This window comes from Felis catus, chromosome D1 (genome assembly GCF_018350175.1).
Source record: "Felis catus isolate Fca126 chromosome D1, F.catus_Fca126_mat1.0, whole genome shotgun sequence".
In the NCBI taxonomy this organism is placed as follows: Eukaryota; Metazoa; Chordata; class Mammalia; order Carnivora; family Felidae; genus Felis; species Felis catus.
In genome coordinates this window covers 39,224,117-39,496,037 of record NC_058377.1, presented here as the reverse complement: position 1 = coordinate 39,496,037, position 271,921 = coordinate 39,224,117, and the positions used below count along the sequence as shown (strand labels likewise).

The following is a 271,921-nucleotide window of genomic DNA, read 5'->3' as shown; positions in this document are numbered from 1 at the left end:
TGTGGCTCACAGGATTCAGAGAAATATTTACTTACCAGATTACCAGTTTATTATAAAGGGATATAATTTAGGAACAACCGGATGGAAGAAATGCACAGGCAAGGTATGGAGAGAGGGTGAGTTTCCTACCCACTCTCCCTGAATCTCTACGTGTTCACCAACCTAGAAATTCGCCAAATCCTGCCCTTTTTTTTTTTCAATACGCGTGATTAATTAAATAATTGGCCATTGGTGACTTAATTCAATCTCCAGCCCCTTTCCCCTCCCTGGAAGTAAGGTGGTGAGATTCAAAGTTCCAACCAGCTAATCACCTGGGTGACTCAACTGGCAACCAGCCTGTATTCTTAGATGACTTATGGGCTTTCTAAAAGTCAACCTAATTAACATACCAAAAACACCTTTATCACTCTCATCACTTAGGGTATTCCAAGGGTTTTAGGAGCTCTATACCAGAAATGAGGGTGAAACCAACTATATATTTCTTTCTTTTTAATTCAACAATTAATAAACATAAAAATAAATAACATTAATAAGATATCAATTGAAGTAACCTGATCATCTTATTAAATAACACTTGGAAAGTTCTTAATTCTGATTTTTATGTCATATTATATATTCAAACATAGAAAAACAACTCAAAAATCACTTTAATAACTTAAAACAATATTAACACAAAAAATCATTTTAAACCTTTGAGTTATTTTCAATAGCTTTCTTCTTCTTTCATAAAATGTGTATATGTTTTCATTATGATAGACCTAAAAAAAGAACTAAGAATTCAAGCAATACCTCATCTTAGAGCTAGCTGAATAATTTCAAAAAGGTTTAATAATTCCTACTCATTCTATCAAGGCATACGGGAATAACGAGCAGTGATAGACATCTAAATTCCTTCGACTTTGCTCCATCCAAATATTCTCAGTTTATTTACTTTCCTTTTCCCTAATGGTTATAGATTTCCTTGCTTTCTCAACTAAAAAGCTTACCCAGCGCTAACTTTTCTAGCTTGTGTTTTTAATCATATTCTTTTTTAGCTGTTCTATTAGGCTTCAAAAAGTTCAAACCTCCCATAATTTAAAACCACCACCAAATACTACCATTAATAATAAATCTGCACCCCCCATTTTTCCTTTGTCCTCTAAAGGCAGTGCTCTCAAAGCCAGACCTTTATTTAGGATATCGTTCTACCTGGAATGTCTTCCATACTGCCACTCATCAAGGCTCATCCTAAATATAACCTTCTCTCTTATTTGGTCATATATTCTTTCATAAAGGATGTTCACACTAATCATAGCAACCTAAAAATTCATGTTTAGCTCATTTTTTGGTACTTTTCCCTTTTTTAAATTTAAATTTTAGGGGCACCTGGGTGGCTCAGTCCGTTAAGCATCTGACTTTGGCTGAGGTCATGATCTCATGGCTCATGAGTTTAAACCCCACTTCAGGCTCTGTGCTGACAGCTCAGAGCCTGGAGCCTGCTTCGGATTCTGTGTCTCCCTCTTACTCTCTGCCCCTCCCCCACTCACGCTGTTTTTCTCTCTCAAAAAAAAATAAAGATTAAAATTTTTTTTAAATAAAATAAAATTTTAATTTTAGTTAGCTAACATGCAGTGCAATATTGGCTTCAGGAATAGAATTCAGTGATTCATCACTTACATACAACACCCAGTGCTCATCACAAGTGCCCTCCATAGTACCCATCACCTGTCTAGCCCATGTCTCACCACCTCCCTCCATCAACCCATAATTTGTTCTCTATCATTAAGAGTCTCTTGTGGTTTGTTTCCCTCTCTTCTCTTTTTTCACCATTCCCATATGGTCACCTGTTTTGTTTCTTAAATTCCACATATGAGCAAAATCATATGGTATTTCTCTTTCTCTGATTGACTTATATTGCTTAGCATGATACATCCTAGCTCCATCTACATCATTGCAAATGGCAAGATTTCATTCTGTTTGATAGCTGAAGAATATTCTATTGTGTATGTATGCCACATCTTCTTTATCCATTCATCAGTCAATGGACATTTGGGCTCTCTCCATAGTTTGGGTATTGTTGATCATGCTGCAATAAACGTTCGGGTGCATGTAACCCCTTCAAAACGTACTTTTGTATCCTTTGAGTAAATACCTAATAGTGCAATTGCTGGATTATAGGGTAGTTCTATTTTTAAATTTTGAGGAACCTCCATGCTGTTCTCCAGAGCGGCTGCATCAGTTTGCATTCCCACCAACAGTGCAAGAGGGTTCCCCTTTCTCCACATCCTTGCCAACACCTGTTGTTTCTTGTGTTGTTGATTTTAGCCATCTGACAGGTGTGAGATGGTATCTCATTGTGGTTTTGATTTGTATTTCCCTTATGATTAGTGATATTGAGCATCTTTCCATGTGTCTGTTGGTCATCTTGATGTCTTCTTTGGACAAGACCAACTATAAATTTCTTATTTAAAAATCACAATATCACAGACTTTAAGGTAATCTGTGATAAGTTAAATATATATAATACAAACACTAAAACAACCACCAAAATAACACAAAAAAACAGTTCTAGCTATTTACAAAGTAAATAAATGGGATCATAAAAAATAATCCCAAATATGGCACACAAAAGGAAAAAAGAAACAAAGTACAGATGGCACAAATAGAAAACAGTAAGATGGTAGACTTAAATCTCATCAAAGAACTAATCATATTAAATATAAATGATCAAACATTCTAGTTGAAAGGCAGAGATTGTTTGGTTTTGATTAAAAAAAAGAAAGAAGACCCAACCATATACAAGAAATATACTTTAAATGTAAACACACAAATAAATAAAAAGTAAAATAAAGGTATATCATGTTAATGCTATGCAAAAGAAATCTGTATTGATATATTAATATCAGACAAAGTAGATTTCACAACAGAGTATTACCAGGGACAAAGGAGTTCATTTTATAATGGTAAAGGTTTAATTCATCATGAGGACATAACAATACACACAAATGCTTGTATACAGAATAACAGAGCTATAAAACACATTAAGCAAAAACTGATAGAACTGCAAGAAGTAGACAAATTCATAACCTTAGTCAAAGATGTCAATCACCTATCTCAATAATTATTGCAACATGTAGATAGAAAACGAATAAAGATATAGAAGACTTGAAGATATTGAGAAGTCTCAATATATTTAAAAGTATTATTAATACCATATTTTTTCTAAGATCACAATAGAATTAAACTGGAAATCAATTATGATCTCTGGAAAAATTCCAAATATTAGGAAACTAACCGGTGCATTTTTAAATAATGGATCAAAGAAGAAATCAAAATGGAAATTAGACATTACTTTAAACTGAATGAAAATAAACACAACACACTAAAAATTCATAAGATGCTGGTAAAGCAATACCTAGGGTGATAGTCATAACACCAAATATTTATATTAAAAAACACTAAAAGTCTCAAATCAATGACTTCAGCTTCCACATTAAGAAACTATTTTTTAAGAGATCAAATTAAACTCAAAGTAAGCAGATGAAAGGAAATAATAAAGAGCAAATGCAGAGATCAATGAAATAGAAAACAAAAGAATAACAGAGAAAAATCAATGAAATAAAAAGCTGGTTCTTTCAGATGATCAATAAAATTGAAACTCTCTAGCCAGATTTATAAGGAAAAAAAAAAGAAATACACAAATTGCCAATATCAGGAATGAGAGAAGTAACATCACTCTAGAATCTATAGATATTAAAAGCATAATAAAGGACAAGCATAATAAGTAAACAACATTATGCTAGTAAAGTCAACAACTTAGATAAAATAAAATTCCTTGAAAGACACAAACTATCAAGAAGATACAAAACATGAGAAGAAATAATCTAAGTAGTCCTATATCTATCAGAAAAATAAACTTATAGTTAAAAAACATTCCCATAAAGAAAACTCTAGGTCCAAATGGCTTGGCTGATGAATCATACCAAACATTTAAAGAAGTCATACCACCTCTACACACACTCTTTCAGAAATTTAAAGAAAAAAAATTTCAAACATATCCATTTTGTTATTATTTTATTTTAAAGAGAGAGAGTGAGCAAGCGGGGGAGAGGAGCAAAGTGAGAGAGAGAGAGAGAGAGAGAGAGAGAGAGAGAGAGAGAGAGAATCCTAAGCAGTGTGGATCCCACAACCCTGGGATCATGACCTGAGCTGAAATCAAGAGTCAGATGTTCAACTGAGCCATCCATATACCCCAAAACATCCATTTGCCTTAATAATATATTATGTATAATTATAATCAATACCCTTTCATTAACACATAACATGTACATGGGGGTAATAGAGCTCTGAGGAGACAACAAAGAAAAGTGGAGTTTGATGAAGAAGAAACGGGAGAAGATCCCAGGCAAAGAGCTCTGCTACACAGGATAGAAGAGGATGCTCGTAAGGGAGAGTTCCTCTCTCCAGATGCTCTCAACAACCCAGGAGCAAGAAACATTGCCTATGTTTCACTGAGGTTATACTAATATTTCCAGAGCACTACTGAGTAACAATTGTAGCCAATAGCAATGTTTCACTCTATATCAGCATCTACTACCGTTTATTGAGGATCATCCATATGCTGGGTTCTATGCTGGAAATCTCTGTGAGTGATATTTCTTCCTATCCTTACAACCATCCTCTGTTTTAGGAACACCATCAAGTACAGCACACTCCTGCCAGGGTTCTGAGTTTTTTCACCAGTCAGGAGAAGCACAAGATGAAATAATGGAAGGCAAAGAAATCATGAGAAGAATCAGGTTAGATTTATCCATTCATGTAACCCATATGGCAAGCTCCTCCTTTCTTTCTTCCACAAATGATGTCTCTAATAACCTTTCTGGAAGGGAGAAATAGGCAGCAGTGAGAGGCGGGGAACAGGGATAGAGTCCATCTTACTATGTCTCCAACTGGGCCATCATCCTCAGGGCATGTCCTCATCACTTTGTGGTCTATAATGAAGTTGTTTCCTCAGCCTAGTAGATGAGCTCTGGTAATAACTCTTTTTCTATATTCCCACCTTCTTTTCATTGAACTCTGATGAAAAGTTATGCCAATCTTTATTGCTAAATCCACATGGGGTTGGAAAGGAGTGATGAAAAAAATCGATTGTCTTTTTTTCCTGATCCAGGTTTCAGTTCTTTGAATAAAAGAATAAAGCTTTATTGTCCAGAGCTTCTAAATATATGCCAATTTCCAATTTTTCCTTCTCTTTTCTTCTCATAGACCTTTCTCTTTTAAGCCACAAATACCTCTGTCTGACTCTCCCTTCAGAATAACCAATCCCTAGTACCCTTGTTGGGCATTAGAAATCCATAACTGCAGGCATTTGATAAGTGAAAATGGCTTTATCTGATTTAGCAGAACTGTTGGCTGAACTCTGGTCTTACCACCTTCTGGCTCTGCTAGGAAGTAAGAAAGTGGGAGAGGGAGCTTTGGGGCAGTGGAATGTTGGAAAGATAGAAAAACAGGGGGGAATTTTTCCACTCTGAGTTGCAGCTATTTTTTCCCTCAAAGGCATCTGAAATGAAACATATTTTACCACCATGAGGACTCATTTCCTTCTTCAGACTTTCCTATCTCCCATTAGAGAAGTTCAAATTCCTTCTTTTGGCCTATGTCTTAGAAAACAGTAACACAGCTATGAATAGAGACTGCCCCTTTCCACCCTGGTTAAAGCTGTTCCGCAGCGTTCTCACACTGTCTGAGAATTAGGGCTCCATAACTTCATTTTGAACCCATGTTTCTCTTTTGAGTACTGGAGTGAGAAAGAAAGTACAGTTTTGATTCTCAATCAATACCACCTCTCAATTTGGATAAATTAAAGGCTCCAGCCAACAAGCAATTAATCACAAGATAACCTACAGTGAATGCTAACATATAGAGTGGAGAAGAAGGGAGAAGATAACTGGTTATTAGCCACCTGTGTTACTGCTCCTACTGTTTCTGCAGGAACATTTAGAACATCTTGGTCCTATAGGTAGGAGGGAATGGAACACATATGAATGGAGGAAAAGGTTGCGTGGAAATAAATGAAGATTACCTAAATGAGAACAAAGAGAAGCTATTTATTCAGAGCTTGCTATAACAGAGGAGTCAGCCATCATTTGCCATTTGGTAGAGATTCAAAGGCAAGCAGGAAGCTTTACAGTAAAAAAAAAAAAGGCATGAGGATAGCCTCATAAGCTCTGATTGGAGTTTGTTAGCATAAGGAGCTGGATGCCAGCTAATTAGAAGTGGAATGTGTTATATAATTGATTTGGAAAGCATATTTGGCTTTTAAGCTTGGTCCTGAGTTGAAAATAGGGGCAAAAAATCAGGAAACTGGCAAGGTCAGTTGGGAAATGGTGGAGTGGAAAAACCCTAAGCTCACCTCATCCCATGGATACAACTAAACAACATTCGCATAAGCATAAACAACCCAGAAAATGACCTGAAGACTGGCAGAAGAAATTCCACAACTAAAGGTAGAGAAGAAGCCACACTGAAGAAGGTGGAAAGAGTGAAGATGTGGTCTGGGAGTGAAAGGGACCATGGCCAACCATAGGGGGATGGAGCTGGTGGTGCAGAGAAGGGTGAAAAACAGACTTTCACACCAGGGAGTCCACAGATGAATAGGGAGGATGAACCCCCATAATATTTGCCTTTGAAAGTGAGAGGGGCCAAATCTCATGAGTTCTTACAATCAGCAGGACGTAAAGCCTGGAATTTTAAAAATCAGTGGCTCTGCTCTGGGAGAACCTAGAAGGTGTTAGGAAGCAGAATCCCCCTGCCCTTAAAGAACCAGCATGACAAACAGCTCTTGCAGATATAGTGTATAACCAGTACTTTGAAGAATGCCAGGGGCAGACAGGAGGGAAAAAGACTTGCCCATCTCAGAGCATGGCCTGGAGAGGCAAGGATCACGGGAGAGCCCTCCAGGAACAACGGAGCTAACAGGCGCAATTTCCCTCCCCACGCCCCATCTGTGGAACCAACACTGCCCCAACACTTGTTACCTAACTTGCTTACACCAAGTCCCAACCCCTGCAAGTTGAGAATAGTCTTAGGGAACTCAGTGAATCCATCAAGGTTAATACATTCCCATTATAGAGGTCTCAGAAGAAGAAGAGAGAAAAAGGAACAGAAAATTTATGTGAAGAAATAGTAGCTGAAAACTTCCCTAATCTGGAGAAGGAAATAGATAGCCAGATCCAGGATGCACAGAGATCCCCACAAAAACTCAATACACCAAGACACATAGTAATCAAAATGGCAAAAAAGTAGTGATAAAAAAAATTTTTTAGGAGCGCCTGGCTGGCTCAGTTGGAAGAGCTTGTGACTCTCAATATTGGGGTTGTGAGTTCAAGCCCCACACTGGGTGTAGATACTACTTAAACAAAACAAAAGGGCACCTGGGTGGCTCAGTCAGTTGGGCATCTGACTTTGGCTCAGGTCATGATCTCGCAGTTCATGAGTTTAAGCCCCACATGGGGTTCTGTGCTGACAGCTCAGAGCCTGGAGCTTGTTTTGGATTCTGTGTCTCACTCTCTGCCTCTGCACCACTCGCACTCTATCTGTCTCTCCCTCTCTCAAAAAATGAATAAACATTTTAAAAAAAAGAAAAAAATTAAAAGTAGCCACAGAAAAGACAGTTGCATACAAGGGAAACCCCATAAGTCTGTCATCAGATTTTTCAACAGAAACTTTGCAGGCCAGGAGGGATTGGCAGGATACATTCAAAGTGCTGAAACAAAAGTCCAGGGCCAGATGGCTTCACAGGTGAATTCTACTAAACATTTAAAGAAGAGATAATTCCCATTCTCAAGCTTTTCCAAAGAATACAAGAGAATGGAGAACTTCCGAATTTATTCTATGAAGCCAGTATCACCCTGATACCAAAACCAGATAAAGACACCACAAAAAAAGAAAACTACAGGCTAATATCTCTCATGAACATAGAAGCAAAATCCTCAACAAAATATTAGGAAACCAAATCCAACAATATATTACAAAAAATATACCAGCGTCAAGTGGGATTTATTCCCAGGATGCAAGTGTGGTTCAATATTCACAAAACAGTCAACACGATACATCACATCAATACTAGAGAGGATAAAAACCATATGATCATTTCAATGGATGCAGAAAAAGCATTTGACAAAGTACAACATTCATTCATGATAAAAACCCTCAAAAAAGGAGGTCTAGAGGGAAAATACCTCAACATAATAAAGGTTATATATGAAAAACCCACAGCCAACATTATACTCAATGGTGAAAAACTGAGAGCTTTTTCCCTAAGGTTGGGAACAAGACAAGGATGTCCAATCTCACCACTTTTATTCAACATAGTACTGGAAGTCCTAGCCACAGTCATCAGACACCATAATGAAATAAAGGGCATCCAAATTGGTAAGGAAGATGTAAAACTGCCATTATTTGCAGATGACATAATACTATATATAGAAAACCCAAAAGACTCCATCAAAAAACTACTAGAACTGATAAATGAATTCAGTAAAGTTGCAGGATATAAAATAAATGCACAGAAATCTGTTGCATTCCTATACACTAATAATGAAGCAGCAGAAAGAGAAGTTAAAAAACAATCCCATTTACAATTGCACCAAAACCAATAAATTATCTAGGAATAAACTTAACCAAAGAAGTCTAAGACCTGTACTCTGAAAACTATAAAACACTGATGAAAAAAATTCAAGACAATGCAAAGAACTAGAAAAATATTTCATGCTCATGAGTTGGAAGAACAAATATTATTAAAATGTCTATACCGTCCAAAGAAATCTACAGATTTAATGCAATCTCTATCAAAATACCATCAGCATTTGTCACAGAACTAGAATGATCCTAAAATTTGTATGAAACCAATAAGGCCCCAAACAGCCAAAGCAATCTTGAAAAAGAAAAAACTGGGGGTATCACAGGACCAGATTTTAAGTTATATTACAAGGTAGTAGTAATTAAAACAGTATGGTATTGACATAAAAATAGACATAGAGAGCAATGACATAGAACATAAAACCCATAAATAAACCCACAAGTATGTGGTCACTCAATCTTCAACAAAAGAAGAACGAATATACAGTGGGGAAAAGACAGTCTCTTCAACAAGTGGTGTTGGGACAACTGGACAGCTGTATGCAAAGGAATGAAACTGGACCACTATCTTTCACCATACTCCAAGATAAATTCAAAATAGATTAAAGACCTACATGTGAGATCTGAACCAAAAAAACTCCTTGAAGAGAGCACTATTGGCCATAATAACATTTTTCTAGATATGTCTCCTGAGGCAAGGGAAATAAGAGCAAAGATAAACTACTGGGGCTACATAAAAATAAAATGTTTCTGCACAGTGAAGGAAACAATAAAACTGAAAGGCAACCTACTGAATGGAAGAAGGTATTTGCAAATGACCATATCTGATAAAGGGTTAGTATAGAAAACATATAAAGAACTGATACAACTCAATACCCCAAAACAAATAATTCAAAAAAAAAATAAGCAGAAGACATAAAAGACATTTGTCCAAGGAAGACATCCAGATGGCCAAGGAACACATGAAAAGATGCTTAAAGTCACTCATCATCAGGGAAACGCAAGTAAAAACTATAACAAGAAATCACCTCACACCTGTCAGAATGGTTAAAATCAACAACACAAGAAACAACAGATGTTGGCGAGGATGTGGAGAAAAAGAAGCCCTCCTGCACTGTTGGTAGGAATGCAAAGTGATGCAGCCACTGTGGAAAAGAGTGTGGAGGTTCCTCAAAAAGTTAAAAATAGAACTACCCTATGATCCAGCCATCAACTACTGGGTATTTACCCAAAGAATGTGAAAACATGAATTCAAAGGGATACACGCATCCCTATGTTTATAGCAGCATTATTCACAATAGCCAAACTATGGAAGCAGCCCAAGTATACATCAATTTGATGAATGAATAAAGAAGATGTAATATATTACTCAGAAGAATATTACTAAGCCATAAAAAAGAATGAAATCTTGCCATTTGCAATGATATGGATGGAGTTACAGAGTATAATGCTAAGTGAAGTAAGTCAGCCAAAGAAAGACCAATACCATATGATTTCACTCATATGTGAAATTTACGAAACAAAACAACTGAGCGAAGAAAAAAGAGGGAAATAGACCAAGAGACAAACCCAACCATAGAGAACAAACCGATGGTTACCAGAGAGGCAGTGAGTTGGGGGATGGGTGCAATAGGGATGGGGATTAAGTACACTTACCATGATGAAGTGAAGTGAAGTGAAGTGAAGTGAAGTGAAGTGAAATGAAATGAAATGAAGTGAAATGAAATGAAATGAAAAAACAATCAGGAAGCTGACAATTATTGACCAGGTACTGACCATTCTGGGACAATTGCTGCAGACGTTGTGGTTTAGCTTCTAAGCTGGTTATTACAGACTTCTCTTGTAATATATGGTCTGGTCATTGTCCATGTATGTATTTAGTCTCTCCATGCTTAACCACCATTTTTGGTCTGATCTTCCTATAGCTACTCTGGAGACAGCCTTTATGTCCCCAGGTCCTGGACCTCTGTGGAGGATTCCCTATCATCAACTTTGTGTAGTTATTTACTGCTGTGTAATAAATTACCCCCCAAATATAGTGGCTTAAAACAATATTCATTATCACAGTTTCTTTGGGTCGAGAATCCAGGTGTGGCTTAGCTGGTCCTCTGGTTTAGGGTCTCTTACAAGTATGCAATTAAGGTATCACCTGTGTCTTAGTCTATTAGGGTTGCTATATCAGGATACCACGGACTGTATGGCTTATAAACAACAGGAATTTATTTTTCACAGTTCCAGAGGCTGAGAAGTCCAAGATCAAGGTACAAACCCAAGATCATTTGATGTCTGGTAAGAATGTGCTCTCTGAGACAAATATCATATGACTTCACTCATAGGAGGAATTTAAGACACAAAACAGATGAACATAAGGGAAGGGAAGCAAAACTAATATAAAAACAAGGAGGGGGGGGCGCCTGGGTGGCGCAGTCGGTTAAGCGTCCGACTTCAGCCAGGTCACGATCTCGCGGTCCGTGAGTTCGAGCCCCGCGTCAGGCTCTGGGCTGATGGCTCAGAGCCTGGAGCCTGTTTCTGATTCTGTGTCTCCCTCTGTCTCTGCCCCTCCCCCGTTCATGCTCTGTCTCTCTCTGTCCCAGAAATAAATAAACGTTGAAAAAAAAAATTAAAAAAAAAAAAAAAAACAAGGAGGGGGAAAACAAAGAGACTCTTAAATAGAACAAACTGAGGAGTGCTGGAGGGATTGTGGTGGTGGGGATGGGCCAAATGGGTAAGGGGCATTAAGGAAGACATTTGCTGAGATGAGCACTGTGTGTTATACATAGGGGATGAATCACTGGAATCTACTCCTGAAATCATTATGGCACTATATGCTAACTAACTTGGATGTAAATTAAAAATACATTAAAAAAAAAAGAAAGAAAAAATGTGCTTTCTGGTTCATAGACTTAAGTTTTTTTGCTGTAACTTCACGTGGCAGAAGGGGTGAAGGATCTTTCTGGAGTCTCTTTTATAAGGGTACTAATCCCATTCATGAGTGCTCCATGATCTAATTACCTCCAGAATCCCCACCTACTAATACCATCGCATTGGAGGTTTAGATTTCAATATATTTGGAGGGGAGAGGATACAAATATTCAATCCCTAGCATCCCAGTTCTGTAGTCATCTTAAGCATCAACTAGGTAAAGATCCACTTCCAAGTCCACTCTCAACAATCCTGCTCACACGGTTGTTGGCAGGATCCAGTTTTTTGAGGCCTTATTGGACTGAGGGCTTCAGTTCCTCACCAGCTGTGGGCCAGAGGCGACTTTCAGTTCCTTGCCCCTTGTTTCTCTCTATGGGTCTCTGTAGCCCACAACATGGCAGTTTCTTTCATCAGAGCCAGGAAACCAAGAAAAGCCAGAGATAGAGAATGTAAGCAAGACAGAAGTCAGAGTCTTTTGCAACCTAATCTTAGAAGTGACATCCAACTGCTTTTGCCATATATTCTATTCATTAGAAGTGTCAGCTTTAAATTGTCGGGAAGCAACAGTTAAGCAAAAGCATTTATTTGGGATCAAAGAATTGCAGTTCAAGATTTGGGTAGCAACCCAAACAGCAAAAGTCAGGGACTTTTAAAGACAAAAAAAGGGAATGCTTGTATAAGTTGTTTACAAAGAATTTTGATTGGTGTTGGCAGCAGACAACTAATCTTGGCCAAACATAATTGGTTGCTAAGGCTATCACTAAGCAAAAGTCCGCTACTGTAGCCAGTGGCAAGCCTTCTTGCTTGCAGAGTTCTTGGAGTATTTGCACTTTGGCCCTGTTCAAAAGTTCATGGTTCCACCGGTGAGGATATGCATAAGGCCACCTCCTTAATGGCCTCCCAGCTCCACTTTAAACTCTCTTGACATAGGGGTGCCTGGGTGGCTCGGTTGGTTTTGTCCAACTCTTGATTTCTGCTTAGGTCATGATCCTGTAGTTGGTGAGTTGAGCCCCTAGTCGGGCTCTGTGCTGATGGTGCAGAGCCTGAGTGGGATTCTCTGTCTCCCTCTCTCTCTGCCCCTCCCTCACGCACTCTCTTTCTCTCTCAAAAATAAACATTTAAAAAAATTAAAAAAAAAAAAAAATCCCTTGACATAAATGACTCCCATTTTATTTGACCTTTCTCAGAAGCAAAGTAGAGGTCCAGCTTACACTCAAGGGTGGGGATGATGCAAGAGAGTATCAGGAGTGGGGATCATTGAGGGCCATCTTGCAAGCTATCACAAAACTCTGTCAAATCAAAATCAGATCCAGACTAGTAAGAGACTTCATTAATAGGGATCATTGCAAGAGTGGGGAAGGATTATTGCAGTAAGGAGAACATTGATGGAAAGATCAGCAAGCATCTCAAGTTTGGGAAAAGTTTTCTTCTATAAAGTAGAGAATACAAGGCTATGGGATGAAAGGAACCAATATATGCATGGTTGTGTGGCAGTTCAGAGAATGTCTTACCCTGAGGCTGGCCTCTTTTCCAAGAGGACCCTTAAGCAAAGGCTATATGCTGGCCAAAGCTGAGGGTGGGCCAAGGTTCAATCCCCTGAGAGAACCAGAGAACTGTAGCCTGGGTTCAGTTAACAGCATTTTGTTCCTATTCATCAGTGGGGACAAAAACAGTTCATCCAGGGGCGCCTGGGTGGCTCAGTCGGTTAAGCCTCCGACTTCAGCTCAGGTCACGATCTCACGGTCCGTGAGTTCGAGCCCCGCGTCGGGCTCTGGCCTGATGGCTCAGAGCCTGGAGCCTGCTTCCAGTTCTGTGTCTCCCTCTCTCTCTGCCCCTCCCCCGCTCATGCTCTGTCCCTCTCTGTCTCAAAAATAAAAAAATAAAAACGTTAAAAAAAAAATTAAAAAAAAAAACAAAAAACAGTTCATCCAATCATTGATGAGGCCAAGAATGGGAATTTGGATAATGAAAAGGCTACCCAGGAGCCTTATCTAACCCATATGGGAAGGGTACTTCTTTGCAGTAAGCCATTTCCTGGAACACAAAGGGCAAGGAGACTCCTTAAGCTTCCCTGTTTTCCCTGCTCAGGTCAAATTCAACAACATCATTTTCATTCCCATCCCTCTTGCTTCCAGCATGGGGGCGCTTCCACAGAAGCTGACCATCCTCGGTTTGGCTCTGCACCCCAGTTTTTCACCCAGTGGGCTGCCTTGGGCAGGATGAGGAAGAAGAGGGGCAAGAAGAGGAAAGGAAAGAATAGAAAACATTTACTAAGCAGTTGCAGGTGTCAGCAGTGTCCTAAATGCTTTCTCCACATTATCTCACAAACCTTCCATTTAGCCACTTCTGGTTCCTTCCCATTCCTTCCCTCAGGCCCCACCCTTGACACCCCCTCCCCCCCGCCCACCCTCCAGTCATGAACTCAAATTGCCCCGCACTACTCAAGATGCACTTGCCATTCACATGTTTCACTGCATTACTATTATTTATAAATAATTCCTAGACTGCAGGCTGAGTGACCCCTTCACTTTTGTGAGTTCCCTGGCCTTCCATTTTTTATCTGTAAAAACTGGGACTGGAGAAGTGAACACTGTGTTGGGTTTACAGAATCTTAGATTATCTGTTTCTCAGGTGACCACAAACCACTGGAAAACAGCCAAGCAAAGTCTCAAATCCACCTCAGAGAAGGAAACTTTCCCAACAATAGTACTTACCAGGATCTTCTCTTTGTAACAGAATGTTCTGCAACATTCCGCCAAGGCCACACCTCCTCCGATCCCACCACAAATAGAGCTCCCTCCATCCCATAACAAACCCTTCTAATACCTGGCTGCTTAAGGAACGTCTTATCTTCTTTCCGCAGAATTCTAGAACTCCTTGACATTCAAATAACTTCCTAGCTTCTCCAGCCATTCCCAATTTCCTGGCATCTACCACAGTATTTCGAATTTAACGTATCCAACAATGGAAGCCATTTCCTATAAGGAGGCCCAGAAAACACCGCGGATTAGAGGAAATACTGATTTGCCACAAAGGAAGGTAATTATATAAACAAAGCTAAGAGCTGCTTGGCCTTGAGGAGAATGACTCACACAACCTACAAAATCACTTGTTAAAATACAGAAGTGGAAAGTAAGCGTACACTAAACCCTTCTGTTTTTTAGAGCAGTAAAAATCTATTGTGTTAGGAAATAGGCTTCTATAAAGATTAGCCCTTAATGAGCACTGGGTGTTGTATGGAAACTAATTTGTCAATAAATTTCATATTAAAAAAAAAAAATAAATAAATAAATAAATTCACTGTGCTCTAACAAAAAAAAAAAAAAAAAAAAAAAAAAAAAAAAAAAAAAAAAAAAAAGATTAGCCCTTAGCTTCTACTCTACAACATCAGTATAGGCAAACCTTTTTTCATTGTGCTTTGCAAATAAACTGCGTTTTTTTTTAATTTTTTTTTTAACGTCTATTTATTTTTGAGACAGAGAGAGACACAGCATGAACGGGGGAGGGTCAGAGAGAGGGAGACACAGAATCTGAAACAGGCTCCAGGCTCTGAGCTGTCAGCACAGAGCCCCACGCGGGGCTCGAACCCACAGACCGCGAGATCATGACCTGAGCAGAAGTCGGCCGCTTAACCGACTGAGCCACCCAGGCGCCCCAATAAACTGCGTTTTTTACAAACCGAAGGTTTGTAGCAACCCTGTGTCAAGTCAGGTCTATTGGCACCATTTTTCTAACGGCATTTCCTTACTTTGTGCCTCTGTGTCACATTTTGGTAATTCTCATAATTTTCCAAATTTTTTCATTATTATATTTGTAATGGTGATCTGTGATCAGTGATCTTGGGTGTATTGGAATTATTTGGGGGCACCACAAACCTTGCCCATATAAGACGATGAATTTAACTGATAAATGTCGTGAGTGTTCTGAAAGCCCCACCAACCAGTCCTTCCCTGCTTATACCTCACTTCTCTCCCCTCTCCTTGGGCTTCCCTATTCCCTGAGACACAACAGTATTGATTTAGGCCAGTTAATAACCTCACAATGGCCTCTCAGTATTCAAGTGAAAGGAAGAGTTGATCGATAACGGCAGATTTCATTGTTGTCTTATTTTAAGAAATTGCCACCGCCACCCCAGCCTTCAAAAACCACCACCTGATCAGTCAGCAGCCATCAACAATGAGGCAAGATCTTCCACCAGCAAAAATATTATAACTCACTGAAAGCTCAGATGATTGTTAGCATTTTATAGCAATAAGGGTATTTTTATTTTACTTTATTTTATCTTATCTTATCTTATCTTATCTTATCTTATCTTATCTTATTGACAGCAAATGAAAATGTATGAGTGGGCGAGAGGGAGAGAGAGAGAGAATCCCAAGCAGGTTCCACACTCAGCGTGGAGCCCAATGTGAGGTTTGATCCCACGACTCTGGAATCATGATCTGAGCCAAAATCAAGAGCTGGACGCTCAACAGAATGAGCTACCCAGGAGCCTCACAATAAAGGTGTTTTTAAAAATTTTTTAAATTTTTTTAAAGTTTATTATTTTTAAGAGAGAGAGACAGACAGAGAGCAAGCAGGGAAGGGGCAGAGAGAGAGGGAAACACAGAATCGGAAGCAGGCTCCAGGCTCTGAGCTCTCAGCACAGAGCCCAAAGTGGGGGTCGAACTCACAGACCGCAAGATCATGACCTGAGCTGCAGTCGGCCACCCAACCGACTGAGCCACTCAGACGCCCCAAGGTGTTTTTAAATTAAGGTATGTACATTGTTTTTTTTTTTTTTTTTAGACATAATGCTATTGCACACTAAATAGACTATAGTATAGTGTCAACATTAACTTTTATATACACCAGGAAACCAAAAACTGCATTCGACTCACTTTATTGTAATAATTGCTTTTTTGTGGTGGTCTGGAACCAAACCTGCAATATCTCAAAGGTATGCCTGTACACAGAAACAAATGTATTATTGTCTCCATTTTTGTGAATGAGATTACCAAGTCTGGGAGCATGCTGAAGTTTACAGAGCATGCAGAGCGGCAGAGTGGTTTACAAATAAGCCCCATTCCAAAAAGTATGCAATGAGCTCACATGCCCTGAGTTCTTCTACTTACCCTCCCCTGCCCCCCGAGTCCTGGAAGGCATGACTATATTTAACAATTATTTGTGCAACTTACACAGTGCTTTGTACATTATCACTCTTCAGTAAGTATTTAGAATTCTGAACCTATGAAAACCTAGTTGAAAATGGCTTCAAATGCACATAACAGAAAATCCTAGTAACAGGAGCTCGGGTAAATAGGGCCTTGTTTTACTCACATAACAATGTCTTACATAGAGGTAGCTGGCTTGCTTAGGTCAGCAGTTTAGGTCAGCATCTCTAGTATTCTCTTAAACTTCCAGAATGGGTGTTGGGATAGCCAACATGCAGTGTTGGACACAGGCCTTTAGAGGGCATCTGGTCCCAAACCTACATGTTATAGGGAGGGACTGCAGCCCAGAGAAGTTGCCCGAGATCTCACAGCTAAGTGGCCAAGCTCAGGTTTAAACCCAGAACTCCCTAAGCCATGGCCTTTTCTCTTTCTAAGAATTGATCCTTCTGGGATCCTGATATCTATTAGAAATAACCTGATAATGTATTATGAATTAGTCTTTGATCACCCATATGTTCACCAGATTAAGAGATGTATTTATAACATAACCTGAGATTTCAGTGACTTATTCCCAAGCAGTGGTCATAATGGTGGAAATTACAGTTTCCATGTCACTCAGAGTGAGGAGAGATGATTTCGAGGCCGGGGTTGGCAGTGCCTCCTCAGTCATATAGAAAACTAGTGACTCGCTTAGGTTGTTTGTCTGCTATTACCAACTTGTATTCAACCTTCTAAACCCAAGCATGCTATAGTAATATGCCTCGTCTATGTCTGGGATTCCTGGCATGGAGCTCCCAAAGCCCTTGGAATTCCCTGAATGATAGTAATGTTTTTTTATGCTCCTGAAGTGATTCATGGTGTACCCCTAGATAGCTTCATCCTGCGGCTGATCACCAGGAAGTCCTACTACATGATTAGAGGGTTGGAACTTTGGGCCAGCTTAACCTCTGGGGAAGGAAGGGAGCTAGAGATTGAATTCAATCATGTGCCAATGATGTAATCAACCATGCCTATTTAGTAAAACCTCAATAAAAACTCTGGGTACCAAAGTTCAGCGGAGCTTCCTTGTTGTTGAATACATTGATATGACACTGATATACACTCTAACTCCATGGGGAGAGGGCACAGAAGCCCTGCATCCCTCCCATAACTCACCCTATGCATGTCCTTTATATTAAAACTGTAATTGTAAGTAGAGTACCTTTCTGGGTTCTGTGAGTCTTTCTAGTGAATTATCCCACCTGAGGGAGCTGTGGGAAACCCTGAATCTGTAGGCAGATAGTCAGAAGTGTGGTTGACATCTGGAGCGAGGGCAGTCTTATAGAGGAGTTCACCCTGAACTTGCAAAATCTGCACTAGCTCTGGGTAGTTAGCATCAGAACTGAATGGTAGCATACCCAATTGGTGTTAGACAAGTTGGGGTGGAAATGAAACACCAACTCAGATTCACCCCTCCTGGATGCCTTTCCCTCTCCAGATAGAATAAACCCTCCCTCTTCTGTGCTACCTTAAAAATACACTGTATTTATCACACTGTATAATGTTATATTTATATACTTTTTGATGTCCTCCAACTAGATCATTAGCTCTTAGAAGAAAAAGATTCTACCATATCAATTCTACACGCGTTTCCATAGTGCTTGGCAAATGTGCTCAGGGCATTTTTAATGAGCTAATGGATAAATGAGTGATTGTGTGACAATCTCTCTATTCAGCACCTCCATCTCTCTGAGCTTGCTTTCTTCCTCATGCTGTCCTCCTGCTTCACTCTTTCTTGCACAGAGCAGGGTAATTATTTCTACACAAGCACCACTCTACCATAGCTACTCTTTATTTTCTGATTTAGAACAGACACTGCTTGCTGCACAGGAGTTTAATTTGTTTGTGTCTCTGAGCCCAGTACCCAAATGAAGAGTGACTGGTAGGACATGGCTAGAGGAAGAGCTGATGGGTTCACATGTTCTGAGCATCCCTCAGGTACTGTTCCCTGCTCAATCCCACCCCCAACCCCTGAAAATGCAATGGCATTATTTGTAATATCAGGCACTGTAAGAAGTACATACCACCAATAAAACTTCTGTTGTGCAATAAGAAATAATTAAATAATCATATCCTAATCTCACAGAGACCCCCTCACTCCCGCTTGGCTGCTCTTCTGTCCCCTTGCCATGTTTGACTTGGCACATGCCTCTCTATGAAGCTCCTAGGCTCCTCAACCCACATCTGAGAAAGCAGGATGCCAGGCTAGATATTTCTCAGTCCCTTGATGTTTCTAGCATCAGATGCTTCAAGGCTTGGGGAGAGAAGCATGGGTTGGGAGAAATCTTGCTCCTCTCTCTCCCCTTCTCCCTTCCATCTTCCCAGTACCACAGAGACTTCCTTCTTCCTCTTTCTATGTGACAGGAGCTCGCTTTTGTGTCATTTTTTTCCTTCTTCCTTGCTCTGTGTGTTTCTTTCTTCTAGGTGATGTTTACAACCCCTTCTCTGAAACACTGAGTCTTATGGCCAAGTCTTACACTCTTAAGGGCTATTGGGGATGGAAAGGAAAATCTCTAAGAGGAGAAATACTGAAGACTTTGTAAAGTATTGTCTGTGTTACATAGACATCTAGCCAACATTTATTCCTAGTTATTCTGTGCCAGTCAAAAGTCTAACTGAAAGGTAAGGCATAACTTCTTCCCTCAGGCAGCAACCAAGTTAACGGGAGAGACAGACAAGCAAAGAAGCAATTACAAACCAAAGAGCTCAAGGAAGGTCAGAGTTCTGAGCTTTCATAGAAGAGGGGCTCCTTAACCCGGATGTGGGCATCTTGATGAGAGGGACATTATCCTGAGCTGATACCTGAAAGACACATAGGAGTTAAAGAAGAAACCTTGGGTAAATAATGGATAACAGCAGGAGGATCTGTCTGTGCAAAGGTCCAGAACATCAGCAACTTCGAGTCAGTAGTTCAGCTTAGTGGAAGCTGAAGCAGGAAGAGTGGGAAGAGGTGAGGCTCTGTGGCCAGGTAGGCTTTTGTAGGCAATGAGGGCCCAGTGAAGTGTTCTAGTCAGGAGATGACAGGCTTGACTTTGACTTACTTTAACCCATGGCATGAAGAATTAATTGGATGGGGCAAGACTGGCACTTGGAGGCCAGTTTGGAGACCACTGCTTTACCCAGGATGAGGCAAACAAGGTACTGAGGGTGCAAAACTTAAGAAGGCATTCACTCTCAGAGCTGTGCAACTGCTTTGTTATACCTGTGACTTCAGCCCCTCCCTTGCCTCGCCCTCTTCCAAGCTCTAGCTGAGAATATGAACTCATGCACTGATAACTGATCATTTACATGTTCACTGAGGTATTTGCTTTTGTCAAAAGAACCCTTGAGCTAGAGGAATAATTCCTAAAAATGAGATCCTATGAAATTCTAATGTACCCAACACACAACAGCATGCATAAACATGTCCATGAATGTGACAAAAAGAGCCCCTGTGAGTTTGACTTCTCAGGATGAGGCTCTTGAGAAACGGTCATAACAAGGAGAGGAATTTTTTTTTCCTCTAATGTGGGGGCAACTTTATCACAAAAGAGGTGGGGGCTGCTCAATGTCAGGGTAGCTTAGTTTCAAGAGCCAAGGTAATGTTGAAGAGGATGGTGTCCATCCATGTCCAAGGCAGCCTCACTACAGAGTCTAAATCCCTTGGTACCCACGATGGGCTCCAAGGCAATGGCCTTCAAACATATTTAGGCAGATGCCCCCTAAACAAATCAATCACAAACCAAAACAAAAGCCTCAAGAATGGGAACAAATAGGGATGAAGAATGCAAAGAATAAAGTCTCACAAACTAGTTGTAAAATCAGGTGAGAGAGTGAATAGAAAGTCCTGGTAGCATAGTATCCTCCCGAGACTTTGTTCCATCAGTGTTAATTCACTTCACCTTCCCTTCTGAGTTATGTACAGAAGCTTATAGATGATAACTAGAGTTGCCGTTGATCAAACAATTACAAAAGAATAAGCACTTTCCATGCATTATTTCATCCTTACAACAGCCCCATTTTACAGATAATGAATTTGAGGCTCAGAGAAGTTAATTTAGTTGCCCGAGAGCACACAAGGGTGAGACGGATTTAAGCCCCAGTTTGTCTAGCCCTAGCAGAGCTGAGGCATGAACTATACCCTCCTGCCCCTCCTGGCGTCAGAGTCACAGGATGGGGCAAATACCCAGCAAATGATGATTCACTGAGCCCTCCTTCCCAGACGAGCACCTCCCAGGAAAGAGATTCCTCAGCCTTCCTGGGGAAGCAATTCCATGTCCTAAAGCATCACACTCAGACTGCTCAGAGAACTCTCCTCTGTCAAAACCTCATTTGCCTTTTGCTGTAATTTCAACTCATCACTTCTTTAGTTTCGTAGGTAAGACTTAGAATAAAATGAAATTGAAGTTTTATTTCAAAACACTTATGTCTCCATCCTTCATAAAAAAGACTGCTCCACATTTTTTTTTGGACTTATGGCAACAGTGATTTATTTCTTACTTTCAAGACCCAGCTCTAGCTAGTAAAAATAAAATGAGGGGTGGGGGGTAGCAAAAATAAAAATTATTCTTTGCCAAGGGACTGAAGCTCAAAACTTATTTTTCTTTGAAGAGAATTTGAAAAAAAAAAAGTCTAACATGCTGTCCAAGCTATTGGCTTCCTCTTCTTTGTACTTTTTTTTCTCAAGCTGAGGTTTGACGGCAACCTTATATCCTACAAATCCTCAGTTTAGCCTATTTTTAGCTCCATACAGTTCTTTTTTTAATTTTTTTTAATTTTTAATTTTATTTTTTATTTTTTTTTCAACGTTTATTTATTTTTGGGACAGAGAGAGACAGAGCATGAACAGGGGAGGGGCAGAGAGAGAGGGAGACACAGAATCGGAAACAGGCTCCAGGCTCTGAGCCATCAGCCCAGAGCCCGACGCGGGGCTCGAACTCACGGACCGCGAGATCGTGACCTGGCTGAAGTCGGACGCTTAACCGACTGCGCCACCCAGGCGCCCCCAGTTCTTTTTTTTTAAATGTTTATTTTTGAGACAATGTGAGAGACAGAGTGCAAGCAGTGGAGGGGCAGATAGAGGGAGACACAGAATCTGAAGCAGGCTCCAGGCTCTGAGCTGTCAGCCCAGAGCTGGACGTGGGGCTCGAACTCACGAACCACGAGATCATGACCTGAGCTGAAGTCAGATGCTCAACCGACTGAGCCACTCAGGCTCCCCTGGCTCCATACAGTTCTAATGACAAATATTCACCAAACAATATATACTGAATTTTCATTATTTTACCTGAAAAAGAAGAAAGAAGCTGCCAGGGTCTCTTTGACACAGGACAGCAGATCCTCGACATTTTCAAGGGGTTTTCCCAAGACTTTGGCAAACTCCTAAAAATAACTTTTGTAAAAATGTTTAGACCGGCACTTAATCGCCCTTCAAATTACATTTTAGTCCAAAGTCACATGTTTCCTCTACACAACCTCACAATCTAAGTTAATTTTTATTTTTCATTCCAGTTTTATCTTACACTTAATAAACAAATTAGGGCTGACTGGACAGTCAGCGAAAGTGCCCCAAAATCCCCTTTGCCTTTTTTGTATGGATTGATCCTGTTCACATTAAAGACTTGAGTCTTCCTAAAGCACCCCTCTTTCAAGTAGCCTAAACTCCTAATCTCTGGACAATCAGAACTACTTTCTCTTGGAAGTAAGTGTAAGAAACCACTTTGGTCATATTTCATGATGAGTAATCAAAATAAGTGGTATAGGTGTAAGAGAACAAAAGAGAGATGTTTAGGCAAATCATTCATAATGATACTAGTTATGGACTGAATTGTGTCTCCCCAATCCCTATGTTGAAGCCATAATCCCCACTGTGATTGTAGTTGGAAACAGGGCCCTGGGGGAGGTAATTCAGGTTAAATGAGTCATAAGGGTGGGGTGCTAATCCAATAGGACTGGTATGTTTGTTAGAAGAAGAGGAGGGGTGCCTGAGTGGCTCAGTGGTTGACTGTCTGACTTTGGCTCAGGTCATGGTCTCATGGTTCATGGGTTCAAGCCCCACATTGGGCTCCGTGCTGATGGTGTGGAGCCAGTTTGGGATTTTCTCTCTCTCCCTCTCTCTCTGCCCCTCCTGCACTCACGCTTTCTCTCTCTTATAAACAAACAAACTTTTTTAAAAATTAAAAAAGACAAGAGACACCAGAGAGTGTTCTCATCCCTCACCCCTAGCTTGAGCATACAAAATAAAGGTCTTGTGAGGATGCAGTGGGAAGGGGGCTATCTGCAAGCCAGGAGGAGAGGCCTTACTAGTACTTTGGTGGCACCTTGACCTTGGACATGTGACCTCCAGAAAATTTCCTGTCAGGAAATAAACTTCTGCCTTTTAGTCCACCCAGTCTGTGGTATTTTATTATGAAAGTCCTAGCAGACTTAGACAATACCACTAGATGGAATTAAAAGGATTATTTAACCAACAAAAGTAGGAAGCAGTGAGGGTCTGGGAAAGAGTCCAGGAGAAGTGAGGAAGTAGGGAAGTTTAAGTGAGCTGATCACTCAGGTTCTATGACAGGGAACCAATAGATATTAGAGAGAATTGATAAGTCAAGAAAGGGGAATTTTGAATACATTATTTAAAGTTACAGAGGTGAACCCTTTAAGAATGCTTCCACTCCAATTACTAGAACATCTGACTACAGTGGACTGAAGAAATAGTTATTTTTTCTCCTCATCCCTCATAACAAGCAGTGCAGGAGGAAGCAGCTGCTGGCATTAATTCAGAAACACCCCCAACATCACTGTAATTCTCTTGGCCTTCTCTTCATGATCACAAGTTGGACCTTGCATCTCCAGCCATTGAGACCTCATTCCAGACAGGAATAAGAAGTAAGGGAGAAGGGATAGCACCAGCAGACTAGAAGGAAAAGAAATCATGCCTCAGGTTTGTAAATTACTACATGTCGTGGACACCTTGGGGTGTGACTGTTGAGGCCACAATTTTAAATCAGTGACTGCTAAGAATCTACCTGATGTGATGTTTCCCGGGGTAGCCCCTGGAGGTTCCGAATTCATTTAGCATCTCTAAGAGTCTCATAGCTAGGTATTTAAGCCATCCTCCTTGAGCTATCTACTCTAGATCTCAATGATGGCTACTAGATGATTTGGCAAGACATACAACTGCACAGAGTAATGGTCAAAAGCATGGCCAATGGAGGGGCACCTGGGTGGTTCACTTGGTTAAGCGTCTGATTCTTGATCTCAGCTCAGGTATTGATCTCAGGATTGTGAGTTCAAGCCCTGCATTGCACTCAGCATTGGGTGTGAAACCTATTAAAAAAAAATCATTACCAGTGGAGTTGGAAAGACTTGGGTCTGACATTCACTACATACTTCTTACCAATTGTGTCAAATTGGACAGATTACTTTAGATCACTTTCCTGAATCTCAGTTTCCTTGCTTATAAAATAGAGATAGCGGGGCACCTAAGTGGCTCAGTTGGTCGAGTGACCAACTCTTGATTTCAGCTTGTCATGATCTTTCAGTTCATGGGCCCCAGCTCCATGTTAGTGTCCATGCTGAGCTTGGAGCCTGCTTAAGATTCTCTCTTGCTCTCCCTCTGGTTTGCATTCTCTCTCTCTCTTTCTCCCTCAGAAGAAAGAAAAGAAAAGAAAAGAAAAGAAAAGAAAAGAAAAGAAAAGAAAAGAAAAGAAAAGAAGGATGGAAGGAAGGAAGGAAGGAAGGAAGGAAGGAAGGAAGGAAGGAAGAAAAGAGAAAGAAGAGAGAGAAAGAAAGAAAGAAAGAAAGAAAGAAAGAAAGAAAGAAAGAAAGAAAAGAGAAAGAAGAGAAAGAAAGAAAGAAAGAAAGAAAGAAAGAAAGAAGAAAGAAAGAAAGAAAGAAAGGAAGAAAGAAAAGAAAGAAAATGAAATAAGATAGTAACACTTCACAGTCCAGTGTTTGCAGTGAGAATTCACTACTCTATTGCCAGCTCTTAGAATGCCTGACTCACTGAATGTTTGTTGAATAGTTTGTGAACATTTCCATTTCCATTTCCCTAAGAACTGTCATCATGTCTGAAGTTGGCACCTCATTTTTTTACGGTGACTCTTAAGTCAGCTTTCAACTTTACATTCAACCAAATTGCATATAAATTGCATCTCTCAAGTAGTTAATGCATAATAGAAGCTGGAATTTAAAAACAACTTCACGAAAGAAATTCTCATGCAAAGTGAATTATGGGACTTTTGTTCAAAATGTGTCCCTGGGCTGAAGCAGCATGTTCCACGCCTACTGCAAACACTGAGCAATGTTGTTCAAAGTGAAGGAATGGGAAAACCCAGATTCCACAAACAAGGAGTAAACTAAAAGCTGAAGTGCTGAGTAGGAGTTGATAGTGGAGCCGCCCCTGAGAATATCAGGACTATTTCAGAGGGTCAGGTTGTGACTATGAGGCCACATTCACCACGGGGAGGGGTCAGGGCTGGAATTTCCTGCCTGGTGCCGGAAGCCTATCCATGGCTTGGATGTGGGGCCAAATTTACCCTACTCATGGGGTTTGGAAAGCTTAAGCTTGAGAAACAACCTTAACTTATTCAGAGTTATAATAGCAGAAAAACTAGGTCAGGTTAATCTTTTTGTATTAACAACGAAAGATCAGGAAAAACATTTTTTTTTAATGTTTTGAGAGAGAGAGAGAGACAGAGTGCTGGCGAGAGAGACAGGGAGATGCAGAATCTGAAGCAGGTTCCAGGCTCTGAGCTGTCAGCACAGAGCCCGAATGGGGGCTCACACTCATGGACCACGAGATCATGACCTGAGCTGGAGTCGGATGCTTAACTGACTGAGCCACCCAGGCGCCCCAGTCTGGAATAATATTTTAAGGCAACTATCTGAAGGCACTGGAGAGGAACAAGATCATGTAGAAACTAGGTAAGAGCCCACCCTTGAAATACAATTACAATTGGTGTGATTTGGGGGTTTCAGGCTTTTTGTCTACATGCTGCCCACCACAGGGGAAATCAAGGTTACTGCCTGCTAGACCCAAATAAGAAAAATGAAATTCTTCAGAGAAACATAAAATCCAGAATCTGGTCACCATACCATCGTAATATCTATAATGCAGTCAATCCAAAAAAATCACCAAACATGCAAAGAAACAGAAATATGTGACCCATTCTCTAAAGAAAAACCAGGCAAAAGAAACGAATTCAGAGATGACTTAGATGTTGCGATTAGCAGACAAGAAATTTTAAGGCAGCCACTGGCATAGCAGTTCAAATATTTTACGGGAAAATATGTTTATTGTGAAAAGATGGAGTGATAATCTCAGCAGAGAAATAAAAGTTATAAAAAATAATCAAATAGGGGAAGGATGGGATTTCTGTAATGGTAGATTTAAACATTCAGGGAATCGTTGGGGCACCGGGGTGGCTCAGTTGGTTAAGCGTCCGACTTTGCTCAGGTCATGATCTCACAGATCGTGAGTTCGAGCCCCGTATCGGGCTCTGTGCTGACAGCTTGGAGCCTGGAGCCTGCTTCAGATTCTGTGTCTCCCTCTCTCTCTGCCCCTTACCCGCTCACTCTCTGTCTCTCAAACATAAATAAACATTAAAAAAAAAAAGTTCAGGGAATTGCTTTTGAAGATAAAAATCATAAAATGTGACAAAATTATTTGAAACAATTTCTGTCCTGTGAAGGATAATGTCAAGAGAATAAGAAGACGCTCCACAGACTGGGAGAAAATATTTGAAAAAGACACATGTGGTAGAGAACTGTTACAAAGAACTCTCAAAATGTGACCATAAAAGAACAAACAACCTGATGGAAAAATGGGCCAAAGACTTTAACAGACACCTCACCAAAGAGAGTATACAGGTGGAGAGGCACCTGGCTGGCTCAGTCTGTTAAGTGTCCAGCTCTTGATTTCAGCTCAGGTCATGATCTCACAGTTTCATGAGTTCAAGCCCTGCATCAGGCTCTGTGCTGACAGCATGGAGCCTGCTTGGGATTCTCCCTCTGTCTCTGCCCTTTCCCTGGTCGTGCTCTTTCTGTCTCTCTCAAAATAAATAAACTTAAAAAAATAAATCCTTAAAAAAAAAAGAGGATATACAGGTGTCAAATAAGCATATGAAAAGATGCTACATCATTTGTCATCAGGGAAACACAAATTCAAACAATGAGCTACCATTACATACTTATTAGAAAAGCCAAATCTGGAACCAATTAAAAAATTTTAAAACTGAAAAATATATCTAAAACCCATGCCCACCACTTCTATTCGCTATTGTAGAGGAAAATCTAGTTAGTACAAGAAGATAAGAAAATGATATAACAGTTATATATGTTACAAAGAAGTAAAGCTGTCTTTATTTGCAAATAACATGATCATGCACATAGATAATCTAAAGAATCTACACACACACACACACACAAAGTCTGCTAGAATGAATTACTGATTTAGCATGGTTGCAGGATAAGAGTTTGACATAAAGGAGCGCCTAGGTGGCTCAGTTGGTTAAATGTTCCACTCTTGATTTCCACTCAGATCATGATCTCACATTTCATGAGTTCGAGCCCTGCATCAGGTTCCGCACTGACAGTACAGAGCCTGCTTGGTATTTCTATCTCCTTCTCTCTCTGCCCCTCCAGAGCTCGCTTGCTCGCTCTCTCTCTCTCAAAAAATAAATATATAACCATAATTTAAAAAAAGAGTTTGACATAAAAAGAAATGTTTTCTGTATGTTGGATCTACAAAAAGGGATGAGAAGCCCAGATGTGATGGCCTAACAAATGCCCTTAGGGCCTGACGGGGGTAGGGAAACTTAACACAACATAAAATTAGGTAAGAAAAAGTGCTTCAGCAAAACTTTGTATAATAAGGGAGGAAGAGATTCCAGCTTCCCCCGGGAAGAAAATCAGGCCTCTGGATGATAAAATTGCTTTGAGTGGATAAGATCTAAAAAGGCATCCAGCATTTCTGAGGCGCAGAGCTAGGTAACTCTTCTTTGAAGGAACTATGTCTGGTTTGACTACCTGTACTCTTTCAATGGCTCTACAGAGACTTCCCAAGTGCCCTGTCATGCTTGAAATTCCATGCCTGGGATGCTTTAAAATTTTTCATATTCCACAACTTACAATGAGCAATCTTTTTTTTTTTTTTTAACTTTTTTTTCAACGTTTTTATTTATTTTTGGGACAGAGAGAGACAGAGCATGAATGGGGGAGGGGCAGAGAGGGAGGGAGACACAGAATCGGAAACAGGCTCCAGGCTCGAGCCATCAGCCCAGAGCCTGACGCGGGGCTCGAACTCACGGACCACGAGATCGTCGAACTCACGGACCGCGAGATCGTGACCTGGCTGAAGTCGGATGCTTAACCGACTGCGCCACCCAGGCGCCCCTACAATGAGCAATCTTTATGTGACCCAGGTTCTGGCAGACACACTCACAGATACCTGGAAGGCAGAAGTGAGCTATGTGACGTAGAAGCTGGGTGAAGGTCAAAGTGCTCTTCTATTGGACACTGAGTTTGAGGTATTTGGTTGATTTGTGGCAGCTGTGGCAGAGATTCTCCAATGCTAGGTGGTGAATGATGGTCAATGACAGCAGTGGGTTTTCTTCTAGCATTGTCCCATGGAGTAACTGGGCATTTCTCTTGGTGGATGCGCTTCTGCTGGTAAGACCTCCCAAGTAGGTTCTCTAGTTCCTAAAAATCTAATATTCTGCAAAAATTGCATTTAGACTTAAACTAGCTAGAGTGGGTTCTGTTTTCTGTAACAAAGGACATCGGTTAGTAAGGAATTTGCTCCAGAAATTGTGGCAGGCTACAGAGTTTCAAAGAAATGGGAATCTGGAATTAGTTGTCTTATGTCAGAGAATTTGAAAGCCATGGGGATTGGGTTAGCAGTACAAGAAGAGGCACAGGTGTTGCATAGCATATTTGGGTTTGAGCAGTCACTTAAATGAACAACCATGGTCACTTGGAATGAAATGCATATTGAAGGCAAAGCTTTGGTGACCACAGCAATGGACCATTATCACAGATGTAAGAAATACATGGATTGTAATGTGGGATGGCTGCTTCTAACTAAGCTGTAATAGTTTTAAAAAGAAAAAGGCTGAGAATTTGTAAAATTCTCTGATGCAGTCAGAGAGTGAGGGATATTCTGTGACTGTCCTGATAGACTTCCCTGTATCTCAAAACTGCAGAATTAATGTAGCTAGCATAGTGGTTAATCAGATATAGTGGGCTGTCAAATTACAACATATGTTTAATTCATAGCCTCCTTTGGTCTCTAGTGTGAAAGTTAAGTCATTTATAAGGGAGTGTGGCACCCTGAAAATTAGATTGGGAATATTTGTGGGTATTCAGATGACTCCAATAACCCCAACACTTCACTGAGCCTCACTGAGCCTTTCTTGCTGAAGAAGTTCCTCCTCTCTATCTGATGAGGCCGGCCCATCCTGATTACAGACCCAGAATAACCTCATCAGAGAACACCTTGATATGAATTGTCAAGCCTCTTCAAGTTCCACTGCTAACTCTAGAACCCAGGGTGCTGTTATGGGGCCATTTACAACATCAAACCCAGAGGAGATATTGCATACCAAACCAATTGTATGATTTAAATAATTGGAATATGTAAACATGTAGGTAACATATGTGAGAATGGATGATCAGAGTGCTAGAACAGGGAGGAAAGAATAAAAATGTTAATTAGGCTGAATTTTATCAAATTTGGAAAACACACCAGAGATTCTGGAGTCAGTGGATTAAGTCTGGGCTGCTGAGAAGGGTTTTTGTTTTTTTTTTCTGATGTTCAATTTACATTCTTTTTTTTAAAAATTGTGGTTAAAACACACATAATATTTATCGTCTTTTTTCCAGTAAAATAAGACCAAGAAAAAGAGCATGTGGTTTCTTTGTTTTTAGTTGAAGTATAGTTGACATATGATGTTATATTAGTTTCAGGTGTACCACACAGTGATTCCTCAATACTTTGCTCACCACAATAAGTAATATTTGCCATCTTAATCATTTTTAAGTGTACCATTCATTAGTGTTAAACACATTTGTCATACATACATTGTCATACAACTAATCTCCAGAACTCTTTTCATTTTGCAGAACCCCAAACTCGATACCTATTAAGCAATTCCATATTTTCTTCTCCCCCCAGCCCCTGGGAACCACCATTTTACTTTCTGTTTCTATGAACTTGACTACTCTAGTTCCCTCATAGAAGTAAAATCATACAATATTTTTCCTTTTGTTACTGGCTAATTTCACAGAGCATATTGTATGTACCATGTTTTATCATCCATCAGAATTTCCTTACTTTTTAAGGCTGAATAATATTCCATTGTGTGTATAGACCACATTTTCTTTATCCATTCATAGACTGAGAGACAGTTGAGTTGATTCCACCTTCTGACTTGTGAATAATGCTGCTATGAAGATGGGTGTACAAATACCTCTTGACAAGACTCTACTTTCAAATCCTTTGGGTTTACAACCAAAAGTGGAATCTCTGAATCATATGGCAATTCTATTTTTAATTTTTTGAGGAATTCCCACACTATTTTCCATAGGAGTTTTCCATTTTACATTCCTACCAACCATGTACAAGAGTTCCAATTTCCCTACATTCTCTCCAAACTAGTTATGTTTTTTTTTATACCAGCCATCCTAATGGGTAGAAAGTGGTATCTCATTGTGATTTGGATTTGCATCTCCCTAATGATTTATGATGTTGAGCATCTTTTCAAATGTTTGTTGGCTATTTGTTTATCTTCTCTGGAGTAATGTCTATGCTGATCCTTTGCTCATTTTTTAACTGGGTTGTTTTTTGTTGTTGTTGAGTGGTAGAAGTTCTTTATATATTCTAGCTACTAACTCCTTATCAGATATTTAACTTGCAATTATTTTCTTCTATTCCATAGGTTGCCTTTTTACTGTCAATTGTTCCCTTTGATACACAGAAGTTTTAAATTTTGATGTAGTCTGATTTATCTATTTTTTACTTTTGTTGCCTGTGCTTTTGGTGTTCAAGAAGTTATTGCCAAATCAAATGTCATGAAGATTTGTTTCCCTTATGTTTTCTTCTAAGAGTTTTATAGTTTAAGCTCTTACAGGTCTTAGGTCTTTGATTCATTTTGCATTGATTTTTGTATACAATATGAGGTAAGGGTCCAACTTCATTCTTTTGCATGTGGATATCCAGTTTACCTAACATCACTTGTTAGAAAGATTCATTTCCTCCATTGGTTTTAGCACCCTGGTTGAAAATCATTTGACCATATATGTGAGGGTTTATATCTGGGCTTTCTATTCCATTGGTCTATGTGGCTTTTTGCCAGTATCACACAATTTTGATTACTGTAGCTCTATAATAAGTTTTGAAATCAGGAAGTGTGAAACCTCCAACTTTGCCGTCTTTTTCAAGATTACTTTAGCCATTTGGGGTCTTGAGAATGGTTCTAATTGATTTAATTAAAAATCAATAATAACTTAATTATTAATTTATTTTATGATCTGCTAGGTTTCTATTATCTCTGGGTTCAATACTGGTCTATGACAAATGAGCTTGAGATGTCATGAATACCTTTGTAAGTTAGGAGAAGTAATACAAAGACTTTGAGAACTAGGAATAGCACAGTGGATTTATTAGGTGTGACCCATGCGTTCAACCTTAAATATGTCACCCAGAACTTTCTATGGCATAGAGAAACACACAAGTGAGAGAAATGCAGGCATATGCAAAAGTGCTAGAGTGGATCTTTTCCATGCATCAAAAATAAATGTGAGGATGCTGTCTTTGAAAAGTGCTTCCTAATGTGAATGAAGTTAATGGGATTAGATTCTAGGGTGGCAAAAGCCAAGCATTAGTACTCAGCTCTAGTGGCACAGAAGGTATGATTAGTATAGCAGTTAGTAGGGTAAGTTCAGTAATCAATGATTTGGCCCACAGGATCTTCATGGTGCCTAAATCATCACAGGGACCTTGAATAAATAGAAGAACATCCTACTATGGTACTACTTGATTTGTATAACAAAACAAAACAAAAAACAGCTATAGGTCTGGCAAATGCAGCCCTAACTTTAGCCACCACATTTGAAATTCAGAGCCCCTTACTTAATTTCCATTCCCAAATTAGTTTACAGACCATGGATCCCTTGAATAAAGAGGAGACTATGACAATATCACTGTAAGTATTATAGTTCTCCCAATCAGCTTCTCTAAACGGGCTTATGGAATGGCCATATTCCCAATTTGGAGATAACTGGATTGGCTTTTGGTCCACATAATTAAAAAAAATTTTTTTTAATGTTTATTTATTTTTGAGAGAGAAAGACAGAACACGAACGGGGGGTGGGGGACAGAAAGAAGGGGAGACACAGAATCTGAAGCAGGCTCCAGGCTCTGAGCTGTCAGCACAGAGCCCGATATAGGGCTCAAACCCACAAGCTGTGACATCATGACCTGAGCTGAAGTTGGATGCTTAACTGACTGAGCCACCCAGGCATGCCTACATCAAATTTTTTTAATGTCTATTTATTTTGAGAGAGAGAGACAATGAGGTGGGGGCTGAGACGGAGAGAGAGAATCCCAAGCAGGCTCCATACTGTCAGCGCAGAGCCTGATGTGGGGCTTGATCTCACAAACTGCAAGATCATGACCTGAACTGAAATCAACAATTGGATGCTTAACTGACTGAGCCACACACGTGCACCTACACCAATTCTTAGAGAGGAAAAAAGCCACTGTGGCCCATAGGTGAGAGTGAAGACTTATAGAGGTCAAGTGATAAATGGAATCCTGCCTGTGTCCAACTCATATGGGGCCCCTGAGTCTATTCTGTGGCTAATTCCTGAGTTACTAAGTGTAGAGTTAGAATACTTGGCAACTTGCAAAATCCACACATGAGGTCACTTACAGTAGTGTCAAATGGAAGCCCCTGAAGCTCCTCCTCCCAGTGAAAATATAAACCAAAAGGAATGTCACATATATGAAGGAATCACAGCAGTTGGTGTGAAATTAAATACTTCATAGGTGCAGAAGTAATGATTCTTATTTTAGTCACTCAACTCACCTACTTGGCCTCTACTTAAAATAGATCATCTTAGGTCACACACATAGGACTAGAAATCTCAATACTACCCAAAGCAATCTACACATTCAATGCAACCCCAATCAAAATTGCACCCGCATTCTTCTCAAAGCTAGAACAAATAATCCTAAAATTTGTATGGAACCACAAAAGACCCCGAATAGCCAAAGTAATATTGAAGAAGAAAACCAAAGCGGGAGGCGTCACAATCCCAGACGTTAGCCTCTACTACAAAGCTGTAATCATCAAGACAGTATGGTACTGGCACAAAAACAGACACATAGACCAATGGAATAGAACAGAGAACCCAGAGTTGGACCCACAATTATATGGTCAACTAATCTTTGACAAAGCAGGAAAGAACATCCAGTGGAAAAAAGACAGTCTCTTTAGCATATAGTGCTGGGAGAACTGGACAGCAACATGCAGAAGGATGAAACTAGACCACTTTCTTACACCATTCACAAAAGTAAACTCAAAATGGATGAAAGACCTAAATGTGAGATAGGAAACCATCCAAACCCTAGAGGAGAAAGTAGGCAACAACCTCTTTGACCTCAGCCGCAGCAATTTCTTGCTGGACACATCTCCAAAGGCAAGGGAATTAAAAGCAAAAATGAACTATTGGGACCTCATCAAGATAAAAAGCTTCTGCACTGCAAAAAAAAAACAATCAACAAAACTAAAAGGCAACTGATGGATTGGCAAAGTTATTTGCAAATGACATATTGTATAAAGGGTTAGTATACAAAATCTATATAAAGAACTCACCAAACTCCACACCTGAAAAACAAATAATCCAGTAAAGAAATGGGCAGAAGACATGAATAGACACTTTTCCAAAGAAGACATCCAGATGGCCAACAGGCACATGAAAAGATGCTCAACATCACTCATCATCAGGGAAATACAAATCAAAACCACCCTGAGATACCACCTCACATGTGTCAGAGTGGCTAAAATGAACAAATCAGGAAACTAAAGATGCTGGTGAGGATGTGGAGAAATGGGAGCCCTCTTGCACTGTTGGTGGGAATGCGAACTGGTGCAGCCACTCTGCAAAACAGTGTGGAGGTTCCTCAAAAAATTAAAATAGATCTACCCTATGACCCAGCAATAGCACTGCTAAGAATTTACCCAAGGGATACAGGAGTGCTGATGCATAGGGGCACTTGTACCCCAATGTTTACAGCAGCACTTTCAACAGTAGCCAAATTATGGAAAGAGCCTAAATGTCCATCAACTGGTGAATGGATAAAGAAGATGTGGTTTATATATACAACGGAATACTTCTCGGCAATGAGAAAGAATGAAATCCTTCCATTTGCAGCAATGTGGATGGAACTGGAAGGTATTATGCTGAGTGAAATAAGTCAGTCAGAGAAGGACAGATATGATATGTTTTCACTCATATGTGAATCTTGAGAAACTTAACAGAAGACCATGGGGGAAGGGAAGGGGAAAAAATACAAAGAGGGAGGAGGCAAACCACAAGAGACTATTAAATACAGGGAACAAACTGAAGGTGGATGGGGGGGGATGGAGGAGAGGGAAAATGGGTGATGGGCATTGAGGAGGGCATTGGGTGTTGTATGTAAGCCAATATTAAAAAAAGAAAAGATCAATAAGATTACTAAAACTAACAGACTGACTAGGGGAAAAAAGGAAATCAAAAAAGCATCCAATTTCTCAGCAGCAGTGCTGGAAAGTAGATGAGCGATGCTGGCAGGCATAATAAATTTGTGTTGTTTAAGCCACTAAGGCTGTGGTTATTTGTTATGGCAGCAATAGAAAACCAACAGAAATTCCTTCAAAATTCAGTTTGTTCCTATATACCTTTTCTTGGCCAACTGCTAGAGGATGTGGTCTTCTAAAATAAAGGAGTAAATTAAAAAAGAGGAAGACAGGGGTTTAGGAAACTGGAAGACCTAGCCCCTGGGTAGAGGACAAGGGAGGGTCCTGGGAAGAGCAGGTATTCTGCAGACAGAGAGATCTACCAGCCCAGGGAAGAGCAGCTGACAACCCAGGAGGTGTGGGGGAGGGGTGCTGGCAGATACTTGATGTGTGTAGACAAGTCACAAAGGGACTCTCAATTATTTTGAAAAATTGTGAAAGAATTAGTGATGGTGACATAAAAAACTAAGCCAGAAACAAAAAGGAAGTTTTAACTCCAGAAAAGCAAGATTGTTTTTAAAAAGGAAATATGATTGTCATATCCTACTTGTCTTAGAAGTCAACTCTATTTGCATGTTTTAATAATACAGATGTAGATGTAACTTGATTGGAAGGATACAGGGAAGAAAATTAGGTTAAGGACTGTTTTTTCCCTTGCTGCTTTCCTTTCCTGAATATTCTTTCCATGCCTGAGTATTTTGTGAATTTGACTATGATATGCCTTGTTGATGGTCAGTTTTTGTTGAATCTTATGGGAGTCCTCTGTGCTTCCTGGATTTTGATGTCTGTGTCCTTCCCCAGATTAGGAAAGTTTTCAGCTATACTTTGCTCACACAAAACTTCTGCACCTTTTTTCTCTCTCTTCATCTTCTGGGACTTCTACGATTCAAATGTTACTCCTTTTTAATAAGTCACTGAGTTCTCTAAGTCTTGTATAGTAATCTTTTGCCTTTGTTTCCCTCTTTTTTTCTGCTTCATTATTTTCCATAATTTTATCCTCTATCTCACTGATTTGCTGCTCTCCTGTGTCTATCCTAGCTGTCACGGTATCCATTCGAGATTGCATTTTGTTTATAGCATTTTTAATATCAGCCTGACTAGATTTTAGTTCTTTTGTCTCTGTAGAAAGAGATTCTCTGGTGTTATCTATGCTTTTTTCAACTCCAGCTATTATTCTTATAATCATGGTTTTAAATTCTAGTTCAGACATCTTACTTATATCTGTGTTGATTAAGTCCCTGACCATCATTTCCTCCTGTTCTTTCTTTTGGGGTGAATTGTTCCATCTTGTCATTTGGGGGAAGAAAAACATTAATAAAATAAAAAATTAAAATTAAAAAAGAAACAAAACAAAATCAAATCAAATAAAGGAAGCTAGATCCCAGCTGTGGTTCAGTCTGTTTGTTGAAAGAAGCTTGATAGAATAGAGGAAAAAGAAAAAGGAAAGAAAAAAAAAAGTTAAAAGTTAAAAAAAATTACAAATTAAAAAAAATTAAATAGTAAAATAGAATAAAAGAAAATAAAATAGAATAAAAAATTAAAAAGAATTTGTTCTTTTTGTATCCAAGAAAGAGGGAAAAGAAAGGAAAAAAAGAAAAGAAAGCAAAAGCAAATAAAATGAACAAATAAGTGAACCAGCAAACACAATGAAACCCAAGTGAACTTACATCCAGTTTCCCCTAGAACTGAAACTTTGAATCACACTACATACACTAAGCAGGTGGAGGGATTTGTGCTGGCCTTTTGGGGGATATGGCTGGAGGGCACAGTTGGGTGGGGCTTGGTGTAATGGCTCCATTTTCCACTTGGTGGCACTGCTCAGTCTACTGGGGTGGATCTGTGAGTGTGTGTGTGTGTGTGTGTGTGCGCGCACGTGTGCATGTAGGGGTGAAAATGGCCTCACCCAGCTCCCCAGTCTCTGGCACAGGAACTTTGCACTCTCACCGGCCCGCGATCAAGCACCCCTCCTTTGTCTCAGGCCTCCGTCCACTCCCCACCTTTACTCTGTGTCCAAGCTGTCTGCCTGCCAGGTGGCCCCTCCCTCCAGAGTTTTATCTCAGATGGGGTTGCGTTTCAAAACCCCATGCTTCAGGGCCCCCTGACACTTGGACCTGTGCTATTCTCTAGGGGAGGGTCTCACTGAGCAATGGACAGGTGCTGGCTTGCCCCAGAAAACATTCGTGCAATCTCACAGCAACAGAGGGTCAGAAGTTATGGCAAATCACAACACATGGCTGGTGCCAGATTTCCCTGCACTCTGGCATCTTTGTCCCAATACCAACAAACGTAGATGCTCTCTGGGGTCCCCTGGATCCTTTGCCTGCGAGAAGGCCATAGGGCCTCTACCAAATGCACTCCAAGCAGGGGAACTGCTTCTTCCTGTGTGGCACATGGACTCCTTGGACCCTACCGCCTGCTACTGAGGATTTGCCCCACTTCTTCACCAGAACATCTCCAGGCACTGAGTTCCGCTGTTTAGAGGATCCTGGTGGTATTGAAACTCTCTCCTTTCTCCCTGTCAGTAGTTTTGGGGAACAGATTTCTTGTCCAGTCTCTTGTGAGTGTTTTCACTCTTTCTCTCTTTCTCTCCAGCTGCTTTCAGGGGGAGTGCTTTTCTTGCACAATCCCAATGCACTGAACTCTCCCCCTTTCTCTTTCTCTCTCTGTCCTCTCTCCACAAAAACAGCTCTCTACCCTCTGCAGCACCATGGCTTTCCTCTCCCCCAATTCACCTCTCCACACTGCATACCTGCCAAGTTCTGGGGCTCAAGTTATGCAGATCGTTGCTTTAATCTTCAGGTCAATTTCCGAGGTGTTCAAAATGGTTTGACGCTGATCTCGCTGGGTTTCAGGGATGAGACAAGCTCAGGTCCACTATACTGCCTCTCCATCTTAACTCCTCTTATTTGTTCCTTCTTGCACTACTCCTTGAAATGAGAGAGAATGGTGGGGCAAGGGCGGGTACACAGAGATGTCGAAACAAGATGCTAATGACCTGATCTCACAGCACTATGAGCATCTTCTGCCACCTGCCTGTAGGCAACACTCAAAGGCAAGCTTGTTTCCCCAGTCAATGCTCCCTTGCCATCTTCCAGATTTGCCCCTGGCCCCAGACACTCTCGCATGCCTCCCATTACCCTAAAGCCTAGAGCTTGGTCAGCAGCATAGAAGCCCTGGAGGCACATCATACCAGTTTGGAGCAGTAAGGGTTTAGCTGAGCTCTCCCTGTGCAGTCTGAAGACCCTGAGGCCTGGGCTGGCTATGAGACAGCTATTTGCCTTGACAACCTATTATGGTTGGTCAAGCAGGGCACCAGCAATCTGGAAGTCACTTACAGTTCGTTTGTAAGATGTGTCTAACCAGAATTGAGTCCTCAAGGCAGCATAAGATCCTGCCTGTACCAGAACCATGGACTCATTGGCCATGAAGCTGCAAGGGCCTTGGGGTCCACCTAGTAGTCAAGCATTTCCCAAAGCAAAACTCAAGCGCTGATTTTTAGGATGGCTAACAGGTTTTACCCCCAAAAAGTGTCTCACAATCAAGGAAATTTGTAGAACCTTGAATTAAAAACAAATTAAGATTCTTTTTTACATGCCTTCTCAGAATTTAATTTCCAAGAAGGTAGAATTTCCCAAATTTTGCTGTGTGACCCTTCGCTGGAAGCCAAGTTTCCTTAACCGTAATACAGAAATGATAATGCCCACCTTGGAGAATTGCTGTGAGGTTGAATGAGATCATGAGCTGAGAAGCATTTAGCATAGTATCTCAGATATTAGGGGTCAGCAAATTTTACTTCCCTTCTCTTTCTCCTACGCCTTTCATTGTTCTTTCAAATCTTCCCCTAGGCTCGGTAAATTACCCCTATATACAACCTTCTGTGAAATTATGTGAAACCGATTTCCTGGCCTCTTGATGGCATCAGAGTATTTATGTATGCCACAAAGCTTCCTACCCAGCTTACCTGGAGGACAGGGGAACCCCGGAACCAATGGGGCAGAAATCCTGGTAAACACAAAAATGCGGCACCCACGGCACAGTGCGAGTGGGGGGACCGATCCCCAGTCTCCAGTGGCAGCTTTGCCTCCTCTCGAATCACCAAGGACTCACAGGTGGAGTCCTAAGTTCTCAGCACAGATTCACAATCACAAAAGAGGTGACGTGGCTGCCAGCTCACTGGAAGAAGCTCTAGACCAAGATGAGAGGTTTTCAGCTGGCTATTTACCCTAGCCAAAGCATGGTGGCACTTCCTCAGTTGTGAAATGCAGGGATGTGGGCAGATGATCTTCACGCTCTCTTCGTAATTTTGCACAGATCCCCATTTTAAAGGTTACCAGCTGTAGTTTAATCAGAAGTCCAAGAAACATAGTCCATGCACCCCAAATATATTTTATTGAGAGTGGAGCAATTACAATAAAGTACTCATTACGGCACATTGGAAAGGCTCAAGTCCTACAAATTTCACATTCACAAATACAAATCGCTGTTTGCTCTGAGGCACACAGGGAACAAGGGGAATGGGGAAGACAAGGTACTGACAGGAGACCCGGACCTATGGGCCATCTGTGAGTCTTCCTCCAGGGAAGGGCCTTCTCTGACTTGGCAGTATTTCTAAAAATATTTTTTACATTTATTTATTTTTGAGAGACAGAGTGTGAGGGGGGGGGCAGAGAGAGAGAGGGAGACACAGAATCCGAAGCAGGCTCCAGGCTCTGAGCTGGCAGCACAGAGCCCAACGCGGGGCTCGAACCCACAAACTGTGAGATCATGACCTGAGCCGAAGTCAGACGCTTAACTGACTGAGCCACCCAGGTGCCCCGGCAGTATTTCTAGATTCCCTCAGAGAGGAGCAAAGCAAAGCTCTCCCCATGATCCCAGAGCAGGACCAACTATCTGTAGTCTTGCTACCTATTCTCTTTCTAGTTCAAAGAATTTCTATGGCAGCATTAGGATGAAACGATTAGCTACTTCTTGACATCACAGAGACAGGAGGCACAGGCATGGGAGCCATTTGGCCTGAAAAATCCATCTTGGGATCCATACGGGCTTAGAAGCCTCTCTGTCCCATGGAAGTCAAACACTTCAAACATTCTCATAAATAGACTAGTATAATGAACCCCCATGTCTCATTATAGGAAAGCAGATGATAAGACCGAGTTCAATTTCAATTAACAGCCAAGAGATCTAAGCAAACCTTGGATAAAGCCCTTCTCCCCAAACCTCAGTTTTCTACTCAGCTGCATATCCATGTTTGCTTTCAAGTCTGTTTGGTGTTAGAAAGGAACCTAAAACCAGTGTGAGAATGGCAATTGCTTAGGGTGGGTGAATTAAGCACTATTCTGCCTTTGTCTTCCGGGTGACCTAGTGAGTCACTCAAGACCAGATGAACGATGATGAAAACAGTCTCTGGAATGATATTTCTCTGGCATGTTGAGTCCTTAAAGACCATCACAATGTCGTAGGTTTCTGTAAGTGACACGTGAGCCACTAGGGTGATGTTGACAAGTGAGTTGTCTTCAGGGAACTGGCGTGAAGAAGCCTTATTATTTAGACAACACAGAGAAGTGGCCTGTCTAGACAGCTTGCAAGGATGAAGTGTCTAAGTACAATTATTTCTGGCATGTTGGGAAGACTGCTCCATCATCTCCTGTAAAAGCAGGGCAGTGTTTTTACCACCTTTTGTTCTATGTGAGTGCAAAGGAGAAGGAATTAAGCCTCCTTGGATGAGTTTTGTTCCCTGGCTCATCACAATGGCCGCCATCTGAGAAGAGGTACTTCATCTGAGTCTTTCCCTCCGCTGGGTACAGGATGACGGCAGTCTGTTGGCTTTGACAGCCTTCTCCTTGTGTTCCTCTCCCACCTCTTCTTCCAACTCTTCCCGTGGACACTGTTCCTGGGAGAGGGGCTCAGGAGTTCTCTGCTATGCCCTGTTTCTTGCTTATCTCTACATGGAAAAGTGTAATTCAGAACAGAATGAAAAGCGCATGCACACACATGCACACACGCATGTGCACAGACACACAAAGGAAAAAAGTTGCAAGTGAACCCACAGCACGTTAACAAAACTCATCACAGTTGGTGGGAGAACGGGGTGATTTTTGTTTTCTTCTTTGTGCTTTTCTAAACTTTCCGAAGTTTTATAATAATAATTCTTTAAGAGAACTCAGTAATTTCTCTTTGCTTTCAAAGAGAGGACTGAATTGGCCCTGTCTTGTCATGTATCCAAGCCAGCCACCACACGGCTGTGATTCATCCTGGCCCAGGACTTTGGGAAGTGAGGCGAAAAAAACGTGGCATCTCTGGCTCACTCACCTTTTGCTGGCATGAACCTTTTTCAAGCAGAGTTCTGTGCATCTGGGTCAGCCACACCCCAAGTATGACTCAGGTGTCCTTTGCGGATGTTCCATGGTAGGGAGTATTGTCAGGCAGCTGACTCAGCCCTCATGTGGGCTGCAGCTTCCCTGGGTTCTCTGGCTCAGGGAACCCAGGTGATATGCTTTGCAGCATATCTTGGACAGGAATTCACAAACACATGTCTAATTGGGTGTTGCCTTTTAGTTTTCACACCAAATGGGGTAGAAGGCTAGACAGAGCTTCCTGGGAAATGAAGACTCCCATGGCTTCCGTAGGACCTTGTTTTTAGCACTGTGAGGGCCATGAGTGAGAGGACAGGCTTATTTTCCAGTCTCTGTCCTCAGGCCCTTTCCCAGCCTCAGTTGGAGAGAGAGCTCGCCCCCTGCCTCTTCTCACTCTCCCCTAACTCACTGCCACGATGGGCTCCACAGAAGACAGGTCTGTCTTCCCAGACTGCAGTTGGGAGGAGGGCAGGAGGTTGTTGGCTAGCGGAGCCCTCCGGCCACTGCTCTTCTCTGTCCAAGCCACCCTGAAGGAAGGGACTGGGGAGGGTGGCCTTTCCTCCTGGGGCTTGGGCAGCCTTTGGCACATGCTCAGTAATGCCTTCAGCTCGACCCTGAAGTTCTCGTTGAGCCAGCAGTAGATGAAGGGGTTGTAGCAAGTGCTGCTCATGGCAAACCAGTGGAAGGCGAAGTAGAGGGCGTTGTTGGTGTGGATGACCTTGCTGGACAGGAGGAGGACATAGCAGTTGAGGGGGAACCAGCAGAGGGCAAAGAGGACCACCACCAACATCAGCATCTTCATGGTCTTCTTCTTCTTGCGCCGCAGGGCCAGGTACTGCTCCGTGGTCACATCGCCGATCGTGTTGCACATCCACAGCTTCTTGGCCACGCGGGCATAGGCCACGGAGATGATGAGGAGGGGTAGGATATAAAGCAGGATGAAGGTGGCCAAGTCCAGATACTTCCAGAAGAGGTCAGCTGGCTCAGGGAAGTCTGGCAGGCACAGGGAGCGGACAACGTCCTCGCTGATGACAGGGGAGAGAGGGAGACAGAGAAACAGAGATAGAGACAGAGGGAGGCAGAGAGAGAGAAAGAGAGAGGAAGGGTGTGCCATTAGTGTGGAAAGGCCTCGTCCCAAGATTCTGGCTCTCCCACTAGATTGGGGGTTTTATAGAGACAAGGAAAACACCTGCTCTCTCTGTGTTGTCTTAAACTTATATAATTCCTAGCCTGTAACAGAGACCCAGTAAATATCTGTTCAATGAATGAATACAACACTGGCATTCCTAGTCTTAGAACTAACTCATCCTGAGAGCACAATGTGCTCAGGAAACGTTGGAATTCCTCCATTCCAGAGGGGAACTAAGGGATGGGGCAAAGAAATGATGGATCTTGGGACTGTGAGCGGCAAAGCCCGAACGAACACACCTTCAGCCGTTTGTGTAACAAGTATCTATTTTCCATGGAACGTACCCAGTCCTCCTTGAAGAAACCCTAGAGCTGATGTGTTGAGACTAGGCAGACTATGACCCCCTGAAAGAGGGGCACAAATCACCCACACAGGCCTGGCCAGTACCACCCTTGGTGTCCAAGCTCCCACTTTGGGGAAGTGAAAACCTTAGGGCCATTTTGATTGAAGGCGCAGTTTGAATACACTCACACAAAGGAAGTAAAGTCACCAGATATATTACTTACAAATCCCAGCATGGAGACACCAGGAGCTGAGGGGAAGGGCAGTCCTCTGTCCCAGGTCATGAGCAAGCAGGAGATAGAGAGCAGGGTTATAAGCACCCATTACTTATAAGCAGGCTCCACATTCAGTGCAGAGCCCGATGCAGAACTGGGATCATGACCCGAGCCAAAATCAAGAGTTGGATGCTCAACTGACTGAGCCACCCAGGTGCCCCTCTGAGTGGTCATTTTAAAACGTGACCCGGGGGCACCTGGGTGGCTCAGTCAGTTAGGTGTCCGACTTCGGCTCAGGTCATGATCTCTGGGAGTTCAAACCCCAAGTCGGGCTCTGTGCTGACAGCTTGGAGCCTGGAGCCCGCTTCCGATTCTGTGTCTCCCTCTCTCTCTCTGCCCCTCCCCCGCTCGTGCTCTCTCAAAAATACATGTTAAAAAAAAAATGGTGACCTGGAAAAGCAAGGCAGGAACTTGTGATGGAATCCTAACCTTGAGTCCCAATCTAAATGCCCAGACTGTGCGTGTGAACAGGGTTGTCATACTGTTAAAATGTCTAGGCAGCAACTCAAAATGGCTGTTTCTTCAGCGCATTATGTCGCTTGTGCACTTGTTATATATGCTGATGGCCATCACTACTGAAAGAAAGAGAATTCTCTTTGCTTTCGTTAGCAGAAAAAAAAAATAGCTCCCCATATGTGAAGGCAGATGGGGGTCTGAGTGCTAGGAGATTTGGGTATGCGATTCGTTCCGATACCGTAGAATTTGGGGAGGGAGAAGCCTTTGTAAATTACAGTCGACTCTTGGAGGGACCCATGGAGGTTAGGGGCACCGACCCCTGCGCCGTTGAAAACCCATGCATGACTTTTGACTACCCCCAAATCTAACTACTAATAGCCTACTATTGACTGGAAGTCATATCGATAACATGAACAGTTGATTAATGCACATTCTGTTGGTGTATGATACACTGTGTTCTTACAAGAAAGCAAGCTAAGGAAAAGAAAATGCTATTAAAATCATAAGGAAGAGAAAATACACTTACGGTACTGTACCATATTAATCGAAAAATCCACACAGAAGTGGACCCACACAGTCCAAACTAGCGTTGCTCGGGGTCAAATGTAGTTGTAATCAGCCTTCAGAGCTTGTTCTCCTGACCCTGCTTATGTCATAGGCATGTGTGTTTTGAAGTGTATGTTTCAGGCGGAGCAGCACAGAGTTATTGCAGGACACACGTGGCTACTGGTCTGGAGCGCCAGGATGCTAGCTCCTGGCCAACCCACAAGAAGCAGCTGGCACCTGTGATATTGTAGGGACCTAGCACTACCGTAGGACCACTAAAGTCATTGCCTACAGATCCACTAAGACCCAGAGGTGGCTGGGAGTTTTCCATTTCTGCAGGGAGCCCGGAATATGACAGCCCAGCGTCCTGGCCTCGAGGCTGAACAAACTCTGTGTTATCTTTGCTCTTAGAGCCCCCTGTGCTGCTGCCTGTAGCTCCTCCTGACATCCCTCCAATGCCAACATTGCACCCTCCCTTGGTCTCTTGCTATCCTGCCTGCTCACTCCCTTATCCATCACTCCCGGGAGCACTTCCTTAAAAAATCCTAAGCACGATCTGTATCTCATTTCTAAGGAACCTCCTCTAAAACAAGTACGAACTGATGAAAATCACTCTAAGCTTGCTCATTCGTTCATCCATTCAGTAATTATGTATTGAGGGGCTGTTATATGGAGACAGTAGGTCAGGTGCTAGGGACACCAGGAAATTCTTGTTCTGCGACAGCACAGGACAAAGAAACCTGAATGGGAGGTAGGAGATAGAGCATCCTGCCTCAGACACACAGACACATGCGTGCTTTATTTATACGTTGTGCGAGAGAATGGAAACGTTGCCATTTTAAACAAGGCCTGGGTGACTTTGATTCTCAGTCTGTGTGAGTACCTGTCCCCAGCGAAAGAAGCTGTTGGCTCCTGCCCTGACCTCGCAGACAAGCTGGGTGGAGAATAAGGAGGGAGCTAAAGTTGCTGAGAAGAAAAGGTGAGGAAAAACAGAACAAATGCCACAGATAGGCCCCAGACTTGGAAGCAAGAGAATGGGAGACAGAAGTGCTGGGTGCAGCAGATACCGGTCACTCAGACTCAGAGGGGGCTCAGACTTCCCTCTGTCAGGGCCCTCTGAGTCCCCAAGCTGCTCCCGACTAGCCAACTCACCTGTACTTGAAGGTAAATAATTTCTGGCAGATGGCGTGTGGGAGTGAAAAGAACGTAGCCATGGTCCAGATGACCGTGACGTAGATGACACCTTTTGTGATCGAGATCCGGGGTTTTAACGGATGCATAATGACCTGGAAAACAAGCAAACTGTGCATCACTGGCTGAAGAAGTCTGGAAGCAGATCAAATCTCACTGACGGAGCTCACGTGCCACACTAAGGCAGGTAGGTCCTATTTATAAACAAGCACCTCTTCATTCAGTGTTAAGCCCCTGGGCTGCACCACCCCACGGTCCACCCCCAGAAGCAAAAAGAAGGTATTGTCTGGACTCAGAGACTCCAGGTGGCTCAGATGCCTCTCACAGGTCATATGCAGCAGAACCAGAGTGCAGTGAGGGGACGGGGAAGGGGTGAAGCAGGAGGTCTGCTCCCATGACACCCACAAGGCCAGCAGAGGAACAAGCCACAGTCAGCCTCCACCTTGGGATCCGATCTCATTCCGCCATGATTCTAGACCCCTTGGGTTATGGAGGGCTCTGAGAGGATCTGGGGTGACAAGCCTGGAGAGGAGTCTCTATTTGTCATGGGAAGTTGCACTGACATTTATGTGGGGGTTCGCAACACTGTTTACAAAAGCTATTTCTAAATTGTGGGGTCCAGCTTTCCACCGCTTATAGTAAAGCCTGTGTTACAGGCTTTGAGCTGAAAAGCATTTTGGAATTACTACAGTTGGACAATCCATTCTGCTGAAAGGTTTAAATAAAGATTTGGGAACTCAACGGCATCCTCATGTTAAGATTAGGATCATTATTTCTTGAAAAAGGCATTCTGAGACAGGTGAATCCAGGGTCAGGGAGAGAGGTCCTCAAGAGCTGCCATCACCTAAGGATGTCATCCCAGGACACAGTGGACATTCTGGCTGTGTCCTCCCAAATTTTGTCTCCAGGTCCTTTCAAGATTTGATGAAAGGAAGTGACTAGGTTTTAGAAGCTGCTCAGCACAGCCCCCTTCTGGATTTTGCCATATTTGCCCCTCAGACTCCCTCGTTGTTCGGGTTGCTGAAGACAGTGAAAGCCTGGGTCAGAGGCCCCAGACATCGCTCAAAGATTTCACTGCTTTGGGAAAAGGCCCCATGTTGGGGTTTATGTCACAGCAACGTGATCAGTGTTGGCAAGACTTAACCCCCTTGTTCCTCAGACCCACCTTTGGCCCAAGGGGCAACTGTCGGTGAGGCTGAGTTAAGTGGGGGGTAAGCATCGGCCAGGTGGAAGTAATCCAGAGTCCCTCTTGTTGAATTAGGGGAGAAGGTTAAGAAAAGGCAGAAAACATTAGCATGCAGCCTTTTCAGACTTTGCCCAGAGTATCTGCAATATAAATGCCAAAATGATGGAATTTCGGGGCTAAAGAGATCTCAAAGTTTGCCAAAGCCAATTCCCTACCAGAAAACGAACGTCCTCTAAAACATCCCTATCAAGTGTCATCCAGACCTTGCTTAAAAATGGCTGGGGAAATGAAACTCACTACCCGCCCTCCCCCCCCCCCCCCCCCCCCCCCCCCCCCCCCGCCCCGGCAGCTTCGTTCTGCTAGAAAATTCTTTCTCCTACTGAGCTGCACCTTTGAGTCTGCATCTTTGAGGCCGCCTCTCCTTTGCACCTCTTGCAGCTACTCAGAATAAATTCTTCCTCTCTCTGTCCTGCTGGCCCTTATGATATTGGCCACCTTGAGCCTTCTCAGAGTAGGGCGGCCTCATGATCAGGGCAGAGGTATGAAGCCAGACAGACCTCAGTGCTAATCCTGGCCTCATCACTCACCAGGCATGTGATCTCAGGAGGGCTACCCATGCCCTCTTCTGAGCTTCCATTCCTTGATTCGGCATAGACCTAGTATACACCATGGATTTACTGAGTTAGCACATGCAAGGTGTTTGGCAGGGAGCCATCCTCTTCCAGGACAGCGTCCTCTTTGATTTCCTTTACCATACCCACCATGTGCCTCGGGTGGGGCAGCGCAGTGGCTGCCTGCTCCTGCCACATGGCACCCTCGCTTGTTTTCCTCCTCAACAACTTGGGCCCCGGGGGCTCCATCCCCCTCGTCTCTGACCTGCAACGATGTGCCGATCTCTTTTCAACTGTGATTTTCGGGTTGGCTTTTCTCCCCCACCCCCAAACAAGCTCGTTAATTTCTGAGACACAAAATATAAGCGATGAGCCTTTGTTAGAACAACAAACTGGGAATAACTTTTTGTGGCACTTAGCACAAACGTTTTAAAGCGCCTCATCTAAGTGCTCATATTAGTCAATAAGAAGACAGATACACTTATTGAAAACTGTGCTAAAATACTGTCTCGAGGGCCCCTGCAGCTCCCCGGAAAGCAAAGCCGGAGGGGGAAGGACCGGGTGTTGGGGGTAGGTGCCCTCACCTGGTGGCGGTCCACAGCAATGGCCGTCAACGTCAGTGCTGAGACGTGCAGAGAGCAGTACTGGGCAAAGCGGCTGACGTGGCACATGCCTTTCCCGAACACCCATGTGCTGTTCACAAAGCGGACCTGGAAACCAGCCCACAGAGGTCAGAAGACAAACAGGGCCTTGACCCTGATGACACCCCTACCCCCATCCGTGGCCTCTGAGGAGCATCCCTTGGGAGGCATCTTCCGGCTCCTCTCTTCTTCCATTCTACACTACTAAATTGTGCATCACACGTGACTTTCTCCAGCATGACTCATTTCCAATCATTCGATTCAACAAAACCTGATCATACCGCCGGGGCCAAGCCTTGTTAGGTGGCAGGAGGGCGTGGGAATACGTGGGCCTTGCAGTTGGACTTCCCACCTCTAACAGTTTGAAGCTATATGACCTTAGGCAAGGTGTGTATAATCTCTCTGAACCTCAGTTTCCTCATTTGTAAAAAAAAAAAAAAAAAGGGGGGGTGCTTAAAAACTTCTACCTTGTAGGCTTATTACATGGATTAAGGTTTTAAAAATCTATAAAGGGTGGAACACAACGTCTGGCAGATTGGTAGAGAGATATTCTTAGAAATAAATAGTAGCTATTTTTACGGTAATAATAAAATCCATTCTCAGTCCACATGAGTTCAGACTAATGGGGGAGACCCACGTGAAAAATCACAACATAGCGTGTAGGCTGTGCTCTCTAATGTTGACTAAGCAGGCCTTACAACGTCATCTGGGAAGGGGCCTGAGGGGCCTGGAGGGGTGGGGGTGGGGCAGAGCGGGAGAATGGCAAGCTGCAGGACAGCGTGGGGCCCTCGGAGCAGGCCCACATCATCCATGGCTACTTGCCCACTCAATCAGTGCCTGGGCAGCTCCTGTGAGTGATGCCCACGCCCAAGAAACATCAAGCACCGATTCTGAACAAGGAGCTTCCGGTCTGGGTAGAGGACCCAGGCACCTCCGGATGCAAGAAAGACAGTATTCAGTGCCCACAGAAGGCCCAGACAGAGGGCTTCGGGGCCGCAGGGTGGGAACGAAGCGGGCTGAGGTAGAGGGGAAAAATGATAGAGAAAGATCTAGAGCAAGTCAGTCTGACAGAAAGAAGATCATGTAGTGGCGGCCAGCAGAGTCACCCGGGGCAAGGCCCTTGGGCTCCACAAGCACCACTGCCCCCATCTGTAAAATGCGGCTAATGGTCTTCACATGGTTGTTAGGAAAATCAGAGGAGAGATGACGCGTGTAAAGTAGGTGCGGCAGGGCCTCGAACACTAGTAAATACGCCCTCCACTACCTTCGTTATGACACATGAGGCATCGGAGACGAGCTTTCAGAATACGTGGCATTTGTACTTGTGGCAGTAAGAACAAAGGGCTTGGCGCTGAGTCAGAAATCCCAGGACCTATTTGAGGAAAGAGGAGTGGGATGGTTGGGCTGGAGGGTGAGAGTCGGGAGACACGGATCATGTCCCTAGGACAGCAGCTTCATTCTCTGTGAGGCTGGCAGGTGGCAGCCACACGGGGCTTCTGAGCAGTCCGGGAACATTACAGAGCTAGAAGTCCTTAGCTCCTCCCACACCCAGTACGTTGCAAAGTCAACCGGTGCCCCTCTCATCCCAAAGTCGTGGCCCTCGTCTCTCACCTGGACCTTTACAGCCTCCCAGCTGCTACCCTTGCCCTCCGGTCTTGTCCACTTGTCATTCAGCCTTCACTCTGCTGATGGGATTTTTCTTAACCAAAAATCAGATGACTGTCACCTTCCTGCTTAGAATCATCCTGGCCCTCAGGACAGAGCCAGATGCCTTAGGAGTCTCCAGGCCCATTCACAAGCTGGCCCCAGCCTTCCTCTCTGGCCCACCTGCACTTGTCCCCACCTCCCACCCCCTGTTCCTCTCCATTCCTCCCACCGTGCTTCCTGCCTCGTTGCTGCAGCTACATCAAGCCTCTCAACATTCCCTCAACACACCATGAACTCTGAAGCCCTTTGTTCTCCAGGTCCCTCTGTCTGCGTTGAACATTCATCTTGACCTGGGAAATTCCTGCTCTTCCAGGCCCTTTGAAATGTCACGTTCTTTGCACAGTCTCCTTTGACCCTCTCATGAGACCCTGGCAGGACAGAATAAATGATTCTCTCCTCCGGGCTCCACAGCACTCCAGGCGTGTCTCTGCCATGGGAATTGTAAGTACCTGTTTGCTCTTCTCTCAATGACCAGGGCTGGGCTTCATGCTCGCTGTCGTGTGTAAAGTGAACAGAAAAGGAAACCAGGTTGCAAGAATACTGTCACCAACTAGCTGGAAGGCAGGATGCCTTACCTAGTCAATTAGCAATTGATACATCAGCTGTGGCACAGAGCAGCGTCCTAGGGTGGGGGTGGGGGGGCATTGAATGGACTGGATTTCGTGGGTGGGGGGTGACCTAATGATCTCTGCCAACATTTCCAGAAGCTTCGATTTACTGCTTGACTATCAAATAGGCCCACGTGCACTACCATTAAGTAGGAGTGTGAGGGCTTAGGAGATCCTCCCCCTCAACCCTTTCATTCTCCCTGTTTGCCAGCACCTTGTAAGCTCTGACAGGAATTCAGATTGGGGCAGTTACACGGGTCAGGTTCAAGGCCAGGCCACTTTGGATTATCTTAGAGGAGTGCTGGGTTCTCAGGACCCTGATCCTCCTCTCTTGCAGGAGATCATCCAAGGCTGGATTTGTCAGGCCCCAGCCACAGCCTAGCGTGGGGTTCATGGTTTCTCTCTCCCATCCCCCAGCCTCTTCTGTGCATACTGCTCTGAGCAGTAGCACAGGGGCCATGCCCCGGGGCCAGTTCTCATCCTGGGTGTCCCAGCCCAACCCTAGCATTGCAGATGGTCAGGATAGACACCAAGGGGGCAGGGGCAACCAAGGAGAGCCAGAGATACACAATCTCATGCTTCAAGGTAAGAGGCAGTTACCTTGGCAGGGTGGGGCCTGGTATTTGAAAGCCCTTTTGTCCTTGGCTAGAGAATATAAACTGGCAGGAGAGCAGGAAAAATCCATGTTTCAGAATAGTGGAAGCTTAGCATGGTCCAAGAAGCCCTCCTCACCCACCACCCCCAGTGCTAGGTGGCTTAGTGGACAGACCTCTGACTTGAGTCAGGAAAGTAATTCTCATCGTGGCTCGGCCAATTACTAGCTAAGTGACCCTGGACAAGGGATTGAACCTCTGTGTGCCTTAGTTTCCTCATCTGCAAAACGTAATATTCTTGTGAGGACAAAGGGAGAGCGTAGTTTTAAAATGTGAGGTTTAGAAGGACGTGCATGCAGGTGGATGGATTTGTGGGAGTTCACCCTCTTCTGGCTTGTCTATTATTTCTGGTTGCGTGTGTGTGTATGTGTGAGAGAGAGACAGAGACAGAGAGCAAGGTACGAACAGACACTGTTTTGGTAGTAACTCCAATAACGGTAAGGTTATTCCATAAGGTGAAAAAATGTAACACTCATGCTGCAGCAACATAAGGGGTAACTGTCAGCAGATTGCTCAGTCATCGCCCTCACAGTCCCAAACCACCCATGAGCACCAGGCTCCCAAGTCACAGAGGGGCAGAAATGACACCACTAACGCTGAGCAGCCAAGGCTTGGGGAGGGGAGCCACATCTGCCACGATGGGCACGTGCCCCCGGCCTATTCCTGGGCCCCAAGCCCACCTCATTCCCATCTCTTCCCCAACACACACTGCCTACACAGCCTCACTGTCAAACCACAAAAGAGAAACACAATTTAAATAAGTGGTCTAGGAAAACGCACTGAAGTTTCCATGAACAATTAGCAACTGACATATCGGCTGTGGCACAAAGCAGTCTCCTAGGGTGGGGGTGTGAGAGAGCATTTAATGCACTGGATTTCGGGGGTGGGGGGGTGACCTAACAATCTCTGCCAACGTTTCCAGAAGCTTCGATTTACTGCTTGACGATCAAATAGGCCCACGTTCACTGCCATTAAGTAGGAAATGGCCATTTGCTCCCGGCTGAGCGCAGACACTCCAGTCATTGACCCATGGCCCCCAGCTGCAGAAGGTGATGAGACAGAGACCGAGAGCGGAAGAGAACGAGAAAAGGAAGAAGGACGGAAGCAAGGGAGGGAAAAGGGAGGGTAGAGACCCAGATGGAGGAACAGACAGAACGTCAGTCACAGAGAGGGAAAAAGGTGAAGACACAAAGAAAACGGAGAGGGACAGAAAGTCTACGAAGTGGAGAGAGTTGAGAGGGCAGAGGGGGAAGGAGCTGGAAAGGCGCAGCCAGCCAGCGGGACCCAGGAAGCGCGGAGGAAGAGAGGGGCTGGGGCAGCGGGGCGGGAGGGGAGCGGAGGGCTTGGGGGAAGGAGAGCCGAGCCCGCCACGGCGGGCGGGAGCCGGGGCCTCACCAAGGTGAAGGGCGTGTTGAGCAGCGTGATCATGATGTCGGCGACCGCCAGGTTGACGATGAAGAGGCTGGTGGCCGAGTGCATCCGCTGGTTCTTGAAGATGACATGACAGACCAGCACGTTGCCGAAGAGCGAGAAGACGATGATGAAGGAGTAAGCCACGATGAGCAGGGCTTTCACCGTGGGGTTCTGGGACTCGGCCCCGTAGCGCCTCCGGCCCACAAAGTTCTGCCAGTCGGAGAAGGTGTAGTTGCTCCAGAAGAAGTGCGAGGCGTTGGGCACGGCCAGGGCCGCCTCCAGGCCCGGCTCGTCGGCCCGGCCCTCGGGGCGCTCGGCGGCTCGCACCAGGGGGAGCAGGCAGAGCAGCACCCCGCGCGGGCCCATCCCGCAGCAGCCCCAGCGCCGCGCCCGCGCCCACGCCCGCCCGGAGGGGAGCGCGCGGGGCCGCCGGCCGCACTTCGCCGGCGCTGCGCCCACCCGGCCGCGAGCGCGCGGGCGCCTCCGCCTCTCGGGCGGCTCGGGCTCGGGCTCGGGCTTCCGCTCCGGCTCCGGCTCCGGCTGCGGTGACGCGCGCCCGCTCCGCCCGGCCGGCCGCCTCTGCGGGAACGCAACTCCGCGGGGCTTCCACGGCGCTCTCCCCGGCGCGCGTTCGCCCGCTGGCTTGCCGGCGCCCCGCCACCCCGCCCGCTCCCACGCCGGGAATGCAACTCCGCCCGGCTTCCGAGCCTCTTTCCCCGCCGCGCGCACTCCGCCCGCTCCCACGCCGGGAGCGAAACTCCCTCCGCCCGGTTCGCAGGGCTTTTCCTAAGTCACACTCGCCCCTCCATCCCGCCTCAGCCTAGCTACGGCCAAGGGAGCAGGCGGGCGGGCGGAAGACGCCCGCGGCGGGGGGTGGGGGTCGGGGGGGGGGGCGCGGCAGGGGGTCAAGCTGGGTCTGCCGGCCCCAGGCTGCTCCCTGTGCAGAGACTCGGGTGCCTTCCACCTGTTTCCGTCAGAGCGTCAGCCCTGCGGTGGATCCCAGTCCGGCAGTGCTGGGAACACAGGCGAGCGATGCCATAGATGTCATTAGGGTTTCTCCAAGCCCCCTCACTGACCCCACTTCGGACTTGCTGGACGTTTTGTTTCCTTACGGTTCTTAAAACAGTGTAGGGCGGGGGGGGGGGGGGGGGCTTGGTTTTCCAAAGAAAACCTTCAAAGCAGGACGCTCTTCTGCCAGGATCAGAGAATCAAAGGAATAGTAAGTAGGTTTTGAAGCTGTCGTAAGGGAGATTATCCACGCGTTTTGTTCTCTGCCTACTTTACAGGAAATCTTGATCTCTCGTCACCCGTTTTCATTCCTGCTGTGCAATCTCTCCTAGTCACCCCAGACGGGTCACCCATTAACCCCCATCCCGTGGAATCGGGATCATAGCACAGCTGTGTCACTTCCTAGCTATGGAATCCCGGGCGAGTTACGTAACTTTTTCTGGCCTCGGTGAAAGGGTTTCCTTTTCCCGCGCGTGGGGTTTTCGGAGACCCCTGTATGGATGTCCCACCACCTTGCTCTCGGCGCTAGATATGCAGTAATTGGTTGACTACTTGTAACTGACCTCCCCCCCCCCCCCATTCAAATGGTAAACGGTAGACTCTATTCTGTCATTTCCCCCAGCTGAGTGAGCAGTGCCTTTGGGCTGGGACTCCCATCAAAGGACTCCATCAAAGGGGACTCCCATCAAATAACCTTCTGAGAAGTCCACTTGGCCCAGGGGAAAGCCTGCTCCTCTGTCCCACCCAAACCCTGGGGAATGGGCCCCTCCCACCAGCCACCTCTCACTCTGGAATTTTCCAAGAAACTTAGATGTCAGCTTCTTTACCCCTTCAAACTCCAGGGACACAGCTCAAGCTCTCCCACTAATAAGCAGCTAGAAGATGGCTTAAGTGTCACCATAGTAAAGCACAGGTGCTCTTCCTGAGGTGGGAGGGAGTCTGGGAAGACTTCGGGAAGAGTGATACCTGGCAGGTCCCACGGAGGTAGGTGGTTGGAATAGGGGATTATGTGACTGGTCCTAGGAGAAGGGACAGGGGTGCCGGGCAGATGAGTAATAGGTGGTTAGCTCTAGAAAAGAAACCAAGGGGCTGTCTGTAAGCATTAACTCAAGAGCTTGGGTGGACTTGATGTTCTACTAAGATGATGTGGCACCATCTCAGGGAGGCAAGGCTGGAACGTGACGGCAATTTAGAGAACAGAACAAGGCTAGGCAGCATCAAACACAGAGGAAGAAATCAAAGGTAGGCAGTGCCCTTCGAAGCACGGTCTTTCAAGTCCCCTGCTTGGTGCTCTGTGACAGGCACGCCAATCTGGAGCACCTGACTAATGCCTTCACTTTGATTCCTTGTTCCCGATGCCTGCCTTGGAGACGTAAGGGCATTTGTGCCAGGTGCCTGAAACCTGTCCCTGAAAGACAAGGTGACCTATGTTAGTTCTTAGCTTTGCGCAGAAGCACATCCTGAGACACAGATTCCAGTGCAAGGGTTTATTTGGAAAGTGAAGGCAAACACCACGAGTGGGGTGGAAAAGTGAGACGAGCATGGGAAGGTGGCCAACAGAGTATTGTCAGGCCAGCTACCGGCGAGGGATGGGAACGTAATCCTGCCAGGAAAGCCAGCGTCAGGAAGACACGTCAGCTATCCAAACCAACAGACGAGAGCTGGATATCTACCCACCAACCCCTGTCAATCACTGGTTGAAGCTGTTCCCAGGGGTGTGATGATTCTCGTGCACTTCCAGCCTGTCAAGGAGGCAAATAAATAACGGTGCTGGGAGTTGGCAGTTGGACTGGTGTGCCTTGAAGGGGTGGAGAGGACTCACAATATCCAAGGTGAGGCACAAAGTCTAGGATCACTTCATTTCCCTCTTCCCCAGGCATTCAGCTCTCCTGTCCCCAGTTTATCCTCAACTACAGGAACAGGCCAGCGCTTAATGAAATAAGTACCTCCCTCCATCCACCCCCACAGCAAGACCAAAACTAAGGTTTTAAAAAAGTTCTTTCCTCAGGGGTGCCTGGGTGGCCCAGTCAGTCAAGCGTCCAACTTCGGCTCAGGTCATGATCTTGCGGTCTGTGAGTTCTAGCCCCACGTCGGGCTCTGTTCTGACAGGTCAGAGCCTGGAGTCAGCTTTGGATTCTGTGTCTCCCTGTCTCTCTGCACCTCCCCCACTCATGCTCTGTCTCGCTCTGTCTCTCAAAAATAAATAGATGTTTAGAAAAAAATTTTTTAAAGTTCTTTCCTCAGAGGGCTTAAAGGTCCTGTAACATTACCATTGCTATTACGAAGAAGATTTGGGAGGACACAAAGCTGCTCCTCCAGAACAAGGCAGTTCCTTCCTTGTGTGCGTTCTGAATAAAACCAAGGATACCATGCATAGTCAGGATGTGCCAAATAGTAATTATATTTTGGTCTCTAATTATAGTCACATGCATTAAACATACTGAGGAACAGAGGAGAGTTTAACTCTTTCGAGTGGACTTGAAACAAAAGGAAAATAGGCAGTCACCTCACAAGTATTCACAAGACCAAGAATTATAGAATAGTAATATAATTATAGAATAATAATAGAGAATTGAGAGCCTCACTCCATCTGCAAGCAATTGCTCCTTTGACACCAATATTAGTTCCTGAAAAGGTCCTACTTGAGTTCAAAACTCACCACACCCACAAATCTTCTCTGGTGCCAATCATCGTGGCAGAGGGGAAGAAAGAACAATTAGCATCCTGCCAGGCAACGACAGTCACTCATAGTTGATCTATTTTAATGGCAAAGGTTGGATGTCATCCTACTTTAGTTACAAATGAATCAAATAAGGGCTCCTGGGTGGCTCAGTTGGTTGAGCGTCCAACTCTTGATTTCAGCTCAGGTCGTGATCCCAGGGTCGTGGGATGGAGCCCCGAGCTGGTCTCCACACTAAGTGTGGAGCTTGCTTAAGATTCCCTCTCTCTCTCTCTGCCCTTCTATCCTGCTCTCTTTCTCTCTCTAAAATATAAAAGAAATGAATCAAGTAGACTTGACATATAAAATATGGCTTAAGATATTCTCAATGCAATAGAAACGCAGTGTGTGGGCATGTTACACTTGGAATCAGTTTCCAAGTTCCAGTACCTTGGAGCCACAGGCTAAAATGATACATTTAGGATAAGTGAAGGGAAGTCTAACTTACAGTTTGTGGCTCCAAATACTTCTGTAAGTTGTTTGAACTTACTCTGCACTTTTACATGGGAAGTTTTATAAATGGTGGAGCGGGTATTGGGCCAACTTGTAATAGCCCATTTAATCCATAAAGCAGATAAGTGGTTGCATTAGTTGTATCACCACAGAACTGCTAGCTTCTGTTGGTGCTCCAGAATGCCATCTTCCATTATCTGCTCCTCTTGAATTACATGTCCCCTAGGCGACCTCAACCATCTCCACTGGTTGCACCATCACTCACAAGTGACTCCAAGATCTGTATTTCTACTTACCAACACTCTTGAAAGCTCCAGATTGAAATTATACATTCGACTGCTGCCTGGACATTTCTACTTGGAATACCCACACACACTTAAAATTCAACAAGCTCCAAACTAAACTCATTATATCCTGTCCTTCCCTCACTCTCTTACACTTGCTCCTTTTCTTGTTCACTTGTTCACCACAGTCAGAATCTTGGGGTCATCTCACGGCCCATCCCGTTTAGGATGCTGTGCATTCGAAGATGCTATTTCTGTCTACAGTCATCCTCTCTCTGAATCCCAGAGCCAGAGAAACTCCTCTTCATTCTTGAAGACCTACTTGAAGTGCTCTCTCTCCTGTGAAGACTCACTGACCCCCCCCGACTGCCACAACCTCAGAACAAGCAGCGTTGCCCTATCGACTCATTTAAAGGTGCTCCTGTAACATGTAACCCATGCCAATGACGTGTGCTTCCCTTGTTGTACCCCACTATGTGTGACTTATCTGTCTTTCCCACTATACTGTCAGCTCTTCAAGGCCAGGATGATGTTATTCCTAATGTTACCTCTAGAACCTTGCACAGTGCCCAGACAGGGGAAATCGTAGTAGATATATCTATATCTATATCTATATCTATATCTATATCTATATCTATATCTATATCTGTATCTATATCGCACATATATATATAGCACACACACACTATATATATATGTGTATATATATATACACACACACATATATATATGTGTATATATATATATATATATATACACACACACACACATATATATATATATATACAGTGGTAGACATTGGACTTGGATTCAGACAACCCAGGAAGCAAGTCTTAATTTTTCGGAGTACTCCTTTTCCTGAGTTCCTCTTTTTCAGGGGAGGAGCAGAGGGAGAGAGAGAGAATCGCAAGCAGACTCCATGCTCAGCACGGAGGCCATCGTGGGGCTTGATCGCATGCCCCTGGGATCATGACCTGAGCTGAAATCGAGTCAGATGCTCAACCGACTGAGCCACCCAGGCACCCCTGAACCTCTACCTTCCAAACTCGATGTAAAACCTACCTTCTGTGAAAATATTTCCTGGCTCTGTTGCTAATGAACCACTTGATTTCAGTGAAGAAATGGATATTTCTTCATCAGATCTCTGAAGGGGCAAAGAGAGGATAGGATTCCTCTAGTAGATGGAGCCATGGAATTAATGTTTGAAGATTTTCTGTAATCCTACAGGTTGAGTCATATTTCCTAGCACCAGCTCTAATTCAATGGTCTTAATTGCTACTGAGCTATTTTTTCTACTTCTCTTTTATTTCTGCTGTGTGCTTTGTTTCAAATCAGATCCTCAGAAAGTGGAAGAAGATAATGAAGCATGGTACTTAAGCCATTTGGTTAATATTGCATCTTATAGGCGGAGGAATGATGTTTCCTGTTTTTATAAACAATACCAAGTAAAAATTATATTTCTAGAAGGCATCACCGGATCTGCAACTCATTTTCACGAGATATAAGCAATAGCTATCATTGATCTTACACTCTTGAAAAGTGCTCTAATACTTTTTTTTTTTTTAATTGCCCCTTGAGGCCATTAGTTTTGAGCTCCAGAAAAAAAAGTTGTCTTTTTCTCATATTAATTTTCTGCTGATTTCTATTTTAGAAAGTTAGTACTACGATAAAGACAAATTCTAGCAATTACAGTTGAAAGTTCAGCTTGCAGGCAATGGAACCGAGGAAGTCTGTGGTATTTGAAATATGATGATCACATTTCTCTGAGGAAAAGCTGTACACAGTGAAGTAAACAAGTAGGATCTGAATGTAAAAGTCACATCTTGACCAACCAGTAAAACTATTAAAAAAATCATGGGGCGCCTGGGTGGCTCAGTTTGTTGATCATCTGACTTGATTTCGGCTCAGGTCATGATCTTGGTATTAGGGGTCTATTAGAGCCTCCCATCCGGCTCTGTGCTGACAGGAAAGAGCCTGCTTGGGATTCTCTCTCTCTCTCTCTCTCTCTCTCTCTCTCTCCCTCTGTCTTTGCCCCTCCCCCACTCATGTGTGAGCATGCACACATTCTCTCTCAAATTAACTTAAAAAAAAATCTCATTAAGGATACCATAAAAGCCTGGAATTAAGGGCAGAATAATAAAATCTACTTTAAATTGTGTGGGGAAGATGACCACACCATTTATACTATACCTAGAAAGTGAACTGCTAAGTAAAGGACCTTAGCAGCAGGTGACTTCCAGAAAGACTGTGGGCCCCCAGCTTGAGCTTGATGGTCCATCCTGAGCTTACCTCTACCCACAGTCTTCGTACACAACATAACAACTATCTATGTTGGCCTCTCTCACTAAACTGAGCTTCTTTGAGTGCAGGCATTCTGTTCTTTTCATCTTTTAAAGCAAGCCTAGCATGGTACCTGGCACAGAGCAGGTCTTACTAAATGCATGAATATGTGAGAACAAAAATAGAATGTTTTTTAAAGACAAAAAATTCCAAAACACCCGAAGAGTTAAGGCAGAGCTGTTAATTTGATAAAAAATTGTGTGTGTGTCTTCCAGATTAAGTGATAAAATCATGCCATGTCTGGAATTTGCCCCAAAATAAACTAGACTAGAAGAGGAAAAATGGATTGAAGCTGGATGATGGATGGATACATGTTTTCACATACTTCCATCACTGGATAATGGAAGTGTCTCACAAAAACACAACTGGTTGTGCCTTGCAGAAGTATAGGGTATAAATGACCAAGCTAACAGTTTGATTTCCTCTCTGCCAGTGATGTCCTAATATATGACTCCAAACTGTTACTGGCTCACATTGGTTCCGTTGGCTGATCAGACCAGTGACCCACCTCTGACAGTGACAATAATAAGGGACCTGTCATAGATGGGGGGGTTGTTGTCTTCCATAAATTTTTTTTCTGAGTATAAATGGTATCTGCAAAAAAAAAAACAAAAAAAAAAACAACAACAAAAAAAAAACGATAAAGAACATAAACAAGAAAATAAAAACCACCACAATCCTGCTATGAACATTTTGGCGTGTCCCCTTTAACTCTTTCAACATAATAGTAATTAAGTGTTACTAGTTTTATATCCTGCTTACATTACTCTGAGAACAGTTTCCGTGTTCTAAATTTTTCTCAAAAACATCCTTTTAATGGCGGCATATTTTAGCTCATGGAATACCAGATTTTTCACTATAATAAATACTGCTTGATGGAATCATCTTTTTACATATTTTAAGGCCTTTTTCAATGGAAGTACGGTGAATAAACTTACATGTATCCAACATCCAGCTTCAATCGATTTTTCCTCTCCTAGTTTATGATGCGGCAAATTCCAGACATTCCACGATTTTGCCACTTAATCTGCAACACACACACACACACACACACAATTTTTTATCAAATATTCCACCAATTGTACATAAATCTTTAATCACATTTCTGATTCTCTCCTTAGGGTAGAGTTAAAACAACAGAATTCCAGGTAAAGGGGATGAAAATACTTTAAGACTTCTAATATTTTACCAGATTGCTTTGCAGAAAGGATGTATCCGTTTATACTCTAGCAACACGAGGGAACCTCTTTCACTACACCCTAACCATACAGACTCATTTATTTAATTTTTTGAAATATATTGAAAAAAGTTTCCTCCATTGATTTTAGGCTTTCCAATATTCCTTCACCCAGAAGCTAATGGTGAGATCTTTGGAGTTAGTCAGGGTTGGACTTCCACCCACAGCCTGTATAGCCATGTGACTCATACAAGTCAGTCTCTGAACATCTGCTTCCTCATTCAGTAGGTAAAAATACCCACCTCATAGAGTTTTGAGAATAGATGCAATAGTGTTTGTAAGTGCTTTGTGTACTCCCGGCACACAAAAAGGGTTCAATAAATGGTGTATTTCCTTCAGACTAAAAGTTCCATGAGGCCATATCTATTGTGTTTTTTCTTTCATTGTTTGGGGGGCGGGGGGGTGAGGGGCAATTGCTTGGTGTCTGATACATGGCCAGCACTTGAATGAATGCACAAAGTTCTATTTGACAGCTAAAAATGACCTGCCGTTTAAAATTTAATAAAGTCCTATTTGCATTTCTAGTCTGTCATTTTTTTAAATTCATGTCCTTCGGCCATTAAAAAATACAATTTGTCAGTTTTTTCCAAATCTTTAAATATGACCACACTCTATGTCCAGTTAACATTAAGAATTTATTTAAAGAAAAAGACAGCTATATTAACACATATATACATATTTGGGTTTTTTTTCTTTGGGTTTTTTTTCTTTATGCTGTTTAATACTTTTGGGGTTTATTTTTATAATCAGAAAAAAGAAAGAACTGATAAATACGATTTGGGGGAAAAACCAAAAAATAGAAACACTTGCTATGGGAAATCACTATTAAACAGGTTTTAGCTGATAGATACATGAAACTTACTAAAACAATCCTGATAAACGTAAAAAAAAAATTAAGAAATTAGGGGCGCCTGGGTGGGTCAGTCGGTTAAGCGTCCGACTTCGGCTCAGGTCATGATCTCGCGGTCCGTGAGTTCGAGCCCCTCGCCGGGCTCTGTGCTAACAGCTCAGAGCCTGGAGCCTGCTTCAGATTCTGTGTCTGCCTCTCTCTCTGACCCTCCCCCGTTCATGCTCTGTCTCTCCCTGTCTCAAAAATAAATAAACGTTAAAAAAAAAAAATTAAAACAATCCTGAGAATCCCAGGGGAAGCCGCTTCTGAGTCTGTCATCTATTACAGCCTAAACCAACTGGGAGCTATTGATACTTTCAATATTCACAAGAACTTGGTCAACAGGTCATTCGTATTTACTATTCATTGTTTAATATGAATCCCTATAGCCATCTGGAATGTTTCTTTCCAAGGGAAAGATCTCTTCCTGCTATTCACCCTGCCTGGGACAGTCACCAACTTTAGACCCAACTCAGTTTCTCCTTTGGACTTTGCCCTTCTTTTTTTTGTATAGTCCACGCCCAAAGATGCATCAGGGTTTGAGGCTAATGATTTTAGTTTTAAGTCAGGACATGCCTCATAAGTTATGGGAGGCAGTGTGGTCATGTAGAAAGAATGAGATTTGGATTCAGATAGAATTAGCTTTAAATCTCAGCTCTACCATTTATTAGAAGTGTGACCTTATGCTTAAGCCTTTATTCTTACCTATAATGAAAGGGTAATAATGCCTGCTTTATAGCATTGTTATGAGAAATTAATAATATGCACGAAACCTGGGCCTGGCTTGGAAAGGAACTCAATACACAGTTCTCACTTTCGTGTTCCTCCTTTCCTCTGTCTCTTCATAGCATCTGCTGCATTTGATGAGAAGGGACCCCTGCAGATACAAGGAGATGGCCGTGATAGGGAGCTAAAAGTGCAGTTGGAAGGAACTAGTGGGTAAAGACACGGAGGGGATTGGACAGTGAGGACCAGAGCTGGAGGAAAGCCTGGATTGCCTGCTTTATAAACATAGGCAGGGGCTCAAGACAGGAGGGAAAGACAGTACATGCTTTACACAGGTTGGAGGAAGGGAAGGTGGGTGTGAAATAGGGGTCTAACAGACACTATTACCCTCTATTGATTCAGTAATGTCACAGACGGCAAAGGAACATTAAGCCAGGTAAATGAAGTTGATAACATTTCAGATAAAACAAACAAACAGAAAGATCCTAGCAAGGACAGGATATCTTCCTGATCTCAAATAGCAAGCTTTAGCTCTAGCAACCAGAATCACTATCTTTGACTGCCAAAGGAAATGTCCAGTGAAGCCTGAGAATGCAATCAATATTTAAATGAAATCAAATGCAACGGACAACAGCTGAAAATTATAACCAACCTGAAACTAGGCAGTTATTTTTGTTAAAACCTTGTATTAGGGGGGCACCTGGGTGGCTTAGTCGGCTAAACATCCGACTTCAGCCAGGTCACGATCTCGCGGTCCGGGAGTTCGAGCCCCGCGTCGGGCTCTGGGCTGATGGCTCAGAGCCTGGAGCCTGTTTCCGATTCTGTGTCTCCCTCTCTCTCTGCCCCTCCCCCGTTCATGCTCTGTCTCTCTCTGTCCCAAAAAATAAATAAACGTTGAAAAAAAAATTAAAAAAAAAATTTACCTGAAAAGTTGCAGGGCCAAGAATTGCCAAGACAGTAGTCTCAATAAATGACTAAATAGTTCTGCAGGGCAGGAGAAAGAACAGCCATTTCAACAAATGGTACTGGGGCAAGTGCATCCCCATATGGAACAGAATGAAACACGATTCCTATCTCACACCACACATAAAGAATCAATTCCCAGCTGGACTGGAGAGTTAAATGTGAAAGTCAATCAGATAATTTTCTGGAAGGTAACACAGAAGAATCTCATTATGATCTCAGTATAGGGTATGTTTTTCTTAAATGGGACACGCATACAGTAATCATTAATCATTGATGAGCTAGACTTTGTTAAGAACTTTTGCTCAATAAGACACCATTCAAGAACAAACAGGCAAGCCACAGACTGGAGATTTTGTAATATGCATATCCAGCAAAGCAACTGTATAAAATATATATATTGCGAGGATACAGAGCAGCTAGGATCCTCTTACATGGCTGGTAAGAGTATAAACTGCTATAATCAATGAAAAAGTACAAAGTGTAGGAACATGCTGGAACATGGATGTATCTCAGACACAATGTTCTGTGAAAGAAGTCGTACACAAACAGGGTATATATTGTATGATTCCATTTAAATGTAGTTACTACTGGTTAATTTATAAAGCCTACCTACAGATGCAGAATTTTCAGAGCAACTTTCAGTAACAATTTTTTAACTGCTGTAACATTATCCCAAATTATGTAGAAAAAAAAAATTATGTTCCTTGTCTCCACTTTGGCAGTTTTTTGTTTTAATTAACATGGTAGTGGAGGCCAATGCGCTTAGATGCGAGAAAAAGTTAAAGGGATAAAAATGGAAAAGAGGAAGGAAAAATATCTCTATTGGTGGATCACATGAAATTATACCTGGAAAATCCTACAGTATCAAAGATAAAAAAAATTAAATGATACAATTTAGCAAGTTAGCAACATATAAAATTAATGTGCAAAAATAAATAGCTTTCATATATAAACATAATAACCGGGAAAAATACACGATGGAAGAAAAAAACTGTAATCACAATAGCAACACAAAAGGCAAACACTTGAGACTAAATTTTAAAAGTGTTAAAAACCTATTTCTGAAACACACAAAATAAACTTGAACAAATGTGAAGACATCAGTTGGATAGGACATCCTCACAGGATGTCAGTTCTTCCTAATTTACAAATTAGGCAATACCAATTAAAATACCAAAACCCTTTTTTTTGGTTGCTGCAGCCAGGAAATTGATACTTAAGTTTATTTGGGAAAACAAACATAAAAGAATAGGAAAACACTGAAAACAAAAAAAGCTAGGAGGAGTGATGAACCTTATCAGACATTAAAACACTCCACACAGCCTCCATAGTTAAACGTGCAAATGGACATTAACAATGGAACAGAAATCCAGAAAGAGACCCCACCACATACGAAAACTTAGCACATAACCAATCACTGGAGCAAAGAGGCACCTGTAGTAAATGATGTACATTCAACTGAAGAGCCATTTGTAAAAGACAAAAGTAGGTCTATTCCTCACAATTTTACACGACAGTAAACTCTAAGTAATCAGAGATCTAAATGTAAATGACTTGAAACTGTAAGTTTACAAAAAGGGAGTATGAGTAAATTCCTCTATAACCTGGGTGTAGAGGAAGATTTTCTAAGTCCAGATGGAAAAGAAAAAAAAAAAAAAAAGAGAAAAGGAGGAAAAATAGGACATTAAAAATAAACTAGTGCATTGGGGTGCCTTGGTGGCTCAGTCAGTTGAGCATCCAACTTTGGCTGAGGTCATGATCTTGCAGTTTGTGGGTTCAAGCCCCGTTTCTGGCTCTGTGCTGATGGCTGAGAGCCTGGAGCCTGTTTTGGATTGTGTCCCTTTCTCTCTCCACCCCTCCCCCACTCGCGCTCTGTCTTTGTCTCTGTCAAAGACAAACATTAAAATGTATAAAAATAAATAAAAATAAACTAGTGCATTGCAAAAAAATATCATGAGCAAAATCAAAATACAAATAACATTGTAAACTACATTAGCAACATGTTATTAGGCAAAGGGCTAATATCCTTAATATCCTATATCCTTAACATAAAATTTAATCGAAAAAGGAACCAAAACCTTACAAAAGTGGACATAATATATGAATAGGCAATTCACCAAAAGTGGATACAAAAATGGCCCTTAATCATGTTTTTACAACTTCTTCATTCATAATAACAAAAATGCAAACTAAAACTACAGTGAGATACTTTTCCACCAGATGGGCAAAAAATTAAAAGCTTGACAATTAAATTCTGATAGTGAGGCCATGGAGAGTAACACATTGCTGGCAGAAACACGAAACGGTGCAATATCTATGGAAGGGAATTTGGCAATATTTAATAAAACTACATATACATTTGCTCTTTTACCTAGTAACTTCAACTTCTAGGAATTTACTACTCGAATATATACTTCCAAAAATAAGAAAATGCTAACACGAGGTTAAGTATTGCTGCATTACTTGTAGAGTTGTAAATGTGAGAACTACTTAAATACCCAAATATGGGAGAATGATAGCATAAACAATGGAATTTAAACTCAATGGAATACTATATAGCTATGAAAAAGATGATCTTTGAAAAGTCATATGGAGTGATTTCCAGCACAGATTATTCGGGGGGCAGGGGAAGAGCATGCACACACACAATTCATTGTGTAAGAAAGAAGGGAAAATTAGGAAAAAAAAATATTTGCTTATTTTAGCAAAAAGAAATGCGGAAAGGATGAACGAGAATGGGATTGTCTACCTACAGTCGGAGCAGAAAGGAGTGAAAGGGATGGGGAAGGGTGTAAGATTTGAGTATATATGCTGAATGGTTAGACTTCTGAACATACGTTAATGTTGTACACATCAAAAAATACAATTAAATCCTGGACTAGAGGGAAAAAACATGCTTTGTAAGGGAATTATTGGGACAACTGAGAAAATTGGAATATAAAGTATTAAATGCATGTTAAAATTTCTGGAAGTGGTGACTGTACTGGTGTCATGTAAGACAATATCCTTATTCCTGGGAAATATACATTGAAGTATTAAGGGGTAAAGGAGCATTACTGCTTAAGCCCTGCTCTCAAAAGCCTGAAAAAAAAATTACATATGTGTGCATATTCACATTTGCATATGAAGAAAGTATGTAACATACACACATAAATTTTTTAAATGCCAAAATGTTAAAAATTAGTGAATCTGGGTAAAAGGTAAAAATTCTCTATTCTTCTTGCAAATTTTAAATCATTACTAAAAGACTCTACTATCAAGATTGGGATGATAAGCCATTGGGGGCTTTTGTCTGTGACGGATGGGTAGACTAATTGACTGATTTCAGGATTTATAGAAAGACATTTTAATAAATGTAAAATGGATGCTTCCATTTCATGCGCTCTATTTCCAGATTGTCAAAGGACCAACAGAAATGCAGCCGTGCCTCTCACCTTATTAAACAATTTGCCTCTTGGCAATTTGCTCGAAGTCCAGATATACCTACCCCTCCACCTAATCAGTTCAAATGCACGAACAGGTAGATTGGAGTTACATTTACACGCTCCTAGTCAAGCAAATTTTGTACTTTTAAAGCCCACTAGTGTTGGTATCTCCACATGAATCATGAGAACTGAAACAGTGGCTCTAAGAAGCCGAAGAGTGTGGTCTGGGTTAACCCGCTGCGCTTCTTTTGGCTAGTCAACTGGCCGAGAGCCCTTTGGAAATCACTTTACCACTCTGGATGGCAGGTGACACAGATTAAACGTTCTTTTATTTGACCCAAACTGAGCGGTGACATTTAAATGATGCATTGGAAAGCAGTGCCGTTATCCCTCAAAACAGACAATGGTGGTTTAATTAAAAGAGGTTGACAAAGCAGATGTGGAAAAATCAGGATGTCAATCAAGTACCATGGTAAACGTACACCTTGATACGGGGACTAAAATATTTGACTATATAATTTGGGGTTCTAATTCAACAATTTTTGTCAGTAATCATGCCAAAGTAATGGAGAAACAAGTACCTAATGGCTGGGAGGTTAAGTCTGGGGAGAGGATTACAGGGACATATACACATTTTAATATGTATTTCAATGTTTGAATTAAAACATATTTTAAAATCTTTATTTATTTTTGAGAGACAGAGTACAACCGGGGGAGGAACAGAGAGAGAAAGGGAGACACAGAATCTGAAGCAGGCTCTAGGCTCTGAGCTGTCAGCACAGAACCCGAGGTGGGGCTCGAACCCACGAACAGTGAGATCACGACCTGAGCCAAAGTTGGACACTTAACCAACTGAGCCACCCAGGCACCCCTCACTGTTTGAATTTTAAAGAAGACACCCTGACTTTACAATTTAAAAACAGCTAAAATCAGTTCTAGTGATCAGTCATGGGAAAGATACAAACATGAATGGAGACAGCAATCTGTGTGAGCTGGCTTTACAAAGACCAAACTAAAATGCTAATATTTTCAGACCTAGCTAATAAACATTAAGGTAAAAAGTAGCAAAAGGGATAAACAAAGGACAAAATACAGACATTTTTTTTATTCAAGAATATGGAAGCTCTTTGGACTCAAAACCACAAACCTTTATTCTATAAAAGTTTTATAATAATCCTTAGTAGTTAGCTTTAAAAAGCCACAGAATACTAAGAATTAAATGTATGACACACAAAAAATCAGGCAACATTGGGGGAAAGTTATTTTTAAATATAGTACATTTCAACAGACAAATTTTACAATGGGAGACCTTTTAATTCAATTTTTCTAATAAAGGGTTTTTCTCGGTTTATTAAAAACATAAAATAGTTCTTGAACTTTTATAAAATTTATCAAACTGGCAATTTCCTTAGTAACAGGCTGAGCCAGGTGATATACGGAAAACAATTTCCAAGATTAGAAGGCTAATTTTGGTACTACTGCATAGGTTTAGTATCATTGCATAGGCTGCAAATTTATTGCAAAACTATACTAACTTCTTCGGTTCAGATTTGCTGTTGCATCATCCATTTTGCCATCGAATGGTGGAGGCACCACCTTGTGGTAAAAAAAAAAAAGCTTCTCAAAAAATTAAAACTAGACCTACCCTATGGCCCAGCAATAGCACTGCTAGGAATTTACCCAAAGGATACGGGAGTGCTGATGCAGAGGGGCACTTGTACCCCAATGTTTATAGCAGCACTTTCAACAATAGCCAAATTGTGGGAAGAGCCTAAATGTCCATCAACTGACAAATGGATAAAGAAATTGTGGTTTATATACACAATGGAATACTATGTGGCAATGAGAAAGAATGAAATATGGCCTTTTGTAACAACGTGGATGGAACTGGAGAGCGTTAAGTGAAATAAGTCATACAGAGAAAGACAGACACCATGTTTTCACTCTTATGTGGATCCTGAGAAACTTAACAGAAGACCATGGGGGAGGGGAAGGGAAAAAAAAGAGGGTGGGAGGCAAAACCATAAGAGACTCTTAAAAACTGAGAATAAACTGAGGGTTGATGGGGGTGGGAGAGAGGGGAAAGTAGGTGATGGACATTGAGGAGGGCACCTGTTGGGATGAGCACTGGGTGTTTTATGGAAACCAATTTGACCATAAATTTCATAATAATAATAAAAAAGCTTCTCAATGACAGAAGTCAAAAGACTGGTTAGTCAGAGGGCAGGGGAGAGCCACTGGGTGGGGCTTCCAAGGCGTGAGTGGTATTCTATTTCTTGACCTGCATAGAGATGTCATGAGTGTTGACTTTACAATTATTTATTAAACCACATGACTTTCCTGTTCTTGTACCTTGTAATTTTAAAGGCTTATTTTGGGGAAAAGAAAGGTTTCTATGTACCTGAATTAAGTCTTATGCCTAAATGCTTAAAATTCCTAAGCACCTGGCCAGTCATATATTTACAGAATTTCCTGGAATTACAATACATTCTTAGCCTTATAAATGCACTGCTGTATTTTTATGATAGGAACAAAACACCGAAAAGAGGTATATTCTTTGGTAAATGATGGAAGGCTCTTTTCCTCAGAATGTTTTCATCGCTGCTTTCTTGGCCTCCAAGAGGAAGTGGAGGTACTCTGCAATCATCTGGAATCACCTCTATACACCTACACTAACATGTCTGGAAACTTCCCACCAAACCCCTAGACTTTACTGCATCAACAGTAAGTATCAAGGGCATACTTAAACTATGCGACAATATCCAATCAGAAAGGATTTTCTTTCCTGTTTCCAGGACGTGACACGCACCGTTAACAAAATGATTCGGATTAAGTGAACAGGGTTTCACCTCTCACTGCCCTGGGATCCCTTTTCCTAGGAGCTAACTGCGTTACACTTAGTACCTTTTTTTTTTTTTTATACCATGGAGCAATTTTCAGAAAAAGAGAAAGTCTTATTCTTTTTTCGTAGGACTTGGTCAGGATGCTTTTGTGACTGTCTCCTTCACTATGCCCCTCGCCCAAGCACATCTTGGCAGCAGGTGAGAAGGGCCATTAGCAGACGCCCGCTGTGCAGGGGCGGCACTACGCTGCCCACACACCACCGCCCAAACCCGCTTCCATTCTGCAGGGAAAGCAACTCTCACTCCTGGTTTCATTTCTGCTGGGAATATTAGAGATGTGGGTCCATGGACCTGAGAATATTTCGCAGGACAATGCCTTCACTGATTAATACTACCTGCTAAACTAATCCTTACGCTCAAGCTAGGTACAGAAAATATATATTTTTTAATATTTAAAACGGATTCACACTTTATCCCAATAGAAAGTTATATCCCAGGCCTAGGCCATTTCAAAGGGCTATAATATGGAGACAGCCACCAGGCAAATGTTCTTTTATAATTTGACACAGTCCAGGTGTGACCGTGCCAATAATCATGACTACTGCTCAGTCAAGTGTATAACTCTACAAATGAAGAAATGTGTGCTTGTTGTACTGCCCAGATCTACAAATTCCCTAAGGAGTCTTTAAATATAGGTACCTCATAGACGATAGGAAGGAATACTCTAAGGGTGTTTTAACAGTCTTAAGACAGAGAACGGAATTACTGAACTTAAATCTGAAGAGGTCCAATTCTTATACCCCCACTGAACACAGTAAGGAAATACAAACTTGTCCACGGCCATACCGCCCTGAATGTGCCTGATCCTGGAAGCTAAGCAGCGTCGGGCCTGGTTAGTACTTGGATGGGAGAAAATATGAACTTAACACGGGCTGCTTCACTAAGATTTCTGGAACTATGTCTGATGTTAAGATAAAATATTACTAATATGAAATTTTGGCACTGATATTCCACAGAGGTTGTATTTTAATATTTTAATCTAATATAATCATAATGACCAACTGACCACTCTATCTAAAAAACGTTCTTCAATTATCTTCTAAGAAAGATATAGTTAAGTAGAAATCTTTCTTAACGCTTTTCCTCCTAGAAATAGAGGAGACAGATATAGCACAGGAGAAAGAGAGAACCACGAATAATGGAGAATAGAGAAAATGACTATTGCTGAATGGGAACACAATTTGTTAAAATCTTTGCTACAACTGAAATCAAAAACTTAGTAATTCAGAGATTGCTCTATTTTTTAATACAAATATATCTAATTATTCAAAGTATAAGATACATCTAACATTCAAAGTCTCAGTGGCTGACACGATCACAAACAATAGAAAAACAACAACACTTAGTAACAAACAATGAGCTTAGGCACGCTTTTACAGATTGTTTTACCTTCAGGAAATCCAGAATCTTTAGAAATTATTAAAATTATAAGGAGGTTAAGTTTTATAAGCTCTTTTCCTCAACTTTGGTTACATGTAACTACATTAAAATACTGACAGTCTTTGATAATGAAGCAGAAACATAGAGTGACAGATTTCTGTTAATCCTTACTCAAGAATGGTATTTAAGCAAAGTCCTCATTCAGTTAGATGTACGCTAATATAGGTAAAGAAAACATTCTGATCTTGTAGAGCATCCCCAGGTAATGTTAAGAACTAGATTAAAAAGTATGGAGAACCAGTGCCATTCTGGATGTCCTCAAATTGGGATGTTTCTCAATTAAAGGAGTCATGTTCACGAAATGATACATCAAAACACAAATTCTTATACGTTAAGTTTCTCTGTTAAGTAAGTCTCTTTCAAATTCTTTAATTAACAGCAATACTTAAAAAAAATCTTCAACTGTAAACTGTTTGCTTGCAGTGTTTTGATTTTTCCTGAACCTTGAATGCTTCAAACTGCCATTAAATATATTATCTTCTGTTTCCTCTTAAAGAGCTAGTGTTCATAAAAGGATCATCGTCGTCATCCTGCAATGACACAAATGTTACATGAGTGGTTGTTCCATGCTTCACTGAGGCAAGACAGAAGTGCTTCTGGGTAAACACCACCGCCAGTAAGGGCCATTTCCTCCTTTCACATGAGGAAGGCACTCAGTTTTATATTTCCCTTATAAATATGAACTTTTCCCTTCCCTAGTAGTTTGCTAAGAAGCACTCAAAATAATTGATCCTGATGTGTGTGTGTGTGTGTGTGTGTGTGTGTGTATACACCTATAATACATACCATACACATTTCTATTAACCGAAAAGGCAAAAAAGATGTGGGGAAGCCAAGAAAATTAATACTCTTCAAATTATTTCTATTTGGTTTTTGAATAGGTTTTTTTCCAATTACATATTATTACTGGTGTTACCTAATGTTCTGGAAACTCATCCCCCACCCCCAAATAATGAAGCCACATGGCCTAACTGAGAAATAGCTGTAATTCTTGTCTCCCATTACCTATTTTATGCTAGAGATAGCTAGCTATTCTCAGACTGCTGCAAAAAAACATCTAGCAAATCAATCTTTCAAATGTCTTTTTGGGAAAAGAAGGAGTATGAAAGAGGTCCCTTGCTGGAACTAAGCTGCAGATTATAGGCATACTAAGAGCTGACAGGAATATCAGAAGAATTTAGTTAAAGAGTAGGAAAACTAAAACCTTCGAGAAGCCCAAAATATAAAATTTGATGAGGATGATTTGTTGAATTGCTTTAAGGCAATAACTTTTATTTATTTTTATTTAAAAAGTTATTTAAAAACTTTTAAATATTCAGAAGAGAAAGCAAAATTGCATGTAAAATTTTAATTTATGTTTAAGACACTGATAAAAAGGGGTAATTATTTGGTGTTAGGCTTTGTTGGTGGTATTAACACATTCAAATGTTAGCTAAGTTGGTTATCTGGTAAGAAATGGATGCCTTGAAAAATACAAACTCATTCACATTCTTTGATTTATTTTCTGCTATTATCAAAGGCAGAACTTATTAATAAACCAGAGGTAAATCCAAATTGGAGCATAATAATTAGTCAACAGTTTTTCTTTGCAGTTAACATGAACTATATACAAATCTTCAACTGTAACATATAACCACATGTCTATCTAGATGCTTGGGAATTAACAAATTAACGTTAACTGCTCACCCCCCCTTGGAAAAAACGTATTTTTCCATAGGTAGATTGAGCTCACGGTGCCATTTTTCTCTGCAGCCTGAACTGTTGGTGAGTCTTCTCCTCAAGCTGGTTCAGAACCTCAGCTGGGATACAGGGACATGATAGCAACAGGTGAAGCTCAAAATGAAAGGTGTGAGTCACACGCTACAGCAGGGGTGGACCTGGAAGACACTGTGCTAAGTAGGATGAGCCAGTCACAAAAAGACAAAGACTTATGACTCCATTCAGAGCAGGTATCTAAACCAGTCCAATTCACAGAAACAAAAAGAACAGTGGTTACCAGGGGCCGGGAGGAAGGGGAAATGCAGAGTTGTTCCACGGGTGAAGATTTTTAACTCTGAAAGAGGAAAAGACTCTGGAGATCCACTGCGTAACAAGTGAACATACTGAACACGAGGGCACTGCACACCAAACAATGGTTAAGATGGCAAGTTTTACGCCACGTGTTTTTGTCACAATTGAGAAACTTTTTAAGTAAAAATAAACAAAAGAGGTTATAGACTTAAGAAAAACGCCTTAAAACAATTCAACAAAAAACTAGCAAAGTCCTTTCAAATGGCCTCCATGGAGGAACGGGAAAGGCCAGACTTTATTTAATTCAAGGTAGCTGAACCAACAAACGAATAGAGCCAAGAGGCAAGTCCTGAGTCTGCCTTGTCCTATTCCTTCTTTGCTCCTTTTCTGGTCCAGACTCGACTTGTCTTGACTTGGTTTCTTTCACATATCCTGCCATTTAATATTTCAGTGCATATCTGAACACCTTTGTGAATGAAAATTACCACCACATACCATTTTATATAGGAAATGTGTAAAACATACGGTGGGTACTTAACAAATATTTTATTAAAGTAACATTAAAAACTTCAAGAATATTGTCATCACTTCTCCAAATATAAATGACAGATGCTGAAAACAACTATTCTGATCCATTAACAGGGCAAATTATCTTATTTCAAAAATTGGCAGGCCTTTTACGTCCGAGTATTTACACTTACAGGTACTCAACAGATGCTACTTACGGACTCTTAACATCTTAAGTGCAGTTCAAAGGAAGGTTATCAATGAAACTATTTTAAAAAATAATTTCCAGCAACTAGCTTAGCAGTCCCTATTTACATTTTTAAAAAATGTTTATTTATTTTTGAGAGACAGAGAGAGACACAGAGAGAGAGAGAGAGAGAGAGAGAGAAGAGAGTGTCAGAGCAAGCGCGAGCAGGGAGGGGCGGGGGAGGGGGCGGGCAGAGGATCTGAAGCGGGCTCCGTGTTGAAAGCACAGAGCCTGAAGCGGGGCTCAAACTCACAAACTGTGAGATCACGACCTGAGCCACAGTCAGACACTCAATCGACTGCCACCCAGGTGCCCCAGTCCTTATTTAAATTTTATGAATTGCTAAAAATTAATGAAGATTGAATAATATTACTTGATTACCTCATCTGATTCAAAATCGACCCCTTTAGCTATTTGGCTTTGGGACATGCGCTTGCTTGATGATGATGATGTGCTCGGACACCTGAGGCAGAAACATGGAAAAAAGGAAAATGAATCAGAATTCATCAGAAGTGCCTTCTTAGCTAAATGTTTCATTCTAGTAGCAGCCACGAATAAAATTAGCTAATACCTTCCCTTTAATGTACATTAGCAGCATAAAAACTTAATGGTGAGAAAAAGGACTCTGGGGCCAGGGTTTGAATTCCAGTTTTGTTGTTTACTAGCTATGTGGCTTTAGGCAAGTTACTTAGCCTCTCTGCCTCAATTTCCTCATCCATAAAATGAGGATAATAATTTTTAGAGATTAATTGTGTTACTACACTTACTCAGATCACTGCCTGACATACATTAAACACTACACTGATACTTGCTTGTTAGTATAGGGCTCAGCATGTTACTAACATGCGTCTACTACCAGCCCCCACTCCTAAAAATTGTGGCAACACTGAAATACTTTTTATTCAAATATCAGTTATGTCTCTTCAACAGGCTAAAACGATTTTAGGAAAGGCTCACTGCTTTCTAGGGTTGCGTCATTATATGATTTGTGTTCAATCCAAAGCAAATAGCAAATATAAACTGAGTGTTTGCTCTTTTCCAGGTACTCTCTGATAGGTCTTGGGAAATATCAGCGTACAAGAAGATCAAGATTCCCATCCTTATGAAGCTTAACTCGTGCTAATTAATGAAACTTATATTCGTATGTCTTTTTATCCATAAGAATTCTGTCTTCTTAGATCACTAGCGCATGCAGCCTATCCAGTCTGCCTGGTTTTTTACTGCCTGTGGGCTAAGAATGGTTTCACATTTTGAAATGGGGTACATTTAGATGGTTATATAAATACCTACAGAATATCCTCAGTTTTGCCTCTTGGTCTGAAAAGCCTAAAATATTTATTATCGGGCTCTTTAAGAAAGTTTGCTGACTTCTCTCTTAAATGAAAGCAGCATTTGTCAATTCTTAGTTAATAATGTATTATTATGCTTTGGGGTGTTATTACAGCAAAGGAAGTATGTCTGAAGGTCTTGTCTGGAAAACAGGTTGAGAATCAAGCGGTCTTGTGTCAGAAGGAAAGTGAAAAATCCACAGGTTCTTATGCATAAAAGTAAAGGACACGAGGATTTGTCAAGCAAACTTGAAGAACAACATGGTTTTAGAAGTACAGATCGAGGACATTTATCACATGATCCATTTGGGGAGTGCCCATCTCTATCTATACTTGACCCAAGCAGGAACTACCTGATCAGTTGTTGACTTGCTTCTATCTGTGACAGGAAGCAGATCAAGAGCATAAAGTCATAGTGCCCAGATGGCAAAGTTAGGTTAGTAAGTTCTTGTTGGGGGTCTGGAGAAAGGGGTGGGGTTTATGGAAACACCCACTGAGATGTGACTCTGCCTCTGATGTCTCCCCAATAACCAATGGAACCCAGAGACAAGCCAGTCATCTATGATGGATGGTGGCTCATCTTATCATAACAAGAATCCTAGTTCAGAGATCCCACAGACCTACAGATCTCATCTGTGAAGGATCCCCTATCCTTAGAAATCAGCAGAGGGGAGGGAAAGAAATAAAGGGAGAAGGGTGTATCAAATCGAATGCCAGGAGTTGTATAAGTTTTCTCCATTTTTGTTCAGCTAGCATTTGGGGCCATAAATTAGAGTTCCTCGTCTAGAGATGTTCAGCCAGTAAGTCAGTTGTAGCAGTGTTGTAAACACAGGGCAACATGTTAAATTGGCCTTATATTGTGCCTGGTACATAAAAGTTGCCACAAAAACCTTAGTTCCCTGCCACTGCAACGTTTAATAGAATCCTCTCAACCTCTGCTCCTCCCCCTGGCCCAGTGGGGCTGGGTCTTCTTGTACTTGCTGCTTTAAAGGGAGGGTCGTTATTATCCGCCAGCTCTATCAAACCTGAAGGGCCCTCTTATTCTCAGTACAAGGACAGAGTTTGGAACGACTTTTTCCAGGGAAAAGCGGGCTTTCCATTGCCTATTTGGCAGAAAGGAATCTTACAACTGGAAGCTATTTCTGTTTTCAAGTTAACTGCAAGCATATTAGCGCTTTCACTGCTTACCCTTCCTCCTGTTTATGCTTGTTTTCCCTAGCGTGTTACTTAATTTATTTAATAAGCACTTACAGGGCTGTTATTGTGTGCCAGGCACTGTACTTAGTCCTTGATAAACATGAACTCACTTAAGCTTCATAACCCTATGAAGTAAATATTAGTATATTCATTTTATAAATGAAGACACTCAGGCACAGAAAAGTAAAAAAAACAAAACAAAACAAAAAAACTTGCACAAGGTCCATACCTAGGAAGCAGCAGAGCTTAACTGCTGTAAATTATAATCAGGGTAACCATACAAACCCTGCCATTAGTAATATAATTCTTCAAAACCAGCCTAAATCATGTCATTCAGTTGCTGTCATCAGAAATACCAATCTGCCATGGCTGATTTCAGATCTGCTGCCAAAATGTTAATTTCTAAATTGCCTCTCATCATTTAAATGATTCTTGCTGCCTGCACAACGGTTTGAGAGGTTAATCTATTAAGTTCAGAAGTGACAACAGAGACAGTTCTGGAGCAGAATGTCTTGGCTGTGTGACTAGCTGGGTCATTTTAGGTAAGCCACTTAACCTATTGTGCCTCGCCTTCTTCAAAGGTACAATGGAGATAACAGAGTTTTGTTTTTTTTTTTTTTTTTTAATATTTACTTATTTTTTGAGTAAGAGCGAGCCCATGTGCAGGGGCGAGCAGGTGAGGGGCAGAGAGAGGGAGAGACAGAATCCCAAGTAGGTTCTGTGCTGTCAGCACAGAGCCCGATGTGGGGATAGAACTCATGAGCCTTGAGATCATGAACTGGGCCGAAATCAAGAGATGGGTGCTTAACCGACTGGGCCACCCAGGCACCCCGGGATAATGTAGCTCTAACCATGAATACCTGGCATGGCTGTGAGCACCAAACAGGCTAATTCACATGTAAAGACTTGGAAGAGTGCCTGACTGAGCAATTCAGTTACTATTACTACCTCATAGGTAGATAAGAAGTCAACATTTATTCTTCTGAAAGTAGACCACCCAAAATGGCAACCACATCATGAGTTTTAATACCCTGAAAATATATGTCAAACATACTGAAGTTGCATTTTCACCATCCAATAATGAAAAATAAAGACTTCATGCAAGCTAAACTTCTTTTTCCTCTCAACTACTGAGGCGCCACTGAAAAAACCTCCAAAGGCTACACCTGTTTTTGCGTGTTTTAATTCACAAAGACAAGAATGACCGAACAAGTATGGATATTCCTTCAATAAATCTCCTTCTCCTTAAGCAAATTTGAGTTACGTTTCTATCGACTGGAACCAAAGGAGTCCTGATTGATACTGGACTCAAGTTGAAGACAATAACTCAAGACTGAGAAATTCAAGTAAATCTTTCTATGAGCTAACTACCTCAATGACCCTCAACTACGGACTGCAAATATACAATCTAACCTGCGTCTGAGCCCATCACAGTATTGTGTACTCCTTCTACAAAGGCTGGCATTGGCCTTGGCAACTCTATACTCTCCTGGGTCTTTCTCAGGTCCTTCTTGTTGCCTTTTCTACTTTTCCTAAATTCGAACGGTTGAAACCCAGGTACTGGAACACAAGCCCTCTTTTGTCTCTACCTTCTCTTTCGAGGTGATCAATCCATTCCAATGGCTTCATTAAGTATCAGTGTATCAGTTATATGTTGCTTAGAAGTAAATTTTGTGATCATCCTAACCTCTGATCTCAGCTCTGGACTCAGATCTCCAATTGCCTATAACCAACCCCCTTCAAGTCAATTTCGCAGGCATCTCAAACTTTCCATGTCTCAAGCTGAATTTTTGATTATCTGCCAATCATCCTTTACGAGAATCTGTTTCTCTTCTTTTATGCCTTTCTCAGTGTATGGCAGTAAGTGTTCAAATAGGAAACCTGGAAATCAACCCTGGTACGCCATTCTTCCTCACTCCAAATGTTCAATCCATCCCCAACTGCTGTCATGTCTACCTCACAACATAACCTGAAACCATCTATTCTCTCCCTTTCCCCTGCTACCACTCTGGCGCAAGTCTCCATCATCTCTCTTCCAGGGAGTCCAGGGACTCCCCACAGCAGCACCGGCCTTTCAGGTCAGCCAGCTGGTGCCCTGCCTCCTGCACCACAGGGAGCCTTTAGAAATGTAAATCCCACGGAGCCACTACTCTCCCCAAATCCTTCCGTGTTCCCCCTGCATTTATAATAAAGTCCGAATTCCTTACCTTGCTCAACTGTTCCTGCTTCATGATATACTCCTGCCTCTCCTATTCTTATACCAACTCCCTTCTTTCCCATGTTTTAGTCTACAGTAAGCTTGTTTCTTCTTCAAGAGACTTCTACATGTGCCTTTCCCTGTGCTTTAGGCAAGGCCACGTCTCTTTCAGTAAGATTTCAGCCTAAACGTATCCTCCTCAGAGGCCTTTCCGGATCACCCTTTCAGAGCAGATGTCTGTGGCCTATGACATTACTGTTTACTGCTGCATCCTGATAACTTTGTAGGGGCCAAGAGCAGGCCACACCAAGATGGGCCACTCTGGCATGAAGATTATTTTGAGTTAAGAAGCCATCAAACCCCAGCAGATTCAGGAAAAGCTCTTTACCTCTCCCTCAAATGCTTACAAAGAGTTTAGTAGAGGACCTGTTCCAGAAAGAAAGCTATCACCATAGATAATTACATTATGACATATATTAAGGTATGACAGGAGAAACCTAGCAAGGCCTGTTTGATCAAAGTCCTCTTTGTCCTACTGATTCTGAATGTCCCGGCAAACATTTATTTACTAAGCATTTACACTTTTATAATCTTCTTGTGAACTGCTTTCCTTCCCTTTGCCATCCCACACCCCCATCCCCTTCTCCTTAGTTCAGAATGACATATATATTTGGAATTGCCATGTTTGTGTGGATTACCCCCTATGTACAAAATTAAATTTGATTTTCTCCTGTTAATCTGTCTCACGTCAATTTGGTTCTCAGCCCAGCTAGAAAGACCTTCAACGGCAGAAGAAATTCTTTACAATTTCCTTTAAGCATTTCTACACATCTGTTGATCATTGGCCCAGATGTGACCTACCTTCTTTGTGAAGCCTTCAATGACCTATTCTAGGAAGACACTGTCACTTCCCTCAGATTTCAATGCACTGGAATAAAACATTCATCTTGTTGGATTATTAGTGCCTTATAATTAGTGTACTGCTAACGTGGAAATTCCTTGAAGGAAGGAAACATTTCTTTTGTATTTCTAGCCCCAGCTCCTAGCATACTGTTTAACCCTAGAAATAGGTGGATAGGGAACTATACCTACCAATTTTTCCAACACAGACCCGTAATTCACATAAAGCATATATTCTCGGTGGGGTCAACATCACACCCAAGGAATGAAAACTGGTCCCGGGAGATGGGGTGGGTGAAAAATACTGAGATACTACAATAGTTTTGACTCTTCCCAAACTCAATCCTACCCAGCAAAATTTCATTCTTTAGTATTTAATTTCTCTTGTTAGGGAGAAATTAAATTTAGGCTATTTTAATTAATTTAAGTCGAATTTAATTTTTATCCTTAGGTAACGAAAAAAAGGCTGAGATCATGAAAAACAGTGTGAGAAACACGGAGGCAGAGTTTTTTCTCATTCTCCCCCTTAGTGCCACAGCTCCTGCTCAGGCCATCACTCTCAGCTGTCCTTTTCCACCTCTTTGCTCCAGGTGATTCCTATCTTCAAAATCTCAGGTAGATTTTACTCATTCTACAAAGCCTTTTCTTGTTTCATAGCCCACAATTCTTGCTCCGTTTTCTAAGGGCCTATAAGCACTCACACCTAGTCTGTATCATAAAATTTCGCACACGATTATGTACTGACTCATCATCATTTAATGGACTGAAATGTGTTCGTCTCTCTTTTCCACTATAATTTATGCTGCCTAAAGGCAATAACCATGCTAAAACATTTATTATGTCCCCCATCAGACCTAATTTAATGTTCACACAGAAAATTTGTGTTAAGAGAAGCTCTTGATTATTTTCTTAAGTAGAAATTTTCATTAACTGAGCTTAAGTTAAGCAGTGTTCACCTGAAACATGAACACAGAGAACATGGCAATAGTGAATTAAGTCAACCCTTACAGTAACAGCAAAAATGGCAAAAACCAAAAGGACAGGGAAAAGCACACAAGTGCTTCAAGGGCAGAAAAAGCCAACATGATCCTCTTTTCAGTGTTTATTTAGCACAGCACCCTGTGTAACTCAGTATATAAAAATGTGATAACAAAGAAGAGAGGCTGAAATCAACTATAAAGAAATATACAAAATTATTTTCTGTTAATTAGACAGAATACAGAACTCCATCGGGAAAATCTTTGGGTAATACAGACAAAAGGAAACAGATTACAGGGTAAGTTCCGTTGAAAAACACTTGTAATGATGCTGCACCAACTCTGTGAACCAGCCTACCATCTATTTTTCACTTCTCTATTTACTTGACCAGTTGGAAAATAAATCTGTTAAAACTTCTATGGCACAGAAAAATGTGTAAGTAGAGCTCTGAATAATTTTAAATTTCTTCAGATGTTTCTTTCTGCACAAAGTCACCGTACCTACCTCTGCTCTGTTTTTGAAGTGGTAGGAAACATGTCTTCTTCTTCATCCGTCTCATCCACCTCAATCATCTAAGGGAAAAACAAAACAGGGAGTAGTTTTTATGGGAATGGAACACCTGAATAAGAATAAATCACTGAGGGGCGCCTGGGTGGCTCAGTCAGATGAGCGTCTGACTTTGGCTCAGGTCATGATCTCACAGTTCGTGGGTTCGAGCTCTGCATCAGGCTCTGTGCTGACAGCTCAGAGCCTGGAACCTGCTTCGGATTCTATGTCTTCCTCTCTCTCTGCCCCTCCCTGGCTTGGGCTTTGTCTCTCTCTTTAAAAAAATACATGTTTAAAAAAAAATTAAAAAAAAAAAAAAAAAGAATAATTGAATCTCAAGAAAAATCTTTTTTTTTTTTAAATTTCATTTTTTATTTTTCTAAATTTACATCCAAATTAGTTAGTATATAGTGTAACAATGATTTCAGGAGTAGATTCCTTAATGCCCCTTACCCATTTAGGCCATCCCCCCCTCCCACAACCCCTCCAGCAACCCTCAGTTTGTTCTCCATATTTATGAGTCTCTTCTGTTTTGTCCCCCTCCCTGTTTTTATACTATTTTTGTTTCCCTTCTCTTATGTTCATCTGTTTTGTCTCTTAAAGTCCTCATATGAATGAAGTCATATGATTTTTATCTTTCTCTGACTAATTTCACTTAGCATAATACCCTCCAATTCCATCCACGTAGTTGCAAATGGCAAGATTTCATTCTTTTTGATTGCCAAATAATACTCCATTATATGTATGTATGTATGTGTGTGTATATATATATATACATATATATATATATATACATATATACACATCTTCTTTATCCATCAATGGACATTTGGGCTCTTTCCATAATTTGGCTATTGTTGATAGTGCTGCTATAAACGTGGGGGTGCATGTGTCCCTTCCAAACAGCACACCTGTATCCCTTGGATAAATGCCTAGTAGTACAATTGCTGGGTCATAGGGTAGTTCTGTTTTTAGTTTTTTGAGGAACCTCCATACTGTTTTCCAGAGTGGGTGCACCAGCTTGCATTCCCACCAACAATGCAAAAGGGATCCTCTTTTTCTGCATCCTCGCCAACATCTGTTGTTGCCTGAGTTGTTAATGTTAGCCATTCTGACAGGTGTAAGGTGGTCAAAAATAAATGTTTAAAAAAAAATTAAAAAAAAAAAGAATAATTGAATCACAAGAAAAATCTTTTTTAAATATACCAAAAAAGTCACAAAAAAAAGGGGGCAGAAACCCCATGAAGAGCAATTGTTAAAACTGAAGCTTAGCCTGACCTCCCTCCAATGTCTTCAATCATAAATGGTATTCTTTCTATACAACGTGTTTGAGCTCGCCTTTCTCCTGGACACCACAGCAGCCAGGGCACCTAAGGTGAATGACTCACATAGGGTCACGTGCAGACAGTGCCTATGATTTTCTTGGGTTCTAGTGAGGAGACCATTTCCAGTTTAAAATTTGGTGTAAGACCATGTGGAAAGTACTGTATATCTAGCTTTCTATGACATTCATCCCTGTTAAACACCATTTGGTAGTTTTAGGCCCCAGTAAAGATATTTGTGATTCTTGATACTAACATCCAAAATACTACTTCTTCCTCTACATTTAGTGTTATCTTGACATTTAATACACTTAGTTGCTATGTCGTCAACTAACTAATGAAGCCGAGGACAAAACAGTGAAAAGACAGCACCTGAGATCTCCCCCTCCAGGCTGACACTGAACTATTAATAAAAATCATTAAATGCAGTTGTCTAAGAAGCTATGAATCCAGCCAATATTTCTGCATTGTCATAAAACTATCAGAAGATTGTCTTCTGTGCCTTGAAGGAATCAAATGTATTCAATATTCCTCTAATCTACCAATGTGTAACCACAGTTAAAAAGTGAAAAAAAAGTTAGTTTAGCACCACCTGTTCCTTTTGAACTCATGTTCCTGCCTTATATTAGAAAACTCTAGGAAAGAAGCTACTGTGTGGATGTGATGATAATTTTTTTAGATATGATGATCTTGAAGTGACAGCAGACAACAGTTGAATGTAAATAATAAAATGGAGCTCAGGACAAAAGCTAGCACTGGTACACTCATGTATCAGTGACAACAGGAAGGGGGGGGGGGAAGATGAAGAGAGACAAAAGAACAAAATGAAAATCAGGACAGAAGTTTCCTGGAGAAGTGGGGTGATCAATTGTGTCACATACTCAAAAGATTAAAAGAAATTTGAGAAAATGCTGCTGGGGCAGGTATTATACAGACCACAGATTCTCAACTGGAGGGGATTTTTAACCCCCACTCCTATTCTGGAAACTTACGTCTGGAGACATTTTTGATTGACACAATTAGGGGGGCTTGCTACTGGCATCTAGAGGGTATAGGCCAAGATGTTGCTAAAAACCCTACAATGCACAGAACAGTCCCTCACAGTAAAACTCACCTGGTCCAAATCTTATCTGGTCAGTAGTGCTGCTACTGAGAAACCCTGACACAGAAGGAAGAACACTGGCTTAGGAGTGAGTGGGTTTTGAAAGTAAGGAAATAGGGGAGTCAAGCCCATACAAATTCTTGGAATCCAAAGGAGGTGCAGAGGGCCTATGTTTAAATCTGAACACAGAGGTCCTCAGATTCTGACCGCTTGGTTTGTCTTGAGTCTAGCTCCAAGCCATCAAGGCACAAGCCATAGTATTACGAGAGTATAAATAACAAAAGATAGCCAGATTTACTAAGACCTCTATATGCACTGAACTCCTATGTGCGATATTAATATTCCACACACAGACCTTTCTGGCTCAACACTGTTATCCTTAAAAATATTCCTGGATACATACATTTATGGCTTTCTAATCATGAGATCCATTATTAAAAAAAAAAAAAAATCCCAGAAGCCCTGTCTTGATAATTCATAAAGTTCTCCCTAGCTTTAACACTCCACACTTATCCTTCTCTTGTTTACTTTGTTGATCAAAGAATTGACAATTCAGAATGCAGGAGCATAAATTATTAAAAACCAATTATAAAAACTTTTTTCTTACCTCTGTATAATTCTTAGTAGCGACATTTCGGGAAGGCTGCTGTCTTGTAGATTTAAAGGCTATGATACAAAAGAAGAAACATCCATTATGTTACTCTTGAAATAACTTAGGAAAATTTGTCACATCTTTAGCTGAAGATTTTGTAAGCTCTATCTACAAATATCCATGATGACCAATTATAAAACCATTTCCTCTTGTGTAAAATCTAAAGGGACATCAAATTATATGTTCAAATAAATCAATGCCTGGCTGCCAGTATCACGATTTCCTGGCTTAATTCAAATATAGTAACAAGCAGTGTTCATAAACATACCTACACTAAAAACATTTTATAGAAAAATACATGAAAGCTAAAATCTGATCACCTAACGGATTTAACTCCACGTACATTGAAGGTGACCCTTCTTTCTCTTATAAAAGGCAGAAGGTGCCTTCTTTCTCTTATAATTGGCAATACCTTTCCCTGGGGCTATATTAGGAGCCATGTGGTTCCAGTAAGAGCTTTCTTATTCTCCTCTACTTTGTTAGCCATATTCTGTACCTAAGGAACAGTCCAGAGGAAAATTCTAGAAAACAGTGTATCTTCTATGCTATTATAAAACTTCCCTTTAAATCCTTACATTTTAGCTTTATAAAATTAGAATCATGAAGTTTAGCTAACCCTTCATTTTTCCAAAGACCAAAACCATGATTTTCAGATTTTATAATAAGAAATACAGGGGCACCTGGGTGGCTCAGTCGGTTAAGCATCTGACTTCGGCTCAGGTCATGATCTCACGGTTTGTGAGTTCGAGCCCCGCGTCCGGGCTCTGTGCTGACAGCTCAGAGCCTGGAGCCTGCTTAGGATTCTGTGTCCAAGAAATACATATTTGGTCTTTGTCCCCATTTGTGGCAGAGCTCCTAAAACCCTAGGAATTTCCTAAGTAATGAGCGCTGTAAAGTTGTCTTTTGCTATGTTAATGAAGTGACTTTAGGACTACACCTACAGCTGAGGGCTGCTTACCTAGGGAACCAACTGGAAATCAAAGGTTGGAACTCAATCCCACCCCATGATTTCCAAGAAAGGAGCCTGGAGCCAGAGGTGCAATCAATTACCAATGGTCCATGATTTAATCAATCAGTGGTAAGGAGGCTGCTTTAAAAACCCAAAGGAGGGATCTGGCGAGCTTAAAGGTAGTGAATCAGAAAGCTTCCACATGCCAGGGTGCCAGCCCCTGAACTCCCTGAGGATACAAGGACTTTCCCTTTCATTTCTCTTTATCTGGCTGCTGATCTGTATCCTTTAATATCCTTTGTAATAAACCAGTAATTTAGTGAATAAATTAGTTTCCTGAGTTCTGTGAACCACCCTGGCAAATTAACTAAACCCAAAGAGGGAATTATGGGAAAAACTGATTGAGAGCCAGTCAGAAGCACAAGTTTAACCACGCAGACCTATGATTAGCATGTGAAATGGAAGCAGCCCTTAACCCATGCAATGCGATGCTACCTCTGGGTAGGCAGTGTCAGAATGGAATTGAATTGTAGGAAACCCAGCTGATGTCCAAGAATTGCTTGGTGGTGTGGGGAACTAACCCCTCTCCTCCAAAAAGCCCAGAATTGGGTGCATAATATTTAAAACCCAGAAGAAACTTCAAAATGCCAATTAGAGGTTTATTTTCTCCCAAGCTTTACCAGTTTCCTAATACAAAATAATGTTTCCCCCCAAGACAACTCCCAAACTAAACAACAAGGGAAGAGGAGGAAAAAAAATATACAAGGCCTTGAAAAAGTCAAACACTCAAAGAATCCCACAAAGCTAAAAATTACCATTGTCTGAAAACTCAGGAATCTTTCTACCTAGCCTAAATTTATGACCTGCTCATTTTTCCTATTCCAAGCTCTATTCCCAATCTTGTGATGTCTATTTGAGAACAGAGATCAAGAGCAGAAGCAAAGTTCTTATCTACTCTACTCTCAATTACTGGAGCCTCACATTCTAACTCTATTCAAAAGACCTTTAAGTAAGGGCAACTGAATAAAAAAAGCCAGCCATCATGACTCTTAAAGCATATTTCTGCTCAATAATTATTCACTAATTGACTCCTCAAACTCTCAGATCCTTGAAAACAGGAGCCCTATCTTTTTATCCCCAACAAGTATCAGTGAGGTAAATTAAATCATCAGAAAAATGTGCACTGAGTTCTGTTAGGATGCAATACAGTATGGTGGTTGTAGAGTTAAACTCATTTGACTTACTAGCTGGGTAACTATAGCCAAGTCCCCCTGGCTTCCTTAAGTCTCAGTTTCCCCACCTATACAATAGTGTTAATAATTCGTGCAGAAAACGGTTGAGAAGATAAAGAGAGGCAGTTCATGTAAATCGTTTGGGCAAGTGCCTAGATGTAGCAGGCATTCAAATAATGTGGCTAGCAGCAGTGGTAGTAGATGGAGTAGTGGTAGCCAGGATGGTAAATTAAATCCGAACACAGAGTCTTTAGAGGTACCACTCACTCAGTCACCATCCTCTACAGAAAACCTTCAATGGAAAACTCTGGGCTGTCAACTCTTACTTATAACTGTTGCTGGCTGTAAGTGTAATATCTACCTTTCCCAATACAATTCCGGTACAATAATAAATCTCTACACTCCATGGGGCTTGTTATAATAGAATTTTACCTTTATGTACCTCTTCATACCTCCATTTACAGTAGGGAACTGGAAGCTATAGTTTTAAAGATGCTTTTGTCCTGAAGTTATAGTAGATACAGTTAGTACCCCATGGTTATTTTGTCAGAGACTTACAACCAAAGCTAACCTAATGAAAATGTTTTACACATGTGTGTTAAAAAGTCTATTTCACTTTTCAAAAAAAGGCTCAATGTTGGAGACAGTTCAATTGTAAATCCATTAGACCAAATGAATTTACATAAAAGACAAATTTAGACTAACATTTATAAAACATCCATTTTCTTAAGTTTATTGTAAACATTGCCACTAATACTAATAGCAGCAATCATTCCCTTGGATTCTTACTAAATCCTGTGCGAAGTAATGTACATGTGTAAGTTTTTTTGATACTTCGAACTTCTCTGTGGAGTCAATTTTATACTGTCAATTTTATAGCTAAGGGATCCGAAGCTTATAGAATAGAAACGTCTACTGTTACTGGGGGCTTAATATGTATATATACTACACCAAATAGTCCACATGTATTTTCTCATTAATCTGCAAAATAACCCAATGAGATCAATGCAATCATCACCCCATCTTACAGATGAGGACACTGAAGATGGAAAGCCTAATTAATGTGCTGAAAGACACATAGCTAGTAAATCAAGGAGTCAGAATTCAAACCAATAGCTCTGACTTTAGAACCATGCTTTTAATCTTTATGCTATACAATCTCTAAGGGGTTTTTATTCAGTCGTTCTCCAGTATTTAATGGGCATCTGCTCTATGCCAGGCACTATGGATACGGTGACGAAAAAGAATGACTCAGTCCCTTTTCTGCCAGTGCTGGCCGGGGCAAGGGCATGGAGGCAGCCAGTGAAGAGCTGGCCGACCATACCATGTCAGACTCCAAACCCCAGGTTCTTAACCTCACCATCTGCTGCAAAAGACACCACATTTAGATTTTCTCCTAAACATAATTCAGGAAATCTTAAGTTTCACATTAATTTGTCTTTTATCTACAGCTGCTTTTTACAAATGACTATTATCACTTTAAAAAAAATGAACATCGGTGAACATTTTAAGGCACTATAACTGGTCTCTTGTCTTCTCTATGCAAACAGAAGCTTTACTCCACATTATCAATGGGTAACAGCTGGACTCAGGAAAGAAGGTCTTTGGAAAGCCTCACAAGCGCAGTAGTTCTGAAAGGAGCTGATGGCAGAATGTGAAAAAATGCTCACAAAAAACCATATGAGATAGAAAGTTTTAGATGCAAAGGAGGCAGTCACATGTAAGTTTTAAAGAAAGAAAACACGAATAAAACCTCTGCTACTTGTTTACTGGGGGCTAGGTTGTTGAGACAAACACTGCTGCTCAAAGCAACCCAAAATGCTTCATCAAACATTAAAAAAAAAAAAAAATTCTGAATGGTATTTAATTGCTGATCACATAAAGAAGTAACAGGCATGGGGCGCCTGGGTGGCGCAGTCGGTTAAGCGTCCGACTTCAGCCAGGTCACGATCTCGCGGTCCGTGAGTTCGAGCCCCGCGTCAGGCTCTGGGCTGATGGCTCGGAGCCTGGAGCCTGTTTCCGATGCTGTGTGTCCCTCTCTCTGCCTCTCCCCCGTTCATGCTCTGTTTCTCTCTGTCCCAAAAATAAATAAAAAACGTTGAAAAAAAAATTAAAAAAAAAAAAAAAGAAGTAACAGGCAAAAATGGAAAAAAAGCTCGAACTCAGAGAATCAAGCAGAATCCTTTTTCCTGGGGACCTGTTGATCTGGACAAATGTTCACACTGGTCTTGACAGCTCTGTATAGAGAAAGGAAGAGCTATCTACAATAGGTCAAGGCCTGCTCAAGACAAGGTGGGGGTGGCTAATGCATTTCCTCCCTACCTTAAGCTGGGACCCCAACAGTTAAGAGGGAAGCAGATGTAAACAGGATTTTGCAAGTACGTATCAGCTGGCTGAACCTCAAGTCATAAATTTAAACATAGTTTAATGTGGTCTAAGACTTGTGGTGCCCCCAGAGGCCTGGAGAAACAAATAGGAATCATGTCTGGAGGACCTTACCTTCATCCTTGACCTCAAATTATTCCTGCTGAGATTTTTTTAGGGACAACAGATAACAAAACATGCAAGGAAACGTCACCATACATGAGAAACAAGAGACACAGAAATCAGAAATAGACAATAAAAAGAGGCCAAAGACATTCAGACACTAGGTTCTTAGACACAGAATACAAAACAAGTATCCTTACTATGCACACACACAAAATTACAGACAGGCTTAAAAATACCTGCAAGGAATTTTTAAAATCACACAGCATATTTCAAAAGAACTATGTGAATTTCTACCTCCACACACAAAAAAAAAACCAATGAAAATTAAACATTTAAAGGACACTTTTAAGAATAGGTGGGTGAGGGGAGCCTGCCTGACTCTGTGGGCAGAACATGTGTCTCTTACCTTGGGGCTGTAAGTTCGAACCCCACAGTGGGGTTAGAGTTTACTTTAAAAAAAAAAAAAAAAGATGGGTCAATCGGAAGATCACACGGCACAGGAAGATAAAACAATGGAAGATACAAGAGAGATAAATAGTCACTTGGGGACAGAGTGATTCTTGTATGGATGTAAGTGAAGACCCAGAAGGGAGGAGAAAAAGAAGAGCACAGGGGTAGTATCTGAAGGGAGAGAACTCGTAGGAGTGATGAAAGACACCAATTCAGTTTCATAGAGCCCAATAAATGCTAAGCAGGATAAAAGAGAATCCCCTATCTAGATTCAATGTAGAGAAACTGCAGAACACCAAATACAGCTGGCGGGAGGAAAAACAGACTACTTGGGGCGGGGGGGGGGGGGCGGGGAAAAGCAAGCAACAAGCTTAACTGATATAGCTCATTTCCTAACAACAAAAGACTCATTTTTAAGTGATTAATTCTGCCCATTGGTGCCAAGGAAAGCTTCGCATAAAACAATTAAGCCAGGACAAAAAAAAAAAAAAAAAAAAGGCAGTTTGGGCTGAGGGACAAGTGGGTAATTTATAACATCTATGCCTCTGTGTCACAGGCTAACCAATTTGTGGTGGCTTAACATGAAAGTGTTCAGATTTTATTCACTTTGTTTTCCTATCTCTCTCTGCTTTTGTTTTTATAATGAACATTTTGTAAAATAACCCCACTATGTAGAGACCACTACGTAAACAAACATAGAAGTGTGACTGACTTGCTGAACTCAGCCTACATCCTTTCTCTGCTGCTCATTTTGATTTTTCTCCTTCTCGGCTTTATCTCAGTCCTGCCAAGAATGCAAGAGCACCTTTTTGGATGCCATTTCCTAAATGGCAACAAAGACAGCATGCTTTTGGAGTAAAGGCAAGGATCTCAGCTGGCTCTCCTCAAGTACTGAATAATCACCGAGGAAAAACATAGCAAAAGAACTTTCGATAAGAAGGTTAAGAGTCATTTACTTGATCTAATGTTTCTATCCTTCCTCCAATGTCAGTTGCCATCCAATAATGTGGAAAACTTCCTCTGATAGCGTCATAATTCACTTCCTTCTGGGGCAGTCGACTTATCTTCACATTAATTAGACAGGTTACTCTGTATAATGCAAAGACTGTTCTACTGAGAACTAGTAGGTAGGTATCTAATCTTACCTTGTTCTGGAAACCAGTAGTACAACTGACTTTTGAACAACTCAGGGGTTAGGGGCACTGACTCCTGAACAATCCAAAATCCCCATGTAACTTCTGACTCCCCCAAAACTTAACTACTAATGGCCTACTATTTATTGGAAGCCTTACTGACAACATAAACAGTTGATTAACACTTATTTTTCTCATTGTATTATATACTGTATTCTTACAACAAAGTAAACTAGAAAAAAGGTAATGTTATTAAGAATATCACGTGGAAGGGAAAATACATTTATAGTACTGTATTTATCGAAGAAAAAAAAAAGACACACACACACACACACACATATAAGTGGACCTACACAGCTTAAACTAGTGTGGTTCAAAGGTCAAGTAGTGACTAACTCCTGGTTCTGGAGTCTAGAGTCCAGGGAATGTGGGATTAATCCAAGTTTTAAAATTTCCCAGTTGTGAGACTGTGGGTAAGTTGCCTATCTTTTCAAAGCCTCAGTTCCCTTTTCTCTAAAAGAGAGATAATGTAAGTATCTAACCAGAGAGGTGTTGAGAAGCATGCAGTAACTCTCTCATAAATATCAGCTATTATGAGGACTATTGTTAGTGGCTTTATCAACCTAGTACAAATTGCTTAGCTGAGCTCCCCCACCTATAAGATGAGGGAGTAGGTGAAGTATATTCTTAAGTCTTCTGGATCCATTTTATCAGTTAATAAACTTAAATCTGTAAGCTTCTAGTCTTTCCAATCTATCCTTATTGGAGCTCATGGATGAACTTCATGGAAGTCCCAGAATCCTTTGGAAATGAGTGCACCTGCACTTGAGCACCTACTTAAGGAGAAGAGACACAGTTCTCATCAGATTCTTAAGAATCCAGAACTCAAAAATATTTAACACCACTGCCTTTGGGACTATACAAATCAAACGCATTCTATCTTTCACAGGACAGAGTTGAATTTATATAAAGACCTAAATTCTTCCCAGGTTAGATATCTCAAGTTCCTTCTACCATTTTTCCTATTATATGGTTTTTCTTCTGAATGATCATATGTAGTTGATATCCTTCTTGAAACACAGTTCCAAAAGTAAGTACAGAGGGAAAACATCCTTGCTACAAAGAGGCACTACTTCTATTAATATTGTTAAGATACCGGTAAACATGGATAGTTAGGAGGACCTGCACATTCTTACTGACCTTAGTCTTTTTTATTTAAGTATGTGGTTAAACTCACATACCTCTCACAACTCTTTATACAGCCGTCCTTTTGAACATACATGCAGTTTACATTTACACTTGATAAAATTTCATTGTGTAAGATTTAGTCCAACTCTCCAATCTGTCTAAAATTAATCCTAGCTATGAATGAGACAATAATTAACCTCAATAATAGATAACATAAATAAAATGCATATGGCTATGTATGCATTTTATGAATGCTAGGTAAACAAAAACATATAACCACATGTTTTAACAATGTTACTTTTAGGAGCCCCTGGGTGACTCAGTCTGTTAATTTTGGCTCAGGTCATGATCTCATGGTTCATGGGTTTGAGCCCCATGTCAGGCTCTGAACTGCCAGCATGCAGTCTCCTAGGGATTCTCTCTCTCTCCTTCTCTCTGCCCCTCTCCTACTTGCTGGTTCTCTCTCTCTCTCTCTCTAAATGAATAAATAAATAAACAAACAAACAAACATTAAGAAAAAAACCCCAAACAATGTTACTTTTATAAAACTAACAACTTAGAGTGATCTCAAAATTTAAAAACAGCTTATTATATTTTTATGCTATTATTAAAGATAGGTCCCCTTAGGTTGAGGTCAAATTTTAGACCATAACACACACACACAAAATTAGTTTAAAGAATCCTAACCATAATTTCTCTTAAATACAGATTACATGACTTCCCTGTGCTAACAGTAGAGTCAGACCAAAGCAGCATAAGAAAGTAAACAACATATTAAGCAGCAGCTCTTTCTCTTTTGATCACTGCTGATACACTGACCAACTGACTCACTTTTCTAGGTCTTCATGATCCCTCTATAAACAGGAAATAAATTTGTCAAAAATAAGGGATTACAAAAAATAATTTTTAAGGCTCACCCTTTTCAAGAGCTCTGATGAACGGCAAAGACCTTTAAAAAAATAATTTATCCTGTAATCCTAATAATCCTTTTGACTCCCCCCAGTGATGGCAACACAGACCGATGAGGTTTACTAATGGCGAATTCCTAGGTCTTCCTATGTTGACATTGATAAATAACTGCTAGATGATCATTTCAAGTCCATACTCACCATCTATAATAGACATATTTCTAGATGTTGACACAGCAGCCTTTGAACTTCTGCTTCGAGTAGAAGTATCCAGACTACTGCTTCCTGTTAGAATAGTGAGCAGTCAGTATATAATACCATCAATACCCAAGGTTTTTTTAAAACAATGCCAAAATGAAATGTAAATAATTATGTCAAAACATAGTTTATGTATAAAAAGTCAGGGGCGCCTGGGTGGCACAGTCGGTTAAGCGTCCGACTTCAGCCAGGTCACGATCTTGCGGTCCGTGAGCTCGAGCCCCGCGTCGGGCTCTGGGCTGATGGCTCGGAGCCTGGAGCCTGTTTCTGATCCTGTGTCTCCCTCTCTCTCTGCCCCTCCCCCGTTCATGTTCTGTCTCTCTCTGTCCCAAAAATAAATAAACGTTGAAAAAAAAAAAATTAAAAAAAAAAAAAAAGAAAAAAGTCAAAGACATATACAGCAAGAAACACCTAGGCTAATCAATTTTCAAAGACTATATACTTCTATCACATTTGGTTTATACTGTTCCAATCAAAATTTAAGGAAATACTTTGTAAATTTAAGGATAATGAAAATAAATTATCATTAGAGGATGAGGATTTCTCTCCCTGGAAATTTTTTTTTTTTTCAACGTTTATTTATTTTTGGGACAGAGAGAGACAGAGCATGAACGGGGGAGGGGCAGAGAGAGAGGGAGACACAGAATCGGAAGCAGGCTCCAGGCTCTGAGCCATCAGCCCAGAGCCTGATGCGGGGCTCAAACTCACGGACCGCGAGATCGTGACCTGGCTGAAGTCGGATGCTCAACCGACTGCGCCACCCAGGCGCCCCTCCCTGGAAATTTTTAACTAAAATACTATTTTACCAGATAAATATTTAATAAAAACAATTCAAAAATATTCCTAGAAATGATTTATATAATGCACCAGGAAGCCACTGGATGGCCAATTTTCCATTATTTGGATTATTTAAGGGAAACAGTGACACATTACTACACTGATGGCAATTAATGTCAATGACTGCTTTAAGAGATCAAGTTGTTTTGGGCGCCTGGGTGGCTCAGTTGTTTAAGCGTCTGACTTTGGCTCAGGTCATGATCTCACAGTTTGTGAGTTCAAGCGCCACGTTGGGCTCTGTGCTGACAGACTGGAACCTGCTCCAGATTCTGTGTCTCCTTCTCTCTCTTCCCGTCCCCAGTTTACGCTCTGTCTCTCTCTCTCAAAAATAAACATTAAAAAAAAATTTTTTTTAATTAAAAAAAAACCCTCAAATTGTTTTAGGGTAGTTTTCTTTCTGCACACATTTTATGTGTGTACTTTATAAAAGTTTAGCTACTTTATAAAAATGCGGGCATTTGTATCTTACGATAGTAACAGAAATAATAATTTTTATGACCTGGAGTTTGTTTCTGCTGCCAATGGTCATTAGGTAGCCATTTTCCTTAGCAGCTCGTATTTGCCCATTACCTGATACATGCGAGAGTAAATAGGACATTAAATGTATCCAAAAGGTACTGTGTGAGAAACATAGTGAAGTTCTTAAAAAAAAAAAAGTGAAGAGAAATTAAAACCTTATGTGCACATGGCCATTAATATTTATGTAAAACACACATATCAGAACTACATAAAAGATGGACTTTATGCATTACAAAAGCAAAGTTTTAAAGGACTGCATCACTTAAATTCTGATGATAGGAATACAATCTTGTGTTTCCCATCTAACTGCCAAGTCTGAATGTGTGTGAAAGACAGTACTCAGGGCTAACCTCTTCCTCTCTGAGACCCTCCTCTCGAGGCTGAACTCTGCCCTCTTCCCCGTCGGCCTCTTCCTCGGCCTCTTCCTCTGTTGGCTGCTGCTGTGATGTCATCATCAGAGTCATCAGCCATCTGTTCGGCCAGATCTATACTCATAAGGTCCTCAGCACTAAAGGCGGAAGCAGAGTCCTCGGACTGCGATCTGAGGGCTCTGGCCCTAGTCATAGCCTGAGAGGGAGAGAAGGGAAAGTACACATGAACAGACAATGCAGCATCCTAAGTCATGAGTTTGGTCATTGAGATAACATTTAATATTGTCAAACTGCCTACACCATTCTGTTTCACTAATCACGCTATAAAAATGTCAAGCAGGAGAAGAATAAAAAGCTTAAGACCAAGAAGATGCAAATTTTAGCTTGGGAAGAAACTGTCTAAAAAGACAGGTGTGAGGTTTAGTGAAATATTTTAACTCTGAAATGAACAGATTTTCTGATTAAAAATAGGGTAAAATAAAAGCAATGCTGTTCTGAGCTCTTCCCTTAAACCAATCGAAAGGTAACAAGGAGAACAGAAACAAGACACAATACACTTTCAATGAAATAAGAAATAGCTCCAACGTCAAAACACAAACTCTCTGAAGAAGAGTTAACAGATATAACAAAGATCTGACCTGTTTGAGGAACAAGGCTGAGAAGAGCGTCAGGGAACATAGAGCTCTCTAAAATGGATCTATACGTCTCAAGGGACCATGACTGTAGTCTCTCTTGCTTGGAATAGAAAATTCTCAGTCTAAGAACAGGTGGCTAGAACATTTCTAAGTGCTCTATGATACCATAAAGTAAGCGGAGAGGGGGCTAAATGAGGAGATGAGAACAAAGCAGGTAGGGCAGAAGCAGGAGTAAAGTGGGCTGTGGGAGATCATCCACCTTCAGGATGATGGTGGATGATCTTAGCTTAAGGGAGATAACAGCTAATTCACCACACGAAGGACTCGACACTGAATACTATGTAAAAACAAAACAAAACAAAACAAAACCTTCAGGGAACACAACAAAAAAATAAAGAAAAAATAACAGAAAAAGATTCCAACTCATTTTTCTTGTCATAGACGAAGTATGGCAAATCCTCCTTATTCCCGGATTCTGTATTTGCAACCCCCAGAACGATCCTCCTGACACTTCTGCAGTCATCTGTGGACCTGCGCAGAGTGGCAAAAATGCTGAGTCTCCTGACGCACACGTTCCCCAACGAAGATGAACAACGGGACACCCTGCCTGCTTGTTTCTGCTCTCACACTTTAAACGGGTGTCCTTGTGGTGGCATATTTAGTGCCATGTTTTCCCACACTTTTGTGCTTTTGGTTGGTGATTCGGTGTACTGCTCAAGTGCTGTCTAGTGCTCCCAAGTGCAAGCAGGCTGCGGCGTGCCTTACAGAGGACATACATGTCGTTAGATAAGCTGCATTCAGGTATGAGTTACGGGGCCGCTGGTTCTAAGTTCAATGTTAGTGAATTACAATATATACATTAATTAAGATGTCTTTAAACAGAAACACAGATAAAAAGGTTAAGTACTGATCAGCTGACAAAAGCGGAACCGGTAGTTGGCAGGAACCTAATCCTGTATTTTCTCCTAGCAGCAATATGGTTCAGTATTTGCTAATTTAGTATTTGTGGTGACATAGAACATAGAACTTGTACTTAAAAGAAGTAGACTTAAAAGAAAAAAGATCTAAATTACATAATTAATAAGACAGATCTAATTGATACATGTTGAACTCTATACTCTGAAAATAAGTAATATACTTCTTTGCAAGACCTCCTGAAATGTTTAGCTAATATATCATAGGGTGTTAAGAAAAATATCAGTAAGTTCTAAATAATTAACAGTATTATTATATTGCCTAATCACCATGAATACAATTAGGAACTACTTGCAAAAAAAACAAAAACACTTGCCTCAAAACCTCAAAACTAAAATTGTAGAAATCTAGAAAATAATAAAAATACTACGTACAAAACATATGAAACAAATAAAGCTGTGTTTGCAAAGAAAGCCTACAACCTATTAAAAAAGAATAAATGCAAATAAGGAGACCTGGCATTCAAAAAGTTTAGACAAATAAAACCCATCCACAGGAAACTATTAGAAATCAATAATGAGGGGCGGCCTGGATGGCTCAGTTGGTTGAGTGCCCCATTTCAGCTCAGATCATGATCTCAGGGCTAGTGACTTCAAGCCCCATGACGGGCTCTGTCCTGACAGCTCAGAGCCTGCTTTGGATTCTGTGTCTCCCTCTCTCTCTACCCTACCCCTCCACTTGTGCTCTGTCTCTTTCTGTCCCTCTCTCTCAAAATAAATGATCGTTAAAAAAATTTGCAGGGGGAAGGCGCCTGCGTGGCTCAGCCAGTTGGGTGTCTGTCTGACTTCGGCTCAGGTCAGGTTCTCACAGTTTTTGGTTTGAGCCCTAAGTTTGTGGTTTGTGGTTTGAGCTGTCTGTGCTGACAGCTCAGAGCCTGGAGCCTGCTTCTTATTCTGTGTCTCCCTCTCTCTAGCCCTCCCCTGCTCACGCTCTGTCTCACTCTCTCAAAAATAAATAAATATTAAAAAATTAAAAAAAATATATTTTAATTTGTTTGTATAAAAAAATCGATGGTACAATCATAAACACATTTTAAGCAAAAATCATTCAAATTAGCAAATTTAAAAACTGGTCCTCTGGGGCAAAACCATATTGATAAAAATCACTAATTTAACAAAAAGAAAAGACAAATATACATCATTAGAAATGAAAGTGGAGGGAAAAAAGATCGACAGAAAATTCAAGAATCCTGACAAATACTCTTCAATCCTAAGTAATTGGAAAAATAAATGACCTAAATGGATCCAAGAACAGGTACACAGTCTCAACAGACTAACATCAAAGAAAAATCTGAGAAAACTATTAAAGGAACAACACCTCTGAAAAGGACCACAGCCAGAAAGTTTCACAGGTAAAGTCTATCAAATCTTCAAAGAACAGACCGTTCCACTGCTATTCCCATAGTACCAGAGCATAAAGAAAGCTTCCAATTTATTTTTGTAAAGCAGCATAACATTGGTACTGAAGAAGTGACAAAGGACTGCATGCACAAAAGAAAATTACAGGATCTGACTTATGAATATTAAAGTGAACAAAGAGAATCCAGGAACATATGGAAAAACCGTATCAGGTATACCCATTATCAGGGGGCTCATAAAGTGATAACAAGGATGGGGCAATAATAGGATATGTTTTAATATAATTCATCAAATCAATAAATAGAACAAAGGAGGAAAAGTCGCACATGTTTATCTATACATGGGTCAAAAAGGCACTTAATTCATCACCCATTCTGGATTTGAACAAACCCCAAAACCCTTCTTTTGCATGACAAATACCCTAAATATGCTATCCCCTCACCACACAAAGAGTGTGTGCACACTTTCATGTGAGAGAGACCAACGCCCTTGGCACAAAAACAAAACAAAAATTTTGGGGCCAAGAACATGACCAGGTGTCTCATATAAATAATTTATAAACACAAAACCACTCAGAGTCACTGGTAACAAAGGCAGTACGGATTAAAAACAACAGCAAGAGACAATTTCTCACCCTTCAGATTTGTAAAGATCAAAAGGTGTAGTGGGGCACCTGGGTGCTCAGTAGGTTAAATGACGGACTTCGGCCCAGGTCATGATCCCACGGTTCATGAGTTTGAGCCCCATGTGGGGCCCTGTGCTGACAGCTCAGAGTCTGGAACCTGCTTCAGATTCTGTGTCTCCCTCTCTCTCTCTGCCCCTCCCCTGCTCACACACTCTCTCTCTCTCAAAAATATTTTTAAAAAATTGAAAAAAAAAAAAAACCCAAAAGATGTAGTAACACATCATGACAAAGATGTGGGGAAATAAACACTCCCAAATACTGGTCAGAATGTAAACTGGGGTGACATCTCTGGAGTGATGGAGAGGTATCCAGCAAAAATCTAAAATGCATATGCTCTTTTATGATTACTCCTTGGAACAAATTACCCACCATCCATTTCCAAATTTTGTACTTTGCCTTTGTCTAAATACTAGACCTTCATTTTATCATCTCAAACATTACATTAAAATAGTTTAACTCTACTTTTCTGTGCAACAGACTTTGGAATTTACAAATATATTTGAAGTACATTACTTCTAAGAATTAGTTGGGGAATTCTAATTTACCTCATGAGTGTAGGCCCAGAACCATTGTTAAGTGCAGATCCACTGGTAGGACAATGTTTTCAGGTGCTTTTTTGATGAGATTCGAAAACATCCTATCCTGGTATTACACCTTTTAAAAAAAAAATTGTGGCAAAATATACAAAAGTAACACCCCATTCCCTACCCCATCCCCTAGTTATCACTATTCTACTTTTTGTCTGTATGAATTTGACTACTCTAGGTATCTCACATAAGTGGAATTATACAAGCAATCATCCTTTTACGTCTTACTTCACTCAAGATATTTTTGAGTTTCGTCCATGTTGTAGTATCAGAACTTCACTCCTTTTTTAAAAAATTTTATTTTTATTTACTCTGAGAGCGAGAGAGAGAGACAGAGAGACAGAGAGAATTCCAAGTAGGCCCTGCACTGTCTGTGCAGAGACACGGGACTTGAACTCATGAACAATGAGACCATGACCTGAGCTGAAATTAAGAGTTGGACGCTTAACCAACTGACCCATCCAGGTGCCCCACAATTTCACTCCTTTTAAGGTTAAATGAATAGTCTGCTGTACATACATACCACATTTTATCTGTCCATCAACTGTTACTACCTTTTGATTATTGTGAATAATGCTATGAGCATCGGTGTACAAATACCTGAGTCCTTGCTTTCAGTTCTTGGGAGTAAATACCTAGAAATGCAACTGCTAGATCACGTTATTCTATTTTAAATTTTTTGAGGAATTATCATACTATTCTCCACAGAAGCTTTTATATTCCCACCAGCAATGCACAGGGTTGCAATTTTTCCATATTCTTTGCAACACTATTTTCTAGTTCTGTTCTTTTTTTTAACGGTCATCTTAATAGATGTGAAGTGAGATCTCTTTGTGGTTTTGACTTACATTTCCCTAATGATTAGTGATGTTGAGCAACGTTTCTTGTGCTTATTGGTCACCCATTTATCTTCTTTGGAGAAATGTCTAAGTCCTTCATCCACTTTTTAAGTTGCGTTTTGTTGTTGTGATCAAATTTTAGGAGTTCTTTACATGTTATGGATATTAATCATTTACCAAACACATTATGTGCAGATAACTTCTCTCATCGTATGGGGCGCCTCTTCACTTTGTTGACAGTGCTTGGCACTATAGTTTAGAAGGGGATCAACTCTGCCTCCGATTCAGGTAAAGCACAGGAAACTAGAGGCTGGGAAAACTATGGACTACATGTTAGACTAAGAATAGATTTTACATTTTTAAAGGATTGTTAAAAAAAAAAAACAGCCACCACCTACACAGAGAAGAATATGTGGCAAAGAGCATAGATGGCCTGCAAAGCCTCAAATATCCACTGTTTGGCCTTTTATTTAACTGTGAACTTATATTTAAAGAAAATACTTGAGAGCTTTCCAATGTGCACAAGAGCCTTTAAAGCCTCTTGGAAGGACTAATACTTTTGTCTGTTTGTTTAAATAATTTAAGCTAACCCCCATGGCTGGAGGTTATAGCTTGGGAAAGTCTCAAACTCCATTACAAAATCTAAGCAGTATCCTGAATGAAGACCATTTATAACATCCTATGGCAATGCTAACAAATTACTTAGGAAACCCCGATTACCTGCTAATGTCTTAAAATATAGCTGAAAAATCAAAACTTAAAAGCGCTTTCTTCTGAAAAATTCCCAAATGCCATCTGTCATGTCCACTATTACCTTCCTTGTATAAAATATTCACTCTTATTCTTTAAAAGGTTAATGAAAAACTGAATTTAGTGGCTCCAAACACAAAGGACGTGCCCAGAAATACTTCCGTAATCTGTTAAATTGAACCAGTTAGTTAAGTTTACACGATCCAAGAATCAGGAGTCATTTCTTTCCTGTAGCATTCACTCTTGCTACTTAGCAAACTCTTTTCTACTTGAACGGAACTCTGTAGATGAATACAAGCATAAATGTGGTAAGGGATCCCTAATCTATAGCTTCCTCTTCTTAGCTCCCCAAAACCATCTTGTAAACGGTAAAGCAGTTATACCTGTACTTTTTAGGAACAGTGATTTTCATGTGCTGCACATCAAAAACTTTCAGAAATTTTATATTTTTAGCCATTCACTTGCCATGAGTTGTATTAATGTCATGATGATACAGAGTTGTGATAGGACGTGGTATGGTGGAAAAGTCTAGACTTGAAGGTAAAATTTCACCCCACCAGGTAACCTTTACTGTGGTCTCAGTCTCATTTGTGAAATGGAAACTGAAATAGTGTGATACACCTAGAGAAAACTCAATAAATAAAAATTTCACAAATACCATTTGCCCTTTCTCCTTGAAAGCAGCAATGAATAAAAAAAGTAGGCCATGTGTTCTGTTTTTTCCTACATTCATGTAGAAGTGACTCTGACATCGGGAATGTTGAATGTGAAATTTAGTGGATGGTGGTAGCTTTTAGTTCTCTGATCAATTACTGTAGGCTATTAATGAAAGGCAGGAGGTAGGAAAAACCTGTAGTCAGTATTGGCCCTACTGCTAGTAATGTTAGTTTATGTTGTAAAATCTCCTGTATTACACGATGGAGATAGTGCTAACTTTTACAACGCGAAGAAGCCAGTGAAACTCGATTATCTTTGCATATCTAAAGAAAGTTTACTAAGTGAGTTATTACACTTCACATTACTACATATTCTAATGAACTGGGATATAATTTGGGGGGGGGCAACTCCCCCCACCATAAGCTCAGGTCATCAAACTTTTATAGGAAGACAGAAAGAAAAAAACCACAATAACACCAAAAATGTTACTTTCCTACTCCTTAATATTCCACGTAAGATGCATTACTGGATCAGCTTAAAATGTAAAGTAGCCAGTATGGTATGACAGATATTGAAGTAAATCAGATGTAGACTTAGAAACTGTATTTAAAAAAGAAAAAATTCTATCTAACGGCCTTTAGAGATGGTACTGAAGAATTATCTGATAACTAATCTTTCCTATGTCAGGATCTAAAATTGCTTCACATTAAAGGCTGTGTCGTATTACCTAGTAGTCATCACTAGATCAACCACTAAATGGACTCCTTTTCAGAGGACAAAAAAAGGAAATTCAGAGTCCCCATCTCCTTAGGCAGGGTTCTTTTCCTTTTTAGTATCCCAGGTATTGACTTTTACCTAAGGAGTGTGCTTAAAACAAGGCAAAAAATATTTAAAGGGTGGTGGTGATGGGGGCGGGGAGGTGGGGTTTCCATTAATTCCTTTTTGCTTGTACCTGAGAAAACAGTGGAGTTAGTAAAAGTTAATATGAGGGATGTGTCAAGTGCTTCCGCACCTTCCAACTCACCACCTGTCAGGGGCAGTTCTGATTAGGAAAATGACAATGGACTAGCAGGATAGTTGTATTAATTCAGTGAGGATGACACTTCCGGTCATGATAATGTTTAACAATTTTCTTTCTACATACATCTGCCTCACCTACTAAAGTGAGTCTCTGGTGGACACGAACCACATGCTTTCCACATCTGTATTGCTAATGCCAGTAGGACGGCGAGGTTGTAACAGATACGGATGAAAGCAATCAAGACAAAGTCCCAATAGTAAATCAGTTATAAGATAACCTTTAAATACTACATAGCAACCATAAAACACGAGGGACAAATGGGAAAATAGAAAAACATGTTTCAATAGTGAATTCACCAAGTACCACATAGAGGCCCAAAGTTTAAGTAAATGGTCGTTAACCAGAAGTTCTAAACTGCAGATTGAGAAAGACAGCATTGATGGTGATCAAGCCCATTTCAACATTTTAGAAAGCCCAGAGGACACTGTGTATTTACCTACGGTAATACTGCTAGCAAGACCCTATGTTTCTTCCTTTTTACCCAAAATAATACCAGCTCGGTAGGGTTAGATTTCATCTTACACTGGTTAAGATGTTCTGATCACAATTATGTATTATTTTGATTAATAAGGGCTCTTGTTGCATATGTCCCCTGCTCCCACACAATTAAATCAGTTTTAGAGGAGAGCAAAAGGGAAAAAAGGGAATGGCAGCAAGCAGAATACTGGTAGGGTGAGCTGGTGTAAATCAAAGGCAGCTATTCTCGGCCAATCCCTGCTCAGTCCTATCAACCAAACCTCGGTCCTGTGGACTGACTCCTCTATAAACAAACCTACTAGTCATTCTAACTTAAATTGACATATAAGCACAAGAATTTACAGCAGAAATTACCTCTCGAACTTCATCATCTTCTTCATTAGTGTTTTTTTGCCTGCTTTCTCTGAAACGGCGTACCTGTATTAAAACACAGTAAATCACAAACATGTTGCTTATTCCTATCATGTAAATATAAATGTGCTACAATTAAGAAATGCTTTCTAGGGGTGCCTGGGTGGCTCAGTTAAGTGGCTGACTTCAGCTGAAAGTCATGATCTTGCAGTCTGTGAGTTCGAGCCCCATATCGGGCTCTGTGCTGACAGCTCAGAGTCTGGAGCCTGCTTCAGATTCTTTGTCTCCCTCTCTCTGCCCCTCCCCTGATTGCTCTCTCTCTGTCAAAAATAATAAACGTTTAAAAAAAAAATGCTTTCTATTACAACAAAAAACTTGGAAATATAAGTACAGTTTTGTCTCACAAAACACTGACTAAAAAACATTTTTCTAGTGATTTACATTAAAATTTCAGAATTGTACTATATAGGCCCTAAGCAAAACTGTATTACCTCCTGCTGAAATGTTCCAGATCACTGAAAAAGTCTATCAAACTGCAGAAGAAAAAGTCCTTTAACACCTATGGGTGCTATACTTCAGTAAAATAGTTAAAAACAAAAATCTCTTCTTTCAGAGGCTTGAAATATTTATTATATGTCTCAAATCATTCTTAGGCACTTGGGTGTAAGAGATTCAGGAGGCTCTCTGAAATGGTAATGCGAAGTGGGTGGGCCTCTAAAGATCACTTTACTACTGAATGTTTACCACTGGCTGATAATGGTCCTGGAACCAAGAGGGATACTAGAGATTTTTTTTATTGTTGCTCAACACGGCTCTTATAGTACAGTTACATAATTAGAGAAAAGCTCTATTTGTTTAATAATTTATTTGGCATCTAGTTACTGAGCACCCATTATGTGTCCAGCACTATAGGAACTGAGAATACACCAGTGAACAAAATAGCTACAAACTCTGTCCCCCAGGAGTACAATTGTGTGTGTGCGCGAGTGTGTGTGTGTGTGTGTGTGCGTGTGTGTAGCCAATAAATGAAAACAAAATAAGAAGTTCTATTGCATTTTAGAAGGTGGATTGGGTTGAGTTAATTTACAACTAGACAGAAAACGCTAGGCTCTTCTCTGGGGAGCCTTTAGCTGGGGCCATTTATTTACTGATGGTTTTCAACCTGCACAACCAGGTTTGAAGCGTGGCTTGACTATGTGACCAGAGGGGTATAAAAGATCTCCTGGGACCTTTTGCACAGATGTTGGTGTTCAATCCAGGGACCACTGTGTGGATATGACGACATGGGGAGCTTATATATGCCTGGGGTGTCCCAGGTCCCTAATGTCTGCCCATACTTTTTCTTGATGCACTAGATCCTTTGCCTTTAAAGAAAAACCTTAGGGGTGCCTGGGTGGCTCAGTGGGGTAAGCGTTTGACTCTTGATCTCAGCTCAGGTCATGATCTCACAGTTCGTGGGTTTGAGCCCCTTGTGGGGCTCTGCGCTGACAGCAATGACCCTGCTTGGGATTCTGTCCCTCTCTCTCTGCCCTTCCCCCACTCTCTCTCTCTCTCAAAATAAACTTAAAAAAAAAAACAACCAAACCTTAGATGAAGAATGCTCAGTGAAGTCTGGAGTTCTTCCAATATCTGAATCTGTGAAATCCTGGCAAAAGACAGTAAGTATGCAGAGAAAAATAAAGCAGGAAGAGGATGAGCAATGCTGAGAGGTCACATCTGAATAGGATGACCATGGAAGGCCTGAGAAGGTAATTTATGAACAAAGATTGTAGAAGGAAATGAATCTTGCAAATGATTAGGGAAGAACACTCTAATCAAAGCAAACAATGTGTTTTGTAAGGGCACTGGGGGCAGAAGTACGCATGGTGTGTGTAATAAATAGCAAGGAGGTTGCTGTGGCTCAAGCAGACTGGATGGGAAAAACATAAGGGAACGCCAGACTGAACAGGGCCTCGTGAAAAACTACAGGGGTTTTTTCTTCAGGCGGGAGTGACTGGATCTGAAATATGTTAGGATCACTGACAGGTGAATTGAGAATGGGGGGTGGAGGAAGAGCACAGGTAGAAAAAGAGAGAGGAGTTTGGAGGGTACTGGAAGAATCTAATCAAGAAACGGCAATGCAGGTTGGACCACCGGTAGTGACGAAGGCGTGAGAAGCAGATTCTTTATGTATTCTGCAGTAATGCCACAGGACATTTACAGAGTCAGGACACAAGTGACGTAACGGGAAGAGTCAAGGATCACTTCAAGGTTTTTGGCCTGAGCAACGGAAAGAATGGTGTTTCCACTAGGACACGACACAGAGTAAAGGCTGAGAACAGAGCAATTCAGACTGGGGAGTGTTAGCGGTTGGAGAGGTCTACTAAGCATCCAAGTAGAAATGTCTAGCAGGCTGCTGGCCACAGAAATCTTAAGCTGAGAGGAGAGGTCTGGGCTAGACTTTTGAAAGTCACCACCAAACGGATGGAATTTAAATCCAGGCAGCTAGATGAGATTATAAAGGGAGTATGCAGATGAAGGAGAGCTCCAAGGACTGAGTTCTAGGGACTCCAACAAAAGAGATGGAGAGATGACAAAAACAACAGAAGCAGAGAAGAGGACCAGAAGACTGTGGGGTCCAAAAGCCAAAGAAAAAAATGGCTTCAAGAAGACTTCAACTGAGATTTAAGATGAACTGACAAGTGGATTTAGCAAGAGAAGTCACTGGTGACTCTCAATGAGCAGCTTCACTGGAATGATGGGGTCAACCCACCCGGACGATGGGCGTTAAGGGAAAAGGGAGGGAGAAAAATCGGGGCAGCAAATACAGAAAACCCTGAAGCAATTCTGCTGTAAGAGGGAACCAATGAAGTAGAGTAGTTGCTAAAGGGAAATGGGACTGGAGAGGTTTATTTGCTGTTTAAGCTGAAAGAAATGACAGTGTCTGTCATGATTCAGGAGAGGGGATAAAATTGTTTTTGAAAATGGCACAGTATGTAATCGTGCTCTAGGCGGCATGTGCCTTACCAAAAGTACTAAGTCACTCATGCAAGAGAAATGAGTCAGTAAAAATACTGCGTAGGCACTGTGTGCCCACAGTGCTCCAGGACTTGACACATATTGTTTTCATCCTCACAACAACCTTGACGGAGGTTCTGTCATTATCCTCATTTTACGTATGAGAAAACTGAGGTGGAGAGTGGTTAAAAAGCTTACTGATGGTTACACAGGTACTAAGGGTTTTGATTTTGAACACAGGTCACTTGGTCCAGAGTCCACACTCTTAGCTAATACATAGCCCATCCCTCATGCACCCTCTCAGGAGTCATGACATCTCTCCAGGTTGGGGATGGTTTTTTGCTTTTCTGTTTTAAGAGTAGTTTTAGGTTCACAGAAACATTGAGAGGAAGGTACAGAGATTTCCCACATACCCTCCTGACTCACACATGCAGACTCCCCTATTATCAATGTTCCCCCTACCAGGAATTGGGACATTTGTTCTAACAGATGAGCCTACACTGACACATCATAATCACCCAAGTCCATCGGTAGTTTTTTGTTTTTTTTTTCCAAGATTTTCTTTTTAAGTAACCTCTACATCCAACGTGGGGCTTGAACTTACAACCCCAGAGAGATCAAGAGCCTGGCAGGCTCAGTCAGGCGGCCCCCGGAAATCCATAGTTTCCAGTTCACTCTTGGTGACATATATTCTATGAGTCTGGAAAAGTGTGTAATGACATGTATCTACCAGTATAGTATCATATAGAACAGTTTCATTGCCCTAAAAATCCTCTGTGCATTTATTCATCCCTCTTCTTGCCCCTCACTCAGCCCCTGCAACCTCTGATCTTCTTGCCGTCTCTATGGTTTTACTTTCTTCAGAATGTTGTATGGTTGAAATCGTACAGTTTATAGCCTTTTCAGACTGGTTTTTTTCATTTAGTAATACGCATTTAAATTTCCTCCATGTCCTTTCACAGATTGACAGCTCGTTTCTTCCTAGTCCTAAACAACAGTCCCTTGTCTGAATGTTTCACAATTTACTCACCCATTCACCTACTGAGGAACATCTTGGTTGCTCTCAAGTTGCAGCAATTATGAATAAAGCTGCTATCTACATCTCTGGGCAGCTTTTTATGTGAACGTACCACTTTCAACATCTCTGGGTAGATAGCAAAGGAGCATGACCGCTGGATCATATGGTAAGAGAATATTAAGTTGTTTAAGAAACTGCCGAACTGTCTTCCAAAGTGACTGTACCACTTTGTATTTCCACTGGCAACGAGTGAGCATTCCTTTTGTCCACATCCTCACCAGCATTTGGTGTTGTCAGGGTTCTGGATTTTGGCCATTTTAATAGGTGCGCAGTGGTATACTTCACTGTTAATTTGCATTTCCCTGATGACATAGGATACATAACATGTTTTCTTTAAAAAAAACTTTTTTAATGTTTATTCATTTTTTTTTAAATTTTTTTTTTCAACGTTTTTATTTTGGGGACAGAGAGAGACAGAGCATGAACGGGGGAGGGGCAGAGAGAGAGGGAGACACAGAATCGGAAACAGGCTCCAGGCTCTGAGCCATCAGCCCAGAGCCTGATGCGGGGCTCGAACTCACGGACCGTGAGATCGTGACCTGGCTGAAGTCGGACGCTTAACCGACTGCACCACCCAGGCGCCCCTGTTTATTCATTTTTGAGAGACAGAGTGCGAGTAGGGGAGAGTAGAGAAAGAGGGAGACACAGAATCTGAAGCAGGCTCCAGGCTCTGAGCTGTCAGCACAGAGCCTGACACGGGGATCAAACTCATGAACCGTGAGATCATGACCTGAGACGAAGTTGGACGCTCAAACGACTGAGCCACCCAGGAGTCCCTATTTTTTTTCTTTAATTTACTTATTTATTCTTGGGAGAGAGAGAGCACATGTGCCCGTGACCGGGGGAGAGGCAGAGAGAATCCTAAGCAGGCTCTACATGGTTAGAACCGCGAGATCGTGAGAACTGTGACACCATGACCTGAGCCTATCAAGAGTCGGAGACTTAACCGACTGAGCCACCCAGGCGCCCCTAGAACATGTTTTCATCATAAACTTACTTGATGTTTGTACATATTTGGTGAGATGTCTGTTAGGTCTTTGGTCCATCTTTATATCAGGTTACCTATTTTCTTATTGTTGACTTGTAACAGTTATTTATATTTTTTGAATAATAGTCCTTTACCAGATGTTATCTTTTATAAATATTTTCTCCTCAAATCTGTTGCTTGTTTTCTCATTCCTTTGACACTGTCTTTCACTGAGCAGGTTCTCATTTTTATAAAGTCCAGCTTATTAATCCTTTCTTTCATGGATCACACCTTTGGTGTTGTATTTAAAAAGTCATTGCCACACCCAAGATCATCTGGGTTTTCTCATACATTATCTCCTAGGAGTTTCACAGTGTTACAATTACATTTGGGCCGGATGTCATGTTTAATTTTTGGCAATTAATTGAGAAATGCATTCCTGCCAAAAATTTATGAACCCCATACACCCAGTGTCACAGTGTGAGTGATTTTAGAATGTGGAATACTTATGCTGACTGTTGAAGTGCTTGGCATGGAACATTACAAGTTGCATACTGACATCATAAGAACCATGCTGACTGACTAAAAGCACCAAAATCAAAGTGAAAGGGAATGAGTTTTAAAAATAATGTTTTGTTCTTCTGCTTAGAGGGAATCTGGAAGATACAGAAAATGATCCCCTATAGTCCCATTACCTGAATATAACAACCGATAACGTTTGCAATATTTTCTTTCATTCTTTCCATGCACACACACACACTCATATATAAAATAAAAACTCACTGGCACCATTCTGTATGTAGTTTTGAATCTTCGGAATTCTTTCCCCACGTAACACTGAAAATATTTTTGCATCCTCTTCAAAAGTGTAATTTTTAATGCCTGCATAGTATCTAGTATGTATGTGCCAACATTTACTTCAAAACATTTTCCAAATTTTCCCACTGCAGACAACACTTAAATTACTCCATAGGCAAATCTCTATCTCACTGTCGTCTTGGGAAAATTTCCCAGGGCTGAGTTAAAGGTCAAATCTTAAGCCTCTTGATGCACGCTGACAAAATGCCTTTCGGTGCAGTAGCTCAATCTTGATACCCCTACCAGCAGCATAGGAAACACTTCCCTCAAATTGCTGTCACTTGGACAAATAAAAACTACATTTGAGTTTCATTTTTCTTTCCTTTCTTTTTTTTTTTTTTTAAAGTAGGCTTCACACCTGGTGCAGAGCCCAACGTGGAGCCTGAACTCATGACCCTGAGATCAAAACCCAAGGTGAGATCAAGAGTTGGATGGACACTTAACTGAACCACCCAGGCGCCCCCAAAATACATGAGTTTCTTTGATTATCCTCGGCTAAACACCACTTTCATACGCTTATTACCCATTTGTATTTCTTTTGTGAACCACTTATTCGTGTCTTTGTTCATTATTCTATGAAATGTTTACTACTTTTCTTAAGACTATTATAAAGGTACTACAATAACATTGAGTATCAACCTTTTTCTGCCCACGTACAAATATTTTCTCCACGTCAGTACATTTTGATTTTTTGATACTTTGAGACATGCAAAAATTAACAATTTCTATGCAAACTTAGAGCTTTTCCTTTGATTCTTCCACTGTTTTTCTGCTTACAGAGAAAGCATTTTCTAGATGAAATTCAAAATCTCAAAGCTTACTAAAAAACTGAAAATCAGAACAGAAATTTTCACCCTATACGGTTTGTCTTAAAGCATTTTCATGATCTTTGAGAGAAGATGCCATCCGTGGGGAACAAAGCTAACATTTAATGGGTAGCAATCATGTTTCAGATTCTGTTCTAGACCTTCTCTCTTTTAATTCTCATTTTGTGATCTCAATTTTACAGATGAGGAAACTAAACACATCAGAGAGGTTAAACACTGGTCTATCAGAAAGGAAGTCAGAGGTACTTTTAAAGAGAGAGTATCCAATTAGACTTATCCACCCCAAATGAGTTACCTCTTCGTCGATTTTATCTTCTAAGGCATCAATATGACGTTCTTTAAGAAATCGCTGTGTTTTTTCCAATTGGTATTTCACTAATTCCTCTATGGCATCTTTTTCTTCCTTGTCCACAAATTCTTGTACTGCTTCGCCCATTCCCCTTTCGGTTAGAAGTGAGAGCTGCACATTCTATAAAAGAGGTACAAACCACTGTCACTGGATGCAGAAATCAGGATCTATTCCTTACCAAATAATTCTATACGAGCAAAAAAAATTATAGTCTAATGTTACCAGGGGAAAAAGACAAAAAAGTTATCTAGTTATTGAAGGGAAAACAAAACAAAACAATGGGCAGTAATTAAGCCTACTAACAAATATTCAGGGCTAGAAAAAGCCAAGTAAAAACCAGATACAGGAGTAGTGTAAAAGACAGAAAGAAATGCAGAGGCCCTAGTGGTTGGGATAAATGGTCCTGAAATGGTAGCCAATGACTAAGAGACTAGGTTAACCAGTGCAGCAGGCAGAATGATGGCCCCTAAATATGTCCACATCCTAATCTCCGGGACCTGTGAGTATATTATAAGGAAAAGGATAATTGAGCTTACAGATTACTAATCAGCTGGCCGTACAATTGGGAGGTTACAGGGACTATGCAAGTGGGCCCAGTGCAATCACGACAGGGGGTGAGAGGGAGATCGAACTGGCAGGAAACGGCCAGAGAAATAGAACATTGCTGGATTTGGAGGTGGAAGAAGCAGGCTGTGAACCAACAAATGTGGACACCTTTAGAAGCTGGAGAAGATAAGGAAATGGAGTCTCCCCTAGAGTCTTCAAAAAGGAACACACAACCCCGCTAATACCTCGGTTTTAGGCCAGTGAGACTGGTGTCAGATTTTTGACCTACAGAACTCTAAGACAATAAATCTGTGTTAATTTAAATTATTAAGTTTGTGGAGACTTGTTTCAACAGCAATAGGAAACGAATACAGCCAGATCTTAAAGTGACATACACTCATGCCAACAAAAAGTAGCTGCACCGTCCCGTGGCTATATTCCTCGAGTTCTGAAACTACATCCAGATGCGAGAAAAGTAAATCCTGGATTCAGAAACATTCGGTAGAGAAAAGAAGGAAGAACAGAACAACATCAACAACAATAGCCACAATAATAATACCATCAAGCACTGATTTTTCTTAATGTAGAGTAACTATAAATGAGTATAATTCATTCTTACCCTACTTACTTCATAGAGACCTTGTGAGGATCCTCTACGTTTACTTACTTATTTATTTTTGAGTGTTTATTGTTTAGGGAGAGTGAGAGACAGCGTGTGCAAGGGAGGGGCAGACAGAGAGGGAGACAGAGTATCAAGCAGGCTCTTCTGGCAGCACAGAGCCCAATGCAGGGCTCGAACTCAAACCACCGTGAGATCATGACCTTAGCCAAAATCAGTAGTTGGGTGCTTAACCGAATGAGCCAACCAGGCGCCCCTCGTTTCAAGTATCAACTATACATGACCCAAATTCAAGTCTGCTATCATAAGACAGCCATTATTCAAAATGTAGACTGTAATTAAGAAATTACCTTTTCCGCAGTTTGAAAATACTGTTTTACAAGGTCTTCTACTCTTAGAGTTGTGCCTTCTGAAGGTTTTGTGATTAACTTCCTAAAGTTGATTTCTTCTCCTAGAAAAAAGAAGTCCGTGGAAAAACAGTAGCTTCCATTACAGTGTTAAAGTACCCAAACTTATGGCAAGTCTGGCTCAGTGGAGGCGGAATGGCCAAACCGTATCAACAATCAGCTTGAGGCATTTTGAGGCAAAAACATGGCATTTCTACTGACAGCTGCAGTCTCCTCCTCAAAGCTTGTATTTTTCCACATCTCCAAGTACTACGTCTCCTACAGCACAGGGTGGTCTTCAGACCTCTGGGGATCTCCAAAACGACTTCAAGGGATGTTCAGGGACAAAACTACTTTCGTAACACCGAGATGTTCTTTACCTTTCCCACTATATTGACAATTACAAAAGCAATTTTGGGTAAAATCGCCAGTTCCTCATTACAAACCAAGGCAGAGGCTTGGAACTCTGTAACAGTCACCACCACATACGCACAGCTCAAAACAAAACAAAAAGACAGCCAGTTTCACTCATGAATGTCTTAGATGAAACTATAAAAAATACTGATTTAATTAAATCTCAGCCCTGAGGTATATGTGCCTTTTTAATAGTCTGTGAGACAAATGGGATGTATGCTTACAGCACTTTTGCTGCTTTCTGAAGCAGGATAGTTGTCGCAAAAACAGCAGGGGAAGAATAAAAAGAGTATTGGGTAGGAAGCCAAGAAGCATAGGGTCCAGTATCTACTCTGCTGGTAACTCTTGTCAGGGAAACAAATATTAGCTGTCTGACATACTGGACCTGGCCATGAAAACCCAATGATGAGACAGGATCCCTGCCTGTGAGAACAAATGATTACAATTAAGGTGGGAAGTGCCACATGAGGGAAGAACAGAGAATATGACACACAGGAAAGAAATGAATTAATCTTCTCAGAGAAGGTTGAAAATAACGTGCAAATATCAAATGCAGCTATATCATTTGAATCAAGACCTCCAGAATGAGTAAGATTCACAAGGCAAAACAGGAAAAAGAAAAAAATTTGATGCAGAAAAAAATTTGATGCCCAGAGGGTAAAGAGGCCAAAGTTCAGTGTGCCTCTTGCAAAGTACTAGAGACAAGTAAACAGAAATCGTTTCTAAATTTCAAGACAGAATTAACATCATGACTTCCTAAGTATGAAGTCCTGCCAGACACTGTGTTAAGACCGTTTACACGCAGTGTGTCTTCTAATCCTTAACCACAGTTCTGTGAGGCAGGCTCACGTACTACCCTGATTTCACAAACAAGAAAATCAACCATCAGATAGGTTATGTACTTTTGTACAATGTCACACACGTAGTTAAGAAGCAGAGCTGACCAAAATAACAAGAAATGCTTTCAATAAAACACACAAAAACGTTGTTTTTTTTAAGTTTATTATTTATTTTGGGGGGGGGGGGGAGAGAGAGAAGAATGCCAAGCAGGTTCTACACTGTCAGCATAGACCACCATGCAGGGCTCGAACTCACGAATCGACAGAACACGACCTGAGCCGAAATCGAGAGCTGGATGCTTAACTGACTGAAGCACCAAAGTGCCCCTTCTGTTTTGCAATTTATGTTTAAACCAAAAAGGAATCATTAGAATAAAACTGACTATGGATGAAACTCAAGTAACAACATACTATTTCTGTATTCTGTATTATTATGATCTCAAGGGACTGATAAGGATGGACAATTACAGAAAACCATGATCAATAAGCAACTAGTTAAAATTCACAGCATAAGAAAGTAATTATCTGACACAGATTTTTTCCTAAAACAGTGTTTATGAGTTCCACTTAAATACCTGAATGAGGGGTACCTGGTTGGCTTATTCGGTTAAACATCTAACTCTCGATTTCGGCTCAGGTCATGATCTCATGGTTCATGAGTTTGAGCCCAAGGTCTGGCTACATTGTGGGGCTACGTGCTAACAGCACAGAGTCTGCTTGGGATTCTCTCTCTTTGCCCCTTCCTCCACTTGTGTGTGTGGACTCTCTCTCTCCTCCTCTCTCTCAAAATAAATAAATATCTGAACCAATGTTTCAGGTTGAATTAATAGCATGGAAAATTCGATCACAATTTGACATTGAAAACAGAAGCTCCATTAAAGCTCGGTTAATAAAAACGTAAACAGCTTACCTATAAAAACAAAAATCATATTTTTCTATAAAAATTCTCTGACTCAATAGCTTTAAGAAGAACCTCTATATTTAACATGATCAGTATTTCTAATGAAGAAGCACTATTTCAGTTGGATGGCCTTTTTTATAAATACATTTAAAATAAGAACAATTAGGGGCATCTGGGTAGCTTTGTTAGTTAAGCATCCAACTCTTGGTTTTGACTCAGGTCATGATCCCACACGGTTCGTGAGATCAAGCCTCAAGACAGGCAGCATGGAGCCTGCTTGGGATTCTCTCCCCAACCCCCCCCCCTCCCATGTTCGCACATGTGCTCGCTCTCTCTCAAAATAAATAAAACGTTTAAAAAAATGCAATTAGTTATTATGAAATTTAATTGGAACTTAATTATGTGGTCATCAGAGACATCAAACACCTCTTATTCCAAGACTCGAATTGTCCTAAATCCTGTATACTCAAAAGTTGAAATACTTGCGTAAGATTTGAGTATATTCTCTAAACATTAACAATGTATAGTCAATAATGTATACTTTGAGCAATAAATCTCTAAAGTCTGTGTGTACTGTTAGCAGCACTATTTTCACAAACTATGTCTGCAGAGAAAATGTCCCTTTCTTTATTAATATCCACAGGTTTAAAAATGATGGCTATCTAATGTTTAGAAGACAAGAGATTTAATTATTCCAGTATCAGCTTGCCCAAGATATGAGAAATAATCACAAAAACATTTCCATTAGTTTATATTTCTTTTACTAAAACCTGATTTTTATACATCCTATAAAAAGCATTTTTTTAATCTGTAAAGGTAACTGGCTTACCTGTGTTTTCCTTTTGTTCTCTGTGCCTGAAAAAATGGATAACATCTTTTGGGTTAGCTACCCGATCCACAAATTTCTGGCTAAAGCGAAGAACGCTGAAAGGTTCAAAACCTCCACTATAGTCCACCTGGAAATACAAAGCAAGCTATGAAGGCCTGGAAACAGTTTACCAATTCCATTATTTATGTTGCTGCTTTTAAGGTAGTAAGTTAATGTTCTATAATTCATGTTAAAAGATCATGATGGTGTTACACCTTCTATTCTACTGAGGAAATAAAGCTTCAAAGGGTTTCTAAGCTTACACAAGACACTTTGCTTGACAGAATCAAGATACAGCAAGAATTCCCACAAGATCTGAAGGAGTTACTCTCCCCAGGATAACACTGAGAGCCTGGGCACCAGGAGTACCATCTGGAAAGGAGGGGAAGTTTCTAAACAGGAATATTAAAAAAATTTTTTTTAACGTTTATTTATTTTTGAGACAGAGAGAGACAGAGCATGAACGGGGAAGGGTCAGAGAGACGGAGACACAGAATCTGAAACAGGCTCCAGGCTTTGAGCTGTCAGCACAGAGCCTGACGCAGAGCTCGAACTCACGGACCGCGAGATCATGAACTGAGCTGAAGTCGGCTGCTTAACCGACTGACCACCCAGGCACCCCTAAACAGGAGTATTTAAACTTTCAAAACAGAAAGAAAATTCTCCACTGAAATAAAAGGCTGGCCCTAGATGCATTAGTGAATTGCTATCATCTCAGGGATATACTCTCACACTGAGGAATAAATGCCGGGAAGATCCATGCAGAAACAGAATCAAATGTGTTAGCTTTGAGAAATGATTACCTTTAAAACACAGTATCTGTTTACAACAGTCACTCTCCAGGCAGGCTCTAAGTTAACAAGTTTATTGTCATACTTTCACAAAGAGAAATACATACATCTTTTTCCAAGAGAAATAATCATTTCCCTAAACTAGCTGTTCTAAAAACAGGCTCTGGGAACCAACATTGTGCTGCAAGGCTGGCCTATCCAAACTATTCCCTAACCTCCACCCAATTTATACTCTTCATCACTCTTAGCACTAGCTGGCATTCTGTTCATTTATTTGCTACCTATTTTTTATGTCTCTCCTCATACCTCCATCTCCCATAAGCCCCATAAATTAAAAACCTCTTCTATTTTACCATCACTGTGTCCCTCAGCATGCAGAACAGAACGTACTTCAAGTGTCTGTTCACTTACTCATAAAATTAACATGGGCCCCCTAGTTGATATAACATACTTTGGAATATTACATACATAAAAATATTTGTTATTTTGTTTCATGAATTTACTGTGTTTAGGAAAAGGAATGCCAACTTTCTATTTAAGTTTGGTTAGTTCTAATGGTATCAGCAAACATAGATGAGAAACATGAGATCTTCTAACCTGACGAAGAGAACGATGTGGTTCTCCCAAAGCAACTATGTATTATGTCACTACCACGTCCATGTTATATAGCAGAAAATGCTAAATGCTCATGCTACAGGGTCGCCCCAAAATTCTTCACACACTTTCTCAATTATACTCCAGCTTAACCTGATTTGTAATCTTCTGCTGTGAAGAGCCACAAAACTTGTCCACTAAGCAAACTTTATCGAGGGGTCCACAGTGTGCTAGGTACTCTGCTAAGGGCCTATTTTTATATCACCATAAAAAAGCATAATCTTGGTTGTCAAGAAATTCACAAGCTGACTGGCAAGACACACATGTAGATAACTGCCAGCAGAATGGGAATGGTACTAGAACAAGTACGTACAAAGCAGACCGAAGACACAAAGGAAGAAGCACTGCTTCTGAAGGGAGGTCAAGAAAGGCTCCTAGACGAGGGGAAACTTTAAGTAGATGTTGAAAGAAATGCTATGGAAGGAGAGCAGCACACTCCACACAGCAGGATCAGCAGGGACAAACGTATGAAAGAGGAAAATAAACTCTACTGGACCCAGGGAACGGCAACTTTTAACCTAATATGGCTGGAGCTTAGAAGGTTCTGGCAGCAAAGGGAGGAAGAAGCCAAAGAGTTCGGTTTTGACCAGGTCATATAAACCCTTCAATGCCATGCAAGAGTGTAGACTTCTTCCTGTTAGCACTAGGGGACCATTAAGTCCCTTTCAGCAGGAAAGACATGCAAGACTGTGTTTTACAAGGATGATTTTGGCATTAGTGTGAATAGACTAGAGGTGGCGAGAGGGGGAAAACTAATGGCAGAGTCAGGTAGGAGGCTGCAGTTACAGGCCAGATAAGAGAGGATGAAGGCTCGATCTCAGCAATGACAATGGAATAGAAGGCACCAGATTACTTCCTGTGCAAAGGTCAATATGTAATTCATTTAAATTTTGTGAATCTATGAGGTACAAACCTAGGTCATACACTGGTTTGAACCCATACATGCCTGAACCCAGGCATTCTGGCTTCGACTGTTCTCTCTTTGCCTTCACACTCTACATCCCAGAGTTTCTCAAATTTTAACGTGCATACAAATCTCTTGGTGATCTTATTAAAACGCAATTCAGGGGCACCTGGCTGGATCAGTTGGCAAAACATGCGACCCTTGATCTTGGGGTCATGAGTTCGAGCCCCACACTGGGGGTAGAGATTCACATGAAAAAATAAAATCTTTAAAAAATGCAATTCAGTGGGTCTGATGTAGGGCTTGAGATTCTGCATTTTTAAGAATTTCCCAGGTGATGTCAGTGCTGCTGTTGTGATTATTCCTTGAGTACCTGGGTTTAGGGGGGGCTCACGGACCTCAACAAGGAGGTTTAAGCTAGAGGTAAAGATTTGGGACTCATCACTCCATAGGTGGTCATTAAAGCCACATGCCTAGGCTGAAATGGAAGCTCAGAGAGAGGATGGGTCAAACATAACTCGAGAGAGAATGCCACAGTGATTCAGTCAGATGAAAACAATCTACTGGCTTTGACAACTGAAGGTCATCTTTCCCACCTGAGATGGTGGGGTGAGAGCCTTGCTTATAGTGGACTGGGGAACAGAATGTTAGATGCACAGTAAGAGCTATGTATTTGGAGGGGTTTGGAAGAAAATAAAGACAGGCAGAGCTAGCTGAAGGGAAAGGCACAGGAACAACAACAAAAAAAAGAGTTGTTACTTTGTTTATATGATGATAGAAAACGGCAGTAGCTTTACAGGCATAGGAAGCATTTCAATTTCTTAGAATTGTTTAATCCTCTCAAATACTTATTCTTTCATCGTATTTATCAAGCACTTGCTGTATGCCAGAACTGTTTGGAGACCTTTGGACACATGAGGTAACAAAATCCACAAAGTTGCACGCTTTCATGGAGCTTACAGCTTTGTAGCTGAGGGCTTGAGGACACGTTAATAATCACAATAATTACATTGTATACAGTAGGTTAGGAGGATGTATTGTGGTAAACAAAGGACAAGGAGACCAGAGTAAGGGAAATCAGGAGTGCTGGTGAGAATGTATGGGGGTGCCATCTCATTTGGGGGGGCCTCACTGAGCAGACGTAGAGAAGGGTAGTATGTTAGAGTAGGGGACAGCAGGGAGGCCACGGTGTCTGGGATGGAGGATAAAGAGGGAGACAGTAGAAGATAAAGGCAGAGATCTCAGCCAACCTATTAAATAGAACAGATTATTTAGAAAAGGAAACAAGTATCAAACCTATCAGAATCAAACTATGATTAAATCAAATCCTGGTACCTTTATTATTTCTGGTGCAAGCTGGTGATTGCTATTATTATACATATCCTTCTTACTAATTAAAATAATAAAGTTTCATTTATCTAAGCAGGACTTACTCGAAGTCGTATGAGAGGCTTCTCTGGCTGTCGAGAGTTTCCCAGACGTTCTCGCTCAGCATTTTCAAGCATTTCTTTAATCTCAAAATAAAAATACTGTCATGACTTGGGGCAAAGGGACTACTGGCACCTAGCAGGTGGAGGTCAGAGATATTGCTGAAATCCCTACAGTGCAACCTCCCACAACAGAGAATTACTCAGTCTAAGATGTCTCGGCTAACAGACCCGATGTAGGCCTGACCAATCAATCTGTCTTCCACCTCCCAGGGACACATCCACAACCCGAGTCCAACAGAACCACTGGGAAAACCAGGCTCTTTCGGTTGTAGGGACATTGTGAGTCTGTGGGCCACCACGTGGACACGCCCACCTCTTCAGAGTGAAGCGTAAGACAGCTACCTACAGACGGGGTGTCATGGGACCAAACACGGAAGCAGACAGAAACTGCAGTCCTGATGGGAGTTTTTAGACTGAATCCTCCCGAATCCAGCATACTCTGCAGTTTTTCAGCTATGGGAGTTACATGCTGCCAGGAATGCTGTGCCACTGGGCGAGTAACCCACCTAAAGTTCGGTTCCTCTTTCTATAAAATGCGGATGGCACAATCTACCCACCTACAGCATTGTTGAGTGGATTAAACGGAAAATGCTGTCACCAGTGCCCAGAATATATAAGCAGCCAATGACTACCAGTGATAATTGTAAGAACTTAGTACCCACAATTAATGTCATTAAGCTGTCAGTTTACAGATTATTAAATGCATTCACACCACTTCTGCAGTGGCTCTAGAATGTCTCAGAGGTCCAGGGGTGGCAATCTGCTTGGTAGGTGAGGTATGGTACTTCTGCTGAAGCTACAAGGCACAGAGCAAACACACTTCAAGATTTCATTTGGGGTAGCTTTCAGGGTAGAATGAGACGAGATGAGATGCTAAGGCTCTCTTCATCCTCCATGGTCCCCGCCCCCCCCCCAATTCCCCAATCAAAGCCACTGCCTCCTGTCATAAATGAAATGCACAAGTTATCCAGTCAGAATTAAAGAAAAAATTAAGTGTTTGTTTTTGAGAAGGAGGAATGGAACTGGGAGGGGGGTTAATTAAACAGAGTTTGTCCTACATGTAACAGTCTTCCATCTCAGAGACTAGAAAAAAAAAGTCCTTGATACAACTAAACTCATTCATGGAACAACAGTCGTCCCTTGCAGGCTTCCTGAGAATGTTACAAATATGGCGACTTCCCCATCTCCACTGAGGCATTTAATTAATTGTCAATAACCTTCAACCAAAGCACATCTCATTGACCTTTATCCAGAGAAATTACCTTCTCCAAACAGAAGCTTTGTATGGCCTGGGTTACTTTAGGATTATCTGGGTTAAAAATGTCTGGATGATCGGCCAGAACAATATCCTCCATAAAAAACTGCCGCACTGTGTGGAGAGGAATTTTCTGCATATTCATCTTCCTTCCCTTAACGCGCAGCAAACCAACATGCCTGAAGTGAGGAGGGAATCGAAAGCCTTGTCACGCTGTAAATTTTCTCAGGAAAATGTGCACATTAAAACTATCACATTTCTAAGTTTCTACAAAATATTTCTTTATAAAATCATACTCTTAAAAAAATTTTTTTTAGCAACTTAATCTTAATGCTGTTATCACAGGACAAATGCTAAACATCCTTCTTCCCCAGAATTAAAATCCAGTCATCCCTCCTGTCTGAACAAATATAGTTTAGTGAGGGAAGACAGACAGACAGTAGATCAAACAAAATGCTACCAGGACTATGATAGTGGTATATATATGTATTACATCTGTGTATATAAGTACACATACATACATAAAATGAACTAGCAGAAGTATGAAGAAAAAAACCCATATATCCTACTACCATATTCTTTAAACCTACTATTACCATCTTAACAATCAAAATCTGAGTGGATTCAAGTGGTGAAATCCATCATAAAAATTGGGCTTAATCAGTGTTAACTACTTTAGCATATAACTAAAGAATTAAAAGAAATGAGATGTGCTATAATATTCCACTTATAACCAAAAAAATCTTAATTAAATGGTGTTAGGTAAATTTGTTTATAAATGGACTTTGGGAAATTAGTAATCATCGTCATAGCACTTTAACTTGAAATTTAATTAGTAAAACTATTAGCCCTGAATATGCCTAATAAGCTGCAAAATCATTAACACCATTGGGAGGCTCTCCTGTTGAACACAGCTTAAGAGCTGGGAAAACAGTAAGACTACTCTGAATGGTGAATCTTTGTGAAGAAATCTATCATATAGATAACCATCACTATCTTGAACCTATTAAATGATGATAGTATTATAGCAGGTATTTTTTTTATTTGAATTGATTTGGAAAATATCACCATTACTTACTTCTTTACAGCCTCTCCTGGGGAAAGAGAAGTAACCACTGAACTTCCAGGTTGTGATACATAAAAGAGCTGTTGTTCATTTTTGGTTGGAGCTATTTTACACTCATGTTCATGGCCCCAGATAACAAGATCAATGAAGTCATCCAAAAATTGTTCTGGAATGAAGTTAGTATTTCCGTGTTTACTCCTATACCAAGATTTTTAAAAATAAATAAATGTCCAGAGATACAGAGACACTTCACATTAAGTAAATCTACACAGATCTTTCTTTCTCCATTCATCAAAGCCTTGTTATGTCTCTTCTATGTGCCAAAAACTATTCAAGAGATTAGGGATGCAAACATAATACCTAATTCCTGCCCTCAAAAGGTTTACAAACTTGCAGGGCACAGACAAGTAGGCGCCACAAAAGAGAAAGGGTCAGTTCCACACTGAGAGGCAGATCACGAAAGGCTTTACAGAGGGAAAGTCAGAAAAGCAGGAGCTCTCTCAATAATGAAAACGGTAAGTTGGTTTGATTATGTACATATGTAATCAGAAAATAAAGTGAATTAAATCTAAACTTTGTAAAATAAAAAACAAATCTCTAAAAATGTCCAGTCCTTTTTTAGCATGTTTTGTTCACTCATAATAATGGGTGTAAGAAAGTTTGTCTTACTTAAGAGATGAATTTATAAATAAATTTCATAATAAATATTATTAAATGATATTGTATGAAGATTTTTGCAGACTCTGGTTTTATACCTAGATTAGTTGCCTTTGTTAAGAGATATGTAAACACCCAAAGAGAGGAAAGAACAGAACAAAGTTTTCCCAAATACTGACTTCATCATCGGGAATTTAAGTAAAAGTGTTCAAATACTTCAACCCAGCATTCGCTTAAGGCAAATCGAAAACTCACTCATTCAACAAGTATTTACTGTGTGCCTACTACGTGCCTAGTGTTCCAGACCTCTTCTAGATACCGAAGACAACAGCAGTGAACAAAGTCCTTGCGCTAGTGAAACAAGCAATAACATAGTATGTATGTGTACGTGCTTACGTACGCACGTATAATTTGTCAGGTAGTGCTAAGTGCTGTAAAGAAAAAGGGAAAAGTGACACACAACAGGAATGCTACTATGTGCAAGGTGGTCAGGACAGGCCACTTAGCCAGGTGACACAAGGGCAGAGAACTGTGATGAGGGATCAAGTGTAAGAGGAACGAAAACAAAACAAAACAAAACTGTAAGCGAGGGAAGAAAGCCCTCGGGAGAGGGCCGAGTCCTGGGCAGAGAGTCACAGAGCACATGACAGAGGTATCGAGGTGGGAATGTGTTCAGTGAGTTTAAGGACTGCAGGGAGGGGGGAGTGGCTGAGCAGAATGAAAAGCAGGAAGGGAAATCAGAGCAGCAGCAGGCTTGTATATCTAAGAATGTTTTTGTGTAAAAAACACACATCTAGGGAACATTATCACAGTTACTGAAGAAACAAAGCATAACTCAAATATTGTATGACACAATCGTGCCTTCACAGAGCACCAACTCTTGCGTGCAGAGGGAAGATTATGCCTGTGGGCTGACCCTGTGACTTCCATCTGACTTTTGACTTAGAAGTCGATCAAAACAGCCTTGTGGAAATATATTACATGACAAAGCGCTCTTCTGCTTTCCTTCTTTCGCAGCCAGAAAAACAAACAGGCCCAAGTATAGAAACAAATGGGAAATAAGGTCATGATCTCACAGTTGTGAGATTAAGCCCTGCGTCTGGCCTCATGCTGGGCTTGGAGCCTGCTTAAGATACTCTCTCAATTCCTCCCTGGCTTGCACGTGGACTAGTGCTCTCTAGAAAACAATGAAGTACTTAAGAATGCGGAGGGTGACAAATGCATCTAACAGTACTACAAAAGAATTGCACAGTTATGTTAAAGTGGGAGGGAGAAAAAGGAGCTGGCCTAAGTAACCTTGGAGGTGGTGTTTTCTTTGTGTCCCTAAAGTTTATTTTGAAAGAGAGACAGAGAGAAAGAACACTAGCAAGGGAGGGACAGAGGATCCGAAGAGGGCTGTGTGCTGTCAGCAGAGAGCCTGATGTGGAGCTTAAACTTACAAACCAGGAGATCGTGACCTGAGCCAAAGTCAGACACTTAACTGACTGAGCCTCCCAGTTGCCCCTAGAGGTGGTGTTTTGACTAGATATAGTGAGGCTAAAAACAAAAATCACTTACATAAACACTGTATACTAGTTGGTAAATTTGTTTCTCACAGGGGTACAGGTCAGCAATTTTAAAAAATTACCTTATATGTCAACCAAGATTGAAAAAATAAGTAAATATACTAGAGATAAAATGATCCAGGTTTCTGTTAGAGAAAGAACTCCCAAATAAGAAAAGGGAGAAGACACTCCCTCTTGCCCCTCTGCCCTGCTCCCACTCTCTCTCTAAAATAAAAAAGAAAAGAAAAGAAAAATTTAAAAAATGGGGCACCTGGGTGGCTCAGTCAATTGATCATCATCTGACTCTTGATTTCAGCTCAGGTCTTGATCCCAGGGTTGTGGAACTGAGCCCCATTTCGGTGTCTGTGCTGGGCATGGAGTCTGCTTAAGATTCTCTCTCTCCCTCTACCCCTCTCCCCTGTTCAAACTCTCTCTCTCTCTAAAAGAAAAAAAAAAAAGAAAAGGGAGAAGACAAAAATGAACCCTGTAGGGCTGGATTAGAGTAAGTATGAATTCATGCTTGTGTTTGTGTGTGTGTGTGTGTGTGTGTGTAACACATATGTCAATACACAAATATAGATGTGTATGCATGGGTTAGGACATATGCACATATTTCCTTAACTCTGATTACTGAGGGCTAAGACAGCCCCAGTAGCAGTAAGCACACCTAGTGGCCATATCTGGGTTTCTAAATACTCTTCTCCAATAAAAGCAATCAGGGCTCCTTGGAGAAGTGGTTGATTCCAGGGCTAGGGCACAAAAACACAAGATGAGGCAGAAGCATCTTGTGGTAGTAAAAAATAAGTAAATGTACTTATTAGTTAAGGAAGTTTAAAGTTAAGGAAGTTAAGGAAGATTAAATAATACATAAATGCATAAAGAAAGAAGAAGGCATGCTGAAAGGACACAGAAGCTAATATAAAAAAACTCCCAATGGTCAAAGCTGGAAGAATTTGAGCAACAACAAAAAAACTGGATAGTGCTGGATTATAACTCAAAGGATAAAATAAATACCCTTGAGTCCATAACAACATAAATAAAAAAAATGAATAAACGAGAGAGAAGCAACAAATTTTCCTTACAGAAGGCTTTCAATGAATAAATGCAGACAGAATGAGGGGAATTAAAAAATAACACAACATCATAGTATGCATTGCTAGAAACAAGACTCACCAATAGATGCTAGAATTAGCGGGCAAAATTTTAAGGCAAAACAGGATATTCACACAGCCTCAAAGTATTTTTACCAAACTATTAATTACAGAATGGAAAATGGGACCTTGACAATGGTGAAACCTGGAGCAGACCACCTTCATCAAATGATCACTGTGAACATCACCAGCAACTGGCCATTACCAACCCCAACGCTGCCGTTCCATCTCACATTCTGATTGCAGCTCTTGGAATCAATCACTTATGATTTCTCCTTCCGATTTTTCCCTACTTTGGGAAAGTAGAAAGTGTAGCAGAACTGGGAAACCCTAAGCAAGAGAAGGAGCACACTCCCAAGTGGCGCAAAGTTCTACGGAGACCACACTACAGCTCTGGCCTGCTCCTCCTTCAAAGCTGTTTCTTTCAGAATGTACATAAGGCAACGCAAGGCTGCCTCCTAAAGCCCTCCTTTCACTGAGAACTTAGTGGGTTCAAGTGCCAGGGATCCTGCACTCAATAAATACCTGTTCAGTAAGTAATAAATTACACAATCAGGCCCAAATCCCTTTGGATTCTTCCTTGATAACTTCTCAGGTCTGTCCCTTCCACATCATCTTCACGCCCATCACTACCATCATTTCACACTATTTTATCTGTGGTCACATAATAAGCCTTGCATCAAGTCTTCCTTCCTTTCCATCAATCCTGTACCCTACCAACAGATTAAACTTCTTCAAAATACTAGCAAAAGAAAACTGATCTAGCTATATTTAATATATTCCAGAAAAACACCTGCATACATGCACCAGGAGATGCATGTAAGAGTAGTCATAACAAAAAGGTTTAAGAAAGCAAGACTCTGGAAGTAACACAGAATATTCACTAACACGTGAAAAAGTAGAACAGTACATACCAGTGAAAATTAATTATACTTTTAAGCATCAAAATGGATGAATCTTAGTAACGTAATGTGTAACACACTAAGCCAGCTGCAAAATACACAGCAGGGCTCCAGTTACACCAAACCAAATAAAATACTCATTGTGGACAGATATACACAATTAAACAATAAGGAAAAGCAATGGATTTGATTAAATACAAATTAAAAATAGTGCTTCCTTTTGGAGTATGTGGAAAGATACGGGGTCAGAGAAGGGCATGGGATAATGCACTGGTAGTGTTCTACTTGAATTTAAGATTATTTGATTTTATGGTTATTCTTGCACATGTCATATTCTTTACAGATAATATATATTGGAACCGATTTCACAATGCAGTCATACGAAGCACAGTTAAGTTCTGCATGATCCTTTAATGACAACTTTCAAAGAATAAGGAACATTTTATGGAAACTGGGAAGCTTGGAAACAGAGATTTAAGGAACCTCCATACTTGACTCAAAATTTTAAAAAGTTTTTTTCAAAAAATTCGTTTACCTGTTCTGATGAATCACAAATAAGTTAAACCAAGAGTTCTCATCTTCTTTTGGTCTCAACATTGTTACCTTTTTATTGACAAACATTCGATAGAGCCTTTCATCTGGAATGGACCCTGAAATAGACGTTATTTTAATAACTGGTTTCTTACTTAGTTTTCAAAAAAGAATGTTTCACTTCTAAATTTTGTGCTTCTCTAAGTATTTCATGTTCTTATTAGAGATACATTTGAAATGTATCATTATTTACAAATGAGTATGTTCCAGGTTCTCACATGACAGCTGCTAAGAAGATACATGTATTAAAAACATGTTTCCCAGGGCGCTTGGGTGGCTCAGTCAGTGGGGCATCCGACTCTTGGTTTCAGCTCAGGTCATGGTTCATGAGTTCGAGCCCCACATCGGGCTCTCTGCTGTCAGCACAGAGCCCGCTTTCTCCCATGCTCTCTCTCTCAAAAATAAACAAACATTTTGGAGAAAAAAAAAAAAAATTTTGCATGTCAGGCATATATACCTTCAAAATCTGGAAAATACAGAATAAAAATTTGAGTTTTCTATGCTTAAATTCTTATTAAAATTTCTAATAATATTGTTTTCCACTATCCCTTTATTATACATACTTTTGACCTAACATACACATTATAAAATACAGACATTAAAAAGGATGAAATAAAAAAATAAATGTTTAAAAATAATCTTATATATTGGGTTTTTTTAAACCTTTAAAAAAAAATGTTTAGTTTTGAGACAGAGAGATACAGAGTGAGCAGGGGAGGGGCAGAGAAAAACAGGGACAGAATCCACACTGTCAGTGCAGAGCCTGATGCGGGGCTCAAACTCATGAACTGTGAGATCATGACCTGAACCAAAATCAAGAATTAGACATTTAACAGACTGAGCCACCGATGCCTAGTCCTTACCCAGCCCCCTTATATATTGTTTTTAAATAAAGATATTATGCTTTTTAATAATATAATGACTTTTAAATAATTCTTCTTGTACCCTAAAGGATCACCTTAGTCTAATGGAAGCAGCCAAAAAAAACCAGGTAAACACACAAATTACACTTTTAAATACTGTAAAAGGGACAAAAGATGCTAAGTGGCGAGTATCAGTGAGGGGACAAGTTGCTGCTTTATGCAGTCATTAGGGAAGGCCTTGGAAGAAAAGCCAACAATGCAGAAATGTAAGAACTAGAAGTCTAGCTTCTTAAAGAGAATTTCTAGAGTGTGACCAATGGAACAGATGGTGCAATGTAGAACATATAAACTGTAAACAAAAAAGTCAAGGCATACAAAGCCCAAGGCATCAGAAGGTTGACTGATCTACTTAGGTGTTGAAGCTCTGAGAACACAGACACAATTTGAAGGTAAGTAGGTGAAAAATTTGAGGGAAAGGACAGGGCAGTCTAGCCAGCTGGCGATTAGCTTCAAGGGGGCAGGGTGTCTGCAGATAGGAAAGAAATGGCAAGCAGGGAGAAGGGAGAACAGTGATCCCTCACACTCCACCCTAAGACCTGTAAGAAGCCTGTGAGAAGTGAGTGGGAAGCAGAGCCTTAGGGACTAGTTTCCTATAAGTCAGAGTAGAGGTAATATGCAGAGAAGAAACTGATGATAGGAGGGAATTTGCTAACTATAGAGTTCTAGTGTGTAGAGAGAAGGATTGGGGTGTGTGTGTGTGTGTGTGTGTGTGTGTGTGTGTGTGTGTGTAGTCCAGTTAAGAAGAGAACAGGATGGAATGAGACTCTGGGAGAAAATGGAGACTGAGGGGTATTCCAGGGGGTGCCTGAGGCATAACAGGATCTTAGTCTGAAAGTAGGAGGATCAATGGTTTTCTGCAGATACGACCCCTAACACTGCAGTGATTAAAATACCTGTTAGTAGCTTTTTAAAAAGTGTATTTCACTTCCTGCTCTATCACCTGGGAAATCAGACATAACACTTTGATCTCATTTTCCATCTCTCTACAGATAACCATGATGCTTTTCTACTTTTTAGAAATTATGAAAACTGGACAAAGACTGTAAGCGCCCTAGAGAAAGTATTTAAATAAACCATGCATCATAATTATACTTTTAAAAACATATTCGAAGAGAATTAAGTAAATAAGGTCTTCCAAGACTTCCATTATACTAAAATCACTCATAAAATAATAAAAACTATGCAAAGGTTACAGTGTGACATTTCTCATTTCTCTCAGGGTACTACTTTAAGGTTGATTTAACATAGAATATAATTTTTATAACTCTATACACAATAAAACTACTAAAGCTATTGCATTCATAAAACAAAATATCAACCTGAACTTAATCCAAGGAAGACTCAACAAATAGACTTTGAATGCAGTCTAAAAATATGCTTTGATCTTTTGTTCATATGGCTACAAGCCTAGCAAAAAGGCTTTTTTTTTTTTTTTTTTTTTTTTTACCTCCTGGACACTAAATAAATTGAGGACAGTCAAGTTGATAAAGCAAATTTTCTGAGCATTATAGATGACAGATCTGAACTAGCACTGTCTAACAAAAACATGTGAGCCACTAAAGCAGGCCAAATACAGAATTTAAAATTTTCTAGTAACCACATTAAAACAAGTAAAAAGAGACAGGTAAAATTAATTTTAATGTATTTTATTTAACCTAGTATATTAATAAGGTACTTTACTTTTTTTTCTAAGTCTTTGAAATCTGATGTGATTTTTGTATTTATAGTATACCTCAACGCAGACCAGCCCCATTTCAAGTGCTCCATATCTACCTGAGGCTGGTACTTACTGTACTAGACAGCGAAGCTTCAGACATTTCAAAGACTTCCAAGATACCAAAATGCAGTTTTTCTTTTTCTTAATGTTTATTTATTTTTGAGAGACAGAGAATGAGCATGAGGGGAGAGAGGCAGAGAGAAGGAGACCGAGGATCAAAGCAGGCTCTGCACTCACAGCTTTGGTGGGGCTCGAATTCATGAACTGTGAGATCATGACCTGAGCCAAAATCAAGATTCGGCCACTTAAACAAATGAGCTACCCAGGCACCCCTAAAATGCAGTTTTTCTAATTACTCTACAATTCTAACATTCAGGATTCTATATCTGAGTCTAAAAGAAAGGAAAAATAAACAATAGACAGTAAAAGAAAACATTTTTTTAATCAAAACCTCCAATGAAAGAAGTATCAAGGGCTAATGGTCTTACTAAATACTAAAAAATTCTACTAAAACCTTCTGTCATTTTTTATGGTCACGCATAAGGAATAATTAGATTTGCCTCACTCTTTCCCAAACAGCAAGAAAGTTCATTCCAGAATGTGACTTCCCAGTTGCTTAAACAATTATGTATTGTCATAAACAGTAAAATAAAACTATCTTACCTAAGCCATATAAAGCAATTTTGGAGCTTCCTTTTTGGAGCAAAACTGGACTAATGTCTATCTTCTCCACAGACACTGAACGTCCAAAGTGATTTACAAATCCAGCACAGCTTAGTATGTCCAGGGCACACAGGGCATCTGCCTACGTAGAATGTTTTCAAAGAATATTAATGTATACATCTAAAAATAAGTAATCTCCATCATACTACCTATTAAAAGTATATTCCATATACCACTTACTAAAACATAGATCAGGACAGTGTCTTCTCAAAATAAAATTACAATAGTGAAAGTATTTGCTATGTTTCTTCAATTACAAATGACCTACTGCACCTGGAACCACATGCTAAATGCCACGTTAACATTTCATCAAAACTTAGGATGTCCCGGCCACCAAAAAATAAAAACCAGCCATGAAATGAGTGCTTTGTAATATTAAGCTGACTTCTTAAGCCATGGGGGGAAGAAAACTAGGTAAGTAGTGATTTATGGTGTTCATGATTGGATAAAACAAAAAGATATTTCAAGTGTAGGACCTTTATAAGGTCCTTCCATATCAAACAGGTAATAAGACGATCTAATTTAGATTTAGAACTGTCCATGAAAAATCGTTTTCTACAGGTGAAATTTTTGAGAGACACAAAAGCACCAGGTAAACTGTAAAGCTTCATACAAATGTTAGGTATTTATCCTTACTTCGAGTTACTAATTGTCAACCTCAGCACTAATGAAATAAAAGCACACCTCACACACCAACTACTATTACAGATTTTTAAAAATTATCTAAAAAGCAATATAAAAGACTGTGTGAATGATACAAAGTCAACTTGACTTTCTGAGTCAACTGACGAAAAATTTCTGGAAAGGACAAGAATGCCTTCCACAAACTAAAGTGACAACAAACTGTAAGAACCCAGTAAGTACCCCTGTGGGATCATCATGATTGCCATGAATACTGAACACTGGAATCGAAATGTTGAGATTGTCATCTTGGTAGTTCACCCACGGAAACCTTAAAAAAACAACAACAACAAAAACACAAAGTTAATGTTTCCATAAAAGACAAAAGCTATTTTCCACAATACCCTCCTTTAAAAAATTAATACAATTTATGGGCAAACTGGATAAGTTGGCAGAAGACCACTAGTTCGGAAAGAAATACAATGACAGGCAACAATTCATTCCAAGTTTGAAGTGCTTCAAAGTACTACACTTTAAAGAAAACACTGTAGTATATGGTGCTTGTGAATTGTACGAAAGAGAAGGATATCTGACTAATGGCAAGTAAAGAGGCTTTCAAATTTTTAAAGGCCTTTGTATAAGAAGAGAGAGGGGAGGAAACACATCCATTTTGGAATCCAAGCTTCAAAATTCCAGCTCTATCACTTACTACTTGTGCAATTTAAGTCTCCCACCCACGGGGCTCCTGGATGGCTCGGCTGGTTGAGCGTCTGACTCTTGGTTTTGGCTCAGGTCATGATCTCTCAGTTTGTGATTTTGAGCCCGCATCAGGCTCTGCTCTGACAGTGTGGAGCCCATTTGTGATTGATTCATTCTCTCTCTCTCTCTCTCTCTCTCTCTCTCTCTCTCTCTCTCCCCCTCTCTCTCTGACCCTCCCTGCTCTCAAAAAACAAAAAATAAAAAGTCTCCCACCCACTCCTGCCCCTGGAGTCAGCTAGCTCCTCCTCTCAGAGGCAGATGCCATTAGAAACTTCATAGTGTTATCTCTGCAAAAATATCTTATACCTTCATAGCAAATAAATGGCATCTTCTCCCTTCTTATACAAATAGTAGTGTAATACAGATTTCTGCACCCTGCTTTTTCATTTAATATGTTTTAGAAATCATTCTACATCAGTACATAAAGAGCTTCCTTGTGCATTCTTTGGTGGGACAGTACACCATCGAATGGGCTATCAGAATGTGTTTAAGTAGTTACCTACCAATGGACATTTACACCATTTCCAGTGTTTTTGCTTTACAAATAATGCTACAGTGAGTACTCTTGTACCAGGTTGCCCTTGTGCAAATACAAGAAAATATCCAGAAGGGTATTTAGTCAAAAGACAAGAATGAATTTGTAAATTTTTTTTTTTTTTTAAAGTTTATTTATTTTTTTGGGACAGAGAGAGACAGAGCATGAACGGGGGAGGGGCAGAGAGAGAGGGAGACACAGAACCAGAAACAGGCTCCAGGCTCTGAGCCATCAGCCCAGAGCCCGACGCGGGGCTCGAACTCCCGGACGACCGCGAGATCGTGACCTGGCTGAAGTCGGACGCTTAACCGACTGCACCACCCAGGCACCCCTGAATTTGTAAATTTTGAAATACTTCCAATTTCTGTCTATAGAAGTTGGACAAATTTACACACAATACAACAGCAATGCATGAGAGACAACTTTTCCCTTTATTCCATCAACATAAGCTATCAAGCTTTTAAATCTATGCCAGCAGTCGGGGTGCCTGGGTGGCTCAGTCGGTTGTGTCCGACTTTGGCTCAGATCATGATTTTGCGGCTCATAGGTATGAGCCTGCATCGGGCTCTGTGAGGACACTGAGAGACTGGAGCCTGGCTTCGGATTTTGTGTCTCCCTCTCTCTCTCTGCAACCCCCCCCCCCCCCCCCCCCCGCTGCTCACTCTCTCTCTCTCAAAAATTAAAATAAACTTGAAAAGAAAATAAACCTATGCCAAGGGTTCTAAACCCTAGCGGTATGTTAGAATTATCTAGGAATCTTTTAAGATCTATCAATGCCCATGACACAGAGAGTAACTGGCCTACAGATTGTCATCATTTTTTTTTTTTTTAACATTTCTAGGTAACTACAATGTGCCCCTGGAATTGAGAATCACTGATCTATGCCAATCTGACAAGAGAAAAATATCTCAGTAGAGCTTAACTTAGTATCTTTCTTATGAATGGACTCCATTTTGTATTTTTCATATTCTTTTAATATGTCCAAGTGTCACTTTATTTTTTCTGTGAACTATGTCTGTATTTTTCGCATATGTTTTTATTAACTCTTTTATTAACTTTTTAATGCGCTCAAAAGAACTATTTATCTATTGGGGAAATTAGACCTTAATTTGCAATTCATTGCAAATATTCTCCCTACCTTAACTCTCACTGACTTTTGACTCTAGGTGGTATTTGCCCTGCAGAAATTTACTTTTACAAAGACTAACATCAATTTTACTTTTATGGCTTCTCAGCTTGTATCATACACAGAAAAGCCTTTCCCATATCTACATTTTAAAAAAATGTCTAATAGTTTCTTCTAGTACACTTATTGAATAATCCATACTTTCCCTAGAGATATGACACCCCTTCTCCAAATATTAAATTCCTACATGTACTGAGTCTATTTCTGGATCTCTTTACTCTTTCACTTACCTGCTTACCAATTCATGAGTCATATTACATTTTTAGTTATTGAGGCATTATATTTTTTCTAACTTTATTACGAAATAACTGACATAGAGCATTGTAGAACTTTAAGCTATACAATGTATTATTTGAAACACGTATACTGCAAAATAACCGCTACAGCTTGGCTAACACTTGCATCACACCCATTTTGTGTGTGTGTGTGACAAGATTATTTGAAATGTACTCACAGAAACTTTCAAGTATAAAATAAAGTATTACCAACTATAAGCACTATGCTGTACATCAGATCCTTAGAACTTACTCATCTTGTAACTACAACTTAATACTCTGATCAACATCTATCCTTCCCTCAAGTCCTGGCTCTGGATAACCACCATTTTAGACTGTTCCCGAGTTCAGCTTTGTTAGATTCTACATGCTAAGTGATGTTACACAGTATTTTTCTTTGTCTGACTTATTTAATAGCGTAATGCCCTCAAATTCCATCCATGCTGCAAATGGCAAGATGTTCTTTCTCATGGTTGAATAGTATTTCATATTCATATTACACACCACATCATCTTAATCCATCTTTATCCATTCATCCACGGAGAGGCGCTTAGGTTGTTTCTGTATCTTAGCTGTTGTGAATAACGCTACAACGAACTCAGGAATGCAGATAACCTCTCTGAGAGCCTGTTCTTCATTTCGTTTCGATGCATATCCAGAAGGATTGCTTAATCATATGGTAGTTCTACTTTTTTAGCTTTTTGAGGGTCCTCTATACTGCTTTCTATAGTGGCTAAGTCAATTTACATTCCCACCAGCAGTGTATACAAGGGTTCCCTTTTCTCCACATCCTCCTCAACATTTGTTCTTATTTTTTTGATGATAGCCATGTGTGAGGTGATATCTCATTGTGGTTTTAATTTGCATTTCCCTGATGACTAGTGACTTCGAGCACCTTTTCATATACCTGTTGGGTCATTTGTATGTCTTCAGAAAAATGTCTTTGGTTTCTTTGCTTATTTTTAATTGGATTGGATTTTTGGTCTTGTTTTTGTTTTTGCTATTGAGTTATACAAGTTCTTTACATATTTTAGATGTTAACATCTCATCAGATGTATGACTTAGAAATATTTTCTCCCATCCCGCAGGTTCCCTTTTCATTCTGTTGATGGTTGCCTTCACTATGCAGAAGCTTTTTAATTTGACATAGTTTCACTTGTTTATTCTTCCTTTTTTTTCAAATCCAAAAAAAAAAAAAAAAATCACCGCCAAGAATGATGTCAAGGAGCTTACTCCCCATGCTTTCTTCTAGGAGTTAGACAATTTCGGGTCTCACATTCAAGTCTTTAATCCATTTTGAGTTGATTTTTGTGTATGGTATAAAGGGGACAGCTTCATTCTTCTGTATGTGGCTGTCCAGTTTTCCCAATACCATTTATTGAAGAGACTCTTCTTTCCCCCATTGTATATTCTTGGCTCCTTTGTCATAAATTAATTGACCAAACATGCATGGGTTTATTTCTGTACTCTCTATTCTGTTCTACTAACCTAGATGTCTTATTTTTATGCCCAAACCACATTGTTTTGATTACTATAGTTTTGTAATATAGTTTGAAATCAGCAAGGGTGATGCCTCCACCTTTGTCTTTCTTTCTTAAGACTGCTTTGGATATTTTGGGTCTTTTGTGGTTCCATACAAATTTTAGGATTGTTTTTTCTATTTCTATGGAAAAAAACCATTAGAATTTTGATAGGGGTTACACTGAATCTACAGATCACTTTGGGTAATAGGGACAGCTTAACAATATTCATTCTTCTTATCCATCAGCACAGAGTATCTCTCCATTTTTTGTGTCTTCAGTTTCCTTCACCAATGTCTTATAGTTCAGTGTATAGCTCTTCTGCCTCCTTAATTAAATTTATTCCCAAGTATTTTATTCTTTTTCTTTTCCTATTCTTCTTTTCTTAGTTTCTCTTTCTGATAGCTTATTGTTAGTATATAGAAATGCAATTATTTTCTGTCTACCGATTTTGTATCCTGGGCCTTTATTGAATTCATTTATTAGTTCTAATAGTTTTTTGGGGGAGTCTTTCACATTTTCTACATATAACATTATCATCTGCAATTAGAGACAACTTCACTTCCTTCTTTCTGATTTGGATATCTTTTATTTCTTTTTTCTTGCCTAGCTGCTCAAGCTAAGACTTCTAATATGATGTTGAATAGGAATGGTGAGAGTGGGAATCTTGCCTTATTCCGAATCTTACAAGAAAAGTTTTCAGCTTTTCACTACTGGGTATGATGTTAGCTGTGGGTTGGGTCATATATGGCTTTTATTACATTGAGGTATCTTCCCTATATGCCCACTTTGTTGGGGGAGTTTTTAATCATAAAAGGATGCTAAATTTTGTCAAATGCTTTTTCTGCATCTATTAAGATGATCATATAATTTTCATCACATTTGTGATGTGAATTTTCATTCACATTTGTTAATGTGGCTTAATATACTTTAATATGTAATAGGGCTAGTCATTATTTAGTGGTTTTCTCTTTCAGACTTTCCCTACCTTTTTTTTTGCCTATTTTTCTATGTGAACTAGTAAACTACAAGGGGAAATTACTCAGAATGCAGCACAAAGAGATAAAGTAATGGGCAATATAACAAAAACGGTAAGAGATATAAATAATATTCAGAAAGAATAGGCAACAATGTTTGAAAACGTAATGGTTAAGAACTTCCTAAAATTACTGAAAAAAATAATTCTTAGATTGAAATGCATGAGGATACCCAAGCAGAACAATTAGAACTAAATCCACAACTAAATATGTCCTAGTAAGACTGTGAAATGCTAAGGACAATGAGAAAATTTAATAGTTACCTGAGAATTTTCTTTCTGCCAGTTGCTATTCTAAGCAATTTTCTTATTAACTCCACTACTCCTCACAACAACTCTGTAACATCATCACTATATAAAAGTAAGGTAAAGTAGAGCCAAGACATGAATTCACATGTACCAGAATCCATGCTTTTAATCACTATATTACACTGTTTTTCCAACAACTACAGTGATAGCAGACTTCTCAACAGCAACCAAAAAATAAGAGTTTACCACTCACTGACACTCAATGAAAAAACTACTGAAAACAGTACTTTAGAAAGAAGAAAATGGAATCCATAGGGAAAAAATGAAATGCAAGAAGCAACAATAGTGAGCAAAGAAACAGGTAAACACGTCTGCAAAGGTGAGGGGAGCAGTTTAAAAATAAGATGAGAGAAAGAAGAAAACACTAATGTTCTGGATCTGAATAGGAGACAGGTAAAGATACTGATCAGATTTCTAACAACGACATATGTTAAAAATCATAGGTACTTTTAAAATCCAATTCTACACTCTGCCAAACTATCAGCCAGAGCAAAGTTAAATACAGCCATTTTCTCACGTACAAAAATCTCTAAAAATTTACCTCCCAACATGAACTCATTAAAAAAAAATATAGATAGTTAGGGGTGCCTGAGTGGCTCAGTCGGTTGAGGGTCCAACTTCGGCTCAGGTCATGATTTCAGACTCGTAAGTTCAAGCCCCGTGTCGGGCTCCGCGCTGATAACTCAGAGCCTGGAGCCTTCGGATTCTGTCTCCCTCTCTCTCTGCCCCTCCCCCACTTGCTTGCACACACACTCTCTCTCAAAATAAACAAACATAATAAAAAGAGAAAGAAAAAATACAGATAGTTAAATAGATAAAAAACAAATCCAGATAGGTCCATGCATATGCATCTGTTTCTTAGCTCTGGGCACTGAGAGACCCTAGAAGCAGTGACAAGGTGACAGCAATGTGCAAGCCTAGCATCTAGGTTTGGGCTTTCAAATACCTTTTCCAAAGGAACCAGGACTCCTTGAAGAAATGGATGAGTCTAAAGCTAGGGAAGGGAAAATAATTCATCTGGAGCATCTTCTAATGCCAAAAAATAGGAAATGGAGGGGGAAATGAGGGTAAGTCAAAAGGAGAGAGGAGCCAATCTGAAAAAGTACCCAATGGCTAACCTTTGTACATATCATCTGAGCAACAAAACAGATTACAATTGCATTAAATTACAACACAAAGGGAAAAAATGAGTTCATATTGATATAGACAATTGAAGAAGTTCCTTCTGATAGCTGAGTCAATAAATTAACAAGTGGGGGACAAGGGACAAATCTTCCTTACAGAAGAATTTTAATTAATAAATGCAGAAAAACGTGGGAAAAGGAAAATCAGCATTAGAACACCACGGTTAAAATTGCTATAGGCAAGAGCCACTGACGAATGTTAAAATTAGTGGACAAACTTTAAGGCGACACAGAATAGGTACACAGCCTCAAATATCTCCCCCAAAATACTTACTAATGACTACAGTAGTTTTAATATGCCCATCTCCTTTGATACTCTTTCCTCTCTACACGAAGTGACACTTAAATCCCTCTGAGTGCGGGCTAGACTTAGCAACTCACTTCTAATGAAGAGTGGATGAAAAGGGAAAAATCCTAACTTGACAGCAGAGAAACCTGGCAGGCACCACCTTAACCAAGAGATTAAGGTTATCCTCACCAGTAATTAGCCAACTTGATAGCATGTACACCAGATATGCTATGAGAGAGCACTTCACCTCTGTGGAATACTTTCCTGAAAACACTTAATCCTGGTCTAATCACAAGAAAAACCCACATTGAAGGACAATCTACAAAATGACTGACCAGGATACTTCAGAAGTACCATGGAAATGAAAGGTAAGAAAAGACGGAGAAGCTGGCACAGTGTGAGGAAACTGAGAGAACATTTCGACCACATGTAGTATGGTATCCTGTGCAATGCTCAAGAAAAACCACGAGACTATCTTTACAACATGGGGTTCTAGGTGACTATCATCAGTCAGTCCCCAAAGTATGAATATTAAGGAAAAAGAATGATACATCAAAATTAAGTACTGTATTTGTCAACAAAAGTCTCCATAAAAAAAGTCAAAAGACAATTCACGGATTGGATAGAAAAAAATTCATGCTTAACAAAGGCTTAGCCTCTAGAATATATGAATAACTTCTGCAAATTGAATAGGAAAAGACAAAAATCCCAATTTTTAAAATGGGCAAAGGGTATGCACAGAGCAGGATACCAAAATGTACAACAGAAATTTAAGAAAATTCTCAGTCCCACTATTAATTAGGGAAATACAAATTAACACAATGACATACAGAAAATTCAAAGAATTACACTGACTCTGAAAATAGCTCATAGTGAAGGTCAAATAGCTAATTGTTAATGTGTTTGTCTTTCACAGAAAATATTACACAAAAGAAAACATTCACTTAAGCATTTAAATATACTTACTTACTAAAACCAAAGTTGACTGACTGATCACTGAGAATTTCAAACTGTACAGGACGATCACCCATGCAATATTTTCTCAGTAACTCGAGGCAGGTATGTAATGTTTTTCTTGAGGGCTTATTTTCATGAAAAAGATCACCACCTAACAAAATAAAATCCACCTAATCAACAGAAAATAGTGTGAAAATTAGTATGTTTTATAGGGGAAAATGTTAAAACTATAGATTAAAGAAGTAGAAAAAAATCTCATAAAAGATACTGATGTGTATGGAGATTCAAAATTTTATATTTTATTTATTTAAAGAGCTTGCAGTCTGTTGATTACTTTGACTCCAACTTAGGTTCCTAGGCCACCTTCAAAAAAAACCATCTTTGGGGTGCCTGGGTAGCTCAGTTGGTCATCCAACTCTTGATCTTGGCTCAGGTCATGATCTCAGTTTCTGAGACTGAACTCCACGTGGAGCTCTGCACTGACAGCATGGAACCTGCTTGGGATTCTCACTCTCCCTCTCTCTCTGCCCCTCCCCCCCCCCCCACATGCACATGGGCTCTATCAAAGTAAACAAACATTAAAAAAAAAAAAAGCCATCTTCAAATTATTACACCAAACCTCTGACTCATGCTACTACCCAGAGTAATCACTATCTTTTGTTATTCAAATTAAACATAAATTTAGAACTTTAATGGAACCTACGGACAAGATAGCCAATTCAATTTAGATTACTCATTCAATTCATTCAACAATTATTTAGGGCTCACACAGGCACTGCCACCTAAGGAAACTGCAATCTACAGAACAGATGATGTCCAGGACTGACAATGTACAATTCCCTGTACTGGGCCCTGAGGATACAATGACGAATAAAATACATTCCTTTCCTAAGTATGTTCAGAATCTAGTGGAAGAGACAAACAGCTATGCATCTGAACATAAGTCAGACTCAGACATACCCTAGAAGGAGTATGTAAACAAACCAGGAGCAGCAATGACACTACAGTTAATTCTAACTGAAGGGAAGAAGTCATCTGAGGACAATGCGTGCAGAAGGAAATGTGCCAAGGGGCCCCTAGGTGGTTCAGTCAGTTAAGTGTCCGACTTCAGCTCAGGTCACGATCTCACGGTCTGTGAGTTCAAGCCCCACATCGGGCTCTGTGCTGACAGCTCAGAGCCTGGAGCCCGCTTCAGATTCTGTGTCTCTCTGCCCTTCCCCTGCTCATGCTTCTGTCTCTCTCTCTCTCTCTCAAAAGTAAAAAAACATTAAAAAATTTTAAAAAAAAAGTGCCAACATGGTAGCATTTAGGTTACCCTATTAAGAATAAATGAGACTTTAAGAGCATTCTAGAAACAAGAGAATAAAGAAATTATACAGAAAAAAGCCCAACACGCATGCTTTCAAGAAGTATATAATCTACCTAAAGAAACTTGATTAAGTTCTTAATTATACAAAAGAACCCAGATCACTTAGGCTACAGTAGTGAGGGGGAGAATACACCACTCCCGAAAGTGTCACTTTGGCACATGGACTGGAGCTAAAGGCAATTAAGACTTAGTAGACTCAGGAATAGCTTTTTTTAAACTTCCCCTAACTACCTCAAAGAACTGACTGGGGCCCTATACCAGGAAGAGAGCTATTATCAGAGAGAACTTTTTATATCAGAAAGACTTCTCTCTCTCTCTTTTTTTTAATTTTAGAGAGAGAGAGCCTGAGAGGTGGGGAGGGGCCGAGGGACAGAGAGAGAATCTTAAGCAGGCTCCATGCTCAGTGCAGAGCCTGACGCGTGGGGCTGGACGTCACTGTGAGATCATGACCTGGGCCAAAATCCAGAGCCAGATGCTCAACAGACTGGGCCACCCAGGCACCCACACACAAGACTTCTCTACGTGGCATGACCAACATTTGCTCTTCTCATCTTCCCATGAATCATCTCCCTCCCTTGAAACCCCAGACCTCTACCTCCTTTCTCTTTAGCTCAGGATGGTATAAAAGGCTCGATTACCTGACTGCTGGGGAGTCTCGTATTTTTATGAGACTCCTATACATACAAAATTTGGTTTTCTCCTGTTAATGTGTCTTAGGTCAATTTAATTATTAGCCCGGCCAAAGAATCTAAAAGGAAAGAAGGGAAAAGTTTTCCATCTTAGTCAGAGGAGCTTCAATAAAAATGTGGGACTTAAGCTAGGTCTTCAAAAATGAACATGATTTCGGGGCGCCTGGGTGGCGCAGTCGGTTAAGCGTCCGACTTCAGCCAGGTCATGATCTCGCGGTCCGTGAGTTCGAGCCCCGCGTCAGGCTCTGGGCTGATGGCTCGGAGCCTGGAGCCTGTTTCGGATTCTGTGTCTCCCTCTCTTTCTGCCCCTCCCCCGTTCATGCTCTGTCTCTCTCTGTCCCAAAAATAAATAAAAACGTTGGAAAAAAAAAAAAATGAACACGATTTGAATAAAGGAAGAAAATCATCACAATCAACAGCATAGAGAAAAACAAAAGGAACACAGAAAACCTTTCAGGCAGGAGGTGGAGTGGTTGTTTAAATGGTACAGTTTCACCTTTCCAAGAGGAAGAGTTCTGGAGATTGGTTACACAACAATGTCAATGTGCCTAATGCTGTTAAAGTCTACACTTAAAGACACTGAAGATGGTAAATTTTGTTAGGTGTATTTTACCACAAATAAAAAAAATTTTTTTAATATTTTTAAAAGCTGGTGATTCCAGGCAACACTGAAAAAGGACACACCTTGCTTCTATGGTCTTCCTGCCACAAAGTGAATCCAGTCATGAGGCAATATCAGACGAATCCAACTGAGGAACATTCTACAAAGTAACTAGACTGTACTTTTCAAAAATGTCTGGGTCATGAAAGACACAGGCTGACTGAGGAAATGTATCAGATTACAAGAAACTAAGGAGACATGACAACTAAATGCAAAATGTAACCCTGGGTAGGACCTGGACTCTGCCACCCTGCCCCCAGATTGCTGTAACAGACATTACTGAGACAATCAGCAACATCTTGAAGTTATCTAAGTATCGAATCGGTATTAATTTCCTGGTTTTGATAAGTGCACTGTGGTTACATATGCAATGACTCTCAAATGGTTCAGAAAAAGTGTGTGTGCGTGTGTGTGTGTGTGTAAAGAGACAGAATAAAGCAAATGGGGTAAGATGTAGGAAATTCTGGGTGAAAGGTAAGGAATTCTCTGTATTATGCTTGCAATATTTCTGAGACTGATACTGTTAGAAGTTAAAAAAAAAAAAAAAGGGGCTCCAAGGAATTAAGGAGTAGAAATAAGGCAAATTTGATGGCACAGACACACAAAGTAGGGCACTTAAAGTCAGGAAAAATTTAGATTTCAATAGTAAATACTTTGCTAAATACAAACTAAGGGAAAAAGTAAATAAAATACTAGCGTGGGGCTGCGGGAGGGGAGTGTTAAACTTAAGGGATGCAGGAAGGGAACTGAGAAAATAGAAGGGAAGCAAAAGACAAAGTAGAAGAAAGAAGCTTATGCCCAGGAAAAGAAGTATTTTAGTACTAAAAGAAAAAACACAAGCTTTTCTGGCAGGAAACAGACATCCTTTGGCTATAAGTTTCCCTGACCTCAGGGAAAGAGAAAGTCACCTTAAAAGGAGATATTACTGGGGCACCTGGGTGGCTCAGTCAGTTAAGTGTCTGACTTCGGCTCAGGTCATGATCTTGCGGTCCATGAGTTCGAGCCCCGTGTTGGGCTCTGTGCAGACAGCTCAGAGCCTGGAGCCTGTTTCAGATTCTGTGTGTGTGTCTCTCTCTGCCCCTCCCCTGCTCATGCTCTGTCTCTCTCTCTGTCTCAGAAATAAATAAACGTTAAAAAATTTAAAAAAAAAAAAGGAGATATTACTAGACATTCTTTCATTAACAAATTTATTACTTTTTTTAAATTTTATGTTTATTTCTGAGAGAGAGACGGAGAGAGCATGAGTGGGGGAGGGAAAGAGACAGAGGGAGACGCAGAATCCGAAGCAGGCTCCGGGGTCTGAGCTGTCAGCAGAGCCTGACGTGGGGCTTGAACTCACAAACCGTGAGATCATGACCTGAGCCGAAGTCGGATGCTTAACCAACTGAGGTGCCCCTCATTAACAAATTTGTTAAAAGCTACCTACTGCTTGCTAGATCCTTTCTAGATATTAAGATACAGCATGAATAAGCAGAAAAGATTTTTCCTTCTCATGGAGTTTACCTTCTAGTGGAGGAAGGTCAATAGTCAACAAGTAAACAATTCAATATATTATTTCAGATGGTGTGATGAAAAAAATAAACAGAATTGATAAGAGTGTTTGGAGATATCCGGGAAGACCTCTCCCAAAGGTAAAATGTGCTCCAAGCAGAGAGACCTGACGTGCAAAGGTCCCAGAGCAGAAATGCCAATGTGGATGGAGCACACTGAAAAAGGCAGACAGTTGCAGAAGTCTCCCAGCAGAGGCCAGACCAACTTGAGCCTTGTAATTTGAATTTTATTTTAGATTCACTAGAAGGCCACTTGGAAGATTTTAAGCAGCAGAGTGGTACGATCTGATTTATGATTTTCAAAGTTCATTTTGGCTGCTATGCTGAACAGATGTAGGGAAAAAGAATGCAAACAGAAAGACCCATGGGGAGCTACTACAGCAAAATATGATAGAAGTTTGGGGCTAAATATATAGGTACAAAAACAACAGTTTCCATATACATTCGGGAGGAAGAACCAAAAGACTTGCAGATAAACTGAACACTGAGGAAAAGTCAAGGTTAGAGATACTAATTTGTAAATCATAAGCATTTATGTTTACTCCCCAGCTCTCTTCCGAAATGTCCAGCAGGACATCTCAACTGTCTACTGGAATATTGACCCGAATGTCTTATTGGAATCTCCCAACTCAAATGATCTAAATCAGAATTCATTACCTTCCCACATAAAGAAGTACCTCATCCTTATTTAGAACCTATTTCTATTACTGATACCACCATTTGCCCAAACTTAACATACTCCAGTCACTGTCCCTTCCCTTTCCCACAACCCACCCCCAAAGTATTCAAATCCAATCTTTGAAATACCTCTGGCATTCACTTCCTTTTTTTCCATCCCATGCCACTACTTCATAAAAGCCTCAAACCGGTCTTCAATTCATGCTATACCCTGTTGCCCAAAGATTTTCCAATGGATTGGGCACAAACTCCTCAATCTGGCATTTGAAGCCTTCTTTGATGCAGCTCAACTCATGTCTTAGTCTTTCAGCATATTTTCTAATAAATGGCCTACAAATGAGCAAAACTGACTTGTTGTGCCCTTAACATACCTCTCATATTGTCTCACCTCGGTGCCCTTCTTCCTGGGAAATGTACATTCTCTATGCTCTTCACCCATCAAAAGCCTACCCATCCTTCAAAGCCCAAGTTAAATGCCATCTCATTCATTAAACTGATCTTGCTATCCTCTATGTGATCTTTTCTATGTCTAAACTCCCAGGAAAGGCTGCTGATAATTTTCTTATGGTTCCTACCACATTAAGACCTTGCATCTGAGCATTATGGATATTTGTCTAAATCTTACATCCTGTTATGCTTTATGTTCTTAGAAAGCAGAAACTATGTCATCTTTCCATTTCAAACAGAAACTGCCGCAGGATCCAGCACTCTGTAAACACCCCATAAATATTTGTAAACCTTTACAAACCTCTGACAAAAGTAGCTCCTACTTAAGGTGACAAGGCACTCAAATTCTGCTTTAGGCTTTTCGTATATTGACATTTAAGCAGGCAACGTAGGCACATGAGCCTGTAAAACCAACCTCCGACTTTAAGAAGCAACGAGCCAATTGACTAAAAGCACATAGCAGAAACTGAAAAATGTGAAGCCAACTCACTTCATTTTCCTGGGCAAGTCTTAAAATCTCATCAAATGTTACAAATGTGTCATTTCCTCTGACTGCATCTTTCTCCATAAATCCCAGATGAATATCTGTTGCAACTAAGATTTTAAACGTATTTTCATCGTCACTGTATTAAAAAAGAAACATTTCAATACAATAAGAGTATGCTCAAACCAATTAAAACCTAAATTTGTGAGATAAATAAGAACAGTTATGTAGTAAAATCGCTTTTCTAGCCTCAAAATAGGTCTGAAAATGTAAAGCATCCAATAGATCTTTGACATTACATAGTTTGCCTACCACTAATTCAAAACAGAACATATGAATTTTAAAAAGGTTCTGTGACTCCTTCAAAAAAGTACAACCTTGTTACAACCAGTTTTATATACTCCTTTTTACCTTGGACCTGGGAGCCTGGTTGTTTTCGAATTCTATTCCAGAGCAAAAAAAACCCAAGAGGATTTGACCCCATATCTAAACCCGCTGTTTATCTATTTTGTACTCATCCAGGAAAATCATACTTGACCGGTTCATTTAAAAAGCCCTTCTTTTATCCTCATAAGCTAATAAGCTTACACTGCAGTCCCAGAAGACACTTGCTTGATTCTACTCTCTATACAAAGTTAGTGTTTCTTTAACAAATTTGGCCAAGTAACAAAACAGAATTATTTACAAGTCCATTTGAATTTGGTGGTATTCAAAGGTACTTTCATGTGAAGCAGCAACGTAGTAATTGTTACGGCTTTCCTAAATTTCATGTAACTTTTAACTCTTTTTAAAAAAGTACTTAGGGATTTATGGTCTCATCTCAACTTCCACATGTAAAGAGGTACGTATTTACTGTCTCTGAAAAATGAGAACACAAAACAGAGAAATTAAATGATTTATTGCACAACTAAGTGGAAGAAACAGGATTTAACCACTCAGGCTATTTTCATTAAACCACAAGGAACTTAAAAAAACTTTCACATATATCTCCAAAATTGAAATCTTTATATATGAGATTTTTCCAGAAAAGGTTTCTCTCCAGAAACTTCAAAGATGATATATACGCACACAGTTTTAATTGCCACACACACAGGCTGATCAGAATATTTTCAAGATCACATTACCCTAGCAATTTATGTTACAAAATACATAGCGTTTTATGAAGTATTTTCAAACGAATTCTCTCATTTAAACATTTAAATTAATCTGAGAAAGGCAATTTTGTTCCAATTATATATATAAGATAAGGAAATTGAGGCAAGGTTCAGAGAACTGCTAATTTGCCCAAGGTCACACAGTATTAACCAAGGAACTGAAATTAGACACCAAATCTAATGCTTTTCCCACATAACTTCTGATTCTTTTATTGATTTTCATTTTACTCAGATTCATTTCCAATTGATTCAATGCTAGAGCAATTTACTGTTTAAATAGGCTTGCACGGACTAGTTAAGACTTCCTCACAAAAGCTCAAAAATATTTATAGCTTCACTATTTTAAGACAAAACCTAAGAATATAAACTTATATACTAAAGTAATACACCAAATTACTGCAAGGCTTCAACCTATAGGTGAATATTATCTTTAAGTTAGTAAACATACAATAGTAATTTTTTTTTTAACATTCTAAATGTTTTTTGATCACTAACATTTCTGTTCATAGGCAAGCTCTTTATTTACTGCCAATTTATTAAATAAGTTTTCTTTTACGGCGATCTTAGTTGATGGGCTTTAGAAATCCAAAGCAACAAAAAAGATTCCAGAAGACAAGTGCTTACAGGGCATCTGCAGGACTCATTTCTACCGTCAATCTAGGTCCTCTGGAACCAGTTTTTTCTCCAAGTACTCCTGGGTCGTGTGCTCAAATAAGTCAGAGAACTCACTCGATTTCAAATCCCAATACTAAAAGCAAAATTACATTATTATAAAACGCACATTCTTTTAAAAACAGACTACCAATTTTTGGAATCTCATTTTCATCTAAGGACCTACTACATTTTTACTTAAGAACCAACAATAGAAAATGGCACATCCCCAGTGCCATTCTAATTGCACCATTATGATTAAACTATGGGAAACTAATGTCCATCAAATGAATGGGCAAAAAGAGTCACATACAGCAGTTTTGGTTTAGCACACAAACAATTCTGGGTGTGCAGAAATGTTTAAACTACATGTGCAGCCTAACCCTGGAGCATGGAGGTGACCCCATACTTTCTGCTGAAATACAAGGCTGTTTAAAGAAAAGGTCTAATTTATGAAAAGAGAAGGGCCCACCTTTAAAACGACTGTAAATAAAAAGAAACACGTGCTCCGCAGAAAAACGCCCGGCGCCTGCAAAGCAAGTGGAAATGGCCAAAATATTCGGGCAAGAGTGTATGCCACCGTGAAACCACCCCTCCCACGTCCGGCCTCCTGGTTCGGTCGAGATCCCAAGCCTCAACACACACACACCATCGGACTCTGAAACCAGAACCAGAACCTTCCAGGACTTAGCCGACCCGTCCCATTCTTTCCAGTCAATCCACTCAGGGCTTCCTCCCCGGATCCCACAGAAATAGGCAGTACGTTTCCCAAATTACCCCACACCCTCACTCTCCCAAAGCCTCAACGGGCCCCCAGGGTGTCTTTTACCCGGGAAGAAGGAGCGAGCTTCCCGAGGAGAAAGGCAACAGCAACTCACGAGCGTCGGTCTCAGAACCCGCGGGGCCACTTACCTGAATTAGGCGGGAGAGAAAAAGCAGCTCTTTCTCTCGCGATACCTCACTGATGACGTAGCACTCAGGTCTTCTCCGGCTCTCATTGGCTACCAAATGCCGTGAGGAGCCGGGAAAGTAGCGGCGAGGCCCCGCCCTCATGCGAGAGCCAATCCAGAGAAGCTGAGGGACGACCCCGGAAGCGAGGTTCGCGGCGGCGATTTTCCCTTCTTTAAGGTGGGTAGCTCTTCCTTGTCCCGGCCCGCGCTCCTTGGTCCCCTCGCGCCACCTAAAAACTAGTGGGCCCTTAGGGGCGGGTCACCTGTCGACCCCTGCTGAGCCCTGCTGACTGGGCTGCGTCGTGGGTCCTGGATAGGGCTGGAGCGGCTTCTCCACTCTTGGCTGTTTGGAAGGCCGCAGGCGCGACTCCGGGCCTGTGAAATGACCAATCGGTGCCAGAGGGCTTCTCCCTCACTCCCACTCCCCAGAGTTAGAGCATTCGGGCCCTTGTATTTATTCCCCGCATCCTTTATTTTCGCCTCTGGACCCTGGGTTCAGCACATCTGTACTACTTTGTGCTCGTAGCAGTAAAATATAGTGTGTGTGTGTGTGTGTGTGTGTGTGTGTGTGTGTATGTAAAGTGAAACTTTTGAATTAGAAAATCTGACCTTTCAGTGCCATTAAAGGGTCCTTAGTCTAGGGCAGGTTGTTTTAATCTACCCGAAACTCAGCGCCTTCAGCTGTAAAATGGAGTTTATGACACCATCTGTCACTGAGTTTTTTGTAAGGAGTTGACATGGTTTAGATCTCTGTCGAAATGTGTTCTTTTAAGAAACATGGGGTATGTTTCTTCCTGGTGGAATGTCGTCAAGTAAGAATCTTAATCGATTTTTTGACTCTAGGTTTGACTTTTAATCTACCTAAAATTTAAAAATTAATTTTACACGTAACTTATTCTGTCTGAAGCAGTAAATTCAGAATTTACTTTAAAAAGGGGAGAGGGAGTTTTTATAGAAAGGAAAGGGGAGGATAAAATATGTGCTTTATTGTTCCTATATTTGCTATAATTAAATGAACTTTATATTATTTCTCGGTATCTATTAAGTGTTTAATGAATTGATGTAGGATCATTTTTGTGTTGCAAGGTTCAGAGAATAGTTTGAGAGGAAAGAAAAAGATGAGAACTCCGATGGGAGTTCCTAAATACAAAATTCATAAATACAGAACAAACTGGTGGTTGCCAGAGGGGAGAGAGGAAGGGAGATAGACAAAATAGGTGAAAGGTTTGGGAGGTACAAACTACCAGTTATAGAAAAAATAAGTCAGAAATGAAAAGTACAGCATAGAGAATATAGTCAAGGAATATAGTGAGGAGTATAATCAATAAGTGAATATAGTCAGTAATAAAGGATACTGTGGTGAGCATTGAATAATGTATAGAGTTGTCGAATCACTGCGTCGTATACCTGAAGCTAATATAGCATTGTGGATCAACAATAGGTCAATAATAAAAAGTGAAAATTCCAAGAGAACTTGTAAAACACAAAGCAGTTCTGATGGGGCCTCTCAATAGACTGAAAAGCTGGGCAGGACTTGGAAATCCTTTTGTACGGTCATTACATTTTGCAGTGAAGTAACAGGACGAGAAGTTATTAGTTATGAGTGATAGATTGAAACTGGAATTTAGTACTCTTGGCTCTAGTAATAAAATCTAATGCCACATTAGGATTGAATACTATTTAACTGGTGAAATTAGAAAGAAATTAGTATCTTAAGGGTATGACTAACTTGGGAACTTCTCTCAATCCCTTCTGCATTCCACACAAAATCAAGTGATAGGGCTTTAATTAAATTTAATTCTACAAATATTTCTTAATGCCCTCTGTAAAAGTAGGGCATAGAGATAAGTTAAATACAGACCCTATCCTTAAGCTTGTTAACTTCTGAGGGACTAAAACAAGAACAGATTAGTGCTGAAACAAGGCAATATGTAGCACAGAAAAAGCTACCAGACAGAGATCTCGTTTTGAGGTTCAGGAAAGACTTAATGAAAGAGATAACATCGGAGAAGAGCCTTGATAGACTGATTTCAGCAAATATAATTGGGAGGCAGAGACATGGTATTTTTAAGATATTTATTAGTCACATTTTTAAAAATTGGCTAAGATTTAATAAGCTGTGTAACTCTTTAAGCTGATACTGGTTTATAAGTTAATATGGCAGCCTAGCTGAATAAATGTTACTTCCTTCAGGAAGCCTTCTCTAATCCTGTAGGACTGGGTTAATTATAACCCTCTTGTATACTCATTGTATTTGGACAAGGTCCTGTTACAGCACAGCTCGTGCTGTTCTTACTGGTCATCCCCACTAGACAATAAGCTTCATGAGGTTAAGACATGGGTCTTGTTCATTGTTGAATCCCAATATCCAGAGACTGGCACATACCAGGCATTCTATTCATATTTGTTGAATGGAGTGAGTGACAGCCAAAATTCAGTTCAAAACAAGAAGCCAACTGAGAACTATAGTGGTCTGTCAGTGAATGGGACTCCTTTTTAAAACAGTGAATTTTCCCAAGCCTGAAATTACCAAAGTAGAAACAGGATAATTATTATAGACGTTACGATAAAGATACCTGCATTGATGAGAGATTTGAACAGATGCCCTTGAGGCTATTCCATCTCTAAGAATGCCTAAGTCTTTGAAGTAGTTTATTAGAAATTAAAAGTTTTTGTTTCTGCTTTGCGTCATTTGTCTAGTCTATAAAAATCATGAACGTGTCTTTCTTTTAAATTATAATTTAGAAGCTTTAAGCATTTATCACTCAGTATAGTACGATAGTATCTAAACCAATAGATTCAGAAAAATATAACCATGGACTTAAAAAATAAGAAGTTTTAGACCATTGAAGATACAGATAACTGAAATCTCATTTCCAGCATTTAGAGAATGTAAAGTACCAATAAATCCAAAAAGTTCAGACAGGGTTTATTGGTATGTGTTTGCAAAACTTATCTATGCTATTGATAAACACTCAGTTACTGTTTTTCTAATAATTTTTATGTTTGTGTTTCCAGATCTTGATGGATAAAATAAAGCAGACATAATTCATCACTAGAAAGATTAATTATACGCTGGCATTTGAAATGCTTTGTATTTAGAATAACAGTAAAAATGGAAAAAGGGAAAGTAAATGATGATGGAAAACCAGATACAGAAAATTCCGTGGACTTTTCTGAACACTTTAACCAACTTGAATTGTTGGAAACGCATGGACACCTTATTCCCACTGGTACCCAAAGTCTCTGGGTAGGGAATTCTGACGAAGATGAGGAGCAAGATGAAAAAACTGAAGAGTGGTATCAATTGCAAGAAAAAAAAATGGAAAAAGATCCAAGCAAATTGCTTCTTTGGGCTGCTGAAAGAAATCGGGTAAAAAAAACCAAAAAACCAAAACAAAAAACAGTTAAAGAGGAAATCATAATATAGTAGGAAAAGTATTGGATTTGGAGCCAGAAGACCTGTCCCTGAACCTCTATTTGGTTTGTAACTTTGGGCAAATCCCACCATTTCTGAACCTCTATTTTCTTACCTGTAAAAGTGGCCATCATAATACCTGTATCTTTTATATAGGATTTTGAGGAGCATATGAGGAAATGTACATGAAAGTACATAGTAAGCCAGAAAGCATCCTATTCAGTGTTATTTGGAAGTTTAAGGGGTAATTATAAAGATGACAAGAAGTCACCTATATTTTTAAATCATTTCTATTAAGTCATTAAGATCATCCTAGAGACAACTATGGTTTAGAAAAGGGAGGATGGGAATTAACATGTTTTGAATACTAAATATACCATGTGCTTTTACTACATTATTTGATTTAATCCTCCTATATCCCTGCAAGATAATAATATTCCCTTTTACAGTTTAAGAAATGAGTTTCAGGAATACTCATTTGCCCAGTATTATCCAATCTATTCTTCCCACTCATCCACTTCTACCACATTTCACTAAGTTCCTCCATGTCTGTTAGTAAGGTCTTGTATTTTTGGATAACTTTTTAACCCAAGAGCACACTGCATCCCACCAGAGATCCAAAGACCAAGCTGAAAATCGCTTCCTGAAAATACATTTCTAAGGTGGTTTTAGTTTGAGCTCTTTAATCTCTAGATTTCTTGTAGCATTGTCTTCTGATAAAGAAGTTTATTTTTTAAAGTTTACGCACTGTGTATATTGGTGTGGTAATCCTGTTGAAGAATCAATCAATTAGTATGTTTTCTTAACTAATGAAATATAAAGGATTAAACCCAATAGCCTGTATTGTTCATCTAGGACTAAAGCTTTTACGCAATGAGCCTTAATTGGACCAGGAGTAAATGTATGTTTTGATATTCAGAGAATCACATTCTTAGATGCAAGAGCCTGGCTAACACTACTAACTGTTTATTCTTAAAAATCTGTTGCCCCCGAAAGAAATGTTAAATCATTTTTATTTTAAAGTCATCTGCTGACAAGGAAGTTTATGTTGAACTTCATCAAATCTAACACCACGAGATAGCTTAATTTTCTCCATTGACTGTTCTGGGTTTTTTAAGATGTCTTTTCCTCCTCAGCTTACTACGGTGCGGAGACTACTTTCTGAAAAGTCCACTCACGTGAACACTAGAGATGAAGATGAGTATACCCCTCTTCATCGAGCAGCCTACAGTGGACACTTAGATGTTGTGCGTGAGCTGATCGCACAAGGGGCAGATGTCCACGCGGTGACTGTGGATGGCTGGACACCCCTGCACAGTGCTTGTAAGTGGAATAATACCAGAGTAGCTTCTTTCTTACTCCAGCATGACGCAGATATTAACGCCCAAACAAAAGGCCTCTTGACCCCCTTACATCTTGCTGCTGGGAACAGAGACAGCAAAGATACTCTAGAACTCCTCCTGATGAACCGCTACATCAAACCAGGTCTGAAAAACAACTTGGAAGAGACCGCATTTGATATCGCCCGGAGGACAAGCGTCTATCACTACCTCTTTGAAATTGTGGAAGGCTGCACAAATTCTTCACCTCAGTCATAACGGTTCTAATAATTTTCCAAGTTCCAGTGCCTCCTTTGTGTGAGATATGAAATATCCCCATGATACAGAATTGACATCAAAAAGTTTCACTGCAGACATTCAGTGGTACCCATTCGAACGCCCTTCCGAGTGAAAATGCCTACCGTTGATGTCAAAATGTGTTTGAAAGTTGTTTGGATGTATCTTTACTGATTTATGTGGAGTTTGTAATTTTTATCAGAAATAATTTTAACTTCTACTTAAAAACTTGTAACGGGTTATACAGAAAACTAATGATATTTTTGGTGCTGATCCAAGAGAAGTGTATTTTTAAATACCCTCCCCCCCCCCCCGGATCTTTGTTGAGTATTTAGTATATTGACATGTATTTTTATAAGGTGAGCTAACTCAGAATTTAAAAATCTTAAATATACTGGTGCAGGTCAGCTGTCTTCTCGACATCACCATAGCCATTTGCTTTCATTTTAAATCATAAGAACTGACTTAGCAGTGACTTGAGTCGTCAGAAGTTTAAAAAAAAAAAAAAAACAAAGCAGGAGAAAAGCTTAGATCTTCGTCTTTTAGAGCATAGACCATTTTCAGGAAAATAGTTAGCTAAGTGTTTAGTCCATGAATGTTATATATACTGCCTCCGCTACCACAGCTCACACAATCCTGTGGACAGTCCTACCTCACCCTGGTCAACCTACACGATCCTTATTCCATTGGTGAGTCAGCATGACCTTTCAGACATGCACACAACTCTACCTTGGTCCAAGAGATCATGATATATCTGCTCTCCAACTGGTTTTACCTGCCTAATCCTGCTGTTTGGGGCACTGCTCAGATGGTCTCTCCAGTTCACAGGAAGTATTGATTTTCCAAGGCCCTCCTTTTATACAAGCCCTACAAAGGCAAAGAGACAAGGGACGAAGAATTCTAAGAGTGAAGGGATGATGATTATATTGGGGCTAGAACCACAAAGTGGCTAAGGGTTTAAAAAGCCACAGCATGGATAGCGACAAAAGCATAAATATAAATATTCAGAAAAAAAATAAAAATTTTGAGCAACAAAAATGGCACCATTTCTTTTTTTTTTTTTTTTTTAACCAGTGTATCTCTTGGCTTGGATCCATAAAATATTGATTCACCCAGCCTACATTTATTTAATAACTATTCTCTCAGTCTTTCCAGCTAGAGCTTCTCGTTGGCTACCTAGCCCCTATGTGACTGTTCCCAAAGGGTTTTCTCTTCACTTAACACCAGAACTGGCACGCTATGGGAAGGAAACTAAACCAATGGGGCCACAGTTATATATTCACTGAGGTTTCACAGTGCTCACAGTGAAATTTGTTGGCTTTGCTTTTATAAATCTTAAATATGCTTCTCCAGGGAGCTTTCTGACCCACAACCTGCCACCGTGAGGGGATTTAGAGTCTTTACACTGTGGATGTAAAAGCATTCAGTTATTTCTATTCGTTGGCATCTATTATAACAAAAATCAAAACACCTCCATTTCTTGAAAAACCCCCGTTTTCAAAGGTTCCTTTCAGACATGAGAGGTCTCCAACAAAAGAAAAAAAACACAAGGAATAAGAAAAGAAAAGAAAAAACAGATTTGAGCAAAGACTGAAAGGAAATGAGATTCTGAGAGAAAATGTGTTACCAGAGTGTATCCGAGGGCTAAGAAGTTTAGAGTGACTTTTTTTCATTCTGTGTACAGCTTCTTGATGCCTGTCAAATGAGTCAATCTTTAAATTCAAACCTAGTTTTCCCCCCATTTCAGGATGGGTCTTGTTCATGTTGAGCAAATGGAATAAAAACACAAAAACACCCATATTTGGTTCATAATCAACTATCCAATCAGCACTCAGGTACATCTAATACTCGCCATTATTAATTTAATGACATGGTGCCGTCTGCCAGTGAATCTCAGAGTAGCAGGATTTGTAGGATAGAAAATCTGCTTAATTAAATAGAAAATCTACATGCAAACTACTACCTAATTTGCTTTTTTCCCCCTTCTTTTTCTACCATATGTTCAGCCTCTCATTTCTACTAGATGTACAGTGTTTAAAAATGAGGAAGACATCATTGGAGAGTTAATGTGAGTTGATAAGGAGCACTGTCTCCTGAGCAGTCACTGGAGTTCTGTTTTTAGACACAGCTACCTTAAACGGAGGCAGTTCTTAGGAATCAACAAAACATAAAGAAACCAAGAAAATGAACCTGTCCTTTAAAAAGGCAGGTGCCTATAAGGTTTTCTCAAATCTCAATTTAGTAACTCATGAAAATAAACGTATCCTGATTGAAGGGACCAACTCTAAGACCAAGATATTGTATTGAGACCCGATACAAAAATCAGATCCTTCAGAGCACATACACAAATAAAAGCACTAGGGTTCAGATTTGCTTTCATGTGCTTTGGCATATTTTTAATTTGAAAATAGGCAACGCTTATAAAACAAATCAAAAGGGAGAAAAGGTATTAGGGTCTTCATTCTTTGGATTTTATTCTGCACCCTTGGACAATGAGGGGGCTTGGGGGTCCATCTAGAAAGGTAACTATATGTCAGTGTTCCTCACACTATTGACATTGGGCCCAAATAATTCTTTGTTTGGGGGGGGGGCATCCTGTGAATTGTAGGATGTTAGGCAGTATTCTTGGCCTTGACTTAGTAGATTTCAATGGTACCTCCCTCTCCCTCCTCCCAGTTGTGACCACTGGAAACGTGTCCAGACATTGCCAAATGTTCCTTGCTGTATGTCATCAAAAATCTCTAAGGCAGAAGATTTCATAATTTGGCTCACCTCAAAATTGTTTTATTAGCACACAACTGAATTTTACTTTGGTCTACATGTTTTCTTTATACTGTAAACATTCATCAGTATACATTCAGAAATTAGATACTCATTGATTCTATTTTAAATTTTTAGTATTTTATCAATGAGATTATTTGAACACATTCAAATATTGGGATAAAACGTACAGTAAGATACAGAACACACTCTTCGATACTGAGTATCATTTGTAAGAACGGCCCACATCCAACTCCCAGCTTTGGCTTCTAAGAAACACTCCATAGTTCAGATGAGTCTATTTTAAGGAAATTCTAACTTCTGGGTATTAATGAATATAATAATCAAATCCTGATTTTTGATAGGTTGCACCATTACAACTGTAAATTTTTTATTGCATTGCCGAACAAAATGCTATTGGTTGATACACAGGCTTTTCACTTCTAGAAGGGATGAGAGAAGTCGACACTCTCTGTCAGAATATGAGGAGGGAGCTACCAGCTTCCAAGTGTAAACAACTGGAGAAATAGCAGATAATCTCTTAATGTCATTACAGATCTAAAATTTTTGTTTAGGGCACCTGCGTGGCTCAGTCAGTTCAACGTCCGACTTCAGATCAGGTCATGATCTCAGTGTTCATGGGTTTGAGTCTCGCATCAGACTCTGGGCTGACAGCTCATAGCCTACAGCCTGTTTTGGATTCTGTGTCTCCCTCTCTCTCTGCCCCTCATCTGCTCATGCTCTGTCTCTCTCTCTCTCTCAAAAATAAACATTGAAAAAAATTTTTTTAAATAAAATAAAAATTGTGTTTGTTACTTAAATTTAAAAATAGTATGGTATAGTTTTTGGCAATTCCTGTCATCTTAAAAATTAATTCCAAGATGAAATATATCAAAATCAATGTAAAAGAAACCCCACATCTGATCATCATCCTTCCCCAATCATCTTTTATGTAATGCACAAGTGAAATGGTCTCATCTGGTCTTATTTATAAAAGTTCTTAACATGTCCAAGATGTGATACACTAGACCATTGTGATAATATTAATAGCTAATATGCTGTATGTAGATGCTCATTAACTTTATGTCACAAGTTCCATGATAACCTTTTGAGATAGATGCCATTGTACAAGAGAAGAAATTGGGCTTATGGAGGTTAAGTAAATCATCCATTGTCATGAACTACATTTTCACAAAGCTCACATTCAAATACAGTTTTAATGTGGTCCTTGAATGTTAATATCCATGTACCACCATTTGTCTATCAAATAATCATAACAAAAATTCCATTTTATTTAAAATTATTTTACGAGCTTATTTATGGTAGCGTTTGGGGACACAAAAATTACCCTTATTAGGAGCAAATGGCATTTTATGTCATAGAACATAAATAAACAAAAGTTCCTAAATCATAAGAGCCAAAGCAAATTTATTTTATTTTTTTAACGTTTATTTATTTTTGAGACAGAGAGAGACAGAGCATGAACAGGGGAGGGGCAGAGAGAGAGGGAGACACAGAATCTGTCTCTTTTGTTGGCTTTTTAACAGGCTCCAGGCTCCGAGCTGTCAGCACAGAGCCCGACGCGGGGCTCAAACTCACGGACCGTGAGATCATGACCTGAGCCAAAGTCGGACGCTTAACCGACCAAGCCACCCAGGCGCCCCCAAAGCAATTTTTTAAAAGAACAACAGATTAATACAATCTATGAAATGGCAACATCAAGACTGTGATATTGAATAGACATGTAAATCAATAGAACAAAAGAGAATCTAGAAACAGATCCAGATATAAATGGTCAATTGATATTTTACAAAGGTGTCAAGGATTCCAGTGGAAAATTCTCTTAAAGAAATAGTGCTGGAGTGCCTAGGTGGCTCAGTTGGTTAAGCATCCAACTTAGGTTCAGGTCATGATCTCACGGTTCGTGGGCTCGAGCCCTGCATTGGGCTCTGTGCAGACAGCTCAGAGCCTGGAGCCTGCTTCAAATTCTGTGTCTCCCTCTCTCTCTCTGCCCCTCCCCTGCTCACGCTCTGTCTCTGTCTCTGTCTCCGTTTCTCTCTCTCAAAAATAAACATTAGAAAAAAATCAGAAAGAAAGAAAGAAAGAAAGAAAGAAAGAAAGAAAGAAAGAAAGAAAGAAAGAAAGAAAGAAAGAAAGAAAAAGAAAAAGAAAGAAAGTGCTTTGTGGAGCACCTGGTAGCTCAGTTGGAAAAGCACGAGACTCTTGATCTCCAGGTTGTGAGTTCGAGCCCCATGTTGTGTGTAGAGATTAAAGTTTAAAAAAAAAAAAAAGAAGAAGAAGAAAGAGAAAAAGGAAAAGAAAAGAAATAGTGCTGTGTTCCAATTGAATATCCATTTGGGGAAAAAATTAACACATTTAGGGACAGAACAGTGGTTGCCTGGCAACAGAGACAGAAGTTGGACTGCAAAAGGGCAGGAAGGATCTTTTGCAGGAGATAGAAATATTCTATGTCTTAGTTGTGTGGTAGTCTTGCAGATGTATACAACTGCCCACGTTGTATTAAGTCGTATTCTTTAAATGGAGTGTAGGTTTTCATAGGTAGGAGTTATACTTCAATAATGTTGATTTATTTTTCAAAGTTTATTTATTTTTGGGACAGAGAGAGACAGAGCATGAACGGGGGAGGGGCAGAGAGAGAGGGAGACACAGAATCGGAAACAGGCTCCAGGCTCTGAGCCATCAGCCCAGAGCCTGACGCGGGGCTCGAACTCACAGACCGCGAGATGGTGACCTGGCTGAAGTCGGACGCTTAACCGACTGCGCCACCCAGGCGCCCCCAATAATGTTGATTTTTAAAAGTAGGTATCTGGAGATGACTAGTTTCATCCCTTCATTATTTTCCATAGCAAGCAGGGACCTATTAGGACCTCTTCACTGAATTCTAGGGGTACATCTTTCTGGGGGCTGCAGAGTCCTGTGAGTTATTAAAAAAAAAAAAAAAGATTTCACCAATTCACTGGAATTTTAAAATCCTGAGCAAAAAGCCCTTTATAACAGGAAGGAAAGTTTCCTCCATTAAATGTTAGAGTAGGAAACAAAATAATTCCCTTAAATTATTAGTCCATTTGATAGCATTCAACAAATTTGAAAAAAAAATGTCTTAGTACCAAAGAAGGACTTTGTTGGCTTTTTAAATAATTTAGATCAGGACTGTTAGAATCTAGAATAGGAAACCAAAATGATTTTAGCATCTACTTGTCTAAAGAAAAAGCAATAGTATTAAACTCCATTGCTTTATTCAATTGCCCTGTTTACTAAGGAGAAGACTGCGGTGACTTCTGGACATGTTTAATCTGTAAAATGAAACACAGAATGTGGAACTTAATCCATCTAGTTTTTACTAAAATACCGTCAAGTAATCAAAGCAATATATTAACTCTGGTAATATATTTTTATTTCCTTGCTGAAGATTTTATGTTTTTACATTAAATATAGTTTCTAAATTTTTTACAAGAAAAGTTTAGTCTTGGGTTTTGCCTCCATCTAGTGGACATACTTGTCTTTTACATTTAATTGCATTAAGCATAAGCCGTCCTGGTATTGTTCATTTTTAGTTTTTTGGAATAAAAAAAAAGTAAAGAAAAATGGTAACCACAATTCACAGATAAAATGGTATGAATTATACTTATTTTCATCCATAATTTATTCCCAAGAAGATTTGAGGTGGTATGTAATTGAAAACACACAAATAATAATCAGAAAATCAAAAGCCTTTTTGAAGGAAGGAGATAAACTAATTAATATGGCTACTGCAATTGACAATTATCCCCCAAGATTTTTGATATTGAAAAGAAAAAAGAAAAAAAAACAATAATTGCACATATCTTTATTATTTGATCAAAGTGATCAACATTGCCTTTTTTAGAGTAAAAATATTTCCAGCCTGATTTTTTCTAACTAAAATAAGCTTAATATTTGTACAATCTTGTAGAGGTGTAGAAAACACAATAAGGTCCAGAAATCTTGGTGAATTCTACGAAGTGAACATACCCATGTAAGCACCACCCATATCAAGATATGGAACATAACCAGCACCCAAAAGCCTACTTTGTGCTCCCTGTCAGTGCTCCCTCAAAGGCAACTGCCACTCCATCACCATCATTTCATTTTGCCTGCATAAATGGAATCATTTATTGTGCATATCTTTGTGTTTGCTTCATGGACCCAACCTTAACATCTGTGAGATTCGTTCATATTTTTGCATGTAGCAGGGGTTTGTCTCTTTTCACTGCCGTAGAGTGTTCTTTATATGCACACACAATAATGTATATATACATTTTATTGTTGACTTTTGAAGAGACTTTGAATTGTTTCCAGTTTGGAGATTTTATGAAGGGTGCTGGCATAAACATTCTAGTACATGGTTTGGGTGTACACATTACACGCTTTTGTATACTTGTGTACTAGTGTTAGGTCTGCTGGACATTAGGGTATACTGATATTCAGCTTTCGTAAAAATTGCCTAAATGGCTTTCCAAAGTGGTCGCACCAATTTACACTCTTAGCAGCAAGGAATTAGAGTCCCAGTTGCTCTGTATCCTCCCAACCCTTGTTATTGTCACCTTGTTTCTTGTTGTTGTTTAAATAGCCATTCTAGTCAATGTGTATTACATTGACATTATAGTCAATGTACTACCTCATTGTACTTTTACTTTGTGTTACCCTGATGACTATTGATTTCGGACAATGTTTTATATGCTGATTGGCCATTTGCATCTCCTTTTGTGAAGTGCTTGTTTATATTTCTCCGTTTTCTTACTGGGTTGTGTGTCCTTTTCTTATTGATATGTAGGAGTTCTTTATATATGCTGGATACTAGTCATTTTTTTGTATATATAGATTGCAAAAATGTTCTCTCAGTTTGTGGCTTGACTTTTCACTCTCTTAATGGTGATTTTAAGTGAAGAGAATCATTTCGTTTTAACAACTTCTAATTTGTCAATTGTTTTTCTTTAGGTTACTGCTGTTTTGTTTCCTGTTTAAGAAATATGTGTCTACCCTAAAATAATGAACCTATTTTTCCTTGTTATCCTCTAGATGATTTAATATTTTCCTTGTAGTGCTATAATCCATTTTGAGTTGATACTTGTGTTTGATGTGTGGTATGAGTCAAGGTTCATTTTTTCCCATAGGAATATCCAATTTATCCAATACCACTTAAGATCCCACCTCCCCCAGCACACACCCAAACACACACACACACACACACACACACACACACACACACACACACTTCTGTCATATATCTGATGACCATATATGACTGGGTCCATTTCTAGACTCTGTTTTGTTCTATTGATCTAGCTTTCCTTCAGCACCACAGTACTTTGATAGTAAGTCTTGCTGTCTGATAGTGTAAATGTTCCAGCTTTGTTTTTATTCTTCACGGTTGTTTTGCCATTCTCAGCCCTTTGCACCTACTTTTCAATTTTAGAATCTCTTTGTGGATTTCTATCTTTAAAACAATTGAGATTTCCATTGGAGTTACATTGTACATCAGTTTGAGGAGAATTAATGTGATTATAATGTGGTATTACAATTCTTTTTTTTTAAATTTATTTTTTGTCAAGTTTTTTATTTTAATTCTGGTATAGTTAACATGTAGTGTTCTATTCGTTTCAAGTGTACAATATAGTGAGTCAACAATTCTATATATTACTCAGTGCTTATCATAGTAAATGTACTCTTTAATCCGCATCACCTATTTCATCCATTCCCCCCATATGATTCTTGAATATAATGATGTAATGTTTTCCTTCGTTTATGTAGGCATTCATAAGATTTTCTCGAAAACGTTTTAGAGTATTCTGGTAGAGTTCTTTTGTTTTTGTCTTAGATTTATTCTTAGGTATTTGGTAGCTTTTGATGGTCTTGTAAGTGGCATTGTTTTTTACATCCTTTTATTTATTTGTTGCTGTATATAAATATTGTTTGTAAATTTATTTTTCTTTATTGACTGTGTGTCCAGTGACCTTAATAGAATTATTAATTCTAACAGTTTATCTGTACATTCATTTGAATTGTCTGTATGTAAACCATGTTGACAGATAATGGCAGTTTAATTTCTTCCTTTTTCTTTTATTCTCTTAATGCAGTAAATTATGTTGCTTAATTTTCAAATGTGAACCCAACCTTGCATTTCTGGAACAATCACAACTTTATTATGATGTGCTAAACTTTTTTGTTGTTGTTTTGTTAACATGCTGAGTGTTATTTGCTAATATATATATATGTATATATACATATATATGTATATATACGTATATATATATATACACACACACACACATATACACACACACACACACACACACACATATATATATATATATATATATATGTATATTGAGATGGGGAGAAGGGCAGAGAGAGAGGGAGAAAGAGAGAATCCCAAGCAGGCTCTGCACTGTCAGCACAGAGTCTGACATGGGGCTTGAACTCACCAACTGTGAGATCATGACCTGAGCCAAAATCAAGAGTCGGCTGCTTACCCAACTGAGCCACCCAAATGCCCCCTACTACTTTATTTAATATTTTTATATTTTAATCAATCTTCATGAGGGAGATTGACCTATACTTTTACTTCTTTGTTTTTTTTTTTCAGATTTTGGTATAAAGGTGAGTTGATAAGGCAAAGATTTTTTTCTAGTTCCTGGAAGAGTTGGATAGAATTGGCATTATATCATTCTTAAATGGTTGGAAGAATTCAGTAGTGAGACTTTAGGTTGTCTTTGTGGGACAGGTTTTAATTGGAACTCAATATCTTTGATAATTCTGCATCTATAACTGCCATATTTCTTCTTGTGTCCATTTTGGAAAGTTGTGTATTTTAAGTAACTTGCCTGCTTCATCTAAGTTGTCAAATTTACTAGCGTGAAATTATTCATAGTATCTTATTATCTTTTGGGAAGACATTAGGGAATCATTCAATAAATGTATGAAATGAGCAAACAGTGCAGAAAGTGGAGTTGCCTGAGGTGAAGGAGGGCCTCCTCTGTCTCCAGGAAACCCCTTGGGTACTGTGGAACAGTCTGAAGCCTTTTTTTTTTTTTTAACTTTTAACGCTTATTTATTTTTGAGAGAGAGACAGAGAGTGAGCAAGGGAAGGGCAGACACACACACACACACACACACACAGAATCTGAAGCAGGCTCCAGGCTCTGAGCTGTCAGCGCAGAGCCCAATGCGGGGCTCAAACTCACAGACCCCGAGATCATGACCTGAGCCGAAGTCAGATGCTTAACCGACTGAGCCACCCAGGCACCTTCAGTGTGTAGTCTATTGAACTAGATTATCGATAAGCTTCTCCCTGCTCCAAAGTTTTATGATTGTGATGTTCAATGAGCAGTTAGGGATGTCAGATTGGAGTCAGGATAAAGATTGAATGACATCTATAAAAATGACATCTATAAAAACCCCAAACTAACATAGTAGTGAAAGACTGAATACTTTCCATGTAAGATCAACAACAAGACAAGGATGTCTGCTCTCACCAATTCTATTAAACATTATACCAGCGGTTCTTGCCAGGGTAGTTAGGCAAGAAAATAAAATAAAGGGCATCCATATTGGAAAATAAGTAAAAGTATCTATCTATATTTTCCAATATGATCTTATATATAGAAAATCATAAGGAATCCACTGAAAAAACTATTATATCTCATTGAGTTCAGCAACAATCCAGGATACAAGATCAAAATACAAAAATCGACTGTATTTCTAAAAGGTATCAGTGAGCAAACTGAAAATTCAGTTAAAATACTGAATTTTAGGGACTCCTGGGTGGCTCAGTTGGTTAAGCGTCTGACTTCAACTCAGGTCATGATCTCGCGGTTCACGAGTTCAAGCCCCACATCGGGCTCTGTGCTGACAGCTCAGACCCTGGAGACTGCTTCAGATTCTGTGTCTCCCTCTCTCTCTCTGCCCCTACCCCACTCATGCTCTCTCTCTCTCTCTCAAAAATAAATTTAAAAATTTTTTTAAATTTTAAAAAATACTGAATTTTATGTACAAAACCATCAAAAACAATAAAATACTTTGGAATAAACAAAAATGCAAAACTTTTGCTCTGTGACTACAAAAATTATTGAAAGAAATTAAAGAAGCACTAAATAAATGGACAGACATCGTGTGTTCATGAATCAAAACACTTACTGTTGAGATGGCAACACTCTCCACATTGATCTATGGATTCAGTGCAATCTCTTTCAAAATTCTGGGTAACTCCTTTATAAAAAATGACATGCTCAACCTAAAATTCATATAGAAAGGCAAGGAACCCAGACGAGCTGAAGCAATCTTGAAAAAGAACAAAGTGGGAGGCCGCACGCTTTCGATTTCAAAACTTACTAGAAAATTATCTTCATCAACACATGTGGTACTGGCATAAGGATAGATATATAGATCAATGGAATAGAATTGAGAATCCAGAAATAAACCCTCACATTTATGGACTTTTGAGAGGGTGTCAAGACAATTCAGTAGTGGAAGAAGCAGTCTTTTCAGCAGATGGTGCTGGGAAAACTGGATATCCACATGCAAAAGAATAAAGTTAGACTGTTGGGGCACCTGGGTGGCTCAGTCTGTTGAGCGTCCAACTTCGGCTCAGGTCATGATCTCACAGTTTGTGAGTTCGAGCCCCACATCAGGCTCTGTGCTGACAGCTCGGAGCCTGGAGCCTGCTTCGGATTCTGTGTCTCCTTCTCTCTCTGCCCCTCCCCCGCTCATGCTTTGTCTCACTCTGTTTCTCAAAAATAAATAAATGTAAAAAAAAAAAAAGACTCCTACATCACACTGTAATGTTAATACAAAAATTAACTCAAAATGGTCAAAGACTTAAATGTAAGACCTAAAACTACAAAACTCTTAGGAGAAAGCATGTAGGGGAAAAAGTCTTCACGATATTGAATTTGGCAGTGGTTTCTTGGATGTGACATCAAAAGCAAAGGCATCAAATGGAAAAACAGATAAATGTGACTACATCAAAATTAAAACTTAAAAAAAATACTTATTCATTTTTGAGAGACAGAGAGAGGCATAGCACAAGCAGGAGAGGGGCAGAGAGAGAGGGAGACACAGAATGTGAAGTGGGCTCCAGCCTCTGAGCTGTCGGCACAGAGGCCCATGCGGGCCTCGAACCCACAAACTGTGAGATCATGACCTGAGCTGAAGTCGGATGCCTAACTGACTGAGCCACCCAGGTGCCCCTAAAACTTTTTAAAATATTTATTTTTAAGATACAAAGAGAGAAAGACAGAGTGCGATCGGGGGAGGGGCAGAGAGGGAGGGAGGAAGGGGCAGAGAGAGAGGGAGACCCAGAATCCGAAGCAGGCTCCAGGCTCTGAGCTATCAGCACAGAGCCCAACATGGGGCTCTAACCCGTGAACCATGAGATCATGACCTGAGCTGAAGTCTAACGCTTAGCTGACTGAGCCACCCAGGTGCCCCCGAATTAAAACTTTTTAAAATCAAAGGACACTATCAACAGAATGAGAAGGCAGCCCATGGAATAGGAGGAAATATTTACAAATCATATATCCTATAAGATATTAATATTCAAAATACATAAAGAACTCCTACATCTCAACAACAACAAAGAATCCCACAAGCAAAATACTTGAATAGCTCTCTCTTCAAGGAAGATATATAGAGGGGCGCCTGGGTGGCTCAGTCGGTTGAGCGTCCAAACCTTCATTTCAGCTCAGGTCATGATCTCAGGCTCGTGGGTTTGAGCCCTGCGTCGGGTTCCAGGCTGAGTGTGGAGCCTGCTTAAGATTCTCTCTCTTTCTCTCTCCCACTCCCCTCTCCCCTCCTTGCACGTTCGCTCTCTTTCAAAAAAAATAAATAAATAGAAAGAAGATATACAGATAGGCTATAAGCACATGAAAAGATGCTCAACATCACTAATCATTGGAGAAATGCAAATCAAAACCACAAAGAGATAACCACTTCACACTCATTAGGACAGCAGACTATTATTATTTCTTTTAAAAAGGAAAGTAACAAGCGTTGGTCAGGATGTAGAGAAACTGGAACCCTTATACGTTGCGGTTGGGAATGTAAAATAGTACAGCCACTTGAAAAAGTTTGATGGTTCCTTAAAAAGTTAAACTTGGAATTACCATATGATCCAGCAATTCCATTGTTAGATATGTACTCAAAAGAATTGAAAGCAAGAACTCAAATAGCTAACTTGTGTATCAGTGTTCATTGCAACATTATTGGAAACCAGCAAAGGTGGAAACAACCCAAACGTCCATCAACAGATGAATAAGAAAATGTAGTATATCCATACATTGGAATACTATTCAACTTTAAAAAAGAATGCAGTTCTTATACATGCTATGACATACATGAACTTTGAAAACATTATGCTAAGTGAAATCAGCCAGAAACAAAAGGAAAAATATTGTATGATTCCACTTATATGAGGTACCTAAAGACAAATTCATAGAGACAGAAACTAGAATAGAGGTTCCCAGGGGCTAGGAGAGGGGGAAATTGGGAATTATCATTTAATGGGTACAGAGTTTCTGTTTGGGACACAGTTTCTGTTTGAGAGTGGTATCGGCTGTACAACATTGTGAATATACTTAATTCCATTGAATTATATGCTTAAAATTGGTTAAATTTTATGTGTATTTCACCACAATAAAAATAAAGCAGTTAGACCCCCGATTTCCCAATTCTGAGAAGCTAAATGAATGACTTCCCACCCGAGCAGAAGACTGGAGGTAAATCTGTGGAGGAAGCTAAAGAGAGGCCTTCTGGACTGGAAGGTACAAAACACAATTGAGGGCAGGACCACCATACCAAACAGGGAAATTTTGTGAATATTTTCATACTTCATGTTGAGCCCTCGGTTGTCTTTTCCCACTCACTTCCCAGGGCACCGACACCAGACAGACACCCTCCAGCAGGGAGATTGGAGGAATCACTCCACGGAGAGTCAGAGCAGTTCAAGAGATAAGAACTTAAAATACTGACATCAAGGGTTCCATAACTGAACGTCCCAGGCAGTCACCTATCACTAAAGCCCCTAGTTAATAAGTCCCACTATATGCACAGATTCATATTTTCCACTGCTAGATAAGGCAAGACAGTTAAATACCACTTGAAGATTGAGGATGATCACCTACTAAGACAGAAACCAAAATAAACAGGAATAGGTAACTTAGAGGAAGCAGCAATTATACAAGAAGAAACTAACATGGGAACTGAAGTATATCGTTAATATCCTCAGAGACATAAGATATTGTACCATGATACAAGGCCAAGATGTTTTGTAAAAACAGACATTCAGAGGGCTCTGAGAAATTAAAAACATGACAGCAGAAGTGAAAAATAGAATTTAGAAAATAATATTGAGGAACTGTCCTAGAAAATAGTGTAAAAATAGACATACAAGACAGGAAAAAATAGGTCAGAATAGTAGATGACAAATCAGCAGCTCTAACATACAAATGACAGGACTTCCAGAAGAACAGAGAAAACAAAGAAATTGCAAAAAATAATTCAACAAAAATTCCCTAAAATGAAGGACATGAATTTCTAGATTGAAGTGATCTGTTGAGTGCCCAGCAAAATGGATGGAAAATTTATCCGTATCAAGATGTATCCTCATGAAATTTGAGAATAATGAGAACAAAGAGAAGATACTCCAAGTTTCTAGAAGGAAAACACAAAAAAACCAAACAAAAAAACAAAAAACAAAAAATTGGGCCTGTACCAGCGGTAAGGAATAGAATGGCAGCAGAATTCTCTATGGCAACATTAGATACTGGAAGACAATGACTTTAAAATTCTGAGGAAAAATGATTTCCAATCTAAAGTTCTTTACCCAGCCAAACTTCCACGTTAGTAGAGAGTAAAATAAAGACACTTTCAAACTGATAGGACTTGGACATTTTATCTTCCATATACGATTTCTCAAAATGCTACTGGGGCCAGACTCCGCCAAATAAGTGAGTAAACCAAGAATGAGAAAAGATGGGATACACAAAACAAGGGATCGAATGCAAGAGACAGCCAAAGGGAAATCCTTAGGCGGCAGCTGTGCAACTAGAGGTCTAGAGAGCAACCAGTCCAACCCTTTTTAAAAAAGATAAAATTGACAGAAGTGCTCATGAGTTGGAACATATTAAGAGAGAGAGTTTAGGAATCCATCAGTGATAAGGACATTAAAAAGCAAGAAAATTAAAAACAAGGGCAGTTATCAACTCCAGGAAGTTAAAACGCTATTCAGAAGGGAAAAGTCACCATAGTATTATTATGTAGCTCAGCTGTGACTAGAGTTAACCTAGTCATGGTAATACAAATGCTCTGGCCAAAATTTTGATTTATCTTTACTAGGGTTTGAGGGGGCAGTGAATATATGGGAGGTGAGGAAAAGGAAAGAAAGATAAAGCCTTATTCTTTTAAAGTAAGAGATCAACATATGATACGTAAAACTGAAAAACCTAAAAGCATCAAAATAAACACTTGGTTACGTGGTTGTAAATACTAAAGTGTCAGCCAAGAGACATGAAAGTGGTTGCTTTGGGGATGAAATGGAGGCAGGTGGAGTCCCCTGCATTTGGTTATAAGTGTGTAGAACTATTCGACTCTGTAAAATAATGCACATTTACTCCTCATAAAATTAACACCACATCGTAATTTTATTTTTCAATGACTGCAAAAGCAAAACAAAAGCAACCTCATGCTCCAAATAAAGCTCTAGGTTTTCCCGTTTGCTACTCAAATCAAATGTCTCTGAATTTGATATTCTCATCTGTAAAAATAGTTCCTATGTCTAGATTGAAATAGACTGTGAATACAAAAGTGCTTGAAAACTACAAGAGTTGTTTATTTTTTTTTATATGAAATTTATTGACAAATTGGTTTCCATACAACACCCAGTGCTCATCCCAAAAGGTGCCCTCCTCAATACCCATCACCCACCCTCTCCTCCCTCCCACCCCCCATCAACCCTCAGTTTGTTCTCAGTTTTTAACAGTCTCTTATGCTTTGGCTCTCTCCCACTCTAACCTGTTTGTTTTTTTTTTTTCCTTCCCCTCCCCCATGGGTTCCTGTTAAGTTTCTCAGGGTCCACATAAGAGTGAAACCATATGGTATCTGTCTTTCTCTGTATGGCTTATTTCACTTAGCATCACACTCTCCAGTTCCATCCACGTTGCTATAAAAGGCCATATTTCATTTTTTCTCATTGCCACGTAATAGTCCATTGTGTATATAAACCACAATTTCTTTATCCATTCATCAGTTGATGGACATTTAGGCTCTTTCCATAATTTGGCTATTGTTGAGAGTGCTGCTATGAACATTGGGGTACAAGTGGCCCTATGCATCAGTACTCCTGTATCCCTTGGATAAATTCCTAGCAGTGCTATTGCTGGGTCATAGGGTAGGTCTATTTTTAATTTTCTGAGGAACCTCCACACTGCTTTCCAGAGCGGCTGCACCAATTTGCATTCCCACCAACAGTGCAAGAGGGTTCCCGTTTCTCCACATCCTCTCCAGCATCTATAGTCTCCTGATTTGTTCATTTTGGCCACTCTGACTGGCGTGAGGTAATACCTGAGTGTGGTTTTGATTTGTATTTCCCTGATAAGGAGCGACGCTGAACATCTTTTCATGTGCCTGTTGGCCATCCGGATGTCTTCTTTAGAGAAGTGTCTATTCATGTTTTCTGCCCATTTCTTCACTGGGTTATTTGTTTTTCGGGTGTGGAGTTTGGTGAGCTCTTTATAGATTTTGGATACTAGCCCTTTGTCCGATATGTCATTTGCGAATATCTTTTCCCATTCCGTTGGTTGCCTTTTAGTTTTGTTGGTTGTTTCCTTTGCTGTGCAGAAGCTTTTTATCTTCATAAGGTCCCAGTAATTCACTTTTGATTTTACTTCCCTTGCCTTTGGGGATGTGTCGAGTAAGAGATTGCTACGGCTGAGGTCAGAGAGGTCTTTTCCTGCTTTCTCCTCTAAGGTTTTGATGGTTTCCTGTCTCACATTTAGGTCCTTTATCCATTTTGAGTTTATTTTTGTGAATGGTGTGAGAAAGTGGTCTAGTTTCAACCTTCTGCATGTTGCTGTCCAGTTCTCCCAGCATCATTTGTTAAAGAGGCTGTCTTTTTTCCATTGGATGTTCTTTCCTGCTTTGTCAAAGATGAGTTGGCCATACGTTTGTGGGTCTAGTTCTGGGGTTTCTATTCTATTCCATTGGTCTATGTGTCTGTTTTTGTGCCACAAGAGTTGTTTAAAAACAACTTAGAATCCAAAAGTTTGGGATCGTCCACATGCATTTATTTGATCGCGTGTGTAGCAGGGAGCGAGACAGGATGAGCTCAACGCACGTGAAACTAGCGACCTTACCCTGAACTCGCCTGTCTAGTACCTGCTCCTACTCCTACCTGCTCCAGGGGGTGATCTATTCTTTGGGCCTGTGACCTCGGACAATTTCCTTAGCTTTCCTGAATCTCAGTTTCCCTACCTGGGAATAGTAAAGCTACTCCTGCGAAGTGGGAGTGAGAAACAAACGAAAGCCTGATGGAAAGTCCTTTGTTTTGGTGGGTAGGTAATCGATGCTCCCTAACTTCAGGGCCGCCCTGGGGGCGCGGGACACCTAGGGCCTTGGAGAAGCAAGCTGAGAACTTCTGCAGCCGCGAGGATCCGCAGTCACTATGGCAACCGGAGACGCCCGGCGTTCCCTAGGTAGCGCGCGGAGGAGCGGAGAAGGCCGGGGGCAGCCGGCGAAGATCCCCGCGGCATGAGGCGGGAGGAAGCGGTGGCGGTGACCTCGGTGGCGGCGCCGGAGCCGGGCCGCGACGGGGAACAGCCTCGGCCGCCGGCAGGACTAGGGTGCGGGGCGCGAGGGGAGCCCGGCGGCGGCGGACCCCAGGAGTCTTGCAAACAGTGTGAGTTCCCCTCCAGTCGCGCACCCGGCGCGGAGGGACGTGTGGCGTGCAGAACGCGAGAAATGGGGACTGGGGGAAAACCGCAGTGAGACTGGCTGGGGCCAGGAGGGTTTTGGAGGGAGGGAGCAGAGCTGCCGTTTCGGCAAAGGCAGGGGAGCTGATGGCACTGTGGTCGAGAGGATCAGGTCCCTTTCCCCAAAGCCTGCTTCACAAAAGGCTCCCGGAGCCCAAGTAGCCTCCAACCTATAGGTAGTGGCATTGGCCTGGAAGGTATTGAAAAAAAAGTGTGTGTGTGTGTGTATGTGTGTGTATACGTGTGTATAAATTATAAAATTGTAAATATAAAATCTGCATAGAAAATTATAAAATTATAATTATAAAAATCTGTAATATATAATATAAATTTAAAATTGTATATAATAAATATATAAGAATATATTTATATATTTATATATAATAAATATATATAAATAATGCAAATTATTTTATATACTAAGTATATGTAAATAATATAAATATATTTATATATAAAATACGTATTATATATTAATATATTGCTATATAATTCTATATGTTATGTACAATTATGTATTATATATTGTATATGAATTATTATTTATATCTAAATAATATATATTAATTTCTATATAATAAAATGTATAGACATTTATAATCTGTATATATATAAATTATACACACACACACACACACACACACACACAGAAATACGTAGATCATTTTTGCCAATTCCTTCATTTTACAGACCAGGAAACTGAGGTCTAGATTAGAGGAAATGAAGTGACTTTCCTACAGTCGTTCAGTCAATGCTGGAGAAATACTTCAAACACTTAAACTCACATCTGTTGGACTCTCAGTTCATCAATAGTTACTACCTGAGGTTTTTAGAATCTCACAATTATGGGCCACATTTCAACACACGGTTTCCTCCTTTGCCCTGCCGAACACACAAACAATATTCAAGTGAGTAAAGGCAGCTCTGGTCCAGTCACCACCAACCTGGCTGAAACCTGAGTCTGCTCCAGACCTCAGCACTCATCCATGTTGTTCCGCGAATTTACAGATGTTTCACAGCCCACTTGTGCTCTACAGGTTTTCAGTGAGTGCTGAGGAATGATGATGGTGAATATCATAGGCCAAAAGAGGAACACCAGCAGTTTCTAGCCCTTCTGCATTGCCTCCTTGATTGCCTCTCTAGGGACCGGCCTCAGGCTCTAGCAGTTCCTTCGGTGCCCAGGCGGACCCCAGGAGGGAGGGGTGGGCTCAGCTCCCCTGTCTCAGGGGGCCACACACTCTGCTCCCAGGACACCTCGTTAAGGACCCGCAGAACCTGTGTCTCCTAATGAAAGGGCCTCTTCCCTCAGCATCAGCCCCACATTCCTTGGATTATTATCAACAGCATGGAGGGGTCTTACTTAGAACAATGAAATCTAGTATGTTTAAGTATACAGTATATTTAAGTACATCCTTATTCTGACTGAAATTCCATCTGGGAATTTTCCTTACTGCATGCCAGGCATTGGGCAAGCTGCAGAGAAGTGAGTAACGAATTAAGGCATGTGTCCAAACTTTCAGGAACTCACAAAGTCGGGGATGGGGCATGTGGAGTTCTTGCTTCAGCCTTCCGGAGAATCTTCTCTGAGGGCCTCAGCCTAAGTAGAGCCAGGCTATTCACACCCACATGAAGTACCCATTCAATTTTCAAATGTTTTTTGGAAAGGTCTTCAATCTCTCTGTAGTTTCTACTCCCTCGTCACAGATCTGATCTGAAATAGAGACGAAATGAGGTCCTTTTCCAATGAAACACCCTTAAATTGTATGAAGGTGGATATTTGAGCAGCCACCAAATCTTTCATAGACTTCAGTGTCATCTCTAAAATTCTTTGGAGCTCTCTCACTGTGCTGGCTAACCTCTTCCAACATTCTCCAGTTTATTAAATCACTGAATCCAGTATTCCAGATGTGATCAGATGAGGCTAGTGTCGTGGACGATAACTTCCCTTGAGCCGAACCTTATGCTTCTATTAAACGGATCCAGGATCACATTAGCTGTTTTGGCAGGCACATTGTATTATTAATATACATAACAAATGCAGTCTATGACATCCTTGGTTTCTCTTTCCTCTTTCGTCCAATTGAAAACATTTGGAAACTTTTCCTACCTTATATTTATGCAGTTAATTGTCTCGTCCTAAAAACAAGTTAGTGTATTTATCTCCATCAATACCATTTTATGAAATTTAGCATTTCATTCCTGGTATGCAAGCAGCCCTTTGAGTCCTGAGTTTGCCACTCAGCAAGTCTGTGCCATTCTCACATTTGGTGAATTTATTGGCAATTCCTATATCCAAATTAGGAGGTGGTTCCAAGAGTTCCGAGTAGAGCCTCTAGAAGACCCTGATCTTTGCCATGAGTGCTCTGCCTCCTACAAGTACACTTTATCAAATGCCTTTGTTGAAATGCAGATACATTATGGCTACAACATCCCCCTAATCTAGCTAGTGTAGTAACTGGGGTTTGGGAATCAGGTAGGCTTGGCTTTTAATTTTTATGACTAGTTTTGTGATTTCTGAGAGTTGCTTTCTCAACTATCAAATTAGGAATAATTATCCCTGCCCATAGAGTGATTTTGAGAAAGAGAGATAATATATGTAAGATGCTAATAATATATGTATGGTAGCATTCAATAAATTATAGCAATTGTTAATTAGCTCTTAACAAAAGAAAGCCATTTAGTCTGGGATAACATTGTTTTAAGTAGGTCCTTAAAACTTGGTGATCACTGTTCTTCATTGTCTGTGACTCACAAGCCATCTGTTGACTAACCCACTCAAAATGTTGAAGATCAACATCCAGTTGCTATGTCAGAGTTTGTAGAATTTTTCCTTTTTCCTTTTTTCCTTCCTTCTTTCTTTTCCTTCCTTCCCTCCTTCCTTTCTTCCTTTCTTCTTGGAGCAGGGAATATTGCCTAGACTAAGCTCTTTACCACTATAATTTTTAACAGTTCCTCAAAACCTTTAATGATTTCCTCCAGAAACTCTTGTAGCAGCACAGCTGAAATTCGTCAAGAGACTTGAACTTAGAGCAGGTGATCTCTTCTGTACTACTGACCGGTTTCAGGATTTTCTTCCTCCTTAGCCATGGTTCCTACACCCTCTCCTTCCTTCAGCTCCTAATTTAGCCAAAAACATGTAAACCAAAGTTAAGATTGAGTAATGCTAACTGCCACCTCCCATTCATAGGACTCCTAACTTTTGGGAAACAAACGTGAGACCCAGAAAGTGTCTAATTTTACCTTGTTCGTGTTTGAGGGCATGTTTGAGTTTTCATGACCAGGAATGACCCACATAGCCAGAGGCAACTGGTCTATTACCCCATTTGGACCCGTCTGTACACAAGTCAAATCTATTCACCAGTGTGTCGGTTAGTCTGGAAAAGATGAGGCACATACTATTGTGAGTTAAAGTCACATCTTAAAATAGCTAAAGTATTTGGTTGTTTAGGTTTTCCATGGTTCCTTGGATTGAACTTTTGAGTATTAAGATTAGAACTACTTGTTCCCTTACATTGACAAGGCTGCATTGGAATTCATGCACAAGAATAGTCTTTGAACTCTAATTTAACGATGCTGAGTTCTACTTGAACACATGTTTGGTGTATTATTGTACCAGATTGTGTTCTAGGACTCGGATGGACTGAACAGACAACATTCCTGCCCTACAGTATGTATGGTCTGGTAAGGAAGGCATATATTCAACTAGTAGTTACGTAAATAATGGTAAATAAAGCAAATGAAGCCATATACAAATTGTAATAAATGGAATAAAAGAAAAGAGAGTATTATGAGAAAAAGTAACCAGGGACATTTCAAGATTGTAGAGTCAGGGAAAGTTTCCCCAAAGAACTGACGTTTTAGCCTGCACTTGAAGTTTGAGTCGAAGTTACCCAGGCAAAAATATTAGGAGAAAGGCAGTTCAGGCCGAAAATAGAATGTACAAAGGCTTTGAGGTGGGAATGGGCAGAAGGGCCATGATGAAGCTCAGAGACCAAGAGAGTGGGGCTGACAGGAGAGACTGGGGAAGACCGTGTCAGCACAGAGCTCGGGGCGGGGGGTGAGCAGAAGAAATATTGCTAAAGTGCTTAGAACAAATAATCCAGTCCTCCACAATAGCAGTGATATCCTACAGGGCCGGGCTTAGAGGCCAGGAAAAAGTCATATGTCCATGTGTGGTTCATTACTACAATTCAGGTTGATCTCTAAAAGTAATGATTAAATAATGCTGGGGCTGTTCTGTGTCATGTATCTGGATTATAAACTTCATGCACGCATCTGTCTTATTCATTGCTAGGTCCTCTGCCCCTAGCCAAATGCCTGGCACAGAGTAGGTCTGTACTAAGGGTTTATTGAATAGGGGCTTCTCGGTGGCTCAGTTGGTTAAGTGTCTGACTCTTGATTTCGGCTCAGATCATGATCTCACGGTTCATGAGTCTGAGTCTTACATCGGGCTCAGTGCTGAGAGTGTGGAGTCTGCTTAGGATGCTCTCTCTCCTTTCCTCTCTCTCTGCCTCTCCCCTGCTCTCTCTCTCTCAAAAAATAAACTAAAAAAAAAAAGGGATTTATTGAATAAATGAGTTATCTTGAAGCTAACGAAGCAAACTCCATCTATTTCTTCATAATACCTGAAAAGAGGTATCTGAAACTCACCACAAAAGTTCAGGAATTATGTGACGGCAAAAAGTCCCAAAAGGGACTTACAATGAAAGGGATTTTTCCAAAATAGAGTCTCAGGGGGAAATCATCTGCTCTCTGTATGGAAGGATGTGTCCTTTTAGAAAATAGTTATTCAGTGGGCATAATGGCCAGCAAGTTGGGCGTAATTTATGATAAGTAACTAATTTGATTAATGTCTTTACAGGGAAGAAATTCTTGTATTCAGAACCACATAAGCGAATTAAGGAAGTACTGGAAGAAGAACTTTATATTAAAAGAGACGAATGCCACATTAAAAACCCACCTGCAGGTAATCTCAGTGACAAACGAAGTGTAGTTCTGAAATGAAACTGAAATTACCTATTTGATGGGAGAGTGATTATTTTATTGATTACAAAACCGTGACTATCAGAAGAAAAATGGATCCTTGGGAAATTCTTGAGCTAATTTTATAATTAGTTCACCTCTGTGCAAATAAGCTTGTATTTAGGAAAAAAATGAGCTGGGCGTCAGCATCTACATTGCTGCCCCACATTTTTGGTGGAGTTATTTAATTTAATGAGAAGTAGAATTTTTGCCAAGAAAAGCACAATAACATCTTCAATCTTTATCAATATACGTATGACCAATAACAGTGGTTCCCAGAGTTTAGATTTCATCAGAATTACCTGGGAGAGCATGTTAAAAGCAGAATGCTGGGACTCATTCCTACAGTAACTGGCTCAGTAGTTGGGGGGTGGGTGGGGAATGGGCACAATTTGCATTTCTACAGAGTTCATAGTTGATGTTGAGGCTGATGGCGCAGGGACCAATTTGAAAAATCGCTGACCCAGAAGAATCGAAGTCATTTAAACAGGTCAAAAAATCGGGGTGCCTGGTGACTCAGTTGGTTGAGTGTCTGACTTTGGCTAGGGTCATGATCCTGCGGTTCATGAGTTCAAGCCCCGTGTCGGGCTCTGTGCTGACAGCTGGGAGCCTGGAGCCTGCTTCAGATTCTGTGTCTCCCTCCCCCTGCCCCTCCCCTACTCATGCACATGCTCTCTCTCTCTCAAGGATAAATAAACATTAAAAAAATTTTTTTAAATAAACCGGTCAAAAAACCATCCAAGAATTTTATTGTATATACACATAGTTTATGGGTTATATGGTCTGGGTATTGATAGTTCTCATTGATGGTTTGGGAAAAGATAAGCTCTAGAAGCCCAGAATCCCGCACAGATGTTATTTTGGAACCACTGGAGCCCCTCGTTTTCGTGATTCCTTCTCAGTGACTACTGGGTGCACGTTTCATGCTTTTCAAACTATCAGGTTTTTATTGCAAATCTCTTGGGTGCCAACATTCCTAGAGGAAAGAAAAGAACTGTGAGATGTGACTCCTACACTCAGAGAACTTGACATTTTCTGAGGAGGATTGTTGAATCCGCAGCAGGGCCCAAATTCTCTAAGGATTCCCAAGAGCTGATGCTGCAGGCCCAGAAGTGCATTTTTTCAGACTCTCCAGTTTTTTTTTCCCCCACTTTCCATCACAGAACCAGCCATACAAACAGATTTTAGGCCTCCTCTATTGCCCATTCTTACGAAAGGAGAGACCAGCAAAAAAATGGCCAGTTTTACTGATACTGTGTCTGGAAGGAAAATATAAAGTCTGGATGCAGAATGCTTGTACTAAACTGCTTCTATATGTACAATTTCCCTAGTGGTTAACAAAATTTTTAAGTCTCACTCTGTTTTATTTTGGGGTTATTTCATATACGCGCTTATAACTCTATAATGTATATACTAGCTAGATATTGTGTTATTGTTATTGGTTACAATTGATTTTTTGACAATATAAGTGATTAGGAAATATGATATGATTTATAAAAAATTCATTTTTCTAAGCAATCTTTGCAAATATCCTTCCTATAAAATAGAAATGCTTGGGCTGCATTTTTTGAAACAGCCACCAGAGGTCTCACAGAGGGGGGGGGTCTTGTAGTCTAGAATGAGAACAGACTCTGGAAGATTAAAGTTTTATATATTTTTATTTTTATCTTCTTTTATTTATTTATTTTGGGTTCACCATCCCTGGAGATACTGCGATACCAGCTCGATGTGTGGACGGAGAGAGCTCCTATTCCATCTCCCTGCTCCCCAAATCCACTTAACGTATTGTCCTCAGGTAGAGGACTTACCAGGTATTTTAACTGACCAGAACACACACTGCATTTGATGTGAGCCAAAAGCCCGAGAAGCGATGGAAGGTTAAGTTTTAAAGGGGCTTTGCTTATGGAAAACAGGAACTACTGATTTTTTTTTCTTTTTCTGTTCTTAAAAAAAAAAAAAAATGAATAAGGCTGGCAGCCCTGTGTCCTTGGCCACAACAGGGAACTGGCACAGGGAGGGTGCTTAGTCTGAGTGTTGTCGCTCTGGGCCAGCCACTGAGCCTCCTACTGCAGGGTTTCCAGTGACAGTGACAGACTCCTCTGAATACATGATGAAAGCGATCACTTCTCTTTCTGGAGAGCACAGCTTGTCCCACACACGCAGACCTCTGCGTAAAATTTTTAGGGGCTAGTACGGCTCCCATAGCAGCTATTCCTACATGTTAACGGTAAGCACACTAGACCCGTTGCTTCCACTGCTGCCCTTACTGTTTACTCCTTCGCCCATTGCAAATAGGCTTCTGTTTCCGTGAATCCAAGGAAACTGTTCGTTTCCAGATGGTGAGTGACCTTCCTCTTGAAGGTCAAATCCGATGATCTTGAAAGTCAAATACAGCCCCCAAACTCATCACACTCAACTTCTCTGTAGCACCTGACAGAATTGTTGACTCCTTCCCTTTGAAAAGACTTTGTCCACTTAGCCTCCGGGTCACCATGCTCCAGTCTCCTGGTTTTGCTGATGCTACTCTTTGTCACCTTTGCTGGCTGTCCCTCCTCCTCACCTCTAAACTTTGGAGAGCTCAGTCACAGGCCCTACATTCATTCCTTGAGCGATCACATCCAGCCCCGCTGCGCTCATGACTCCAAAATTTGTACCTCTGGCCTCTTTTCCCCTCAGATCCCCAAAGCTTAACTTAACTTCCCACCTGGGTGTCCATTAGGCCTCTCAAACTTAACGTGTCCAGAACAGGACTCTTATTCTACACCACCCTTCAACAGCTCTTCCCCATCTCAGGAAATGACATCACCATCCACTCCATTGCTTAGGCCCAATATCTAAAAGTCAAATCTTCAAACTTCCTATCCAGTCCCTTAGCTAATCCTGTTAAGTCTACATTGGAAATGCATCCTAAATCTCCCCAACTGCAACCTCGTCCAAGCCCCTTTCATGTCTTCCAAGCCCAGTAGTAGCATCCTATTACAGCTTCTACTGCTGTCCCCCCCATTCTGTTCTCTACACAGAACCCAGAGGGAGCTCTCACAACATAACTCGTCGCACATCACCTCCATACTCAGAACTCTCCGATGGCTCCTTATTATTCTTAGACGCAATCCCAGTCCCCTTGTGTGGTCTGCTCGACTTTCTGAAGTCAACCCTTATGCTTCCCCACCCCACCGTAGCCACACAGATTTTCCTGATGTTCTGGAACATGCCAAACCCCTTCCCACCTCAGAACCTTTACACTTCGCCCAGACCATCAAATGTCTTTCTCCCTTTTCCTTCATGTTTCAGCTCAAATGTCACCTTCTTGGAGGTAACATCTCTACCAGGTTAAAATAGAGACTACCCACTCCTCCAATTACTCTCTAATGTTCTATACCGCTTTCTTCTTTCCACTCTTTAAAAAATTGCTACCTGTAATTAAGTATTTATTTGTATACTTCTTTATTGACGACCTCTCCCACATAAGCTACATGAGGATGGGGGCTTTATTTTGCTTACTATAAATCCTCATAAAAGCCATGTGATGTAGGTATTATGATCCCCATTTTATGGATGAGAAAACTGAGATTTTGAGAGGTCTTCGCTGTCCAAGATGCTGCTTTAAGTGGCAAAACCAGATTCCAAACTCAGGTCTGACCCCCAAATCCCATTGGGTTTTATGCACTATAGTGTTTCCAGTGACATGTTATGACTAAGTCCCATAGGTACTGTTCTGCCCTTGACTGGCTTGAGATTTCTGCAACACGAGACATAGTTGATATGTCAACTCATAGATGAGTTCTCTCCTTAAACCTTGTTTCTTCCTCACACTCCTTCATACTAAAATGTCCTTATTCTTCTCTCACTTCTCTGCATGTTTCTTTTCATCCTCCTTTAAGAACTTTCTCCCACACATCCTCGTCATCGAATATTAGTGTTTATCAGGGTGTTACCCACAGTTTTCTAAATCGTGTTCCATTGGCTTTCCCTGGATCATCACCACTATTCCCACTCTTTCTACCACTACCTCATTATGATGTGCCTGTGTCTGAAATCTGTGTCTCCAGGCTAAGTTTCTCTTAGTGGATGTCCCATGTGCAACATCAGCACGTCCCAAACAAAACTCATGCTTCTCCTCAGTTTATTCCTTCCTATATATCACTGATCCCGATGCATGACGTGGCCTCATGTCCAAGTCCAAAACCAGAGAGCCACCCTCCATACCCACTCCAGGTCACCACGTCCCACATCTAGTGAGGCTGTCGGGGGTATGTTAGTTTGGGTCAGGATCCCTAACTGTTGACTCCTCTGGTAGGTTCATCTTGCAAGCAGATAGACATATTTATTTGTTCTGCATTGTAATTTTTGAATATATGAACCAGCTGTCAACATTTTAAAAATCAGGACTTTTTACATACAAATCTAGATGTTTAGATTATGTTGGGTGAAGAGGGAGAAGGGAGGAGAAAAAGAGATGTGACGACCAAGTTGACGTTCACAGCTGGCAGCGGTGACTGGAGTTGGGTTATGCCACCCTAGCTGGCCTGCCCACTCTGTTCCCCCTTGCGTGTGAAGTTCCCCAGTCAAGTGGGGCATTTCACAAGCTATGTTCACACGTCCACTGCAGACTTTCTCCTTTCATGGTGGAAATGGGGAAAAAATGTGTTTCTCTGGTATCCATGCCTCCAACAAAAGTAGACCAAAATAAGAGTAGGAGAGCCAATTATTTCTTACCTCTGGCCTGCTTTAAATAAAACATCTAACTAGTAGATACATTATATACATACATATATATACAGATATATATATCTACATATATATACATACATCTACATATATACAGATATATATATATAATATATACATGTATTATATATATTTGAATTTATGACTATAGATAAACAATCTATACTATTTCTTAGACATACCCAAGTCTAGGAGGCGCCTGGGTGTCTCAGTCGGTTAAGCCTCCAGCTTCGGCTCAGGTCATGATCTCGCGGTTCGTGAGTTTGAGCCCCCCTTTGGGCTCTGTGCTGACAGCTTGGAGCCTGGAGCCTGCTTTGGATTCTGTGTCGCCCTCTATCTGCCCCTCCCCTGCTCTCACTTTGTCTCTCTATCTCTCTCTCCCTCTCTCTCAAAAAAAAATAGACATTAAAGAAAATCTAAAAATATCTGAATTCTAAATATCTAAATCTAAATTCTAGGGACCCCAAGGTATATATGCATGCATGCAAGCATATTTGTGTAGCAAGGGATGCATTAATTGGGTTTGTTTGAATTCCACATCGTCTCAACACAATCGGATTGAGGGAAGTGAGATTTCAGTAAGCATCCAGGCTGGAGTTTCCCTCAACCGTCGATGAAGCACCAAAACGCCAGGTCACATAGCAAAGGGTGAACTTACCAAAGAGCTTAGGCCATTTATCAAGAGGGGGATTGGCCTGACGTCAGGCAACTTAAATCATAGCATGTTTTGTTTGTGACCGAACTAATGATGACAATTATGGAAGTGCCCAGAAGCAGTGGACTTAGTTATTTCTGTGCTTTTTCTCTTCCTCTGGTTGAGTGAAATCGGTGTAAGATCAAAATTTTCTTTTTCTTGGGTTGAAGGAAGTAAATAAGAAGTCTAAGATGCATTAATTAGTTTTTTTTTTTTAATTTTTTTAACGTTTATATATTTTTGAGACAGAGAGAGACAGCATGAGCGAGGGAGGGTCAGAAAGAGGGAGACACAGAATCTGAAACAGGCTCCAGGCCCTGAGCTGTCAGCACAGAGCCCGACGCGGGGCTCGAACTCACGGACCGCGAGATCGTGACCTGAGCCGAAGTCGGCCACTTAACCGACTGAGCCACCCAGGCGCCCCGTAGGTTTTATGGACGTGTAACGGAGTAAACATTGGCCTTATTTTGGAATACTTTTGTTTGGGTGGCAGTAGGAGATTCAGGTTTGTCTTCTGGGGCCTTCAGCGAAATGAGCTACCTAGGTGTTCATGTGGTTGTGTTGTGGCAGCGGTTACTAAGAGTTGTGACGACAGGGGGCGGGGGGGGGGGGGGGGGGGGGGGGAGCCTGGGTGGTGCAGTCGTTTAAGAGCCCGGCTTCTGCTCAGGTCAGGAACTCGAAGTTCAGAGGTTGGAACCCTGCGTCCGGCTCTGGGCTGACAGCTCAGAGCCTGGAGCCTGCTTCGGATTCTGTGTCTCCCTCTCTCTCTCTGCCCCTCCCCGTCTCATACTCTGTCTCTCTCTCAAAAATAAAACAAACAACAAAAAGAGTTGTGACCACGTTGACATGGGCGAGATATCCCAGGTGGTTGTTACCCCTTACTTGGATCTGGGGAAGGACATCAGTGACCACAGGAAACATGGGCTTCCAGGCTGCTTAGCCCTCTCTTCTCAGGGATTTTGATTCTTTTCTGGCTCCTTGTACAGAGATAGGTGGGCTCAGTGAGAAGCATTGGAGGCTGGGGAAAGGGGTAGGTGTGGGGCCAGGGCGTCTACATATATATGATGGTGGCGGTAATCATAATAAGTATTATTAGTAACTAATAGTATTACTATTATATTTTTGCGGTTTTTATAAATTATATCTTTCAACCCTTGCAATGAGCCAGCACTCTTATTATTCCCATTTTGCAGATTTGGAAGCTGAGGCTCAGGGAGGTACAGTGACTTACCCTTTGTCACACAGTGGGATAGGCTTTTCAGAAGCTGATGTCCTTGCTCTCAGCCATTGGCTTATAATGTCTCTTTTAAAACATAAGATTATTGGGGCACCTGGTGGCTCAGTCAGTTAAGCATCTGACTTCGGCTCAGGTCATGATCTCACAGTTTGCGAGTTCAAGCCCCGCGTTAGGCTCTGCGCTAACGCTCAGATCTTGGAGCCTGCTTCAGATTCTGTGTCTCCCTCTCTTTCTGCCCCTCCCTTGCTCGCACTGTCTTTCTCTGTCTCTCAAAAAAATAAATAAATGTTTAAAAAAATTTAAAAATATTAAACACAAGATTATGTTTTCTGAGGTTATTATTATTGAGACTGTATTGGTAGCAGATAGTATTCTCTTCAGGAAAAGAAAAGCTGTCACAATCTTTTCCAAGTTCTGCCTCAAGTTAAGTTCAAACTTGAGGTAGAATAGTTGTCCGAGGATTTACACATTCCTGCCAGATAAGGACAGGGTCTGGCCTCTACTCGAAAACAGTCTCATCATCCTGACAAACAAATGCCATTTTCTGCTCAAATCTTCTGTCAGATGAGAATGGAATTTGGGGGGTGGGGGAGGGCACCTGGGTGGCTCAGCCAGTGTAGTGTCCAACTCTTGATTATCGGCTCAGGTCACGATCTCATGGTTTGTGGGATCGAGCCCCACATTGGGCTCTGCACTGATAGCGGGGAGCCTGCTTGGGATTCTCTCTCTCCATCTTTCTCTGCCCATCCTTCTCTCTCTCTCTCTCTCTCTCTCTCTCTCTCTCTCTTCTTCTCAAAACAAATAAATAAACTGTAAAAAAAAAATAAAAAAAAAAGAGAATGGAACTCATGGGAAAGTTCCAACTTATGGAACATTCTGGATAGGTAAGAATTAGCCTATATCATCATTCACATATTCTTAGTGACTCCCTGAAGATTTCCCCCCTCCTTACAACTTTTTAAAATGAAGAGGTAAGCTTGTGAAACAGGTATTATCATTTATCATTTTACCATTTATCTTAAAACTATTTCTACATTTCTAAGAACTTCTGCAAAGGACTTTGTGGAAATACATTAATGTTTTAATTTAATGTTTTCAAGTTGCAAGGGCTTTTATATTTTCCTGGCTACAACCTGCAGAGGTTATAGTAATCATGAAAAATCCGATTAATAACACTTACTAGTTTTCTGTTACACAACATTACCTTTTGCAGTGACTTTCCCAAGTGTCCTGCCAAATCCATTAACTTGTGTCTATATGTCCCAGAATGCATAAAAAGTTAATTTTCAGCTTTGTTTATTTATTACATTTAATACCATTTAGAAAATGTAAAACATCGCTCCGCAAGTGTGGATATGTTTGTTATTCGTTAATTCATTCAACAAAAATATTTTGTGTACCTACAATGTAAAGGAATTTCCTAGACACTAAAGGCGCGTTAAGGTAATTACAGAGCCTAGGAGTCACCAAAGATGAATTTAAATTGCTTAAATTTTTCTTCCTGCGGTCAAATCTCTTGACGATATTTACACAAAGGAAGCCCCTATGATATGGCTCTAAACTGGCTTTTCAAGCTCCAATGTTCATTACTCATAAGCAGAGACAGCTGAAGGGAACGAAAATATGTTTGAAGGGCAAACTCATCTTCCCTGAAAGACCAGGCCAGGTCCTCCTGGCTAAAATTTCTAGCATAAAGTCATGGTTTAGTAACCTTAACATTCAGGACCAACGCACACCTAGAAAGGTCTCTGAGTAGAAGGGGTTGGGGGCAGAGAAGGGAGGAGGGAAGAAGACGCTCCTGAAGATTCTGAGCTTCCAGAAGGGATTGAATTGCTTCCTCCCAGCTGCCCTTTCCTTTCCAGGTTGTGTGCCCGCCCTGTGGTCTCCCTGGCCCTCCTCCCCTCTTTGTCTTTTCTTCGTCCTCTTGGAATGCACATGCCCAGAACGGAGGGAGTTGGATTTCTCTTTCAAGAAGCTGCTTCCAAAGGCACTTGTGCTTCTTTCTAGGCTTTAAAAAAATAAATAAATAAATAAAAATGCTTATTCATTTTTGAGAGAAAGAGACAGAGCACAAGCCGGGGAGGGGCAGAGAGAGAGGGAGACCCAGAATCTGAAGCAGGCTCCAGGCTCCGAGCTGTCAGCATGGAGCCTGATGCGGGGCTCGAACTCACAAACTGTGAGATCGTGACCTGAGCCGAAGTCGGAAGCTTAACCGACTGAGCCACCCAGGTGCCCCTCTCGGCTTCCTTTTCTCCAGTTGAACATATCACCATCTGTAACTTCTTCATCCAGACATCAAGTCAAATCAAAGCAGTGCTGTTTTTTTTTTTTTTCCCAGCAGCCTCTTTCCCTGAGTACAATAAATACTTACACATAACTACATTTTGCTTTGATTTTTTTGTCACACATTACTGAACATCTGCATTTACATTTGAGGTGTATTCCCCCATAAGTTGTAAACCTCCAGATATCCCTGTGATTGCATTTGAAAGCTTAGTATTAGATTCGTATGATTTTTCTATCAAATTTAATGTGGTTTTTCTACATCTGCCTCCTGATTTCAAATGGTGTTTCATTGGCCAGAACTTCCCACAATGTGGAACAAAACTAAGTCTATTCCCTTGGTTTCTTTTTTTTTTTTTTTTTAATTTGTTTTTCAACGTTTATTTATTTTTGGGACAGAGAGAGACAGAGCATGAACGGGGGAGGGGCAGAGAGAGAGGGAGACACAGAATCGGAAACAGGCTCCAGGCTCTGAGCCATCAGCCCAGAGCCCGACGCGGGGCTCGAACTCACGGACCGCGAGATCGTGACATGGCTGAAGTCGGACGCTTAACCGACTGCGCCACCCAGGCGCCCCCCTTGGTTTCTTTAAAAAAAAAATTTTTTTTTTTGATGTTTGTTTATTTTTGAAAGAGAGACAGACAGAGGGTGAGTGGGGGAGGGGCAGAGAGAGAGGGAGACACAGAATCCAAAGCAGGCTCCAGGCTCCGAGCTGTCAGCACAGAGCCCAACACAGGGCTCAAATCCACGAACTGTGAGATCATGACTTGAGCCAAAGTCACATGCCTAACCGACTGAGCCACCAGGGCGCCCCTATTTCCTTGGTGTCTTACCAGTTGTTGTACACAGGGGTATCTAATAAATATCTGTGAACTCCTAAATCTGAGAGCCTATTACCCAGAGGCTAGAGAGCAGCTCTTTTCTGTCTCTAGACAGGATAGAAGAGGAGGAAACTGGGTGGAACAGTGTGGAAAGATTTAGGTTAGGTATAAGGAACAGCTCAAACTTTGTAAGGTCTTGACAGAAGGAGACTGTGGAATCTTCACCGAAGGTCTTTGAGGGAGGGGGGAAATCTAACCTTGCCGGCTTCAGCGACTCCATTCAGGAGTGGGGAGGGAGAGGCAAGCACTGACAACCCGCTTGGTGAGTCAGCTCATGGATTGTGCCTGTGGAAATAGAATCTGAGTCCCTGCTTGGATAGGAAGATTATTGTCCCTGTAAAACTAATAGCTACCATTTATTGAATACAAAGCACTTTATTTCATCCAAATCCTATAGTAATTCTTCAAGCTAAGTGTCATCCCTATTTCAAAGCTGGGGAAACTGAGACATCGTGGGTTAAATGACTTGCCCAAAGTCATACAACTGCTAGGTGGTGAAGCAAAGGCTGAAACCCAGATCCTCCCCTGAACCCAAACACCATGCCCCTGATCACCACATGGCACAGAATCCTTTAGGGAGGAATCAAATGTTAGCGTGGATGGTAGATTTTTACCAAAAGCTTGTTGATTGACTCTCGAGAGCCAAACAAATGCTTTTAGAATATGGAGGACGATCCAGTGCAAATCAATGAACTAAAACAATACTTACCGAAGGGTGTCAGAATTTAAAACTGCCGTCTGCTTTGTATCAATGTGTAGTCGTCACGTCCTGAATATTTTGCTACGGTGTTTTTGCTGTGAGCTGGTTGTTTCCTTCAAGGGGAGATTAAATAGCATCGAGTGCAATGTATTAGAAGATTGTTGAATGCAGTTGATGATACGGTAGCTTTTCATTATATTATCTTTGGAAATATTTTGCACTTCTAGGAAATAAATCCGAATCAGATAGGGTTGGCTGCATGAAGTCTATGTATTAACTAATTTATTACTGATCCTTTGTGTTTTGTTATGTATGTTTCTATATTGACTTCTCATCTATTTCTTTAGGGCCAGTTAAATTATCTAATTAATAGCACTATAGAGGTTTAATTGCCTGGGGGATAACTGAATGAACAAACTGGAATAAAAGATCAAATACTAAAGACCTTGGGTGGTTTGATTAATCACACAAAATAATGCTCCACCCAAATGACTGGAAAAATAATGACCACATAAATACTTGTAAAACACTGTGCGCTAAAAAGAAGCTAATAATTGTCATCTTGCTTTTGAAAATATTGACAGTGGCCCTGGAAGGGATTTGGAGCATTAGAAGGAATCTCCCTGTGGGAGTCTTGAAGCCAGGACTGCGGAGCAGAAACAGTATGCTGCCACAAGCCAAGTACTATTCGAGGCACGGAGGGCTGGGAAGTAAGATCCGGACACTCCTGACTTCTGCTGAAGCCCCTGAGGGCGCCGATTAGTTCACAGACCAGCGGTGCATGCTTTATTTCAAGTTCTCAATCAGAATTCAATCTTCTTTTGGTTTGCTTCTCCCAGGTTGCCTTTAGCTTAGCCGTGTAACCTCAGCGTGGAACTCAAACAGTAACAATTCAGCTGAGCAAATTATCCCACCGCTACAATAGAAGTTCGTCCTCTGAGTTGTACTCCTGACCCTTTCCTTTTTATCTGAGGAGGCCTTTGTGGCACACGGCCAGCCTCGCTGGGGAGGCACCTTGGGCTGTCCCTTTTTCCAGACGGATGATCTTTGCTTACCAGTGGAAACGGGGAGAGGGAGAGGAGGGAATTTAGGAAGAATCAGACTACTACTTTGCTTGGCTCCCTTGGTGTCACCCCAGTTGAGGTAAAAGGCCACCAAGCTGGGCCCAGTGCACCGTTCCTCACAGACATACATAAAGGTGGAAACAAAATATTATTCATTCCTCACTGTCATAGTCAGTGTCTGCCAGGAAATTGGTGGCAGGATGTGGAGAAAGCAGGGGTCTTGGCATGGAAGCGTAAGTAGTGTCCAGATATTCTAGGGACCTGAGATTCGGTTTACAAATCCTAAAAGTAGCTCTACAAATGGGAGGTTACCCTAGGATGAAAAGAGATAAGTGGGTAAATGCCAAGCTTGGGTAATGCTGTGTTGTCCTTATAATTCCAGACTCCTTATGTATAATAATCTCCTGAATTTTTACAACCACCACAGGAAACAGGTACGATTCACTTGATAGGTTAGGAAACTGAGGCACAGAAAGGGTGAATAATTTACCCAGAGCCACTCAGCTAGTGAGTAGAGGTTCCGAGATCAGAATCCAGACAGCCAGTCTCCAGGGCCCTTGAACCACTAGATATTAGAGCCTCTCTGAGTCAAACTGTGCCCAAGAGCTGGGGAGTCTGTTGAACCTAAGAGTGGGGTGAGAGCTCAGAAAAAGTGGCACAAAGGAGGAGGGTCTCCTGGGAGGCAGTCTCTAGGATCTGATTCAGTAGGGAGAAAAATGCAGTCACTAAGAGACAGAGACACAAGGCTAAAGAAAGAAAGAACCCTGGTTACTAAAGGGGACTCATTGTAGCAAAAAAGGACCAGTATGGAGACATGGGTTCAATAATAAAGGACTAGTGGCCACCATTTGCCATGTGCCAGGCACAACAGTTAAGTGTTTTATATAGCTATGTAATCCACATGTTCACATAAGATGTGAGCTTTAATTTCCATTTTCCAGGTGAGAAAACTGAGGCACAGCGACATGACATTACTCAAGATCCTGTGTCTGGGAGGTGGTGAGGCCAGCACTACCAACCTGTGTCCGTCTGATTTCTGGGATGATGCTCTTAACCTCTGGGCCATCATGGCAGAGAATCTAGTCACTGACCCCAAGGGTGGAACCAGTGTGGGTGGGGTTCAACAGGCTGAGGGGATGTGGGGTTAGGATCCTGGGAGACGGCTCTACTCGAAATCCACAAAGATAGCAGTGTCCTGAAGTAATGTTGATTCAGCTCATGTCTGGGCCTCTTGCCCATTGGGGGCTATTTATTTCAACTTTCCACCCAATTTGTCATGTTCTAAGTATAGTGGGTAAATTCATCATTCCAAGAAAACTCACAAAGCAATTTATTTTAAAAAGTGAATGATTTGCTAAATGCCATATTATAAGACTGGTTTGAAGAACAAATTACCTTCACTTGAAGACATAAAAGTCCAATAGATGACCCAATTCATCAGTTGGGGACATAAGATTAAAAACACATGTGTTTCATTTTGACCATGATTGCATTATTTTCATCTGTACAAGTTAGGAGAGACTTGTTTATTGCTCCCCCTCATTTTTACTCATCCACACTTCCTTCCTAGCAGCCTCGAGGCCTCTATCGACAGCCCAGGTCAAGCACTAACAGTGATCATAATATCTTAGGTTATTATATCTATATAATCTTAGATTATAATTATTATAATCTATATATCTTAGATTATATATCTTAGGTTCATCTCTGTAAGTTATCAGCTGCGTTTTGCCATATGAAATCCTACTATCTGCTATACAGATCACAGCTGATCATTCTATGCGAACCAGATTGGTAACAAGGAATTAGACTCTTCTCATCATCAATGAAAAAGGTAGACGCGAGGCACAGAAATATCATAGATGAACAAAATCCACAGATAGTTTTTAAAAACTGATCAGCAGTAAGGCATACGTATCAGAAACTCCATGAAAGCACAAACCACATCTCTTCCACTAACGACCACATACTTAGCAGGGTGCCTGGCAAAGTAGGTCCTCAGTCACCTTTTGTCATGAGAATGACCAGTGAATGACGAACCAGGAAGTACATGTTGGATGCCTACTCTGTGTTCAGAATCATCTTGCTGCTAACTCACATGTGTCTCTCCCTCCACAAAAGTATATGGTTTTCCCTACTTGAGACTGCTAAATTAAATAGAATGCAAAATAGAGGGAAAAGCGAGGGGACCTATTGATTTTAGGGTGTTCGTCATGCAAAGTTGCATGTATTGTGTAACAGCTTCGAACTGATGCTTTCAGTGACAGGTTTTCCACGGATTACAATATTTCCAGGGACTTCTCCCATAGAACATACTTCAGTTAGATAACTTAGCGGGTCCTCACCGCCACCTTTTTCCTATTCACTTGTGCTTCTTTTTCTCTTCCTCATGAACAACATGGTCATTGTAGTTGTGGCTCTTCCAACATTTAATACACGTGCCTTAAAATTGAAATTTAGAATCACGATCATCTAACTGTACTTCTAAAACACGTTTCTGTTTGATACTGTGAAGCATCCGCTACCTTCCTCAGACCGACAAGTTTTATTCATTTCTTTGTATCGTTTCTTTCTTGTCGTGTGGCATATAACAACAGCAGCTAAAGTTGTCCAGCCCAGCACTTCTGAAGCTTTAATGTGCCTACGGATGACATGGGTGTCTTACTAAAACTCAGACTCCGATACAGTAGGTCTGGGGTGGGCTCTGGGATTCTGCCTTTCTAACCAGCTCCCAGGTGATACCAACGATGCTGGTCGCGACACTGTACTCTGGGATTTGAGGGTCCAGAAGACTGAGGGCAGGTTCTTTAATTACCTGGATCGCACGGGTGTGGCCTTTACACTCTGCTCTACCAAATGAAGTGCTGTTGGGAACATGAAATCACATTTAGATTAAAAGGGGGTTGGGGTTGAGAGCATTTCCCCAGAGTAAAAACTTGCTTATTTGTTCACTATTTTCTTTGCTCTAGGATAAGATGAATACATTTTTCCAGCGAGAAGAAACTTCCTTCTCCTGATGCCTGAAAAAACAAGAGCCCAAGCTTGTTTCACAGTTTAAGATGTGTAAAAAAAATGTATATTAGTCTGTAATTCTAATTATTGGTATTAATTCCCCTCTATAAATTAATCCGAGGCAATGGAAGACTATTGGCAAAGTTTGCTAAGCACCTGGAAACAAGGAAGAAGAATATTATATTTACTTTTAGTTGGCACATTTGGAATACATTGAGTTGCTGATTTAACTTATTTTATTAAATGTGTGAAACATGATAAAACAAAGGCATGTTTATTGAGTCTTTACTTCGAGGTAAATAGTATAAACCTTAACCCTTCCCTTAGTGTAAGTATGTTCATCCATTAAAACAAACAAACAAATGGGGCCCCCCGGGTAACTCCGTGGGTTAAGTGGCCAACTTTAGCTCAGGTCATGGTGTTGCAGTTCGTGGGCTCGAGCCCCACATTGGGCTCTGTGCTGACAGCTCAGAGCCTGGAGCCTGCTTCGGATTCTGTGTCTCTGTCTCCCTCTGCCCCTCCCCCACTCACACTCTGCTTCTCTCTCAAAAACAAACATTAAAAAAAATTAAAAAGAAACAAATAGGCGTGCCTGGCTGGCTCAGTTAGTAGAGCATGCAGCTCTTGATTTCGGAGTTGTGAGTTCGAGCCCCATGTTGACATGGAGGCTACTTAATAAACAAAACAAAACAAAAAACACAAAAATAAATCCAGGTATAGGTAAAGGTTAGTAAATGAACCATGTAGACGAAAGTCTCAGAGACAACAATTTCAATGCTAGTTTGGTAAGCTCATCACTTCTCTAGAATTTGTCTACTAAACAGTATGGATTTTACTAAAGCTATTGGGTTAAAAACAGATGAAAAAGAAGGAGGAAAAACTATTCTCCCCCTTCCCCTTGTCAAACGTAATACATGTGCTGTATAGAAAAATGGGAAAAGAAAGAAATGTAATGGGAAACATATCATCTAGAATTCAATTCCCAGAAACCACCACCGATAAAATGTTGATATAATTTTATTCTTTTTTCCTACGCGTATGTTCGTTTTACATGTTTGAAATCACTCTGTATACTATATACATTCGTTATCCCTTTTAACATAACATCTCACAATTTCCCAGTCATTAAAATATAACTTTTTTTTTTTTAGTTAAGTAGCCACACAATGTCGCATGAGTTTCAGGTGTATAACATAGCGATTCAACAGTTCCATACATTACACTACACTTTCCACAAGTGTAGCTGCTATCTGTCACCGGGCAACAGTGTTACAATATCATTGACTTGTGTGTTTCCCTAGTGTAGTGATTATCACGTTAGCCTAACAGTACCATCGGCTGTATTTTCTATGCTGTTGCTTTCGTCTCCGATCTTATTCAATCCAAAATTGGAAGCCTGGGTCTCCCACTCCCCTTCCCGTTTTGCCCATCCCCGCACTCTCCTCCCCTCTGGCAACCACCAGTTTGTTCTCTGTATTTACGGGTTTGTTTTTGCTTTGTTTTTTAGATTCCACATACAGGTAAAATCGTACCGTATCTGTCTGTCTTTGACTTATTCTACTGAGCATAATACCCTCTAGGTTCATTCATGTTGTCGCAAAGACAAGATCTCATTCTTTTTTATGGCTGAATCATATTTCACTGTGTATGTGTACCACAACTTCTTTATCCATTCGTCTGCTTTTTTTAAATTATTTTTACTTACTATTTTTGAGGGAGAGAGAGAGGGAGAGATAGGGGGACAGAGGATCTGAAGCTGGCTCCACACTGACAGCAGAGAAGACCAATGTGGGGCTCGAACTCACAAACTATAAGATCATGACCTGAATCGAAGTCAGACACTTAACTGACAGAGCGACCCAGGCACCCCACCATTCATCTACTTTTTAAAGTTTATTTATTTATTTTGAGAGGCGGGGAGGGGCAGAGACAGAGAGAGAAAAAAAGAGAAAATCCCAAGCAGGCTTCCCATTCAACAGGGAGCCTGAAGTGTGGCTCCATTTCATGACCTGAGCCAAAACCAAGAGTTGGATACTTAACAGACTAAGCCACCCAGGCACCCCTATTTTATTTTTATTTTACAGAGACAGCAAACACTAGTGGGGGAGAGGGACAGAGGGAAAGAGAGAATCCCAAGCAGACTCTATGCTCAGAGTTGATTCCGTGAGCCTGGAACCACAACCCAAGCTGAAATCGAGAGTCAGATGCTCAACCAACTGAGCCCCTGAGGTGTTCCTATCCATCATATAACTTTAAATGGTAATTATATTTAAAAATTATATGTAGTAAAATTTTGCATTTATCACGATTTTTTGGACATTTGGGTTTTTCAGTCTTTCATTTTATACATAACTGTCATAATAGTCATTCCTGTCCCCTTAAAAAATTCTTTTTCATAGGGGCGCCTAGGTGGCTCAGTCAGGTAAGCGTCCGACTTTGGCTCAGGTCACGATCCTGGGCTTCATGGGTTCGAGCCCCGTGTCGGGCTCTGTGCTGACAGCTCGTAGCCTGGGACCTGCTTCAGATTCTGTCTTCCTCTCTCTCTGCCCCTCCCCTGTTGGTGCTCTGTCTTTCTGTCTCCCAAAAATAAATAAACATTAAAAAAATTTTTTTAATTCTTTTTCATAGTATTCTGGTTACATATCTCTCGTTCTCTTTCCTTTCTGGGCTAAGCTCGTCTTAAAACTTCTTCCAGTTCTCAGTTCTCCAGTTCATTTCTCAGTTTTAATGTAATAAGTCAAGTCAACAAAGATTTGTTGACTGGGTGTGTCCCTTCCCTATTTAAAAATATTTACACAGTGAAACAGTCAATAGTCTCTTAAGATCCAAACTTTTCCAGATTTAATATAAAAAATTCCATTTAGTAAACGCACACCAGAAGAGATCCTACATGTAAGCCAATTCCAGCCACCACCATGTTTATGGAATTCTCCATCGCTGGCTGCTTCAAAAATGGTGCTGTGGGCCAGTGGCTAAAATTGGAGAGATTACATTTTAAATCAGTCAAGAAATACAGCCCCCAAACTACCAGGAGTTGGGTAAAGCGTTCATTATTCTTACCAATCGAAAATCTTAACCTTCTAAAAATTCTTCCCATCACCTTTTTGCACCTATGTTAGGATACCCCACAAAAAGTGCAGTGAGTGGGGGAGTGCTGACTTATTCATCCATTAGAAACGACGTCCTGTTTGCATTTGAACTCCAGGTGTGGCTTTACAAACTCATTCTCAGGGATTTCCTTGCTCACTTCCACTCTATTCCTGTCCAATAAACAAGCCCCCCTTTGTTCATTCTCAACCTCACTGCCTAGGCTGGGTCCTTGGCATCAGTCTCCCACTTCCTGATCAGCCGCTAGCTACCAGCACCAAGGACTGATCTCAAGGCTCTGTTTCCTAGCTAAGGTTTCTGTCCTTATTCTAGTTTGAAGCCCTGGCTCCTTTTGTGGCTAAATTCTGTTCTTCATTGCCCCATAGTACACCTTCCTAACTGGATTCCTGGACAGGATTTTTCACGCAAGCATTATGTATAATAGTGAATAACTGAAACCATCGAAATGCCAAAGATAGGGGATGGTTTTAACAATTACAATATGATACATCTGGTTTTTAATTCAATAAGCATTTTCTTTTTTTTTTTTAATTTTTTTTTTCAACGTTTATTTATTTTTGGGACAGAGAGAGACAGAGCATGAACGGGGGAGGGGCAGAGAGAGAGGGAGACACAGAATTGGAAACAGGCTCCAGGCTCCGAGCCATCAGCCCAGAGCCTGACGCGGGGCTCGAACTCCCGGACCGAGAGATCATGACCTGGCTGAAGTCAGACACTTAACCGACTGCGCCACCCAGGCGCCCCTCAATAAGCATTTTCAATAAAAACTTTTTGAAAACCAGAATTACAAGGATACTCCTTTAAAGTGATAGAAATCTATAGCCATCTTAAATCAATAGCCATTTTAATACTCGATGAAATACACTAGAAGCATTCCTTCTAAGGTCAGAAATGAAACAAAATTTTTTTTTTCCTAGAGCTGTTTGAAGCTCGCTCACTTTTAGTTTTCATTTTATATGCTCCCAGCCCAAGAGTTCCTGAATTTTTATAGTTCAGGCTGAAGTTGCTCTGGGGTAACTTGGTGTCGTAGGGCTTACACCACACTTCCTAATTTGGCTAAATAGTCGTGGCAAGAGTATCTGTGAGCCATGCAGATGATAAGATTAGAAGTGGATTCACAGAGCTAGAACAAAGAATCCTCAAACTTCTATGGAACCACAAAAGAAAGACCCGGAATAGCCAAAGCAATTCTGAAAACGAAAAACAAAACTGGAGGCATCACAATTCCGGACTTCAAGCTGTATTACAAAGCTATAGTCATCAAGACTGTATGGTACTGGCACAAAAACAGACACATAGATCAATGGAACAGAATAGAAAGCCCAGAAATGGAAGTACAACAATATGGTCAACTAGCCTTTGATGAAGCAGAAAAGAATATCCAATGGAAAAAAAAGACGGTCTCTTCAACAAATGGTGTTGGGAAAACTGGAGAGCGACGTGCAGAAGAATGAAACTGGACATTTTCTTACACCAAACGCAAAAATAAATTCAAAATGGTTCTCCTAAAGGAGAACATAGGCAGCAACTTCTTTGACCTTGGCTGCAGCAACTTCTTACGAGACATGACTCAGGCAAGGGAAACAAAAGCAAAAATGAACTATCGGGACCTCACCAAGATAAAAAACTTCTGCACAGGGAAGGAAACAATCAACAAAGTTAAACACGGCCTATGGAATGGGAGAAGATATTTGCAAATGACATTTCTGATAAAGAGTTAGTATCCAAAATCTATAAAGAACTTATCAAATTCAACACCCAAAAAACAAATAGCCCAGTTAAGAAATGGGCAGAAGACTTTTCCAAAGAAGACATCCAGTTGGCTACAGACACATGAAAAAATGCTCAACATCCCTCATCATGAGAGAAATACAAATCAAAACCATGATGAGATACCACCCCACACCTGTCAGAATGGCTAAAATTAACAACACAAAAACCAGCAGGTGTTGGCAAGAATGCAGAGAAAGTGGAACCCTCTTGCACTGTTGGTGGGAATGCAAACTGGTCCAGACACTCTGCAGAACAGTATGGAGGTTCCTCAAGAAACGAAAAATAGAACTATCCAGCAAGGACACTATAAGGTATTTACCCAAAGGGTACAAAAGTACAAATTTGAAGGGGTACATGCACCCCAATGTTTACAGCAGCATTATCAAAAATAACCAAACTATGGAGACAGTGCAAGTGTCCATTGACTGAAGAATGGATAAAGAACGTGTGGTGTGTGTGTGTGCGTGTGTGTGTGTATGTATGTGTGTATCACTCAGTCATCAAAAAGGATGAAATCTTGCCATTTGCAATTATGTGGAGGGAGCTAGAATGTATTATGCTAAGTGAAATAAGTCAATCAGAAAAAGACAGATACCATATGATTTCACTCATGTGGAATTTAACAAAACAGATGAACTTATAGGGAGAGGGGAGAAGAGAGGGAAACAAGCCACAAGAGACTCTTAATGGTAGAGAATAAACTATGGGTTGACGGAGGGAGATGGGTGGGAAATGAGCTAGATGGGTGATGGGTACTAAGGAGGGCACTTGTTATGATGAGCACCTGGTGTTGTAGGCAAGCGATGAATCACTGAATTCTACTCCTGAAACCAATATTTCATTGTATGTTAACTAAAAAAAAAAGAAAGAAAGAAAAAAGAAAGAAAAAAAATTAGAAGTAGAAAATAAGGGGCACCTGGGTGGCTCAGTTGATTGAACACCCCACTCTTGATTTTGGCTCAGGTCATGATCACACAGTTGGTGAGATCCAGCCCCATGTCTGGCTCTGTGCTGACAGTGTGGAGTCTGCTTGGGATTCTCTCTCTCTGTTCCTCCTCTGCTTGCACACGTGTGCATGCACTCTCTCTCAAAATAAATAAATAAACTTTAAAAATACATCAGAAATAAAAGAAAAGGGGTTAAAAGAAGCATATGTGGGTAGTCTTTTTTTTTTTAATGTTTATTTTTGAGAGAGACAGAGACTGAGACAGAGCACAAGCAGGGGAGGGGCAGAGAGAAAGGGAGACAGAATCCGAAGCAGTCCAGGCTCTGCGCTGTCAGCACAGAGCCTGGTGCGGGGCTTGAACCCACAAACTGTGAGATCGTGACCTGAGCCAAAGCCAGACGCTCAATCGACCGAGCCACCCAGGTGCCCCTATGTGAGTAATCTTAGCAATTGTTGAGTCTTAAGGGGAATTTGGGATTCATCACCCTATTTTTTCTACGTGTAAAGTATTTCATAACATGTTTTCAAGGATTTACTTTAGATATAAGGAAGCATTTATTCATGGAAATAATTGAAAGGCTGAGGAAGACCTCCCTTGGTCATGTGTATTTATTAAAAAACAAAACAAACATAGGAGTTAGTCACCTCTCCAGAACGGTTCAGCTCACAAAGGTGTTCCTTCCTCTGAGAATAGCTCACCACCACCATATCCCTGACTCCCTGCCCCCACTAATCCACTGACCACACTGCCCTGGACTCTGTTCTCGGCCATGGCTAAGTTCACCAGGTAGACAAAGCCCAAGGTGGCCCAGTTGGATTCTTGCTGCCAAAGACTGAAAATTGAGAGATGGGGCACCGGGGTGGCTCAGTTGGTTAAATGTCCGACTCTAGATTTTGGCTCAGGTCATGATCTCAGGGTTCTTGGGCTTGAGCCCCGAAGTCAGGCTCTGCATTGACAGCACAAGCCTGCTTGGGATTCTCTGCCGTTCTCTCTTTGACCCTCACCTGCTCTCTCTCTCAAAAATAAACATTTAAAAAATAGTGTTAATAAAAATTTTTAGAAGTAGGTTTCTGTGAGACTCACTTCTCACCTGTTAATACGTTTTGCCCCCATCCTGCCTTTTTTTTCCCCCCCGATCCAGAGCTGCCTCCAGTAAGTCACTATAACTGCAACTAAAAGAATCCTAATAAAACTGGCTTTAGTTTTGTCTGGCTTAATTATAGCGCTTGCTTGAAGCACATGTATGTGGGCGAAACCGCTTGACTCTGGTTTATAATTCCACATCTCTGTCACTAAGAGAGAGAGAGTAGAATCTACTGGGTGGAGAGACTCAGGTCTACCCTCTTTCCCCAGCAGAAACTTGCTTCCCTTTCACATGAAAAACTTCCTTGGTTGGGGCGCCTGGGTGGCTCAGTCGGTTAAGCGGCCGACTTCGGCTCAGGTCATGATCTCACGGTCCGTGAGTTTGAGCCCCGCGTCGGGCTCTGTGCTGACCGCTCAGAGCCTGGAGCCTGTTTCAGATTCTGTGTCTCCCTCTCTCTGACCCTCCCCCGTTCATGCTCTGTCTCTCTCTGTCTCAAAAATAAATAAACGTTAAAAAAAAAAATTAAAAAAAAAAAAAAGAAAAACTTCCTTGGCAAACTGACGAATCTTGCCTAACTAGTTGTAAGTGGAGATGAGAAAGTTGCAAAGATAGGTGGCCTAAAGCAACCTTCTACTCTGAGAGTGACACTTGATCAATGCAGAGGTGACAAGGGACAAAGTGACAAGGCAATCGAGGAGGTCTTGCTTCTAGAGGCACGTTCAGCAGTGACTGAAGATCTAACACATCCCAGGTTCTGATGTCAGCCTTTGGACTCTTTAGGTCTGGAATTGCTCTAAAACTTTAGTTCAACAGGGTGGATTGAGTGTAATAAATAGCTAGCATCTCCTACCAGGGCAGAAATGTTTGTCTGTTCAGACATACCTCAAGGACTTTCACATAATTGGCCTTCAGTAAATGTTATCGCATGAAGTTACAGCTTTTGCACTGTTCTAAGCCCAAACAAGGTCTGCCCCTAATGTAGCCCGGCAGGTGTCAATGTCGGACAATTCTCAGTGCTGCGTTGTTTGGAAAACCCTTTAGAAAACAAACAAACAAAACAATAGCTCTGCAAGCTGATCATGCCAAAGGTGCTATGCCAAAATGTACCAAAGAAAAACTGGAGTATTTCACCTTTCAAAGGCACACAGCAAATCCTGTCACATCAAAATCGTCTATCAACATTCCCCATCAATCTTGCTCAAACTGTGGACTGGAAAAGGGGCCAGGAGAGCTTCAAGGGCGCTGGGAGGCAAAACAGCTGGTCAGTGGTGGGAGTGAGGAGCGGTGGGCTCCGTGAACGGGCGATCAGACAGCATCTACCACTTTCGTCCACATCTGATTTCTCTTCTCTGACTTTAACAGTTGCCGCTGTTTCCCTGCTGCCTTGGATGATCCAGGAAATGAAGTCTTTGCACAGTGAGCTCACTCGAGAAAGAAGTTGCTTTTTGTGCAGAGCCCCGTGGTGCCGCCAGCACAGAAGAAGCTCTTGCCATGCAGTTAGATAGTTAGGGCAGTGTTTATTCACCTGTCCTCTTTTCCCCAAGACCAAATGTTCATTGAATTGCACTAAATGGGGGCGCCTGGGTGGCTCAGTCGGTTAAGCAGCCGACTTCGGCTCAGGTCATGATCTCACGGTTCGTGAGTTCGAGCCCCGCGTCGAGCTCTGTGCTGACTGCTCAGAGCCCGGAGCCTGTTTCAGATTCCGTGTCTCCCTCTCTCTCTCTGACCCTCCCCCATTCATGCTCTGTCTCTCTCTGTCTCAAAAAGTAAATAAACGTTAAAAAAAAATTAAAAAAAAATGAATTGCACTAAATGTTTCTGAGGGTGAGTACAGACCGAATGTTCCTTTCGGAGCAGTTGAAAATAATCCTATTATAACCAGCCTTATTAATGTGATTTCAACTTTATGCAGCATGTAAGGTTTCTGGGCTGTGGTTTCTTTGGCCACAGTAAGCTTGGCCTGGAATCATAAATACGTGGCTGTCTTACTTCTTCAGGAATGTTTCTTCCCTTGCCATATGAGCAATCTAGACTTACCCTTTCATTTTCAAAATCATTTGTGTGCCACTAATTTGTTCATTGTCACCCACAAGTATTTCTTAATATTGCAAGTGCCTCAACCCCTTTTTAGAAGTAGAGTCACAGGAACGAGAGTGATGGAGCCTGGTCTGAGCACCGTTCTATTCTGATTGGCTACTTGAGGGAAATTTACTGGTCAAGGCAGAATTACCTGACTTCCAGGGGGAAAAAAAAATGTATCTTCTCTCCATTTTCTTTCATGAGGTGTGCCCTGGGACTGTGTGAGAAGTGGGGTCAGGACAAGGGGTGGGGGACAGGTAGTCAAGATCCTTTCCTCCATCTGCAGAGGGTGGGGGGTGCCTCCCAGAGTTAAGGTCTGGTCCTGAGTTACGATCTGGTTGCCTCGAGTGTAGCCACACACATAAGTACTAATGTGGGGCAGGTACCATAGAAAAGCCTAGTGTTGATATGTTTGAATTTCTGTGATTGTGTAGGATTTGTCCTAACTTGCTTTAGTCAAGTGAGACTTGGGATTGGGGTAGAAGGATAGTGCTGGTGAACCTGGAGGGGATTTGGGGAGGCCAGTGTGCTACTTAACAAGATGTACCCTACACTTCTGTTGTATTATTTTCTTAGTAATTATTTTAGAGTTCAATCTTTTTTTTTTAAGATTTTTATTCTTTTTTTTTTAATTTTTTTTTCAACGTTTATTTATTTTTGGGACAGAGAGAGACAGAGCATGAACGGGGGAGGGGCAGAGAGAGAGGGAGGCACAGAATCAGAGAGGGAGACACAGAATCGGAAACAGGCTCCAGGCTCTGAGCCATCAGCCTAGAGCCCGACGCGGGGCTCGAACTCACGGACCGCGAGATCGTGACCTGGCTGAAGTCGGACGCTTAACCGACTGCGCCACCCAGGCACCCCAAGATTTTTATTCTTAAGTAATCTCTATACCTAATGTGGGGCCCGAACTCACAACCATGAGATCAAGAGTCACTTGCTCCACCAACTGAACCAGCCAGGCACCCTTAGAGTCCAAAGTCTTTTGCATAACCTTTATGAATGCAGAAATGTAATTGTTTTGTAAGTGTCTCCTAAAATGTAGAGTTAATAGTGGTGTTCATTCATTCATCTATTCATGTATTTAATAAATATTTATGAAACACCTCATGTTCCCAGGCATTGCACTGTGTGATGTTAACATACTTATTTCGATGTCAAAATAACTTTCTTTTTTTTATTCCATTAATTTATTTTTTGAGGGTGGTGTAGGGGCAGAGAGAGGGACAGAGAGAATCCCAAGCAGGCTCCTTCCTGTCAGTGCAGAGCCTGGCGCAGGGCTTGATCTCACGAAGGTGAGAGCATGACCTGAGCTGAAATCAAGAGTCGGACGCTTAACCCACTGAGCCACCCTTGCGCCCCTTACTTTCTTTTGCGTAAGTCTTGTATTCCATAACTTTCACATGTGACTACAAATAATGTCTATTCTAGGAGGAAGCAGTTTAACAAGAAAAATGCAGAGGTAAATCCTGCCAATATTTAAAGAATTATATAAATATTTCTAACAGTAATTGAAATTTCACTATGCACATTTTTCGGAACACCCAACATTCTTGTATCACTCTTCAGTCAAGGAAGTGTGCAAGAGGAACTCGAGTACATAAAGAGTAACACCCTAAAGTAAATACAGTAAGTTCTCATATTGTCTCTTCGCGACAACGCCTTTCAGGGGCAGTAACGTTTTGCACTTGGGTAAAAAGAGAAGACCTTATAAATTGGTTTTAGGCTTGTTTTTCTACCAGTGTTTTCACAGGGCAATGAATAATAAATTGGGGGATTGTCGTTGAATTTACACAATTCTTAACAATCTTTAACTAACAATCATCTCCACACTCAACTGCCCAATTACGCACAGTTAAAGAATTATGCCTGACAAAGGAAACAATCTCCACCTACTTGCATCCGGGTTAGCCTTTCCAGGCACACCTTCTCACAGACTGCTCCCCACTTCCTTGTAAGTACAGAATATGGGGAGGGGCTCTGGATTGCCCTTTTCTCTCTTCAAGGAAAAAACTGGAAAGTATACTGAGCAGGTCAATGTTGAGTCACAGGAATCTCACATCCATCCAGAGAGAAGAACCCATCTGAGGGTGGCCTGGTGGAGCCCAGCTGGCAGCTTGGTGCCGGTGGAAAGGCCTGAGGCAGTCAGAATGTGTTCTGGGGATTCCTAGGAAATATCAAATGTCTTTGGTGAGGAGTCCCAGGATGGGCTGCAAATGTACCATTTCCCCGAGGAAGAGCCAAGAGTGAGTTAGACTTGTAGCAACCAGAGTTGTCCTTGCCTTTGGTCTCAAAGAATTCTGTCCTATATCAAATTTTGGAACTGAATAGATCATCCTCGGACACGCTGTGCGCTGATTACTCACTTGGCTTGATAAAATAGGCCTTAATTTATGGACTTCTCCTCTACACCGCGTTAGCAATCCTCAGAGTCCAGAAGCCCTTCTTTACACCTGACCTTGTTGTCTTCATACTTGCAAAGGAAAGCCAGTTCTTCCTGTGTAATATTCCTTGGAAACTGAGAGGACTTTAAGTACACAAGAAATACTTTGGTTTATCGTTACCAAATTAAAGAGGATCATAGAAATCTTAAAATTCTAAGAATCTTAGAATAACAATTTTAGCATTTAGAATAACAGTTGCTTACTGACGGCGGGTAGCCAGGGTTGTTTTGGCCCGCCCACTATCCCAGTCCTCTTCAGATAACAGCATTTCCCTTTGGGGAACTCCCTCCGCTGTTGGTCCATGAAGTTTAGGTAAACCTACCCTGTAGCTCCACAAGAGTATCTAAAGAGAGTCCACATCTCCTGATCGCAGTGATTGTTTCAAGAATGACACTTGGTGCAGGTTGGGCCAATGAGAGTCAGCCTTATTTGATGGAGCTTCTGATGCTGGTCATCACCGCTCTAATTCATGTGTAGCGTTTACACTTGAAAGCTTCAGGGGCTTCTTCACGTCACAGCAAATCATTCACATAGCCAATTTTTCCTGATACTTACACACTTTATAGTGGGGAACACATTTACCAACAGATTATTTCAGCAATACATTAAGAGCGTTGATTCATTCAACAAGTGTTCAGTGAAATGATGAAAACTACTAGATGCCTGGTTCAGTGCTAGGGATGGAGTTGTGAATGAAATATGATCCCGGCCCCATGATATTCTGAACGATGTCTATATGGGAGCACACAGGAGAGTCATGTAACCTACCCTACATTTGTGCACATGGGGGTCCAGGAAGGTTTCCTGGAGGAAGGGCCTCCTAACTATCTCTGAATTGATTCTCCTTTAATTTTAATTTAATCTCATTCTCACATCTATCTCAGTTCAGGCATTTTTTTCATATCTGAATTATACCAACGGTTTTCCAACTGGATTAGATACTTGTGTTCTTATCCTGGTCCTTAACTCCCAATTCATCTTTTACTAATGAAAGAATGATTTTTTTTTCTTAGAAACATTTTAATGAAGTATAATATACACACATAAAAGCACATATATAAGTCTGAAGCTTAATGAATTTACTCAACAAAACATACCCAATTAACCAGTGCCTATATCAATGAACATGGCCAGCACACCAGGAGACTATCTCATGTCAACTTCCATATACTCACCTCCCCTCGCAAATGAGGTTTTTTTTGTTTTGTTTTTTAAGTAGGCTTCTAGCCCAATGTGGGGCTTGAACTCACAACCTTGAGATCAAGACCTGAGATCAAGGGTTGAATGCTTAACCAACTGAGCCACCCAGATACCTGGCAAAAGATCTTTTAAAAATACTCATTATATTGATCCTTTGCTTTCTAAAACCTTTCGAGGACTCTCAACAGCCCTCAGGATAAAACCCCATCTCCTTAGCCAAACTAAAACCCTAGTGATTTCTTAATTTTATAACGTTTTTTTAATTTATTTTTGAGACAGAGAGAGACAGAGCATGAACGGGGGAGGGGCAGAGAGAGAGGGAGACACAGAATCGGAAGCAGGCTCCAGGCTCTGAGCCATCAGCCCAGAGCCCGACGCGGGGCTCGAACTCACAGACCGCGAGATCGTGACCTGAGCTGAAGTCGGACGCTTAACCGACTGCGCCACCCAGGCGCCCCAAACCCTAGTGATTTCTAACCTACCATCTTCACCCCGTTTGGCTGTTGCTATGCTGCTCCTTCTGTTTAGACGAACATCTCAGCCCTGTTCCCAATTTGAATCGTTCCTAATTACTCCAGGAACGACCTTCTCAAAGCCTTCTATAATTCTTTCTCTCTGCACTGTTTCAGATTCTTGAAGGTAGAAATGGTATTTTTCAGTCCAGGTTCCTAACTGGTTAAATAAATAAATGAGAACACCTGGCTTTGTTACTTAACACCTTTCCTCCTTTCCATCCCTCTAAAATAAGAACAAACCGTTGCTCAGGGAATAAATCAATGAGTATGATCTTCAATCAGTTGTTTGTAGAGGAGTCATGATTGGTTTCCGTTGATCCAACTACACCCTCCTGCCAGGTATCCCTTTCCCCAACATCAAGATAAGACTAAAGGAGGAGTTGGTCATCCCTCACTCTACCAAGGTAAGTAGATACTATGGAAATTGATATTCATGAGAGAGAAGCCATTCTGCCCATAAAAAGTTGGTCTAATTGGAATATCTGAAGGACTTACAGGAAAATTGGGAGTGGGGGAAGGAAGCAAGGAAGCAGGTTAACATTTACCAAATGCTTACCTACCATGTGCTGGATACAACGTTAGCCTCTATCTGTGATGTCTTATTTATTTCAAGTGGGGGAGGAATGTGCATAAATATACAGGTTTTTGAATTGCATAACAAGAAAAGCCAATATATCCTTCCCTTCTTTTGGTTGAAGAAGGAAACACTTGGGCATTTATAGCTTTGTTTTTAGAATTAAAAATAACAGAGTGGGGCACCTGAGTGGCTCAGTCAGTTGAGCGTCTGACTTCAGCTCAGGTCATGATCTCACGGTTCTTGAGTTCGAGCCCCACATCGGGCTCTGGGCTGACAGCTCGGAGCCTGGAGCCCGCTTCAGATTCTGTGTCTCCCTCTCTCTACCCCTGTGCTGCTTGCACTGTCTCTCGCATTGTCTCAAAAATAAATAAACATTAAAAAAAATAACAGAGTGGAACTGAAATTCATAACTCCAATGACAATTTGGTTAAGTAGCTTAAAAATTATACCATGAAATTAAAAAATAAAAAATAAAAACTCCACAACATTATAACAAGTTTTAGTGTGTAGGAGAAAGTAGGTATAGCCAGAACATCTAATGCTATCCGGCTCCCAAATTGTCCCTGTGGGCCAGAAGGCAGCGCCACATGAAACCATCTTTATAGAAGCTTTCGAAATCTATACTTGATTTTTTTAAATATTTATTTTGAGAGAGAGCATGTGTACACAAACGGCCAGAGAGAGAGAGAGAGACAGGAAGAGGCAGAATCCCAAGCAGGCTCCACTCTGTCAGCACAGAGCCCAAAAGGGTGGGGGGCTCAATCCCATGAACTGTGAGATCATGACCTGAGCAGAAATCAAGAGTGTGATGCTCAACTGACTGAGCCACCCAGGTGCCCCCTCTGTACTTGATTTTTAATGAAAAAGTTCTTCCTGGTAAATCCTAATGGCAAATCCAAGTTTGTTTGTTTGTTTGTTTTTTCTGTATGCATAACATCAAACACACCCGACAGGTTGGCCCCATTCCCAGCAAATCCCTTTCTCCTCTAACATCCTGTAACTCAATATGGCACTGGGCTGGGGTGCTGGCAATGCACAGCTGTCGAATACTAAAAATTCTCCCCAAACTGCCTCATCTCCTTGGGTCAGCAGCCCACCTATGGCCTATTTGGAATTTTGCTGAAAAACAGTTAAATGACATAAATGAAGGCCTAAACCTAGAAATTCAAATACAACTTGTAGGAAAAAAAAATTTGCTCAACTGGCTGTAGAAATGGATGCCTGGATTGTTGACTCACTGGTAACAGTGGAAGCAGCTGTGAGCTACTCACCTTTTATAGCCCAAACTTGGGTGCTCTAATATTTATCTTAGCCATCATTTTATTATAGTCCAGAGTGCGTAATCTTCACGAATACATTGTTTCTTCAGTGCTTAATAAAACTTAATAGTGCCGTTCATTCATTCATTCAACTCCCGGACCAAGCAGTAATTTCCTGGAGGACAAAGGCCCAAAGGGCCATTTGTTTATCTTTGGTTTCAGAGTCCTCCTCGCCCTTGTACCAAGAACGTTCTGGGCCGGCAGTGAGGAGTATTTAGAGGTGGAGTGAGGGAAAAGAATGTTTCAGATTGCTCAGAAAACGTTTATTCTTCTGATCCTCTGCTGGGGAGGAAGGCGGAGGGGAGGGAACGTTCTTGTGGCAGTGGGATTAAACCATCCACCCTGAAAACTTGCTTTCACAAACGCACAACCCCCGTGGGTCGCGCCACTGGCCTGTCTCGGAGGGTCCCGAGGTCACGGTCACCGCCGCCGTGGCCGCGCCGCAGCCCGCACGTTTCCGCGGCCTCTCGCGCTCCCTCCCTCCGGCAGGCGTCGCTGGCCACCGCAGGGCGGCGAGGAAGGAAGCGGACTCGATCTTCCGTCCCGACGCCCGGGGACTCGGCACCCCCGGCCCGCCTTCTGCACGAGTCCGCTCTAGCGCCCTCTGCACGCGCCCAGCGACGAACCGGGTCCTCCCTCTGGAAGGCGAAGGTGCAGGCCACCGCGACTGAACACCGGGGCGCCGCTGGGAGGGAGCCGCGGGCAGGCCCGGGCTCCAGGCCAGGGAGCTGGGCGCGCGGAAAGGCCCGGGACCCCCCCGAGGTGGGGTCCGGAGAGCGGGTGAGGGGCCCGGGCGGCGCGGCCGAAGGTCCGGGAGTCCTGGACGGGGCGGGGACGGGCGGAGGCGCGGCAGGAAACGCCCGGGGCCGGCAGTGCCGGTCGGGCCGGGGGCGCGGTGGAGGGGAGGGACGGGGCGGCGCCCGGCGGGGCTGCCCGGGCCGCGCACTCAGCCCTGGCGGCGCGCCCCGCGGGGACTCTTCGGGAGGAGTGCCAGGCCCGCGAGCCTTGGGATTCCGGGACCGCCCTCTCCCGCTCCAGGGCCGGCGGCGAGCGGCAACGACGGCCAGAGCCGCAGCGGCAGCATGAGAGCGGGCGCCGCGGCCCCACGCCTGCGGACGCGCGGCGAGCGGCGGCGGCCGTGCCTGCGCGCGCCATGGGGGCGCCGTGGGGCCGGGAGGCCGGCCGGCGCTTCGGGCGGCGCCGGGGCCGGGGGCTTCTGCCGAGCGCCTCCGCGCTGGCGGCGGCCGGCCTGCTGTGCACCGCTCTGGCCGCCTTCTGCTGCTGGAGGCAGCTGCCGCCGCTGCCCTGGGCATCCTCCGCCCCGCCGCGGCCGGTGGCCGTGCTGCTGTGGTGGGAACCCTTCGCGGGGCGCGACAGCGGCGCGAGGCCGCCCCCGGACTGCTGGCTGCGCTTCAACATCAGCGGCTGCCGCCTGCTCACCGACCGTGCGGCCTATGGGGAGGCCCAGGCGGTGCTTTTCCACCACCGTGACCTCGTGAAGGAACCCCATGACTGGCCCCCGCCCTGGGGCGCCCCGGTGCGCGGGGCAGATGAGCTGGAGTTGCGGGTGTTGGACGACGAGGAGGCGGTGGCCGCCGAAGCCCTGGCCACCTCGGGCCTCAGGCCCCCGGGCCAGCGCTGGGTGTGGATGAACTTCGAGTCGCCCTCCCACTCCCCGGGCTTGCGGAACCTGGCGGGGAACCTCTTCAACTGGACCCTCTCCTACAGGGCCGACTCGGACGTCTTCGTGCCTTACGGGTACCTCTACCCCAGGACCCATCCCAGCGACCAGCCGCTAGGCCTGGCCCCGCCGCTGGCCCGGAAACGGGGGCTGGTGGCCTGGGTGGTGAGCAACTGGGATGAGCGCCAGGCCCGGGTCCGGTACTACCACCAGCTGAGCCAGCACGTGTCGGTGGACGTGTTCGGCAGGAGCGGGCCTGGCCGGCCGGTGCCCAGCATTGGCCTTCTGCACACAGTGGCCCGCTACAAGTTCTACCTGGCCTTTGAGAACTCGCAGCACCTGGATTACATCACCGAGAAGCTCTGGCGCAACGCGTTGCTGGCCGGGGCCGTGCCCGTGGTGCTGGGCCCCGACCGTGCCAATTATGAACGCTTCATGCCCCGCGGTGCCTTCATCCACGTAGACGACTTCCCTAGTGCCTCCTCCCTGGCTGCCTACCTGCTCTTCCTCGACCGAAACCCAGCAGTCTACCGTCGCTACTTCAGCTGGCGCAGGAGCTACGCCGTGCACATCACCTCCTTCTGGGATGAGCCTTGGTGCCGGGCCTGCCAGGCTGTGCAGAGCGCCGGGGACCGGCCCAAGAGCATACGCAATTTGGCTCGCTGGTTTGAGCGGTGAAACCCCGGTGTGACCCAGGGAGGTCAGATCGTCAGCTTTTGACCCTCAGCTGCGCATCTCCTTGGCTGGTCCAGTTTTCCAAACACCCATTTTTACTCTACGGGGGGAAAGGTGATTTACCAATTAATATGATTCAGCATAAAGACTGGGTAGGAAGGATCCCTGGTTCTCATGGTTTTGTTTTTTTGTTTGTTTGGTTTTTTGGTTTTTTTTTTTTTTTTTTTTTTTTTGCACAGCTAGCAGTTGGGCTCTGTCTGCTGTAGGTGGGCATCAGTGTTCACGGGTGAAGAAGGGAGCCCTCCCTCACCTTGTAACCAGGACGAGGTGAAACAGTAGCTTAACTACCAGAAGACTTTGAGTCAGTTGCTCTTTTTTTCCTCATCCGTCACGGGCTATATAGGTGGCCTGTGCTGAATCCAAATCCATACACACTGCTCCTTGACTCACATTGCACTGGGCGAATGTGTAGCAAGCCCCCCGTTCCAGAAGGAGCCTTGTTGCAGAATAGTGAAAGGACTGTGGCCGCAAGTGGGTCTCGTGACTTCCTCAAAGTCTCATCTCCTAAAAAACGGTGAGGAGGGTGGTCCAATGATCCATGGACTGTTCCTTAACAAGTACTGTTTGTTCCCCTGCCGTATGAGTACAAAGCCGATGCTAGATTGCCCTTGGGGAAGAGTTAGGATGAATATACGGGTGTACCTCACTTTACACACACGTATTTTTGAAACACTGCTTTTAAATCAAATCCCCAATTCACTGCTTTAGGAGAGGTCAGTGTTTAATGCAGTCCTCTGGAGACTCCCTTTACAATGTGAATAAGCATCTCCTAACTTATTTCCTCTGTGTCTGTTTTTCTATAACCAAAATTTTTAAAAAGCGTATTAAAATTAGAGATGTGAAAAAAGCAGAAGCGACCTTCTTCTCCCCTCTGTCCAGAAAACCAGCCCGTGTTTACCAACAGAAGAGAAGGAAGCCGCAGTGCCACTTTCCACAAAGTCATTTGTTTGTATCGTTTTACTGGACGGGAAAATTAAGCAGGAACGTACTGCCACTGCCGGAAGTACCTGTCTGCAGGACGGAGAAAGAGATTGTACCGCAATATGGAATCATGGCAAAAGGAAAAAAGTTTCGTGGTGTCTATTAATGGCAGTTTTTGTTTCCGTCAGTTTTCAGTTAAATGTTTAATTGCTAGGGAATGGAACTAAATTAGTGCCTGCAATGAGCCGTGGTTTTTTTGTTAAAATCTAAATCTGCCATTCTCCCCGGGGCCGGCTGGTTCCCCTCCTAGTCTGCATAGTAGTACTGACGGTATGGCCTCCCATTTCTAGTGCCCTTGAGCCTGTGCCGTGGACCAACTTTGAAAATGGTATGCATTGACTTGAAAAGGTGAACGAGCAGCATATTTACTAGGAGTGACCGCGTGCCTCCTCTGTGCCAAACACTGGGCTTGGGGTGCCAGGAGAGACACACAAATGTGTAAGGCGAGGTCCTTTTCTTGAAGGCTATTAGAATCTGCCCTTGCCAACAGGTAAAATAGAACTTTGATCAGTCAATCGGCAGAACCTACTTGTTGAAAGTGACATTCTTTAATACAGGCCATAGGTCAGTTATTAGAAATCCAGTTGATTTATAGCCTCAAATAACGGTTTGTTTTTCTCTTTGACTTATTACAATAAGGACCTTCAGTGACTGATTATTGTGAGTATGGTCTAAGATTAACTAGGTTTATATAAAGTGCTGTAAACTGTAATTTTGCTTTTGATTAGGGCAATTAGCTGAATCATTAAGTTTTATCTCTACGAGTATTCATTGCAGACTCACTTAAAAAGTTCACTGAAATCCAGGCGCTTCAATTTTTTTTCCTTAAAAGGAGAAATTAAAGCCCATAGATAACATTTCCTTATTAAAATATTATAGTGTGGGCGGAATTACAAAGTATCAGTCAACCAATAAAGAAAAAGGAAAAATTCTCTTCTTATAATGAGTATTTATGAGAGATTGGCAAGTGATCTTGGGGTTCCTGGGAATCTAGATGGGCAGTGGGAGAGTGGATTTTGAAGGTACTCTGGCTTGAATTCCAGCTGTGTGACCTCTGCAAGTTAGTAACAACCTTGAAGGGCACCTGGGTGGCTCAGTCAGTTAAGCCTCTGACTCTTGATTTCGGCTCAGGTCATGATCTCATGGTAGCGAGATCAAGCCCTGTGTCTGGCTCTGCACTGGGCATGGAACCGGCTTAAGATTCTCTCTCCCTCTCTTTCTGACCCTCCACTGCTTGCACTTGCTTTCTCTCTCTAAAATAATAATAACAACAACAACCTCGAGCCTCAGATTCCTTATCTGTAAGATGGGGAGGGAAAATACTTCATAGCTCACTGTGAGCTTTGTGGAAACTAAAATAAGTAAAGGGGCCTAACACGTGGCAATCACTCAACTGGTAAGAGAGAGATTTTTTTTTCCTTTTTTGTTGCAGTGATTTCAAGGTGCCTCCACATCGATTTGTATGTCTAAATTTAAATCTCAACATATGTTTCAGGATATATCTCAAATAAAAAGGAAGGGGCCTCATATTGTATATTTCAAGTGTATTCCTAAAGCTAAACCCTATTATTTCAAGAATCATCATTGCTATTTAGATCGAGCTTGAATTTGCAGGCTATTCTTTCTTTGAAAGACAAATTGTTAAGTTATATTGTTACATGGGTATTATTTTACTGATGTTCTTCTTAGTTACAGTAAATCTTGTTAAAACTAAGCACATATTTATTGAATATTTAGTGTAAGGAAGGTATAATTGCATTTTTATTTGTGTGCAAATTTTGGGTCTAGAACAGCCAGAATAGTTTTTGAGGCTGATTTCATCAAAGAGTAAGAAATATGTCAATTGCTCATTTTATGTTATTTTTCACATGATTCTAAATTGAGTAGGTTAAAATTTCATAACTGATAATATAAAAATGCATCATATATATTTAAAAATGTCTTTTCTATGATCATCATGCCCCACCCCCCTTGAAGGCATAAACTTTACTTTCAAGTTTATTACAAATTGAATATTTTTAGCACTTGATGACTCTAATGATACAATTGTGCCTGGAATGATACTGGGATCGGGAAGACAGTGTGACTGGCTTTCAGCGTCCACACTCATTTCCGGTGTCCAAGCCCTTCCCTGGCGGTAGGTTAGAAGAGACAGGGTGGCTTCATGGAAAGAGTTTGCAACTGGGAGTCAGAACCTGGATGTGTTTCTGCCACTTTCTGCCCCTGCCGTCCTGATTAGGCGAGTTACTTAAACTCTCTGGGTTTTAGCTTCCTCCTTTATAATGCACAAATGCCCCTAGAGAATGAGGGTTACGTGGGACAACGTGTCCCACAGTGCTTTGTACATTGTGAAGTGCTGTATGGTTACAGTGTGCTCTAAGTTTTCAAAGTTCTAGAGCAGGATGAAAACAGACTTCTCTCTGTAAAGGGCCGGGGTAAATACTTCAGGCTTTGCAGGCCATACAGTTTCTGCCGCCGCTAAACTCTGCCGATGCAGCACAAAAACAGCCGTTGGCAATATGTAAACAGATGGGGTACCTGGATTTGGCCGTAGTCAGTCAACTCTGTGCTAGACAATTAGACATCTGGGGGATTTGAGAACCTACCTGATGGGTGTTTCTTAAAAGGGATTTGAGAATTGGAATTTAAGAATTTTGGAGATAGACCCTCCTCGGTTCCTAGATCAGCTTGGCAACTTTCGCTAATTGTCTCACCTTGGGTACGTTATCTAAACTCTCTGTGCTTTGGCATCTCTAATGAAAGGTAATCATCTATGGTTGACAGAGGTGTTGGGGGAATTAGATGAGACACAAAGTACTCAGTACGGTGTCTGGCACATAGGAAGCAGCTGGAAGATGTTAGCTATGATTATCGCCATTCCATTTTATAGAGGAAGTCGAGGTCCAGACCTCTGAAGGACCTGCTTGAGGTTACGGTAGTAGAGGCAGGACCAGCCGTGCTTGAGCAAGTCACAACCCCTTGGAGCCTCTGTCACTTGAACTGCAGAATGGGGGAGGGGGGGTTGGACATCTTCTCTTGGGACCTTCTAGTTTCACTTGCCATCGTCCTACCAACTGGCACCCCACAGTTTAAAGAACTAATTCACCTCCCAGGTGCCTTCCTGGTAGTCTGGAAATGACTTCCTACCCAGCATCAATAAACTGGAAGAAAACCAGGCACCAGAGAGGGAGATTCTGATTTAGCATTATATATGTGTGTGTGTGTGTGTGTGTGTGTGTGTGTGTGTGTGTGTGTGTGTGTTTTAAAGTGTCACATGCCTTAGATAGGAAGGAAGGGAGCCAAGTTCTTGGTAATTAGTATGGTGAATAATCGCATTACGTTTCAAGTCCTTTTTGGATGTATCTCAGGGACTTTTATGCTACCCATTCTTGAAGCAAATCAAGTATTTATGTACGCGTGTTCAGATTGTTTTGACAAAGTGATTAAAGTGTTACCGTGGAAAATGACTCCTTGTTTATGATGTGTCTCCTCCAGGCACTAATGTGTCCCACCGTGACACGTGGGAGTGTTTCTTGGTTGAGGGGTTCCTGTTAAGTTCGTCAGTCCTAGATTGGTAACTAAAATGTGATGCGTTTGTCTCTTCCGAGTGGCGCGAGGTCTGATTCCAGCTCATCCTCTTACCTTTCTTGCCTGGCTTCTTTAACCCGGTGACATGTCTCCAAGGGCAGAAGTAGTGTATTCCTTGCTCTCCTTCCAATTTATTTTATTAACTGCTCCAACACACTCTCTGTACCGTCTTTACTTCCTGTCCAGTAGACCAAATAATGCCATTTTAAAAGAGGCAGAACAATGATGGTGGGCAGACGCATCCTTCTTCAACTAACATTCAAATTATTGAAAAGGGGAAAAACAGTATTTTCTCTCCTTCCCTTTCCCCAGCACACACACACACTGACATGCTCATTTCAGTACAGATTGTTGAAACCGATGATGGCCAGCTGAGGGTAGGAGCAGACGGGACGAGAAAAGAAGATTCGATAGTGAGTACTCCACCACGAATCGTGAATGAGTGAAAGGCGTGCACTATAGGACAGCTGGTGAATATGCGTGGGGAAGAGGAAACAGAGAAGCAAAGACGTTGGGGTAAACAGGTAGGACGTGTTTGAAGAGAAAGTGAGAAGAGCAGATAGGAAGGAGAGGGAAGATCAGGGTTAAATGACCTGGAAAGAGGCAGGATCAGGGAGGAGCATGTGCACAGAGAATGAGGGAGTAGTGAAGAACCTGCCATTTTGTGGACTCTCTGAAAAGGAACCTTTGTTCCAACTTGAAATGCAGCATCTGTTGGCGCATGGGAAGTGAAATCAAGAAGTCTGAACTCACGGACAGGGAAAGTCAGGACCTTAACAAGGAATAAACTAACATTTCAGCAGATCTATAAAACTGTCCCCTGATGACAAGAGATTCTTGAACTCTTATGAATGCTTCTTTTTTCTCTTGGAAAACTTAGTCATTGCTGTTTTTTTGTTTTCTTAATTCCCAGTTGGCGTACTTGAACTGTACTCAGCATCGACTTTTAGAGAAATTTATTTATTTTTTTTATGGAGCCACAATAACCAATAGACTCCTTTGAAGAAGAGTCAGAGGAAAATAAAAGACTTAATACATTTGATAGACTTACTAGTTTCATACAGAATAGTTTTAAATATAAAAGTATTTAAGTTTTGAAGGATTGGATTTGGAGATCTTCAAATTCACGTTTTCAAAAATTACTGAATTTTGGGATACCTGGATGGCTCAGTCGGTTGAGTGTCTAACTTCAGCTCAGATCATGATCTCACAGTTCAGTTCATGGGTTTGAGCCCTGCGCAGACAGCGGGGAGCTTGCTTGGGATTTTCTGTCTCCCTTTCTCTCTGTCCCTCCCCCAGCCCCCAATCTCTCCCTCAAAGATAAATAAACATTAAAAATTTTTTTCTGTGTGTGTCTCTCTCTGTCCCTTCCCCGCTCATGCTCTCTCTCTCAAAAATAAATAAACGTTAAAAAATGAAAAAGGGGGCGCCTGGGTGGCTCAGTCGGTTGAGCATCCAACTTCGGCTCAGGTTGTGATCTCACAGTTCGTGGATTCGAGCCCCGCATCGGGCTCTGCTGACAGCTCAGAGCCTGCAGCCTGCTTCGGATTCTGTGTGTCTCTCTCTGCCCCCTCCCTGCTCATGCTCTCTGTCTCTCAAAAATAAATAAACGTTAAAAAATTTTTTTTTAAATTTTTTAATTACTGAATTTTATCTAAATATACTAAAAAACATTGCCCTGTTAGATCATGAGTGTTAAAAATTTTAATCTGAATTATTTTAAGAGGGGGGAGAAATGGACTATTCAACAACAATTAACGAACATTTCTTTTTTTAAAAAAATGTTTATTTTTGAGAAACAGCACGAGCAGTGGAGGGGCAGAGAAAGAGGGAGACAGAGGATTGGAAGCAGGCTCAGCACTGATAGCACAGAGCCCAATGCGGGGCTTGAACTCACAAACCTCGAGATCATGACCTAAGCTGAAGTTGAACGCTTAACTGACTGAGCCACCCAGGTGCCCCCAAATTCAGAACTTTTAGAAATCTCTGTTCCACTATCTGAAACTTACTCTGAGATGCAATTAAGTACAATTATCTTAGTGATCAAGTCTTTAGATAAAAATGAGTCAAGGGGCGCCTGGGTGGCGCAGTCGGTTAAGCGTCCGACTTCAGCCAGGTCACAATCTCGCGGTCCGTGAGTTCGAGCCCCGCGTCAGGCTCTGGGCTGATGGCTCAGAGCCTGGAGCCTGTTTCCGATTCTGTGTCTCCCTCTCTCTCTGCCCCTCCCCCGTTCATGCTCTGTCTCTCTCTGTCCCAAAAATAAATAATAAACGTTGAAAAAATAAATAAATAAAAAAAATAAAAACGAGTCAAGGCTCCTTCTTCGGGAGGCACAAATTTGTGGCGTTTAAACCAGAATTGTTTGCCAGAAGTTCACTAATATTTATAGGCTCCTAAATACAAGGTGCTTTCCATATATATATATTTTTTCCCCTTTACATTAATGGCATTGTGGTAGGCAGTTTCTAAGATGATTACCATTGGTCTCTGCCCCCTGGTATCCATGCCATTGTGTAACTTTCTCCCTTTGAGTGTGGTCCGGACTTAGGGATTCTTTCCTAAAGAATATGGCGAAGAGAGGGGCTGAAACCTTGAGATTAGGCTATTAAAAGTTTGGTTTTCTGTCTTGCGGGCTCCTTCTTGCTTTCTAGCTTGCTAGCTCTGACAGAAGTCAACGGACATAATGGGAGCTGCTGTGTGGCAAGACACTGAGGAAGGCCTTCCGGGCAACTCCAGTGAGTGACCGTCAGTCCAACAGCTCAAGAGGAACTGAGTCCTGCCAACCACACGAGTGAGATTGGAACCAATTCTCCCCAAGATGAGACGCCAGGCCTGGCAACCGTCTTCACTGCAACCTCACGAGAGACCTTAAGTCAGAGGCCCCCAGGTGAACCACGCCTGCATTCCTGACCCACAAAATCTGTGAGATAATACATGTTTGTCGTCTTAGGGTTTGGAGGTATTCGTTATGCAACAAAAGATAACGTACACAGTCATTATCTCTACTTTAGAGATAAGAGAACTGGGTATCAAACAGGTTAATCATGCACAATTATGCAGATAATACCTGAGCCAGGATTCTGCTGTATGTCCATTTGGTTCCAAATCTTTCTTTCATTATAGTATTCTGCTTTTCGTTAAGTCTGAGTTTTGCAGTAACTGTGATGAATGTCCCTGTGTCCTAGTTTACCTAAGTTTCACTAGTCTTCAGCTACCGATGTGGGCAATCTTCTTAACTACTCTCCGTTTGCATTTGCTCATTTGCAAAATATGGGGACACATATTTAGCACTGGCTTACCAAGAATCTTGCTGGGACTTGAATGCCTGGACATCAGAAAGAAGTAGCAGCCACGACTGGGAAGGGGTTAGGTGAGGTCAGCCAACTCACTGGAGGCAATGCCTTTGGATGGTTGCCAGCACCCCTTGCCATGGATTCTACAAGAGCCCGAAGACCTCATGGTAAGGGCTGGTGTCAAGCTGACAGCAGCTGTGATCTTCTGGACCAAGCACAAGAGTCTCCAGGTGGACGTGACTAGGGGCCAAACGGGTAGCAGCAACCTTGCCATTTCAGGTGGTCAGTCCATGTGGTTTAAAGCAGGATCACCTGGTAGGAGGACAGGAAATGGGGTCCAGTCCCTAGAGGGATGAGGTTGGTAAGAGGTAGAGAAGATTCCACGTCTTGCGAGCAGGGCTGGGGCAGGAGAGGCTGGAAAACACAACTGCTCTTCTCGTGGTCCCTCTGGTGCCACGTTCCTCATCATGACCCTAGGTTTCTAAGTTCTCTGCATTCTCAACGATGGAATGACAGCAAATACTGGCCACAGGAAGAAATAATGCTGACTCATGAGCAGTGTGTAGCTGAATGTAGTTTGATTTCAGCTCCTGACTTACCGTAGCCATGGCTCCGGATTTTCTCAGGTCCCCCAATTTACAATATTTTGTAATGCATGACTATTTATCCCTGTTTCCTAATTTTGGATTTTAAAAATGTGGTACCGTAACTTTGGAGGACAGCCTCCCTGCTCATGTGTTGTTGACTGAAGGTTTATGCCATCTGTGGTGGATTCCCCAATCCGAGCTAGGACAAAATCCTTTTGGCTGTAATTGAATGGAAAGAAGAGGGGTGTGTGTGTTGGGGGGGCCAGGGAGATGTTGCTGAGCTGCCCACTGGAGGCTTTGACTATTTCTTTGATTTTAGAGAACAAGAAGTTTAGGGATTGAGAGTTTACCATATTCTGGAGATGCTCTCTTGCATTGAATCTGGAAAATTGAATAAAGCTAAAAAAAAAAAAAAAAAGCTTTGCAAAAGGATTTGACAACTACCTACAGCATTTTGATCTCAAGTGTCATTGATGTAGTATGGATTTATGGATTTCTTTCATGGCTTCTCTACACCGGGGCACTAGAATGTTATCTATCTTCTCTTAAATATCAGCTGTTTGTTATAGTGCCATAACTCTGGAATTATGTTCATATCTAAGGGCATCTTTCTTCCAAAATTACATTTCTATTATTAATGGGTTCATATTATTTAAACTATAGATAAAATGCAATAACTGGAAGCTATGATCAAATTTGGACAATGGCTGTTCCAATTAACAGACCTCAAAGTTATGACACTGACCTTCAATGGTATTTTAATACCAACAGTCTGACAGTCAGTTGCTTTTCTTTTGTTACCTTATTATATGTATGTTTGTAGTTACCATTTATATTATTTGAATTGTATATTGTACCAACTTACTAAGTTCAAGAGATATCTGGAAGAAAGCATTGTTATGCCAAAAGTGCATTTTTAAAGTACTTTTTAATTTTTAGGTTGCTCCCTCATGCATAGTTAATTATTTAATTTATTCATTTTGTTTCATTCATCTTTTTTTTTTTAATTTTTTTTTTCAACGTTTATTTATTTTTGGGACAGAGAGAGACAGAGCATGAACGGGGGAGGGGCAGAGAGAGAGGGAGACACAGAATCGGAAACAGGCTCCAGGCTCCGAGCCATCAGCCCAGAGCCCGACGCGGGGCTCGAACTCAGGGAGCGCAAGATCGTGACCTGGCTGAAGTCGGACGCTTAACCGACTGCGCCACCCAGGCGCCCCTCAGCTCGAGAATTTTGTCTGGTCCTTTTTATACTTTTCATTTCTTCGTTCAGATTTCCTGCCTATTCACTCTTTAATACCAAGATTTCCTTTAATTCCTTCAACATATTTTCAGTCAATTCTTCGAATTTCTTAGAGCTGTGTGGGAGTCTTTGAATACTGAATCCAATATTGGGACATTCTGGGAATACATTTCTGTTGACTTTCTCATTATAGGCACATGCTTCTGTTTCTTTGCATGTGGTAATATTTAATTTAAAAGCGGCTATCGGATATGTGTTTTAGGAAATCTGGAACCATTTTATTTTTCTGAGGATTGATTGCCTTTTTCCCCCCTAGAAGGTGGTTAACATGCCTGGACCACACTGTGAAATGTGAACCCCTGCAGTGTGCAACAACTGGTACGTTGGCTCCATTTTCCAGCATCTACTTGTTGCATTTTTTAAAATTTTTTCTTAACGTTTATTTATTTTTGAGACAGAGAGAGACAGAGCATGAACGGGGGAGGGGCAGAGAGAGGGAGACACAGAATCTGAAACAGGCTCCAGGCTCTGAGCTGTCAGCACAGAGCCCAACTCAGGGCTCGAACTCACGGACCGTGAGATCATGACCTGAGCTGAAGTCGGCCGCTTAACCGACTGAGCCACCCAGACGCCCCCCTTGTTGCATTTTTATCCCGAATGTTGAGTGATCTATCTGGCATCTGTATAATTTACTGATGAGCCAAGGATTTGGGCGGTTTCTACTCACATGTTGGCATTCACTGTCTCTGTGGTTGCCTTGTTCTTGGTATTTCCCCTAAATTTCCAAATGCACTGCCGGCCACAAATTCTGACCTTCGATACCGCAAACCAGTAAGGTTTTTGCTTTCTGCTGCCTAAGCTTTGTGCTAACTGAAGAATTCATCAGTCAAAGTGTAGACTTGCAGAGTTCACCAGGATCAGTCTGGTTCTTGCTGCTTTTTCAAGCAGTGTCTCTTGAGTGTCCACCAGCGTGCACACTTTAGTGGTCAAGCAGGGATTTTGTTGCAGCTTGCATTCAGATTTGGGATCTCAACACTTCTGCTGCTCTCTTACTTTCATAGTTTTCACTCTACACTTCCAACTACTCTGCACCATGGACCCTATCACCCACCTTCTTGAGCCACTGGGGCGTCGTTATCTTCTTGGGTTAGGAGAACCCGTAGGTAAGAAGGCTACAGCCTGCAGTTCCTACCCATTTTGTTCAGGATCCAAGTGATTCAAGAGCAAAGTTCTTCTCGTGTGTTTTTCCCTGCCTGTATTTATTTTTCAGTGCCTTCAAATATTTGGTTTTCATATTTTTGTCCAGTTTTCGTAACTGCCTTCTGGGGAAGACTTGCTCTGCCATGATAATTGCCATTATCAGGAGTTCTACCCTGTGAAGATGGCCATAGGCCATCTTTTGATCTCGTGAGACTAATATGGGTCTAGGCACCAGAGATTGGCCATTTTCAGCTTTCTCAAACAGAAATAAGATTAGGCCTGGGGTCTGGGTGCACAAACTCCTCAGGGGTATCACTGACTTTACACAACCCACAATGACAAAGGATGCCCCCATCTGATTGCTTCTTTAGACTTGGAGGCAACAAATTATATACCTGAGAATTTTCACACGTTTTCTTCTCTTCTCTTTTCTTTTCTTTCTTTTCTTTCTTTCTTTCTTTCTTTCTTTCTTTCTTTCTTTCTTTCTTTCTTTCTTTCTGTGTGTGGGGGACCAAAGTGCAGGACTTTACATTTATTCTTTTTTTTGTAAATATTTATTTATTTATTTATTTATTTATTTTAAATTTACATCCAAATTAGTTAGCATATAGTGAAACAATGATTTCAGGAGTAGATTCCTTACTGCCCCTTACCCATTTAGCCCATCCCCCCACCACAACCCCTCCAGTAACCTTCTGTTTGTTCTCCATATTTATGAGTCTCTTCTGTTTTGTCCCCCTCCCTGTTTTTATATTAGTTTTGTTTCCGTTCCCTTATGTTCATCTGTTTTGTCTCTTAAAGTCCTCATATGAGTAAAGTCATATGATTTTTGTCTTTCTCTGACTGACTAATTTCACTTAGCATAATACCCTCCAGTTCCATCCACGTAGTTGCAAATGGCAGGAGTTCATTTTCTTTGCCGAGTAATATTCCATTGTGTATATATATATATATATATATATATATATATATATATATATATATACCACATCTTCTTTATCCATTCATCCATCAATGGACATTTGGGCTCTTTCCATACTTTGGCTATTGTTGATAATGCTACTAGAAACACGGAGATGCATGTGTCCCTTCGAAAAGACATACCTGTATCCCATGGATAAATGCCTAGAAGTGCAATTGTTGGGTCATAGGGTAGTTCTATTTTGAGTTTTTTGAGGAACCTCCACCCTGTTCTCCAGAGTGGCTGCACCAGCTTGCGTTTCCATTTCACACGTTTTCTGAATGAAGTCACCAGAAATGCAGCTACATTTGAATGGTGGCCTTGGAAGTGGTTCAGTTAAATCTGAAACAAGCTTACTTTTGTCCTCCATCCTCCTCAGGCCATGAAATTACAGTCATCTCTCATCAATCCTACAGCTGTTTGTAGCCTTTGCCAGTAAGAGTTCCCTTTAGTGGGCTCTGCACTTTCTAACTTAACGTTTTTCTCCACCTATGAGGACTATAAGTGACATGTTACTGCGTTGGTGCGATCAAATCCTAGTGAATAACAATTATCAATGCCCAAGGAAAAGTTATGCCTTCTCATCCCCTTTGGGGCCTTCCCTGAATCAAAATCCTAATAGGTACAAAAAGCTCCCACATAAAATGCAAATGGCACCTCTACTTGAAGGCTAAGCCTGGACCCAGAGGCCTGAGCAAACTGCACACATTGATGGTCGGTAGCACATGTACGCTTCTGCTGCTTTCCCGAACCACCGACCACCAAGGGACCTGACAGCAGAAGGGCCACCTGACATTGAAGCATGGTTCACTGGTGGAACAGCTCACCTGTTCCACTGTGGCACCCCCAGAGGAGTGCTGTGGCCATCCGCTGTTTGGAGGTAAACTGCCGACGGCCCAGAGCATTGGAGACTGTGCAGTTAAGCTGAACATCAGTTGGCCAGAGAGCACACAATCTGACATTGACTGAAGTCCATGGACTCTTGGGCCTTCATTAGCAGACCTGTTGAACAGCCAGGTCATTGGGCTTCTGAATACTTCATTTTGAAGGGCACATCATAAGGCAAACCCTTTTATAGATGCAGGTTAGACCCCAGACACAAATTAGAACTTTATATTATATCTTTCATGCCCATGAGAATGGATTTCTCTGTTTATATAGTTAGAGGCTAAATTATTGGGGGAATATAAAATGGTCACACCTTCCTCTTGAACTGACATTATCCTTATTATGAAAATCAATCATGTATTATGATATGCCATAATTCTTCTTTCCTTAACTCTACCTTCTCAGACACTAATACAGCTACTCCAGCTCTTTTCTGGTTAGCTTTTTATTATATCCTTTTTTTTAAATTTTTTAAAATGTTTATTTATTTTTGAGACAGAGAGAGACAGAGCATGAATGGGGGAGGGGCAGAGAGAGAGGGAGACACAGAATCGGAAGCAGGCTCCAGGCTCTGAGCCATCAGCCCAGAGCCTGACGCGGGGCTCGAACTCACGAACCGGGAGATCGTGACCTGAGCTGAAGTCGGACGCTCAACCGACTGAGCCAGCCAGGCGCCCCTATTATATCCTTTTTAACACCTTCCTTCTTAACCCATTGCTTCCCAGTATTTAAAGTGAATCACTTAAACAGCTTGCATTGGGGGGTTTTCTTTCTAGTCAGGCAATATTTGTCATTAAACTGGTAGTTTTAGCTTACTTACTTTCTTCGTTATTTACATAGAGAAAAAAATTAATCTTCATGGGTCCATGGGTTTTCACAAAAGCCTAGAGTGTATGTCCATCACCATAGTCATGATATGGAAGACTTTCATCTTCCATAAAATTTCACCACGTTATACCCAACCTTGGCAGTAATCTGTCCTATAACCTTACAGTTTGCCTTGTCTAAAATGTCACGGAAGTAGAATTCTACAAAGTGTCACCTTTTGTGTTTGACTACTTCTACTTAGCAAAACGCATTTGAGATTCATTCATGTTGTTGTGACATTTAATATTTCATTCCTTCTATCGCTAAGTAGTATTCAGTGTATCAATGTAACAGAGTTTGTTTATCCATTCATCTGTTGAAAGACATCTGGACTATTCTCAGTTTTGGACGATTGTTAATACAGCTGCAAAAACAGCCAACTATACAGGTTTCTGTGTGAACATAAGTGTTCATTTCTCTTAGATCAGTTAAGAGTGGGATTGCTAGATTGTATTGTAAGTTTATATATGTTTAACTTTAGGTGACATTGCCAAACTGTTTTCTAAGGTGGCTTTACATTTTTACACGCACACCAACATGTATGAGAGTTCCAGTTGCTACACGCTATTGCTAGCATTGGGCACTGTCACACTTCGGGGTGTTTTTTTGTTTTAGATACTGTACTAGGTGTGTAAAAGGGTCATACCATGGTTTTAATTTGCACTTCCCTTATGGCTAGTAATGTTGAGTATCTTTTCATATGTTTAGTTGCCGCCCACATATTTTTTTGGTGCTGTTGGTTTTTAAAAGTTTATTTTGGGTGGGGGAGAGTGTGCACACATGTGTGAGTGAGAGAGAAGCAGAGAGAGAGAGAGAGAGAGACAGAGAGAGAGAGAGAATTCCAAGCAGGCTCCACACTATTAGTGCAGATCCTGATGTGGGGCTTGATCCCACAAACCGCAAGGTCATGATTGTAAGGTCATGACCAAGAGTTGGACACTTAACTCACCGAGCCACCCACGTGCTGCTTTTTGTGGTGCTGCTTTTACTGCTTTGGTGAAGTGTCTGTTCAAGTCTTTTGCCCATTTTTAAAATTGTGTTTTTCTTAATTTTCAATTTTGAGAATTTTATATATATCCTGGGGAAAAGTCCTTATAAAAATGTGCTTGGCAAATATTTCCTCCCATTTTCTTTGTGGCCTTTTCATTGTCCTTACAGCATCTTACACAGAACAAGGGTACACTTTTGGTAAAGCCCAATTTATCATTTTGTTCTTAGATAGACTGTGCTTTCTATGGTGTATATAAGAACTCTGCCTTATCAAAGGTCATAAATATTTTCTTCTATATCTAATTTCTAGAACATGCCTAGTTTTGCATTTTACATTTAAATCTATATGCATTTTGAATGAATTTTTGTATAAAGTGTGAGGGATAGGTAAATTTTCCTTTTCTTGCAGATGGCGAATTGTTTCAGCACCGTTTGGTGAAAAAAATTATCCTTTCTCCATTGACTTGCCTTTAAAATTTGACAAATATCCATTTATTGTTTTCGTGTTGTGTCTATTTCTGCTTTCGTCCTCATTATTTCCTTTCTTCTTGCATTGAGTGTACTTTGTTCTTTTTCTAGATTCTTAAGATGGAAGTTTTCAGATTACTGTTAAAAAAAAAGTGTTTAATGCTACAAATTTTTGTGGAAGCACTCCTTTAGCTGCATCCCCCAATTTTTCATATGTTTTAATTGGTCCTAATTAAAAAAAATTTCTTTGAAACTTCCTTCTTGACCCATAGATTATTTACAAGTATGTTATAAAGTTTCTAAATATTTGGATGTCTTCTGGAAGTAACTCCATTTGTTTTCTAGTCGAATCTTACACTGGTCACAGAATATACTTTGTATCATCTCTATTTTTAACAATCCTTTAAAGTTTGTTTTCTAGCCCAGCATCCAGTTTCTCTTGGTTAATATTCCAGATGCACTGGAAAAGAACATATATTCTGCTGCTGTTGAGTGTCCTATAATGTCATTTTAAGTCTTCCCTTTTTTATCCCTGATAATATTTCTTGTTTTGAAGTCTACTCTGTCTGATAGTATAAGTTTGCTAAGTTTGCCAAGGCTGTGCCACAGCTCTAGAGGATAGAAGTCCAAAGTCAAGGTGTGAGTTCCTTCTGAGGGCCACGAGGAAAGGATCTGCTCCAGGATCTCTCGTTGGCTTGTAGACTAGGTTCTCCCTGTGTCTCTCCACATCATCTTTCTCTTTATGTATCTCTGTGTACATTTTCCCTTTTTACAAGGACACCAGTCATACTGTAGTCGGGCCTACGGTAATGACTTTAACATGATTACCTCCGTAAAGACCTGCTCCTTAAATCAGATCACATTCTAAGGTACTTAGGGCTAGGATTTCAATGTACAAATGTGGGGGCTCGATTCACCCCAACAGATCGTAGTACAGTTACTCCATTTTTCTTTCAGTTAGGGTTTACATGGTATACCATTTTCCATTTTTTTTAGCCTATCTATATGCAATATTTAAATCAGGTTCTTTTTTTTTTTAAAATTTTTTTAATGTTTATTTATTTTTGAGACAGAGAGAGACAGAGCATGAACGGGGGAGGGGCAGAGAGAGAGGGAGACACAGAATCGGAAACAGGCTCCAGGCTCTGAGCCATCAGCCCAGAGCCTGACGCGGGGCTCGAACTCACGGACCGTGAGATCGTGACCTGGCTGAAGTCAGACACTTAACCGACTGCGCCACCCAGGCGCCCCAATCAGGTTCTTTTTATAGACATTTTAATTGTCACATTTAGACCATTTATATTTAGTATGATTATTGATATGTTTGGATCAAAATCTACCCTCTGGCTAGGTGTTTTCTATTTGTTCCATCTTTTTTTTTGTTTTTTGTTTTTTTTGCTTTCTCGAGTTAATTGAGCATTTTTTATGATTCTATTTTATCTCCATAATTGACTTATTATTTATTTATAACTGTTCTTATAATTTTTTATTGATTGCCATAAGGCTTACTAATATATCCATAACTAGATTCCACCATTAAATACCGTTATAGTGCTTCCTGCTGCATAGTGTTACCTTACCTTATAATAGTGTATTCCCAATTCCTCCCATTTCTTGGCTATTGTCGGCATGCATTTTATCTTTATGTATGCTATATAATACAATACATATATGCAACAACACATTGCTACTATTTTTGCTTAGGATTGCTATCTTAGAAAATAAAAATGCAAAAATATGCACTTTATTTTACATTTATTTATTGCTAGACTCTTCATTTCTCTATATAGATTCAATTTTCTGTACAGTCTCATATTTTCTTCTACTTAAAGACTTCCTTTTTACATTTCTTATAGTACAGATTTGCTGGCTTTGAATTCTCCGTTTTTGTTTCTCTGAGAAAGCGTTAATTTCACCCTCCTTTTGAAGATATATTTTCTGGCTTTAGAATTCTAGGTTTACTCTTTTTTTTTTTTTCTCCTTTGGACACTTTAGAAACGGGACTCCTTTGTCTTCTAGCTTGCTTGGTTTCTGATGAGAAGTTTGATAAGACTCTTATCTTCTGGCAAATCGTGGCTGGTTGGAGGCCTCAGGCTCTCACCACATAAATCTTGTTTTGAGGTTGCTTGAATGTCCTCTGGATATGGCTGCTGATATTCCCCAGAACAAGTGATTTAAGAGAGACATTCAGGAGGAAGCTATAGTGTCTTCTGTGACCTACTCACAGAAGTCACATAGCATCACCTTTGCCACGTTCTCACATAGAAGAGAGTCACTAAGAGAAGCCCGTGCTTCAAGGGAGGGAATTGCACTCAGCCTTCGGAGAGGAAGAGAATCAGAGAATTTGTAGATACACTGAAAAACCACCACACGGTTTAAAGAGTCTCACTCTATAGGGGCTTGTGAAGTAAATTTCCTGCCCTTTCCCTTACCTGTGAAGGTGCTAATTTGATTTTTTTTTTAATTTTTTTTTTAACATTTATTCATTTTTGAGACAGAGCATGAATGGGGGAAGGTCAGAAAGAGAGGGAGACACAGAATCTGAAACAGGCTCCAGGCTCTGAGCTGTCAGCACAGAGCCTGACACGGGGCTCGAACTCACAGACCGCGAGATCATGACCTGAGCTGAAGTCGGACGTCCAACCGACTGAGCCACCCAGGCGCCCCTGTGCTAATTTGATTTGAATGGCTCAGTCATCACTGTTCTTCTGTTCACTGTTCTTACCAGTGGCCCTTTCCATGTGTTAACAGTTACCAGAGTTCCTAACTATCCTTTCCTGAGAGGGTATTCTATATATATATATATATATATGAACATATATATGAATATATATGAACATATATATGTATATATGAACTATACAATGATAACGATTTTTAATGTGAACAGTACACTCTATAAAGTCAAGGAAAGAAAATACCATATAATGTCCTTGTAAACTTAGGGCAGGGAAACTTTTCCTTTGGAAAGACTCCCAAAGCACAAACCGTGGAGCTTTGACTCCATCAAAATCAAGGATCTGGGTTAGATGAAGGGCTTCCTAGTTCAAATTAACACGGAATAGATCGGGGGTAGTTATTTGCAATGTTAAATAAATAAATAAATAAATAAATAAATAAATAAATAAATAAAATTTCTTCCAGATCGCAAAGAAAAACACGAGAAACCCGATTTTCAAAAAAGGGCAACAGATGAAACAAAAAATGGCAGCAGAGGTAAACAGACAACTCACGGAATGGAAAACGCTGTGGCTGTCACACCTAGGTGTTAACGCACACTAGTGAGCAGAGAGGACGAAAGGAGACCAGAAGTTCGATGCAACCTTACACACGCAAGACGGGCAAAACCCAGACGGGTGGACGATGCCAAATTTGGGGGGGAAGGGTGGAGAGCAAACGGAAGTCCGGGCCTCCCCCTCCCCCCACCCCAGCCACGGGCCACGGGCCACGGGATCCCGGTGGGCGGTGCACGCCCCTCCACCCACGCGCGCCTGCGTTGCGTCTCTCCCCACGGTGCGCCCCCCCCCCCCCCCCCCCCGGCGTCACAGCCTCGCCCTCTGGCCGCCGTGGGACGAATCTCCTGACTGAGACCTCGCTGCCTTTGAAGTCGCTGTGCTCTTGGTGGCGAACATGAGTGGTCGCGCCCGCGTGAGGGCACGAGGCAGGGCCCGCAGCCCCAGCCCCGCGGACGCGCCGTCGGTGTGTAGAACGCGTGGCCCACGTGGTCTCGCTCTCGCCTCTTCTGCCTTCTTCGTGGACAGCGCGTCCTTCTGCGCTGACCTCTCCCTGTCTGCTGGGAAGGCGTGGCGTATCTTCCCTTTCCGCTTTGAGCCTTCCCGGGGTTTCTCGCATTTTTCCCTTCTGCGGGGGGGGGGGGGGGGGGGGGGGGCGGAGCGGTCTCATCCGAGGAAGATATTCGTGGAGATATTTTGCTTAGCGAAGGGTGCTGGGAGCTGGAGGCCGGTGTGTCAGTCTTTCCTACTTTGTGAGTGTTGCTTAATTACTTGACTCGGTTCTAAGTCTCCTGGTAAAAAATTCCTGCACCTTCGATAGTACTCTTATAGGGCATATAGCCTGATATGATTTGTCTCCCCAATTCATGCATAAAAATGAGTAATTTCAAGCACAGATGTGGTTTAGGTTCGATTGCTATTTCTCGACACACAAGGCAGCGAGGTTAAATTGGCTGGCAAATCAGCAACTTTTGAGCGATGTGACTTACTCCTTGTCAGTCCTTCGAGCAGTCTCCTAGACCAAAAGTACTCAAAAGTGGGTAGTCTGTGGTCATTGTGCCTTTACTTTCATGGCATTGCTTTCTCTTGACTTCATGCATTTTTTTTTTTTTTTGGTAGTCCAAGATACTTTTCGTCTTGAACAACAAGAAATAGTTACTGCGAGAAGAGAAAATATTAAGGGTTCTCTCCGTCTGTTTTATGAACTAATTTGGGACCCATTTATTCAGGAGAGTCCTCACCCGAGCTAGTGAGCCAGGTCGCCTGGGCCCAGTTTATTTTCTTGCTACTAACGTGTTCATGTGTGGAGGCTGTGAAGGCAGGAGCTGTGTGTGTTCGTGGGTACCACCTTCTGTGTGATGAATTTCCCCGGGGCAGGAGAGTCACAGCTGCCTCTCTATACCTCCAGGGTGTGACAGCAGCGTCTGGCTCACAGTCAAGATTAAGGTCTGATAAATGGAGAAAACTATAGCTTGTCCTTGTCCTTTTTTTCTAGAATGGGCAGTCTCTTAGCATCTCTCAAGCGTTTTCCCTGTTAGCATTGGCTCATGGTAATCTGATGACTTAAAACATGATACAGTTCTTATTTTGTGTTAACCTTTGGGTTTATGATTTAACATCTTAAATGTAACCAAGGTGTTTTTTTCCTCCTATTTTAGCCTACGTCTGTTGATATTAGTGCCAGTGAAGCATCCTCTACTGGTGACTTTGCGGGAACAAGCACGATTTCCCAGACACGTAAGTGCAACCCCGTCTGTCCCATCCGGCTCCTCTCCATCTGAAGGGAACAGGAGTGACCACTCAGCGTTACAGCAGCAGGCTCACTTCTCAAACATTCCATTTACCTTTTCTTGGAGGATCCCGTGTTTGTGTGTTAGGTTTCTTTGGGACTCCCCAAACACAGTCTGCTGCTGAATTTCCTGAGACTGTTTGGTAGTTGGGCGTCCACAGGCACCAGGAATCCAGTTTTCTGATCTTTTCCGTTCACTGAATAATTAAAAAACATTTTTAAAAAATTCTTTATGAGGGGCACCTGGGTGGCTCAGTTGGTTGAGCGTCCAACTTCGGCTCAGGTCATGATCTCGCAGTTTGTGAGTTTGAGCCCCGTGTCGGGCTCTGTGCTGACGGCTCAGAGCCTGGAACTTGCTTCGGATTCTGTGTGTGTGTCTCTCTCTCTCTGTCCCTTCCCCACTCACGCTCTGTCTGTCTGTCTCTCTTTCTGCCCCTCCCCCACTCACGCTGTCTCTCTCTCCTTCGGAAATAAATACACATTAAAAAAAATTTAAAAAAAAATTCTTTATGATACATAGATGCCCATGCCATCACCCTGCAGGGATGGAAGAAACCTGGCTTACCTATGGCCACTGCTTTCTTCTTTTTTCCCCACGCACGGTAGACATCACCATTTGATGGCAGCTCTCTCCACTGCAAACCCAGATTTGGCCTCAGGGTCTTGTCAACATGCTACTGCAAGTGGCCGCTATCACAGTGTGGGGTGGCGTGCCCCTACGCTGGTTTGCGAGGGCCGCCGTGACAAAGTACCGCGGACTGGGTAGTTTGAACAATAGAAGAGTGTCATCTCATAATTCTGAAGGCTGGAAGTCCAAACCCACGGCGTCCACGGAATTGGTTTCTTCTGAGGCCTCTCTCCTTGGCTTGTAGATGGCTGTCTTCTCCCTGTGTCTTCACATGGTCTTCCCTCTGTATTTGTCTGTGTCTTGATCTCTTTTTATGAGGACACCAGTCATATTGGATTAGGGCTCATGCTAATGGCATCATTTTAGCTTAATTACCTCATTAAAGACTCCATCCCCAAATACAGTCACATTCTGAGATATTAGGGGTTAGATCTTCAACATATGAATTTTGGGCCACACAATTCACCCCATTCGACCACTGCCAAAACCTGTTAGCCATCTCCCTTGTTCTGACTATGAAGTGATTGATTGATTGCTAACAACCATGTAAGCTCGAAGCACTGAGGTGCTCCCAGACTCTGTGAATCAGCAGTCTGTCCACCATCATGTGCCTGGCTCTCTTGTTCTCCACCAGGGTTTTTCCAACTCTACTGAAGGACCCTCTGTGATCTGAGCTCACAGAAGTGAACTGGTCCCTCAGAAGACCTGTTCTGAGAGGCTGCACCTCAGGCCCAGCACTCCTGCCACCATTCAGAGGCTAGTCCAGCTTCTCTTGGGAATTTCTTTCCATGCCTGCTGCCCATCACTTGCGACTAGCAAGTGCTGGAGAGTGTTTTTTATTTATTTATTTATTTTTAAAAATTGTGGCAAAATATACACAATGTAAAATGTACCATTTTAACCATTTTTAATTGTATGACTCCATTGGCATTAAGGATATTCACGTTGCTGTGAATCACATCACCAGCACCAACTCTGAGTGACTTTTTATTTTTTAACCTTACAAAACTGAAACCCTACACTCATTAAGGAATGACTCCCCATTTCCCCCTCCCTCTAGCCCCTGGAAACTACCACCTTATGGTAGATTGATTTTTTAGAAACTACCCAACACCTTTTGAAACCAATAGCAGTGAAAGATAATGGATAATATAGCAAGAATAATTTTTATAAACACCTTTTTAAATTAAATAAGTTTTGTGATTTTCCTGGGAGACTCAGACTCCACTGAGAAGGGGATGAACAGCGGTCTTGAGCAAGTGATGGTGTCATTGGGGGCAGTTGCAGTGACTTTGTCAAAAGACAGTAGTCAAGTCAGAGCCCTGGAGATTGGTGATACTATTACTTCCTAGTAATACTACTACACTTACTTTGTGACGATGTTCTATATTTTTCTATTTTCATATTGTCTTTGAAGTACCAATGTTGTATCCAAAAAACCAGCATCTCTTCTTACCTGTTTAAACAGAAAATGTTCATTTGGAAACAGATTTGACTTTCATACTTTCCAGAACCTACGAGTAAATAACATGCCCCAAGTGGAAATGCTGGCTTTCATTTCCAAGGGAATGATCTAGAATAAAAACTGATGGCAGTGTTCTGGGCATTTCAAAGTAAGAGATTCAGCTCCAGTCTGGGAAGAGGTTGGTGTAGACAGTCTTAGTCTGTGACTCTTAAGGGTGTTTGTTACACAGGAGTTGAGGGAGGGAGAGCTACCCCCCATAAGTGAGTGTGGAGAGGGGCCTAGGAGATAGAGCTTTTTCTCCATAGCCAAGAGGAGGAGCAGACTAGACCAAAATGTTATAAGGTAGAATTAACTCATCGCTTTGTTATTTCTAACAAAACATACCATGCTTCCTTTACAATTGTCAGTTTTTAGGCGGATGACTCCTGTATAGTCATGATTGTTTTCAGCAGTGTGGGCCAGTGTTAATTAAAGCCACAACAATCTGAGCTTTGGTTATCAATGCGCTTTTGATATAGTAGTTGTAAACAATATCACTGGAAAGAAATAGGAGACGTTATGGCATTCTCTTCATATTTTAGATGGTGTATCTCCTGGTGATGCAAGATGTCCTTTCACCCAAAGAAGCGGGAAAAGCAGACGGGACTTCACGGATCTGGATGTCTGTACCAGAGAGAAACTGGCCCATGTGAGAGATTGCAAAACAGGTACCCTCTCTACACGGTACTTACTTTGTTACCAAAGCTTGCTTAAGGAATTTTAATTTCTAGATCTAAAGTAAACAAGTTTATGTAGTGACTTAAAAGATACTTATTGAACATCCCTTACGTTCGAGGCATTATCCAGACACTAATTGAGGCTAAAACAAGCCTCAGTTCTCTCCTTTATTAGTAGAAATAGTAACATTTCCCCCAAACATTTCACTTGTTCAAAAGATTTTCTCCTTCCACCTGGGATAGGGGTTAAAAGAGATGTGCTGTCTCTTTTCCAGCACTTTTCCTATATGGGAAATAATAACCTCCCTGGACTTCAGCCGTGAAAAGAAAGATCTAGCCTATTTTTGGAATTCCTAACCCAGTTTCCAGACTCACCCTTGAAATTGCACCCAGAGTTGTGCGCACATGCATTTTGAGGAAAGTAGGTCTGTTGTCTTCATTAGATTGTTGAGAGGCTTTGTGATACTGTCCCAAAAGGTAAGAGAGACTCCCTGAGGCAGATCAGTTTTCTTCAAACTCCTTACAACCATGCAAAAAAAATTAAGGGGTAGATATATTGTTATCTATATTATATTGTATGGCTAACATACACACGCTAACACAAAAAAATTGAAACTAAGTCTCATGAGACAATGCTTGCCCTTACTCTGGTCCACTCTGTTGCATTCCTGTCATTTCGTAAAACATAATTGGTCATCTCATATATTTCCATAACTTCAGCACTAATGGGTCATGATTACAGTTTGCAAACACTGGTATAGATGATTTCCAAGTGTCTTGCCAGCTCTGATGTTCTAGGATGACTCCTCTTTGTCCACGAATATGAGCAGCTAAACTATGTTGCCATTTCCCAGGATACAGGAAAAGAAAAGAAAGCTTTTCTTTAATTAAAAGAGCACAATTAGTTAATTCCTTGCTCCTAACAGATATCTACCGTATGTAGAAGCTGAGGAAATAGGCATACATGATGTTTTTTCTTTCTTACCACCTTGGGGGCTCATGTTTCCACTTCCTCCATGAAAGAAAGCAAAATAGTGCCCATTTGGTATAATTTTTTTTTTTTTTTTTGTAACATGAACACTGGATGATTCCCTATAAGGAGAAGTTGGAAGTAACTCCGCATTTGTGCCCTCCTAGATTCTGTCCTAGAGGGAATTAATGCCATCTTGAGCACAGAACAGCTATATTGAAGCCAGCTCTGAATTTGTCCTGTAGGTTTTGAAGAAGTGAATAAAAACTTCTGTAAGGGATGCAGTTTCTGGAAGCACACATGGCCTCCCTGTGTGTGCAGAAAACAGAAACCCAGAGGCCTTGTCTGTTTTTACACATAAAAGACGTGTGATTTCTTTTTCTCTCCCCTGTCCTGCCCCTCAGTCTCTTCCCTGGGACTTGTAGAGTGGTGTAACCACTGATTGAACTGTTCCAGAATTTTCACAAGTATGGGGGTTAACTTTTGATTGTCTGGATTTCCAAGGGGCTGGGAGCTGTGTTCACGGAAGAACCGGACATTTCTTTATAATCCAAGAGCAGCATAATTTCAGAGCAGCATCTGAAAATATTACCTGAGCCAGTTTGAATTTCAGATGCAGAGCTGGAAGGGAAGTGTTGGAAGGAGTCCTGGGGTAGTTGGATTCTGACGCTTCTCTTTTCCCAAGGAGAAGAATGTCCGTGTCTTCTCTTATGTACTTATGAGGTCTGCTTTACACATGATCCCTTTTAAATTCCTAAATGTGTGTTTGTAGGACTCTATAAGGTTACCAGGCTATAGGTTGTTAGAGCTTGTCTTGTGTCACTGACACGAGCAACAACTATGCAGGAGCAAATAAAATTGTTAAATGATGCGATCATTATTAGCATGGTGTGATTTTATTTTGGTTTAAAAAAATGTTTTTTATTTGTCTTCTTCAGGTTCCAGTGGAGTGCCTGTGAAGCTGGTCACAAACCTCTTTAATTTAGATTTGCCCCAGGACTGGCAACTATACCAGTATCACGTGACATATGTTCCGGATTTAGAGTCTAGAAGGCTGAGGATTGCTTTGCTTTATAATCATAGGGAACTTTCTAACAAAGCGAAAGCATTTGATGGTGTCATCCTTTTTCTCACACAGAAACTGGAAGAAAAGGTACAGTGTGGTTAATGTTTATACTTGCACACACATGCGTATACTTACACTCATCCATGTATATTTAAGAGGTTAGCTGATTGTCTTAACAGTTGGAATGAGTGTTTCACTCTCTCCTTTCCTCTTTCCTGTTCCCATGCCTGAGAGCAAAAAGATTTCCTAATTAAGACCTCATCAGTAATTGATTTCTTAATTAAGAAGCTGATGATCTGGCATTTAACAAAATAAGAGCTGTAATACAAACACTGATTTTTTAACTACTACTTATTTTTTTAAGGCAAAGAGTCCTTGAAATAGGCATCCTTTTTAAACTTTTCCCCAAATAGATAAGACTTTAAGAGGGGCGCCTGGGTGGCGCAGTCGGTTGGGCGTCCGACTTCAGCCAGGTCACGATCTCGCGGTCCGTGAGTTCGAGCCCCGCGTCAGGCTCTGGGCTGATGGCTCGGAGCCTGGAGCCTGTTTCCGATTCTGTGTCTCCCTCTCTCTCTGCCCCTCCCCCGTTCATGCTCTGTCTCTCTCTGTCCCAAAAATAAATAAAAACGTTGGAAAAAAAAAAAAAAAAAGACTTTAAGAAACACCGTATAGCCTATGGATGGCTTCAGAGCTTTAAATTTACTCTACATTTTTTGCTCCTACACACTTGTATCTGTGAGTCCAAATAACTTTATATCCGTTTCTGATTCAAAAACTGTCATTTCTTTTATCATATGAAATGAGTTATTGGTACCAGTTTTAAGGATTTGTTTTAATGGTGTGATCATGGAAAATGGCAATTGCATGATTCATATTCCTTTATCCATGTTTTTATACCTTCAACATTTTCACTCCTAAAATATATTGTTATTGACGTTTTTATCATAGGCTTTGTTCGGAGGCAGTATTAAAATCACTACAACGAAAAAAAACCTCATCAGTAATTGATTTCTTAATTAAGAAGCTGACGACCTGGCATTTAAAAAAAATAAGAGCTGTAATACAAACACTGACTTTTGAACTACTACTTTTTTTTTAAAGGGGACGTGTCCTTGAAATAGGCATCCTTTTTAAACTTTTCCCCAAGTAGACAAGATACAAACCAAAAAGAACCAGTTTTTTTATAAAAAATTAAAATGGAGCATTGGATTAAAACTTTATGCTTCTATTCCTGAGAAAGCTTAGTCTTTTAGTTCAACATTTTGGACAGAATAATACCAAGGCATAAATTTAAATTTCTGGACTCCACATAAATCTCTGTGCATGTCTTCAAGAAATGCATTCTTTTCATTTTTAAGAGAGTGAGAGCGCATACACACAGTAGGGGAGAGGTAAAGAGGGAGAGAGAGAGACTCTTAAGCAGGCTCCATGCTAAGTGTGGAGCCTGACACAGGGCTTGATCCTACAATTCTGGGATTGTGACTTGTGCCAAAATCAGGAGTCGGTCGCGTAACTGATGGAGCCCCCCAGGTACCTGAGCAAATGCATTAATGAGCACTTTGGGGGCCTATATCTTTTTACAAGAGCCTAACATTTATAGGAGCTACTTGAGTGATTATTTTCTCTGGATATGGAATTGAAAGTTGTACCATAGGTTTAAATTTGGTGGCTTGGAAAATCCAGATGTGTAAATTTAGAAACACTTGAATTCATCCTAAGTCCTTACTGATTTAATATTTTGTTCTATGACCAGATATTGATAGCACGCTGATACACGGCGCCTCTCATACTTGAACGATACATATTTCAGGTGTATTGTTATAATTAAAAATCATCTTGTTCTTGTACATACATCTGTAGTAACAGTAAATTAGATATGTTAGTATTATATACCCACCTCGAGTAGTCCAGCTTATTTCAATTGTAACCAAAATGGAGAAATTTTACTCTACAGATGCTCGGAATAAGTTAATATTACTTGTTTCCCATTCAAAATGAGCATGCGGTATGTACCTTATTGTTGGGGGTGGAATCTAATGAAGAGGCAGCTGAGTAAACACCTAGTGAGACAAGTCAGGCCTATCGATTTTACTTCCCAGACACAGGTGATACGGGATTTAGACAAAAGAGTGTTGTCTTGTACCTTATCGACATATGACCTGCTACCCAGTGACAGTGAACTAGAAATAGTAAAAAGAAATAGTGTCCCAACAAACAGGTTACTATGTTCACCTTTTTATTCTGGTCTTCATTTGTCTCAGGCTTGTCCGGCACTCCCATCCATCCTCTACACACTTTGCAGGGTGCTCATTTTTGTTCAAAGAGCCCCTTCCACTAATCATTCATTGTACTCCCACACAGTGCAGTTCTAGAAGTCCTGTTCTGCTGCTCCCTGGCCTTCCGCTGTCTTGCAGACCCCATTTGTGTATCTGTGGCCATGACCTGGATGGCTGTCACTAGTCACATCTATTTGCCATTCTTATGCATTCATTCCGCACTTCGAAGGGGCCTGGTGTGTGACTGCGATCATAGAGGAAACCAGGAAACCGGGACAGATAGAACAAGGTTCTTGTCAAAACACTTCAACTTAGCGCTAAGGTCATTTCCAACTAAGTACAGCACAAAGTTATTTATAAATGAATACAGGACAAGGTGACATTATTGAGTGCATGCTCTGCCAGGCTCTTTATATGTGTGATCTCGTTTAATCCTCTCATCACTCCTGGAGCCTCAGAAAGGTTAAGTATCTTGTCCAAGGTCTTTATAGAGAGGTTGATGAAAGATCGTTCCCAGCAGGATACTTGAAGGGAAGCAATACTGGCTCCTAGGATTTGGATCAATGCAGGGGATGAAGGCGGTTAGAGGGAATTCTGAGACAGAAGGACAGGAAGGAGCAAAGGCACAATGATAGAAGGGGAGGGGCATGTTTTAGAAACTTCTGATCATTCAGGTTTAGCCAGGAAGGAATGGAAGTTGTGCCTCTAACGTAGGGAGGATCTTAAATGTCCTGGTGAGGGATAGGGACTGCCCTCCATGGACCACTGAAGCCTTTGAGAGAGGGTTTCCATGAGAGCTGTGTTACATTGCAGTTGCTCTCATCATATCCCATTGAATGGTTGGCAGGAGAAAGGGGGAAGATTGATAAAGTGCCCCTGGAAAACTGTGGGCAGGGTGTCAGAGGGGCTTGAAGAAAGGTACAAAGTGCTGCCATTTATTTAACCTTCCTGAGTGCATGGATAAGGATAAGGATAAGGTCAGTGAATTATCTCATGTGATTTTCACAACCTGTGACTTGGGTGAGACTTCCTCCCATTTTAGAGATGGGAAAACGTCTTAAGGAACCATAGTAGCTTGCTGTATATCACAGGCTGTAAGAGGCCGAGGACCAAGGTTTGTTCAATTCCCAGTCATGTGCTCTTAAGCCCTGTGGTAAATAACTGGAACAGCTAAACTAGATAAAGGTGTTGTCAGTGTAGAAGTGCTAAGACTTGCCAGCCGATTAGCTGGTGGATTGACAAATGAAAGCCCACTCTGGCACCAGCAGCCCCGGCACTGGATGTGTGGGGATGGACATTAACAGACACAAGAGCCAAGGAGTTGGCATTTGGTAGGGAGGGTATAGGCAGCATTGATGAGTTTGCTTAGAGGGCTGTTAGGAATGCAGATCCCAGATGGAAGTCTGAGTGGGGATCACTGCTGTCACCCCCACACCAGCCCCTCAGCCAATGTCCTTTGTTGTCTGAAGCCTTTGTCCTGAAGTCCCTGCGGCAGTTTGAGAGCATCTTGCCTGCTAGACTTCTCTCGGATGTTGATGAGCTCTTCCTGCATCCACCCCCTTCTGATTTCTCTCAATTTTATTTGAGGAAGAAATCATTTCATGCCCTGTGAAGGGACCTGTTTCTCTTTGTTTCCATGCAGTAAACCATTCCTGCCCTATTTCTGGTTGAACCTGAAAGTGATTGAAATTACACTTTATAGGAAGTAGGGATAAAATACATAAATACCTGTTAATGAGCTGACCTCTTCTGATTCCTTACCCTTCTGAAAGATCATTGGTCATTGATTTTTATTGACTGATTTGATCATTCTTTTATTCCAAAACCCTGTACCAAGTCCTATGTGGTCTAAAAAGTTTTACATTTCTTGGGGAGCTGGTATAGAAATTTTCATGCATTCATTCTTTTGTTAGAAGATTGTTCCAAATAATGAGAAGCATACGAATTTCTCTAGATGTTTCTTTTTTTTTTTTTTAATTTTTTTTTCAACGTTTATTTATTTTTGGGACAGAGAGAGACAGAGCATGAACGGGGGAGGGGCAGAGAGAGAGGGAGACACAGAATCGGAAACAGGCTCCAGGCTCCGAGCCATCAGCCCAGAGCCTGACGCGGGGCTCGAACTCACGGACCGCGAGATCGTGACCTGGCTGAAGTCGGACGCTTAACCGACTGCGCCACCCAGGTGCCCCTCTAGATGTTTCAAAAAGTAATAAAATCAGGTTCTCTATCTGTTTTCACGTCTACTGATTACTCCCCTCTTTCCTCACATTTACTTCCACTCTTGCAAATCTCCTCTCCTTATGTTTCTTCCTCTATTCTTCTCTGTTCTTCTGTTTTGTGAAAAACAGTTGAGAGACTGTCTTTTGGAATCCACAAACCCAGAATGGGCAGGACCGTCCACATATAGGCTTCTGGGTGTCTGTGAACACCCTGAAAATAAGTGTATCATTGTGGCATACAGGTATGTAAAGTTTTCTTGGGACAATGCCTGCAACTTTAATCAGACTCTCGAAGTGATTTGTGACCGCCCTCCCCCCCAAGTTGCCTCCGCTCCCCCCACCAAATAAGATGAAGAAACCTTGCTCTGGATTTCTCTTTGGATCAAGTCTCTGTACCCTAAGCCTGATTTTGATTCTCCATTAAGATCTTCCATTAAGAGGAGAGAAACGTGTTGCTTTTCTAGGATTAGCAAGATAGAAAAATCCTCCAAGTGTAATGTGATTAGATTATTACATTACTAACACCTGCAGTTTTGTTTTGTTAATGCATATTAAATTGTGATGGCTGTATCATATCTAATTTTTCACACCCGGGGACAATCTGGAGTGCCTATTAAGTGCGTCTTTTCCCAGGTCACGGAGTTGTCAAGTGAAACTCACAGAGGCGGGACTGTAAAGATGACTATCACTCTGACAAGGGAGCTGCCGGCAAGTTCCTCCGTGTGCATCCAGGTCTTCAATATCATCTTCAAAAAGTGAGGCACCCCACGTGTTCATTTAATTGAGGCTAGAGACACCTTTCATCACGGAGCCAGGGTGTGACGGCTGTCAGCCATCTCGCGGGCCACCTGTGAGCAGCAGTGTCGTCCGCGGGGCACTTCCCCGTGTACTTTCACGTACGCGTGCAGTACTATGCCCGCAGTCCCTCACAGCCTCTCACTGGCTCCCATCTTGTCATCCAGTGCTCCTTGAGTGGGGACAAAGAGCTTAAGGGTTGTGATGTCTCAGAGATAGCAGCTGTGGGTGGGGGAGGGTTGCCTTTTCCTTACCCTCTCTCACCCTCCACCCCAGGCTTAAATATTCTCTGTTACTTGTTACCAGCTGCTTTCTGCTCCCGCCCCACCCTCAGCCCCCTGCCCTTCCCCCCATGAACCCCTGCGGCAGAAGGAAGGGTGTGATTACACCACTCAGTGTCCTTGAAATTGATGCAAGGGTTACTTGCTTCAGTGTTATCTGGGATGGGGGGTGAAACTCCATAAAATGCAGATTTCCTCGACCCTCCCTGGACCTAGTAAACAGAACATCAAGAATGGGGCCTGAAAAATCCATATTTTGAGTACACTTTCTAGATGACACACGGCAACACAAAGGCTTGTGAACCACAGTTTTCCACACTGCTGGTGTGGACCAGCAAGATGATATGTCCAGAAACCTTTGACACCAGCCCTTTGCTCAATAATGGCCTCTGGACAGGAGGAGGACGGAGGAGTTTGGTTGTTGGGTTGGGCACATAAAGGAATCCACCCCCACCCCCAGATGTATTATTTCCTAATTCTAATCAGACATCTTGCTGAGCAGCCTTAGGTCATATGTTCAGTATGGTCAGATATGCAGGCTGAGGCTCAGTGTCATATGATAGCCAAAATCATGGAGTTATAACCCATGTTTTCTGACCTGAAATGTTTATACTTCCCTCATGCGGTGGGCAGCCTCAGATCAGTGATGTGTCCAGCTCCACGGGTGACCAGGATGTTAGTTGCTGAAGAGGCAGCCATGCCATGTGGGGAGCTTGGGTAGCCTCATGAGAAGCCGCTTCCCCACCTCAAATCAGAGAAGACATCAGAAGAGCCTTCAAACATGGCTTGCCTCGCTCCATCCATGCTAACCAGTATGTGACAACCACAGTCCTATTGGTGACCACGTACTTAGCGTTGCAGTTAAGCGAGGAGGACAAAAGCAATTTCAGTGATACCATTCTCAAATATGAGGAAGTGATAGTTCTCATATACACACGCGTGCTTATATTTAGCATCCAAACCTTCCAGCGCTAGCAGAATGAGAGTTCTATACTTTCTACATACTCTTATCGGGATGTTCAGCATGGGTACAAACTTAGAATTATACCGTTATTAACTGATGTTTACCAAATATTTAAAAATATATATACTTGCAGGATCTTAAAAAAGTTGGCCATGTACCAAATAGGACGGAACTTCTATAAGCCTTCTGAACCAGTGGAAATTCCCCAACACAAGTAGGTTTATTTATATTTTCTGTTACTCTGAAATTGTGGTAACGTGAAGAACATAATTTACGATGCAATATTACGCGATGTTATGCCATTATGCCTCCTCTGAGAGACTGTGTATTATGAAAAGTAATGGATTTTTTTAATTTTCAAGGTTTTGTTATAGAATGGTGAATGTCAGTGTGAAGCTAGCAGCCTGTTTTCTTATATTAGTGTGCTAGATCATTATCATAAGTCGTGGGAGGAATTCAGAAACTGAGTTTTTTGTGCATGACAAGTAGTAATGAAAGCAGAATAAGCTATATTACGTTATACCACATATTGATACTCTGCTTTCTTGCCGACAGGAAGTTTGGTTGATGTTGGGTCAGCAGAGGTCAGACGAACCAGTCAACTAAACGGGGAACACTTTTCACTCTGAACTGGGGAGTGGTTGCTTTCGGGAAGGTGGTCAGCTATGTCTGCAACGGGTTGTCAGCTCTCCCAAATATGTGGTCAAGCTAAAGACAGAGAGGCAGTGGGTAACCCAAAGACAGATGGGTAAACAAAGGAAGGAGTGCATAAAAGAAAACGAGGGGCACAGTGTTTAGCCTGCTGGCAGGTAGGGAGAACATGGCGGGGTTTCCATATGTTAGTTCAGTGTGACAGAGTAGTCCACGGCAAGCACCCTGTTGGTGCTCTCACTTATCTCCCAACCTGGATTAGAAATTCTTGTAGGTCCAGTGTTGTGCTGGGCTGGAGTGGGTGCCCAGCGCACATGCTTGTCCTAAAGGCTGGCTGTGAATCAAGTCCGCAAAGTAAACTGAAACAATTAAAAAAAACATATTTGCCTGTTCTTTCATGTCTCTTCCATAAATTTTTCTTTTTTAAGACTTCAATCCATGATATCCATGAATGTAGAAAGGAGTTGTAGCCTCTGCTGTGGTGTCCCTTTGTGTGTTTGCATGTGATGCATTTAGATTATTTCTTGCTCTCATGAAATCTGTACACTGTCTTCACCGTGGAGTCTGCGTGCTTTTCTGAACCTTGAAGTTTTTGTGCTGGGACGCACAACTCCATAAATGTAGTAATCCTACAGCTGTGGCTCCCAACCAAGGGCAGGTTTGTCCCCCAGGGGTCATTTGGCAACATCCGGAAGTATTTTCGGTCGTCACGGTGTGGAGGCTATGCCTGCCTTCTGGTGGGTAGAGGTCAGGGGATATTGCCAAACATCCTGCGGGGCTCCGGACGGCTCCTGACACAGAATGATCCAGTCCCAAATGTCGGTAGTGCCAAGGAGGGGGGATGCTGTTCTCTGGGATGCATTTATCATAAATATATGCTTAAAGACACTCCCCAGCTAGAAATAACTAAAGATTCTAGTCAGCAACTGGAAGAAATCAGACTGAAGAAAGAGTATTCTATAAAATCAGGAAAATTGGAACGTAAAATCAAATCATCACTAAAAATGTTTATTGTTTTATGATAGGGCATTTCAAATTTATCTATCTATCTATCTATTTGAAGGTTGTCCCTTTGGCCTGGGTTTGCTATTTCTGTGTCACGGTTTGAGAGCAGGCTCCTGTTTACTGCTGATGTGAGTTATAAAATACTCCGGAATGAGACTGTTCTGGAATTCATGACTGATCTCCGCCAGGAAACTACTATGTCCTGCTTTACCCAGACGTGTGAAAAACGGCTGCTGGGTCTCATTGTCCTTACAAGGTAAGAGCCTGCATTTAAGAAAACTTCCTGAGGGAATGAATTCTTTTTTTTTTTATTTTTTTATTTTTTTAATGTTTATTTTTTGAGAGAGAGAGAGAGAGAGGGACAAATTGTGAGCAGTGGGGAGGGGCAGAGCGAGAGGGAGACACAGAATCCAAAGCAGGCTCCGGGGTCTGAGCTGTCAGCACAAGAGCCCATCACGAGGCTTGGCTTGAACCCACGAACCATGGATAATTATCCGAACACTGTATCCAACTGTGAGATCTTGACCTCAGCCGAAGTCGGACACTTAACTGACTGAGCCACCCAGGCGCCCCGGGGGAATGAATTCTTTATGCTGTTTGGGAACAGGAATAGCCACAGGGCATTGTCCTGAGCACAGATCTGATCAGTTTACTGGCCTGTTTAGACCTGGCCATTCTCAGTTGACTAGAGTTCAGACTTCCTGGAGTGGCCTTCAGGGACCGTCCACTCCTCACAGGGCCCTACAGCATCTCTTGCTGCACCCCTCTCCCCACTCCCGAGAGTCTGCACTTTGCTGTTTCAGTGCCCTTGCCTGGATTTTCCACCCTTAATTCTGCCTTTTTAAAGTTCTATTTCCACAAAGTCCTGCTCATACCTCACTGCTTTTCTGAAGCCATCACCTGTCCACTCAGCTGGAAGTACTCAGTTACCTCCCCTGTGCTGTTCCCATAGCACATTGCTCATAACCCTTTTATTTCATTTTATTCCGTCACAGGAGAGAACATCAGGTCCATGTCTCTTCTTCTCTGTAAGATTAGAGGGGCTTTAAGACTAAGATCTTTCAAATCCCGAGGTTTATCTGCATATAATTTTCCCTGCATGCACATTGAACTGAGTTAAACACGGATAGGTTAGGTTGCTTCCTGAGTACCAACCACAAAGCTTACCGTGTCCTTCTTCAGTCCACAGACAGTTCTTCTAGAGGACGTGTTAATCCTCTTTCTAATCTGGCTTGGAATTTACACTTCAAGTTGTTTTTTCTGGGTTATATAGCAGGGCCATAGGCCTGGTTGTCTTCCATACCACCTGAGGAGAGAAGGCCACCCCTTGATCCTCTTGTCATGATTGCCAAGAATTAGCTTATCACACTATTCCAGAGTAACCTTGCAAAGAACCAAGAGCCTAGGAGACAGCGCTGACAAGGAGGTTCCTGTCTTGAGGCTGGGGCAGCATGCAAGAATATTCCAGGCCACACAGTGCTGCAGGGGGAAATAGACTTGAGAAGGATCTTAGCCAGCCTGCTTTGCAGTTTGGCTGAGGGCCAGCCCTCGATGGGCGATCACGTGGGATACCCAGCGGGCATGGTTGATCAACTTTCTTCAGGTGCTTTTTAGCAGAAGAACTATCTGGGAGCTCAAAAACTCTGAGTGATACCAGAAGCTGATGGGAAAGCTTTGAAAGTGGGAAAGCTTTGAGCAATGCTTCACCCTTTGAACATACAGGAATAATTTATCTGAAGTTAGAGTGTCTCTCATTGACAAAGATTATGGTCTAATGACTTCCTTACCAGTTTTGTTGGAGAATGGAGGTCTTCCTGTATCCTGAAGAGTTAATGAACGCTCTTCTCAGAGAAGAGCCAATCATTAAAAAAAAAAAAAAAAAAGACTATTCTTGTATTACTATTGTAATTTCTGAAATTCTGGAGTCTAATACTTTGAATTAAAGCTGTAGTGAAATAGCCGCTTGTATGATTTGGAAACATTTGTGAAGATTTCTTGCATTTCCCAGATACAATAACAAAACCTACCGCATCGATGACATTGACTGGTCGGTGAAGCCCACGCACACCTTTCAGAAGCAGGATGGCACTAAGATCACCTATGTGGATTACTATAAGCAGGTTGGACTGTTGTACTTTATTCTCGTCTCTCTTCCTCTTAGTTTAGAGAAGTCTCTCTGTTCCTTTCCAGAGCTAACAAGTCCCCCAAATTGTCAGGCTGAGACAGCTTCTGACATAATTCTTCGACTTGTCTCTTCCCCTCCAAGCCTGCCTTCCCTGGCTTGCCTCAGACCTGATCCTGTCTCCTGTTGTCCTTCTTCCCGTAGTCTGAGTAATTTCCCTTTAAAGCGTATCTGATAATGTCATTTCCTTGCTTAAAGTTATTTCCATGACTTTGTAGTACCTTAGAAGCCAGTCCTAAGCTCCTGGGTAAAGCCCCTTTATGATCTGGCCACTTCCTGCCACTGGAGCCTCATCTGTTACCACTTTCGTTTCCTTTGCTCTGCTGTGCTTATGTTTGTGGTTCCTTTAGTCAGTTACTCCTACCCACCCCCCACTCCCCTGCATCCTCATGCATGTTACTTCCTCTTCCTGGACTCCCCTTCACAGCCAGCCAGTCAGTCATCGACACCCTTCAATACTCAGCTCAGCCGTCAACTCTCAGGCAAGCCCCATGGCACTCTCCCCAGGGGCCCCTTCCTGCATTTAGCCCCATCACATTATCATGGGCAGGATGTGAAGGGTCTGACTTCCCTCCTGAACTTTGGGCTCTTTATTTCTGGATACCCAGGGGAACACGGTGCCTTGCCTTGCACGTAGCAGATACTCAAACATTTGTTGATGGAATCTCCCGCTGCCTCCAGGAGCGTGATTCACAATTATCACCATCACTGTTACCTCTACCCCCACCTTCCCCTCTGAGTTCCTTACAGAGGCTCCTTCTCTTTCATGTACAATCGTATTTCAGTCTCCAGAATCTCACAGATATTTCAGAAAACGAACACATAGCAAAAACTCTTCCTTTCTATACTTTCAAGAATATATATGTATAATTTTTTTTTCCTTAGCTGATTTCTTTGGAAGGTCATCTTCACTGGCTCCAAGCACCTCTTCTGTTCTTCCTCCCTGAAACCTCCGTAGTCTGGCATCCAGTCTGCTGCTATGGAAATAGCTCCCTTTAAAGTCAAATTCAGCTACTGAACTTATTGTAAGGGGCTTTTTGTGGCACGTGACACCAGTGACCACTCCCACCCGACTGAGTGGCTCTCCTCTTTGACTCTTGGGCACAGCCCTGATGGCTCCCCCCCAGATTTTGTTGTTGAGTTTCAGCTTCCTTTGATGCTTTCCCCTTCCCTTCCCTTCAGGTGTTAAATGCGATTATTCACCATGGTTCCCTCATATAGGATCTCCTCTTCATATCTCCAGACCTCTCAAATACAGTATTTTTGCCCTTTTTCATGAATTATACTTATTTCCATTTTCAGACCATATTTTCATGAATGTCCTGCAGGCATTTCAGACTAACATCATCCATTCTGAATTCGTTGTCTTTCACACTGCCGTTTCTCCTTGGAAATTCAGCCTCTTGCTTCCGTCCTCTTCTTTACCCTCACCTGCTCATTCAGCTGTCACCAACATCGGTCCTGCCTTCTTTATCTGTGGATTCTCCCAGGACCCCATCTCCCTTCCCGAACCGCTGCATGAATGCAAGACCACTCACGGATCCCCACCTGGAAGATTTGGGTCACCCCCTTATGGTGCCCTTGCCCCAGCTTTGTCTTCGCTGTGCCCTGTTATCCTCACTGCCACCAAACACATCTTCCTGAAATGCTACCCAGAAAGGTGGTTAAGAGCATAGGCTATAGAATAAGGTACTCCTGGCACTGGCTGTGTGACCTTGAGCAAATCACTAAACCTGGAGGGTCATCTGTGAAGGGGAATCATTGATCTGCCTTCATGGGGCCTGTAGCGCAAGCATAGAATGAGGTAGCCATGCCTACAGAGCTTTTAGCCCAGTACCTGCACATGGTGAACACTGGATAAATGCTGGAGACCCGGCCCCTCTTTTCCCAGCCTCCCCTTTCTTCATCTCTGGCATCACACACTTTGGTCCCATCTCACCTTTCAGCCTCATCTGTCACCGCATTGCCACCAGTCACCCCATGCTGCTGTCACCCCATCCACTCGCTGTCACTAAATGTTTCTCAGCCTTTGCTCGTGTCCACTAGACACTGGCATAAATCCACACCACACCTTTCCCCTTCACCACCAGCTAAACCCTTAACTTGCAAGTCACGTGTCACCGCATTTGCAAAGTCCTCTCTGACCTTGCTTCCTGTCACATTCACAGAAGAGCTAGTGATTCTCTTCTCTGAGCACTTGTATCACGCATCATGTTGCTTCTAGAATGTCTTCCTTGTAGAACAGGGATGGCATTTGGCTAACCCGTGATGAATAGTGCCTAGCAGAGCATCTTGTGCATGATGCGCTCCATAAGTGTTTGTTTATTAACCACCAAGTTTGTTGAACATTTGGGTTTCTTTCCTGCATGATTAAATTTGTTCTTCCTTGAACAGAGGTATTTTTAGGACCTGTGACGTTCTGAAAAGAGAATCATGGTAAAATCCCACTCACTTTCTTTGTAATGAGTTGTGGTTCACTGCATGCATGTTGTAATTAGGGAGAAAAAGAAGGAAATTGTGCCAATTCTAGAATGTCTTCCTCTCTGTCCCAGGAAAAGGAACACTAAATTACAATTTAGACAACTCTCAAAGTGGACATCTTGATTTTGACTTTTATATTTCTCCATTTTATTTTATCATGAAAAATATTTTCAAATGCTAAGAAAACTGGGCAAGGGAGAAAGTAAAGATTACCTTATGACACAGTTTAAGGGAGACAGTTCTTGGCCACGTGCCAGGTAAATGTAATACCCTCTTCCTGGAACATGCCCCGGCGAATCTTTATACTCCCGTATTTTCTTCAAGGTGCTCCTTTGGGCTCTGCTTCCTTCGTGAAGCCTTCCCTGATTTACCATCCATGTATTGTCTTCCTACCACCACCTTTCTGCACAGGGACCCAGTACTGAATGGTGTAATAAGCAGAAGGTCCCAAGTCTTACAGGATAAATCCTGGCTGTGCTGATTCCCAGTTCTGGGACCTTGGGAGGGTTGTTTCACTTCTCATGATATTTCCTCGTCTGTGGAGGGGATGAACTAGTATCTGTCTCATGGGTTTGTTGTTAAGATTAAGTGAGGAAAAGTAGAGGTGCTTAGTATGTCATCCTTGTACTTCTCATACCTTGTTTGTAGAGGGTGTAGTTGTATCAGGGATTGTGCCTCTTCCATCTCTGTGTCCACTGTGGTAGTGGCGTGAGATGTTTACTGTACTGACGAAGCCACGTACCAAACTCTCCTTCTACGAAGACTTCGCCAAGCTTTTTAGCTATAGCATTCGTTGCAATCAGCACTTCAAACTGCAATTTCCTGAATTGTTTTATTTTAATGACTAGGAGTCCTTACTGAATAGAGAAACTCTCACTTCTTGCCTCCTTAATTATGATTATTGATGTCGGCATCACATAGTGCCCAGGCATTTTGTAGATTATAATTCCAGTTGTTCTGTCATTAGTGTTGAGTAAATTACACCGGAAATGAGTGGTAATTGGAACCTCTGCTGTTGGAAGGTAAATGAACTTTTGGCAAGGTGAGAATGTTGAAACTCAAGGTTAGGAAGGGAAAGGGGGTGGGATAGGAGTGAACAGTTGCCAAGGACTCATTAGAAACCAGACACCATGCTAGTGGTTTATGTCAGATGCCTCTGAGCTACCGTTCACCTCATTTCATAGATGAGGAAAGGTAAGTAACTTCCCCAGTGTCACAGTCCAATTAAACAGAAGAGCCAAGGAGCAGGTTCACATTTGCCAGACTTCAAAGCTGCTTCCCTATAACATCAGGCTGTCCTGGAAATTAAGGAGACAGTCATGCTTTTTTGGGAAATCTGAGGTTCATTCATTATAACCCACACCCCCAATTTGTGTATGGATATTTTCAGAATGACTATAGATGCTCAGAGCCAGTTAGTTACACATGGAGTTGCAGGACTCAGCCATCAATAGTGGAAAGGCTGGCACTGAGTCCCCTCCACTGGGGCCACTGAACTGTGTACACAGCCAGCTGGAGGCTGTTCTGACTCTGGATGAGGCAAGGAAATAACTTCTCTTCTGTTTTAATCTACAAAATGCCTGGGCATCGCATTGTAAAAGATAATCATTAAAACCATAACACTGACTCTGAGAAGTAAAAGACGAGTCCTAGGAGGGAAGTAGAAATGAGTGGGTAACCATAGGGATTCCTAGGGATTTTTTTTCTTTATTGGAAAGATTTATCTATTCACTTTAGGATTACCTTGTGGCTTATAAGCAACGATGCTTATTTTACAGTGTTTCCATATTAATTTTTCCCTCATTAATCTTGCATTCTATAGCAATATGATATTACTTTATCTGACCTAAACCAGCCAGTGCTTGTTAGTCTGCTGAAAACCAAGAGAAATGACAACACTGAGCCTCGGGTGGCCCACCTGATACCCGAGCTCTGCTTTCTAACAGGTAACGTTTATGCTTTATACTCTATCAGTCAGGCTCTTGATCCAAGGCTCAAGGCATATGTTCAAAGCATATCAAGGCTCAAGGATCCAGGCAGTGGGCAGCTAGTGGAGTGCCAGAGCATTCATTTAACCCATGGACGGTGGGCCCGCTAAGTGATGTGTTTTATAGAGGAAAGTGGGAGGGTAGAGTGCCCTTTGGAAATTGCTTGGCACAATAAGGGTTATATGCTTTTTTAATCTCACGCGTTCTGTTTGTTACTTTGACATAAAAGAGGCCACCAGATATTTTCTGAAAACCAAGCTTCTCTTTTTTTTACGTGCGCTATTCAGTCTTTTATGTATCTTGAACCACTTCATTGAGGTAGTGATTGACATGTCAAAAGCTGTGCATATTTAACTAATACCATTGAATGAGTTTGGGGTGAGTGTACACTTAGAAAACCGTCAGCACCCTGAAGGTCGTAGGCCTGTCCTTCACCTACCAAAGTTTCTTGCTGCTCCAATTATTATTATTATTATTATTATTATTATTATTATTATTATTTTGACGCACACTGTTCTATTTGACTTCTGTATGATTTAAGTATAATTATAATTATCTCCATTTTATAAGTGAGGGAACCAAACCTTGCAGATTGCTTTAAGTCCCATGCCTTTTAACAGGCAGGATTAGGATTTAAACTTTTACCTGTCTGATTTCAGATCTTAATTTCTTTCTTATGGTACCTCTCACCCCAGAATAAGAAAGGGGATTCTAGGGAGTCAGTTAAGCTTAGAAGTAGAAACCTTTACTATGATGTTATCCAGTTAGAGAGCTAAAAGGGAGTAGCCAAAAAACCAGTGTGAGTCAACTTTATTTGTGAGAGACTCTAGAGGTGCTAGTAATTAATAAGAAATAAGCTCTCAAGGTCAAACTCTTCTAATACAGGGATAGTTTACAAATCGTAACACCATGTATACTGTTACCTCAGGGCCTTTGCATTAACTGTTACCTGTGCCTGAGTATTTAAAAAAATTTTTGTATTTATCTTTTTAATTCTAGTGTAATTAACATACAGTGTTACATTAGTTTCAGGTGTACAATATAGCGATTCAACAATTCTGTACATTACCCGGTGCTCATTTGGATAAGTGTACCCTTCCTCCCCTTCATCTCTTTCACTTATCCCCTCACCCACCTCCCCTCTTGCAACCACCAGTTTGTTCTTTATATTTAGGTGTCTTTCCTTTTGTTTGTTTCTTTTTTTTTCTTTGTTCGTTTTTTGTTTCTTTCTTAAATTCTATGTATGAGTGAAGTCATATGGTATTTGTCTTTCCCAGTCTGACTTATTTGACTTAGCATTATATCCTCTAGATCCATCTATGTTGTTGCAAATGGCAATGTTTCATTCTTTTTTATGGCTGAAAAATATTCCGTTGTGTATGTATGTGTACGTGTGTGTATGTCTGTATATACACACATACACATATACACACACCAGATCTTCTTTATCCATTCTTCTATTGATGGACACTGGGTTGCTTCCATATCTTGGTTATTACAAAGAATGCTTCAATAAACGTAGGATGTATATATATTTTCAAATTAGCGTTTTCATTTTCTTTGGGTAAATGCTGGATCACGTAAAACCAAGCTTGTTTTTAACATTTTTGAGCTTCCCTAGCATAGGAAGCAATATGACTTTGATTTTCTTCAGGTACATTGTTTGCATGGTACCAAAGTGATCCTTGTTTCCCTTTTGCATGAGTTCTAGAAAGTCATCCTCACTCTACAGTAGAATCTGAGTAACTGTCCCGAGTACTTTTGATCATGTTCATTTGATTCATAGGGCAGGACTAAGCAAGGAGGACTTTCTGCCTTTTGCATTTTGGGAATCAGTTACGATATGTATATATTTATTTCACAATTAGAAAAATTAATAAGGATATAATATTTGAAGGAAGGGATGATCCTTCTTCGTGGTATTCTAGATCTGCACAGTCCCATATGGTGGCCACTGGCCACATGTGTTTAGTGAGCCCTGGAAATGTGACTGAAGGGCCAGCTGGAGACATGCTGTGCGTGTAGAATACAGACTGGATTTCTAAGACTTCGTATGAAAAAGAGAAAAGAGCTCCTTAGTTTTTATGTAGTGATTGCATGTTGAAATGATAACATTTTGGATATATTGAGTAGAGTAACATATACTATTCAAGTAACTTCATCTGTTCTTTCTGGCTTTTTTCCAGTATGGCTGCTAGAAGATTTAAAATGACACATGTGGCTTGCGTTTCTCTTGCATCCAGATGCTAGATCTGAGTCCATTTAAGTGGAAAGCTTACAGTCTGCCTGAGCTGGGCTGGGTTACATTGCGTGTTCATTTTTCCACTTTGTTTTCATTTACATTAATAGGGCTGACCTGCCAGGCAACCTCTGACTTCCGGCTGATGAAGGCTGTGGCTGAAGAAACACGCCTCAGTCCTTTGGGAAGGCAGCAGCGCCTGGCCAGGCTTGCTGACGACATCCAGAGGTACTGGGCCGCTTTGTGGGGTCAGAGGGTGTCCTTCCTAAGGCCTAGTTTATGGAATTGGATGGTCTACAAAACGTTTCATTCCTTGATGCACATGTCTCTTTCCCACTGACTCAGAGCAAGGCACTTTTGAATTGCGTTGGCCGGAACCAGAGGTTCACCCCAGATGCTCAGGACTACAGCCTGCAGGGGGGTGGCGGGGAGGTGGTTGGGGTCCATGCTGACAGAACTACCACCCGGCTTCAACAAGATGACTCTTGCTTTCTTCTTTGTAAAACATGGAGGTTTGGGTAAAAAATTGAATGAAGAAAAATGTTGTAATTTAAAAAACAGAAAACCCCCGTCACCTCAGCCCCCCCAATATTCACGGTCAAGAATGTTCAGTCTCAATAGAGTGAGCCTCAGCACAGTGACCATTAGAAGATTTCTACTGTGTGTTCTTTAAGCTTAGGAATGCTGTGTGCCCTTTGGGTTAGCCCATCTGGCCCTCAGACTGCACTCCTGTCCTCTTTCTGACAGTTGGCTGTCTCTTGGGATCCCAGCTGCTCCTGTTTTCCCTTCTGACCTAGTAAAACTTCACTGCCCCCCGCTATAGCCTCATGTAACTGTAGGACATATGTGGCTAGTGCCCACATCTTGAAATGATCACATTTTCAACTTACTGAGTTAACGACATATATTTTAAAAATAATTTTATTTGACAGTTTTTACTTTTGTAATGCAGCTATTGAGAAAATTTAAAATTACATATGTGGGTTGCTTTATATTTCTGCTGGACAACATTGTAGAATGGCCTTTTTTTTCTTTAAAGATACAAAACTTGGAGGACAAATTTGGAAATTTATGTAGACCGAAACGTGTGTGTGTGTGTGTGTGTGTACTCAGTGAATGTTTAATGCGTGAACGAATCCTGATTGGTGTATATCATTTCAGATATTTTTAAATGCATGTAATAATGTTCATTTTAGGAAAATGGCATAGCACTGTGCATTGTGTTTTTTTAATTTTTTTTTAAATGTTTATTTCTGAGAGAGAGACAGAGCATGAGTGGGGGAGGGGCAGAGAGAGAGGGGGACACAGAATTCAAAGCAGGCTGCAGGCTCTGAGCTGTCAGCACAGAGCCCAATACGGGGCTCGAACTCACGATCTGTGAGATCATGACCTGAGCTGGAGCTGGACAATCAACCAACTGAGCCACCCAGGCGCCCCTGTGCATTGTTTTTGTAACTTTTTCTTGAACATTTCCATAGGATAAATGTGAATCTCTAATATCATGCTCGTGATTTCATAGTTTTCCATTTTGTGGCTATGCTTTATGTCGTTCATCCTGGGTACCCCCCAGGCTTATGCCTACTTGAGAAGTTTCCTGGTTCTCTCCCCTTATTCTGGGCTCTGGATTACTCTTCCTGCCACCTCTCCCTGCCACCTTTCAGGAATCCCATTGACTTCAACCCAGTTTCCTGACTGGAGATCACCCTACCCATCTCATCTTGGGCAGATAGCATCTGCAGGAAAATAACTAATTCCAAGTATTCAATGTGACCGGACCACACATAGAATTAACAGATGGAAATAATGAACTGTTGCACGGAGTCACTGTAAAGGGGTTTGAGCTCCTTTAAGGAGAGAGGGGAGGCTTTACTAGGCAATGCATGGGTCTCATCAGTGTTTTCGGTGAGTGCCCGGCTTACCATGTGCCGGCTACCGTGGAGGCCAGGAGGTGAAGTCGGTACGGTACCTCTCCTGAAGGAATTTACAGCTTAATAGAGATGACCGTGTGTCATAATCCGATGAGGTTATACATCAGCTGTGGTTAAGGTTTACTAAGTTATAACCTTGAAGTACTATACAAATATAAAGCGGTTAATGTTGCTAATACTAATATTCTCCCCATGATCTTCCTGCTGCCATGTCTATCCAATGAGTCTTCTGAAGCCTAAGTCCATATGCTCCCTCCTTTGTCATCATTCATCCACTCCTAAGCCAACTAATTCACATATTCCCAGAAGACATCTCCACCGGCAGAAGCTCCATAATATCTCTTTGTTAGCAAGTTTATTATCAGGAAAAATAGCTCACATTTATTGAGCACATTAGCATGTGCCCGGTCCTGTGGTAGCAGTTTCCAGGTGTTGTCAGTTTAATCATTACATCACCCATTTGAAGGAGTTAACTTTATTATGCCTACATTTTGCCAATAAGGAAACCATAACTTTAGAAGATTTGAGTCTTACTCGAGGTCACATATTAGGAAGTGTCAGCACTAGGAGTTAAACCCTGGTCCGTCTGGCTCAAAGGCCCATTTTCCTAACCAGTGTGCCACATTGGAAGCCTTCTCCATCCTTGCATGTCCCAAATGGGTTCAGTTGTCCCATAATTCTTTTGAGGAGGGGAAAACAATGGTGAGTAGAAATGAAAGTCAGGAATCCTAAAAAATAAAAAAAAAATTAGTCTTCGACTAATTCAGTAAGTTATAATTCTATCTCTAATAATTAAAATTCCTTAGAAGATAAGCGCTTTAATGATTTAAAACTCCATCAACAGAAACAAGGATGCTCGTTTTGAGCTGGAGACCTGGGGGCTGCATTTTGGATGCCAGGTGTCTCTGACCGGGCGGGTTTTGCCTTCGGAAAAAATACTAATGCAAGACCACGTAGTAAGTGCTGTGATTTTATTTTCATTTAAAAGTATTTGCTTGAGTATGTGTAAGTTTGATCATAGGCCAGAGTGACTAGTGGGCTTGTAATAATCATTTAGTTTCTCTAGGGCCATGTCCGTGCCTTCCCTTTGTCCTAAACCTTGACGTCCCCTCTGTTTTCAATCTGAGTGTACTTCTGAGGCTTAGCACCCACCGGACACGATTTAGGTCAGTGTGGTGTGGTTTCACACTTAAAAACAACATTAGAAAATGGTATTTCAAGCTATGGCAATTAAAATGTTCCCACCTATTATTAATTGTTGCAGTACTTTTGTGTCACTACATAGAAGAAAAAAAAATCTATATATAGTACCCGAAAACTTTTTTGGAGCTGGCGAAGGTTAATACCAATAGACTATGTTTCTTGATGCCAGGTTTCTTCCCCCCCACCCCGCAAGTGAAATGCTGCTTGGTTGCTATCAATGTGAAGAAACGCAGGGAGTCCGTCCCCAGCCGTAGCGTTTAGGGAAAGAGGCACTCTGAAACCCAAGGAAACACATCTCAGTTGAAAAAATGAACCCATTTTATGCAAAAATGGTAAATTATCTTTGCACTTTCCCCTCTGTTTTTGCCCATTTTAAAAGCTAATTACAGGTGCACCTGGGTGGCTCAGTGGGTTAAACGTCTAACTTCGGCTCAGGTCATGATCCCATGGCTCGTGGGTTCAAGCCCTGCATCCAGTTCTCTGCTGAGCCTGGAGCCTGCTTCAGATTCTGTGCCTCCCTCTCTGTCTGCCCCTCCCCTGCTCATGCTCTGTCTCTTTCTCACTCAAAAAAAAAAAAAAAAAAACAAACAAACAAACAAAAAAAACCAAACATTAAGAAAAATCTTTAAAAACTTAAAAAAAGAAGGATTTTGGCTAGAAGTCAGTAAAAAGAAGCTCAGTTTCAGTTCCACACATGAAACAGGATTTAAATATTTAATGATCCATCTCATCATCTTTGTAAGTAAAATCATATTTCTCGGAGCTTTTTTGTTGCTTTTTTTTTTTTTTTTTTTTTTTTTTTTTTTTTTAGCGTGGAAACAGGTCTCCATAGGAGAAGAGGCATTAAAATAGGAGACCTGCCCGCTAGTGGTGGTGGTGACTGGGCTAGAATTGACTGTGTCATGGGCTTCCAGACCAATTCTGCTTTTCTGAAATTGGGTTCTAGGAACTGAGTAGAAGAGAGGCCCCCAGGCCTCAGAGTGAGCCTTGGACATTTGTCCTTGGTCTCTGCCAGCCCGTAGCAGGTAGGGGTGTAGGTGAGAGTGCTGTGGCTCTCCTCATACTGGTGGCAGTGGAAAGAATGAACCATGACTCCAGATGAAACCACTGATGGAGAGCTAACCTTTCCCCTTCATTCTTTAAGGTCGCCTCCTGGACCTGGCTGAGTCTCTTCCTGGCCACCTAATGCCACCTAATGGCAAGGCATTATGAGGGTGCCTGTGGTTGGATTTCAGACTGCCTGGTGGAAGGTGCCCTGATTGCAACATCAAGAAGGCTGATCTAAGTCTGTCACTAACACCAGCTGGCTCCATAATCTCTCTCAGCCATAGCTTTGAAGTCTGTAAAATAAGGAGATTATAATGCTTCTTGAACATTCATATGCTGGTGAATGAGTGTAGATTATGGTGCAATGGGTCCAGAATGGGACCCAGGACTCTGCATTTCTTTCTTTCCTTTTTTTTTCATATTATACCATTCTTTAGAAATTTTTTTTTTAACATTTATTTATTATTGAGAGAGAGAGAGACAGAGCGTGAGCATGGGAGGGGCAGAGAGAGGGGGAGACACAGAATCCGAAGCAGGCTCCAGGCTCTGAGCTGTCAGCGCAGAGTCTGACATGGGGCTTGAACCCATGAACTGTGAGATCATGACCTGAGCCTAAGTCAGATGCTTAACTGACTGAGCCACCCAGGTCTCCCAAGAGCTCTGCGTTTCTAACAAGCTCTCAGGAAGTAGCCATGTTGTTACAAGGCAATACTGAATAGCAAGGGATTTGATTCAGGGTGATCCTTTTAAATTCTAACTGGCTCTTCCTAGCTCACTATACCAAAGACATTTCCATTCATTTACGGTCTGTGGATATAAGCAGAAGGCTAGTGACCAGTCTAAAGTCTCCCCTCTTCAGTGCCGGGAGCTGAGTTTTCCAGTCACCTGGGGAACCATCCAAGAGTGAGAAAGGAGCCTGTGCCCTGGCCTCATCTTTGCTCCTAGACATAGCTACTTCTAGCATAAAATACACTCTTAGCTACCCTGTAGCGTGTGTGAGTTACAGTGTAGTGACCTGGAGTAGCATTTGTCAGCGTTTCTATTTGAGGTAGCATTATGCCTAAAGAGACTGAATCAGACAGCCCGTTTGCTTAGGGATTCCCATTAAAGGGCACCCATCCTAGAGCTGGAAGGGAGCCAAGAGATCCTTGAACCACACACCTTTCTTTGCACACAGCAGAAGTCCGTGAGGTAAAGGGCCTTGCCTTCTGATCTGCAGCCGGGGAGTGGCCGACCCGGCGGGGGGGTATGGGGGGATGATCAGATGCCTCCACTTCCAGGAAGTCTGTGTAATCTGTCCAGATGTGCAGTCTGTGAATAGCAAGTGGTACTAAATAGCTCTCCTAGGACAAACTTGGAACAACCATCTTCGTGCTGTCTTTATTCAATCGCTTTCCGAGTAAATGAGTTCAACCCTTTCATGATCATTATTTTTTTCAGTGTCAACCTGCGTCTGCAGCTGATTGGTCCAAGGATATGCGAAATTGCAAGATTTTAAGTGCACAGTCTTTGAATAAATGGTTGATTCTGTGTAGCAACAGAGCTGAATATGTGACTGAGAACTTTCTGCACTGCTTGAGAAGAGTTGGAAGTTCCATGGGATTTAATGTGGACTACCCCAAAATGTGAGAATACACAGAAAGTCATGCCAACTTTTTTTGGTATATTAATTGGGCTTGGTTAGAAGATCAGAAATAATGGCTCATGTAGCTACAAAAGCTTTATCTCAGTAAAGTTTCCTAATACAAATTACCAAAAAAATAGTTCTAAGTAGATAGATTTTGCAGTGATTAAGTTTTTATAGTTAAAATATATTTTATATTGGTCTTTGTAAAACTGTTTTCATAGTTCTTAGGCAATAGTCTCATTATCTCCAAATCTTTTCAGTACTGGTTGGGGCATAAATCCATTAACTTTTTCTCCTTAATTCTTTCATATCAGTTATTTATAAACCTTAACGGCAAACAGGGTATTGAAAAATGAAAGTTGCATTTCCTGACTTATGTGATAGACTTTACGCTTTAAAATTTAATGTAAAAATAGATCTAAAATAACCTTTCCTGATTCTGTTAACCGTAGTATAAGATTATTTAGATAGTGTTCTGATAAAACCAGGGGCAGTTAGCCTTTGAACATTTATTGAGTATCTGCTATTAGATACTATGCCAGTTGCTGGGGATGACAAAGATAAATAAATTGCTTCCAGTTTAGTAAGGGATCCCCATATACACAATCACACTCAAAATTGGATACTCTTTGCTTTAGAAAAGCAATTAAATTGCTCCTGCCTCATTTTATTGAGCTTGATATGCTTCATAAGGAGGAATGCATACTTCATTTTGTTGTTGTTATAGTGGAGGTGCAGTGGCCTAATTGGCAAGGTGGGAAGTTATTCTTTAAACACATGGTTACTAATTAATTACATCAACTGTACAAGCATTGTTGAAAGCCATGCTCATTTTACAACCAGCTCTCACTTTACACTGTAGTTTAGAATTCTCGTCTTATCACATCTGTTAACAAATCACCTGGTTTGAGTTTCACCTGCTCTAATTTCTCTTAACCCATGAGCTAATGAAGCAGGAAAAGATTAATGAAAGAAGCCACAGTCACAGACCCGGGGATGACATCACAGTCTTCTTTCTTACATGAATTCCATGAACAAGCCCTTGCCACGTTCTGTTCTTAGCCTGTTTTATCTGAAAGCCCGTATTTTATTCCATCCTTTTTTCTCTTTCCCATGAAGTATCCATTTACCTGTTAGATTTTTTTATATGCATGGTTTCTCCCATCTGAAACATTTGCCTGATGAGTTTAGAAAGAATGGACAGTAGGGTGGTCGCAGAGTCTGCATGCAAGAGATCGAACTGGAAAAGTCAGAAACATTTAGTTGTTTTTACAGAGCTGCAGGCCATTCCTGTAGCTCAGTTAGAATCAGTGATCAGGAAACAGCCGTCCCGCCACCTACTGGGCAAGTCTGAAAAGGCCACTGGGCATTAGGACACTCCAATTATTTATACATATCAGAAGCGGATTCTACATAAAGAAACCAAAGCTGTGAAGTCGTCTGTGTGGGAATTATTTCTGTAGCGTCTGGCCCCTAAGGTAAACACAGAACAGTTAAGTACTTGCTGACTAATTGGTTGAGGCAGGCTAAATATTCCAGGCTCCAAGCAAGCTGTCACTGAAAGAAAAATCTTTCAATCTGAATCATTTTGATTAGCTGAATATCTTGGTCTCATTAATCTGATGATTTTTGAGACTTTTATTTTAAAGTTCTCATGGGGATTTTGTATTAGAGAAATTTTTTTTTTAAGTTTATTTATTCAGAGGGGGGTGGCAGAGAGAGAGGGAGAGAGAATCCCAAGCAGGTTCCGCACTGTCAGCGCGTAGCCCAACTCGGGGCTTGAACTCATGAACCTTGCGATCATGACCTGAGCCTAAACCAAGAGTCAGACACTTAACTGACTGAGCTACCCACGCACCCCAGTGTTAGAGAAATCTTAATCCCAATTCAACTCAAACCAGCTTCAGATGCTTGGTATTGAGACTTGTGATGTCAAAAGTTCACTTTCAACCTCATTTTGGAAAAACAGAATTATTAATTGTAGGGGTTACATATAATTGAGGACATTGCATTTTCCACCAAACTATTTTTAGGCTAATAAAAATGATTATCACATATTTCTGGCGTATCTTGTAGTGGGATTATAAAATTCTGTTTGGAGTACTTTTGACTGTGCATGTTATGTGCTTCTGAAAACGGAATTACGTATTCTCCAAACGAATCTTTTCATGTAGCATAAAAGCACAAGAAGATCCAGCTGCTTTCTTCAGCGCTGTACAGAAACACGTTAATCCTGATGTTCAGTTGGTAAGTATAGGATAATTTTGGTTTTGATGTATAATTTTTATTTTTTCCTTATATCTAACAGTCTTCTTTCCTTGAAAGAATGAATGTGAGCATCTTCTCCCATGGTATGTTTGCAAATTGCTGTGCATTTCCCCAAGAACCCAAGAAAGGACTAATGTTAGCATTTTAATCAATATTTTATTTCCTTTTCATATTTCTAATATTAATTTTTAAATACTCGTTTTTACCCCTATCTCAGTCTCTTGGATGTCTACATATTTTTAACTTGTTGGGGGCCATCTTTTATTTAAGATTTAAGATAAAGTGACTCCCATCTTACCCCATAAATGCTGGGTACCCAGGGCTGTCTCCAGTTTTTTGGCAGACTCTTGGAGGGCTTAGGTTTTTCCATGCCACCCACGGCTGCTTCCTCTGAATTCTTGCCCCCTTTCCTGAGTGCCGTCTCCCCCTGCACTGCATCCGTTTCCACAGCTCTCTCATTTCCCAAAGTGTCCTGTGTGTGTGCCCCTGTGCAGCTGACTATGCAGAGGGTTTGCGTCCGAGGCAAGGTTACGGCACACCCCAACGTCCCAGACGAGTTACAATTGACATCCTTGCTCTTAAGGCTCTCTCAACCATTTCTCTTCTCCCAGGCCTCAGCCTCCCACCGCACGGCAGTGTCTCTTACTTACCTCGCTCATGCTTCTGGGCCCCAGCATGCCGGTCCCCATCTCCTGTAGAGCAACGTAGCCGTCTCTGTTCCTCTTTTAGTCAGACACAAAAAAGGCCCATAAGGATGTTATATTAAACAAAGGGAATTCTAACCCTGAGCGTCTTTTTTTTTTCTTAAAAATAAAATAAAACTTAACAGAAACATTGCAAGAAGAGTACAAAGAACTCCCAGATACCCTTCATCCAGATTCCCCAGTTGTTGACATTTTATTATATTTGCTTCATTGTTTCGTTCCTTCCTTCCCTCCTGCCTGCCATCCCCTATCTATCTATCTATCTATCTACCTACCTATCTACTTACCTACCTACCTACCTATCTACCTACCATCTTTTTTCCTGAACCATTTGAGAGTAGGTTACAGACTTGATGCCCCATTGCCCTTCAGTGCGTATTCTCTACAAACAAGGTCACTCTCCTACAGAACCATAGGACAACCATCCAAATCGAGAAACAGTAAGACCAGCTAATCCACAGACTCCATTCACGTTTCTCCATTAGTCCCCAAAATGTCTTCTCCAGTGAAAGGATCTAATGCATTGCATTTAGTTGTCCTGTCTCTTTAAGACTCTCCTTCAGTTTGGAACAGTTCCCCAGTTTTCGATGACTTTCCAATTTTGAAGGGTATAGATGAATCACTTTATATAATATCCCCAATTTGGGTTTGTCTGATGTTTCCTTATAATTAAATTCTGATTATGTACTTTTGGCGGGATTATCACAGCAATGATTCTGTGTTCTTAATGCATCCTACCAGGAGGTACTCCGTTAATTAAGGTATCTGCCAGGTTTCTCCACTGTACATTTACTCCTTTCTTTGTGAAGCAGGTGTTTTGGGTCTGGTGTTTTGCAGGGAGACACTTTGAGACTATGTAAATATCCTGTTTCTCATCAAACTTTTACCTCTAGTTTTAGAATCCATTGATAATTCTTGTCTTTTTTTATTATTACTATTTTATTTATGTATGTGTTTATTAACTTAATTTAATTAGTATGCAGCTTTGTATGCCTTCTACATTTAGTGGGTAGCCTTATGTTATAAGGAAGAACTTTCTCTTCTCCCCATTTTTTTGTTCATTTATTTTTATCAGTTATGGATTCATGGTTTCCTCTTTTATTTACCAGCTGATAGTCGATTACCAATATTATTTATTTTGATGCCCAAATTGTTCGCGATTTTGTTGATTGGAGACTCATTCAGGTTGGCTTCCGTGACTTTTTGACATGTCCCCATTGTTTGGGGGGCACTTCCTTACCATCTGGCACAATAAGGTATTTCAGGTTAATTTTGAAATTTTGCTGCCTGGCTCTGGAATTAGGTATTTCTCCAACGAGCCATGATTACTTTTGGTAGAGAACAGTATTTAGAAATCAAAATCTGGGGGGTGCCTGGGTGGCTCAGTTGGTTAAGTATCTGACTATAGCTTAGGTCATGATCTCTCAGTTTGTGAGTTTGAGCCCTGCTTTGACCTCTGTGCTAACATCATGGAGGCTGGAGCCTGCTTCGAGTTCTGTCTGTCCTTCTCTCTGTTCCTCCCCCACTCAACACTCTCTCTCCCTCTCTCACAAAAATAAACATTTAAAAAAATCAAAATCTGGGCAGCTGGGTGTGCTTATTTGTTAGTGGGGTGTCACTGCCCCCAGACTTTCTCCATGGGCAAAGTTAGGAATATTGTGTACGCGTGTGTCTACATACGTATACTCAAACACTGCTGATCCTTGAACAATGTGGGGTTTAGGGGTGCAGACTCTCTGCACAGTCCAAAATCCCCATGTGACTTTTGACTCCCACAAAACTTAACTCCTAATAACCTATTGTTGATTGGAAGCCTTATAACATAGTCAATTAACACATATTTTTGTATTTTATGTACTATATACTGTACTCTCACACAAAAGTAAGCTAGAGAAAACACAATGTTATTAAGAAAATCATAAGGAAGAGGAAATACATTTACAGTACTGTATTATGTTTATTAAAAAATCTGCATATAAGTGGACTTGCATAGCTTAAACCTGTGTTGCTCAAAAGGTTATGCATGCACCCTTACATCTATGTTACTACCATGTCTGTCTATGTATATATTGAAAACGTGTTCACACTTCCAGTTCCAGTCCCAACACCGCAGGAAAACATTCTCCATTGCCATATTTGTACCTCCCTTCTCTGATAAGGGGAGTGTGGCCCCTGTTACCCTCCACTTATCACTTCACATCCTTGTCCCCTTGTAAGCAACCAGTCTCACTTGTCTCTCACCTTCTTTCGGCCCCCATCCCTGTTCAACCACTGCCTTGGTCTGATGCCTACCTCGCTTGGCTCCAAATTCATAGGATGGAAAGCAGGAAGACCCCCTAAGATACATTTCCCTATTTTATGTACTTAAGTGTAAGTAATTTTGGCCCTTCACATTATGATTTTGAACAGATCTATAGGTGAAAAATCTATTTGTTCTCTGCTGATGATGACAGTGCCTGTTTTTTGTATAAATTTGGTAGGTGTTGAAGGTAGAGAATAAAGGGTGGAAAGGAGATGGAAACAGGCCAGGAGAAGCCCTTCCGAGGGAAATACCTGCTAAGAAACAGAGGTGCTGGCAGAGATGGGTGGAATTTAAAAATACCTGAGGACCTGAAACTTCCTTCTCCTTATTTTCCCTCCCCCCCCATAGCCTTATTCTCAGGTCACAGTAAACAAAACAATTGTGGTTGGTTTCTTTTATTTTGGTTGTCTAGTACCTGCTGGGAAGGAGACCACCCTGTAAGCTAATCCTGCACTTGGCCTATCTGTGGGCAAGGATGGGAGAGGGATGGTGGGATGAGGGCTGGAGAGCCACAGGAAAAGCCAACAGGGGGCGGGAGGGAGCTGGAGTAAGACCTAGGTTAGGAGGGAATTTGAGGAGCCTAACAATCAAATCAGAAGAGATAGGAGGAAGGGAAAGCCAGCGGGTGGGGGGCTGGGGGGTTTGGAGCGGGACTGCAGAGCCGATGGCCGATAAAAAGGCATTTCAAATGGGATTGTCAGTGGTTAAAGGCCATTTAACACAACTGTAGGCATTTTAATATTTGTTTCTTGGGAACTTGGAGGCAAGATGTTTAGAGAACCCATGTGTTTATTTTTTTAAAATTCTTGTTTGTTTATTTATTTATTTATTTATTTATTTAGAGAGAGTTGGGGAGGGGCAGAGAGAGAGAGACAGAGAGAATCCCAAATAAGCTCCATGCTGATCATTTTTTTTAAAGCTACTTAAAAGCTACTTTACTTTAAAGCTACTTCTAAACATAAGTAAATTGACTTTTTTCTCTTCTTTTTTTTTTTTCCTTTTAGGTAATGTGTATCCTACCTTCTAATCAGAAGAACTACTATGATACCATTAAAAACTATTTGAACTCGTTCTGCCCAGTACCCAGCCAGTGTGTGCTCACTCGGACCTTGAATAAACAGGGGATGATGATGAGTGTCGCCACCAAGATTGCCATGCAAATGGCCTGTAAACTCGGAGGCGAACTGTGGGCTGTGGAGATCCCTGTGAGCAGTCTGTCAGTCTTTCAGTAATCAGTCCATTTATTAATTGAAAAATGAAATCAGAGTATGAGACCTTTTCACATGATTCCAGAGGTATTTGTTTTGTGTGGTGGGTTTGTTATTTGTCCGCTCTGGGTTGTGGCATGACACAAGACACCGTCCAGAAGGTGAGGTGAGGCTCCTGTTCTCCAGGAGCTTTGAGTAAGCTGATAACAGAATGTTTCATGAAAGAGAATCTAGGTTGGCACAGGCTTGCGGGGTGGCTTGATCTGGAGCTTCCCGCTGCCACGTAAAATCTGTGCCCTCTGGCCTCTACTTCTACCTACTCTTTGCAGCGCACTAGCTCTCAGAGTAGCCCTGCACCCTGGAGGGGGGCCTCCCCACAGCTTGGGGAACCGGCAGAGCTATGATTTTGAACTGTGGTGGGAACTAAGAAAATCCTCGTCCACTGGGGGAGGAAGTGAGGTGGTGAGAAATGAGGGGATGTCGTCCACTCCCTTCCATTTCCATAACCAGGATGTGTTCGCTGAGCCCCAGCTGCCTCCCTGGAGGCTCATGGCCAGTGGCAACTAGGATCCCTTAGACATCTGAACAATAGGGAGTGGACTTCCTCTTCAGATCGCACCAGCCCAGAAGCCAGGGATAAATGACTGATCACTTTCCCAGAATCTCTTGAGCCACACTAAGGGCACTTGTCCACCTCCACAAAGGATGGTAGCTATTTTGCACTCCAGTGAGTCTCTTAAGCAAATTAGGTACCATATTCATCCCTCCATCTTTTTTTTTTTTTTTTAAGTCGATTTCTTTATTTTGAGAGACAGAGCTAGAGGGGGAGGGACAGAGAGAGAGGGAGACAGAGAATCCCATGCAGGCTCTGTACTGTCAGCACAGAGCCCAACAGGAGGCTCAGACCTATGAACTATGAGATCGTGACCTGAGCTGAAACCAAGAGTTGGATGCTCAACCAACTGAGCCATCAAGCCCCCCACCCCACCCCATCCCTCCATCTTCAAGTCTCTTTGGTTTCTGTTTTAATGATCTGCTTCATCTGGACCTTGATCTCCCTGCCATATAGCTTAACTTAATTTAGTAACCAGGGACAGTTTTTTTCAAAACTTCATATGAAGTCATCATTTGGGGAAATGATGTCCCATTTTATTAAATCATGAAAAATTTACTTTTACAGTTAAAGTCCCTGATGGTGGTCGGTATCGATGCCTGTAAAGACGAAGTCAGCAAAGGAATGGTGGTGGTTGGATTTGTGGCCAGCATTAACCCCGGAATCACCAGGTACTTTTACAATTACCCCAACATATTCCATAATTATTGTTTGCGGTTTAACTAAAAACCACGCAGCAGGAAACAGTTTGTCTTCTTCCCTCATTTGAAAAATATGAACATTTTAGTCATAAATTATACTTACATATAAAGTGTGATTGATAATATTAAGATAATGTGTAGCCTTATGAAAAAAACTATGTTTATACACACATTAGGACAAGCTAATACTCGTATGCCAGGCAGCTTCCTCAAACGATGGATGATAGAAATTTTCATGTACTTATTTTCTGTACGTGTGCACTGTATTAGGTACTGTGCTAGGAACTTATATCCAGCAGCAAGCTTTGGAATCTGATTGCTTGCTTCTGTGTCCTGATCTGCCACTTATTCTGTGTATGACATCTGGCTATTTAATGTTGCCGTGACTTAGCTGTGGTCTCATGTAAAATGGGCATGAAGATGATGCCTATTTCTTTTTTTTTTTAATTTTTTAAAATTTACATCCAAATTATTTAGAATACAGCACAACAATGATTTTTCAGGAGTAGATTCCTTAGTGCCCCTTTCCCATTTATCCCATACCCCCTCCCACAACCCCTCCAACAACCCTCAGTTGGTTCTCCATATTTATGAGTCTCTTTTGTTTTGTCCCCCTCGCTGTTTTTATATTATTTTTGTTTCCCTTCCCTTATGTCCATCTGTTTTGTCTCTTAAAGTCCCATATGAGTGAAGTCATATGATTTTTGTCTTTCTCTGACTGACTAATTTCACTTAGCATAATACCCTCCAGTTCCATCCACGTAGTTGCAAATGGCAAGATTGCATCCTTTCTGATTGCCGAGTAATACTCCACTGTATATATATACTACATCTTCTTTGTCCGTTCGTCCATTGATGGACATTTGGGCCCTTTTCATACTTTGGCTGTTGTTGATAGTGCTGCTATAAACATGGGGGTGCATGTGGCCCTTGGAAACAGCACACCTGTATCCCGTGGATAAATGCCTAGTAGTGTAATTGCTGGGTCGTAGGGTAGTTCTATTTTTAGTTTTTTGAGGAAGCTCCATACTGTTTTCCAGAGTGGCTGCACCAGCTTGCATTCCCAGATGATGCCTATTTCATAGGGTATTTATGGAAGTTACATAGGATAAAATGCTTAAAACATAGCCTCCCATAGCAGACGCTCAATACATGCTTGTTGTTATTAACACTTGAAGGCAGTTGATGTAGTTGTTCACACAGCTGCTGAAAACATAAGCAGGTTTGGGGATAATGCGTTAAATACTGACTCATAGTATCTATTTAATTGTAGTTCCTAGAATTGTTTTATTATATGTAACTAAGCAATGTGTTTTGAGGCTATAGGAACTGTTTGCACCATATTTTATTCCTGGACTTAGGCTATTTGATTTACTCCATTAAGCCTGTGGTCAGGTATATATTTGGGCTGGTGAGAAATAGGATAAGTAGCAGTGTGCCTGTGACTTCATTCCAGGTTGTGTGAGATCCCTGTTCCATGTGTCACTTAATGTGACACATTAATGTGTTAATCAAGCAGGAAAAGGACTTCCAGTTTGTTAGCCACATTCCTAATTGTGTCATTATTGGCATATATAATAATGTTGATGCGCACTTGCACAAAGTCATGATCTTCATTTTGCAAGTACTTTTGTTTACTTAATGTCTTTAACAATAGAACTTCTTCTGAAATTTAAATAAGTTAATCATGTTCAGATTTCAAGTCCAAAAGCCTCTCCTATGGAAGTGGAACTTTATGCTTGAGAAAACTTTGAATATTTTTTTGTTTATTTGTTGTTGTTTTTTGTTTTTTTACAATGTGATTCCATTTATTTATTTAATTTTAATCAATTAATTTAAATTTTAGTTAAAATACAGTGTGGCATTTGTTTCAGGGCTAGAACCCAGTGATTCAAGACTTACATATAACGCCCAGGGCTCATCCCAGCAAGTGCCCTTCTTAATGGCCCATCACCCACTTAGCCCATCCCCATCCCATCTCCCCTCCAGCAACCCTCAGTTTATTCTCTGTATTTGTCCCTTATGATTTGCCTTCCTCTCTGTTTCTTATTTTATTTTTTCTTCCCTTCCCCTATGCTGTTTTGTTTCTTAAATTCCACGTATGAGTGAAATTGTATGATACCTGTCTTTCTCTGACTGACTTATTTTGCTTAGCGTAATACACTCTAGTTTTGAATATTTTGAAAGTAAATTTGGTAAACTAATAAATTCCTTTATAATAATAATATAGTGTTTCTATTTATGATTGCTTATTATCTAATTTAATTTTTGTAACAACCTTGTGAGGTAGTAACTACCTTACCATCTTGTGTGTTTCCTTGGTACAGATGAGGAAACTGAGACTTAGGTTGACATAGCAAAGTCACATGGCTGATAAGTATGTCAACCAGGATTTGAACCCAAGCGTGTCTGATGTCAGCACTATGCTTTAGTTTCTCTTATCGATAAATTTCTTTTGAGGAGGGGAGGTTTTTAATATAGTTATGATCGTATAACATATATAGGCTCATGAACATTAAATTTGCTCATAATGTCTAGTTGTTTTTATTTTGATTGAGGTGTAATGACATACAACATTGTATGTTCATTTGTTGTGTTTCTCAGATTCCACATAAGAGTGAAATCATATGATATCTGTCTTTTTCTGACTTATTTCGTGTAGCATAATACACTCTAGTTCCATCCACACTGTTGCAAATGGCAAGATTTCATTCTTTTTCATCACTGAATAGTATTCCATTGTATATATATATGCTACATCTTCTTTATCCATTCGTCAGTTGATGGGCATTTGGGCTCTTTCCATACTTTGGCTATTGTCGATAGCACTGCTATAAACATTGGGGTGCTTGTGCCCCTTTGAATCAACATTTTTGCATCCTTTGAACAAATACCCAGTAGTGCAATTGCTGGGTCGTAGGGTAATTCTATTTTTAATTTTTTGTGGAACCTCCACACTGTTTTCCAGAGTGGCTGCACTGGTTTGCATTCCCACCAAAAGTGGAAAAGTGTTTCCCTTTCTCCGCATCCTTGCCAACATCTGTGTTTCCTGAGTTGTTAATGTTAGCCATTCTGACAGGTGTGAGGTAACATCTCAGTGTGGTTTTGATTTGTATTTCCCTGCTGATGAGTGATGTTGAGCATCCCTTCATGTGTCTAACAGCCATCTGAAGCATCACATTTTCTTCACCCATTCTTCCGCTGATGGACACTTAGGTTGTTTTCTGTTTCTTCATTTAATTCTAACGCGTTTATGGTAGACATTTTGAAGTTGGACATTCTTCTCTTTTCTTTTCTTGCTTTAGGTGGTTCTCTCGGTGTATCCTTCAGAGAACGGCGACCCATGTTGCAGATTGCTTAAAAGTCTTCATGACCGGTACTAAAAGTATAGCAGTGGCGGTGGGCCCCAAGCGCTATTCCTTCAGGCCCCAGAGTCCACGTGCCTATAGCAGACCAGATGGTGGAAGCAGACTCCCCAAAGCCTGCCTGAGTCAACCATCACCCAGATGGAGATTCCCAAAGCTGTATCCTGATCCACGCTAACAGATGCTGTAGAATTTGCATTTGTCATCTGTGTATGATAAACAGAAAGCCTCTAAGAGGCAGGGGAGTTTGTAGCTGCTGGTGGCTCTGGCAAGCAGTGTGAAGGCCAAAGGAATCTACCTGGAGAGACAGGGATTATGACAGAGTGCTGTGAGGTCTAGAAATAGGAAAGAAGCCTGTGGGGTGGGGATAGGAATGCTGGCAGATGAGGGCTGGCATCGCAGGAGAAGATGGGGAAGAAGGCAGACAAGGAGGGGAGCCTATTCACAGTGGGGGTACAGTGGGAACAGATATCTGGGGCTCCCGTGCCCTGCCCAGCCCTGGCCAGGATCTGGCTTTGCCACTCCCTGTAGTACTTCTTGTGTGATTCGCTCCGTCTCCTGATCCTCATTTTCCCATCTATTAAGTTTGGGAAAGGGGTGTAAGTATTTTTTCCCAAAAAATTGAATTTGCTGGTATGTGTTGGTTACGGCCTTACAGATATGATCATCTTCTATTGAACGCAAATGGATTTTCTGGACGATGAACTCTTCTAAAACAGTTGCACAGTATATACATGAAAATAATTATTATATTACTTTGCCCTCACTTCAAAACTTGGTTCTTTTTTTAAGTAGTTGTGAAAAGTTTCTGTTGAGTAGGAGTTACTGTCTGGTCTCTGCTCTTTAGGCAATTTCTAGTTGGAGTGGGTGGAAATGTTTTCAGAGTTCATATTGTCAGTGCAACTTAGAATCAAATTGGGTGAGTCCATGGTAAGAGATGCTTCCAGAAGATCAGCCACGACCTCTCCTTATGTTTTCATAATTATGCTTATTGGAGACGAAAATGACATGAAATTATCCAGTCTGTATCCATTGATAGCATGTGAAGAGTTGAAGAAACTAAATTAGTATTAATTTGGTTTTGGGAATTAATCTATTGCATGACTTAATTTATTGATTAAATATTAAAATTTTACTAAAGGGATATGTTAAATTTAAGAATATGTTTTGCCACAGAAACCAGTATGATTCCTCAAATAGCAGATGCCAAATGTTAGCCCTAAAGTTACCCATTTTTATATTAGTGCAGTCACGACTCAAATTAGGTATTACCCTATATTACAGTGGTCGGAAATAATGAACTTAAAACATTGAACTACATGGGAATTTTGTTCTTTGTTGCCATTGGACAAGTCATTCTTTTCTTCCTGACAACAAATTCTGCAGGAGCTCTCAACAAATGGTACAAGCACAACCATGGCTTGCCGGCACGGATAATTGTGTACCGGAATGGGGTAGGGGACGGTCAGCTAAAAACACTGATTGAATACGAAGTTCCACAGCTGCTGAGCAGTGTGACAGAAGCGAGTGCAAACACCAGGTATCGAGTTACGTTTTTTTTATCTTTTTTTTTTTTTTTTTTTTTTTTTTTTACATTTATTTATTTTTGGGACAGAGAGAGACAGAGCATGAACGGGGGAGGGGCAGAGAGAGAGGGAGACACAGAATCGGAAACAGGCTCCAGGCTCTGAGCCATCAGCCCAGAGCCCGACGCGGGGCTCGAACTCCCGGACCGCGAGATCGTGACCTGGCTGAAGTCGGACGCTCAACCGACTGCGCCACCCAGGCGCCCCTGAATTACGTTTTTTTCCCCACACTTGCAACCAGGGCACGTTTTATCGTAGCTATTCAGATTAATGCACGCCAGCACCTTGTTTTCACGCGGGCGAGCTTCGCTCTCGTCTGCATCATGTGAGTACAGCTGGACGGACAGGTTTCCCCTAGACTGGAGGGTGGTTGAGATGGTCCTCTGTGAATAGGGTGGCATGAGCCTGGGTGGGGGCCCCCGGAGGAAGGCAAGTGTCCCCCAGAGCAGCTGACACTGAGACTCAGCATGAGGGTGAAGACACTTCATACATATTGATATGCCGCGGGATTAAACAAGCGGTGGTTTCCAATTCAAGGCCCAAATCCACACCAGGGGCTAAAGTCCCTGCCGTGCAGGCCCTGGTGTGCAGGTGGAGGTCGATGGAGGTGCCGAAAGGAGTGTGAGGGCAGTGCAGGCTGCGCTGCAGATGGAAGTCAGACCGCCCTCATCTCCCTTGCCACATTTCTTGATTCAGTGTTGCAGTACGTTTTCCTCGGTGAGTACGTTAAGTGGCGGGTGCAAGAAGAATATTAGAAGTGGCAATTCGGGGAGGATGATAATCTTAAATGGGCTTCCTAAAATATTCGGAAGGCATCCTATTCCAAGCAGGGCACAGCATTCATCCGTCAGGTGTGACTGTCATCACCACCATCAACCGAAGTTGCAGCCACAGGCCACAGGGGGACTGAGCCTTGACCTCACCGGTGACTGTCAGAGTGGAGGGAGAGCACGGTGGCTTGGGGGGCAGTGTCATCTTCCCCTGAGTCCAAACCCTAACAGCCAAACCCTAACAGCCAACCCTCTCTCCCTCCCACTGACCTCAGGTGACTGCGCAGAATCACAAGTATGCAATTTTGGGCTAGCAGGAGTGAATTTAGCAGCTGACAGTGCTAAGGAGTTTTGTTGCAGTATAACATCAGCTTTTGAAAGTTTCAATACTGAAAACCAATAATATATTTTTAAGATAATTAAACTGCTTGAAAGTGAAATTTCCCTGCAATCTTTGCCTCCCAAAAGTTCCTTTGGGAATTATGGCCAGTAAATGGATTTGACCCTGGCTTTACTAAATCCTGACTTTAATATTTGATCATTCAACATTTGGCACAAATGTACATTTGGTCTGTGCATCCATCCCCCCAGGTGTGTGTCTTGCAAGATTCAGAAGTGATGATCTGAGGAATGAGAGAACTTGCGGGTCTCTTTGCTATTCAGAAATTGAGAGGAAGAGTGAAAGTGAAATAGGGACACTATTGCTAATGGAAAAAGAAATCTTGTCTCTATGGAATATTCTGGAAAGCCCTCCTTTAGAAATGTGAATTGAAGTTCGTTGCCCTATTAACTGTTCCTCCCTGTCCCCTTCAAATGATATAAACCAGCCAAGTGACTGGACACACCACACTTTTGCAACAAAGAAGGACAATCTCTAATTTTAAAAACTATATGGGGGGCACCTGGGTGTCTCAGTCGGTTAAGAGTCTGACTCTTGATTTCAGCCCAGGTCATAATCTCACGGTTTGTGGGTTCTCTCTCTCTCTCCCTCTCCCCCCGCCCCCCAAAATAAATAAACTTTTAAAAAATAAAAAAAAAACTGTGTACGCAGCTCTGAGAGAGGGGATAATTTTTATTTTCTTCATTTTTGCAGTGTTCTTCTAATGAATGAATTTATTTATTTATTCCATTTAGAAATTACCAAAAAAAGGTCATTAGGTAAGCTGTAAGCTTGGTTTTAGTTCTCTGCATCTTTCCTTTTGCCTTTCTGGTTCCAAGCTCCAAACTGTCCGTGATTGTGGTCAGGAAGAAGTGCACGCTGCGATTCTGCATGGAAATGAGCCGATCCCTGCAGAACCCGCCACTTGGCACCGTGGTGGACTCAGAAGCGACGCGTCCTGACTGGCAAGTGCCGTTAGCAAATCTGTTCTTAATGAAACGTTTGCCTTGTGTTCTTCAAATGAGGCCTTATTCTGTTGGCCTTCTTTCTCATGTTCATTCTGTTTTCCCCCTCAGGTATGACTTTTACCTGATCAGTCAGGCTGCCTGTCGGGGAACTGTTAATCCCACCTACTATAATGTCATCTATGATGACAATGGCTTGAAGCCCGACCACATGCAGAGACTTACGTTCAAACTGTGTCACCTGTACTACAACTGGCCGGTGAGTGACAGCTGTGTACTTGTGTGGGTACTGACTCTCAGGGTTCCCACCCAGGAACTGTCACCCAATTCACGGTTGTATCCCTATGTCCTGACTTCACAAAGGAGGAAAGAGTGAATGAATGAATGAGTCCTTGAGAGAAACACAGTCTGTCATAGAAATCAAGTAGCAATAACTGTTAACATCATCATTATCGTCATTATTATTTGTAACATTAGTATTTACAATTTCTGGAGGACTTCGTTCTATGCATTATCTTTTTTTTAATTAAAAAAATTTTTAACATTTATTTTTGAGAGAGAGAGAGAGAGAGAGAGTGTAAGCAGGGGGAGGGGCAGAAAGAGGGAGACACACAATCTGAAGCCGGCTCTGGGCTCTGAGCTGTCAGAACAGAGCCCGATGCGGGGCTCGAACTCTTGCACCATGAGATCATAACTTGAGCCAAAGTCGGACGCTCAACTGACCGAGCCACCCGGCGGCCCCATATTCTATGCATTGTCTTGTGCAAGCCTGGGAGGAAATCACGGTATTGTTATTTCCAAGTTACAGTTGAGGAAGTTGAAGCCAACTCAGACGCTGTCTCATGGGAAGGTAATGGGCTCGTCTGTCCTATGTTCCTGTGCGCGAAGCCAGGAGCTGCTCTCGAAGTCCAAGGCCAAGATTTGCTCTGAGCCGCTTGGAGCATCAAGTCACGGGAAACTTAGATTAGCGCTAGGTGTGATGGCACCCAGTGCTCAGCTTCATGAAGGCAGACTGGGCCTCCGTCCCCTCTTGCCCAGCGAGCTTGTGTTCCCCATGGATGAGGTTGCCCTTGGTTGAGTTTAGTCACTGTGTACTCACAAATGCATTCTATCATATGTAACTAGTAGGGGATAAAACTCAGGAAAATGTATTACTTTGGAGAACAAGTTATCCTCTTAACTGCTATCAGTATGTTTTCTCCTCAGGGCTTAATCAGTATCCCAGCGCCTTGTCAGTATGCGCACAAGCTGACCTTTCTGGTGGCACAGAGCATTCATAAAGAACCCAGTTTGGAACTAGCCAACTCTCTCTTCTACCTGTGATGACGTGAACTGTGGGCACCCGAGATGAGCAATCTGAGAAGTCGTTGGTGTATTTTGTGCAAATCTGCCGTAAGTGCGAGGCTGTGCCTCAGGAAAGGAGATTGAGCTTAGTTTCAACTTCCTGAAAAAGCACCCAACACAGCTTCATCTGAAATGGTTCAAAAGAAATGTATATTGTTTTAAAGAGTTTTCTGCTTCGTGGAAATTCTCATTATGGTACATGGAATTAAAATGTACCATCATCTGTAAGTAATTCCACGAAGCTAAACATCCTCTGAGAAAAGAAGTGTGTTTGCGTGATGTTTTGATGATAGGGAAATGGGGTCTGATTCCCACCCTAAGTTTTGCACAAGTTTCCTTAAATAATGTTATAGAACGTTTTATAGAGTGGTTTAAACGGTTATTTGAAAATAAAGGAAATTCAGAGCATCGCATATATGTTTATTGTTATTTGAATTTCAATTGAAATTACATGCAAACCTCGTCATTTCCGGAAAAGGCTCTTACACGCTAAACTACATTGCCGTCACTCTTTGAATGATTATTTCTTTTTTTTTTAATTTTATTTTTTATTTTTTAAAATTTACATCCAAATTAGTTAGCATATAGTGAAACATCCTTCCAAGGGCGGGGATGCCGTAAAGTGCCACCAAGCGAGAAGCCGGTTTGTATAAATCAACATGCAGCGTTGGGATCAGGCAATACAGAGACCCTTAGAGCTCTTCACGCTTTTACCGGTTGAGTACCTATTAAGGCAGTGGCTCCTTACCACTTTAGCCCACCAGGGGGCACACAAGAACTGTCATGTGGGCCGAGACTGGCACCCGCCCCCCCGCCTTTGCCCAGGGGGTGCAAGAGATCGTGGAAGAACTGTCCAGTAAGCTCCCAGAGGGCAACATGGGATTAGGGAAATCTTTTTGCACTCTGGTTCCAACACTTTTAGCTGTGGAATGCAATAATCTCCCCTCTCTGAGACTCCGTTATCCAATCTGTGAAAAGAGAAGGGGTTGTTATAGATCAATGGTGCTCAACCTTGGAAACAATAGAACATTCCACATTTAAAATCTTTTTAAAAAAAGAAGTGCAAATGTCTGGGCCCACCTCCAGAAACAGTGATTTAATCACTCTGAAATGAGGCCTGATTATCTGAATATCTTAAATTTCTGGAGGTGATTCCGATGGTTAGCCAGAATTGAAAATTACTGGTCTGGAGCAGTATTGGGTTGGAATCCCAGAACCACCACTGATTAGCTGTATGACCCGGATCAAGTTACTTAACCTCTCTGAGCCTCAGTGTATCTACTTTAAAGACACCTAACAATGTCCGCATCATAGGGTGGTTATTACAAGAATTAGAAATATCAAATCTAAAGTATCTGGGTTTAGGGGCACCTGTGTGACTCAGTCGGTTAAGGATCTAACTTTGGCTCAGGTCATGATCTCACAGTTTGTGAGTTTGAGCCCTGCGTTGGGCTCTGTGCTCTCAGTTCAATTTTTTTTTTTTTAATGTTGTATTTATTTTTGAGAGAGAGAGAGAGAGCATGCTGGGGAGGGGCACAGAGAGAGGGAGACACAGAATCCGAAGGAGGCTCCAGGCTCTAAGCTGTCAGCACAGAGCCCGACATGGGGCTCGAACTCATGAACCGCGAGATCATGACCTGAGCCGAAGTTAGATGCTTAACTGACTGAGCCACCCAGGCGCCCCTCTCAGTTCAGAGCCTGGAGCTTGCTTCAGATTCTGTGTCTCCCTCTCTTTCTGCCCCTCCCCCACTCACACTCTGTCTCTCAAAAAATGAATACGTGTTAAAAATTTTTTTTTAAAAGTATCTGGCTTTAATGAAAAATGGCATATTATTATGCTTCACGAGAGGAAAAGAATCATAGAAATACCATGTGATCCAGTAATTCCACTATTGGATATTTCCTTAGGGAAAACAAAAACACGAACTCAAAATATATGCACCCCTGTTTGTTGCAGCATTGTCTACAATAACCATGACATGAGAACAACCTAAGTGTCCATCAGTAGATGAATGGATAAGGAAAATGTGGTATATATACATAATGGAATATTATACAGTCATAAAAAAGATGAGATCATGCCATTTGAGGCAACAAGGATTGATCTAGAGGGCATTCCACTAAATGAAATAAGTCAGATTGAGAAAGACAAATACTATAAGACTGCACTCATAAATAGAATTTAAAAATGAATAAACAAAAAGCAGAATGAGAACTACAAATACGGAGAACAAACTGGTGATTTCTGGGGGGGCAGTGTGTGGCCAAAATGGGTGAAGTGAAGAGGGAGACACAGGCCTCCAGTTATGGAAAGAGTATAAGAAATGCAGTCAGTGATATCGTAATAGCGAGAATCTATCGGCGCCTACTGGAAAGATAAGGTGAGGGCTCATGTCAAAGGGGGAGAAGCCAAGCACAACTGAAGAATTTATGGCTTGAATCAAGTTCCTTCCAATTTATTGGGAAAGTTTTCCGTGAAAATAATAGAGGTACATTATGGAATATTTGGACAGTACAGAAAAGTATAATGAGGTAGGAGAAACACCCCATTAGGACAACTACTACCCATGTATATATGCTGTCAACACTTTGATATATACTTTTCATTTAATCCTTTATCTATACCATATGTGTAGTTTTCTACGCTTGATTTTTCACATAAGATATGGCTTGGGTATTTTCATATTTTATTAAAATATTTTTGTAAGCCTAAGCCTTTTTTAAATTTCATGCCAGTGTAGTTAGTGTTATATTAGTTTCAGATATACAACGTAGTGATTCGACAATTCTATACATCACTCAGTGCTCATCGCCATAAGTGTCCTCTTAATCCCCTTCACCTGTTTCACCCATCCCCCCCCCACTTACCTCCCCTCTGGCAATCATGCATTTGTTCTCTATAGTTAAGAGTCTTTTGATTTCTCTGGTCTCTTTTTTTTTTTTTCCTTTGTCACTATTTTATTTCTTAAATTCCACATGTGAATGAAATTACAT

The 271,921-nt window shown here is 41.3% G+C and overlaps 6 protein-coding genes, 1 long non-coding RNA gene and 1 other non-coding gene across 19 annotated transcripts; 4 read left to right on the top strand and 4 right to left on the bottom strand.

Annotated features, from left to right (window-relative positions):
* Positions 1-38,852: 38,852 nt before the first annotated feature.
* On the bottom strand, positions 38,853-52,038 carry GPR83 (G protein-coupled receptor 83). The gene is made up of 4 exons (XM_023239331.2): positions 51,580-52,038; positions 47,160-47,285; positions 44,740-44,873; positions 38,853-41,864 (listed from the first exon to the last, which is right to left on the bottom strand). The coding sequence occupies exons 1-4, from the start codon at positions 51,961-51,963 to the stop codon at positions 41,240-41,242; spliced, it is 1,269 nt and encodes a 422-aa protein (XP_023095099.2). The 5' UTR covers positions 51,964-52,038; the 3' UTR covers positions 38,853-41,239.
* A 2,944-nt stretch (positions 52,039-54,982) lies between these two features.
* Positions 54,983-60,568, bottom strand: LOC109492336. Its single transcript, XR_002146178.3, has 2 exons — positions 59,340-60,568; positions 54,983-58,995 (listed from the first exon to the last, which is right to left on the bottom strand). It is a non-coding gene; the product is annotated as an uncharacterized LOC109492336 (long non-coding RNA).
* Positions 60,569-68,540: 7,972 nt separating this feature from the next.
* Positions 68,541-145,077, bottom strand: MRE11 (MRE11 homolog, double strand break repair nuclease). Of its 8 annotated transcripts, XM_019811624.3 has the most exons (22): positions 144,904-144,997; positions 144,547-144,603; positions 144,048-144,171; positions 142,955-143,127; positions 142,276-142,408; positions 136,401-136,561; positions 128,585-128,672; positions 127,661-127,802; positions 124,302-124,416; positions 119,525-119,710; positions 118,454-118,625; positions 117,135-117,215; positions 113,314-113,440; positions 110,295-110,395; positions 108,726-108,899; positions 101,707-101,769; positions 93,288-93,504; positions 91,525-91,608; positions 82,929-82,987; positions 79,856-79,923; positions 73,133-73,214; positions 68,541-70,517 (listed from the first exon to the last, which is right to left on the bottom strand). In XM_019811624.3, exons 4-22 carry the CDS (start codon positions 142,960-142,962, stop codon positions 70,461-70,463), a joined length of 2,118 nt encoding a protein of 705 aa, XP_019667183.1. In that variant the 5' UTR covers positions 142,963-143,127; positions 144,048-144,171; positions 144,547-144,603; positions 144,904-144,997; the 3' UTR covers positions 68,541-70,460. The 8 variants fall into 8 exon arrangements, with proteins under 8 accessions (XP_019667183.1, XP_011284826.1, XP_011284825.1 ...); XM_011286524.4 differs by lacking the exon at positions 142,955-143,127 and having other exon boundaries at positions 144,987-145,064; XM_011286523.4 differs by lacking the exon at positions 142,955-143,127.
* A 7-nt stretch (positions 145,078-145,084) lies between these two features.
* ANKRD49 (ankyrin repeat domain 49) lies at positions 145,085-151,096 on the top strand. Of its 2 annotated transcripts, none has more exons than XM_023239330.2 (3): positions 145,085-145,202; positions 148,043-148,397; positions 149,579-151,096. In XM_023239330.2, exons 2-3 carry the CDS (start codon positions 148,140-148,142, stop codon positions 150,038-150,040), a joined length of 720 nt encoding a protein of 239 aa, XP_023095098.1. In that variant the 5' UTR covers positions 145,085-145,202; positions 148,043-148,139; the 3' UTR covers positions 150,041-151,096. The 2 variants fall into 2 exon arrangements, with proteins under 2 accessions (XP_023095098.1, XP_019667189.2); XM_019811630.3 differs by lacking the exon at positions 145,085-145,202 and adding an exon at positions 145,253-145,836.
* Positions 151,097-164,687: 13,591 nt separating this feature from the next.
* On the top strand, positions 164,688-187,708 carry CD1H11orf97 (chromosome D1 C11orf97 homolog). Of its 3 annotated transcripts, none has more exons than XM_045038586.1 (5): positions 164,688-164,802; positions 167,408-167,747; positions 172,682-172,786; positions 183,950-184,058; positions 187,399-187,708. In XM_045038586.1, exons 2-5 carry the CDS (start codon positions 167,600-167,602, stop codon positions 187,406-187,408), a joined length of 372 nt encoding a protein of 123 aa, XP_044894521.1. In that variant the 5' UTR covers positions 164,688-164,802; positions 167,408-167,599; the 3' UTR covers positions 187,409-187,708. The 3 variants fall into 3 exon arrangements, with proteins under 3 accessions (XP_044894521.1, XP_011284823.1, XP_011284822.1); XM_011286521.4 differs by having other exon boundaries at positions 164,696-164,802; positions 183,950-184,075; XM_011286520.4 differs by having other exon boundaries at positions 164,696-164,802; positions 183,950-184,142.
* LOC111556873 lies at positions 174,528-174,714 on the bottom strand. The gene has a single exon (XR_002736588.1). It is a non-coding gene; the product is annotated as a U2 spliceosomal RNA (small nuclear RNA).
* Positions 187,709-199,604: 11,896 nt separating the features above from the next.
* Positions 199,605-206,816, top strand: FUT4 (fucosyltransferase 4). Its single transcript, XM_045038083.1, has 4 exons — positions 199,605-199,635; positions 200,931-200,995; positions 202,892-203,138; positions 203,273-206,816. The coding sequence occupies exons 1-4, from the start codon at positions 199,605-199,607 to the stop codon at positions 204,844-204,846; spliced, it is 1,917 nt and encodes a 638-aa protein (XP_044894018.1). The 3' UTR covers positions 204,847-206,816.
* Positions 206,817-223,504: 16,688 nt separating this feature from the next.
* On the top strand, positions 223,505-269,340 carry PIWIL4 (piwi like RNA-mediated gene silencing 4). Of its 2 annotated transcripts, XM_019811619.2 has the most exons (20): positions 223,505-223,668; positions 224,861-224,939; positions 227,666-227,791; positions 229,709-229,923; positions 234,965-235,086; positions 236,505-236,585; positions 238,086-238,283; positions 240,036-240,147; positions 244,513-244,636; positions 247,028-247,145; positions 249,690-249,801; positions 252,536-252,720; positions 254,897-254,969; positions 259,001-259,201; positions 260,385-260,488; positions 263,824-263,894; positions 265,270-265,423; positions 267,458-267,583; positions 267,695-267,842; positions 268,790-269,340. In XM_019811619.2, the coding sequence occupies exons 1-20, from the start codon at positions 223,600-223,602 to the stop codon at positions 268,904-268,906; spliced, it is 2,535 nt and encodes an 844-aa protein (XP_019667178.2). In that variant the 5' UTR covers positions 223,505-223,599; the 3' UTR covers positions 268,907-269,340. The 2 variants fall into 2 exon arrangements, with proteins under 2 accessions (XP_019667178.2, XP_019667179.2); XM_019811620.3 differs by lacking the exon at positions 259,001-259,201.
* The last annotated feature ends 2,581 nt before the right edge of the window (positions 269,341-271,921 follow it).

Excerpts from the sequence above, each read along its gene's own strand:
- ANKRD49 (XM_023239330.2), top strand. The coding sequence starts at position 148,140 with ATGGAAAAAGGGAAAGTAAATGATGATGGAAAACCAGATACAGAAAAT. Across the intron at positions 148,398-149,578 it reads GGGCTGCTGAAAGAAATCGG|CTTACTACGGTGCGGAGACT; the intron begins GTAAAAAAAACC and ends TTTCCTCCTCAG.
- CD1H11orf97 (XM_011286520.4), top strand. The coding sequence starts at position 167,600 with ATGAGGCGGGAGGAAGCGGTGGCGGTGACCTCGGTGGCGGCGCCGGAG. Across the intron at positions 167,748-172,681 it reads CCAGGAGTCTTGCAAACAGT|GGAAGAAATTCTTGTATTCA; the intron begins GTGAGTTCCCCT and ends ATGTCTTTACAG. Across the intron at positions 172,787-183,949 it reads CATTAAAAACCCACCTGCAG|TGGCCCTGGAAGGGATTTGG; the intron begins GTAATCTCAGTG and ends AAATATTGACAG.
- PIWIL4 (XM_019811619.2), top strand. The coding sequence starts at position 223,600 with ATGAGTGGTCGCGCCCGCGTGAGGGCACGAGGCAGGGCCCGCAGCCCC. Across the intron at positions 235,087-236,504 it reads TTCAATATCATCTTCAAAAA|GATCTTAAAAAAGTTGGCCA; the intron begins GTGAGGCACCCC and ends ATATACTTGCAG. Across the intron at positions 236,586-238,085 it reads GTGGAAATTCCCCAACACAA|GTTGTCCCTTTGGCCTGGGT; the intron begins GTAGGTTTATTT and ends ATCTATTTGAAG.
- FUT4 (XM_045038083.1), top strand. The coding sequence starts at position 199,605 with ATGTCTATATGGGAGCACACAGGAGAGTCAT. Across the intron at positions 199,636-200,930 it reads GGAGCACACAGGAGAGTCAT|GTATCCCTTTCCCCAACATC; the intron begins GTAACCTACCCT and ends CCCTCCTGCCAG. Across the intron at positions 203,139-203,272 it reads CCTCCCTCTGGAAGGCGAAG|GGGCCCGGGCGGCGCGGCCG; the intron begins GTGCAGGCCACC and ends AGAGCGGGTGAG.
- MRE11 (XM_019811623.3), bottom strand. The coding sequence starts at position 144,067 with ATGAGTCCTGCAGATGCCCT. Across the intron at positions 113,441-117,134 it reads AGCCTCTCATACGACTTCGA|GTGGACTATAGTGGAGGTTT; the intron begins GTAAGTCCTGCT and ends TTGTATTTCCAG. Across the intron at positions 70,518-73,132 it reads TCGATTTTGAATCAGATGAG|GATGACGACGATGATCCTTT; the intron begins GTAATCAAGTAA and ends GTGTCATTGCAG.
- GPR83 (XM_023239331.2), bottom strand. The coding sequence starts at position 51,963 with ATGGGCCCGCGCGGGGTGCTGCTCTGCCTGCTCCCCCTGGTGCGAGCC. Across the intron at positions 47,286-51,579 it reads TCAACACGCCCTTCACCTTG|GTCCGCTTTGTGAACAGCAC; the intron begins GTGAGGCCCCGG and ends GCTGGTTTCCAG. Across the intron at positions 41,865-44,739 it reads TTATTTACCTTCAAGTACAG|CGAGGACGTTGTCCGCTCCC; the intron begins GTGAGTTGGCTA and ends CCCTGTCATCAG.